Raw genomic sequence first — 275,977 nt, forward strand, 5'->3', positions numbered from 1 at the left:
ATTAATCTTGCAAAGCAAATGACTGTTTATCTGAGAGGAGTGCATTTTCCAGTACAGAAATCAAATGCATCGTGGCACATCAGCGCATCACAAGCGATAGAGAACGTGACAGGGTTTACAACAGTCCCTAATGGTCACATCACTTGATTATCAGATGCGCCACCATACACAAATTACATGATTGACATGTCAGAAAACTGACCGTTAGGGAATTAACATCTCCATTAACATTTATTACTTCAGCATAATTTAATCTAATCTAAAATGAGTTGCGCATACAACTAAAGAAAAATATAAAATATGCATGAATGTATATATGAAAAAAAAAAACAATTTTTCAAGAACAGTGACAATATATAATGTAATATGTCTACTGTGCAGCAGTGACCCTACTAACTCCTGCCTCCCTCCAGCATTCTTTGGGATGGTGTTTGTTGGCGAGATCATTCATACCCCCCCCCCCCCCCCAACACACACCCCTCCAACCCTGCCAGCCCTGCAGCCCCCCAGCCCCCCCAAACCCCAGCACAGCAGGACCCCTGCACATGGTGGGCTGCATCATCTGCACATCTCAGCTGCATGCTGGGAAGGATTGATTGCCCTGCTCAGCAAGTGAAATCATGTGCTGAAAGGGAAGCAGCACCTACAAGGTCTCTTCCTCTTACACTCTCAGTGTCAAAATCAGTTGTCTGTACTATCATTAACAGTGTCAAATGAAAGCAGATTAATGAAAGCATATTTAATTGTCACAGGTATACAGTCACCTCCAGAATTATTGCTACCCTTTAATGAAGATGTGCAAGGAAAGGCTACAATATACAACACAGGTAATGAGCAATATGCTCAAAATTGTTGGAAAACATTTCATTCTAATTAAGTTACTCAGAGAAAAAGGTTTTTCTTTTAACAGGTTATTTCCATAATAAGCGTCAAAACGTTTGGTACCCTTGTCAGTTCTTTAATCACCCTCCATTGGGAAGGAAACACTACTGAGACATTCTCTATGGCGTTTGTGAGATAGATCAATATATTGATGGGATCTTTGGCCTTTCCTTCATGCTAAATCTTTTGATATCCTTCAGATCTTTTGATCTGGGCTGCTGGACCACCCTCTTCAATTCAAACCACACATTTTGCATCAAGTTCAATTCTGGGAACAGAGAACTACATTACAAAACAATAATGTTGCGATCAGTTAACAAGTTTCCTGGTGAAGGGATACTAGGTTTTTGGCCAAAATGTCTTGGTATTTTTTGTAGTTCATGATTCCACTGACCTTATCAAGAGCCCCAGGACAAGTAAATGCAAAACAATCCATAACATCAAATATCCACCACAATAGTTCTCTGTAGAATTGATATCAATATGATATCACCAGACCAGAACACACAGTTCCAGTTGACTTTCATCACTATCATATGATCATGATGCAATTTCCTTATTTCTAACTACAACAAGTCTAAATTATAATTAAATAAAAGTTTATTTTGCCACCTTCAATTATCATTTAACATGTTTCAAGACAGGGATCAGCTGCCTTACAACTTGCTGTGGTTCTAAGTTATTTGCAAACTGTTGATTTTCTTCACATACGGTGGAGGAGTGAAGTGTCACAGAGTCGCTTAAAACGGCACCAGTGTATACACAAACAATCTTTGTGAAAGCAGCTTCTCATGCGATGCCAACTGTGTAGTGATCAACAGTGTCTGACCTCTCAGTAGGGAGCTTCACTCACACTGATCATCTCTGCCACAAACTCTTTATAGTCCCCAGACAGCTGCCACCCTTATCCAGCATCTCTCACCTCAGAATAACTCAAAATATGTCAGTCTCCTCACAGCAACATATTGTGTAATTATTTATCTTATCATGAACCTTAGGACAAGGCTATTAATGACTGAAAACAAAACAGCTACGGTTGCGAATGCTATCAGAATCCTTGTGATCGCTGTCTGTATTTCCAGTCCGTACTACATCATTGTGAGCTCTCAGCTCTTGCATAAGCCTAATATACCTCTTCTGCAAGAAAGACCACTTTACACATTGGGCTCAAGTGCCTCTGCAGACACACAATTTGTCCATGCTTCAAATTGATATTTTCTATCCCACAAGTGAGATTTCATTTCTTATTTTTATTTAGGCCTCAATGAATAATTTAAAAAACAGGGCATTTAAGTATCTAGAATGCTATTTATTTTATTTCATACCAGGCAATTATCAGTGGAAAGGACAGGTTTTTTTTATCTGTTAAAGGTGCATGTTTTTAACACTATCCTGTCAGTGTTGAAACAGCAGAGCTTCACTTCCAGTGCCAAGATATGCAGAATGCTAGTTATAATTAGACAGGAGAGATCACAGCTGGGTTTTTCCACATTCTACTGGTCTTGCAGAAAGAAATTCTACAGGAAAGAATTTTCACTTAATGAGTGTTAGTCCCGTTTCCCTGTAAAGACCCCAATTTCTTCATAGGGCAAGGCTCCCAGTCATGACTAACCCCTAAGTTTCTGAGGACCCCAAAATGTCTTTCTGGACCTCTGTATGTGCAAATGGGATCCACCCATTTTTAAATATTTATGTGGACACATGCATATATAAGGGGACTGCTCTTCATAAGCCTGTGCTTTATATATAGCACAGTTGTTTTCTGCAAGGATTTCTTTGAACTCGACTTATAACACACTTTCACAGTGTGCATGTTGGAGGATCTGCCTTATCTGCATAGAAACAAGTTTATTAGGATTTCATTTGATACACAAGGGACTGAAGTAGGCTTTTATTACTGCAGGAATGTGGTTTCTTTCCTCAGAGGAGCAAACTAGCCCTAATAAACTGTTCTATGATAACTTCATTAATCTCCGCTGCCAGCTATTCATTCAGAGCCACTTGCACAGCCTATTGGTGCTAATGAGAAGAGAATTGTCTGCCAGATCATTCTCTACTATTGATCTGTGTTTCCACGAACCAACAGGGTCTCTAGTTCACCTTTTTTGGAGGAGAATGGGCAATTGCCTTTTGCTCCATTTCCATCATCCTAATGCCATTATGAACACACTTCAAAGTAGCATGGGAAAAACGATTAGCCATGTACTGTTATGTAATCAGATCGTTGCAACGTTCATTGCAACAGAAATGAGCGACACGCATGGAGTGCTCAGAGGAAGTTTGGTCAGGAAACTCTTGCTGTGCCGCCCAATTGTTGGCCTCAACAATCACAAACTACCCTAATAAACCAATCACATGCACACAACACATTTTTTCATACACATCCAATCACACGCGTACACAACCAATGGAGTGCGTTTTTAAATCAACAGTCAGATCTCTCCTGTGCTGCTTATTGCTTGCGCTGCTTTGCATGCTCCTGCACAGAATTGCGCTGACCCTCCATCACCCCTCCTGTTGTTTGGATCTGCTTCCAGGTACTGGGGGAGCGGGGGTAGTGGGGTGGGGCGGGGGGGGGTATTCTTTCTTCACATTTAATCATTTTTAAAAGGGACGTGGTAAGATGCATGGAAGTATAGCAGGAACTCTTTTATTCTACTCAGGGCAAAACTCACCCTTGGTTTTGATATAAGGAATACCCAGGGGACACAAACTGGTCTGCATTTGATCGTGACATGTGACATAGGTGTGTTATGCAGGACACTGCATTGATTTAAATTTACAAGAACTGCCAGTACGTTCACATTTCTAGCATATTTTATAGTAATGCCTTTTTGCATCATTCATTTTAAGGGTGGATTCCAGAGGAGAAAATCTTGCTGACACATCTCATAGTGTGAAACAATGATTTCCATTTAAAGTGCAGTAGAACATTTCTTATGCCCTTTATTAACCATGTGTCTGTCCCTTCCCACTCTTCTGGAACATGACTTTAGAACTATTGTGATTGAACTCTGTTGGCTCCCAGATCACAATTATTAAAAAGGAACAATGACAGCGAAGCTGCCAATGAGTTTTTATTGCAGTACAACCAATCAATACTGCTTCAGTCTCAGCCAGGGGGATAAATATGTTGCCATGGAGATAATGGGTACAGAAGCCATAGTGCTGTTATGAAGTGTTTCTGAATTTGGGATGAGGGGCTGGAGAAATTTCCCATTCGGTGCAGCTGCAGTGTCCCCGCCCCACCCCCAGAGCAGTGAATGTTCTACAGAAAACACAATGTTTATGTTGTAACAAATCAAAATTGTTCCTACAGCAGGATAATCACAATGTGATGAGCTGCACTGAAAACAACTCAGCTATGTCAGAATGGCTGTCAGTGGTTGACACAGGTCAGTGTTGTTATTTTCGCATTAGGGATGTAATTTGAGCCATCATCATGCTGCTGTGTAACCGAAACTAGCCATCAGTGCGCTACTGAAAGCTTGGATAAGATCTTGCTATTGTCAACACATTTTAAAAATAAAACAAAACCATTTAGGACCACAAAGCCAGCCCCTGATGCACCTCTTTTTCAGCAAGATAAATGCACAGAAGGGTATGTTTAAATGTGAAACATCTTTTATATTAGAGACCAGTATATTTTCTGACCCATAGGAATGGGGGAAAAAAAGATGGATATGGGAAAAAAATGTAAAAAAGCTGGCCTAAATACAAAATTTAGGTCAGCCTTTCATGGTATTTCGGTCTGACCTTCCAGGTGATTATATCTGTGGAAGAAAAATCAATGAATAACTAAAATAACTTTGAGAGAGAGAGAGAGAATTCTAACATATTCTAACAAAAACTTATCATAAACAGCTAGATAAATTGGCAGATTGAAGCCGAACAGTAGTTCCTAATCCTGTTCCTGGAGATGCAGTCCCGTGGGTTTTCATTTCTAATTTGGCCTGATTCCTCTAATTACTGTATCAGCTCTCGCTGTTGAATGAGGTGAGCTTTGTTAGGGTTGCTGTGAAATCCTACCAGGCTGGTAGGTCTCCAGGATCTGGTTTGGGAACCACTGCCTTAGAACCTTTCATGTACCCAATGACTTCATTGTTGCTAGTTCATGTCAATCAAGTGCAAGATGAAGACCTTTCCATCTCATTGATGCCTGGATTCCATGTGACAACCCATGTCTGTTCATGTCTGTCGCCTTATCTGAGACACCTTCACAATGTAATGTATAGTATAATAGATCCAGGAAATTGATTTGCAAGACTGTCATCCATTTTGGAAAATGTGGCACCTTTGTTCCACACTATTAATTCACTTTGCAGTTATACTGACTGGCACTTCAGGAAAATAGGATTAATCTGCTCCCAGGATACATCTTCCCACGGGAGTGAGTGAATACTGGAGATATCGAGACTGGCCTCCGCCTTACAGACCTCAATGCATGTTAAGCATTAAGCATGGTTTAATATGGAGACCATGCGATATGGTCCATTGGGCAGCCGACTGTCAATCCCTATATGAGTTCTCCCGTATGGTCCTGGGTTTGGCCCCCTGCCATGACACTCTGTTCTGTGCACTGTGATCCCATCTCTATGTGTAACCCTCTCTGTGTCCCCCTGTCTCAATACAGAGAAAAAGTCATTAGGATGGTAGACTGTTCACTCTCGTATTGTAATATGGAAAAAAAGAATGTGTTTTTTTTTTTGTTTTTTTTTAAATAGAGGATACTGCTGTTGTCTCACAGCAGAAGGTTGCAGTTTCGAATCTCAGGCAGGGCCTTTCTGTGCGGAGTTTGCATGTTCTCCCTGGGTCCGCAGGATCGGAGACTACTACATTTTCCATGGGGTTGAGTGTGTGAGTGAAGGGTGCGTGTGCCCTGCAATGAATGGGACGGCACAGTGGTGCAGTGGTTCGCTGTTGCCTCATAAGCATGAGGTTCTGGGTTGCCCTTGACCCAGGCATTGGCCTCAGAACTGGAGTTGGTCCCCGGATGCTGTGCTGTGGCTGCCACTGCTCCTGAATAACTTGGATGAGTCTAAAGCAAAGGACAGATTACCAAATTGGGTAAAATAAAGTGTATTTTATCTTATCTTATAATTTAATTGAATTATTAATGGATGTTGAGATATATGTACCATTGTACACCATTAAAAAAAACAGATATAGTCTTCACATAATTTGGCCATGGCTGTCCATATAAAACAAACGTATTTCACATGTCAAAGAGATGCGATCCTGGCTGAAAATTCGAGCATAAATAATTCTAAACTGGTCAAGCTGTTGAAGGTGTGTTTTAAACACTTGATCAATCATCTCTTCACCATCTGACCAGCCTATATAGTCAGCTATTCCACCAGTTTGACCATCAGCTGACCAGCTTTACCAGCTTTGACCAGCTAGAGGTTGGCTTTGACCAGCCACAGACCAGTTATGGCTAGCTACAAGTGTAAAAAAAAAAACGGTTTAAACCAGCTTAAAATCCCAGCCAGTCTTAGCTGGGATTCTCAGCAGGGATGTTATGGACCTATTTGAAAGTAGTTGAAGTAACTACTGTGGCTATTTTTTGTTTTGTGTAACTTTGTTTATTGCACAGTTGTTTTAACAGGCAGTTGTAGTATTCTGTTTTTGACACCCTTTGTGCAGTTTTAGTTCGTATTGTTATGCTAGGCATTTTCCATTATGTTTAGTTTCTACAGTAGTGGCATTTTTTAATCAGTTCATTGAACAGCATATTAGCAGTGTGAATTCCATCAGTTGTGGAGTGAGGTACTAGTTTTTTATAGATCAAGTTAAAAAAACTTTTTTACAGCTTTACTGAAGTAACTGTTGTGGTTATATTAAGCTTTGTGTAGCTTTGTTAGTTTGTTGAGAAATAGTTTTTGGAGGCAGTTGTATTATTATGTACTTTTGATGCTATTGGTGCAGATTCAGTTTCTATTATTTTGCTAATTGGTTGGGCATGTTTCCATAGCAGTGGTGTTTCGTTTCCATGGCAGTGGCATTCATTAGATTAGGCAGCTGAGTAGCAGAGTGCCTTAACTGCTGCATTGCTCAATTAGCTGTTAGTAGGGCTTTTATGTAGAACCTTTGAAGTGCTTCAGCAACTGTAGTGGCAGCCTTGCCTGGACTGGGGGAGTCTATCTGCGGGAGTCCATTGAGGATATGTCCATGAATCATGCACCTCCTTTCAATTCCTTTTGCCATTTTTGCCAGTAATCACTCTTGGATCCATATTTAATAATCATGCTGCAAATTACCGTGCCAAAAAATTCTGCGCCCGCCACATGTTTTCAATTTAATGTGGTATTTCCTAAGACTGGTTATGTAACTGCGTACAGCAACAGCAAGTTCATTTAAATATATTGCTGGTATTTAAGATGCTTCTTGTGCATTGCAGGAAAGCATTATTGCTGTACTGCTCCATCTCTGGTGAAGTCTGGTTTTGGACAGGTGTCAGTATCCATGTATGCAATGGATAGGCACTGTCACCTTTAAATGTTAACACATCTCATTAGTAAAAACTTTGGGAACACAGTTTTAATATTTCAAGTTGTTTAATTTTGTACCCAATAGCCACCCATCCCCAGAATCACCATCTCTCAACTTCTCTAACAGGAAACTGCTCCTAATGATGGAGTCATGTGTTTTAAAAAGATTTTAAAAGATTCTCTCCTTTCACAAATCTAGATGAGAGTTGCTATGAATGTAACGCTGGATAAATATAACATAGTCAATAACTGGCTACCGTGGCCATTTCAGGTTTGCACATGTGCAATACAGGCCGCTAACACATCCTGTTAACATTTGCGATAGATATTTCTAAATAAATTTAAATAATAAAAAAATAAATAAATGAAACAGTTTTTGAGTGAGCCCAGTTTTAAAAAAATTGTTCTGGAAGCAATTTTTGAGTACAAGGCTCAAATCATACATCATTTAAAAAAGTTATCTGCAAAGTTAATATGGTTTTGTTAGTGTATTCTAGCGGGGGAATTGGATGCTAGGCGACCAAAAAATGTATAGCTCTGCTCTTACTGTTATGCCACTTCTGAGTTGCCAGAACAAGCAACATGCTTTTTTGCAGTTATACTGTATCTGATTCAAATAAGTTATTAATGTAATTGAAATGGCTACTGACTACTGACATGTCGAAGCTGTTTGAAGTAAAAATTTCATAGTGCCGTGCTCAATATTTTCTGAATGAGCGAAATATGAAAACTGTTACATTTATAGGACTCTCCCCTAGTCTAATACGCAATGTCTCCTCTTGAGAACGACCATTCTGATCTTGTGCCGGAAAGAAGTTAACACACGCTTTTCGCAGATGTTAAAAAACAGACGCAATTACCTTTGCCGCAAGGGCCACCAGCCATGATAAATCACCTATATCAGGTCATATGAATAAATTTCCATTTTCTCCTCCCATATTTTTGCAGTTTGCCGTCAGAACGCCCTAAAATACATATGCATTAACCCAAACATGCACATTTCAGGGATGCTGAATTTCTCTCAGCGCAAACCTTCGGTGTGGCGCCTCAGTAAATATAGATAAACACTATTTGTCTTGTGAGCATCTATAAAAGCCCTGCAAATCTTAGTAAATATGGCCCTTGGTCTCATACAATTTCACACCCAATCTACCAACCTATGGTTCCAGGTTGGCGTAAGTTGGCCTACATCAATGTTTGATTGATGTCGCACTTTCATCAGATCATTTGGGAACGCTGTTAATCACATCTGGCACTGCTGCTCACATAACTCAGGTGGATGCACGTATGTTCTCTTTCATTGAAAATGGCTTTGGATAAGAGCGCCTGCCGAATAAATGAAATGCAACGAAACAAACATACGACAAATTTAATATGCCTTTCAACGTGCGACCCTGGGCTGTGGTCAAGTGGTTACGTTTTAGCTTTTTGCTAAATTTGGAAATGATGTGAGCGGTAAAAGAGGAAAAACGGTGAAAATAAGGGGAATAATGGCTATAATGGAGCCTTTGGACCTGGGGAAAATAATACAGTATGAATAATGAGTATGGAGCCTTGGGAACTACCTGTATGCAAGATGGAAAGACTAAATGAGCAACAGATCAGGAGAACCTTATTTGAATGCACATATGTGGTATCCACTGAAGGCAATATGGCGTCACAAAACTGATTTTCTTCGCCTTGCTTCTCACATACATTGGAGGCATCGTCAGATTTTCTATAGCTCCTCCAGTTTTTCTCTTTTATCAGCTTTGAGCACACGCCTGCTGCCCTGCACTCCCTACCCGCGCTGATTCTAGAAGCAAAACCAATCATTCGGCTGCCATTCCGAGAGCAGAATGTTCGCTCCGCAGCGTTCCCTATACCCTTTTATTGGATCGCATCAGTTTTCAAGGGTACATTATCTGCTGCTCTGATGGCTCCCGACTGCAGTGTCAGATGTGCGCTCGCGGCGGGGGCATTGCACGGGGTCACCGTGATCTTGTCCCTCGTAATCACGGGGCGGCCAACAGTCCGCCGCGGCGCACCTGCCGCCGGAACGCCGCGGCCCTTTCTCTGGAGGTAGCACAACACCGCGTATTCAGAACCGAACGTGTTTGTCCAAATCACAGCTCGCAGCTCGGGTGCGAGGAACACCATCTGTTTACACACTCCTCTAGGCACACTGGCACTGAGCGAGTCCAACTTCTGCTCCCCACCACTGCGGGAAGGGTTTTGTGTTCTCTTTACACCAATACAAAATTGAGTTTAAAAGTTTAATGGCTTCCAGTCCATGAATAATTGCATATTAATTAAAGGTAGATTACCCTTGCAAGTGCAATGCCGCCATGTTCATTATTTATTAACATTCAAATCTTTTCTAAGAGTGCTGATGTGATGGAGTGGTCTTTGGCAATACAATGTGATTCCTTCAAATTAAGAAGCTTCCCCTTCAAGCTCATATTATACAGCTGTTAGACGAGCACTGATACCCTTTTAAAATGCGCACAAACTGTCTGTTCTGCAAAAAGATGAAATGGGGTCGCACAAGAGATTGTGATGTAAAAAAAACCGTTGAAGCTGCCTGGATTGCATTTAAAGAAATAAGTTGATGAACCTGCCAAGAATTTGGAGGAAAGCAGGGAAATGATTAATTAAAGCTGGTGTGCAGCTTAAATGATAAAATGCCTTTTGGAAATGTCTCTCCAACGAGAGGACATTTTCCTAATGAGTGTGATTCATATTTTCAGGTAGCAATTCTGCTGCGGGAATTGCAATTTAATTCAGCATGCCTGAATGGTTTAATCCATTTACACTCTAGGCGCAATAACACTGCAGCTGCGAAGAAAATGTCATTCATCGCAAATTAATCCAGCCCTTTCTGTGGTGGACACAACCAAGGTCCCTCATCAGATCTATGGGAGATACTGTTCCAGACCCACAGCCAAACGATATCATAGAATTTTAAACTACTTTGCTCATGTATATTTTTTTTAACGTTCAAGGAATGCAAATAATCGACATGGAAAACAAATATAAGCAGTATGGACAAATTAAATTATGCTGAAATTCCTTATTTTAATTCATATATCTATATACCAGTAGCAAACCATGACTATTGTACCTTGGCCTTCTGCATATATAAAAATATATATATCTGTGGCCCCATTCACACACATACACACACGCACAAACATGTATTCTTGCACACACACACACATGCAGACATGCAGGCACACATGCACACGTGCGTGCATACACACACATACGCGCGCACTTACCTGTTTCTACTGTGAAGAATTCTTTACTTTTTGAAGTACCAGCTGTGTCATTTATTTCTAATAGTGCCACAAATCAATATGCTCATCGGCCATGCTCATGACCAGAAACAATGAAAACTAATTAAAACTTAACACTCATTTTAAATCACTCTGCCAACCTACTGTTCCCATGTATTTCTTTGGAATTTTGCTTGTAAATAGTATCATCTGCCAAGTGCAGTACAGTGCTTACTACTGCTACCCAAAGCTGGCCCAGTGTACCTGAAATGGAAAGATTCCTTCTGTCTACCATAAGTAATAATTTAAATGTCATAACTTTTATCTTTTTATAGAGTGCATATGATAATTATATAACCTTCACTGCACCTTCCCCTGGGGGAGTTTTATAACAATACTAATAAATATTTCTACCACTGGCTACTACTTCTGCTACGACTTCTTTTTCTTTCACTTCTTCTTCTTCTTCTTCTTCTACTACTACTACTACTGCTAGTTCAGCATCAACCCAATAACTAACCTCACTACAAACAGGCTGTAGTGTTACAACTTTGTGAAGCTTCAGATACATCTTTACAATACAAATTGCTATTCACAATCTTGTGGTTTCTGTCGACAGTAGGCATATGAAATGTTAAATTAAACAGACCCTTCCTTCTGACAGGTCCTGTTCTTGAATGGGTGCCTTCAGTGCTGCAGTTGTATTATTTTCTCTCTCTCCAAATTTCCCTTTCAGCAGCAAAGCAGATTGGAGAAAATCGTTCATTTCTGACTGACAAATGGTAAGGAATGATATGGCAGGTAAACAAGTGTTTAGGAAAGGTGCTTTCGGGTCTTCTTATCTCACAGTGCAGCTGGTAACTTCTCCACGAGTGTGTACGCTGACTTCCAACAAGAGTACAAAATTGTATTATGTTATTTTATTGGAGGAGATGTAATCCTACTAATTGGCTTCCTGGAGAAATCTGAGGCTTCCAGATGCTCTTTTTAAATAATGCATTGTCATGTGCATGCATAATTGTGTTATGTTTAATTGTGTGCTGCAGTTTATACAGTCTTTGTGAAATACATATGCATAATTTTTTTTGTTTTTAACTTGTTTATTTAGACTTTTTTTAAATCATCCTTTGTTTATTCTTGCACTCATACAACCTCTACCTCTATGGTGCATTATTGTGACACATTCAGTGTCCTTGAGGAAAGAAATGAAAAAAGTGTGTGATGGTTAACATTCACAGGAAGGTGGCAGCCGTGGTAATTATGAACATCTTTAGAATGGTGACAGTGACTCATCTGAATTAAGAAAATGGCATTGCACTTACATATATATTTGTTTATGCTGATGAGCCCTTTGAAAGGAAAGGTCAGTTTTAAAATGAACATGAACTGTTGACTCTAAAATGTTAGATGTTGCCTGAATATATTTCTCTGGAGCATTGCTATATCCTCCATCATGGGGTTCTTGTCTTTTTCAAGGCCAAAACCGCCTCAACAGAGCTCCAAGCAAGGCTTACTCAGCACTGGCTTTTCACAAATGTTAGATCGATGATGTTATGACTCCAACCGAAAGGCTGTGTGGAAAATTACTTTTCATTAAGCTTCAAACATCCTGGGAACATATATATTAGGGACAAACATTTGGCTTGTTTGTTTCTTTCTGGCTGTTGTTCCACTGCTACTGCACACCCCTCAGACACACATGTACATTCACACTCACACACACACTCATGCACACATGCACACAGGTGCGCATGCTCATACACACACACACACAAGCAAACACGAAACAAACACATGACTGAGACTATTTCAAGGATTCTGCAATCTATAAAGTGAAGGAAGGGAAGAAGCCAGTGTGGTTCCTCAACAGGGCTATAAATCAGACGGTCAATATCAAAAACAGTGCCTCAAACCTTTTCAGGCACTGTTCATTTCATAAAACAGTACCCCAGGGGTTTGGCAGAATGATTGATGATGTCAGTACACAGACACACACACACACACACACACATACAAACAGCTTAGGTACTGATTTGGTATTTCAGATACAGACTGGCTGTGATGTGTAATTGTGCATAGAAAAAGAGACCTTGGCTTTAAACAGAGGATCATGCATCTTTTTATTTACTGTGGTTCTGGAAGGTTGGACACTGATGGACTTGTACGTTGCATAAACACTAGAGCTGTGTACTAAGCCCTGAATTTTCACAACTGATTGGACTAGAACAGGAAGCAGTAGCTAGATCAAGTTTATGCTATATTAGGATCCTTAATTTGACTGGAGAAGTTTATACATATATATTTTTAATTCACCTTGTGTAGATTAATATGAATTGGAGTTTTTGCAGAGGATATTTTGGAGATGGTTCTCTGTGCTGTGAAAAAATGTGTGTGTGCTTTTTTTGATTTGTGTGTACATGACATGATCTCTCTTCCCGAACACAGCACATTAGCCGAGTCTGTGTCACAAATGCTGCACTAATGTCACATGACCTTCACTCTGAAGCCTCAGCTGACTGGATCACTGGAGTGGCTACAGTGGACCCAGGTGCAGAGAGTAGACCACAGCAGACCACTGTGCTGGACCGGAAAGCTTGCAATACAGCAGCTTCAGCTTCAGAGTGAGACACAGTAAGGAGCAGGTGAGAGAGGTCTGAACCCTATGGAACTGATTTTCAGTGCAGCAGGGAGTGCTGACGCACAGCTATGGACATTTACATCATTTTTTTACTTGAAGCAGGATTTTCAATTTGCTCTTCAGCGAGTGCCCGATCTCTTGCCCATGCATTTTCTAAAACCCCCTCCTTCCCTCCAATTATTCTTCATTCTATCAGCCACATAAATCAGGCAGAAAGTATCTGCAAATTGGTCCCATTTGTTTCAATTAGTTGTAGACACTCACCACACCAACACAAACACAGCTGATCCAAATAATACGCTTCAGAAGACAAGTGGAATGAGGTGTCTATTGAAGAGAAATGCATTTTTTTATATTCAATACCACATTTTTTTTTTGCTGATCATTAAACAAAATGAAACGCATTTTGAAGTAGAATGTGTTATCAAACAAAACAAAGCTAAGCTAATTCTAGTTTGCACAATAAAGAAAATGTGCTTCAAAGCACTCAGCAGAAATAACTGCAGAAATTGAGCAGGCTTGCTAAATAAATCAACAATTAGAATAATGCAATGCATTTTTTGCCAATTTCAGTTGGGCTGGAGGGTGATTGGTTTGAATGGCACATAGCAATCTGTCTTGTATGAGAACATGCCATTAGTTTTCTACACCATATGTCCAAAATGATAAAACTCACACCCTGGCTATTGGTTCTTTGTTGTTTTTTATGGCTTGTTTCTTCTAATCTGTTTCACTGTTCTTGAAATACGTATTGCATGTAACTTTATTAACATAGTGTGCCACAAGACAATTCTGTATCACTATGACTTGAAAGAGCTAATGTAAATTAGGCAGCAGTAATTGTTCATGGTCTACATCAACAACAGAGTCTGAATGCTTGTCTTCTGTCAGTGGCCACAGAACAGCTTTATCTAATTAAGCAAACTTTATCAATGGATCTTGAAAACACAAAACGTGTTTTATGTCCAGGGTGACAGGAACTGGGTTTGTAACCTCAAGGTTACAGATTCATTTCCTAGGAAGGACATTGCCATTGTACCGTTGTGCAAGATACTTAAGGAGAATTGCTGCAGTGTATGTATCCAGCTGTATTAATGGATACTATGTAAAACATGCAAAAGCTGTGTAAGTTACTCTTGATGAGAGCATCTGCTAAATGCCAGTAATGTAATGATTGATTGATTGTCCTTCATGAAAACAAACAACAGGAAACTCCACCTCTTGGTGCCTAGATGGTATGTACTGGGTACTTTTATTATGAGTAAACTTGGTTACTCTAAAGCTTTTTTCTGATCAACTGTAGCTTCTTCAGAATGCTGCTTGCTGTGTTTTAATTATAACCAAAACATATTACACCAGTGATCTCATTTACTGCCTGTTTTAATTGATTGTAAGGTTCTTTTATTTGTTTTTAATACATTTTTTTTGTTTGTTTTATCTGTATGTCAAACAAACATTCTCACATTTTTTTAAATATGTACATTCGGCTGCAAAAAATGCATGCTGTGTGAATACAGAGTGCATTTTGTTTAAAAGTAGCATACCTTGTTAACTTTCAAGACAGAAAATACCTGTTTTGCCTCAGTAGATTTGTACGTCTGGTCAATCATGTGCAAAAATATGACCAAGAGAAAACATGCTTGGGTCATGTGCATAAGAGTGTTTTCAAAATGTAAATCCGTGCTGGAGCATGTTCTTGCTGAAGTGAGCAAAATCACTCGCTGGATTTAATTTGCAAAGCTCAGCTCCAGGCTGATGAGAAACCTTGCCAGGATGGAGCCAGTGGGATTGACATTAAAATAAAAGCCTACCAAACTGAAAAATAAGCATCACGTAAAAATACAATATTCAACAAAAAGACAGTAATACTCACAAACATGCACGCTCACACACACACACAAATAAATGCATATATACATACATATATTTGCATAAAAGCAATCCGAAAAAAATTTGCCTATGACACAGCTGACTTCCTTTTTTTTCCAATGCAAAATTGTTTGGAGAAGCAGTGTAATTTATCTGGGATAACAGGAAGTCTTAACCGTGGTGAAAGGTCACAGCCCCTTAACAAAATCCATAATTCTTCTACTGGAAGTGGACCAAGGCTATTGGTGGTGGCACGTTCAACAGTGTGCACAGTAAATTGCATGCAGGCAGCCTCACTGTGTTATATATGAGTCTGTCACAGACAAATGGCAAAGGGTAGATTTCATAGAGAATGGAATTGGTGGAGACAGCAAGGCTGTAGAACCCATGAATAAAGACCGCACCACCCCCCCCCACCCCCCCCCCGAAACACCAAGTGCCCAATCCTTCTTTTGGCTTCAGTGCTGGCTTGAACACAGCCACAGAGTAAAAGAACAGGGCCAGTTGCATTTAAATTGAAAATTACCTTTTACAGCGGGGACGCTAGTGAGAGATTAATTGAGGGAAGACTACAGGAGAGACATAAAAAGCAGAGGGCTGTAACGTGCATGCTGGATAATGTAGCGTTCGGTTACATAAGGCATGATCAGTCTCTTCATATGCTAAAATCAGCCATTTTCTTAGGAAATCGAGGAGATTTACTGCATCATTAATTGGGCAAAAATGTCTCTTCATTTGGTTCTAATGGCATATTGCGGTGAAGCCTAGTCTACACAGTATGGCAATATGCATACAAAATACACATTTACGATGCTGCTTTGCATTTCCAGTGGAATGGATTTAAGACCCCATAACAAAACATTGCTGTTGCTTTGAGAACATGGATTTAATACAAATTTTTATAATTTATATTGAAACTAATAATTTTCCCCATTTTGCCAGGAAGATTAGCATTATGTTATTTTTAAGATATCAGGGTTTATATAAATACACAACAATTTTGGTTCACCTGGATGTGAGAAATTAATTGAAAATGCTTTGTCACTGTCAATTTCTTTTTAATTAAGATGAATTTAGCATATTAGTAATGAATGTCCCTTCAACTGCATCAAATGCAATGTGCCAGATATACCCTATTAAAAATGGATTTTACATTCCTTGGAATTCACCTGAGAGGCAAATCAGAACCTCTGTAGTATGCTCAAACCTGCAGAATTAAAACAGTAAAACTTTTCTGTAGTTCATTTTAAAATGGACTACAGGAAAGTACAAGACAGGTTATGGTGACAACTGTAAACTCCAGGGGGTTACTAGATGGACTGAGGGCGTTCCATTGTCTATGGCCTGTGTGTAGATATAGGGGGTTTCACAAAAGTAGCATGTCAATGCCTTTTAATTAGATTAGCAGTTTAGGGAATGCTTACATGAAGTTTAAGTTTAAATAAGTAACTCAAGCTCATCTTTACCAGGATTAACCCACTCAGAAAAATGGGAAAAATGGATGCGATAAATGCTCATATGCAGTCAAATGCAAAAGTAATGGGACAGTGACATAATTTTTGCTGTTTTGGCTCTATACTCCCTCACACTGGATTTGAAATAAATCAACGAATAGGAGTTTAAATTGCATACTGTCAGCCTCAATTTTCAGGTTTTTTCATCTTTTTTTCGGTGATCCATGTAGGAATTACAGCCCTTTTTATACACAGTCTCTCAGGGTCTTTGCATTCGAAGACTACCCAAAGTCTGCGACCCACAGACATCACCAGACGCTGGGCCTGTTCCCTGGTGATGCTCTGCCAGGCCTGTGCTGCATCCATCTTCAGTTATTGTTTGTTTCTGGGGCATTTTGCCTTCAGTCATGTGTTCTGCAAGTGAAACACATGTTCATTTGGATTCAGCATGGGTGATTGACTTGGCCAGTTGAGAACATTACACTTTTTGGCCCTGAATTATACCATGGTTGCTTTAACTGTGTGTTTGGGGTCATTGACCGGCTGCAAGGTGACACGCTGTCTAATGGGTTTTGAGGTGTTTGATTGGACCTAAACATATGAGATGATTCTGTTCACTTTAGGATTTATTCTGCTGCTGCCATCAGCTGTTGCATTACCAATGAAGACAACTGAGTTAGTTCCATAAGCAATCAGGCATGTCCTAGCCATAAAACTACCTCCACCATGTTTCACAGATGAGGGGAGCTGCTTTGGATCATGATCGCATCTTTACACAAATATACATAAAGCATTATTATCCAAAAAAGACCCCCCCCCCCCCCCACAACCCAAAAAAAAAAAAAAAAGATGGCTAAAGAACATCAGAGAAAAGACAGTGCATGCTGAAGTAGGTTATCTCCAGACTGGTGTGTCTGATAATGTTGTTGAATGCTGGCTTCTATCCATTATATAATGGAGTTATCCTTTTCCTGTAATTCAAATTTACGACCTAAGGCAGTATTTAGGCAATCTATAAAGTACAATTGATTGCCAAAACCTGCATAACCGTATTAAGGAGGTTCTTAAAACAAAAATTTTTTGTAGCAATCATTAATACTAGGTCCATTATTGAAGTTTCTGGAAAATTGAGGGAAGATCAGATTTAACCAGTATTTATTCTTGAATTTGCTCAGCTAAACTTTGGCATGGTTTTCTTCTGTTCTGCTCCGAACTCTAGCCTTCGGATACCGAAATAATATGTTTTGCAATGGCAGATGTAAGGATGTAAGATCCCTTGCTTTGCAATAGAATGCTCTCCTAGCTGTTACCATACTGCACAATTAAACAGACAAGAGATAACTGATGTGGGAGAAGCTGGCTTCTGCACCACTCTGGCAAGCTTTGGGTCAGTTGGGAGATGGCTGCCCCTGATGCCAGCCTGCATCTGCCATGGTGCAGCCAAAGCCCTCTCTCATGTCCAACGGGCTTCTGTTATTCCACTGATAAAAGCACTGAACACAAATAGGCTACAGATCCACATTGGGCCCAGCATCACAATGAAAATTGTAATGTGTGGAAGATATAGTATATTTGAGCAACTAAACAAGTTGGGCAGGAGGGTTTCTATAAGCCACAGCCAGTACTGTCTGGACCCAGTTAGACAAAACAGTCTGTTGCAAAACAGTCACATCAACAAATTAACAAAGCTCGCACATTCATTTTATGCCAAGCCAAATTATTCTCCCTCTCAACCATTTGACCCAAGAAGACAGTCAAGAAAAAATTGAATATTTGCACCACAGAATTCTGAGCCAGAATTTTGAGTCAGAATCAACTAAAGAGCCCTAATGACACAGCTCAAAGTGCACACTTAGATTTCAAGAGGTGCATCTCTCCACTGACGTAATTGCCAAACATCTGACACATTGTAAATATTCATGTCAGTTTTCACCATCTGCTTCAGGGGTAGGCTGTTTACCTCCAACCAAAGAATAAATAACATGCAGGAAGTAAATCTATTGCACAAACACAATTCTGTTTTTCAGACACGTGAAGACTGAACCTTCAGAATCTATTCAGCATTCAATAAGTAAACTGGTTGAAAAACTTGATTTATAGGTCAGAAGCACAGACATCTTGTGCTGTGACAAGCTGGAGGAACACTTCTCTCATGCTGCCACCATGTTTCATTCCTGACAGCTCTTTTTTTTATTTTATTTTTTTAACCAAATAGCGTGTATATCCCAGCAGCTTTTTTGAATAATAAATGGTAATAGAGACACTAGATGCCAAAATTCACCGGGAGTTACAAGCTATGGGGAACATACATATTGCATACAATAATTTTTGTATAAATATTGGAATATATTTAACAAACTAAATCTACTTAGCTTAATACAAATACAAATGTGCAAGAGAAAAAATAAGCTTCTTTAAAATTTGCCTGGTGCTTATATGGTTTGAAATCAATACAGATACTATATATACTGAAGGTATTTAACACAAGGCACAAGGATACACAAGTGGCTTACAGTCATTGGGGTAAATTATGCTGTTTGTTTTTTTGTTTTTGTTTTATTAAAGGGAACCAAAATCTGAAAAATTGTTTCCATGAATTCCCTGTATCCACCTTCACAGCCAACCAGTAGCCCCAGAAGTCAATATTATGATTTTGACAAAAATACATGTGTGTGGTGTTGCTCTGTTTGGTATGGTCAGCAGTGACTAGTAGGAGGTGCTTGGTTCAAATCATTACTTATAATTTTTCTTTATTCTTTATTTTTATGTAAATATGTCAACTGAGATGACTTGAATGACTTAATCTGAATATGTATTTGTCACCATGTGTTTGTAAAGCCTAACCACGTATACCAGAGTCTAACATATGGAACCAAAACTTTTATTAGTGTGTTGCTCTTTGAATTCTCTGAGGTGAGCATATAATTAATATATTCAGGTTCAAAATGGCACATATGGGTCCATGAAATTCAGCCTTGTTGTATAGTTTACAATTTAAATTAAATTGGATTTTCTGGCTTCTATCAGATTATTTTTTGTTGTTCTTTTCATGAGGGCACAGACATGGTAAGAGCAATGAAAAAAGCACTAAGCACATCATCTTCTTTCCCCATTTAGGGCTCTGCTTCTGCAGCATATTCTTAGCATATTTTCCATAAAGCTCAGAAGGAGGAAATTCTCTGTGTGTAATAAAAGGATGAAAAATGGGAGTATGCTCTTTTGTAATCAGTTCCTCAAGTACACACAGGCAAGTCTAACCCTTCCAACAGAAAAGATGCAAGGAAAGATGCAAGCACTAATTTGGGACTTATGAAGCATCTAGGCAGGAGGCAATAGAAACCAGTTTACCTGGTGTTTCACATTCATTTTTGATGTTGTAATGGATTTTGTATTTTGCAATACACAATTTAATTTGTATATTAAATTGTGTATTGCAAAATGTCATGCTCAAGATTAACATTTGATGCTGTATTGATGTCCATATGTAAGTTTAACTTTACCAATGCTCCTTTGAGTCATGCTGAAGCAAAGCACCAGTGCTTTTCCGGATGTGGCTTTGATACACTCGAACATCTCAATCAAAGGGCTATTATCGCAGTTCATCACTCTGATGCTGAGCTTCATGCAGCGAGGAAATCTGCACAGCTTCTTAAAGTCTTTGGCATGTGTCTGCTTTAGACTGAGCTTATAACCTTCCTTGAAGACTTTCTAACCTGAAAGACACTACCTGTGATGTCTGTCATCAAATCAATTTCATTTTTTCATTTTCATTTTTTCAAACACAGTTTTACAGAAAGCTATCAGAAGTCATAATAACTGAAAGCTTGCATCACTTCCATGCAACCCCATTGACATAAAACCATGCTTGCCACCCTTGCCATGCAATTAAACTAAAAGGATAGTAATTGTAGGTGTTGTTTTTAAGCACCAACTGCATTCTAAAATAAGTGTTGCACATGCATTACATCATATCTTCTACATCTGAAAAATAGCTTTTAACAAAGCAATCTGCAATGAGCACAATTATTCATAAACAGCTTTCATGTAACAGTGTGTTCTTGAAACGAAGATAATAGACATATAATCATATTGTATAAAAGACAATGAGCAGTGAACTAGACGTATAAAGGAGTGACAAAAAAATTTTATTTTCTGAGAGCATTCTTTAAAACATTATGCAGTCTTATGAAGACTTCAATTCACACCTTGCTGGTCTGAGGAGTAATATGAACAAAGAATGACAGATTTAGTCACTTAAAAGGATACAGAGTAGGGAGAATTGTCATGAAACATTTCAGCAATCCTTCAATCTTAAGAGTGCCTGTCTTTCAAAACATTTGACAATGGCACTGACATTTTGAGAAGGCTGTCGGGCGCTTCAACAATTAAATGAAAAAGGATTGCTTCATCTAGGTTCTATGGTAATGACACATGAGCACCTGCCTCCCTCCCTCTCCTACCTCCCCCTCTCCCCCCTCCCCATCCCCCCCAACACCTCGTGCCACACACGCGTGGCACACGCTGTGCATTCACGGCTCGCATTCTTCCATCTGGTGATTTATGTTAACACACATCTTACAGAGCTCTGACTGCTTCGCTCTCTGCTTTTCTCACTGTCTGTGGATAATTGCTTTCCTGGCTTCATTGAATCGCCTCTTTTTCTGCTAGCTTGAATCTATTTTTAAAAAATGGCCAGCAAACCCATCAAAAATGAGTCCTCCACAAAGCCACAGCCCAATTCATTAGCCTTTTATGGTGATGTGGTGATGTGCCATTTTACAGTTTATACATGTGCAGGGATATTTAAATGGCTCAGAAATTAATCATCTTTGATTGCACTAGGCCACCTGACTCTAAATGTCAATAATATAGAAATTATTACTGCTTCTTTACTGGAAATATTGTGTTCTACAAAGCAGAAAAAATAAGTCACAGAATAGCATAGCTTTTATGCCTCTTAAAAGAATATGCTGAAGTTTTTTTTTTCCTTTTTCAATTTGCAGTATGAAAAGCAGAGATGAGAAATATCTATGAGTGTGATTGTGAACTATGCTTTTCATCTTGTAATTGTTAGGTCAGAGGTGTCAAATTAGTTTTTAAATGTTCCTGTTAATTAAAGTGCCATAACTGATTTGTGTGTGTGGCTGTATGTGTGAGAGATGTCTCAGGCTGCTAATTAGATTATTTTGGTCTGAGTTATTAATAGTCATTCATGAATATTCATTACACATTGGCATTCCTTTGTTTTAACAACAATGAGGTCCCTGAGATGTTTTTTTAACATGGCCAACCAAAATGCACTGTTCTCAATGACATAGTCTGAATAACAGTTATTTGAATTTATTATGTTGTGCAGTTAATTACTATGCTGTTGAAAAAAAAATGCAAGGAGTACAATGTGCTGTCATGATTTTTGAGAGAGATTTTGTACCAACTGCAGATATGATTTTTATATTTGTGCTTGTAGAATAGGCACTCATGACAGTCTTGTAAAACTCCATTGTAAAACTTTCCTGCTTGTTATTAGAGTTACCAGAGCCACACACTGTGATCTGACAGGCAACTTATCATATATCGTATTTTTTACCCCCTAAATTTATCCTCTATCTCCAGGGACAACTTTCAAGCAAATCAACTTTCAGATGTTCAGTATGATCCCAATTGTTGTGCTTGTATACAACTTTCCAAAATTCTGAATAGTTGCCAAAATATTTATTGTTATTCATAGAAAGATTCCCTTAGAGAATGAATGGCAGAAAGTTCAGATTGCAATTTCTGTGAGATGGTAAATGACATTGTATACCTTCATAAGGCAATAATTCCCCCACCCTGTGTCTGATTTCCACTGAACCTAGTACAGACTGTCTTCTAAAGGAGCTACAAATGGATCTAATATAGCTCTTTTGTTTCTGACTAATATGCCCCAAATACCAAGGACCAAAATACACATACAGTATGATATATAAACCAGCTCACCTGCATGGACAACATGGCTACTCATTGACCAATGAACTTTAAAAGGGATGTGGCCTATGACAATATTGGTCATAACTCTGTTTGTACTATCATCTTGAAACATGAGGTACATGTTAAGGGTGGACTCCCTGTATTACAACTGAAGGGAATTTTGAAATCAACCAATAAGGCACATTACAAATTCAAAACAATTTACCCCAGTTGGCCAATAGGTGGTTCTACAATTAAAGATCCCTATTTTACACCTTTTAAAGGCAATAGCTCCCATACCCTATGTCCAATTTTGACTAAACTCGGTACACACAATCTTTTCAATGGGCTCTAAAAATGGATCTACTATAGCTCCTTTATGTATGGACCAACCTGGATCAAATTTGCTGCACAGCTCTAATTAAATGAAACCAATGAAACAAGTAGGTATACATGATCATGGGGCAGATATCAAGTTTAGTGGAAATCAGTGCAAGTGGGTGTGGCCTACCTCATGGCCTATAAGCTTATACGGCTGTGGGGCCAATCACTATGAAACTCACTATGGTCATCTGAAACTCCATTTGGAACTTGTTTTGTGAAATTACCCGGCAACTGGCTAGGAACTGTGTCTGCTGACATGGAGCAATCACATTGCGTTGTCTTCAGAAAATACACTCCTCCAGTTGTGCATACAATTTTGGGCTGGATGAGTCAGAAGTTTTTTTCCTGTCAGAAATGGGACAAATTGCATTTGTACAATATTTTCAACCAATTTTCCTTTTATTTGGCTGAAGAAAAAGACAGCAATATGTGTCTTTTTTCTTTCGTGTCCTAGCAATAGGCTGGGGAAGGATGTCTGGATGTCTCCTTCATAGTTAAAAGGGCAGCCTATGATGCATGAAAGGTCACGTGCTGACAACAAACTAGTCATACATTGCCTTAATTGTCATTTACCTTGCAATCCAGATTGTACTTTATGGCTCCATAAAACCCACTGCGAAAGGTTCACATTTAAAATGCATGAATTAGCCTTGGGGGTGCCTCCGATTCCCCTCTTGTTTCTTAGGGTTGTAAATGGCAGCACACCATTGATTAGGATTTATGCACATTTCTGTGCTTGATACGGTGATAAAGGATAGAGGCACTTGAAAATGAAACTGGAAATAGCATCATGCAAATGCCTGAGGAATTAGTAGGACGGCCAGGTGTTGTTGACCTGGCTGGTGAGGGAAGCGGCATCTGAGGTCAGCCGTTCTAACAGAATCCCGACAGGGTTCCCGGAGAAAATTCTGAGAGGTCATTTGTGATTGACAGAATGAGGGCTCGTATGTTTAACTCTGCAGTAAATACCCCAGGGTTTGGGCTTATCCTTGACTGATCTGTCAGAAAAGTGCATTGACTGCATCAAAAGCCACAGTAACAAAATCTTTGCATAATGCAGTCCATCAATGACACTTTAATGCTTTCATGTGTATATACTGCAATGAGCAGGACGTCTAGTTTTTGTACTTCAATTACCATCTCTCTTAAGGCCACATTTTAATACACCCCCCCCCCCCCCCAAAAAAATAAATAAATTAATAAATAATATCACACTAGAGGCCTGATTTACCCTCAGACTTTCCGCATGTGCAAAACCGCTTAGCATGTGCAAAACTAATAGCTTGATCAATGATTGGTCATGGTGTTTGTTTTGCACCAATCTCCTGGTTGTGTCATTAGTTTTCTGTGTGCTAAAAGGTTTTGTCATGTCCTAAAGGTCAGTGAATCAGGCCCTAGATTATGTATAGTTGTCTGTAGACTGGGCTACCAAACAAATATCACATAGTAGGAAAATACTATGGATTTATATTTTTAAAAACATCAATTTGGTTCAGCCAGTGGATATAGAGCAATAATCTTAGGACATTAAATGGCATTAAAACATCTAAGGCACTGACCAGAAGAGTCCTACATGATAGGGATCTCTGCTGGTAGAGTCTGAAACTGCATTAATCAATATATTTAAAGCTCTGCTACGGGGAACAATATTGGTTTTTCACCTTGAGTGTGGTGTCATGGTCCCTGCCCTCTCTATAAAACTTTTGCCTCATGGAATATTCTCTCCTCCTCTGCTTGGCCTTGCTTTGTCAATTCCTTTTAAGTGCAATGCATTTCCCCTTATCTCAATCTGAATAATCTAGATTGTGTTTGAAAAGGACAAAGTAACCTTTAAATGGTTATAGTATAACTACAAATTAGAAGGGCAGATTTTTGCCCCTGGTAACCTTAATTGAAAAAGCAGTAATTAACTGTAAGAAAAAACTTTATTGCTTTAGTATATTATATTCTGCTGTGAATAAATCACTTTGGTAATCAATTATGCATTTAACAGGACTAGCTTAGGTAGTTATCATTAGTGTTAGCCGCCAAATGATGGTACTGTGCACGTAATGTAGTGTAGATTATGTTTTCCTTTATTTTCCTATTTAAAAAAAAAAACACAATTTTATATCAGCAGGCTTTTAGCTCTGCTGTTACACAAGATCTACATGTAACCTGTTGATATATGCTAAAATCATTACCTTATATGATAGGAAAGAGAGTAATGCTGACTGGCCCTATTGAATAATTGAAGTAACTTGAAGTTTCAACAACCTTTCAAAAGAATGAAGCATTAGCATGTTGACTTTGCCTTCACAAATACAGTGCATGCTCCTTGCTATCTATTTATGTTTACCTTTTTTGACTTCAGTTTCAAATGACAAACAATGCAGGAATGCAGTTTAAACAACAAATTCTCTCGGGAACACTGTCTTTATATGACAAGACTTTTTGAGGAGCATCATTGAAATGTCTTTCTGTCATTAGGCGGTGAAGATTGTTTTTCTATATTTGTGCCCTAAAGCAATGCAAACCTATTGTATTTCAAAGACCACTTCATTACACTGCAATTATAATATCAATATCATATTATAATAAACATTTGAATAAACACTCTGGGCATTGTACCTTTTGCCTATGTAAGGCATTGGTGCTATGGATTGGTTACGGCAGCCATTAAAACAGTTCTTTTTTATTATATACATGTCAGTTAATTATTCAGCTACTTCCTCCCCAAAATCACTCTGAGAAGCAAGACTCCAGATTGCAGGAATGTTCATGTGTGCATTCTCCAGCTGCTCTTTCCTGGCGGTAAAACATCTCCTGGATATCTTTGCAGTATTTTTTATTTATTTATTTCGCTGTTATTGTTGTTAATGCTTGAAAAGGCTGGCCTGGAATAACCAGATCCAAACGCTGAAATACATTTCTGTAGATGATGTATTCTGTTATTTTTGCTTTCTTTGAGGGAAATAGTGTTTTGCCGATCTGACGGTCAAAAACGCTAGGATTTTGCTAGAGCTTGAAAAACCTCAATAACCTCAACATTTCAGGACTGCATCAATGCTCCAGCTGAAAAAAAAGGCTGTGCTGCTTTTGGAGGCATTCAGCAGATCCCCAGAACTTTAGAGTGCCCTCTTTTCTCCAGCAAGTCGCTCTTCCCCCTTACACTTTGCCATTTCTCGTTGCTTGCCAAAATGAGTTGCCCCACTTAACAGTGTACTTGAAGCAGCTTTCATTAGTGGAGCTCTGGGGAGTGAATGAATTCAATTCAGAATTTAGAAGGCTGCTGCAGCACTGACATATCTACAACAAAATGTGTTCCTGTCTGATTGGCGGGGAACTATATTGGTTGCTTTGCATAATGTGCAATTTTTCTTCATCAACACGAAATAGTGCATAGGAAGCCTATGCATCTCACACAGCCTAAACAAATGTAGTGCATTACAGAAAATACATCAAAAGATAATAATTATGAATTATGAATAAAGCCTTAAGAAATATCATGAAAACGAGCCTCCAGTAAGATTCAGAGGCAGCCTATTTTGAGAGTCACACGGGAGAAAGCACGAGCAGCTGGAGCCTTTGCCCATGCAGCGACTAGACATCACACAGAGAGCCATCAGAACAGCGCGCTTTTATTAATCTATTCCAGTTACACCAGGGTTTACATCATGAGATTGCATCCTGAATTATTTACAAAGTTCTACAGTGTGCCACGGCTCACAGTTCAAAAAAACAAGGCTACCGGACCAACTGTCCCCGATCGTCAAGTAAGCATGTTTCGAATTCAAACGCTTGTCTGCTCATTTTTATCGGTGTTGCCATCCAAGGACAGCTGTTCCAGTCGTGTGCTCCTTGCTGTTTGTAAAAAATGAAGGTTGATGTGGCCAGAATGTTCATGGATGCAGGCAGTTTGCATTCAGTGCCTTCAAGGCCCCTCGGGAGACTAGAGGTACATTACATTATGGTCAGCAGAGTGGTCTTGTTTGTTTTCCTCAGTGTTGGTTGGAGCAGTCAATACTGTTGACAGAGCCAAACAACATTCCCTCCCCAGTGAGTGGTACTAGTTGATGATAAAGAAGAAATTCAAGTATTTATAAATGGACAGGATTTACCCTTACAAGATGAAACCTTTCTTTGACAAAACAGAAATGCACTTTAAACTTCTTTGCCTATTTGGCCTAATAATTATGCGTCACGAATCAAAGGACAGCAGCATTAATCAACACTATGAAAATACTATTTAATGCTTTTTTGTCTTTCATAATTCAGCATTTCTGCTTTTCATACATTCAATATTGCTGCATGTGTGTGGATGGATTTTATTTTTACCTTTTTATACACTGTTGTTTTGAACTATGTTATGCTATTTTTAAGACTACAGTGTTATGTTACCTATTAGGAAAATACATTGCACAAACCCATTGAAAATATTATGATTCACAGGGGAACATCCTGGTCCGTTTCACCCTCACATTCTATCTGCAAATGTATTAAAAAATAACTCAAATTCATAAATGTATATTATCATACTAAAATTTTAAAAGGCCATAAACTTCTTTTATAAAATAACAAAAAATAAACCCTTTTGATCTTTCTATTCTGTTAACAATCAACTTGTGGTAAATTTATAGAAAACAGAAAATATTTCTTATAATTCCTAATAATAATATAATAAAATACATTAAATAATTCAGAAGATAAATATATACACAACCCCGCATTGTCACATTTAATTTGTTAATCAAAACAAAATAATCAATGCATAATAAAGCAAATTAAGCCCTATATATACAAAACAACATCACAGCTTCTCCCAACCCAGAATGAACATAATAAATTTATTCCTATGTACCACAATAATTTTGAGATATCCATCTGTGGCACCTTACAACCTTAGGTAGAACGGGAACACCGTAACACTTCATGACTTCATAGTGCAAATGGGGACAACGATAACAAGGATCACTGTACAGGCAGCTGCTGCAATGAGTGCCCCGATCTTGCATGCCTTGGCCCTCCTGAACTCCGCCTCCTTGCGCTTCAGCAGCGAATCGTAGCCCGGCGTGTAGATGTCCTCCATCCAGTACTCCAGGTTGTTGGGGTTCAATGACTCCTGTGTCTGGAGGAAAATGGGAGAGCCGTGAAAAGGAGGGAAAAGGAGCGGAATTTCTCCAGAATGAAACCGGCTATGTAGCGAAGCGTGGCGTACTGTGGGGAAAATGAGACTGACCCCTCGGCTAGCAATTCAAAACCCATCATCTCTCAGGACACTTCTGTGAGATTAGCGTGGCAACAATGTTGGTTTGAAAGGAAAACTTGACAATGCCTGGCAGTGTGGACAGCAATTTCCTTATTGAGAAATTGAATTTATAATCAATTATAAACACTGACAGAGAAAGAAACATAATTTACTGAGCTTAGTTTTACCGAATGGAGGTAAACTAAGGCGAACTATAGCGACCACTCAGATGTCACGTTCTTATTTTACCGTGTAATATGCTTTCATATAGTCTGTAAAATGCTCAAAGAATCAATTTATTCGTTTTGATAAGGATAAGGATTTTTTTTGTTTAGAGAGTTTTGATAAGGATAAGGACGCTGAAAGCTAGAGGTTCTTTCACATAATCATATTTCTTCCATATCTTTTTCTTCTCTTTCTTCATCTTATTCTTGTCCTTCTTATTTCTCTCTGACTGCAGAACCACTATTATTAATTATCCCTATCGGTCAATACGTATTGACGACAATCAACAATCTGTAGATTACTCACAGCAGCCAACTGCAGGACATTCAGTACAAAAAGTAGGTATGGCCAGAATTGCTGGGAAATTAGTTGCTTGGTAGTTTGTGTACATCTGGCTGCAAGGAAAGCTATCTTCAGTGTTTGCAGTGTCTTTTTTATTATTAAAACAAATTGGTTATCCACAACCCTTCCTCATGACCTGAAAATGTGCAGGGAAATGAAATTGCAAAGAACTGTAAAGGAGAATGTATTAAGCCTGTTACCTATTTCTGAAGGCAAAGTAGTTGACATGATTACAGCCAAAGGCCAGACTCTATAATCTTCAAGCACCGTTTAAATAATCTGGCCATTTCAATATATTGTCTGGCTTCGCTCACTCAGTGTACCCTAGGAGCAATGGTGGGTTCCAGTTTTACTGGAATTAATGACGCTGGTTTGGCAGTGATGCTCACATACACACTAGTGGAATTAAGACAAATCTTTCTCATCCTCTTGGATGATTGTAATAGTTTTGAGTTTTTCGTTTGAAGCAGAAGGTAAATTCTGTTGCCTTTTACCAAGAACTGCCAGAATTGCTCATAAGTAAATTAGAAACCTGAAGCGGACCACGGCTGTTCCTGGAAAGCTGAGTTCGACTCCTGTCACTTCCTCAGCCCTTAACAAGGAAGTAAGGAAGTGGAAGAGCAAACAGTATCACACTTTATCAATAATTTCATACTAATTGTCTTAACCATGCAGTTTAAAGATTCCTGTTGCCTGGCTTCAAGAAAAGGTATTACTGCTTTGCAGGTTAATTACACGCTGAGGATTGCATTATAAACAACCACAGATATTAAATGGGAATTAAATAGGAAGTCCACCAAAGCATGACATTACATAATGCTGCACTTTCCTGGATATTGGAAGCCATGTAATCAAACACACCTCAAGAACAGTTTTCAGAATTGGAGTTTTATTAAAATGATGGGTTAGATTCATGATTGTTTCTGGACATGTGACTGGACCCTGGGCACACGTGACCATGGACCCAACTATTTTTCATTTAAAGCAACAAAACTTCTGTGAAGTTGATAGCATCCACATCTTATTAAATATTGAGCAAGTCCCCTCACCACAACACATGAGAGATGGTTTCTGTTGTCTTATCCACAACAATACCTGGTCCACACGAACAAAATGAGAGAAATAATCACTCACCCTGTACCCAGAAAGCGAATGAGTTTCCTTTGGTAGACGCCATTGACATTAAGAGAACCAAAATAGTACACTTGTCGTCATAAAAATCTTGCCTTATTTGTTAGTCAAATGCCATCCTCAACCTCATAAGCATCTGACCTTGGATGTACAGATAAAATTTGATCAGGACTGTTTCAGATATTATAATGAGCTGACCCAGGTCATAAGTGCTGCAGTGTTTCGCTTTCCCACCCCCGAGCATCGAAACCGCATAATGATAATTGTCAATGCGCGGTCGATCAACTCCCATGAGAGCGAAACACTGTTCTTCATGGTAGGCGCAAAGCCAGTCAAGGTGATTCAAAATCCCAAACAGCGGCCGAACCTGCTGAGGTGGGAGGGCGGACGCCGCGCGCTCACCTGCAGGTCCAGTGCGGCGAGCTTGCTCTTGTCCCCTGAGTTACGCTTGTACTCCTCGATGGTCCAGGAGGGCTGGCCCCGTTTGCCCTCGGACAGTTCCGTCAGCCTCATGTCTGTGTAGAGCGGGCTGCCCTTCATGTGGGCCTTGACGGCCGGGGAGAACGGGTGCGGGCTGAACACCTGCTCAATCAGGTAGGAGTCCTTTGGGGGCTTTGAAGGACGGTGGGCCTGAGGGATTTCATACTGCCGGTCTGTCTGTGGGTGAAAAGAGCTCATCTCAAACACAGGTAAAAAGAGAACTGGTTACTGGGCAAACTTGTGCATGCATGCCACACACACACACACACACACAAAGCTCTGCTCCAGTAGTTATAGTGGTAAATGGGATTGTTCTTGTGTTCTTGCAGTCTTGCAAAACTGTTAGAGGACCGTTGTGCATTCTCATCAAATGCTGCACCTCAGCTGATTTGTATTTGTACAGAAAACCTGGAGACCTGACACTGTAAATATGTCCACTGGCAAATAATGAGACCAAGTGGCCATTTAGTTGCTTTGTGGTTGTCCTTCACAACAGCTAATTAAAACAGTGCTGTTTTTTTAGAAGCATGCAGAGCATAATATGTTATAATTGCAGAGATAACTGAACATTTTGTGAGCAAAATAAAAATGAGGTCTCAAGCACATTAGTCAGACTTAAGAAATAACTGCAAGGCTGAAGGATTGAAAAGCCCTTACTAAGCTTTGTGTGCTAACGTCTGTGAGACAATGATTAATTATTCTCTGAAACACCGTCACCGTGTGTGAAAATTAAGGGCTGACAGAGAATGCTGCTATACCCACTTAATGATTACAGATTAATTTTTACAGGACAGGATACATTATTTCTCAACATTCGGATGTCATTGCCAGCACCATCAAACTGCCTGATAAATACCATCTGACAGTCTCAAAAGCTCCTTACCACCCAAAGCAGATTTTATTTATTTATTTATTTATTTATTTATTTATTTATTTATTTATTTATTCTTTATCTAACCAGGAAGGTCCCGATGAGATACAATAACTTTTCGAGAAATTAATCTTCACTAATCTTTTACAGAGCCGACTTCTTCAAAGTCATCCTTCCGTTCGTACAATAATGAGGGCTCCTGGGCCCTGAGTTCAATGGCTCCCAGCTGGTATCTAGAGCTTGTAAAAGGCTGGTGTTGGCTCCAGAGATTGCACAGCTGATCCACAAACTGTCTGGCATTTCCGGGGCTCACTGAAATCCCATTTGTACCTCCGGCTTACACCAGGTCTGAACCGAACCCTCAGCCATTACCAGCTCAGGGGACAGTGTTCCCTCTCTCCCTCTCTCCTGGAGCAGGTCCATATTCACCAGATAAACAGGCAATGCATAACAAATAGAACATTTCTGAAGCATTATTTTTCCATTTTCCCCTGTTATGCTTCATTGATGGTGAATGCGTCTGCCAGCTACAACCATTTTTTGGACTTCATTTTGCAAATCCGCTGACTTGCATAATTATCTGAGTTTGTGCGGAAGATCTGTAGCTTAAAAAAAAACAGACTGCAGCACATTCTGTTGATCTGTTGGCAAAAAAAAAGTACTTTTTTCTTTGAGAGAATAACAGAACTGGACAGAATTGTATTCTCCAACATTCATTTTTCATTCCCTCATAAACTGAAAATGTGATTAAATGAACTACGTTTGATGCTTTAGGGGTGAAGGATGGGGGTATATTTTTGGACTCATTTAAATATCTAACAATAAATTATCCTTTCAAAACACATTCCACCATGGACTCCAACTTCAATATTTGGAGACAAATGAACTGATATATTAATCAGAAGCACAGCCATCTGATAAACATGGCTTATTGAATAACTTGCTGGTCATTTTAACATGTGATGATTTTGGTTTATGTGTGATTCTTTGGCTCGCCAGTCTATTCTCACCCTCACCAGCTCCCTAAAAGGGATGCCCGTTTATCACCTATTAGTTTCTTGATGTGGTCAACATCTGCGAAGTCACAATTGCGTGAGACAGGCAGCTTGTTCTGCAACATGGGAGTGTTTACAGACAAGAGAGAACCTGACAGGTGAGGTGACACCTTTCGGGTGTCATTGCTCAGCCTGCAAGGCCACAGCATCACAGCCTGCCTCGCTTTCAGTCAGTGGCTGGTCGCTCCCGGGGGGCAGGGCCTGTGAAGCACCTCTGACAACCGGGTCCAAAGGAGCAGGTCCTGTGAGGACTCCCAGACAGCTGGATTAGTCAGCAATTCAGAGGCCTGCCGCATCACTGATCTCTCATACTGTACTTACTTCTCGCTATTCAATGCTATTGTCCACGTATTTTAAACAAAATGAATCCATTTAACACATTCAACATATTCTTGCTAGAGGGTATGACTGTTGCTGTTTAAATGTTGATACATAATGCTGTAAATCATACCAAACTATCAACACTCCAGTAATTAAACCATGGTCACACATATTTGTTTTCCACATTTATCATGTTATTTATTTGTTTAATTTATGGAGTTCTTCCATTCTTGACAATGATTCAATTAAGAAAAAATGGCCTTTGAATAATTCATTGTGCAAACTATTTCTCAACATTCCAATGAAGATATGATATCAAAGCTCAACATATTAATAAATGAAAGTTATTAATGTTAATGTGTAAGTGAAACACTATTATCTGGGCCATAATCATCTCCTTTGCTTAGGCTCTAGCCTGTATTAGCTCACTCTCACTCTAATACATACTACAAGAACAAAAAGTTCAAATCCATTATGCTATACTGGGGACCAACCCTAGTGACGCCACTGATGGGAAATATATTGTATTATTTACGATTATAGGTAAGAAGGTAAATGTTTCCACATCCCCGACCTGTTGTCTTTACCTCTTTTGGAGGGGGTTCAAGTCCTAATTATGGGGGTCAGAGCCCCCTAATTCTGCCCGTAATTCGAACCCTGGCTGTGTTCAGAAAGGGAGGACTCCTGAACAATTGGAATGGTGGTGTGTGGGGATTGTAGCCAGCAGAATTAAAAAAACACCTGCAATAATATTCACATCAGCTATGGGTACTGTAAGAGAGAAAATGTGGGAACACCAATGAATTACAACAGAATGTCCACTCAGCCACAAGATTAAAACTCATTATTCTGTTCAGACCAATATTAATAAAAGCCAGTCTGGTGAAATAGCCCGCTCTATATTGTTTTTTTTTTTTTTTTTTTGATTTCTCATTTCTCATCTCAAGTTTAGATTTAACTCCTGCCCCACAGGAGCATAAAATTGCAATTAAAGGCTTGAGAAGCCTTACACTTTTCAAATAGTACTGAAAGGTGTGGTATGAACAGCCGGGTGAATATTAGGTCTCAGAATAACTTTGGGTACAACTGGGGAGCAGCAGGAGGAGCTGACATCCACTTGGGCAGAATGCCAGCAAGGAAAGGAGATAACAAGTTGAGTGACAGAGAAGGGCCTAGAGGCTAGGAGAACTGTTACCTAAGATGATATTTCATTTACTTGTGCAAATTGATCTTATTGACAATGGCCAATGTGGATGTCATGATAGTAAGGTAGGGCTTTTCTGTGGAAGCTGGACTGATATCCAGTTCGATGGATAAAGGCCTTGTTCTTGACCTGAGCTCACACAGCTCTGTTCTGCCTACCAGGAGGAACAGACAAGGACCAAGCAAGTGAGATGCCTCTGATACAGGGCAAGAGGTGAGGGAGTCAGAGGTATGATGAAGGCTGCATTGTCACAGCTCAGGTGAAAGGCCATTTCAATTAGCAATGGCTCCTTTTGAAATCTTTGGAAAAGGTCCATATAAAATGAACTGACAACACAACCGTTGACAGAAGAAACTGACATTTCAATATGTTTCCATCCCAGGGTGCAACATGTTGAAAGACCTGAACTCATACTCAGGAAATGGGATTATAACACTGTTTGGTTTAAAGGGGAACAGGGGACATTCTACTGATTTAGTGAATACGTCCTGGCACCATTAAACACAGCTTAAAGGATTTATGTTTTTGTAACCCCACGTATTTGTCACTTGATGAGTATAATATTCCTCAATATGGAGTTACAGAACTCTTGAATTTTCCAGTAAGGTGAGTTATCTCTGCAAGTTAGTTTCAATATTCTGAACTGGGGCGTGGATTTAGTTTGAACTGATTTCCTCTGCCGACATGTACATCAGCAGAAATAGCTTCAGATTCTGTTTCTCAGGCAGTCGCCTTCCTGCAAGGCTCCAACTGTGCATCCAATGGCAATTAGCAAGGGACTGGATAAGATAATTAGTCATCTTTGCAGGATCTGTCTGCCCAGATCACGTATGCAGCATCTCATGAAAGACTACACACAAGATAATAACATGTCATTATTGTGTGGTTGTTGTATCTGTCTGAGCCTGTGTACAGTAGCACAAGACAGCATTTGATTAATAAACCTGACTTGGCATAAATTAGCAATATAACAGCATCAGCCAGAACACAAACTGATGTCTGGAGTTCTAATTATTTCACTGGGGAATGGAGAAATGCGGAGTTTTGTGACATAATAAATGTCCTACTAAGACAATCCATTTGAGTTACAGTTTAATGGACCTCCACACAGGACCAATTGAGAAAGCAATATGCAGTAACAGCCAGCATGCCTGTGTCATTACCTCCTTGGATTTCCTGTGTCTATCCTTGCTGTCATGTTCTTTTTCCTTCCCTTCTTCCCCAGGGTGTTTGGAATAAGTGACAGCCCTCCAGTCCCTGGGAGAGTTGGAAATGCTGGCGATTTTCGACTCCGTAGCGCTGTTCTCTTCAGTCAGGGATCGAGACGACCGTCTGGTGAATAAACTCTTTTTCAGGGCTTTGACCCGCAGGCTCTCGCTGTTGCTTCCGCTGGCGTCCGAGCAGCACCACTCCGGGCTGTTATCCACTTTGGCAGGGTGCCCAGTGGTGTGGCACTGGAAGACGCGGGGTGAGATGCTGCTGTCCGACCGAGCCTCCTCCGCCTCCACCGCCTCACTCTGTCTGCCATTGGCCTCTGGTTCCTGGATCTTCTCATCAAGCTTGTTCAGCTTGGAGAGGACCTGGGAGATTTCAACACGCACCCCAGAGAGGGACTCGAGCTTCTTTTCAATCTCCCCAATCCGGAGGACTAGCTTACACATGCTGCTCTTGAGTTCATCGTCTGTGTTCTCTAAGGAGTGAAACAGTCTATCCAGTCGGTTGCTGGATTTGCCCAGTTTGATTGTGTTGTGCTCTGGTGAGCTGTCTCCATCAGACTTTGTCACATGAGAGAGAGACCCATTGCTGTTGTAGCAGGAGGACTGAATGACAGTGGAATCGCACACGCTCATGTCATCCAAGAAGCGAAAGATATCGCTAATGTCATCACTGACAATCTCAGAGTCCTCATCTGAATGCTTAAAGTTGTGCCTCTCACCATATTTACTGTGACCGTTATAATCTTTTACCTTTTTGGGATCAGATTTGTCAGTTTGCGTCCCCACACTGAATGAGGTGTCTATGCTTCCAACATGGAAAGACGAGCAGTTAACACTTTTTTCTTTGAACCTCTTGATGCCTTCTCGCTTATCCATGACTGGTCCACCTACCATAGAGCCTGTATCTTTTGTTTTGGGCACATTTGTTTTAATGGCAAACGCTGGAGAGGAGATAGATGGCTTCTCTTTGGCACACTGATAATGTGGCTCACTGTCCATGTTGCTGACATTGTGACGGTGATTGTCTTTGGTCTGCTTTCCATTTAGGAAGGACCTCTCAAACTCAGGCCCCTCTTCAGTGTTTAAGCTCAAGCTTTTGACGGGCCAGGCTGACTGCCTGCCCTGCCTACCTGAAGTTCTTTTGGTGTTCACACACTCCGTTACTGTCGTCGGGCCAAAATACGTGGATGCTTGCAGGTCATCCAGGCTTTCGTGCTTTGCCCGTCTTTTTTCCTGAATGGGCGAGTTGATTGGCTCAAAGTATGGGTTGCTGTATGGCAGCTCAAAACTGTGGTTGAAGAAGGTTGCGGGCTTGTGTGTCTCCTTACGGGAGTATCCTCCGCTCACTTTAACACTGGGTTTGGAGTCTGTGGTGATCACATGGGGAGCAAAAGCTACCAGGTTGTGAAAATCCTCTTTGAAAATATTTCTCTTCTGCACACAGGAGTGCACAGTAAACGGTTCAGAATTAGAGATGAACGTCTCTTTTATCCCGGAATTTATATGCAAAGAGTCCTGATCCGTGGTCGACTCGCTGTCTATATCCATGGGAAAGTAGGTGCTCTGCATTTCGCAGGGAGTAGGGCTGCCACTGGAGTACTGCGGGAGATGCTGGAGCTTGTCAAGTGAGGCTGCCCTGCATTTGATCTCCTTGTTGATTCCCAGGAGGAAATTAGGGTCAGAGGTTGGAATGAACTGCTGACAGCTGTTGCAGTCAGATTTAGGGCAGGGAGCAGCATGTGATGTGGGATGGCCTCTTGTGTCCAAGAAATCATAGGGCCTATCACAGTCGGGATACTTATACACGTCAGTGTCAGATCGACAGGACTCAAAAGATTGATTCTTATGAAATTTTGGTCTGTATCCCATTGGGAGCTTTTCTTTGGCTATCCCCCCATTCATCTGGATTAGATTGAACATGGTCACTATATCCGCAGCCACCATAAGTTTTTTTGACTGCTGGTCCTCCATAGAACACCTCATCTTGTCTTTGAACAAGGTGGCAGGAAAGCTGGGGTCCAGGCAGGCAGTGTAGAAGAGCAGACTCCGTAGTTTGGCGAGGTGGACCAAATCAAATCTTGCACACAGAGACCTGCACAGGTCTTGGTAGGAAACACTACTGTACTTTGTGTCCAGTTCTTCCAAAATCCTCACAAGAAAGAGGGAGTATTCAGGCATAGGATCCATTGCTGGTCTTAACTCTGATTCTTTTTTTATAAACAGAAAGCAGCCACCCTGCAGAAAAAAGAGGTTGGATTAGTGCATGGTTGCTCAGGATATGCTGCTACCATTCTCAAACGACAACAGCCATGTACCCCCGTACTATTTCTACTACTGTTACTCAAACTCTAGTACCATTGCTCACCCCAAAGAGTAAGAAAAAAACAAAATGATTGAAAAGTATTTTTTTACATATTGCTACTTGAAATCAGAAGGCTAGACTTCATATCTCTAACTATCTCTGATGGAAACGTGTTTTAGTTTGTGCTTGCGCTGTTAAACATACCAAACGTTAGGTAACGAGCACGCGTATCAGGTTCAAAATGAAGACACCTACAGCACATTTTAAATATGTCATTTTCTGAGGGGAATGTAGAAAATGACTTATTTTCTACATCCCCCCCCCCCCCCCCCCCCCACAAACACACACACACACATTTTCAGCTTTCTCACGTTGCGTTTATAATAATGTAAATTGTAAAACGCAAATTATATGTAGCCTACTACCAGAAATACTTTTCTACACAAATCAAATTCACATTTTGTGGTGCCAATTTAAAAACAGTAGTAGTTTCCTACCCAAAGGCTTTATATGCGCTTATGCAACTCAAATACCACAATGGAGGAAAATACAAGCATAACAACATACCTTATGCACTGTCCCATTTCCCAACGCCCGTCTTACGGCTGAAAACTAGTAGTCTTCAAACTGAAAAAAACGGGAAGGCAAAGTTAACGTGCACCTTATTACATTGCTGCAAGGTGCATGTACATTCTCTGTAAATAACATTCCACGATTTTAGTATGCAGTCCGTTTCATTGGCGTCGCCTCTAGAACTCTTCATGCCCACTTTATTTTTTCCCCATTGATTTTTTCTGCCGACTCCGGTGTCCGCGAGTTTGGAAAACGGGAGCTGTCCGCTGTCTGAGTTGACTGTGGTGCTGAAAAGGACGAAAGCGGCTTTGTTTCTACCGAGAATGACGTAATTATACCTTCACACCAACTACAGGAGATGTATGGAAGTGCTAGGTATCGTAATCATTTTTACATCACTTTACCATCTAATCTTTCATATTGCTAAAATGAATATGTCGACGTTTGATTTTTTATCATATTAAATATTCGCAATATAGCTGCATTTATATAGCTATATTCCAATTCAACACGAAATGCAATAACGATTGAGTGAAACAGGCGCCTTGAACACGAGCACCCAATGTACTGTAGCCTACTGTGTGAAATGTATCGTGGAGAATTATTTACTCGTCAGTGTAAATTATGTGTATGTGAATAATGTTCGTTTGCTCTGACAGATAGGGCTTTGGGAGAAATGCATTAGTAGACTATGCAGCAATGATCACCATCATGCTAAACAAAGGATAATCATTACATGGGACCGCAAAAGGCTTATTGTGAAATATTTTTATTTTTAATTTTATTCATGCTTCGTAAAGCAGTTTGAAGCTGAAGAAAATTCAGCAAAATCCTCACCTCGAATTTTATTTCATAACTAATTTGTTGTTGTTCAGATGTATCTTTATCCTAATTCCTAGAATGGCTAAATACTGTGATAAATATCACAGTTTTATTTCATTTTAATTTCCATTATCAGTTCTGGTATAGCCTGTCACTGACTGTATCTACTGTAGCTGTCGCTCTTTGCTGTAGAACTGATTCGTCACTGTAAAATCCGTTCGATTGTCTGCCCGTGGAGCACATACGAAAGCATTTTTTCGGAGTCGCTATAAAATGGAACGGTTTTTGGATTTTGCTAATTTACTCAGAAAATATTTAACATAGCACTATGAAATTTAACTTCAAACTGCTTTGACATGTCAGTAGTCATTCCACGTTTTAATTACGTGTCTAACTTGAGTCGAATTTAAACCAAAGTACATGCTGTCAGATGTAACTTTGATACTACTTCGGTAGAGGGGCGGAATCATTGTGACAGTAAATGAAAACGCCCTAAAATGTCCGCATGGAGGTTTTTTCTGCACATAATAATTTTAATTAAGAGGACACATTCCCAATGGTAGCGTGAGACTAGCCACATCCTGAGATTATGAAGCATGGGGCTTTATTTATGAAAAAATATTGTGCGCAAACATTGACGCAAAAGCAACTTCGTAACTTACCGTGAAGTGAGTTGTGGCAACGTCCAAATCGACGAAGCTGCTTTTGTTTGTTTCCTAACACCCAAGTAAGCTTTTACAAGGCAAATAGTCGACCATACGGACCAAACTGGAGTGTGCTTATTATAAATGCCTGCGAGCAGGTGGCTGTTTCTTTTCCATTTATCACTTTGAGCATCCATAAGATGAAGCTATGTCAACGAAGCAAGCAAATTAGCTGAACATGTTTATGATTAAGCACTGAACTAAAAAGTCAAACACGTTGAGTACTATTAAACAGATATTATACGCAATTAAAATGGCTAAGGTCTCCCCAAAAGGACACTGCATGTAGATGGTTTTCAACACGAGTTGAAAACCATCGAGTGTCCATAATCTCCTAATCTGAGGGCAAAATACACTTGCATCCTCTTCCAGGCAGTTCATCACAGCTCCAGTTGTTTCAAACTTCTTAATTATCGCCAGAATAGTGAAGATGGGTACTTTCAGTTGTTAAACTATATTTATAGCCATTGTCTTATTTATGAAAGTCAAAAACCCTTTGTCTATTTCATCAGTTTGTTCTCTGACCTTCCACATGTTTATGGATAGCTTGGCACTAGTCACATCATCTTTATAACCCAGTTAAACAAAAAGTTTTCCTCATCTTTACCTAGTGTGTCAACAATTCTGGAGAGCATTGTGTGTGTGTGTGTGTGTGTGTGTGTGCGCGCGTGTGTGTGCTTTGTGTGTGTCATTATACAAGGCAGAAGTCCAGTTTGTGAGTGGAGCTTTGGAGCCCACTTCATTTTATTACCCTTTTAAACACCTCAACAAGTCACTGTTAATAAACCAGAACAAAGCGGAAAAATTGCAAACACAGAACGTTTAGTTCCTAAACACTCACACAAATAGTCTTTTTGCTTGGCACAAATCAGGGTTTCTGCGCATCATGTTTAATTCTCTGCACATAAGTGTGAACAAACACGAAGCATGTGGCGTAAAGTTGTTTGCTGTTTGCTGTTGACTATGTCAGCCTTCATTGCACGGTAATTCCAATGCTTATTCATTTCACCCTACAGCCTTGGTTTTCAACAGAGGGTCCATGGTCTCTTGTGGGTTTTTGAAGGTACTGTAGGGGGGTACCAGGCCAGACTTAACCCATTTAAGCCCGCAGGCAACTAAAGTTCCTGAAGTCTCTACCACTCTTTTTCCATCTGTGAATATTTTTTGGATGACCGTAGTTGTTTAAAGCTCTTCCTAAGGTTGTCTACATGCATGGCATCTATAGTCATCCTAAAAATATTCACAGATGGAAAAAGAGTGGTAGTGACTTCAGCAACTTTAGTTTCCCACAGGTTTAAATGTGTTAAGATGACTGGGAAAGTATAAAAACAAAACCTTTAAAAAAAACCCTCTTTTACTTATGATGGGGGTCCCCTAGCCTTTGAGCCTGGGTGGGGGTCCCTGGATCAAAAAAGGTTGAAAACCTGCAATATAGTAAGAGAGTCAAATATTGTTTGTCTTGTTGCTGAAAATGAATAGTTTTCTGAACAGGAAAAATCTTCTGTCATTTGAGCCAGTAGTTCCACACGGAATCTCCTTCTCATTTGCATACAAAGTGGAATTAACAGCCATTTTCACCAACCTCTTCTGGCAGGGCTCTTTATTACAGCTGACTCTTCTAATAGCTATTCTTTATGTCAGCGTAACCTTTCATATCTGAACTGTACGTATGTGAACTTAGCCACTCTAAGCGCATAAAGAGGAACAGTGGGCGGCAGTGTAGCATAGTAGGTAAGGAACTGGGCTTGTAACCGAAAGGTCATAGGTTCGATTTCTGAGTAGGACACTGCTGTTGTACCCTTGAGCAAGGTACTTAACCTGCATTGCTTAAGTATATACCCAGCTGTATAAATGGATGTAAATGTAAATGCTATGTAAAAAGTTGTGTAAGTCGCTCTGGATAAGAGCGTCTGCTAAATGCCTGTGATGTAATGTAATGGAAGATACAACAATATTTGGTTGTAGTGTGAATGAAGGAAAGGTGGCATCAGACTATCAACCAATGCAACACAAAGACCAAATGGTTATCGATGACTGTGGGCAGGTTATTTTAGTCGGAACCCGAACTCCTTCAAATATACTATATCTTGTCACAGCATGTGTGACTTTGTTCCGATCTCCCGCAAGCTTTCATTTTGAAACATTATTCATTAATATTTTAGTGAATACATTTATAAAAGAAATGGGGAAATAACAATCGAAATCAGTAAATCTGAACACAAAGGAAGTGTCACACTCATGACAATCTCAGTCTCTGCAGCCAAATTAGGCTCCAGAGGCTCAGTAAGCAGTAACAGTAAGACCCATCAATTGGTAGTCACTACTGTACTGTACACATAAAAAAATGTGACATCCTTTTAAGAAACACAGAAAAATTCAGATATCTTCCCAAAGGAATAAGTCTAATCGCTGTCAACTGTAGCTATAGTACCATTACTGCAGAACTTGTGGTAGTTGTTGGCTTTGCAGTGTTTTCAGACAGGCTATTGCAAATGTTTTTTGAAGGAACAATAAAAATACTAAGATTTCAGCAATGGCCTGTAATCAGTGTGGTTTTTATGGTGTATCTATATACTTATGCCAGAAAAATCTATCAGCCTGCGAAATAATCAACCAAGTATGAGTCTCACAATATGTTTCAGCTTTAGCAACACAATGGTAAGACATTAGAAACAGCAAAGTGCGGTTTGTGGGTTATTGTGTGTTTTTATTTTTATGCTAAATAGTTTTGGTCAAAATGATATACAGTACATTATGAAAGCTCCTGTTGTCCGCTGCTACAAGAGCACTCCACCTGAAATGGACATAATGGGCCTGCCCGGAGATGCAATAAATCCTGGCCACTGTTCTCCATTTTCCAGCTGACTACACAAGATTTAATTGAAGCTTAAGTTGGAGGAAATCGGATAATTTGGGGGAAGAGTCAATCAAACTTCCTAACAGCATGCAAATGAAGCATTGCACTCTACAGGAAAATGCAGCTAATTATGGTGACCCTGGAAATATAGGAGTGTGAGGAGCCAGCACTTCTCACTTTGCAAAAACTCAGAGATAGAGAGTTTGCTCACTTAATTGCTCTAGGGTTTGTCTATTGTTAATGTGGGAGCAAAAGGGTTTTTACCTCGCATATTTAATGCGGTGAGTTTGTGTAAAGGTAGAAACCATGGGTTTTCGAGAAGGGGTCCATGGACCATTGGAGGTCCGCGATCGCACCGTAGAGGATCCGCAGTTGCACACTTGAATGCCGCACCCCCCCCCCCCTATGATCTTTATAAAACCTTTTTTTTAAATGCAATCTTTAAGTTATGATGGGGGTCACTGGAATACCTTTGAGCCTTGGTGGATGTCACTGAAAACCTATTAAAAACCCTTGATCTACAGTATCGAGACTGAGGAAATAGGCAGTGCCCTACAAGGAAATTAAAATCACAATGGAATAATAATAATAAGGAAGAGGAATGTATGTCAAGGCAATTTAGAGCCTTTTGTAAGGAAGTAACACATCTGTAAATGGCCAGCAGAACTGCTTGTTGGAACGCTTTTTTTTTTTCTTTCCCTTCTGCGCCTTGAAAATGTGTGAAAATGTGTCAAACTGTTTTCAGTGTAGGCAGTTACCATACAGTCTACTGGATGTTTATGCTGAACTATATGTAGACACATCTGTTTTTTATAATAACAGATTAATGCTACAACTAATACTACAAGTATATGCAAAATGAGTGAAAAATCTTACCTTCTGAGATAGAGACATTACCAAAATATAACTATTTTCTTCTGCCAGTTGTAACAATTGCAGGCAATTCCTAATTATTTATCTGTATAGTTACAGTAGTAGCTGCACTGTGTAAAATGTGCACCTTAAACAATGAGAAAATTCGCATTAAGCCACAAGGTACCTTTCTGAATGACATAGAAGCTACATACCTAGATGCGTGTTCAGTATGGATGGTTAATTTGAAAATATTATGTTGGCCTAAATCATCCTTACTGTTGCAATGAAAAACTTTAAAGGATTCCATTATGGAGTTTAAAAAAATATATATTTTAGTTTTAATTTAGTTTTCAACCGCATAACATGGATATTTTAGATACTTTAAATACATTAGATATTGTAAATATTTTAGATACCTACAAAAGTTTCTGAAGTTTATGCTGGCTTCATAATGGCTGATGCATGGGCTTCTGGGAGTCTGCGGTTTAAAGCACTGCAGCCAATGTTTCCAGAGGCTATATCTGTGAACACATTCATTTTACAGTGTTTATTTTCCATTATAAATATAAATATCTGTTTTGATATAGTACCAGTACTTCTGTCTGAAAGTTCCAACCATAAATAAGATTATAAGGTAATATGCAAGTAATATATACAACCCCTGCTGGTTTGGAGCTATTTCAAATGTTGTTTTGTGTGTGTGTGTGTGTGTGTTTATTTGTTTAGGTTTTTTTTTTGTTGCTGCTTAAAACCACAAATTCCAGAAAGTGGAAGATGGCCTAGAAGGCTAGTCTGACAATGCAAACCTACTGTACTCTGTCAACATTCCTTTTCTGACCCTCTGTGCTGACTGTTCCAGCATTAAGAGTCAGTTTCTGTGTTTGTTCTTCTCTAGGCTCACAAGGACACCCACGTGAGGTGATAGCACCAAAGGACAAATCACAATAGCTGAAGTTTATAACTGTCATCATAACAAATTTGATTACAATAAACATTGAATATGACCAGAAATTGTGGGTAAAAAAAGCAGGCATTTATGTCATCCCATAATATTTAATGCAGCATGGATTAAAATGGCAAGGAGAATGCATGAAAAGTGCATTACAGCTTGGTTGCGGTTGTTTCTAGTGTCACTTTAACTGTGTTTTTCTGATATTGACCAACCACAAGATGGGCCTGCCGGAAGAACTCAGGATTTTGGAAGGCATCTCAGTTCGAGAGCCAGATGCTGTACCCCAGATGTACATTCACTTCCACACATTTGAGCATGGAGAGTGTCACTGATCATCAGTGACACCATGAGAAGCCTGCTGCTTCCCTCTGTAATGAGATTTTTGTATATGAGTAAACCAAGCGCTCTCACAAACTGTGGATTCATAGCGTCTCAATGGACCTGAACTGGCATAACAACTCTCCCCAAGACAGTCATCAGGCTGATTGTAATTAAAATACACTGCCACATTAGGTCCATGTAAATTCACATTTCCGTTCATCGTCTGGTATGGTAGAACATCAGGTTGCTCCCTAGCATGTATTGCTTTTTATGAGCATGTATGAAGCATTACAGTATGGTATCTGCATGGTTCACCATCATAAATGTGAATCATGTTTGAGGGTAATGATACTTTAAATTACATTCTAACAATTGACCTGTGCATCCCCTTTTTGTGCATGAGAAATGCATTCATGCAATCAGTGGCATATAACAATTCATTTTGAGGCATGCATAACATTTTGGGCAAAATTGTTGTTTTACTTTGAGAAAAGTGAATATTTGAATGAAATGTCAGTTGTATTTCTGTTGAAATGGTCTGTTTATTGTCACAATCCAGGACCCACCCATCTGTAGGGTTGTTATTGCCAGCATGCCTTCTCCTGATGTGGGAGATACAAACTGATGGCCGTTCTTATCACAGTAACTTTGACTGAATGCAGTGCCAGAACAGACACACTGTGTCTGACCTTCAGCTCTCATGTTTAAAAATGACATACTTTACATGAAAATGGAATTTAATTATTTAATTATTTTTTATTTTAAATATGGAAAAAGTATACATCTCATGGCTTAATGAGCACTTTAAGTATTTGTAGGGTATCTTTACCATCTATAATTCTGTTATTAATTTGTTTTCATATTATATATAAATTTAAACAATCCCATAAATTATTTTCAAGTTAGTGATTGCATACGTAAGATATAAGCTGATAAATGGCAGCCAGAAGAAAGTATACTGCACCTTTTCAAAATATGCCAGTTTATTCAAGATCAGGAAGGGGAGAAAAACCATTTTCAACATTATCAGATGCAGAACAAATTAAAACATTTCTGCTTTTGTGCCTCTATAGAATGGGATTTGATGAGATCTTGTTAAGTTGGCTCCAGAGCGGTACAGCACACAGGAGACCAATTTGAGTGTCCCATCCAATCACTACTGTTTTGCAATGAGCTCTGACACTAGTTTAATAATAGTTTTCAAGTCGTTTTAAGTTAGCTAAGTCTGCACATCATTGAGACAAAGACAATAACACTTTTTGAACGGAAACTTTCCTTTTGTCCTACAAAAAACAGTTTCTATTGGCAAAACAATAATGTCACCATGTAAATTGTCCGGCCACAATTGAAAACATTTTCAGATACCTTTTGAGAATAACTGCAGGCGATGAATTGTGGTTTTTTGGAGAGTTGTGGTTCAACTGACAACAGCTCTACCCTTAAGCAAGAAGTTGAATTAGCTTAGTTCAGGTACAAGCTACATAACACAAATGCCTTTCCTTGCCTGTAATAATACAGATGGGGAATACAAATCAATCAGTGTTTTTTGAAAACGTCGCTGACGTTGTCCTACCCTGTTAATTAAACAGTGTCTTTTGCCTTGAGCAAAGTGTGCTTCGGTGTTCTTTATTTTGGGTTAAGCGTCTGCATGAGGAGTTTTTTGCTCAAATATGTACCAATATTTTGGTAAATTCATGGCACTATAATGGGCAAATCTTCCATTTCATTTGAATTATAGGCACCGCAGTAACAGGGCACTCTATTCTCTCTCCGGGTGCTGCCATGGCATGTGCTTCTCCTTCCACAGTCTTCACACAGATGACCTGTTTGAAGATAATGCCCACAAATCTCCACAGACATCTCTCAGGGGTAATTGGCAGCATGGCTAAAAAGATGAATGGAGTAGTTCTCATTGGAACATTCAAGATTCTGCAAGGATGGTACAGCACTCCAAGATGAAATGATTTGAGTAATGAACACAAACATAATCTTATGTTGAGCCAAGTTGTATACTCCAAATCTACATTCGTATTGAGCACATTAGCTTACATGTAAGTACATTATTTTCTCTTGATGTATTGTTTTTCAGACAATAACATGAATAGTGTCATTGTGCTTTACAATCTGGAAACATTTTTACATGTCCTTCTTCATGTTCTTATCCCTTTGCTTCAAGCTATGAATAGCTCACGAATAAGGTAATGCAATTAGCTCTGGTGGTTGGGGTTATAAATTAGTATGTGCTATTCTTTACGGCAATATTTAATAAAAATGTACAGTACTGTATATGTATATGGGTTTGTATGCATCCTTATTAAAATATCCTTTTTATGTGTCCACGTGTCCAAATATTGACAGCAACATTGAGTACTACAAACAGGCATACTTTCAGTTGTGCAATTTCCAAAGGTATTCAGCACATTGTTACATATGAAATATATAATATTCCTTTAATTTTGCATTTTAGTACTTATTGCTTTGCAATTCAACACAAACTGCTTCTTACCACTGCTGAGTCTTGTTCCCAATCACAAATCCTCTCTGAATACTGCCAGCCAATGCTCCCCTTACTGTACATTGGAGAAGACGACTTAGCAGACCCTCATCCTAAAGGCAGCGTTCTGACGTCATCATGCTGTGCAGGGCAAGGTGACTTGCTTCGGCCTCACAGTGGCCCATGTAAACCTCAGGACTGCTCATGTGGAGACATACTGTAGGAAGGAGGAGGGGGGGGCACTCTGGAAACACATATTTACAGCACTGTGCTGGGTTCATTTAGGATGTGTACAGTAATATGGCTGCACAACAAACATGGAGAGCGCTGAGGCATCAACAGACTAAAACGGCAGTTATTTTCCATTCTCGATAATTAGACCCAAGGGAAGGATTCCAGGATTTATTATAAAAGAATGCACAGGTAAACATAAGGAGTACTAAAACAACAAGAATGAGATAAATAACTGCATATGCAAATGAATAAACCTCAAAAGAAATTTCAGACAGCTGAACTTTGAAGATCTATGTCAATTGAGATTGCTTGCTGCTTTGATTGACATGTTCTCTGTAAATGTAGCTACATTTAAATAATAATGCACATTAGATGATGAGTTGAAAATGCACTGTCCTTGATGGCTTTTTTTTTTTGAACGTGTTTGCTGAGGAAAGGTCAAGCTGCTTGGAAACAGTGACACTTTTTGTCATTACATTCAGGCCTTGCCAATAAATGCTTCTTGTCTTGGATAAATTGAATACATATTCCATCTGTTATATTAAATACTGAGAGAGAGAGAGAGAGAGAGAGAGGGAGAGATAGAGAGAGAGAGAGAGAGGGAGGGAGAGAGAGAGAGAGAGAGAGAGCAATTGAAAAAGCTTGGCAATTTGGGTCTAATTGATATTCCAACAATCTAAAAAAAGAACATTTACCTTTGCAAGAACTCTTTGAAGAAAGGTAGATCCACAGAAAGTATGAACATTATGGAAGCTGTCAGTAAAAGCCACAACAAATGAAACTAAAATTAGTTATGGGAAAATTCTGAAGATAATGTGTGTGATAAGTCCTCTGACCTTCTGCACATTTAAGTTTCATCAGTGTTTGACTAAAACCTTAAAATCGGACAAAATCACCAAAAATAATTTCCCTGCTATACATATTTATAAGGTCGGCTAATAAATAGCTATGTCCAGCCAGTAGAGTACTTTTTTTCCAATTGTGATTATACATTGCAACATTTTTATTGTTAAATCAAGTTTATATGAGAAAACACAGACAGTTAGTCCTCTGTTATAACTAAAGGTGCTCTACCAGGGCTGAGTTTACATTAAACATTATGCTGTGTACTGTGATTTCTTAATTTACAAAATAACTGTGCAGTGTATTCATTAACATGTATGAATTGATAGACTAATAAATGAGCTGTAAACTTATTCTACTGTTATATAATGTTGTACTGCTACTAATAATTACATTGAAATGCAGTATCTTCTGTGTGAATGCTCTGCCTAGTTGTAACAAAGTGGTGGTTTGCAGGATGTAGAATATTCCTTCACCGTGAGGTCATGTTTATATAGCTGGTTCTATGCCACCTCATGTCAATAGAAACAAATTGAAACACCCCATGGTATTAGGGATGTGTCGGTTCTGATTGCAAAATTGGGTAAGATTATGTCGTTTCATTTCCACAGAATTGCATAGTATCAGGTGAAGTGTTGCTTTGAACCTGAATACTGATTGGCTGGGGCAGCATTCTACAGGGTTTGTAAATCCGATACAGTAACAGTTAATCATGCAGCCTGTTTGCAAACAGTATCATTCCACACACAAACCATTACTTACAAACAATATTACAAAATTATGTATTATTATTATGTACATTACATAATATTGTATCATAAACTAAGGGGTTTCTATTTGCTGCTTTGAAAGCAATATGGCGCTCAAGGTCGTGCTGTGTCGTGAATACAGTCTCAGCTACAGTGGGTTACCAGCGTCATGCCTAACAACACCCAATACACCCGTGCGCCATATTGCTTAATTAGCCCATCACCCAGGCTAAAGCAAATAATGCGTAGGAACTAGGAATTCCTTCCTTTATATGTTTGCTAAAAAATGAATTGGCGACTAGCCAAATCATGCAGAACTCCCCCCACATATTCCTCATGCAGCCATGGGCAAATTGTAAGGCAGCTAACATAGCTAACTAGTTAGGTAAGGTAACCATTTTTAGTTTCTGTTATGAAAATATAAATGCAATTAAATTAATAAATGCCAGTTATCTGGTATAACTAAACAATTTCTTCTTGGATATAACAATGCTAACAGCCTATTAGCATGCATTAGGATGGATAGTTTGCTGCAACACACTATTATTCAAAAAACCGTCAACAGGCTTTCCAAGTTTACCATATTTAATGCTCAAATGTTACTGTTGAATGGTTACTTATTTGAATTGGCACCACAAACAAAGTATAGACAGATAAATCACAGAAAGATATGTTTATAAGCATTAAGATTGACATTGTATCATTTTCATCTCAGTCCATGCACATGGTCAAAGGCAAGAAAATCGGAACTTTCGTTGTTCCAGCTATCGGTCAGATGCTGTGAAATTAATTTAGCCCGTAGATTGTCCTGTCTGGATTCTAATGATGCGTCAGAGAGGTACATCTTTTGGATATATTGACCCAGTCAGTTTCTATTGCCTTTCATGCCACATTAGCTTATTAACACCTCTTAACAAAAAAAAAAGTGGAAAAGATGGAGCGAGAAATCTGGCTGTCATTTTTGGTCAAGATGAAGGACAAGAAATCAGGTTAAAGTACCCCTCAACATGTATTTTAAAACAGAAAAAACTTTTCTGTGTTGAATAATATTTTGTTTAATGTGGTTTTTTCACCAAAACGTTCAATTAACTATTGAAAATGGCTTAGTAGCATCTCTACACCTACACCCTCATTGAGAATGCTGGAATCTATGAATATGCAAATTCCAAATGCCACCATGCCCTCATCATTAAATTATGAAGCATACATTTAGAGAGGCAACAATGGGGAAATAGAGCCATACATGTTTGAACATCAGTTGGACTCAGAGCTTGAAGAAGCTCATGTTCACCAAAATTGGAGACTTTTGGTAAGTTTAGTTCTCAAGTTGCGTTTAGTGATATTGTTTGCTATTAGCTACTGACAATTACTGCAGTTGGATGTTGATTGGCTGGGACTGGCTGGGTGTTCTACGGTGATTGTAAATCCAATCCATCCAATGTTCTACGGTGATTGTAAATCCTTATGTCAGTACACTACAAAAATGGATACCCTCTATGCTGTCAGGTATATCCATGCAATTTTTATAAACAAATTCCACCCATGGCTCTCTTAGCAGTGCTAAGAGAGCCTTGTCTGGTACGGTCTGAAACTTAGCAAGAGTTATAACCCAATTTCTCCTGGCAGCTGCTGTAATTATTCCACCTCTTCCCCTCTGAGCGGCATTATTCAATACCGGACTAGACCAGAGCATGCCTCTGCATTGGTTCAAGTCGGTTCACAACATAAAACCATTTTTAAATGCTGCCCTGAAAAACCGTTCAATAATTTGGTTGAGTCATGTTTTAACTTTTACGCACTAAATGTAATTAGTGGTAAATTGTCAATGTGAAAGGATGAGTTTTTGCGGGATAAAGCCCCCACCAGTGTGTAGTTAGCTTTCCCATTACAACCCATCGACAACAAAGTGTTGTTCTTGATTTGCTTCCAGCAGCACGGGTTATCCACGTGCAATATGGTGCATGGAGAGGGAGATATTAATTTTAAAGCTCCATCCTGCCTGCTGTGGCCGTAGAGACCCATGGTGGGAAGTGTAATATACTCTTTCCGACTCGCAACACAGCAACAACGGTGAGCGAGGTGTGGAGGATAACACATTTTCTTATTTAATTTTCATTTCTGTGGTTTTCAGCTCATGTTAGCTCAATAGTGGGATTGCAGCTTTGCTGCAGTAGGAGTGATCAGTTCAGCCTCATTTTGGTTAAGTTTCAGGTTGTTACGCTCTGGGTATTAGGAAGAGGTTTTAGGAAGGCTCTTTCAACAGTTCAGGGTTCTTCAACCAACCAGAACAATCCATCCTAAATGACACAGAATAACTCTTTTTATTCGAATGATTTCCTCGTGGTCTGGAAAGTTCAATCACCTCAATCTCTAAATCCTGGCCTAGATCTCTAGCCTATCATAAAATACCATAATGCTATCTCTCCAATACTATGAACCACTTACTACCAGGGTATACAGACTCCTTCCTCACCCTTGTCCTTTTGTATAGGATTGCCTCAGTCTGGTGCTGTTATGATCCAGTGCCACTGATCATGATAGAAGGACCACTGATAAGAACAAAGGCCCTGTTACGTACCTGTGGAACACTTTACTGTATGTATACTTGCTTTCTCCCATGCTTCAGTGCTCAAACTGTTAAACTGTCAAAATAATAACTGCTAGTGCTGTGTGCAACTGCTGCTGCTCCATTGTGTTTCAGGATAGCTCAATTCGGTGAAATCACCTGATGCTCCATTGAGCAAGTCATCTTTAAGGGCATCTTTTTAAAAACCCAGGGAAATAAATTGGTTCAATATAGCAAAACATTATGAAACAGCCTTTTTTAGTATGATGTCTGTGACCTGTACGTGACTTACACTTGAGGCATCACATCAGAAATGTGCCCTGTGTATCATATTAGCTGATGAGCAGTGATTGAGAGGGGACTGTGGGAGGATGCTGGAGTTGAGTGACAGCTCTTTCAAAGACAGATGGCTAGTGCCACAGGCTCAGCCACTGCCTGGTATTCTGTCCTCTGTGACAGAGAGAGAGGCATGTGTCATCTAAGACAGAATGTGCCCAGACTCCAAATAGCTCAGACAGGAACTGATGCCAGTGAGTGCCCAAGGCAGAGAGCCATGGGTAGTGGTACCCACCAGCAACCCTTCTGACCCCCCTGTGGGGTCTCTTAACATGTCTTTATGCAGCTTTAAACCAAGACAGTTGTGAAATGCGTCTTGCATACTTAAATGCATTAGAGTTAAATGACTTATTCATATGATTATGAAATTAGTTCATATCAAAGATAGCTTTCATCTTCCGTATAGCCGGGTTTGTTTTGTACTGAACACCTGCCCATCAAGCCATACTTCTTTATTTCACTGCTATTCTGAACATATATATGCTATCCTCAGCAGAACCACGTATGCACATAATTTTCAAAGTAGCTCTGGATAAGAACATCTGATAAATGATTATAATGCAATATGTTACCCTATTTTTCAGTATTTAATCAACCTTTTGTGTTTCCAAAAGGCCAGAAGCTTTAATAATACAGAGCCAGGCTTGCAGTTGTGTAATGTGAAGTTAGTGAACTGTGAATCATATTGATGTTCCTGGGAGGGACATTTTTTTAATACAATATGGTTAAGGTAGATCATCAATATTTAGAATAATATTCACAGTAGTAGTAATTTGTTGGATAATTGAAACGTACAGCGATTTTGTCCACATTGGACTGCAATGAGAGATGCCCGCATGTGTTAGCAGACGAGGCCCGTGGGGTGTAACAGGCCACAGCCACGCGCGGCCCACAGGCCCCTGCTCCAGGGAACGGCGTAAAGCCCGAAGGCCATGCGCGTGACAGCAGCAGCACCAAAGCGAACCTTAAAGATCCCTCGCCTTTCCTCAAGAGCGCCGGGAGCAGAGCTCGCCGAGCGCACTGAGGTGTGCAGATGAAGATGAAGCGCAATCAATTATTTACAGACCCCCAGACAGCGTTTGAGCGCAGCGCACACATACTACCCCGGAAACAGGCGGTGTTTTTTTTTTGTTTTGTTTGTTTTGCTCTTTTTTTCTGACAGAGTGCGAGCGCAATAGCGTGTAACATCAGCGAGGAACAGCTTTCACGCGGCACACGGCTTATATACGCCCGCGTTCTCCGGCGCCGTACAGACTCGCGTCTAGCATCGCTGCGTCCTGCAGTAAGGAGTATCCTGAGCTGAGCTCGTTTGGAGCAGAGCAGCACGCGGAGCCAGCAGGACAGCGCGCGCCTGAGAGTCACCTTGGGGGGCGCTCAGGCGCACCTGCGCATCCGGCCGGGTTCTGCTGAGCGGTGTTAATGGTGTTTTCCTGGGCTGCTGATGGGGCGTATTAACAAACCCCATGGGTCATGCTGAGCTGCAAGGCTCTGCGTCATCAAATGAATTGAACCCGCAAGTAACATCCTCCCCTATTGAGAAGGCAGTCCTTCATGTCTTTGCGTTCAGGAAATGAATGCAATAAACTCTGCATAGCTACCGGTATCACTGCTTGGATGTGCAGTGATATGTCACATGTGAACTTGCAGTACATTTTTAATGGTGGCATTATTCACATTGGGCAGGTGTGGTGTAGTGATTAGATAGCTAGAGTTGTCATTGGCAGGATACAGTCCTGGTTCAAGACTGCTCTGATTGAGGGGGGCTGTCACAGATTGGGGGGGGGGGGGGCTCAATTATTTATTCAGGGCACAGTGCCATACAGTTTATGGGCTTTTTTCATCCTTTGTATGCTGCAGTGTGTATTATATTCAGTGTAGTCTGTAATTATTTGGACAGTGACAATTTTTGTTGTTTGGGCTCTGTACACCAGCACATTGGATTTGAAATTAAACAATTAACTCAAGGTAAAATTGCAGACTGTCAGCTCTGTCGGAATTCCAGCCTTTTTATATGCAACCCCCCCCCCCCCCCCGCCAGATTTTAAGGGCCCATAAATAATTGGACAAATTAACATAATCTTAAAGTCATCATATTTAGTACTTGGTTGCAAATCCTTTGCATTTGAGGACTGAAGTCTGTGACCCATAGATATCACCAGATGTTCGGCGTCTTCCCTGGTGATGCTCTGCCAGGCCTGTATTGTAGCAATCTTCTGTTTATGTTTGTTTCTGTGGTGTTTTGCCTTCAGTCTTGTCTTCAGCATGTGAAACATATGTTTAGGCTGGGTGATTGGCTTGGCCAGCCAAGCACATTCCAGTTTTTAGCCCTGAAAAACTCCTTGGTTAATGTTTAGGCTCATTGTCCTTCTGCAAGGTGAAAGTGCCATCCAATGAGTTTTGAGGCATTTGGATGCATCTGAGCAGAAAATATTTTTCTGTTACACTTCAGAATTCATCATGCTGCAGTCAGTGAGCTAGTTCCAGTAGCAGCCATAGATGCCCAAGCCATAACACACTCCACCCTGTTTCACTGATGGGGGAGGAGGGGGGGTGGGAGTACAGATGAAAATTCATCTCACCTGTCCATAAGATTTTGTTTCAAGACTCTCCAGTTTTTTAATGTACTTTTTCTGCTAAATGTATTCTGGCTGTTCTCTTCTTCAGGCTTAACAGGGTTTCACATCTTGTGGTGAACCCTATCAGGTTATGCTGCTGTAGACTTCTAATATGAAACCATAGAACACGACTTAACTTCATATTACTAGCAGATAATAACAAAAGTTATTTGAAGTATTTTTGTAGCAATTATCCCACCAGTTTGTCATAGTGACAGGGCGGCACTGGGAAGCAGCCCAAATAAGCAGGGCACTCTTGTTGCTGAAAGTATGATAAAGTAATAGTATTTTGCTCTAAACTCTTGAAAGGATAATGAGAACCATAGAACACAACTTCATATTACAGGTAATGCGGTGTATGCAAGATGGCGGCACAGTGGAATGGCTCCATAGAAGGGACTGTATATACATCACTGTCAATCATTGAAAGCAGCTACACTGAACCTCAGGACAGTTTTCAGCAGGAAATTTAGCAGCAACCACCGCTAAAAAATAAGTTATTTTTATGTTTTCCCTTGCATGTTTTTGAATCTAATGAAATGATTTCATTTATTAATTATTTGATTTGTTCATATCAACGTTTGGGGGTGAAGAGCAAAAATTTGATTGGTATGTGTTCTCTTATAATATTAGCATAAAGCTGATATGTAATAATACAGTGCATGTGTGTGTGTTACCAATAGCTGTTTAATTAGTAGCAGCAATTCATCCTGTGCAGTGAAATTAATATATGGAAATTTATCTCAAATTCAATAGTGAAGCATTGACTTGATGGCATTAATAGAGGCAATATCATCTTTAAGACTTTACACTCACCCAAATATTCAAGCAAAATCCGGGTATAACCATTTTTACAAACATTGCCGTGACACTGACACCATTAAGAAGTAATATTTTCCAAGCAGCTATTACCCAATGCGTTAAAATCAAATAGGTCTCATAAAATTGCTAATAGATGCTGCCTTTAATCACTTGGTGATTATGTTATAGCCAGTGTCATTATATGGTTCAGCATCTTTTTCAGTCACCTCAATCAATGAAATGGCTGTGGTTGCTACAAAATGAAGCAAACCGCCAGCCAACTGTGTCTTTTCTTAAACGGTGAAAATTGTGTTTGTTATATTAAAAACTTCAAGCAGATTTTACAACACGTGAAACATTTTGTTTACATTGATAAAATCCCCCCAATAAGGAAACTTGGTCACTTTTGATTTAAACTGAGAATTGTCTTTTGCAGGGTTTGCATGAGAATCACAGCTAACTTCTTGCAACAAGATAACATTGTTTAATTGACATTTAAGTTAATATCGCTCCATATAAACCTTTCACATACAGTGTACTGTACCAGTTCTGTTACCCACTTACACCCTCATGCAATCTGAGATTAATGTGAGTAGCCTGTCATTTGTGACAAGCAGGAACAATGGACAACATTTGATTCCGCGAATAATCAGTGTTTGTTGTCGCCGCCACCATTGTCCCTTTGTCATGACGAACATGAATCATTCTGTGCTTAGGTTGGGATTAGCTTGTGTCCTGGAACACGTTCGACTCACAGCCCTCACAATAGAGCCCATTCCAATCAATTGGCCTTGGCTTTGACCTCTGCTCAGGGTGGGCTTTTAATTTTTTGCTTTAAGGATTGTTTCCCCCAGATAGTGTCTGCCTCCGGCCCAACCCACCAGACAGGCCCGAACATTATCCTTTGCGGGGACACTTCCCTGATAAACAGAGACAAGCGAGGCTCTCTGTTGCCGCCTGATACACCCACCAAGGCAGCCAAATCCTTTAATATGGCTGCGTATTAACCAGTGAAGAATGACTCCTATTGTTGAAATAAATCCTCTGAGCGAGAGGTGGGCTATTCATTCCGGGCAGGTAGTGTCTCCTCAGGGGGAAATGACAGATCACTATGCCCAGTCATCCAATGATAGCTTTTACCAGGGGCCTGTAAGCCTGTTTAGCCACTCTCATGCACAGGTCTCCCCCCATATCCATATGGAGATGCTAGTTAAAGTACAGTAGTTCAATTGTGTGCTTCGGAACGGCATTGGTTGACCAGAGAACATATCCTTTTCTCGGTGTTCACTGACATTTTGAAAAAATAAGCAATTTATCACATGCTCTGGATTGGCACATATGGCTAATGCAAATGCAGTTAGTCCATTGATGCTTTCTATGGTCCAGACTGAATCCAGACTGATTTTTTTCTGAATGGCCCAGTTGCCAGACATCCCATAGGGCAAATGGCTATACCCTTGCCCATGGAGGGACAATCCATTCGGCAAGGCAATCCTTGTTTTATTGCTCAATAGCAAAAATTCTGTTTCGACTGGTGCCTGCATTTTGTGTTGAGCCTCCTAGAACAATAACTGCATGAATTGTGAGACGGAACATGGGCTGGCTGTACATGGATTGGAAAATGTGTGCAGGTATGCATGTTCTCAGATTGAAATGGGTGATCAAACTACGGGAACAGTCAATGAAAAAAATACAAAATGCATATTGGAAAGAGTTAAAAATTCTATTCCTGAGGAATGAGATGATCAGGCTACACTGGAGATCATCTGTAATATTTTAAAAACTTGCATTAAAATTGAAACTGTACCTCAGAATGAACTTCAATCAGCAGTTTAAAATGCTCTCCGAGATATACTGCCTGGCCAAAAAAAAATGTACAAGCCTCTGGAGGCAGTGTTATGATCAGGGGTTGCTTCAATTGGTCAGGTCTAGGCTCAGCAACATTATGCGGCAATAAAATGAAGTCAGCGGAGTACCTGAATGTACTGAATGGCCAGGTTATCCCATCAATGGATTTTTTCCTTCCCTGATGGCATGTGCATATTCCAGGACGATAATGCCAAGATTCATCGGGCTCAAATTGTGAAAGAGTGGTTCTGGGAGCATGAGGAATCATTTTCACACATGAATTGGCCACCAGAGTCCTGACCTTAACCCCATTGAAAGTCTTTGGGATGTGCTGGAGAAGACTTTACGGAGTGGTTCGACTCTCTCGTCGTCAACACAAGATCTCGGCCAAAAATGAATGCAATTCTGGACGGAAATAAATGTTGTGACGTTGCATAAGGTTGTAAAAACAATGCCACGACAAATGCGCACCGTAATCAAAGCTAAAGGTGGTCCAACAAAATATTAGAGTGTGCAACATTTTTTTTTGGCCAGGCAGTGTAGTTTGTTAAGCATTTGGGTTCAGCAGAGTAATGGCAACACAAAGCATGAGCATTCAAATATAAAATATTTCTATCTAATATTCTTCACAGTGAAAGAAAGTCTACAAGCCATTGATGATCTTAGTGATTATATCCAGAAATGCCATCACTGACACAGGATCCAATAAGCTTCATAAATCAGGGAAAATCGAACAACTTCTCTATAAAGTCTCTTTTATTTAGAAAATATATTGATTAAAATTCACGGTACACAGAGTGAAATGCAGCGCAGCTGGTAATGGAAACACTCAGAGACAAATTAAACCTGTTTAGACTTGATTACCTGTTTTAAAACACAATTACCTGCATTGCAAAAACAAGACATTTCAGGTACACCACGGATCAGGTGTCTAGCAGGATGTTAAAATGTCAGTAATAGATTTTAAGCACGATGCAACATGGTATCAATTCCTCTTGCATCGTGTTGCAATTAGCCTGGGCTGGTGCTGAGAGAGTAAGGTTAATTGTACTTGAATAGTCTTTGAACAACATTCAGTTTTTTTACCGGTACTGAAACACATCCTTCATTTTCATGCACACAACCCAAAGATGCTTATCACACCAACCAAAAGGGCTGATTAATCTCAGTTTAATGTTTCCTTGTAGTTTGAATATATATAGGTTTTTTTTGTTTGTATACCAGCCACTTACCAAAAAGATGGCTGTCCAAATGTTTAGTATGACTCCATCATTTCCTCAGTTTTAATTTTTTTGTATATTTACAATGAGGAAAAATCAGTTAGTTGGGCACAAAAAACAAAAGAAGTAGTGTAGAGCTGTAACTTAGGAATTTATACAGTTGAGATGCTTATCGTACAGAAGATATATGGGTGATTTATGTGAGAGTTATTAATTCTTTGCTTTGCTTCCTCCCTATAGCACCATTAAATATGCATGTCCAAGAAAAAGTGCTAGTGCAGTAAGTGCCAGCGCAGATATTCAACCTCTTTCATCACACTCTGGTCCTTACTGCAGACAGGGTCATCTATTCTTGCAGAGAATTATGGTTATTGTTACAGATTGCTCCAGAGTAATAACAATGTTTTTCTATGGTAAAGAATGGTAAAGCATGATAAGCTGTACATTTGATAATGTTTGGCTGATGACCCCAGTACAGCATAGGTTTTGAACCCTTTACCTGTGCAGATGCTGCATCATTCAACATGACCACTAGATGGCAGAGTTATGGATGTGATTGGTCAAGACCAATTAAAAAGATTTTAAAAAGTTGACTCCACGGTGCAGAAAAATGTGCCATATGTCTCATGAATTTATTACTGTCAAATCTACCCAAGCTCTCACAGAGTTGATGGACAGTATTACACATAAGTTCCTCCATAATCCTGCCATCTTAGAATATGCAAAGGAAGGATTTTAATGGAAAAACATGGAATTGGCTTATATTGAAGGGCATATATACTGCAAGAGGAACAAAAACCATTTAGACCTTTTTTCACCTTCTACACAAAGCATTCAGTCATAGCCCAAACATTGGGTATAAAAGTGAACTTTCCAAATTATCACATTTCTCTGTGGGTACAACTTGCTGGTTAATGAGTGTGCGCCTCATATATCAACTTTATCGCGACAATAATTTATCATCTGGAATCGCTCTGATTGTGCTGAATAGATTTTAAGTGCTTTGGGAATCAATGATTAATCATTTTCCTCATATGGCTGTCATAAAACACAGCACATTACATTTCAATTTAGCATAATATGAACATACAAAAAACATCAACCACCCTCCTTTTCCATCAGATGTGTTTCTGAAAAAAATGGAGAGAACATCCCCAGAGAACAAATTTTCATTATTCAGGGACAGCTGAAGGGGAGTTCAAGAGTTAATTAGATGGAAAATGGAATTCTGGGAGAGTCTATTTCACTGGCTCAATTGGCCAGTGTTTGTTCTCTCCACTGCGATCTTCATCAGAGCTGAAAATTTAATTTCTTCTTTATGTTTTTGTGGTGGGGAAAGGGCATGTCCACCACCAAGGCTTCCAATTCATACAGGAATGCTTTTAACTTGAAGGAATCATCTATATCCTATATAATTTCCCATAAATTAAAAGTCACGTAGCATGTGGCTGATTCTTATGTGGCATGTGTTTGTGAAGGTGCTCATATTACCTGCAGCCTGTAATAAATCCCTTGGAAAGCTCTAACAGGTGCAAGTACTGAGACAGGCGGACAAGTTTCTAGGTGCAAGCAGTACAATCGGGATGTTGAAGGAAGCCAAAGCGCAACTGTGCCATCTCCACGGACTCTTTGGAAGCAAGGGTTTGGCACAGAATAAAAGGAAAGAATAAGGAGGATTTTCCTCACATAGTTTAGAGATTATTTGCCTTTAAATCAGGGGATTAGACAAGAGACCACTTTTAAGCAAGCCCCTTGAGCCTGTTCCCATTGAGCCTGTTTTAAACACCTGATTCCATCACTCCTTCTGTCAGCTCTGGGAGTTTACTTTAAGATGCATACAGTGCATTGCATAACTTATTTGCTAAACTTATGCGGGAAGATTTGCAGACCTTATATTCCACATTCATAAAGCTGGATACTCTAATATAGGCAATTTAGGTTATACGTGCTACTTGAGGGTACAATGTCAGTACCCCACTCAGGATCACAATCTTAGTTCCTTTACTGGTCTGCACCTTTTTTGCCAATACAAGTACAGCCATTATATCAGATCCACCAAGGAAACTGGAAGGGTGGAGCAAAACACCCCTAATAGATCAGCATCACAAAAGACATCCATTACGGCCTTCATGCCATTTCAAATATTATGTCATAATGGTTTATATCCAGTCGGATTTTCATCATTAACTGCGAAATGCATTAACACGGGCATCTAACTGGACATGGAAATATTCCAATGATTATTATGAATTACAAGACAGAGAAATGCATGGTTACTTATGTCTGTTTTTTACAGTGGGAACAGTTAGCAGCATCTTTGGCGTGGACTCCAGGGAGGTGATTGCACCTGGTGAATGTCTACTGCATCACGCTGTAGGTTCCACTGACTGAGGGATTGCTTGAAATGAATTTCGGCACCATTCATTTAAATATCCATAGTATGCCTAGGCACTTTTCCATAGGACAACTAGGTGCCTTTTATTTTTTGTCAAAGATTTCTACATCAGAGTTCTAAAAAAATCCACAGTTTTAAAAAATGGACAGTAGGTGATGGAGTTCATTCAAAAATTCTAATTTTATCAATTTTCCAACACGATTATATTGGTGATACGCAGTCAAGTGTAGCTGAGTAGCTGCATTAAAAAATAACAACAACAACAACAACAATAATAAGCAGCAACATACTGCACATACTTTAAATTGCATTACAGTACATATATCTGAATGACTAAATCATACTGGAAAGAAATTTATAATTTAATTTAAGAGGCTATTTGTTATTTAAGTGACCTGAGAAAACCAATAAAATTGAAGCACATCAAATTAAGTCTCCTGTGCTGGGTGTTTGGATGGTTACAGTTCAGTGATTTCCCATCTTAGCTATGGTCCAGAATTGGAACACTGCAATTATCATGTCGTGATTGGCGAAATTAAACTTGCCAGGTGGCAATCAACAAGAACACTGAGGTGCCCTGTCTTCTTGCTTTCCCTAGCACTTTGAAATAAATTCTCCCGCTCAGCTCGTCCCCAGAGTACAGATGTGTTGATCGCTGTAAAGAAAAAAAAAATAGTGACGCAATGCTCAAAGCCCATGCAGTTGTAACAGTGTGCTAATTGAGCATAGTGGCACTAAGGAAAATGAGAGGTCTTCCAAACTGCAGAGTAAAAGAGTGTCAGTCAGTATCAGGCCAGCCGTTGTGCTTCTACCGGTGTGGATCTGTGGTGATGCTGGTCATGGCCTGTGTGGATTTTTGAGTTTATTTTGAAGGTCAGAGAGAACCTGGAAGAGGTGCAGTGACAAACCCTTGATGTGGTTCATTCTAACAAGGCTCTTCTGCAGATTGTGGTAACAGAGATGTGCAAGAGTGCTCCTCATTTGAAGGGGCCGTCAGTAATATTTTTCTTAATCATGAAGAACACACTCCCAATAATATAATGTTCATGATCCATTCATCCACCCTCCTCTGAAAGCCAGGAATGTGCTCTGCTCAGCTTGCTTCCATGTGTGCACACATTAATAAAGACTACTGGGCCCAGATAAAGTGCATTGCCTGTTTCCTTTTTCCAGAAGGCTTAGGCCTGGCAAAGCATGAAAAAGCAGCGCTTGCTTCAAAACTCTGGAATGCCTTTTCTAGAACAATGAGACCTCACGCTGCAAACCCCACCCCCAGCTGAAATGCCAAGCAAACCCCCAGCTCCCTCTCCTCCCAGCACATCAAAAGGCTGAAAAGGTGCAACAGTGCCCTTCCTACCCCACACGCAGGAGCAGAGTCAGAGAGGAGATGGAGGAGTATCCGTGCGTGGCAACTCAAAGGCTATCGGTTACACATCTTGTCTCGAGAGTCCCACTCGTGCCCGTTCTCTGAATGGAACAAGAACAAGCGGTATCTGAGATAATGACTGAGCGATAATGCTGAGTTTAATCTGAAATGAAGTGTTGGGAGGTCTCTGGAGCGGAGAGAGAGAGAGACAAACACGATTTTCCTTCCTCCGACTTAGATGGCATCTCCGCCGGGCGGCGAGCCGGCTTTCAGAGAGTGCCAGGAGGCGGTCGCGCCGTGGCTTCCTTTCAGAGTCAGCTGGGTGGGAACAGTTCTTTCACACCGATGATGTAGCTGCTACAGATTCCAACTGTGATAGAAATGGAAGGGATCATCGCAGTGGCAGGGAGACAGCAAAGCATCAAAGTGCTCCACTATCTGAGGGATTCCTTATCAGTGTCAGCACACCACTTGGGGAGGTGCAACTTTCACATTAAATCACCACTGAACAAATCATGGTGCTTTAAGGTGACAAAAGAGACAAACACAAGGGCATCTAATGCTGTGCCCCTTTAATGCAATGTGAAATGTTCAAATGATGCGAAACTGATGTGACTTTGGTGTGACTTTGGCTTTTTGACTATATTGGCATCATATTGCTAAATATTTCTTTCAATTTTCCATTAGATAGTATAACAACTTACATTTTAGCATCTTAAAACAGCAAACCCGCAACTGCATTTGCCAGCTGCACAAAACAAAAATACTTGTTTAAAACAAATATAGCTGCTGGCTCATAACCAGAAGCACAGACAGCACCATCCAGATGGCCATCTTCCAAAACAGCAAAGTAAAGGATGATCAGTATCAGTCTAAACAATATGTCATCAGCTAGATAGCTTGGTCATTAAGTTCTGAAATGTTGATTGTTTCAGAGATAGATAACATTTGCTGACACTATCTGACACATTCAAAAGTGCAATTTGATTGAGAACAAGCAAATGCACAGTTTCTCATACGGTACCTAACACAGTATCCTAGCTATGGAGCTAAAAAAAAGCAGCTTTCCTGTATAATGAGGCAGCGCAGTGACTTGCAATACCTCCTTTTTGTAATAAATCACAACTCCCCCTTGACTTTGAGCCTGCAGACGCAAATCGACAGTAATTTCCAGTTGCTCGATAGTTGCTGACAAGCAGGCTCTCAGCGGGGAGGCTGCTGTGAGCCTTTGTTAAAAGGTCCAACGCACCCTAATCCCCGAGCTGCCCCGTGCGTTCATGCTCACGTAAGCTCATCCCAACCGCTCCTCCCCTCTGTCTCCTCTTTCTGCACCCCCACTGAAAAGTCTGGTGTAAATCAGAGACTGGTTTCCTCACCGATTATCTCCTGAGCATCTGATCCTTTTCCCCAGCCTGCCGTAAGGATCTGGGGGGCTGTGTAGTCCCCCCCCCTTTTAGTGGCAATTGCAGCTGTTCTCTTCCAGCTTCTCCCTCCCACCCTTCTCGCTCCACACACAGCTCCAGGATACGAAAGCTGGAAGACTTCATCGCTTGTCCTCTCAGAACCAGTCAGGACAGGAGATTAATCATTCCACCCAGTGCTGGATTATGTCTGACAGCGGGGACCAGGCTCTTTCCTGGTCCAGATAATGGAAGGGGGGAAATACGGAATCAATTTGGAAAGGTCCCGCGGGCCACCGCTCGGGGGCCTGGAAGAGATTCTGGGAGGAACCAGTTCGGGATGACGAACGCCTGACTGGCTGTGCTCACGGCCGTGCTCACCAACCCCGTTGGTCCATTCGCAGTGAACAGGAAGCAAAGGTCTTCAGCAGCTGTTCGAACAGCCAGAGCATCCCTCTCTCAGCAGGCAGGGCCCACCTTACCCAGACCCCCTGTCACAGCAACACACGCAAGCAGAACTACCAACAGATAACCCCCTGCGATAATGCAGCCTCCAGTGCCAGCCATGCTGATCTTACTCTGTACACAGCAGCACACTACCCTCCAGAGCCATACCTTGCTAATAATTTTTGGTTCCCAGAACATATATCCTAGAATATTAGAGTTTGTATTGTCTCTGGAACATTGCAGGAATGGCCTTAAAACATTATTCAGTTTGGTTATTCATCTTCAAAAAGCAAGCAAACCTAATTTACCATGGCTTCTCATTAGGCACTTTTGGAACATTCAAAATTGTTATCATCCATTAAGTTTTAATGATTATTTGACAACCAAATGTTTGAACATTCTTTTCATAACATTGTCACAACAACTAGGAATTTGACTGGAATGACCTTGAACTGTTTTGTGTTACTGGGATTGAGTTGGCACTGCATTTCTCAATATCATGGGATCTGTACTGGCCTATTTATGAAAAGGACATCACCATTTACTTTTCCACCAATAAATACAGGCCACAATGTCTGCACTTCAGTGACTTGGTTGTGTCGCAGAGTGCATAACTGAGCAGAGGAAATCTGCAGAGGTTCAAACTGTGAGTGAACTCGCTCTACCCTGTGCCCCTCTGCAGAACATTAATCTTTCAGAAATGGCAGGGGTCATTTCCTCTTTGCCCGTTTGGGTATGGATGCCTCCTCAGGTGATATCGTGTGTATGGTTTCCTGTGGTGCACACGGTGAAAAAGTCACTACTGAATCAGACAAAAGGAAATAAAAATAGAAAAACAGATGGTAAGATACTAAGGCACAGCCATAATCATGTACAGAAACAACATAAGACACAGTTACAGTATCATGTACTGAACCAGTACTATCACAAGGTGGCAAGATACTGTATGTCTATAGCAGTAGTAACTGACCCTGTTCCTGGAGACATACCGTCCTGTGGGTTGTCATTTCAACCCTAAATCGGCACACCCCACTCTACTAATTAGGGCCTCAAAAGGATCTCTAGCTGTTGAATGAGGTGTGCTAAAGTGAAAAACTACAGGACGGTAGATCTCCAAGAACAGGGTTGGTTAGCACTGGTCCACAGTGTGTGTGTGAGTGTGTGTGTGTGTGTGTGTGTTTGTGTGTGAGTGAATGAGAGAGAGGAAAGACTGGAGTGTAGGGATTAAATGCAAAAGGAAACAGATGAAAAAAGCTTGGGTCGAAGCACATCTCTCTGATGAGGTACATAATTGAGGCAGACAGTCATTTCCAGGACGCTGAACGCAACAAAGCCGTTCTGTCACTATGTCCACAGCCAAGCAGCACAGAACGTACAGAGCCTTGAGGCAAAACCACTGCGTGCCCCGCTATGGACCTATTGTCCTTTTAATCAAATGTGACACAGAGGGGGACAGTCAATAATCCCTGCAACACTCCTTAAATTACACTCAATATTGGCCTGCTAGCAGGGTCTACAGGGAACCTCTACACATAATACAGGTATGGTATTGACCATTACTTACTAGAGCAAAACAATCATGCTGTACCTGTTTCTTTTTTTAGTTGTTTGTTTGTTCATACTGCTATTTGTAGCAAAACGGAACGATCTGTTCTGAGTGATCAAGACATTCTCTCAAGCAAGAATGATAGGTTGAGAAAAGAATTCTTTTCAACATGCACTCAAAAACACAGTGTTCATTCCAACGCTGCTAGAGAAGAGACTGCACTGAAAAACAAAAGGGGGGGGGCAGGGTCTGTATTTTTAAAATGAAAGCGTGCATTAGCACACTTGCTCTCAGCACCTCTTTCAGCACGGCCAGCACTCTGACCCCCCATCGCACCTGGTTGTTTCCTTCCATGTTCTCTAACTGCACGTCGCTCTGGGGGTCTGGTTTTGAGAACGCTTGGATGCCAGCTGTCTCCTTGCAGTCAGCAATTGCCCGAGCGCACGAAAAGTGATGGGAAAACAGAGGGTTTACCTTCCTGCCTTGCCAAAAGCCACAGTTTCCAGTCATGCCTGTGTATGTGATTCTAATTAACTGCTGTCAATCGATGTCAGATTATTAAGTAGGACTGGACTCATTCAGAACTTGCTGCACAATGGTGAGGGTTTGGAAGTCAGACCTCATCACATAACACTTTAATTTCTTCATTTTATAGCCTGTCCTGAAGAGAGAGAAACAAAGGAAGGAAAAGACAATGTGTCTTCTGTTATTTCGCTGACATAAAAATCATACAAACCATAGCTATATTTACATAAGGGGCCACAGCCAATGTATGTGTAAATGGATCGTATCACCAAGATGCCTGACAGTGATATAAGACACACTGAACAATAACTTTGGGATCACGTGGCAAATTATGCAACGGGCCTGGTTGCTCTTGATAATAGCTCAGTGTACGTACCTCTCCAGAGCCACATACCCTTTCAATTAGGATTACGTATGGGCTCATTTCGTTATCCTCAAGGTCTGCTGAAAGCCACAGAAGATTAACCAGTGCATTACCTCATTTCTTACAGAAGGGCCAGGTAATGGAAGGAGCTGCCTCATAACACCATGCATCTTGCTCAGTGTTGCCTCCTGAACCGGAGCTGTCTGACAGAGTGTTTTAATGAATTCTAGGAATACCGCGCTCCAAATTCAGCCAGCGATTATTTTTAGGCTGTGGTATCTTTCGCTAGACAGCTCAGCTGTGGAATGAGAAATGGTGGAAGACGCCCCCCACCCCCCCCCCCAAAAAAAAGAAAAATAAAGATAAAAAATGAATTTAGCCACCGTTAGCCACCGTTTTGGATAGTTTCGATTTGGAAACGCTGCTGTTGCGTAACACCAGTTAGTCATATCAGGCAGCTCGGCTGAATATATGGTGATGGGAGGGCAGGCGTAAGTGCGGCTATGCAGTACTATTTTGCAATGGTACAGCAATCACTCAGCAGCACAGTGAGCGGCTAGTTATTTAAGCAGGGTGGGGAAGTCATGAAAACTTTGTGATAGAGCATTTGAAATGTAAATTGGTCATTGTCATGAGATATTGACACATTATTTCAACAGCCGTAACAACGGTTTATGTTCATTTTTTCATCGAATGCGTTTGATCCACTGAGAGCAGCAAACACTTACACACCAAAGGCTTAAAATCTGTTTTCAAGTGTATGGATTTTCAATTTTGACTTCTTGATTTGATGACTTAAATTTCAACATTTTCAGCGAAATATCCATGCACTTCAATCCAAAGAAACACCACCACAAAGGAAAACAAATGGCAGGTTAAAAAAATGTCAAATGCTGGGTCATGTCTTCATAAAATGCAACAGTTGTCTACAGATGCTAATAAAGAGGTTCTATATAGTATGACTACAGTGACAAATTTCAGATTTACAACATCGATCTGTGAACAGCATCAGATTTTTAACACCAAACACATTGCTGGCTCCTTGGACTTGAATTACTGTTGCAGCGGCATGTGGGAGCTCAGTGTTCAAGGGTTTAAAAGTAAAAGCAGACAAATCCTCTCAGGCACAAATGAAACAGATCCATCTCTCACAGAGAAATTGAAAAGCACTCTATTGAAGAAGCAAGTTTAAAATGGCTTTCCAAAAATCAGGTCAGCACCTTTCAAAAAGTCACACTGAAAACATCTGACAAGTTTTTGAAGAGGAGAAAGTGTGGGCCGGAGTGCAGCGAGGATAGTGGCTAGTCCACTCACAGTGCACACTTTCAAGTCACAACCCACTATTGTCACATCACTGTACTTAGAACACACTTGTCTGTGGAAAAGCTCACATTTCAAATTTTATCCAGTTATATATCTGGATGTGCACCAATCAATTAATATTAAATTATTTAATCAAGATTACAACTGTAGTTTTACATCTAAGAATAAAAATCGCACCATCCTGGTTATAAGCCAGTCCCCGGCTTCTAACGCACCCTGCCAGCCTGGTACACCATGCACCCTCTTTGATGGAGAGCCATCAGTTTAATCTGCTTCAGCGGTTTTGTCCTAGCACATGCCCCAGTGATCTCCATCCCTCATAAGATCAAACATTGCATGCTCAGAGCAGACAGATCATCCCAGAAGGCAATGGCTGATCTTCAGAAACTGGCTAAACACTACGAGAGAGTATAAAATTACTCCCTCAATTCCTATTTCCAGGCAAGGTGAAAATGAAATTGTCCAATAGCCTGTTAAATATGAGTGCACACCAAGCTCAGTGATTGCTGACTGGAACAATATTTATGTCATGCCACAGTCTGAAGGCAAAAATGAAATTATGGTTCACATCAAACTGTACAGTTACAACCATGTTGCAACACACATTTAAAGTGGTGCACAGCCAAGGATTTAAGAAGCCTAGAAGAAGCCTTACATTCAAATGTCTCATTGTTTCATTAGTATCCTATGTGGTTCATTACATTGCATTAGTCATTTAGCAAACTTAATTTAGCAAAATTAATCACTGTACTTAAACCTTCTTCAAAAATAAAAAGTACATACTATAAGTACCAACAAGAATGATAATGGACATCCTTAAGAGTCGGTAATTGCTAGACTAGACTCAACTAGATTGTAAGGTCAACATGCAAGACTGACTTATATAATCTGTTCAAGGTATTCAACATATTAAATGTCCACAACATGTTCTACATTCTGCATGTGTAGAGCATGCAATTCATTTTAGAGAGGGTATCATTTAAAAGATCCCAATCGACTAAAAAATTTGATGTCACCTGTTGCTCATGTAAACATGAAGCATTTTAAGCATCGTAAGCATTTTATTCACTTTAGAAATGTTTCAAATCACTTAATGGCTTAGTGTGAATTATTTCTTAAGGTGTGGACTATGCCCTCTGCAATTCATACAACTCTTGTGGGCTTTATAGAAAGATTGAGGTCAGAGATGTGAATTAGCCTTGATAATAATTCATTTTGAGATATTCCGTGCAGCCTATTCACAGCTGGTATACACATGCCTTCCTCTAACAAAACAACTACTCAAAGGTCTAATAGCCTGTCAAAAGTTGTTTTGCTGGGCAGCTATTTCGTTTAACAAGAGCAGTACATGAAGATTGGCCTAAATGAAATGAGGAGAAAGAAGGTTGTTATTGTATTACCTCGGATGACATCGACAAATGCATTCCAGACCGAACAGGCTGATGCAACTGGGCAGAGGAACTGGGTAGCTTTTCCTAGGAGGTGTCACTGGGTCCTCATTGCGTAATGAGCCCCAAATACTGCGCTCCACACGGTCATCCCCCATAGCTGCCAGAGGAAGCCTTGCTCCAGGACAGGGGACAGACACGATAAAGAAGAAACAGTTCACCTGCAAAGTGCAGCTGCCCATTTATCGTGGATCATCCTCTGGTGAGGAAAAAAGATATCAACTACTACTACTTCTTTCATACAGGAAGGTTTACAGTAACAATGTACAAGTGCAAGACACAAAATGGAAACATATTTTCCACTTTTGGAAATATGTTTCCACTTTATTCATTTTATTAAGCACACCTGTCCAGTACTGGGTAGGACCCCCTCTTGCTTCCACAACTGCCTAAATCACTGGCGTTGGAAACAGGGGGGAGGCAAGGGGCCCAATTTTACTTTCCTTGCGAATCCCTGTGTCCCTGCTAATGACCTATAATTGCAACACTTACGGTAAAAAATACTTTCATGCATTGCTGTCCACTCTCAGTACGCCAAATTCTAACCCCATCATCACCATGTTGCAACAGAAACCAAGATTCATTAGTCCTGGCGACATTTTTTTACCAATGTTCAATCATCCATCTTTGTGCATCACATGCCCACTTTTCCTGTTCTTAGCTTACAGGAGCGAAACGCGGCATGATCTTCTGCTGCTGTAGCCCGTCCACTTCAAGGTTTGACACATTGTGTTTTTAGAGATGCCCTTCTGCACACCACTATCCTAAATAGCTGTTTTCGGGCATTGTAGCCTTTCTGTTAGCTTGAACGAGTCTGCCCTACTCTCCATTGATCTCTCTCATTGACCAGGTGTTATTGCCCACTGAATTGCCACTCACAGGATGGTTTTTTAGCACATAATACATGCAAATGACTTTAATTACTATAATAATAAAAGCTGCTACCTTATACAGTATTATATTGTACATCTTTTCTGTATATATTGCATACACATTTCATACTTTGGATTTCTTACTTTACCAAATATTGACATCGAAATAACTTCTGTTTCATAATGATTCTGGTCATCATTTTGGAGAAACACATTTCACATTCGCAGTCGGTGGCAATTCCTCAGACCTCTGAAAGGCAAAATTGCTTTTCCTTCCCGACACTTGTGGACATCTCAGTCGACCGCAAAGAATGAGGAGGCCTCTGACAGGCCGAGATTTATCACGAGAGATTTCCCTGCACGGCTCGTCAGAAATCGCATTAGCTAAAGAGCAATAAGGCATTCGGTTGGGCAGAGTGCCCCATGTTGGAGGCTGCAGACACTGGGAGACGGGCTGCTGAGAGTCACAGTGACCTTTACAACTGTCCTCGCACTTCACATCCACGCCGTTATGGCGAGAACAGCAGTGTTTCTCCCGCCGATAGCCGGGCCAGATGGCGATTTGTCATTCCTGGGCCGATGAACCGTTCTACATATTTGAATAAATTTATGATAAAACACTGAATGAAAAATGGAGATGAACTGCTGTCAGCAGTGGGTAATGGTCTGAATGTTAATATTAGCCTTAATGTCATTCCTTTAATCCTTTAGCCTGAAGGCATATTCAAGGCCTTTTTGATTCTCATTATGATTTGATCATCAAGACTTGAGTCATAAACAACATATTTGTGAGCGCATACACACATGAAGGAATAGCTATAATCTAGAGTGCAAACATATTTCACCAATATGAGGACAGGAACAAAAATATTTGTACAGAAAATAAATCTCAATTGTCTAAAATATTCACTTGCATTTATTTCATATTGTCAAAAATAAAGAGTCAAGTTACAGTGGGCTTGAAAAAAATATATTTCCATGACTAGACATTTTATAAGTGTTTTTTGTTTTTATCCAGGATTATTTGAGTATCACACTGTACAGATAGTACAGATCTATACCTGTAAGTCAATTACAATCAGAAAAAAAAAAAAAACTTTACACTATATTCTGAGAACTGAAACAATTAAACTAACATACTGGTTATATCCCTGTATAACAACATTTCTCATTTATTTCATCTGTAACTTTAAAAATTACCGTACATTTGACCAAAAAAGCACCTTTAAAGACATATAGTGGCAGTTTATGTACCAAACAACTCTGTGCAACTAAAGACATACAGTACAGGAATATTAAAGAATATCAGCATTACATCATAAAAATGTACACTGCAACAATTACTCAGAAATAAAGGAGGCTACATTTCATTATTAAATAATCATAATAACGATGGAACAACCAAAATAATAACAATAGGACAACAAAAAAATACAAGAACACAAATACTAACATAGACTAACAGCTGTATTCCACAGTAGTGAATTTTGTCTAGCACCAATTCAGCTCCAAGACAGCAACTCTACACACATGGAAAACTTACTTTGTCATGTTGCATTAATGCGCAATCCTGTACATTCGAAGTTCACATTTTCCAATGGTCTTACTTTGAAATTTCACTTCAGGTAAAGGGTACCTGCCTGGGGCCTTACATGCACATCCGCTTGCTATGCTGCTGCAGGGGAAGCTATACCCCTATGATCCCGTCTGTAACTGGCAAGTGAAAGGTTTCTTTACACCAGCACCAAGACCTTGGGAGGCAGATATCAACAAATATCTGCACACATACTAAACACAGCCATGGTGAGATAATATTAGTATTTCATTACATAACAATAAGTACATTGCTACATTATATTAATATTTTTATAATTAATTATTATAACTATATATTCATGGGCATGGCAATATTACTATTTGTTCAGACTGATGAATCACTCCCTGATAAGGAAGAAAGCTTTCATCTGTACTTTCGGGCCTCTTCCAGAGAGCATTAGAGACTCCTGCTCACTGTAGCCTCTGTGATTGGCCCCAGAGGTCCTCAGACACTGGATGAGTTCCTTTCTTCTGAACTGAAATATTTTTGGTAACAGAATATTTTGCAGTGCAATACGGTAAACCAATCTGAAAGTAAAACTTAGTGACCAGAATAAAGCTTGCTTGCATTAAATGAATATGGATACACAAGATTCACCAGCAGCAGACAGTATCAGATATAAACTCACTTTCCTTAAAAATGTACAGAGAAGCTTAAGAGTAAAGCAAGCCTACATACGTAAAATGCAATAGTCAAATATTTTTGTATATTTAGAGGAATGACAGGCATTGTTTCACCTCTTTTTCCAAACAGCTGAAATTGCGTTGTGAGGTGTAGTCATCATTGAATAGCACTTTACAGCTCATGATATAACATAATAACATGGTTTAAATGTGGTACTACTGTGGTGTTAGCTTGTAATAACCTTAAGTTTCTCCTGAGTATGCATCTAATTACACAGAAGTAATCACTAATTAAATTACACTGTAGCCTATTGGGTGTGAACTAGCACCAATGTGTTCATCAACTTGGGTTATAGAGAACTGGAAACGAGCACCACTCCCTTGCGTACACATTGCTTTAGCACCAAGAGTACCTCGCACATTTACAAAAGGCAGGTACAGTGTTCAATTATGGTCACTACTACCAACCTTACTAGCACTACTGCTAAAATTACTCCACTGAATGGTCCTAATGATGGTTTAGAAAAAACGATTTTTTTTCACATCATCTGTGGATCTTAAGCACTTTCTAATCTTCACTACAGACAAATAGTTAAAATAGGTAAAATAATGATAATCGTTGACATTGCATGAGGAACATTTGAGCTTAAAAGCAAATGGCTTTGGATGGAAAAGGCCCTGGTTCTGAAGTACACTACGTCTGGGGGCTGCAGGGGAAAAGGGGGAGCTGGCTGCAGGGCATGAGATATCTACATTGTCGATTAGACACCTCTCATAATGCCAGGCCTTGTTACACCACCAAAGCTTCATGCTCCTCTGCTCCAGTCATTTCATGGACAATAAAGTTTTAGAGGAGAACACGGCAGTGCTTTCTCTGAATCTGGAAAATGGTATTACAAAGCCATAAATTGCCCGGGTGTCTGAGTGAATGAAAGGAATATTTAACAATGGCTTTCTGCATGCTTAAATATTAACAACAATTATAAGAACACAGCCATAAAAATACAAACTGTGTTGGCCGGGGACTAAAGCCATTTTTGGTTACTGGCCAGCCAGTGGCTTGTAAAAGATAGGACCAGCTGAGCACCTTAATAAAATCATGTAAATAAGGTAAAATATACTATGCACAATTCTTCCAAGGGGCACCACAAGATTACCTCTTAAAGGCAATGAGGTTATTCACTTTGGTATTACAGCAAACAAAGAAAAAATAAAAACAAATCAAACAATTAAAAAAACTAATTCAAGTCATCAAAAACAAACAAAAAATTTGGAGTTTCAACTTGTACTTTTGTGTATAGCATTTTAGATTTTAAGATTTTTTTTCCAATTTCATTTCATTTTGAAATCACATTGCTTTCCGACACAACAGCGTAACAATAAAAATATTTTAAAATAAAATCAACATGACGATGACAATGACGAGGACAGGTCAAAAACGGCAGGTGTTATTAACTGTTTCTGAGCATTTTACTTGCGTAAAAGTCTCTGCATGTCTGGCAGCAGCGTTGGTACCATCTCATGTCCTGGCAAAGGTTCTCTGCCCTGATGATCTGGCAATACACGTCCCACTGGTCCCCTGTGCACTTGTACGTCAGAGCAGCTGGCAAACAGTGAAAATATGCGTCAGCGTGAATGCTCAGTACATGCAATATTGAACCGCTTACACTGTCTCATACATCTTAAACACACTGAAAGCAACTAATCACTCTCTTTCAGATGAAGCCCAAAGGCAGGATGTGACTCACAACGTAGAAACAATGTGTGCTGTTGTGCAGTTTTGCTACTGTGTTTGGGGAGACACTTTTTATGTTATGGAGGCGATTCAATCAAAATGCAAAGTGTTTTGGCCTTAACATTAAGGAAGACAAAAAATTCAAACATGAAAGGATTACAGTCAACACTGAACAAAAAAAATAAGACAGGGTAAGGGCACACTGAAAACATTTATAGATTGCTCTTACCAAGTCTGGGAGATGTGATGGTGTTGACATTTACTTTTTCATTGCACGCCCCCTGGTGGCACTGTCGGTACGCTGGAGGTTTAACTGCTACTGGGCAGTCGCTGCCATGGCGTCCTGTCACTCTGTGCATGCACTGGACCACCCTGGACTGCAGGCCCTTTCCACAGGAAGATGAGCACTACAACAATTCAAAAGATAATTCAAGACTGTCGCAAACATGTTGGTAAGCACAACCACAGACAACCTTCTGATTCAACACATTACTCCAGATATTAAGTGAAGAGCAGTCACAACACTGAGCGCCACTATTGTGATTTCCCTCCCAATTGTAGACATGAATGCCTGCAGTTTTATAATGAAACTTCCCGGTCACACCAGAACAGCGGCAGTGCTTTGGGAGGGACCTTAAATTCAACTAAATGCTGAAATAAGGAAAGATGTCCTCATGGGTACGCTGTACATGTATTGGCGAAGAATTGACTGCCATACAGTGCAAGGTAAGCTGTCTCGGAATCTGAGCCCCCACAGAGCAATTACCTATCTGTAATGTTCCAAAGCAAAACCAAATCTCCAAACTGTGTGAGCTCTGCTGAGTGACATAGATCCTCAAAGGTGGCTTGTTTCTTGTTAACTTGGATGAATGAGACCTTAGAGAGCGTTCCCTAACCATTTTACAAGCAATAAAACCAAATCTAATTTACTGTGGTGTAAGCTAGATATTTATACAGAAATAAAGCATAACTTGTTTTGTTTCCTTGAGCAAAGATAAAATTGTCAGCTTTTTCATCATTGACAGTGGCAGCTTCAATTTACAGTCCTTCACAATCATACCACACTCCATTGACTCTCCCCTTCCCTTTGGTTCCCATTTTCACCCTGCATTCCACTCACTCAGCACAAAAACAGCTTGAAACACACTGTGAATATCAATAAATTCTAGCCAGAGATATGGATACATTTCAGTACAAGAGGATTTCTCAGATTTAGACAGCCCTCTCTGATAAAAAATTGGGCTTATTTAGAAACTGCTAATTTATTATGTCTGAAAATCTTCTTTTTAAAAAAATGTTAAATTTCAGGATTAATTTGCACTGTAGATGCATTTTCTTATTCCACTTTGGTCATTTTTGTACCCACATCTACTTCAAATATTGCAGTACTTCTTCTCTACTGCCTACCATTGTCTGGTATATGGGCTCTACTGTATTCACCAATTCATGCACATTTCTTTCCATTCTGAAGTTTGGAATACTGGGGGAAAAAAAGCTAAAAGTGATTAGCTGCTCTGGCGGTAATACTTTTTCTTTGGTCTTTTGTTTTACTGTCATCTTTAGAGAAGGTCAACATCAATCACTGGCAAAATCAATACAGTCCTGCCAAGTGTGCGCCACTGGCCTTCATTCAGAGCTACAGTACACGGTTTTCAGACCTGGGAAACACACACAGCTGCCCGTTTTTTCCAGCACACAACAAGAACCTTGAAATCTGCCCATAACACTGCTCTGGTGATCCATGGCAGTGCTGCAGAAAATATCTTCCTCTCAATGAAAGAAAGTACATATCATTCTGCCAGCTGATACAAGACAAAAATACATATTTTCTGTTGATTCACGTGCTGATGAATCATTTCATTTGAGCATGTCAGCATTCTTAGGCTGGGACAAGTGTGCTGCTTGTTAATGCCGCTTTCCTTTAGACACTGATAATTCCTGACAACCGCCCAGGCCTTTTGATCTAATTGCTTCACAGCCATTACTGCTTGCAACCATTCATCATTACATACACGGACTCTATAACAAGGGGCCTGAGCAAGCTGCACGATTACCAGCTACCTGCTAAAGAGGCCTTTGTCTCTGTCTGACGGAATCTGCTGCAGTGGAATGCAAGTCAGGTATTAAAGCATGCTTTAATCCCACGCACTCTGTGAAAACCGGGCTTTACTGCATTAGTTGAACAGCTTTGGGCTTTGGGGTGGGATTCCTTGTACCAAGGAGTCATGTGATTCTCATGAAGGCCTGACACTATGGCCGAAACATCAATGGTTTTCATAGAGATGGATTCAATAAAACCAAAATATATTCACTGAGAGCAAGAGTTGCGCCTGTTCATTGATCAATTCTTTATATCTTTTCTGGCTGCACCTGCTCACAGTCAGTTTGAGGTTTCCTCCTCTTCTATCTTGTACCAAGTCCTAATGTTTTATTATGAGCATAAGGGTGCACAAACAGTTCCCTGGGTTTTCTGAATAGTTGGGGAAGGGCTCTCCAGACTTGCTGGCTTTGTTAAATGCTAGGCGAGCAATGTGATATAACATACCCTCACTGACGCAGCGATGACGTCTCATCCCATCTTCCGTTTTAATGGCTTATCTATCATGCATTTCATGAGCGAGCAATTACTTGTACCAATTTCCATTTTGAGAGCAGCCAACTGTAATTTCAGTCCTGGCCCCCTCACTTGACATTTCTTTGAATTTTACTGCCTCAGTGTTTCTCACGGCCAATCCAGCAGGGAGCTGGGACCGCCTCATTATCATTCACCGCTTCATTGTAATTAATTGATTGATGCACGAGCCACATTTTCATATATTTATGAGCGCAACTGTCATGTGCAATGATAGCGAAGATTGAGTGTGCTGACTTATTCACAATCCTGATGACAAAGACCAGTAACATGCTCACAAATTGTGCGTGAATGCTGACATAATAAAGCACAGAAAAAAAAAGGATTACATTATTTTACCGTCTGTGAGACGAGCCGATGATAAAAACGTCAGCGGAATACAATTAAGATTAATCTATTAAAAGTCAGCTGGAACAGAAGCATATGAATATTTCTTAAATGACCACTGTAATAATTCAACCTGAACCTGCGTATCTAGATAAGATCTGGATAAGATAGATTGTAATAAACATATCCATTGATATCTTGAGCACAAATTAAATTAATGACTCATCGTGCCTGGGGGTGGGAGGGTGCAGAGATTGCAGAATGAAGAGAGAGGTGAAATAAAAATGAAAAAGTATACTAATATGTCTTGACCTGGCACGGAAGGCCATAAAGCAGCATGCAGAAACATGTATCAGAAATGACTACTAAACAATAATTAAAAAAACAGACTGCAGCAACTTCCCGGATTTTACAGTGTCACAGCTGAGGTTCCCCAGGAGAAAGTGATGCAGAGACAACTGACACATCTCGATAAAAACAGAAACAGCACAACCGTACGAAATGTAACTTTCACAAGAGGACAGAGGGTGGCCAACAAGGGACAACACAACTTTGTTGACCCCTTAACAGATTCCCATATAAGGTTAGCAGCGAAAGCATACATATTTCAGACCAAATGAAAACTTCTTTAGAGCGACCAGTGCTCCAGCAGACCTGTATGCATTATTAATGAGTTATGACTACTGGCACAGGCTGTTCCAGCCGGGGTGCAAAACATTCTATGAGAATAACTCATATGCCATTCAAAGCTTTTTTCCACTCTGTGGAGACAATAATAGGAAAATATCACCTGAGAAGGTCAGCAGCGGTATCACATGAACACTCCCTTAAATCTCTTTTATATGTTAACATCAAGAAGAGCTACATGTGGACAGCATTGTGTCATATCGGAGCACCTGCATACATGAAAGCTGCCAGTTCAGTCAGACTGAAGACCCCCTGAGAACCGAGCTCACAGGAAAAGGGTAGAGAAATACATGTCCTTCACTCTTACTCAGATAAAGGACAGCAGGTCAACGTATAACGGGAAACACTAGGGCGAATGTATTTAAGCGCATGTCAGAAACAAACCTTCCTATCAAGAGAGTTTCTATCATTATTAATCTTAGTTTAATGACGCGCGTCAGTTTTGATCTCACATAACTCGACAAAGCGAGCTAAGCGTTCAAAAGAAGCATTCAAAAGGCAAACTTTAAAGGCTGAGCTGAGAAGAATTCAACGAAATCCGTGTCGGACTTTAACTGGCGGCGACGGCGCTCAGTGTGAACAGCGTAATGCTGCCAGTCTTTCTTTCTGGCCTTGCGCAACGGCTATCTGCAGCTTGCAGGCCCAGTACGGGAGGCAGCGCAGGCCTCCGCAGCTAATCTAGTTAAAACGACGAATCCCCGAGCGGTAATCTTCTCTAATCCCTTCATCAGAGCTTGCCGCAGAGGAATCATTAGCACAGTGTTCTGCGACCGTGCGACGCCACAGGTCTGACGCGCGCTTTCATTTCTCCCCAATTTCGCATTCTGACCCCGAAGCCCACTGGAGGATGGCAAGGGCTTCCAAAGATGGTAACCGGGAGAACTGAGTCACTCGAGAAATACGGGGAAAAACGGACTGGCGACCGTTTCTAAACCTGTGCAGAATGACGCAGAATGTTCTTCTCTGCCCTTGTAAACAAATACAGCAAACCTGGTTACAGTGAAAGGAAAGCAGGCTTAATCAACCGCAGACGCTGGGCACAGGCACCCAAAGTGAGGTCAGAGGTGCATCTTTGGCAGTGACGACTTTCTCTTACGAACGGCACTGCGCTTCATGCACTTTGTGGTGTTCGACTGACAGCTGTTAAAATTACTCTGGGAGGAGGGCACCACGGTTAGATTCGGTTTGGTAACTCTGTAGTGCTATGGAGCCACAAGCTCAGCTTTAAGGCCTTTGAATCCTACCGCTCTGTCCTTTTACAGCAGTCTTCAAAAAGACTGCTGGCGTCTGGAAATGGCTAAAGCAGATGCGGCCAATAGGCCCCCACTGAAATGCTAAGATCCCACCTTCTGCCTGGGAGCTGGGGGAGACCTTGCCTTTACAGCCCCACGCTGTGAAAATGATTTCACGGTCCCCATTCCCCCCAGCTGTGGTGACCATTCACGTCTCGCGTTTGCTTCTTGAAAGCAATCCGTAAAACCCGATATCAACTAGCAGCCCACAAAAGCCGAACATGACACTCGCACAGCAGGGCCAAATGATGTTTGCATCAAGGTGCGATTAAATTTTATTACAGAAAAAGGAAACAGTGATATAGTCTGTCAGGCTTCCAACTCAAGCTTAAAGAACCTTTAAAATCATTTAGATATACAGTAGCATTTCATACCATAGTCTGACTACAAATATTGTTCACTATGTCCCAGAACACAATTGTGCAGAACTCTTTGTGTTGTGAAAAAATGTAATTTATTTCCATCTTAAGGGCATATGCAAACATATTTCTGGTGGTTTCATGCATTCTGACTTGCCATGGAATTACCCCAAAATAAACAAAATGACACACAATTGTTTTAGACAAGGAGTACCGATGCAGTGCCAATGCAATCATTGCTTTTATTCATCTCTTTTAAATGGACCCATATGATTCATGGTCACTGATTTTATAAGTGCCTGAGGGAGGAGGAAATGCTGGCCTGGCCTGGCCCCAGTGTGAAGCCACTAACCTCTACATGTCTGACCATGCATCCACAATCACGGGTGATTGGCCCTTTGTGTGCTGATAAAGGACACATTGCTTCAGAGACGGCACACGCAGGTATCGGCTGATGATTGGATGTAGGATTGTACTATGACATCACTCACATCACAAATTTGGCCAGCTGGAAAGGCACAACCTCTGGGCGTGCTGACATCACAGGCTGTCGTACAGCCCTACAGGCCTGGAATCCAGCAGACTTCCAAGGAATCTTGCTTTTTTTCATTTGAAAAACAAGAAAAAGGTTGTTTCTTTGAATCACACCGTGTCCTGAACTGATTAGTCAGTGGAGATCAGGCATAAAGAAGACCAGACCCCTTCGGTTCTCCGTAAATGAATACCCCGAAAATACTACGCAGCAGCACCTGCCAAGCCACGAACAGAAGAGGACAGCATGTGCGTGCGCAACCATGATGGAGCCAATGCAGGCGCTTAGATCAACCAACAGCTATCTACGTGAATCCCAGCGCAGGGGAAGTACAGGTGCACTTGTGAAGCACACTATCACACAAATTTATCACTGGGGCAGAATTCATCTCAACAGAGATGTGAAACAGCCAGATGTCACTGTGTTTGATCAGCACGCAATACAGAGATGCCCTGTTACATAACGTTCACATAAAAAAGTCACACTGAGGCAAACCATCCAGGCACACATATAAAAAATGGGAGGGGCTGTCAATGGTACTAATGCAAAACATATGGACCCCAGAGACAGAGACAAATGGTTATTTCTGTTAGCTGCAAAAAAAAGAGGAAATTCTATATGTTTTAAGCGCAGACACTTATGCAATGTTATAAATTTGGCCTTCAAGCAGGGGGGACTGGGCGCCAGCTGTGAGAGCTCTGAGATGGTTTCTACCTGAAGGAGCTGGCACAGCCTCTTATCCTTGCAGACAGGTGCTGGGAAGCTATTTGTCAGAACGCTGACTTAAGAAACAGCTCCACCTTGGCTCTCATAACAGTATACGATTGTAGAAGAATAAATCAAGCAGAAAGGAACATCTGGGTAGGTGATACTGTTTTTTTATATGCACATATATATATATATATATATATATATATATATAAAGATATATATATACCTTTGTAGTTTTCCTTTTAAAAAATCTAAAAGCAAGAAAGAAAGAATATTCCATAATTATTTTATAATGGCAGCTGGTGTGTTAAGGCAGGGAAGTTTGCCTAGATAGAAACAGCTCGGTATCTACAATAACCAGGCCTCTCCCAGACCATTATCTGGGTTCGCCCATTTCAGTTATATTGAACCATGTAGCTAAGATCCACCATTTTTTGAGCCAAGTTGCTTATCAAAAAAAGTAATTCATTCATTGTTTGTTCCACTTATCTCCAGGAATTAGCCTATAAATGCAAATGTCAATAGATCTCTTGATGTTTGTTTCAACTGAGGCAGAAACCCTGTTAAAGGAATTTAATAAATCAGACTCACTTTGATTAACTTGGCATATTTGCATACAACTAGTCCAGAGCCTCTCATGTGGTGACTATTGTGATATTGTGAATTCTGGTATGTACTGCTCATAACTGAGTGATTGAGTGATATTTTATATATAATAAAATACGTATGCAGTCCATAAGTATTTGGACAGTGACAAAATTCTTATTGTCGTTTTGGCTCCATACAGCAATGGCTGCAGTGCAGGCCTGGCAGAGACCCATGGAAGATACCCAGCGTCTGGTGATGTCTATGAGTCGCAGACTTCAGGCAGTCATGGAATGCAAAGAATTTGCAACCAAGTACTAAATATGACAACTTTATTTAAGATTATGTCCAATTACTTTTAGTCCAAAATGGGGGGACTATGTATAAAAAGGGCTGCAAATCTTCCACGGTTCACGCAATGTGGATAGAAATAGCTACAAATTAAATCTGCCTGCACTTTCTTTGTTCCATTTCATATTCATTGTTACATTTTATGACAATGTGTGGATGTGTGTGTGTGTATGTCTGTGAGTGCCTGTATTCCATGAGAGTAGTGCAGAGTAGTGTGTGTGTGTGTGTGAGTGTGTGCATATGTATGTGTGATTGTCTGTGTGATAGTGTATGTGTCTAAAAAGGCACATACCGTGCAGTATGTGTGTGTATGTGCTGGTAGTGTAATGGCATGTGTGTGCCTGTCCATGTGAATGCTGTAGTGTATTGATGTCTATGACAGCTCGCAAACTCTGTGTGCTGGCAGTGACCTGGATTGCATGCACTTGTCTTTGTAAGTGCCCTAATACACTGATGTGTGTGAGAGCTCCTATGTTTAATGAAATGGAAGTTTACCCACAGTGCGAGCGTGAACAGCATGTTTATGTGCATAGTAGTGGAGGGGCAGGTACCTTCGACCAGTCCCCAGTCTTCCACTCGTAGCATTTGGAGTGGTCCTCACAGGCCTCCTCCACAGGGGGCTGGGAGGCGGGGTCACATTGGCCCTGCGGATTGGTGCAGGTGATTGTGCGTCTGCGGATACCCCGCCCACAATCTGAGGAGCACTAAGAAAAGAGAGGAGACCGCGTAGTTAATAAAGAACCCCACCCACAGGGACAGCTTAACATGGCACTTACCTTTCCAGCAGGATTCCTTTAAATGGAATTAATGAAATAACAGGACAGAAATAGAGACGGCAGAAGATATAATGATACAAGGCAAATGACAGAAAGATATTGAGAGAGAGTTCATTTCACTCAATACACAGCCACACTGCCCTCCACAGGAAGAAACAAGAAATTGCCATCAACACTTGCACAGAATGCTTGGTGATAATACTCTATTATTGAGGTCATTTTTTTCCATACATAAACATGTCATATAAATAATGCAAACCCAGTAAAAATCAATGGCTGAAATCATGACATGAGAAAGACTTTACTTAGATCAATCTATTCCAAGCATCTGGCTGCTGTCATGTCCTGGGCAGGAGTTATGGAAGAGTAAGGGTTCATGAGCAAAATGGGTACAGCTATAATGCACTCAGTTACTTTGAACCGGTCGTAGTGTTTTATCTAAGGCCATCCAATGCGTTTAATTGGCTCCTATATGCCAGTGATTGATGTCACACGATAACTCCACCCATTATGGAACTCATAAAGTCCCACATTGCCATCGCTGCAGGACAGCGTCAGGGTCGTGAGCAAAGTGCAGGGCGGAAGGGCATCAGACCTTGGACCACTCAGAAGCCTCCCATACAGTGAGGCAGTCCCGCCCTTCACAGCCCTGAATGGCGGCAGGCTTGGCTCCCTGGCAGTAGAGGTCGCGGGTGTTGATGTAGGAGCCGTTCTGCAGCTGGTACACGCACATCACCTCCCGCAGCTGCAGTCCTTTCCCGCAGGTGACCGAGCATCTCCCCCAGTCCCCTGTCACCCACCTGGGAAAGACAGAGGCTTCTCAAAACAATATACTTCTCAGCTTTACCAAACTACCAATGCTGTACAACTTTCTGAGCATTACTACAGTGTTACCAAAGTTGAACAGAAGAAAATAGACACTACTATGCTACACCTGCAGTATATGTTGCTTATAGTCAGGACACTGCTATTGGGACTTAAATTGTATTTAAGTGCACTGCTAAACATTGCCATAAATGCGTAATGTGCAGGTGAAAAAATTCATCCAATATCAACAGCATAACAGACTAGACAGACGTAACAGAATTTAGCAGAATGCAGCCCTTGCATAATCTCAGGAATAACAGTAATACGTATATCAGTAAAATATGTCCTGGGTATCTATTAAAGTCCTAATGAACCCCAATCAGTTCAACACAAATAGACATCAAAACCTCACTTGAAAGAAGTGAGTCTTTAAGACAAAAAGGTTGAGTAAATTGTTCTGGTGTTTCCACTGGTTGCTCCTTGCAAGTTATTTTCATTGATATGGCTTTAATGTTTCTTCAAAGAAAATCTGAAGATCTAAAACACTGCAGAGGTTTTAGTAGAGCTGCACTACTTAGGAAATTGCCTATATAACTTCAATGATGCCTGAAGTGAGCTGACAAATATGATGACAAACTGACAGAAAGAAAGTAAGACAAATACTCTGGTCTACGTGACTGCCTCAATTCCTATTCCAACCTCAGAGCAACTGCTGCAAAGCATTAATGCTTTCAGATAAGTCCTTTGTACTTCCTCTTCCTCTGCTCTCAAAGCCAGAAGTCTCATCTCGTGCAGCTGGAAGACGACTGTGTATTGCACAGATGAACAGTTAAAGGTCCCAAATGCTATAGCAGCGAAAGGCCCCAATGTCAACCCCCTTAAGTGAAAACATGAGGAGGTGCAAGACTTGAAAAGTACTGATGAATTGCAGATGAACCCCTGAAACAATTAGAAAGAAATTAATTGGGGTTTAGAGAGAGAGGAGCAGTGGGGGTAGGAGATGCTGCCAAAATGTAAATTGCATTGAATGCGCAGTTGGGAGAACGTCAATATCAGGGCTTTTCTCTTCACCCAAGGCCAGCCGCTTCATCTTAAATTGAACCCATCTTACGACCCCCACAGTTTCTTTGAAATAAAAATACATGAGATCAGTCCCCTGCTTTAATTACATATAAAGGAGAGGTCTAAGATATTGCTGAACTCACAGTTCTCTAATGTAAAATGCATGAGAGAAAGAGGAATATGGTTCCCTTGTTTGGTCATGGATGAGCACTTTATTGAATAAAACCCCCAAATGTTTCATTTCATCACAAGGATATATTCTTACAAAAAGGAAAAAAAACCCACAGTGCTGCGATAACACATGAGCTAAGAATCCTTTCTAATCTTCTCTTGTACATAATTCGGCCCTCACCCGGCATATACGATAACAGGCCTTATGAAGCCATTTTTCATTGTTGCTCTTGTTACATGAGAGCAGTTATGAAATAGCTGCTGCATGTACATGGAGCTTTGCTCTTTCCTTTCATCATTGTGTCAGGTGAGATGCATGCAATTTAGAAAAGCAATGCACTTCTACAAAGGTACATGCAATTTCTACAGTGTAGTTCATTCATCACTGTGAATATGTGTTCAGTGTCACCAACACTTAATAAGTAAAGGGAAGTCTGAAGTTACACAATGAATGCACACATATTGCTGTTAAAAGCTCTTACCTCGATTGGCACGGGTGGGTGTTGCACCGTCTGACTTGTGGCAATGGTCGATTCTCCAGGTGACAGTGGCTATCGTTCACTAGAGTCATGGTCTTGTTGACAATCTTCATACAGGAAACAATGGTGCTTCTTTGCCCTAATAAGACATCGTAAAAAAAAAAATCAAATTAACAGGCTTGCATATGGTTTCTTCATTTTTGTCTTTCACACTTTCTGTTTATATTGCAATATTTGTTAGATCTATTCATTTTCCCATTAAAATTCTCCTCACAATTGACCACCATCCAAATGACAGCATCAGCGAGGACTATTTCAATACACAGTTCCACTGGGCTGCCACAGTGTTCCAACACTATACCAATGATTTTCAAGGTACAGCTGGCAGAGAGGGCACATTAAATCTCAACGGCTTCAAAAGGCCTCAAGCAGCTTTCCACTTTTCTCCATTTCAAATTGCCCTTAATTAGATAAGTCTTGAACTTTCTTCCTTGAGATTACCAAACGCTTTGCTAAACAGCAGGTACGATATGAAAATAATCAGAGAACTGCATGCACCTGAAAATAGCCCATTTGTCCAGACAGTCGATAATCTCACATCACCTCCTACATGATGGTTTTCAGTCATTTGCAGACAATTACTAAATGAAATGTAATTAATGAGGAACGAAGACTTCAAAGGCATCAATTATTTTTAGTTGCAAACAGCACTTTACTCAATGAAAGCAGGGCTAAGCACTGACCCATGAGAATGCCTAATAGTGGCCTTAAATTCACCTTTGATAAAATAGCTGTGCCAATGTACCAGCCTTGAAGATTACCTCATAGTTTATAATTTGCAGTCATGGTCATTTAAGGAGCAGAAAAACAAGCTCTTTAAATCAGATTAAAATGTCTTCATAGAAATACGAGAAAGCAGAAAGGCCAAGTTTTATGAGTAAATTTCTTAGAATTTGGTACTGCAAACTTGGCCAGATTCTTTGTTCAATAATACAATTCTATGCATTCAAACTAAATTGTCCAATTTCCCAAATTTAGCAACTCATTTGTTTTGAACATAACAGTGCACACCGAGGCAATTTGAAGTTATTGACTAAAACAACCTTAGAAACAATAATGACTAAAGAATTGCTGTGTAACCTGGTCATATGGAGTCTATTTTCTAAATTAGGTTATAGAGGTAAAGAGAATGTATAAATGGAAAACTGTCATTTGTTACTTGACATCACTCACTGCAGAACCATTATTCAGAGGTTGGAAAAGCTTGCACACATGCAAAGAAAAGCGTAAAATATACTAGGTGGAGGAGGAAATGGGGGTGGGGTTCTTCGAAACATGAGCCACCCCCACTTTCTTCATTTGCAGGTGCTGGTGGACAAAATTCACGTACAAGTGTAAGTGAAAGAAAGAAGGCCTCTTCGTGCTGTCTAGACTCTCAGCCAGTATATTATCACAGAGGAGCCTATATAGAAACCAAGTAAGAAGGTTGTGTCAGGGCTGTGGTGGAACACCTGCCTCTTTCAGAAGCACTGCTGTACTGTACATTTTAAACACATTTGAAGGTGAGATCTAAATCAACTTGGTGCTGGTCTACACTTTCAGAGCCAGTTGGTGGGGGGATAGGTTTCTATACATACAAAAAATTTGCACCATATCAATGGCAGTCTTGAGGCTGGCTCATCCAGCCAAATGCTTTTCCTAAGTTAAGGTTTTTCCAAGAACAATTCTAGATGCCCTCTCAGACACAATCACACATTTGACGGGCCTTCTAACACTAATTAGCTCTCATAGTGTGTTAAACACTAAACTATAAAAAAGATTTCCAGGCTACTTTACAGAAATGTTTGTGGCCACATTGGAAAAGCAGCATTTCAAGTGACTATTGCGTAACTAGGCATCGGACAGCTGATTGCGTTGACCAAGAAATCCCTTAGAACAAATTAGTCAGCTGTCTAAAAAGCAGACACTGCAGTTAGCTAACCTCAGCTGATTTGTGATTTTCAAGATGACATACATTCATTTGCCAAGACACTAGTGTTGTAGCAAGATACGCAATTGTATACACAGGCTACACAAGCCAGAGGTATGTCCGCGTCTACCAAGACAGACAGCAATCTGTATAAAGCCACTCCACTTGCAGAAAGCGGTGTCCTGCTTCTATGCATAACTGTTAGCGCAGAAGAAAGACTAAAACATTATTTGTTAATCGAGAAAACATAACATTTAATTAATCTCATTCCAGTAGAGCTGGGTAAGACTACACACATTCCTTTGCCACTCAGATAGTTCCACTGTTAGGTGTATCTGAGGGAATTCTTACACTTATAATCATTATTTGTACTGTAAGATTTACAAGAAGGTTGAAATATTATCAGAAAAAAATCTAACTAGAAAATGTTTTCTTCCTTCTCTGCAAAGGGTCACTCCAGACAGTACATAGTAGCTGTTCTCAGTGAGTGATCTAACCAACTGTAAACCTGGGGAATAGAATAATATCAACGATGCATTCCTGAGTGAATGATTGCTACAGCAGCATGGTGTTGAATACATGTTGAACTGTGTGTGGTTGCTGAGACCACAGTAACACCTGGCTCAAAATCAGGGGAGATTGGTGGGGTTCACCCAATCCACATTTGATTAGGGAGGTAAGATCCTAGCGGCGCACTCCCTTCCCCACTTCTGCCTCGGCCTGTTTGAACTGTGTTCTTGTATCCACCCCCAGATTAGCAGGGCAGCATTTGGCACATGTGTGGCATGGGTGGGATTAGAGTCCCATGTCAAATACACAGCGCTCAGAGAAGAAAGGAAATCTGAATACCCCCTGTAAAAAAAGAAAATCCACACCCAGGATTCTACCCCTCACTGGCCGCTGACGCAGGGCGGCCTCCTTGCCTTCAGCTTTGTTCTCTATTTTTAAAATTCATTTCAATGCCCCTGGGCATCTGGGATAGTCCCAAGGCTGCCTACATCGATGCTGATGTCATCTTGAAGAAGCAAAGTGATAAAAACCAACTTACAATAGAAATTACTTCAAATGAAAGGTGTGGCAGCAAAACTGCTGCTCTGCCAGAGTTTGCCGTTTAATGGACTGAAACCAATTTCTATTTTCATTAACATATGCAGATGCCGATTGAGGGGTCAATCCCATCTAAGTGTGTTTGAATTCAAAGCTTGGGAGAATCAAAACACAGAGACCAGATGTATTTGGAAGTTTCATGTACAAAGAAAATGAAACACTCAGTTGTGCTGTAATACCATCATCCACCCACCAGACCATTACACTGTATTACATTACATCTATTTGGCAGATGCTTTTATCCAAAGTAACCCATGTACAAAAATCCATAATTAAGATCATTGGAACAACAACAGTACACACCTCCAATAAGATACAATGAAGTAGCAGTTATCCATAGCCATGAACATCAGGTCTAGTTCAAACAATAAGCTTGGCATAGCATAGTCAGTAAAGTTATAGCAAGTCAAACTAGAAGTAAGCCATAATAGCAAGAGATATGATAAAAAGCTACAACATCAATATGATAGTACAAGTGCAACACAGAAGTGCTAGATGAAGATACAAGTGTAACATGAACGAGCCAGAAGATCAAAATACAAGGATACAAGTGATGTTAGACAATGATCTGGGATTGGTAGTAATCTTGGTGACACTCATATCAAGCTTATTTACCTTCCAGTTTTTCCATAAACTATTACTCTAATTCTATTCTCAAGCCATGTCATTTCTTAGCCTAGATGAAAAATATCATTCCTGAATGAATAAATGACTGTCTAATGAACTAAAACCACTTAAACCAGTATGTGTCGTGTAATCAGTTACAAGTGTCCTCTAGATACGAACAGACAATTTCATGGGAACCCTCTGCCATTTCAAAGTGATGCACAAAATGTATCTGAAATCATTCCATCCTTAAATATTCCACAGGCAACACCCATCAAACAGATCCTCTCCATGTCTGAGAAAGGAGGTTTAAAGATGCTGTCCTCACATTAAACTTGAAGAGCTAGTGCCAAGCCAAGTCACACCCCTGGAACCACTTAAAAAACCTACATCCTGCCAGCACTCCATCCACAGACATTAGATCGTATTCCAAATCAACAGCAGCCTGATTCAATTAAACTGTAACGAGACTTGAGGAAGGAAAAAAAAGAACTCTGTTTTTCAGATCAACGTTTCATTATCCATTTCACTATACCAACAGGAGGAAATGTGCCCATTGCATCTGTTCAGTAAGGGTTTTGATACCAGCAACACAGGGGTTACTCTGACCGGGGTCCTAGCGCCATTGTTACCAGCTGTCCAAGCGCTTGACTGTCTCTGAGCTTCTAAATCTGCTGAACCTCCCCACCTCCTCTCCCCAGCAAGATGCAAAGGAGAGGGATGACGCACCACAAAGAACCTTTGTGTAGGATGCTGCCGTGGAGATCAGCAAGGCTGTGAGGCCTTTGTATGACTTGCCAGTGAGTGGCTCGGACTGACCTCCTCCGCACTGGACGCTGCACTCCCCCCAGCTGCTGTGAGTCCAGATGTAGAGGTGCGGCGGCTCATTCTGGGGCTGGCTGCTGTTCTCCAGTGTGCGGTTGAGGGAGATTGTGTACTCATAGTGGATGCCATAGGTCTGGTCATGGAACAGCAGGACCTGGGTTGAGGTGAGAACATAGGTACATTCCTAAATCAGATACATATACTGTATGCACAAGCAGTGTGAAAAAGTAGAAAAATAAATTGGATCAGAATTTCTCAATCAAACTAAAATTTACCACATGTTTCTGTGGGGCAGAATACATCCAGTTCTTGTTGGAGATTAGGACTCCTTTACTGGGGTTTCTATGAGACACCTTTCCAATGTTACATAGGCAAATCTATTCTGTCACTCTGTTCAGTGACATATGGGCGGTTTTCAACATTGCAGCATAAAAAATGAATCCTGTCACAGTAGCCACCTGAGAGGTGTAAAAAAGGTCATGTGGTCTCAAGCAGGTCTGGCCCGCAGGACACAGAGGTGCAGTAAACAAGGTGTTTCCGGGATGAAAGTGTTGAAAGCATCTCGTAAAATGGATGGACACGGGTAATGGAGAATAGCCCAGCCGAATCAACACAGATGTTTCCTGATGGCCACAATCCACTTCAGCAAACCACAGAGAAAAGGCTAAACTGATCAGTGGAGAGAAAGCCGTTTGTTTGATCTTGTTTTAATCTCAGTTTAATCCATTGATGGGTCACATGAAAGATTACAGCCACAGTGATCTTGGTTTAAACTATTAAAGATGGACGTCATGAGGTAGATGTGTGTACAGACATGTACAACCTCTAGGGCAGGAGCACTTATGGGGAAATACAAAAACGCTTAGGCACAGGCAAACAATCTATCAAACTGATGCATCTACAAACAACATCCATATTCCAAGAAAAACAAATGACACATGAAGCAGCACCACAGCTCAGGTGGTCTTCTGAGCTTGGAAGTGGTCCCCCTGGAAGGTGCCTCAATTAATACAAAAGCCGATATATATGTTGGTGGCACCTTACCTTACAACTGACACTACTTACAGGTATGGGAAGTCAAGCTTGCTATGTATCATTAGCCTGACAACTTTTTTTTTTTTACTCAAATGAGTGGACTCTCAATATCAATGTCATATTAATGAGTGGACTCTCAATTAAAATTTTGTTTCTAGCTTCACAGTGGCCACATAAAAACAGTGGTGGGGGAAGGAAGATGGGTGGATTTGATGACCAATAAGTTCCCTACAGGCAGCATAGTTACACCAAATGTTTTAAGAACATTTTTTAGATCTCCTGTGTTGATATTTGATGTAATACTTATACACCTTCCCCGGGGATCCGGTTTGTGTGCAAAAACATAGGAAATGTCACTGGAATTTCACTGGAACTCTGAGTTACTCTGTTTGGATGTGGGTAGAACGTGGGAGGGCAGCTGCACTGAAGAAACATGCACTATGAAGCTTAGCAATGGTTTGTTTGTGTGCTCACTATCGAGCTCTATTTCCATATATATCCAATTATTGCAATGTTAGCAAATTTTTCAATTATTATTACCTCAGTATTCATTCACATTCATTTTCAATAATCCCTTTTAAGGAACTGACCATGTTATGAAACAGGAGTCCTCCAATTTCTTGAGCTGAAACATAGTGGCCTATTTTCTACAATTGTTCTTTGCAGTTCTACCTCTAGTTAGTTATTGTATGCAAGTGTACTTCACCTCTGAGACCACATACCTTCACCTTCTCCGTGAGACATTGATGTGGATGTCTCTCTCATCATTTCCACCAACTTTATAAACTTCCCACACAATGTGAGCCATTACTCAGAACATATGTCTACCAAAGGACACAAACTTGGTCACGGGTACCACTAAATTCAAGACCAGTCCCAACTGGAAGGCTATTCATTTCAAAGATGTGACAATTAACCCAAAAGCATTCATTCAAGGTCAGGAAGGATTTTCAGGCTTCTCAGACGCCTACAGGCTTGTGGGTAATTTAGCCTAGTGTTACATAAGGATGAAAACACTTCAGCTGTTTGAAGTCAAGTGTCTTTTATCCAAAGCATTTTTGCCGGGGTCTACCGGAGAGCTCAATTCAATCCCTAATTAGGTTAATTGTGTTCTCTTCTAATAGCCTGAATCTAATCTGGTTTTAATGCATATTTTATACAGCAATCTTCCAAGCTGCAGGGAGCTCTGCTGATTGAATCTTGACTGCATCATGAAGTGCAGCAATAAACACGAACATATTGTTTTTTAATATTAAAACTAACAAGACACTCGTTTCAGCTGTATTCCTCCACACCGTTCAAGGTTCCAAGAAGGTTGCCTTTAGTTACAGTTAAATGCTTAAATGTAATTTCACAACATAAAACAATGCTTCCTAATGAACAGAAAAATGGAGGAAATTGCCAAAATTGTGAATTCATGAGCAAGATCTTAAACTAAGCCCATTAAATGCACTCTTACTGAAGTGGCTGTATTAACAACTGGGTGCCATATAGCTCTTAGGGAATTGTTGATAAGAGCGTCTTAATATAGAAACAGATTATAAACGTCTTTATAGGATTGGATCAGAGGTTGCATGTTTTGCCCACAATCCAACAGGACTTGCAAAATAGAAAGCATAATACTGAACCTTTGTTGGAATGCAGTAGAATCCCTGCAATGATGATTGTATATGTAAAATAAATGCACATATTATAAATATACCTTGAAATTAAATCTTGTATGTTGAAAAGTAGTTTGTAAAACATATGACCTCACAAGAAGCTATATGTTTGTGTTTAGATACATTTCATTTCCTCAGTGTTTTAATATTAATATGTAGGGCCTCCAGAGTCTATGCCTTTGTAAGGGAAATAAATGTGTTAAGGTCTAAACTCTGGTTTGAAAAAAAAAAAAAAAAAAAAAAAAACAAAGCTTTCCACTGAGGCAAGGGCAAAGGATAATGTCTTTACCATGAGGTGCAGGGGTGTTTTAGTGGGTCCCTTGGCAGAGATCTTTTCCCAGAGTCCTCTTCTAACGTAGCGGACCGTGGTACCAGCTAGCTGGAATTCACCAGGAAGTTCAATCTTCCAGTCATTGTTGATGGATCTTTTGCTGGAGTCCTTCAGGGCTGAAACAAAGGTCAAAACAAGTTTCAGTAAAGAGACACACCTCTAGCATAGGCTGGGTCCTATAGGCTAGACACTTCACCCCTTACAACCACATTCACCTCCCAGCACACAAAACCTGGGTGTGGCCTAGTGGTTAATCAGGCATTTGATGCACAAGTTTGTCAGTCTGAGTGCCACGGTTACCATCTCTATGTCATGAGCTATCAGTGGAATCAGTATGGTGTTTATGTCCATAAACTTTGATTAATAGAGATTAAGTCACACTTAATTGATTCCACACTGGAAAATTCAATTGTCAAACTTGATCCTGTTGCATGAAAAAAATTTCTGTCGGCCTTCGGTCGAACACATGTCAAACGGTGCAATATTTAAAAATTGAGTGTACAGTGCATAGAAATGTCCTGATATAATGGATCCAATGAATTGACAATGTGACAATTTTAATAAAGGTTGATAAATATTCATTCATCAGTGGTTATGAATCAGACCATCAAAATGCAAGGTTATTGGAATGTAAAGTAATGTAATGTTATTGGTTAAAATGCCAAAGCTGTCATCTCCAAGACATGAGCAGTAAGCTAACAAGAAGCTGTCGGTGCAGTTGGGATGATTTTCATGATTCCACATGTGGAAATTCACACTAACTACAATCCCACAGCAAACTGTCACACTAACTACAACCCCTCAGTAAGGTTCCCAAAAAAAGAAGATTTTCAATGTCCTTGATTCATAATCATGTTCAAAGGCCTAACACAAAATTAGCCATAACTTACCAACTGCCTGTCCAATCCTCATGAAACCTTTGCTTATCTGTCTATCTTGCCTGTGTTCCAATGTTTTCTCTTTAGTTTGTGTCCAAGAAACCCTATAATTGCTGCCTGTAGCTATATTTATTTTATGTCTCTTGCGGCAGAAGATGGCAATACATGGTACTGCAAACAATTTTTTTTAAAAATTCAAAATAACATCCTAACACCTTTCTTCAAGATCATTGGGAACAACCGAGCAAGTAAGAGGTACAAGTCAAGATTTAATACAGCCAGAATAAAGCTAACCAGATTCCCAGGCATGAATACTGCTTCATTACATCTCTGAAAACATTAAAAGTGTTGAGTGGAAAATGAAGGCTGTGTGGAAATAAAGCACCAGGCACTGAACACTGTGACCTTACAGACATTGCAAACTGTGCACAGACATAGTCTAATGTCACTGTTACATCACCAGCACCATGACAGATACAATGCAGGTTGGGCCAAATGAAAATGTCACTGCAAATTGCTTTGAATAATCCTTTAGCTTAGCATATCACAGCCAGAAGACAACTTCACTAAATGTACCCGGTATTCATTGTAAGTGGTTGAGCCCCAGGTGCGTAATTTGTATTCTTTTTTTTGGGAAGGGGGGGGGATTCTTCTCCCGGGGCTGTGCATTTGACATGGAACTCTAATCCCACTCATTCCAGACATGTGCTGAATGCCGCTCAGCTAATCCAGGGGTGGATCCAAAGACACACTTCAAACAGGCCGAGGCAGCAGCAGGAGGGGAGTACGGGGCTAGGATCTTACCTCCCTAATCAAGAGCGGATTGGACGAACCCCACTAGTCTCCCCTGGTTTCGAGCCAGGTGTCACTGTGACCTCAGCAGACCATTCCTAGATTTGTCTGGCTGGGCTTCTAGCCGAAACACACTAAAGCCTCAATGTAAATGAAATGCAAGACCCTCTCTGTCAGTCTGAGAGCACTCTCTGGAATGCACATTTCCCAAAGCACACACAGCCATTTAATCTGCAGAAAACCAGTTGGGTTTAGCTGCATTGGGATTGGCCCAGCAGATTGCAGGTGACCAATCAATCATTTACTCACATGTCTATTGAGCCCCTCCCTCCTTGAGTGATACTTGACCAAGTCAGTCAGCACTAAAATGGTCTGGATTTGATTCTGGACATTGGGCATACATCATAAATCTGATAAATTCACTGTTTAATTTATTCTTTTATTTTTTTTGTTTGAGGTATTTACTTATTGCAAATAATCCAAAAGGAGAGAAAGACAAAACATGTAATTTGGCTGGTTACTCTCTACTTAAAATAGAGAAAATGCATAGAGGCATACAGTACAAAAAGAAGCAGTGTTTCCTCTCGCTTTGAAGAACAGATGTTCTCATCTCAAAGGAAGAGCTTTGCTTTCATGTCCCTTCCAGAAACTATGTGGTTCCCAAGTTGTGTTAGTCCATTCATTATTGGGCTACAACTGGAATCAGCTAGATGTTAACACATTAGAGCTATTAAAATGTGTTGTGCACCATACCTCCTAAGGCAAATCTTTTTATAATGATCTGTAAATAGTAATGTGGCAGCATCTCTTTACAGCTGTAAGAACTGCACTAAATGGTAATAAACATAAAATAGTTAAACTATTTTTTTAAAACTCTGCTAAAGCATACTTTACCAGATCTCAAAAGAAATACTGAAAAAGAAAAAAATTGAGTCTGATTAAGTTTAATCTAGAATTCTTTCTAAGTTCTGCCTTTTTAAGATATATAAAAATAAGCTTTGAGCAGATCCACTGATTTCATTGTGGCCTTAAGAATCAGTATATATTTATACAGTATTAATAGTGTAGCGATGCATTAAGAATAAAGTATCTAATAGTAGCTAGGGGCCTTTCAATGGAGCTGACTCAGCACCTAATCTTAATTAACAGGGATATATATTTTCCAAGCCATCAACATTAATGGTACCAGTGAAACTGAACAATTAAACAATTAACTAAGATATGAAGGTCAGAATTTGCAATGCCTTTGTCCCCAGCTGACAAAATTAGACAGCAGAAACTGTTTGTTAAAGCTCACACAACATAAACAATGCCATGATAGTAAAATAATTAAATAAATAACATGGTAATATCAATTTGTGTACCACTCACAAATATAGTGAATTGGAGGATAATCACACAACATCTTCATTACAGCATGCATCAACTTCAATTTGCTTGAAAATACTTCATATGGTTTCAATTCATTACCAACACTGTGAAACATGTTTAAAAGGAGATGCATTTCCAAAATTCAGTGTCTAAATGAATACTTGGAACACTCAGCATTTGCCACAACAAAAAACAGCAAAACTACCTTACATATTGGGAAAAAAAACTAAAAACAACTTTCTTCTTTTGACAGTTGACCACCTCTTAGTTTGCTACGTTTTGAATATAAAATACATCAATGTTATGCCACATTTGCAGCTTACGATACTTGAGACATTTACACCTCCTTTTAATTAGGCCTATAACATATGCACCGATATGCATTGTCATAAAGAGCCTGTTAGACTTTACAGAAGTTCAAGACTCAACAACACTCAGGACACCTGGAAATTACTTTCAAGGTTGCTTGGCAAAGAATCTAAAATCTGTAATAAGCCCATAAATGCGCTTCCAGGCATCAGGTAGATATTAAAGATCACACACTGGAGTCCCCGGTTTGTTTCAGACTAGCTGATCCTCTGCAGGGATAGCCAGCTGAACACAACATCTGAGGAGGAACTGTCTCATTTATCAAGGTGTGGCATTGACCCCATCAGACTCAATACCAGCACACATAAGACTTATCGCCTGTGGAACGGCCTTAACTTAATCATGACCACCACCAGAGATATTTACGAGGGGAAAACATGTAATTACCCAGAAAGCTGTGCGATGGCTTGTCCTCCACCACCTTAATTCTCCGAGCTCCAGCTGGGATGATGGCAGCCTCGATGTAACCTGTGTCAATACAGAACCAAACATGTTTTGGGGGGTGGGGGTGGGTAGCACAGAGACACATTGATATTTAAAGCGACAGGCCCGGTTGGGGAAGGGTGGGCAGGGCTGGAGAGGAGAAGGGCTGATCTGCTACTCTTTGAACTCAAAATGTCTTTTTTTGATCGTCAGTACTGCTAACTATCATCATTCGTTTCTTGGCAGCTGACAACAGCAGCCAGACCCGGGGCTCTGACACGGGCTGCCAAGCAGAGGAAAATGAAGACATTCTGCTGGTTGCTCGAGGTGACTACTCCGCTCAACGCTGATCCGAGGTCAGGTTGCGTGCACGCCATCTGCGTCACGCTGGCATGCGGAGCATTCATTAGTCACTGCTCTCGTAGAGTAATGAGAGCTCACGCTGCCTATGTGAGCTCTGAGCCCTGGGTCAGGGGCAGGATCCCTGCTGGGTGAAGGCAGGGCACCTGACCTCAGCCGCATGAGAACTCCGTTCACAAACTTGAAATGGTCTCTAAACAGCTGACCTGATGTACCAGAATAGAGGTACACCGCTCAGATGAGTTGCAACAGATCAACGGACTGGAGTCAGAGTGAGATGAGATCTGAGTTGGCCCTACCCTCCCCCTCACAACCCACTGCCCCCTTGACCCCAGTTCCAGGCACAGCGCCATCCAGTGCTTGGGCAGTAATGATGACACAAAGGAGCTCTGTTAGTTGCCATTCTCTCAAACAACATGACCATGTATTTCAATTGAGTAAATAGATCTTTGCAGATATTATCAAATTCGTAGATCCAAGCGTGTTTAGAGTAATCGTTATTCAAAAGTAGCATGTGCTGTGAAATTAGGATTTACTTTAACAACTGCATTAAGATGTTTAGACAACTGAGCAACCTTAAACACTGGGAATTTAGTAGGTTTCCCAGCAAAAACTGTTTCTGTGACTTATAAAGTTCCCCTCTACATATCTGTACAGTTTATACGTCTGCAGCCCATAGAGACTTCAAAATGAAAGGTAGAGGAGGACAGAGAGAGTGAGAGAGAGAAAATTAGTCTGTGCAGGTTCAGAGGGACAAACATCAATAAACAAAACCAGCTGTATATACACTATAAAAACACAAGTAACAGACATATTAAATAAGTATATGTCTTGGATGTTCTGCATGTCAGTATGTTGAGTGTATTCCACCTTCGTAAAAAATAAAAATAAAAAATACAAAAACATTTTTTATATACATAATCGTCCAAGAGCTACTTTGTTCCTCTTTATTGCCCAGCACTCCAAACAAAACAGAGCCTGCTTTGTACTCACCAGTGTTTCAGTCCTAACCACTACCATGCTGTTACCAATGACAAAAAACAACAAATGAAACCACATCAAAAAAACCATGGTTAAGAAGCACCCGTCACCATGACTACCAGGCTACTTATGTCTCCCCTACTTTGTTAGTACGCTTGTGGCTCCTCTAATGAGACAGTGCTACATACATTACATCATTCCACGTGGGCTTCTCAATCATTAGAGAACAGTGCCCTTTGTACTGTTTCAAAGAAAAGGTAAGCATACACACTGTTGCAATATTATAAGTGCATAATCCCAATATTCACTAAGCCACTAAGCCAAACAATAAGCATCATCTAGATGCAGGCAGCCAGTGGAAATCCCAGAGAGGAAAACTTCAAGACTCTCTAGTTGCCCTTTCAAAACTCTTCTGTAATCTATTTACCCCAAGGAAGGCTACGTACAGTAAGAAAGTTTGGGGAGACACAAAACCGTCTAGACTGGGTTCTCCTGGGGAAATGATAGAGCAAACCAAATCTACGGACACGTGTACGCTTCAGATGTGTTTTCAGAAACTGTGAAAAGCAGAGGCTCAAACAATTAAATATGGAGCTTATTTAAATCAGAACTTTAGCAAGTCGCAGAGTGTGGCATTGTGGGAAAACATTCCAATCACTTAATCAAGATAGATGTAAGAAAGGTGGCGTCTGATTTGCACTGAGCCTGTGACCTCTCCCTCTATCTCCCTAACAATGCACTCGCCATTACACAGAGCTTTCATGCTTACACAGCAGGATCATTTCAATAACACACCATGGTAATGATGGGAAAGTGAGGATTCCATGAATGGCAAAATGGGCGGAGTCTGTGTGTTATAAATCACCTGTGAACCAACCAAATGACTTTTCTCTCTTTGGCAATACACCACGATTGGCCTCATGCAGCCATCGCTACTCCGTGGAATCTTCTTACAAGGTTTTTTTTTTCCCCAGGAGGACCCAGAGAGGACTGCTACACTCATCTACTGGCACTGAGGTCTCCACGAAGGGCAGGGGCACACATTGACAAGCAGGTAATCTTACAGGAAAAACACTTGGGAACAGCCCTGGGCTTTGACATCACACACGTAGAAACCTTCTTACAATGGCTACTGGTGACTGGGGAACAGAAAATGAGTGTGAATCCATCGGGCAGGTTATTAAGACCACAGTTTCTGCAGCCCTTTTAACGAAAGGTTGCACACATTCATATGCACACATGCACTGTAGCCAGTGCTCACAACTACACATCTAACTGAATTAGAATTATTTTGATGGAACTAGGACCAAGTAATCTTTCAGTCAAAGCAGATACGGGAATTTTCCGAAAAAAATGCGTTTCTTTCGTAGACAATGCATTTCCACAGAATGAAGCATATTATAGGGAACTGAGACAGGTTCCGTCCGTAAATAATATCACAATCAGATTAACATTTCATATCTGTTGGCCTTTGTTCAATGAATGCAGGAAAAAAAAGACTTATTACAGGAAAGCCATTATAATGGCACAGAAGTGTGATTAATACCCAGCACGTTGCATTTCTGGTTTTTGGACTATTAAAATGCCAAACATACTCTGGACATAAACTTTGCCTCATGGGATAAAATATCGACTTAAATCCCAAGGGGTTTAAGCATAATGCTGTGTTTAAAACTACCCAGTACCAACTGACCCAACAGTGCCCTTTAAGAGCACAGAAACTTGTTGCGCTTGCTGGGAGCATATTCATGACTGAGTCACATGAGGTCAGTTGCACCAAGAGGGAAATGCAGTTTACTGCCTTGTAACCACAGGGGCAAGAATTCCCACCTCAGACCTTTAGACATTCAAACTGCCTTTGTCTTTTTTTAAGTTCATCTTCTTTCAGCTCCGACCACTTCTGCGAAGCCCAGTCCGATTTCCACGCTGTCGCCCCAATTAAATCATTGCCCCCGTATTTCATCCCTGCTTACGGGGACGCTGACAATATTTAGTTCTGCGCTCAGCTTCAGAGCAGATGGTGCTGTGGCCAAAAACGGTCTCTGAGGCCACCATGGTCCCAGTCACATTTATTTCTGACGCAAAACATTTAGAGGGCAAATTATCTGTTGCTCCCAGGTAGGAGTGCTAAAGCGGACAGGCGAGGAGAAGGGATGCGTTTCTGCATTTAGCCAGAGCTGTGCGGTGCGCTCTGCGTCGTGTTGTTTTCACAGTGCCTTACGGGCAGTGAAAAGGCTCGGAGGGTTTCAAAAGGCGTTTGATTGGAATCAGCATGGGTGAGCCTAAATCGGGAAGCAAGCCTTCTCACTTGAGCCTGTGCCCCTCACCCCTCCTCCTTTATGTTACAGTGACTCACCCATTCCTTTGGTGTGATTGAAGTCTCCCTTTACTATCTTGCATGATTTGCCATCGCCGTTGCACACGCCACAGCGGTCCTCTTTGGCAGAGGAGCCGATGATGCCATCGCAGCCAATTTTCTGCCATGACAAGGACACAGAATAAAAAGTTAGTCACATCCCGATTTTTGAAAGGCACTGATTCAGTTACCATAGCAAGCTTTCTGCCTGAGTTGCAAACATGCTGCAATGCTCATGTGCGGTAAATATTTACAAATGCCAGGCAAACACTGAGCTCTGGCCCAGACACAAACAGACCCATAAACATATGTTATTACATTTCTATAGCTTCTGCAGAAAGTCCACACTGTCCTGGTTTAAAGTTTGGTACATCAAAACATTGCAGACAGGTTCTGGAGACATGATCATGTACAAATATTTGAAACAGATCATCTAAAATACACATCTTCCAGATCAGGAATGTTGAAGTTTATACACACATGAACAAATTGAGACTACATCAAACTTATAGCCATGGGCTTTTTTTGAATCTATCCATTTGAAAATAATTAGCTGTCTAGCTAAGTGTGCTCTAATAAACAATTATAAATCATCATGAATCTTTTGCATGCTTCCTTAAGTCCTGTGAGATAAGCTTCAACCCAAGAAAAACAAATGAGCGAAACTAAATTTGAACCACATGACTAAATGGCTGGACCGAATAAGGTTCTCGTCACACTAGCAAACTGTTTACAAACCAAGATTCAAAAACCAATTGTATTTACATTTTCAGCAGTGCTACAATTATCCATCCATCCATTTACGTAACATTCCACCTGCAGCACATCTATACACACACAATTATACTTTCACTAGTAGTACAACCACATCAGTCCGCTAGCTACCGTAGCTATATTCTGATCACTGCTAATTACCAAAAGGACATTTCTGAAGGCTTCATTGTAACTGGAAGGGTGATTAGCATGTGCCAGAAGATCCACATCCACACACGAGAGATTTTATACATTTGCAATCATAATTTCAATACACCTCTGTTGGTGCTAATTGGGGCCAGTGAGAAACAGGTTGGGAAATGCAGTTCAAATATGATGCATCAGTGAGCCACCAAACAGATGACATTCAACCACTGATTAGTGTGAAACACATTTCTCCCAACCTGTACAGATCCCTCATAAATGTGCTCTGAAATCCTTGTAAACTACTTCTGGAGGAGGTTTAGGAAACAATATCAGAAAGATGTCATTTTACAAACTTCAGATTTGCACTGTTATTTTCAAAATGCAAGGCGAAAGAGGGCAGTGGCAAGATAACACTTTTGCAAGGAGATTATTGAACTGGATTTAGTTGGTTAAGGCACTGTGTGCAATTTCCCTTTACTTCCTTTAATACCAACAATGAGAGGAGGAAATGAATAACTGATGTTCAGTCTATAGCACGATATACAATACTTTGGTTTGTCCTTAAGTGACAGACACTTGACTGTCTTAGAGAAAAGAGAACCAGTCCTTCTACAGAAGTGAACAGCAATCACCCTGCTGGATTGCAGGTCTCAAATTAGGATGTCTGATCAAACGCACAGGTCCAAACTCCAAAAGCAAAGGCATACCACAGGACATGGAGTGGGAGGACATTTGTGGACTTGAGTTCAATTTTGGTGCAACTTGAGTGGCACTGAGCCGGTCCCAACCTTCCTTTCCCCCCGCCCCCTCCCACGGATGATGCCTCCTGCGGACGGGCCCCTCCCTTTTGCTTGACCTTGAAATCCCAGAATAGGTCTTGTAATTACAGGGTTTAGGCTTGGCTCTCTCTTCAAAAAGGGATTATTTCCACGAGGTACTCCACATCCGCACCGACGACTGACCTGAGACATAAACATGTGACGGTCTTGAGTCTTGACCCATCTCTGCAATACAAAGACCCAGGGGCAGTAACTGCAAACTCTTTCCTCTGCCTTTAAATGTGGCCCAGGAGATGTGGAGGTGAGAATACAGGCTGTGTGGGCTCAGACAGGCCGGCTGGGCCACACAGCGGCCGGCTCCGGATGGTCTTTGACACGGCGCCATGGCAACGGCGGTCTCGGCGGTGCCGTGACTCGTGCGGCGTGGGGTGGTCGCCAGGGCCTTTTTTTCCTGCTGCAAAGCCCCACTGATCCTGCATTTGTTCTGCTGACAGGCAGCCAGAGTGCACCGAACACCAGCCCAACACTCTGCCACAAATGTCAGCAACCCAATCTGAGGCCTGATGAAGGTGGAGCAGCAGCATAAAAGAATGCTCTTTTTAGCAACCGAATGACCTTTGGAAGGGTGCTTTACATGTGATAATGTGCCAAAAAATTAAGCCGATCAGTCTAAGGAGGGGTAGGCTGAGTGGGAGAGGGGAGGAGGAGGGGGCTGAAACTCTAATCAGAAACAGCTCTTCCACCTGTGGGTGTCTGGAAGTGATTTCATCTGCAGGGTCGAAAAAACAGTCTCAGTGCTCCACACACACACACTTACTGTGGCACCCTTCATATTCTCACAGTACTGCTTCCTGGAGAATGGAAATTTTCTCTGAAATGAAAGACAATTCTGCCAAATTTCTTGCTGCCAAAAACCTGTATCGCTGTATCTTTTAAAAAATTCTAATTTCTTCAGTACAATGGTCCCATGGAGCTCCCACAATTCTTCATACTCCGTTTAAAAACGTATAGTGCCTAAGTATTTGGACAGTGATACAAGTTTTGTTGTTTTGGCTCTGTACCCGAGCCTATTGGATTAGAAATGAACCTGTGGATATGCAGTGAAAGTGCAGACTGTCAGCTATAATTTGACGGTATTTACCTCCATATTGATGATTTCAGTACTGTTGGTATTACAGCCCTTTTTATCATCTCCCCATTTTAGGGGAGCAAAAGTAACTGGACAAATAGACATAATCTAAAACAAAGTCATTATATTTAGTACTTGGTTGTAAATCCTTTGCAGTCGATTACTGCCTGAAGTTTCCAACCCACAGTGATGCCCTGCCAGGCCTGTACTGCAGCAATCTTCAGTTTCTGTTTGTTTCTGGGGCATTTGCCTTCAGTCTCATCTTCCACACGTGAAATGTATGTTCAGTTGGATTCAGCAAAGGTTACTGGCTTCCAGTCAAGAAGACTACTCTTTTTGGCCCTGAAATACTCATCGGTTTCTTTAGCAGTATGTTTGGGGTCATTGTTCTGCTTCAAGGTGAAGCACCGTCCAATGAGTTTTGAGGCATTTGGTTGGACCTGAGCAGAATCCAGATGCTGTCAGCAGTCACCTCATCAATGAAGACAAGTGAGGCAGTTCCAGTGGCAGCCATACATGCTCAATCCATAACACTACCTCCACCATTTTTCACAGATGATGGGGGGGGGAGCGGTGCTTTTGATCTTCAGGAGTTCGTGTCTTTCTCCACACTTTCCTCATTCCATCACTGTGGTACAGGTAAATACTCATCTGTCCATAAAACTTTATTCCAGAACTCCACATTTTTTTAAATGTGCTTTTTAGCCAACTTTAACCTGGCCATTCTGTTCTTGAGGCCTACCCTTGGTTTCCATGTTGTGGTGAACCCACTGAGGTAATGCTGGCCAAGTCTCCTCTTTATGATATCTTTGACACATCTATGCCTACATCCTGGACAATGTTCTTGATCTGACAGTTGATAAGGGATTTTTCTTCACAGTTGCAATTCTTCGGTCATCCACCACAATTGTCTTCCATGGTCTACCACGTAATTGCCAAATACGGATGTAAATGCCCTCAAATAAAAAATGACAGTATGCACTTCATTTATTTCAAACCTATTGTGCTGGAGTACAAAGCCGAAGAATCAAAAATTGTGTCACTGTCCCAGTACTCGCACACTGCACTGTAGTTTTACTGCTGGCTAGGCACTTTAGACCGGTTTTAATTTGGGATTAACCAGGGATTTAATTTGCTTTGCAGTGTTAATTTGAGTCATTACCCAAAACATCTTAATAATAATGCACAAGTAAAGAGAGACCCATAGTTTACACAGGGAACAGCTGCCATCTGGAGTTTTGCACCAACTGGGGCTGCAATATAGAACAACACCAACTGACTTTGATTTACTTGAGATGGACAATTTGTCAGCCATTGTCTTGCAATTGCCAGGAGCCTGTGTTCAGTGTTCTGCGCAAGCCTCAAATCTTTTCCTGTCCAGCTTTCTTTTTGTTTTTAATGAATACAAGACCGACATGCTGTGAGGTACATCATGGATTTTACAGCTGTCGAGGTGAATCGCTTCGTAAGATATAATTCGACCCGTTGCAGAATATAAATCCCGATGGGGCGTTGGTCCGTCCTTTTTAAAAAAAAAAGGTGTCAGGTTTGTGCCCAATCTGCCAGGGGGTACCCCTATCCAGCTGTTATTAAAGCCGCCTCTCGTCGCTGGCTGGATCCCTTGTGATAAATTCTTCCATATTCATCATAGTCTGTACTGTATGTAGAACAGATGAGATTAGGTCAGCCCCTGGGCTCGGGGTTGACAGTTAAATTGGAAGCAAATGAGCAAGCGTCGGTCTCTGCTTTTGTAACCCAGCTGGGCTCGCCACATCATTAGACTCTTCAATTAAAGCTAAATAAATTCCCACTCCCAAAAACCTGATACTTTTCACCTGAAATGACAGAGAAAGGGAAAGTGAGAGAGGGGAGAAAGACAGAGGGGGGAGTAAAAAACGAGAGTGAGAGGGTGAGAAGACCTAAATATTATGCTAAGCCTCCCGTATGGAAAGTCAGGAACGCTATGAAAACAAGGTCCGACCGGCAAAGACTCATTTGGGAGTTGGCCTTGAGGGCCACCGTCTGAACAAATCAAACTTCTAATGCCACAAAGGGCTTCCTTGGGAACAAAAGGGTTTAAAAATGTGCTTGAGGTGTGCTCGGTGACTCCTTGACTAAAAAAAGCAATTTAGAAACACAAAGCCGTAGAGTCCTCAGCAGATGGGATCTGCCCTGTGAAAACTAATCTTCTCTGGAGCTGTCCTCTGGCAGTTATTAACTAGTCCTTTCCAGCCTCTCAAGAAGTACGCCTCATAGTTAGCATCATTAGTGTCTGGCTGGCCAGTGCCTAAACCTGCGCTGCCAAAAAACTGCAGTCACAGAAAAATGCACATCAAAAAAAAGAGGGTGAAAAAATATAAATTGTTCATCCTATCAACACATCTAGAGGAAAGGCAAAGGGCCACTATAAATAAATCTAATGAGAACAGCAGGAAGTTTAACCCCTCCCTTCTGCCCTGCTCTGACCCCCACCTCTGTGGACAATTAAATCTGTAATCTTCAACAAAAAAGCAGCGGTTCCCCTCCCCTGGCCCCGCCTACCAGGGCACCAGGCCCATAAAGAATGTACCCTATGACAGAGAAGCAATAACATTACCGTTACAAAGGTATTAAGAATAAGCCCATGCGGTCCTCAGAAAGGAGCAGAAGTCAGTGTTTTCCGCTTCACCCCTGGAAGGGAGTGAGAGCGGGACGCTGCAGGCGGAGCAGGCGGACCAGACGGAGCAGGCGACCTCACCTGGCACTTCCCGTTCACACAGAGGTCTGCGTCGTAGGGGCCGCACGGCGTGCCGTCCAGGACTCGCTCGGCCACCAAGACCGGCACATCCCGGCCCACGGGGGTGCAGAACAGGGCGCACGGCTTTTCTGTGAGGGGTTAAAAAAAATAACAAAAAATAAAAACTAAATAAAAACTTCACCGTTCATTCATTATTCATGTCACACCAAGCAACGGTCGGAATAATTTCATTTGGTATTTGCCTCGTGCTCTGACGCTGAGCCACAGTGCCCAACACAATAACGCGAGACAGCCCGTATGCGTGTTTCTAATATCAAATCTTCCTTTTCTCCCCGTTGACGGCGTTATCTTTTCCAGAAAGATGCCGAAGAACACCACAGGCGTCCTCTGACAGTGACATCCGTGACGAGTCACGCTGGTGATCTGCAAATGCCTGAGACTGTTCAATCTGCCGCGGATGACAAAGAAAGTGTTCCTGTGAATTACAGCAACAAAAAAAAGATCAAAGATGAGGAGCATCGCAGTGCCCATCCTTGGTCTCATAACTGTGTGTCCTCGCTAAATTGTGTCAGAGGTTTGACTCACGGTTTCCTGGAAAAAAAATGAGCTATAAGAACGAGGAGAATTAAGAAGAACACGGAGAACGGTTCAGGAAGAGAGGCTTATTGTAAAGAATCCAGTCAGAGCTGCATTTCGCACACAGAAAGCAATTGCAGGAGGTTCTTCTCATCAACCGTCGGCTCAAACATTGCTGTAATGCTAGTCTGACATTTGGATAATTCAGAAAGGGCCAGAAATGCAGCTTGAGAACAAAAAAAGAAAATCAGTGTAAAACAGCTGGTGTGATCAAGAAAAATCTATTTTTCATTTTCCATCTTAATTATTCAGCAAAAATCAATATCAGGCAGTTTCCTTAATTGGAGCCAAATATTTTTTAACTGCTTACCACTCTCCCAATGTTCAGCTTTCCCCTGCCACTACAAACTCCACAAAAAATCCACAGTGGCACCTAATTAACTTGAGCAGTTGGCTAGCACACTATTATGTGCTGATTGCATACAAATGATTCTAAAATAGGGTACACATTTCCATTCATTAATGCAGTTAAATTTAATCAGTGATGTTTAACCCTGTTCTGGTTTTCACATGTACAAATGAGCGGTTCTGAAACTTCAAAGGCAATCTGAAAACTAAATGCACCAACACTATACCTGCATTAATGGTTAAACAAAGCATTAGATAAAATCATTCCTCATTCAAGTTTATCCCATGTGTGAGAACCAGTTGTTCACTTCAGAGAATGCAGCTCTTGAATAGATTACCGTCTCTTGCGTGAACTCGCATGAAACCATTTTCCTTAAATAAATGTAAATGTTTAAGGTACACTGGATCCTCAAACATGCCATATCTGGTTAAGGTTGAGGTGCTGAACTACAGATGAATTAAAATTTTGCCTACTTCCTGTCAGTTAAATGTCAACCATGCATTCACTACAGTACTGCTTTTGCTGGGTGGAAAAAGAGGGTGTAATGCAATTTCACTGGTCTCACAAACACACATCCACATCCTGTTATGAAAGTTAAAAAAACATACATTTGGCGGGCAGCTGTAATAATTTTACCCAATGACAACTAATTAAATGGGACGTTGATTAAAGGTTGTGGGTATTTATAAAAAGCACTGGACCACACCTTCTTGGAAATGATAATTTTCACTCCATTTTCACAAACATAATGCTCTTGCTCGTTTCTGCGCAGATCTATCAAAATCAATGTCACATCTGGCATGAGCAGTTCTCAGAGGAAATAAAAAGAATACACATGTCTGGACTGACGTACTGTAAACCTCATGCAATAAAGTGTTTGATAAAAAGAAAGGAAAGGAAGGCTAAAAGCGTTTAACCACTTCACTGCCCGACTCGAAAGCTTGCCAACCCAGCCAACTGAGAATGTGAATATCCTCAGGCTAAGGCAGAGCAACAAACAACAAAATCATCCCATTTTAATTTTCACAAATTTTCGGAGCAACTCCGAGGCGTCTCCCCTGGATAAGGTGAAAATAGTAAAGGGAGGGCAGTGACCGCACAGATAGAGCAGTACGGCTGTGCCACATTTCGTGTGACAGGACTGACGTGCGGCTCTGACTGACAGCCAGAGAACATTCAAGAACCGCAATAAAAGCAGCAGGTGCTCCCACTACGCCAGACAGAAATCTCTTTCCTGGCACGGGCGGGCAGCAGATGTCAGTGGCACGGAGAGGATACGAAATTACGCAAGACAGGAAATCAACGCGCAGGCAAAATCGTTCGCATCTATTGCCTTTTTCTTTTCTTTTTTTTTTGAAGTGGCTTGCTGCCACGCGAGCTGACGGCCTGCTCACCGTCGCTGACGACAGCTGTCCACATGTTGGTCTTCCTCTTGCTGGCCTGCCGGTCCAGCGACTGGCACTGCTGATCCCTGAAGGTGGGCGAGCCCTTGGCACACGGGGCCCCCTCGCAGGCCCTGTGCTCCACGCTGGCCTTCTGACAGTGCCTCCCTCCGGGCCCTGGGCTGCAGACAGCGGGGAGGAGGCTCGGCTTAATCAACACCCCCCCCACCGTAAACGCTCCCGCTCTGCTGCTTTGCGCCGTCTGCCCTCGGGGTCCGGCCATCTGCCGAGACTCGTCTCCCATTACAGGTGGGGCAGACACCTTCACAAGAGGAGCAGGCTGGAAATGACCACCCCCCCATCCCCCCCTCCCCCTCCCCCTCCCCCTTGATTGAAAACACCTGGGGCAGGCGGGCAGACACCCAGGGAGGCCAGCAGGCAGGTAGTAGCGTTAGCACCCTCGCCAGTATCAGCCGCAGCCAGCTTCTCTAATATTTAGTGTGCGAGCTGGGCCTGGGGTGCAGGAGCGTGCAACGCTAACAACGCTGCATTCATGCTGGAGCGCCACTAAATACGTCTTCATCTTCAAAACCAGAGCATAAAAAGTCACTCAGACTTCTTGGACACCTTCACTATGGCTCCTCTCCTGTGCTGGCATAGACGCATTCCCGTTCTCTGTTTATCTTGAAATTATTACGCAGCCTGTCTTGCCAAAAGTGCTTTCTGGCCGCAGCCACAGCCCAAAATTTATCACTTTTTCCCTCTGTGGGAACTCACGGCCATTGCTGCAGTGTAACGGCAGGTTTCCCTTTCCAAAATACAAATAAAAACAGCATGTTCCATTGACAGACTTCCAGTTTTGCTAAATCATTATATGCAATCCATATGTTAATCTGCAGAAATTTGATTATTTTTAATATGGCTGGCATCATTCAGTAATCTAATAAAGTAAGGTAGAAGCCTTGATCGTCTTGAAAAAATCAGCGTTACCTTCATTGAGCAAGATCATATTTTACTACACTGACTGGTAAAATCACATTTCAATTAAGCAGAGAAATGCAGCCAGGTCTAGTGATGAATGATGATCACGGGATGAGGATGAGGATGAGGACGAAGCTGTTGACTCACGGGGGGTTATCGCACTTCCTCTGCCGGAAACTGGAGCCCGTTCCACAGGTGCGGCTGCACATGCTCCACGGGCTCCAGGAGCTCCAGTCTCCATCCACGTGCTGCGGTATGGGCGTCTTGCTGACGCAGTCCCCCGCCCTGCACCACTGAGAGAGCACACACAGAGGCCTGACACCCAGCACGCAGAGCCCAGCCAGCCACCACTCACAGTGGATCCACGCTCACATTGCATCAACACGTCCTATGGCTCCACAGATCAAAAATAATAATACAGCAGAACCTCAGACATTATAAACCATTTCAGCAATTGTTCAGAACCGTTTAGCATTTCTGACTTTGAAAGTGAAGTCAAGTTATATCAATTTAAAAAAAAATTTTTTTTATTGATATAGCCATTTGCATTACTCATTTTTAAAAAGGCTCTCATTTTGCAGCTATAAAACATGCTGTCAGTGAGATCTCTTTTCAATGTTGGCTTTCTACAGATGGAGCATAAGAATAATCTGTCTATGTTTGACAAAAAAATGCTACTCCACTTGTGGTCTGAAAAAGAAAAACATGACAATCTGTAAGTAATGTAGTAAAAATGAAGCCCGTGTGTGTCAGTTGCAGACAAACTGAAAGCTATCAACCAAAAGAAGTGCTAGAAGGATACATGGGGGGATCTTTGAGTTCAAAGCAAGCAAGGGATCCTCATAAAGTCATAAAACATACAGAATTAGCAAATGTACTCTGACAGGGGAGCAGCAGTCTAGGGACACACAAGGACTTATTACTACCTAGCTCATCTTAAACTGGTTCTAGAAGTGTAATTAACAACTGAACCACAGGTGTGCAGCCATACACGCCAAATTATTTGAATTATTTGTGCGCTTTGCAGGCTGGATTTGCACAAACATGGGAAAGCCTTTCCATATTCCTAATAACAGCAAATGTTATATTCAAATGTTTAATAACGTGGGCTTAAACATACTGTACGTATGCATGCAGAAGTGTATGTACAATTTTAACATTAAGGTTTGTGTAGCCCATTCTTGGGCATGCTACTTTAAAGCCATAATGTAGTATTTGTGAATATGAAAAACAACCTGTTAGCTAGATGCCATTGCAGAACCTTTGATGTCCTCTGTGAATTCATTTATTCTGTTGTGTCACGCACAGTTAGGCTGATCAGCCACTTAGCTTGAAATTATCACCGTGATTAAGATGTACTTTTTGTGCAAAATTCCCTGTGAAACCAAAGAGTATAAAATAGCCTTAAATAAAAGCTGAAAATGTTCACTTTAACCTTGTGTAGTTGTTTGATTACAAATCTAAAAGCACAGAGCAAAATCAAACAAAAAAAATAAATAAATAACATTATGGAGCTCACTGTATATCAAAGTCAGTTCAATCCCAAAGATATAATGCATCTCACTCCCATCCAGGAAATTAAGTGGGGGAAATAGCCGGAAAAAAACATTTCAAATCTGACAAAATATGTAAAATCATGGTACTGCTCAAACTTGTGCAGGTCCTACCTTGTCAGCGCCACACTCCGTCCCATCCAGAGGAGGGTCCAGTTTGGTTTTGCAAGAGGTGTCCCCCTCCACCAGACACCACAATCCAGCACACATCAGATGCTGAAAGACAGCAAGAACTTGTCACGCACAGCCCCTCCCAATTCTCCTCTCTTGGCTTTGGAGCCTCAGACACCAGCAGATGACCAGTGTGCTTGTTAAAGAGGAGTGGCACAGCAGTATAGCACAGGACATCGCCCTGACAGAGTAACAATCAAAGAGTGGGACTTATTTTTGCTATTAGTGCCACAAATTGAAATTGGAACAGTAGTGATGTACAGTATGTGTCTCCTGAGTGCTTCCACTAGCCTCCTTTTTGATACAGGTTTTGTCTTGATCTCAGAGAGGGAAAAACGACCAGGGAATAACTGGTCCAAGTTTCTGGGACTGAAAAGAACGCTCATACACAAGCACATCACTGCTTCTACCCTATACACCGGTGATCCTTAGGATAGCCAGCAGACCTGGCACTTCATTGTTGGGGTTTGGCGGGTGAGTGGGTGGGGTGGTAATCTTTCAATAACCATACGCTTTTATTGGCCCAATGGGACATATGGTACTTTTACAGCTTGAGGAACTGCATTCACAGATGGCTGAGAATTCAACATTCAATGAGATCTGCCTGCCGGACCACGTCTTTATCCGACACCATAAAGCTGTCAGCAATAGAAGCTTTGAAGATTTACCTTGTACTTGCCCAGTCGCGGGTCAGGAGGAAAAGCAACCACAAAATCTCAAACATTTCATCGAAAATAAGACAGCCTCACTCAGGAGCATACAGACACAAGTAAAAATGAGTATGTGGCAGAGTTCATCACTTAAACCTCTAGATTTACAGCAAATCCTTTCAGGGTTTATTGACAGATATGAAATAGCAAAACAAAGTGAGGTGAGTCACTGGACAAATTTTACATAGCAATTACCTAGCATTCCAAATCTTCAAAATATTATTTGAGATTTTTGAACAGCAATAATTCCATGTAGATATGGTATATTTAGGGACATTACAAACGTTTTATAACCCTTATGGCTTGTATGTGAATGACATGGATGACTGAGTAAAAGGGTAGAAGACAGCCAAGCAACTGTGATCCATGGTATTTTCAACAGGAGACCAAACAGCTTCCGCTCAGAGGAAAAGAGGTCATGTTGTCTCCAGTGTAAAATGAAGTGCATTGAGTTCTAAAATGCTGGGTTTCACTGAGGAAGCAATGTGTGGAAGTGTTTGCTCAGTTCAGCGGGTGAAAAGAATGGTTTTTTTTTAGTTCACACTCATTTACCAATAATAGCTGCATGTTGTTCTCAAGGGCCAATTCTCTGTTTCCATGACTTTAGGAAAACAACATTTCCATCTTCCTGTCTGCAGGCAACAGCTCAAATCATCACTCCCCCAACTGACAGCTCACAGTTCAGTCGTCTCTCAGGACGGCTCTCATAAACTGGCAAAATACACCAAATTCCATTTACTTAACACAAATCATGACGGTTTTGGATTTTAGTTATTTACTTAATTTTTTTGCCTTCCGCTGTGGGTGACTTGGCGGACCCTTCCAGAAAAAGCCAGGCCCGAAGATGGCTAGTCTCACGTTTGACAGCAAATCTGGCTCTCAGAGAAATATACACACATTCCATACGTGAGTTCTAGTCACCCTCTGTGCCTGCGTTGTAGTATCGCAACCAGGGTCTGCAAAACGAGAGTTTCATGTTCTGGAATCGCTGCTGCTCTGCCCATGTGCAGGACAGGAGCTAGTGTTCCCTTCACCTGGGAACACATTTATGCATAGTTTCTTCCTTAGGAGGTTCAATAATATTTTCCAATCTTAAAGTCAAAGTCCCTGGGTAGTTAAGTTGTCATTAAAATGTCATAATCGGACTACTTTACTGGCCTCGTTCTTTTGACCTTTGTCATGAACCAATCCATTCTTTTCAGGCAGGTTTTATGAGAAACGCAAGGCTTCTTTGGACCCAGTACTTTACATTGTGTTGAAAGTGTTCAGTTTTTGTTTGTCAGTTATTTCTGCAGTTGTATGCTACAGCAGTAGGAAAATGAAGTAGGAGTATGCAATGAAAGCAGTAGGTATTGGACCTGCTGGTATAATCCAGACCCACAGTTCTGAGATAATCCAATTGCTATACCCATGATTGTTGTATTAATTTTCCATGCTCAAATCACATAGCACACACAATTTTCAGTGGGTCCTTGCGTTTGTCAGTGAGGCTAATGATGGGTTGCTAGCAGGCCAGAAACCGGCAAGCAATGTGACAGTAATCACACCAAAATAGGTGTGTGACTTCTTTATGTTTAATCGCAAAAATGCTACTGTCAGGAAAATCTCTAAATGATTAAAATAACTCAAAACCATTTCCTTTTATAGTGCCATAATCTCAATGTGACTGTTGTAGGCTGGTGTTTAAAAGAATTCATGCTGATCTGGGGACAGTTTTGACAGTTGAGTGAAGCTGCGATATGGACATGGGAAAAATGTTCCTTGATCAGCTCACAGGTGATAATGCAGGCGTCTGCATGTGTGCATGGTGAAAATCAAACTGACATTACTGGAAATGCTTTGCAAAGAACGGAAGAGAAAAATTCCATTTGGTCTCATGTAAGATATGAACACTCGACAACAGTGACTGTGAGTGACAAGCCTTGTAGCAGCCGTGCTATCATCGCGATCCCAACCACATCTAATTCGCAGCAAACATCAATGAGAGCTTTCACTTTGAAAAGGTGTGACAAAACCAGGAAAGAAAATGTGAACAGTGGTGTTCTTGTTCTTACAAAAGGAAAGATTTCTTGACTCTCCTTGTTCTTACTTAAATAAAACATTTTCAATTAATATTTGCCTGTTTTTTTATTTGTGGAATATATATATATATATATATATATAAACAGGTGACAAATTAAAGGAAAACCCAACATTAAATGTCTTAGTAAGGTGTTGAGCCACCAGAACAGCTTCAATGCACCTTGGAAAAGATTCTACAAGTTTCTGGAACTCTACTAGAGGGATGGAACATCATTCTTTCAAATATATTCCTTTACAAATTCAGCACTCAACTTCTTATTACTTTTGTATCATCTTAAGGCCTTTCAAGTTGTCTGCTCCGTACTATCCATCACATGGGGCTTTTCCATGACTTGCGCTCCTAGGCCACAGAATTTTCTTTTGAGGTCCGCTCTGTGGTTGCTTTTGTAAGTTTGTATTTAAAAGCACATCTTGGCTATAGCCTAGTTTTGGTATCGTATCAAAGTAAATTGCAATGTTGCAAATTTATTTTTTTTAAATCTTCCATCTTGCCCCTCCCAAACGTGCAAAAGCATTTTGTTTTTGCGCCGTTCAGCAATTTTTCAAGTTCTGCCCATTCCGACACCAGAAGGGGAAACCACACAAAAACAAGTTGCAGTGTGGCAGCAGAAGCTGTGCAGAAGGCACTTCATGTTCTATAATGGAATGTGACTGTATTTTTTAAACTCAGTAAAAATTGCCCATCGGTGTGGAAGGCATGTTAGGGCCTACTCTCTTATCCTGCCAGAAACACGTCAGTGAACTGAGAGCAAAAACATAAACTGATGTCTTTATTACCTGACCTTGAGTGTCAGCCCCAGTGATTTGCATCGGTATGTCTTTTTATGAGGTTACCATGGCAACTTCAAAAACACACAGAAGCAATTGAAGAAGGTTGCACAAGCAAAAACGGTAGAACAGTATTTCATAGCCAAGCACTAGAAAGGAAAATATTTCAAGTGTAACATTGTAAATGCCGTAAATAAATATCAATAAAAAAACACATTCTTGGTGGACAATATCCAATTTCAGTGAAGGACTCTTGGAACCTCTGTGCAGTGATGATAAAAATTATGTAAAATTATGTTATCCCAACTGTTAAACTATAGGGGTCTTCTTGAGTCCTTGATAGAGTAACCAATGCGCTCTGTCCAAATATACAAAAGGCATGTGACACAGGCCTACAGGAGTAGTATTAGCTTCAGGCCTAGTCCTAATCCTAAAAAAGCAACACAGAGAATAACAGTGAGTGGAATCATACCTCCATATTACTGCAGAATGTCGCGTTGGTGCCAAACAAAATCTGGCACTGCTCGTCAGCACTGTAGTGCATGCCGGGTAGCTTTGAGGGCAGGCGGACCATGTAGTGGCTGCGGGGGTCCGTGTGCAAGAGGCATGCGCTGGCCTTCGATCTGTATGACACGGGGAGCACACAGCATTAGAACCCTGGTCACCCGATCCACACAAAACAAGGAAAACAAACCAGAGCATTTTCCCACAGGAAGAAAAGCCGTCGCAACCTGCCCTTAACCCTCGGCTAAAGCTAGAGAAACATCCATTGTTTATTCCAGTAAAAAGACCTTGAATATCAATTTGCACAATGTCTCACACAGGTAGAGGACAATGTTCTGATAAAGTAAAAATAAGTCAAAACTTACATTTGCCAGAAAATAATAATTAGCTCATTATTGTTAAAGGAATTGATCAGGATTAAAACTCCACTGCAGAAAATGCCAATTCAAAGGACAGACAGATCTACTGAAACTTTCCACCATCTTCATTCTTCCCAATTACAAACACCTGTCCCTGCAGCAGGCTGCACATACTGTTCTTCTGTATTCTCATGTAGTGAGGATCTACGGCAAATAGCAGTATACAGTACATACAGAATTAGACATACAAAAAGACAATGGGAAATGCAACACGAGCTGCCCATGTTGCAAAGAAAAAACAAAACAAGTCTTTCATACATACAGTGGAAGTAAATCATGCATGTTAAATGATGCATGGAAATTGACTGTAATAGTTAATATGCAGTAGCCCACAGCTGCGGCATACCAAGTGATAAATACATTGTGTTTTAACAGCCATTCAGGACCACAGCTTAATTAAATTCACCTGAGGCAATAATTGCTTTTTTGCTTGAGATGGGAATAGCAGCAGAAAATAACACGCTGTCATTTATATGAGGGACTCTTTCATGTTCTTTCATTTTCATGCAGAGTCTCAAGATATTGAGGTTCTGCTTTCCCTACATGCACTTTTCAGATCACATCACACATTCACTTATCAAATGGCATTCCATACTGCTGCTGCAGGAGCCATAAGAAGGAAAAGAAACCAGAAACCACTGATGTGTCTGTACTTAGATATGGATATTACCAGAACACACAGAATCCACAACTACCCCTGCATGTTGCAGGCTGCGGATGAGGTTTATGTTCCAGTCATGTAATAGAGTTATTTATAAATCTGCAGTGGCCAGTTTCTCAGCGTAGACTCCGACCACACTGCCCTGCTGTGTGCTTTGCCGTGCCCATGTCTCCACACAGCTGTTCTGACACGTTTCACCACTCTATCCCAGAGTTTCCTACATCACACAGTGACGGGTTTCATGCCAAATCAGCATCTCTTGACTCATTAATGGGGATGTGAACAGTCATACGTTCTGGAATGTCCTGAGCCAGCACTTAACAAGCAGCAGTATTGCATCACTGTTTGGAACAACGGCAACTCCCATGCTGGAACCATGTGGGCGTCCTGTAAAACGACGTCACATCATTTTCTTCTGTATCCTTACACCTGAGTAAATGGCACTGCATCCAAAACGATGTCCCAAACTGCAAGCTCGCATGCTACAAGCAGAGCTACGTTGGACCCGCTAACCCTGGCCACAGTGAGTGAGAGTGCAATTAAGGGGAGCAGCTGCGGGATTGCTCTCTGACCTGAGAAAGTTCTCCAAGTCGTCTCGGCTGCAGGAGGACCACGTGAGGTCGCTGGGGTTGCGGCCCTTCACCCACTCGCCGGACATGATGTGGGAGTGGCCGGTGCAGGTGGAGTGGTCGTCGTCGTGGCTCATGCCGACGCTGCGGAGAAAAGCAGACGTGAGGCCCTTTTTTTCCCCCAGTCTCCGAGCGACACGGGGCTGCTGGAAACGCCTCCGTCCAAGCTGTCGCGCGCCGATCCAAGCCGCCGGGACAGCCTGCACCGGATTTCTCCACGCACAGTCTGGGTAGCATGTGTAAAACTGTTTAAACGCTACCGCAGGGAAACGGCTCTTCTGTGAGCGAAAAGCATTTTGCTGTAGACGGTTATAATGCACTTCTTTTGAAAGCCATGACCTACATTGGAAAATTACAAACAACAACCTAGTTTGAACTGCAGCAGTGAGAGAATCAATTAAAAACAACTAAAAAAGTAGAGATCCAACCTCAAGTATTCATTCTCAGTTTTAAAAGATGGAAAAGAGAAAAGCAGGAAATGGAAAATTACATTGATTGCAGTGCACACAAATAAGGCATGGGATATAAAAGATGAAAATGGACTTCCATTTTGCAGTCTTATTTGTGTATAAGGACTGGGCGTACAAATATTCTTTTGCTTACCATACAAGTAAGCGCCCAGTTGGGTCAGATGATGAGCTAAGAAAAGCAGGGAATGTCTTCCTGTGACACCTGAACGCTCCTGGTGGGTGGGCGGAAGGGGGGAGGCCGCTTGACGTTTTTTAATAACTCTTAGTTACTGCTGAGCCAGTCTGTGCACTAGAGCATTGCCACCAACTGGCACAAAGCACAAATCACACAAAGCCATAAGATCTTGGATGCAGCCACATTTACAAAGACTAAAGGTCAGCTTTACCTTACACACTATAGAGTATGAAACATCCACCTATCTATACTGTAAAGGTAAAGCTGAACTCTGAAGTATGTAAATTGGGCTGCATCTCCACCATATTCAAGATCCATTGATATGTGTCTACAAAGTGAGCCAACATTTCATTACATCAAATGTAGATTGCTCTAAGTCTATCCATAGCATGTATTTAAAGACAAACAGCTAATGACGAATAATGGAACTCAAGTCATTTTTCAGCATTTTGGAATTTCATCCAGGAAATAAAATAAATAATGAATGGAGAAGTTCAATTTTAAGTTCTGTAGTCAAAGCGAAGGTTTTTGCACCAGAACTGAAAACTGCATTTCAAACAGATTTTTTTAAAAATCTAATTGTCATCCTTTACTGACTGGCCCTGAACTTTCACAAGACTAAAGAAAAGCTTTCAGAAAACAAGCCATGCTCTTCTGTTCAAATTTAACACTCAGAAATGCAATAAACTATTAGAACGACAAAAAAAACATCTCTTCGCCCCACTTTTGTTCTGACAGGTCTCCTAGTGCATTTGGGAGAGTCTGTAATTAAAAGCGACTGTGGGAAGGACACCGCTGATGGTATATTTGACTTGTTCCAGTAATAATTAAATTTAACTTGGAATGGCATTAATATCAGCCTTTTTTACATTTTCCTTTGAAATTTCATCACCATAAATATTCATTTTGTAACTGATCTCAAATCAACTTATTGGTTCTAACATTCTGCAGGCGTAAATGCCAGAGAGAGCTTAAGGAGGCTTAAAGCATTCCATGTGAACCATGGATGATGAAACAAGCTTGATCTGCACTTGTTTGGTGGACAACTGAAAGACTTTACAACCTGCCCAGGAACACCTCAGTGGTCAGTTTTGTGGCTCCATGAATGTGGTATTGAATTCCATCTCTTCTAAAAATGGGATAGTAGATGCCTATAAACTGAGCAGAGAATTTGCGGGTTGCCAGTTACTCAATTTGAACAAATCTTTTGATTGGATAATCAATATTGGTGATCCATTTTGTAGCCCCGCCCATTGAGGGATTCAGGAAGCCTCCCTTTCACATTGCTGATGTACACATGCCTCTTTTATTTGCAGTCACATCTTCACTGATGGCATTTAGCCATGAGAAGTCTGCACTGTCAATGAATTTTACTTAGTGAGGGAAAATAAAGCTTGGTGGTATGGAAAAAACACAAAAATTGTAAATGCTTCTTAAGTACAAAATCACAGTCTTTAAATTAACCGTAAAAAGGGGCACTTAAAATTAATATTCCCTGTTTAATAAAGCATTTTACAAAGATAGTGCAACGAGGGCTTTTACAGGGTTGTATGTAATGTCTGTGACAAAGTTTATAATGATATCCCCAGTAAAGATAGTATTACAGTTAGCTGTGTGCCAGCTCATTACACCTTGTCATTACAACTGGTCCAGTCTGACCATTAAAACTTCTCCTGCATGTCAATACTGGCCCAATACAGAATATAGCCTGTGATAACCTGACAGTGCACTGGCAAGGCCTTAACCCCCTTGTCATAGGGGATATATTTTTGACAACATTATTATTTTGGTGTTAGCCTTCCATTATTTTCCTGTCATAGGCTATGTGTAACCATTTAAAAATCTCTCCTACTGTAACCAGATACCTCTTTCAAATGACTTTAGACACAGTCATGTTTAAAAGAGCTAAATGCATGGAGAAACTAAAACAAACTTAGAAGGGTGTTGAAGTGCATGTGGGGAACATTAACCTTCACTGAAAATAACTATTGAGAGATATGACTCATGACAGACATGCCTTAAAGAGATCATTCAGTTACACAGAACATTTTTAGTATAGAAGAATTTATGCATCACGTTTTGAGTTCTTCAAGCAGAAAGTCAACTATACTAGCGTGCAGTAAGTAAACAATTAGTTTAAAATAACTGTCAAATGCTGTACTGGTAATAAATGTACTACACATGGTGAGAAATATTAATACATCCTTAAGATAAACACTGCCAATGCTATCAAAAGCTATTATCTGTGGCTGCTGGCTTACTCATCCAGCTCAATCATCCGCACTCTGCAATTGACCTGTTCAGGTCGTCTTAAATTAAGTGGCGATTGGCATAACACCGTTCAATGCCTGAAATGGGTCTTTGAGTATGACCGAGCATTCTAAATTGTGAGAAAGAGAAAAAATAAAGAATAAAAATTGGATTGAACATAAAAAAGAAGAAACTTTCATTCAAAGGTATAAGCTATGGGCTTCTCTGAGATGGTAAATATTATAGAATCCAGAGATGCAAACTGCCAGTGGAGTTGGCAAGGAGTTTGGAGGGGTGGGAAGAGAAAGATTTCCTCTGCCACATACTGTGTCCCTAACATCCGTCACCCCATGATAATAGCTTGAGGCTCACATTCAAACCTTCAAGGAGAATAGGAGATTCCTCACAAATCAAAGCACTGGCAAATGGATACGTTTTGCAAGAGTCTGAGATCTGTCCCTCGGTGCTACAACAGCCATGGCCTGAGGCAGCGAGATCGACAGATACTATAGACTATACTTAACGGATGTGGAAACTCTGTTAAGTATAGTCTATATAAATACCATCGCAAATCCTGTTCTGGATACAAACAGGGTAAAGCCGTAGGAGTGTTTGACTAATGAAGACCTATATTAGGGTAAGAACATTGGTTTTTTTTTTAGCTTGAGTATTTAGTTTTGTATCAATAGTAAGTGCTTGCATTCTATATAGTATCTTTCAACACAGTATCTCAAAGTGAATTACAGTGCATTTTTCAACACAGGATCACAGTGCTTTACAAAGTAGGAGGAAGGAAAATAATTTCAACCATCACCAAAGGGTAGCACCGACTACGGATAGTACCGGTACACTGCATCCTGCTCGGGTACATGCATGCAGTGCACCCCCCTTATAAAAAAATAAAATTAATATTCAATTATAAATAAATTCAACAAGGGACTAAAACTGCCAACTGCAAGTTTTTAGCAGGATAGTTACCAGAGATACCAATCCGGGAGAAAGATGGTGATCGTGAAAAGTATGTTTGTTAACGCAACCACAGCTGGATGCTCTGTTGAATGGAGCCGCTTACTTGTGGCCAAGTTCATGGGCGATGGTGAAGGCCAAGTTGAGCCCGTTGTCCTCCGCCAGCACGCACTTCCTCTTGGAGCTGCAAGTCCCACCCAAATAGGCAATTCCTGAGAATGAATACAGCAAATGAGGGTGAGAGGCACTCTTCACCACTGCAGCCCCATGGAGCTGAAGCTCATTGAGCTTTCATATACTGTAGGTTCAGTAATACCTAAACGAAAAGGAAATCCCATTTTACAACTATGGGCCTGATTTGCTAAGATCTTTAGCACGTTCAAAACCTTTTAGCACACACAAAATGTATAACACAACCAACCACTGGTGCACAAGAAATACGTTATTGGTTTTGCATGTGCTAAATGGATTTACACATGCTGAAGGTCTCAGTAAATCAAGCCCTGTGTTGATATTTTGCTCATTCCCTTTGGGCACACCCTTCTCACACCGTCAGCTTTGAGCTTGAGATTTACTTATCTAAAATCTGTATCAAAATATGCTTTTGGCAAACATGTATGTGGAACACAACGTGGCAGAACACAATCGTAATGTTGAGGTTAGGCAAGAATAGCTAAAACATCTACTGAGCAGCTCCAGGAAGAAATGTCGGATGAAGACAGGTAATTATTGCTGTGTTACTGCAGTAGTAAACAGGGGAAGATCAGTGTTAATAAATGACAGCACTATGAACTGTATGCATTTGTTACTGCTTAAGTTTCCTCAGGTCAGCAAAATTCCAACCTCTTTTCTAATATTCTCCATGCATCTTTTGGGAGTCTATTTTTTGTACTATTAAGGGCAAATCATCTACATTATTTATTTTATTTTTTTACGATGGATGCTTCGCAGATTCACTGATTCTATAGCCATAACTTTGTGATTTGTGCTGTAACAGCATTTTTTTGATTTCCTGATTTAGCACATTCAAACAGTACTATAAGCCCATACCATCCCTATAACACCCTCAGGCAACTGAGGAAGATGCAGATTAGCATGGGTGTCTTCTGAATGCAAGAACTCAACTTTTCCTTCTTTTTACTCTGAAGTCCACTAGCTGTGCTGCACAGCCATAGTGCCACAGTATTGCACATCTCACTTGGCTGTTTTCCAGTTGGCCAGAGGAGTCACTCTTGTGCACTGAGGTGGGGAACATCTTTCCCACTGAAGCAATACCTTCATGAGTTATGATGGTATAAATTATGTCGCCCCATTAGATTCCCAGTCACTGTCGACTATGAATGGCCTGCAAACATATTATTCTGTGTAAACGCACATGTTACAAGTTTAGAATACACAAACACTTACTCTCTCATCACATACTGGACATGAGTACAGTTTGCACTGGCTGCTAAGGCAAATAAATGTCTTTATTCAGAGACATGTTATAGAGTGCAACCAAGTTCACACTCAAAAACACATGTACCTAGATATCATGAGCTCCAGTGGGCATGCACAATGATGTTATTATAGTTTGAGAGAGACAGTGCACAAATTAAATGTAAGGAATCTCAATATTATTGCCACTATAAACCAGGGCTGCTGGGACATACCAGTGAACTGGGGAGACAGTACAAACTCCAACCCCTGAGTAGACAAAATACTGTTAGTCTGCCTGATTACAGATGAAACCCTACTCCCATGTGCTCCCCTCAAACTTGTGAACAAGTTTAGGTATTTTGAGCTATCAGAGATTTTCAAAAGCTTTCGGGGTTGTTTAAATGTGGGACTGGAGAGCCTTGTGTCTTGAAAAATTAATCAATCCTTAACCAAAATATTACGCCACTTGAAATGACCTCACCAAATAAGTTGCTTTAATACGTATTACCTTTCAGTGCGTCCCATTCACACACCTGCTTTTTGTCTGTCACTGGATGATATCCAGTGATCCCAGGGAAATAAGGTTTGGAGTCACGCTTGGATTCGGACCAGAACAAATTAAATCACTGACAAGACAATAAAACTGAATTCAGAAGGAATCCAAAAAAAGCACATCATAATGTTTGGAGCAAAATGTAGTAGATACGCAATGGAGTACAATGCATTTCACTGAATTGTCAGATGGGTCAGTTATTTATTCGATGGTTTGTTGATAAAATCCAGTGGAGAGACTGATAAACAGCGTTACTGCTACTGGGGGAGCCAGTTCAGATTTGTTCATAGGAAAGAAATACTTGACAGGGTATCATGTAATGTATGCAATACAGAGTATTATGGCACAGTGGGTCGCAGCCATAGCAGACATTTATTTTTTAAAGCGTTTACCCTTTTTTATTTGCAATTTGGAGTGTCCAACTGCATTTATTCATTCATTTTATCAGTGCTCTTTGCCACAACTTCCACAATCAATTTGAAACAGTGCAAACAAGCATGTGCTCTCCTTCAAAGCTTGTGATGTTAGCCACCTTTTCTTATCGCACCACAGGTCACAGGTTGGGCTTAAACAAACCTAAGTCAAAGGAAAACATTTCATGTGCACCTTAACAGACCAAATCGGCCCAATCCACCAGTGGGTGTCACTGGTGTATGATGAGATCCAGTCATTCCAGTCAACTGAAACCTTCCCATCCATGAGCAATGCTAAACCCAACTGTGCATCACCCAGCCATAAAGGTGGCCACAGTCGACACCGCCGTGGTCTGGATTCGATAACAGACGGTGGGGCCCCTCCATGAACTAGAACTGTGCCTTAACAGGATGAACAGAACTGGTGCACTGGTAAGGCATTTTTTCCTGAATACACTGACATTTTGGCACAATTCCTGGCCACATCTATAAACAGTCCGTCATGGGTTTAGCAAAAATTTTCACCAGAGGACTGTGATGAAGGCATGCAAGCAAAAAAAAACAAATAAAAAAAAATAAAGAACAGCACTATGCCAACTTCGACTAGCGAGTAACCGCAGCTGAATTCACAGTGCCGTTATTGAAACTGTATCCTTCCAAAAGAAAAACAGGAAAAAGATTTAAGGTTGCCATTTCCACTGTTGCATAACTTGGCTTTCAGCATGCACTGAGCAAAGCTGTTCCTTCTGTTGAACTGCTAGATCATTCTTGGTACATTGATATTTATTTGAAAATGATTAATTGACCCAAGTTTACAGATGTCAGTTAATGAGCTAAATGAAGCATTGCATCGTAATGAGCAGCAATGGTCCAGGACGAGTCTAGGCTGGCTTTATTGAGACCAGTCTACCAGCTGTCAGACCAAGATTGGCAATGCTGTGTAATGCACAGAACAAATTGTGATGTGGGTTGGATGGGTCCATGTCAACCAGCTTATTTGTTTCTGCATAACCAATAAAATAAGAAGCCACTATAAACAACTGTAGAACCTGCATTTAATGATTGTCAGGGACAGAGCATTAGGCCCAGGCTTGAATCTTGTGCCAGACTACACCACTTCCCTGACCTGTGGTCTACACCCCAAAATCTGTGGTCATTCTTTTAAGACAAAAATGCTAAATCCAGTTCTCTTAAAGGGACTGAACTCAACCAGTCACAGTGATACAGATGACTGCGAATAGGATTTTGGACGGAGCTTGACATAGCCTTCTGGATGTTTCAAAGGTATCATCTTGATCATATATTGTATCTAATGAATATTTCAATTATTTATCCCCATAATTTTGACTGAAAGAAAATCATTGTTACTGGACCAAAGTTGCATTTGCAAAGCAAATAAAATAAGACTAAGACAAGAATTTTCATTTAGCTGAGTGCTGTTGAACCTCTTGAATAATTTCACAGAAAAATAAAGGGAATATATCTCTATGAGGTAGACCAATACACAAAATAGCAAGTTTCATTTCTGGATTTATGATAAATACAATGTTGCCTAGCTCACAGCTAAAACACACATCTCAGTGGCTCCAAATTCTATCCTTTCAACTGCTCCATCATTACACTTTTTTGTCATTGAGAAAATTTCAGTCTTTTTAAAAATTATCTCCTCGTGTCCTCCATTTTCAGATGGACTATAAGAGATGCTAATGAGCAAAGAGGAAGGGGAGACCCACCCTTCCACCCTGGGAGAAGCAAAGTCTTATGGAATTCCAGGTCCCAGTCAAAACTGGCATGGGCAGGATTCCTTCTCAGACCACCAAGTGCATCACTACAACTTGGATAAGAACTATAGCTGTTGCACCATCCAACTTTTTTCTTTTTTTTACATAAAATGTTTACATAAAACAAGTCCACATGCAACAGTATACAGAATTTGATGCAGGAAATCTTTTTTCAAAAGTTGCTTGCAGTTATATTTCATTTCTGAAATTATGCTCAACTTTTCTTGTGCCCTTTAAATATTTGAGTTTCTTCTGAAACTCAAATATTTAAAGGGCATTATCATCAGTAGAGAAAGTGAGAAAGTCCTTATGACTTCAGGAAAATGGGCCAAGTTCTCATCAAACCACAGAAAAAAAGATGGCAAGTTCTCATAATGACACACATCAGTCAGCCCATATACTTGAAAAATTCTCGCTACAAGCCCAGATATGCAATTTTATATCTTTTCCCCAACCTCTATGCAAAGTTAGAAAATTTCAAGGTTACTCTGAGGGGCATTTTGATAAGCAGCACAATTAAATAGTGCGGCTTCGCCATCCATCAACCCACGTTTTAATTGACAGCTGAAAAAATGTAGTTTTCCATCCAGTCAATTTTCCTGACCAATTGAAGAAATGGCTGGCAGTGAAGAAAACAGATGTTGCCCCATGTTCTCACCACGAGGATTTCCTCATTTCCCCCCCTTTTACAACCACGCATACCTATCCAAAGGCAACAATTATTCATATAAAAATGACTATCAATCATCAGCTTCAGATCCATGATTTATGGTGCATTTGAAGTGGGGATAGTCTGTGCCTGCTCCATGCCCACGGTGACTCCGCGCCTCCAGCAAGCCGTTTGTCTGTCGGCAAGTGCGCTGACATACCTATTAATGCCGGGAAGCGCTCCATGGAAGAGGGTGCTGGAATGAAATGGCGCTGGTATGAGGTAATGCATTGCGCGGATATTTGCAGATCCAGAGGTACTTTGAAGCCAGAACTTCTGACGCTTAAGCCGGGGACAAAGAAACAAATTCACCGCGGCGCTCAGATTTGACTCAGCGTTTGTTGGGGCTTCCCAGTCAAAGGCCCCGCCGGACTCACAGCCCTGGCTGAGCACCCATCCAGACAGACTCAAAAGAGGGGAAAAGCTCCATCGCAGATCTAAACACACAGCGCTCCCCCACACACAAGCAATATTTTTCTAATTATTTATTTCGAGTTAATTAGCCGTTAGGACATGAAGGGGGGGCTCTCATTCACACGTGGAATCCCCGCGTGCCGAGGGTCCCGAATGTAACAGCTCAGCACAGCACAAACGGGGCAGCTCGGCAGATTCTGCTCCACCCGCATTGTTCAGCCCTGACCTCCACCCCGCCAGGAGCAAAGAGTGAATCAGCTGATTCACAAACGGGTCACCCCCGCCGACCCCCAACTGGCCCTAATGACACCCACCTTGTGAAAGCAGTTAGGTCAACCAGGACAGAGCTACTCCCTTCTCCTCTGTTCTTTTCTGTTTTTGTGCATGTAAACCAAACACAGGAAACGGAACGCCACCACCAGGATATTACTTCAACTCGCCTTCCCCCCCCCCCCCCCCATACCAAAATTCAGCCAGTGTACACAGCCAAGAGCGGGGCCCTCCTGCTTTGATAAGAAGCAATAAGAAAACAAACACAGGAATAAACTAAACAAAAGCCACAGCAGTTAGGCGGGCTTTTTCTTTCAAGAGGCCTATAAACATTTGAGTCAAGGAAAAAAAGAATGAAAAGAAAAAAAAAACTTAAATGCTAAAATACGCCAGTCCTTTCTGCTGCTGACATGATCGCACATGAAAGAGAACAGGACGGACTTAACAATGGAACATCTGACTTTCTGTCCAAATGGTAATTACAGCGGGCAGAAGTGGGTCACGCTCAGTGTACAGTAAAGCTTTATGGGGGGGGGGGGCACGCAGCTCGGATGTTCCTTTTACAGGGGGTGCATTTGAGCTCGGCGCCTGAAGCTGCAGAGCCTGTCTGGCTTGAGCGCTTGAGGGTGCAGATTGTCAGACCTCCCGTTACATCACAGGTATGTGCGTGGAGATAATATTCCGGGCACAGGCTGAAAGCATCTGACCTGAGACACTGCGCTGCTGATAAAAGAAGAGGCGCCCATTGTAGGCCCCCTACGTGACTACCACCTCCACCTGACTGCCTGGCCTCTGGGGCACTGCCTTGTCTGACAAAATGCCTGGCCTCTGGGGCACTGCCTAGTGTGACAAAATGCCTGGCGTTCCCAAGCAAATCTGGAGGATTATGGGGACACGTGAGCCAGGGCCCTGCCTCCAGTGGAAAAGTGCTGAACACGGAGCTTCGTTCCCAACCAGCGTGCCAGTTCGCCTTATCAGAGGGTCTTACAGAGTGCATGAGAAGAAGTGCAGGCAGCACAGAGAATCACACACACACACACACACCACACCACACCATCACAAGCTGTTCATCATCTAACAAAAAAAAAAACACTGGCCCTACAAGATGGGGGACAGGAATCCAGAAAACTGAATACAATACATGTGTAACTACATGTAACCACGACAACAGATAACCAACACTAAAGGTAACAGCAAGACTGACGGTTAACACCCGGAGGGAAGAACTGAGGTGAAGTATCAGATTCTGTCTAAAGGAAATAAGAACAGATATGATATATCCTGCACTGTACCTCTAGATACTACATAGTATATTGCCAAAAAAGTTCACCTCCAGCCAGACTCCAAGCAGCCATCGCAGGAACAAAGGTATTACTCTGCTGACTTACACTTTGCTTTCGAGGCTCACAAAGCCGACCCAGTTTCAAAATCTCATTACCATTTTTTCGGCCTTCTACAAACTGGCACAGTGTGGGGGGGGAACACAATACTGACAGGCTATGGAGCCAGATCGCTCCACTGTAAAAGGTAAACAAAAACAGGGGTGACGGCGAGACACAAAGCATTGGCCCATGGAAAACAACTGGCCAGGAGTGCTAAAGGGTTGCTCGTATTGTGAGGTCCAGTCTACACTAGCAGCCACACAGCGAGTGTTCCAATGGGAAAGATAATCCTACTTAAGCATTATCACATTAACACACCAATTCCACTGAACTGAAAATGAATGGGAAGGAAAAGAAGGAAACCTGAAAGGAATGAGAGAAAGCCCCTAGTGAGTAAAACAGCATCAGGGCATGGGGACACTGCCCCTTCAGCACCCTTCATGACTTACAAATTAAAGGAGAAAATAAATAATTTAGGTGAGATAAGACCATTCAACCCATCCAGGTTTCACATCTTGCAATATAAATAAAAACAATTAAACTGGCATCAACTATTATCATGGCAATGGAAAACAATATCTAAACCAGTATATTTAGAGTGAAATGACCCCTTTGCTCCTTTTGGTTTCAAATAGGGTCTGTGACTTGCCTAAAAAACCTGGCAGTATAAGGAGAGGCCCTTGGACAGCCACAGCATCAAGTTTGGTGTCTCTGAAATGAATAGGAAATGTGGAAAAAGTAATAATGGGTCTTTATATAAGCTACTCATTTTTAAATGGCATAGCTGTTCGATAGAATCAGGGCCCAAGCGTTTGTTATCTCAAATATAAGGGGGGAGGAGGTCTAGCAGCCATTCAGGCCACCGACTACTTGTCTGGTTTTGTGAACTCTTTATCGTGTTCAGATCAGACACACCGTTTAACTGATTGCTGTAGGCAAGGCCTACGTCACTCCAGAAAGAATGGGAGAACTTCAAAAGACAGGAAGCCAACTTCCCCACCACTCGACACAAATACCCCTAAGGTGCACTTATCACTTTGCAATCAAACCCCTTTCAACGGGTCCCCCATAAATTTTATGAAGAGTAAAGAAAGCCTGCATTTATTCCAGGCAGTGACTGAAATATGTTTGTCTGCTCTGTTCCTGGACCAGCAAAGATTCCATTCCACCCTTCCTGATGTGCACACTGTTCTCAGAATATCACTGTGTGTGTTTTAGTTGAATGAGTTCAAAAGGGTGATGTGATGTGAGGTCTGTAGTACTGTGCATATACAGAAGTATGCTTACCATTCAGGGGGTAAAATGGCCCAAGACTGAAATATTTACTTCAGCATACATGACATTTTTACTGCAGAAAGCAAGTTACTTATTTTTTTATCTTATTTAACTTTCTGCAGAAAAAAACATGTGTGCAGCTAAACTACAGAACAGGTCATGTTACAGAAATAAAAAGAAGATAAATGTGCTTTGGCTTTCAAAACTGAAGCCAATCCTTAGGCTACCAAATCCATAAATCAAGGTTGGAAATGGCTGTGTTTCAACATTACATAAGAGAAAATGGAAAGGATACAAAAGGAACTAACCACATTCATAGACCTAAAACTAGCAAAGAATATGAACACCTTTTTAAAATAAATGAACAGACAAAAGCAAAGTTCATTAAAGGTGTTCAATCAACTCATCAAACCACCAGATCTGCTGGAATGATAAACCAAGACAAAGGGATAACTCTGATTCATACACTCAGGAAACCATAGAGAATTATATGGAAATATGTTTAATCGAGATTTTAATAATGTCTTGAGTACGTTCACTGCAGAAGCCTGGTCAGGCCTGCCCAAGGTCAGGGTTAATGAAGGATGACACCACTGGTGGTGGCCTCTTTCCACCTGCTAACATAGTGGACACAAACACTACATTACTTGCTTGAGTCCACTGGGATTTATACCTAGTTCCTGATTATTACTGTTCAGAACTTCAGTGCCAGTATTGAAAAAGGACAGGTTTTCTTCCTCAAATATTAGAGACGGGAAGCATGGCTTTCCACAACCAACTATATAAGAGAAAGTATTTTTGAAAAAGGAACAAGATAACACTGTTGGCTCTCAGGCAAGCCAACGCATTGGAGCTGCTCTGCCTTTATTGTTGTCACTGGGACACAGTGTCTGGCAAAGAATCAAGTGAGTCACAGTGCTATTCCTGGAGCATTTATCGGGACTACGGTAAAATAACACTCTGTATAGTAAAGTAAAACAAACAAAACTGAGAATGACAACCCTCACCAAAGGCTAAATTATCACTATACATTATGATAAAATATAAGGAAATGTGATTATCAGGCTACCACAAGTTTAACAGGGATTTAATTTTCAAATAATGACATGCACCACCATGATTGTGATAAAGAAAGCAGCTCCAGAAAAACTCTGAAATTACCCCACCAATAGTGAAGTGGCATAATTGTGAGGATATGTGGGCACTGACCACGTACTACCAAACTGTACAGTACAAGATGGAGGCAAGCCATCTTTACCATGCAAATCAGTCTGTGAGCAGGTGCATTTCTGGAGAAGACAACTCTACATTCCTAATCTGATCAAATTACCGGTGAAGCATCATTTAGGTAATCACAAGGCTGCTATTCGAAACACTGAGAGGGGCACTACTGTTGCACTCTTGAACACTGTACAGTATTTAATCCACATTCCTTAAGTAAATATTAAGTTTTATATAAATAGTTGACATTCCAAAAATGAGCTGTGCTAGTCACCCCTCTGCTAAACCAGTTAATAATGATTACAGCGGCCGAGGTTCCAGAAATGAGCAAAGCAGCATTGCCCATTTACCAGCTCACGCAGTAGGACTGTACATAGTCTGGTACAGTGAACATTGTGGCAGTTGGGAGTTCAAATATAAAAAGAACTGTGTGCTTCTATTGTGTGCAATGATGGCTAATGACCGTGTTCCCACTGTTCCTTGTTACATGACTCAGCCAAGCAAAACCCCCACCCCTTAAATGCCACTTGGCACTGTCAAGTATCACACGCCTGTGGTCACAGTAAGACTGATGCGCAATATGCATTTTGTGAGTCAGGGCCAGGCTGCCATGTCCCCTCAGATGATGCTGGTGTTCAATTATACAGCAGACCCAGGAGCCTCAGGGGTGGGAGGAGCCATGACTTTCCCCTCCAGGGAGACATTAACCTGTGGCCTTCAACATTTCACCACAGAAGATTCATAATTTCTGCACACAAGGGAACTTCAGTCTCAAGTGGAATTAAAACTGCAGCCAAAGTGTCATGAAAACTGTGGCCAAAATGTCAAGTGTTCTGCCTGCCACACTGCCATATATTTTGAGCGGTTTGCATTTGGCTGTAGAATAACAATACCACAAGGATATGCAAATAGCTTACAGAAATATATTTGGATGGAAAAACACATAACGACTTTGTTGCCAATGATACCATATCTGCATGAAACAAACTCATTTGTCATTTCAAGCATTCCGTCCAAAAAGCTCTTTGACAATTTAATCATAGTCATTACGGCTCTTTATTTTGGTTTACAACTGCTGTCACACTAATTAAAGGTCCTTTGTTTTTTGTATGTGTGCGTGTTTGCAAAAAACATGAATCTCGCTGTATCTGCATCCATATTCTGCGAAAGCAGCTTGGCTGAGCAGCTTGGCCATAATTACGATTGTCACTCACCTACTGTATCGCATGGCTCATCTTTATGGACACAGAAATCCGTCCTGGAAAGAGAAAGACATGCAGATGTTACGGATGCAGAAATAATGGAATGCGTTAGGAATACACGGGAAAATGCTGTATAAGCTGTATCATCACGCCAATTCGTTCTCTTTTCTGACAGCTGCTCAAACCACATTATGTTTACTTACGGGGAGCCCTTTTAAAATGGATAAATAAAACACAGCCTCTCAGGTGGGCTGGATCTGTTAGCATTAAAAAAGAGACTCAACTACTTCTGTAAACTTAACTGCAAAATGTGGGAGGCTGTGGAGACTGACCATCGTGTGTACACAAAAATAATGAGCGTCACTATTCCGTGAGTTACTCCCACACAGCACATCAAAGGGAGAAGTCTGCGACTCAATGAGATGGCTCCAGTCAAAACACATGGCCCTGTCCTTAATGTACAGCCAGCCCAAGCTTCCAGGTGTAAACTGCTGCATACAGACATCGGGATATAAAGTGAAACCACGGTGACAATTACAGTACAGCATGCCAGAGAACACCGGAATGCTCTACTGTACACCGCTGGGTCTTTGGACAAGCAGTGCTCACACATAAGATGTTTGTTTCCCAGGCAGGGAACTGCTCTTGTACCTTTGGGTAAGGAACCTTCCCTGAAAGATATCAGTGAATACCAAGGGGTATAAACGGATAATATAAAATGGGCGGAAGCCTCGATAATAAATAATTTGCTAATAAGTACTCGTAATAATATCTGCTAGCCTAAGGGGGCTGTTAGATCATCCCTCTCTGCTCGGTATCAGAAATCGTAACCAACGTATATATTTTTTTTACCTGCACCAAATCACCCCCTCGGTGGGTACAAAAAGAAATGGGGAAAATGAACTCCTGTGAAAAATTTAGCTGAAGTTAAGAATTAAAAGTTAAGTGGGAAGATTTAATGGCTCTATAAACATTTCAAAAAAATTTTGAACCCTGGAACTGCATTTGTTTTTGCAGATTGGTGTAGTTATCTTTTCTTGATTGGACTTTTCAAAAACCAGCAATGAATTCAGCTCCACAGAAAATTAAACACTAGTGCGTATCCAAGAACACGGTACATTTAATCATTTATACAACGTCCATTCACACGGGAGAGTGTCCTCATCTTGGCACACATTCATTAAAACCAAGGCTCAACTCTCCAGTGTTTGCTGGGGTTTTAGAATCTGACCACCCAGAGGAAGAGTTTAAACTAATAAGGAGATTTTAGGCTGTGTGCTGTTTGCTTTCTCAGAGGGATGAGAATTTTGACCAGGATACACAAGGCACATTTTGGCCTTCCGGGCCTCCTTTAGAACCCCTGGTCTCTTTACTGCCCTGGTTACCAAAACACTGTTAATTACACGTCTCAAAGGTCAACGTGGTTTAGCAAAGGAACCTGCTTTGAACTCGCAATTAATAGGTCTAAGGCAACACAGTGGACTAAGAAAATGAGAAAGGTCCTGGAGTCTGGATGGCCAAGGCCAGCTTATGCCTGCCTTGCCACAAACTGCACTAGGCTAAGTCTGTCTGTCTGCCCAACTTCCCGCTGTAATTCCAACTGGCAAGGGACAAAGCCTTCAGAGGCAGTCACCAATCCTGTAATTTTGCAGAACCAAACCTTAAGGTTAAGGTTCTCAGAATTACTGCCATATCAAATTGACCAAAAGGACAAGATATCAACTGTCTATGGTTATATGGTACATCCCCTACATTTAAACACTCAGAACAGCATATCCTGAGCGTGTGTGTGTGTGTGTGTGTGTGTGCGTGCGTGTGTGTGTGCATGTATGACTGTGTACATGGCCTTGTGTAGTAATGGCTTACTTCAAGCAAACCTTCCAAAGAGCCTTTTGGTATGGAGATGGCATTTTATGATTGATTTTGAGAATTGATGAACCCTGTTGAGATGCAAATGATCTCAACAGCTCCTGACCTGGGCTTTGCGTGAGGACAACATGTTATCTGAACAGTACAATCCCAAATGTATGCATAGACAGTAGAATGTGAGACTTTACACTGTAAGCAGCCCCTCTCTAAGATAAGGCTGTCTGCTGTAAAATACCAACCAACAACATCTGGTCTATGAAAGTACGGTCAAGCCAATCTGGTAGAGAACAGTACGGGCGAGTATGGATCTACTGGTTTGTTTTTAAACCAGAGCAATTTCATTTCTACACTCAATTAAATGCATTAGTCATGTTACCATGTGTTCTGTGCATTCCTGGGCCCATGTGTAAGAGTTCAATGCTTCTGCAGCTCTCTCTCTCTCTCCCTCTCCACTAAGACATCGCAAAGGTTCAAAAATAGCTTCAGATGTGCAATTCTGATCTGCTAAAATTGCCTCTGAGAATAAAGTGGATTTGACACACAGCTGGGTGGTATAGGCAGCTCAGACATTGCCGCGCTCAGACTGTCATGAGGGGATTGAGGCGGCGGGGGAATGTGGGGGTAGCGCTGACGCTCGTTAACTCTGACGTCTCGCAACAGATGTGAAAAGGCCCATATACGATCTGCCTCGCCACTGTCACAAGACAGCATCGATTTCAGGGCCAGAGACTAAGACTGCCAGTGCAGAGCGCAAAGCCAGGCACACTCCCGTTCCAACTACTGTGATCTCATCACACAGATTATGCGTGCAGCGAGAGGCCCCCACACACGCCCAGCCAAAAACGTGCCCTGCCAAAAGTGAGCCCTAGGACACTTTGGTCCTGTACTTCAGGTCAAAAAAATAACTCTAAAAATCATCAGGTCAAGATAACATTAATGAACAAGTATTCATGTCTCCTGTAAAGCTGCTATAATTTAAAAAGCACAACGTGGATACCCAGCATCCAGCCAAAGTTCAGTGTAAATCAAACCCATTTAATGACCCCCTAATCGCATAAGAAGCTGTTAACAGGTTGGTAGTTCCATGTAGATCCACTTTAATTCATGTGACATGAAGATTATCTTTCCACGTGACGCCATGCAACAGACTCTACATTACGGAAGAATTGCTTAAACAAAGGAGAAAGGGGTGGCTGTCCATCTTGCCTCCGTTTAATTTGTACATGATACGCTCTTGTCGTCGCAAATGATCTTGGCATTAACATTTTCAGACAGACGCTGATCCGGCACACTATATTTCCATAGAGGGGGCCTTATAGGTGGAAAGAGATCATATTTAACAAACTAACGTCTGAACAAAAGCCCCCTCTGTCTAAGTTGCCTCCCCCTTCGTCTCTCCTCAGACCTGGGAGGGGGGATAGCATCTGACAGACTACATGAAAATTCGCTTCAACAAAAGGATTCTTCTTTTCCACCCAGAAAATTATATCAGGTAATAATACCTAATCCAAAATTAGGAATGCAACATTTTATGCCAGAAATAATCCTTCAGAGAGACAGAGGGAAGGAAAATTGGATACAAACCTCCCTCACTGACAGAGCAATAAATGGGAGCCTTATTAAGGCCGAGCAGCGCTAAGCCAAGACGAGCTCCAATTTATCTAATGTGTTTATGGATTTAAAAAAAGGCTTAATGCACGGGGGTCCCAGCTGAGGCACTGCCAGAGCGAGGCAAGGAAGGCGGAGATCACGGGAGAGGCACCTGGTGACGAACACGGCCGCGTCCACCGGCGGTAGGTCGTCCCGTCCTCCGGGGACATAGTTGTTTCCCAGGTAACGGGCGCCCCCGTACTCCTCGTACTGCCAGTGGCAGAAGCTCTCCAGGGACCGCTCTCCGTGATGACCCACCTTCAGCGTCTCCTGGGTGGCACAAAGTTTCACAAAACTGAGGGCGGCCCTTTGATTTTCGGTGTGAAGCCCAAAGGGAATAGATGGAGAGAAATATCTATGCGCTTGTCACTAAAAAATTATGTTTCGGCGGTTAAAATCAGCTGAGGTGATAAAGTTGTTTTGGAGACGGGGTATGAACTTCATTCAATAATCCTTTCACAAAGCAGCATTTTCAAAGCCTTGTTGTGGGAGATAAGGGCAGATGTACCTTCCTGTAGTGATGCTTTCAGGCACGTTATTAGACTTATCAGCAGGGCCCTATCTGAAAAGAAGAGGAAGCTACACTGCAATTTAGATTGGATCTCTGGAGACCTGTATGAGTTCAGACAGCAGCTATAAAGGGGAAGGTCCTTTTTTTTTTTTTTAAAGTACAATTAAATGGTATCTTAGCAAATCCACGAGAGTATACAGCTGGATATACAGTACCAAGCATCCATAAATTAGACTCACGTACTGGGGAAGGCTATAGATACTCATTGACAGTTTGACTGATTTATTAAGAGTCTGGCTCTGATTATGGTGTCAGAATATTCAGCCGGATAATTAATTTAATTAGACATGGTTAGACACTTATATGCAGAGAAACATCTGTACCACCCATGGGTTAGGTTTCCTATACCCTCGTAAGTCAGACTAAGTACATTTTTCTTTTTTCTTGGGAATCACATTTAATTCAAACTTCTGATTAGAAATAAATTCAAACAACACATGAACATTAAAATTTATATGTTTTTTGTCAGGAAGCAATGGAGGGCGCCCAACAACTCAATAACCCCCGAGGGTGAGAAAATCAACATGCAATTAGATGGATGGGTTGTCCCATCATCCATTTCCAAAAGCCCTAACTGAGCAGAGAATGCAGAGGTCGAGGCAAGCCAGGGGGGGTTAAATGTCAGACTTACAGGGCGGTTGTGGAGCAGGACCAGCTTGGTCACGCGGATGTTGAGTCTGACACCCAGGCTCTTGTGGTGAAACATGTTGTACACCTGTCGCAAGGAAGAATGGCGGTGAGGGACTCTGGAGTAAAACTGTTCCCCCCTCCTCCCCCCCCCCCCACATGCTCATATTGGTACAGTCCAAAGACAAAGCCCGAGGGGGGTAATGACAGCGGGAGATGAAAGCAGCTGAAAAAGGGGCGGATAACACAGCTTTTGAAGAATCTTAATGATCGCAAGAATTCACAGCAACTGCAAGGATTTTACATGCCTTATGAGAGGTCCTTTACACAGAAACTGGATACTTCTTTTGAAACCAACACACATTTTTAAAGGACAGGTATCATAATCTCCAAATTCTGTTGTGCACAAAATTACTGCATTTATTGCAAATGAAATACAATACACCATCATCTCCCAGGTGGGTACTGCACAATTGGAGGTGGATGAGGTAAGGCCTCCTCCTTTCATCGTAACGGGCTTTGAGATCCTGAAATGAAAGACCCTATATATGCAATCCATTGATCCTTTATTCATTACAATGTGCTTTGCTCTGTATCTGTATAAAGTAGGTAATCTGACATTGCAGTTAAAAGCATAGTTGCAGTGGGAATTGTCATATCATTACAAGCTGGAGGCAAGGTCTAACAAACCACCATGAAGAATAACAATGCCAACATCAAAGAGAGGTTAAAGGTAAAGCATCCATCATTGAAAATACGAGGTGCACCCTTACGAGGGAGGTTCAACCATCTGTTTGGCCATGGTGTCAAAACTTTGCCTCTTTGTAGATTAGCACGCCTACGCCTACAAAAAGGCCGCCCACATTTAATTCAGAGGATTCACAGAAGCGAACTAGCAAACTTTCACCTCCAGCCCCTCCTCCTGTTGTTACAACACAAAAAAGCCCTGAATGGGATCGAAAAAAAAAAAGATGGCAATCTATGGTGCAGAGCATGGCTGTGAATTTTTACGTCTTTTCCAGCCGGCCCTTCCAGAGCGTAGCCGTGTATATGTCTCTCACCAGAGGCCACCAGCCAGCACCTCGCTCCATCACGCCACCTCAGCTCTCCTCAGTCTCGCGCTGGACTCCACGACGCGGCTTTATTTAACAACTCCCGCCTAAAAGCGCTTTTAATCGGTTGGCAGGTTTGGGGAGAGGTAATGAGGAGCTCCGGAGAGTGAAACGGCGGCAGCGTTTCAGAGCTTGGCCAGCCCCTGGAGATGCCGCGGCTGGCCAAGAGCAACACAGGATTCTTGTCCAGCGAAGTGTGATTTAACGTGACCTCCGACCCTTCTGCACAAAGCAGTTAGCGTTTCACACTTCATCTGTAATGCAAACCCTCCCCACCCCACCCTTTCACCTCAGCGAACGCGCCTGGGAAAGGGCTGCCCTGTGGAGCCAGGGACTGCTGCCACATAAACCTCCAGTCAATCCCACCAGCACTGGCAGCGTCTGTCAAGTCCGCGCGGTACAAACATGCGTGGAGCACAGAGTCTTGTGAGCCTCGAGCTTAGACCCCAGAGCTGAAGACCTCCACTTTGGCTATTTCTTGAAACATATCGCTGAGCCTAGGCCGCTGAAACAGTGCTTCTGCCCATGCTGAGAGGCAAAAGTTTCAGGGAAAAAAAGCCTCTGACTCTTGGGGGAGCCCTATATGGCTTCAAGGTTTGGAGGTCATCTTAAGAGGGAGGATCTGCACAGCATGGACACTGTTATAGAGACTCGAGTCTGCAGCTATTCTCACCAGGCCTATTACAGCATCTTAAAAAACATATGTCCACAGGCGTAAAAAAGACACTGGGGAGCCGTTATCTGGTATTCCCATCAATTTATTAATTACCCAACACATTTTCAAAACTTTCAAAGTGGTAAATTATATATGTGTGTGTGTTTTACTATTTAACCATGTGCATGGCCATAAAAAAGCTGTGTAAAGGCCTTACCATGACAGTGAAATAGTTTGGTGAAGCAGAGAATCACCTGTGTAAAGAACAGTGTACATGCATCTACCCATTTCAGAAAATGGTGAAAGAGCTGTGGACATGGATCCTTATATGTCTACAACAGACACATAGCAGTTCGATGTGACCAAAAGTATCTCTCTGTGAAAGAGCCTCACCATGTTCATGACAGTGAGGATAAACCTCTGGGCTGCCTCGGCACCGTGGTACTGCACCATGTCCGAATCAGCCACCACCACCGTCTCCACCGTGTATTCCCCACTCAGCCGGATGGCGTTCCTCCGGCCTCTCCCCTCCTCCGCCGCTTTGGGCTTTTTCTCCTTCTTCTTTCCTGCAACATGGCACACAAGAGGATGGTCAGACGGACAGACAGGTAAATAAATGGACGAGAGCCACACTGCTCTTAGATGCCAGCATCAGAGGGAAAACCATCACAGCGGATGCCTAGAAGAGACTGCTTTCCATTCACTTGCGTTCAGCCCCATTATCTGGTTATACCAAGATTCACAAACATTAGAATATTGGTTTCTGTTCACATATTTAATAAATACCAGTCAATGATGCCACCACATGTTCTGCCCACAGCCCATTTGACTTGCAATGCACTCACAATGCAATGTTATATGAACATGGCAGGACCCTGTGTTCTGTTGCTTAACTACCATGGGGTAAGAGGGCCTCTTAATGTCTTCCATTTGAAAGAACAGCATGGATTTCAGGGGAAGAAATGGTGCCAATCTGCCAGGATGCAAAAACAAAAGAATCAAATCCAGTCTGCTACACGTCTTCGGTTTCAAGATCAAAATGAAAAATAATAAAACACAATGCAATAATTTCATGTTGCTATGCCCTCAGGCAGGAATGGGCTGAAATTTTCATTTAAAATTATTTTCTGATTACTAGCTCACTGTTCTTAGAAATGCTGAAAAACAATACATTCTTAATTGAAACTTAAAAGGTAGATTTTTTGCAAAATTCTGGATTCAGTAAAATTTGTCCTAAAATTTGATTAGCTGAATACATGCCAGTTTTTCAAAAATTTTATTTTATATACGAGTGTGAAATAAGCAATCATCAAAATTAAGTCACCAAACCTTGTTTGTTAAAACATGTATTTTGCAAGTCAACGACTAGGAAAAATGTTGATTGAATCCAGACCTTAGTCGAGCACTGTAATGACTACACTCTTCATTCCTCATGCTGGTATTACCAGTAATCATACTCTTTATACCTGGTATGCAAACACGTGAGCAGAACATCCCATCGCTGGAACTAATGTTGCTTTTAGAAGACCATCCACTTTTTTCGGGCTCTACGGCTCTGTGGCTTTAAATTTTCCAGGACGAATTGGAATCCCTGGTTTTTACAGGGAGCAACATGAGATGACAACTTATACCCATGAACAGCACAGCAGGGTAAATGTGGAAAATGTTTATTTTGTTTCATTTTTTTTCAAGTAGCTCACAAGCGTCAAAGGAAACTACCACCACATCAGCCACCGCGAGCACAGCGCCTGCAGCGTTTACAGCATCTGGAGTCTGGTAGTAGTTTGTTTGCTGGGGAGTGTAAACACTGCAGAGGAAGCTCTTTGTTCTCAGGGGCACCCCCAAAGAGAGCAATGTCACAGACAGCTGTGGTGGCACTGGAGCTCAGAGGACACGTCTGCTATGCCGCCGCCGCGCACCGCCGTCCCGGAGCGGCGGGATCCTGACCCCTGCTCTTCCGGCAGTCACACCGCCACGCCAAACCAATCACCGCTCACATCAAAGGAGCCGTCGTGTTTGCCACGGAGGGGAGGGATGAGGTATGGCTTCTTCGGCGAAACGGTCACTTTCAGATGAAACAAAGCCTTGGTCATCTCCATCCTCCATCCTCCACCCCCTCCCCCCCCCCCACCCATCAGAGAAAAGGAACACTTGGGCCAGGAAGCAAAGTTTAAACCAAATAGGAAACGTTAAGCCTCACGCACAAAGATCACAAAGTGCTGCCACCTTGATGTGTAGCAGCCGACATGTCAGGGCAGGGTGACATGTCAGGGCAGGGCCCTCAGGCTAAATCGGAACAAAAGCCACACAAAGCACCATAATGGAACAGTACAATTAGTTTTAAAGAGACAAAAAGGAGAGATTTTCCACATTGCTGCAGTGTATTCCACTTCCTGAAGGCTCAGAATACAGTAATAGGCAAAATCTTGAAGACCGATTCTACACACCATCTGCGTGATGCCCAGCACACAGCGAGACAGCTGAGCTGGAAAGAAGAGAATATCAAACAGGGAGATTGTCTGACTACACTGAGAGAGCCAGGTTTGCAAATGATCTTTGAATGATGACAGATTATGCTTAAATCCTGAATGCTTAAATTACATGGATGGTCAACCGCACACCAAGTGAAGATCAGCCTAGTTAATCTACTCAACCATGAGAGTATGAGGCCCTAAAACAGTACGCTTCAGTCACCTGGTATAGAGCCATGGCAGAGTAAACAGACTTGTTGAGGCAGGAGCCAGGAGAAGTTGAGAGCACCCTACCTCCCTTGGACAACCTCTCCATGGCCAGGAAAACTCCAGACAGCCAGACTAGGGGTGGCCACGCTCCCCTGTTTCACAGAAGCTCAGGCAACACTGAGGCCACTCTCTTCCAGCACATCTGAGGTTTAACATGCTCTAAGGCACTGCTGCGGTCGTTAAAGGCCCCCAGCGAGGTTTCCAAATTAGGAAAGAAAAGAGTATGTAAATAAACTACAGCAAAACACTGAGACTTGATTGCCTTTTTTCCCTGCAAGAAAGTAAAGTTACAGACATTCTTCCAGATTGCTCCATTGGCAAGACATATATGGCTGAAAAGCTCCCTATATCATAAAGTATGTTTGTATTACAGTGTGCATGGTGGTCTGTGTAAAGTACCAGCTAAAGAGACAATATACTCCCCTGCTGTAGCCAGCCCAGGCTTTCTTGGAAGAGGAATGTGGTGTAGTGCAACTGTATTGTGCCAGTAATGCACTACTTTTGAGTTTCAAAATGAATGCACTAGTATCCAGGGGTATAATTATTTGATATCTCAGCAGCTTTGTTAGCATGTTGTTTTACACAACGTGCTGCGCTGTTTTATTAGGAGTTTAAACTAGTCCCACTCTGAAGTAATTGCTCCCTATTTGGGGGCTTGCGTGTAATGACTCTGGGAAGGCAATTTCACTCTGGTGGTGGGAAGGAGTGTTTATAGATCCCCTGCACTACGGCCCGAGGACTCTTCCAGCTCATTACCATCCACTGGAAACGCATGACTCTCTCTGTTCCAAAAAGCCCCAATCCAGGAGCAGAGCGGCCGACTGAAGGCTGAGCAGAGTGGGGACAGACGGACTCTGCCACGCTCTGTGGGTATGGCCAATTCACTGAGCTTATTATAATTAATACTGCCATTGTTGGTCCAAAATGTTATCAAGGATAAACCCATCCAGATTTTTGAATCATAAATCACTAATCATGTTCGGGCAAGGGTGCCTCTCCACTATTGGCCTAAAAGACGGTCACATCATGTCTCATTACACACAAATGAGGACTCTCATTGCGTAGACGGACCACTTTGACATAATCACGCAAATACCAGGTCTCTTCAAAAAGCAACATGAACCATTTCTGTTTTTATTGAACTTAAAGGCCTGCTGGACAATGGCAGCATTTTTCAAACAAACTTTTCATACAAATTCTTCTGCGACAATGTTAACTATAGCCACGACTCCCCTGTTGTGTTCCCACATTAGATTAATGCCTTTTCACTACAGCCATTTATCCAGATGATAACATAGCCAAGTTCCAAGGACTGCTCATCTTTGTTCGGGCTTCAGATACACAGTCTTTTTGGTCAATCCTATATTTGAAAAAGTGTGGGAAGGGTGGATCACGACCATAGAGCTACCAGGTGAGTGGAGTTGAGGGTGCTTTCACCTCATCACTGCATGTGAACTGCATGGTTTGCTGTTCTGTCCTGTGTTGTGGTGCCATCAGTCCAAGATCACCCACACAATTGTGTACACCCCGGTTTTCAGATCTTTTATATATGCTGTTATAGTATAACTCTCAGGGGCTTTTCCATGCTACACACAGGCCTCTACATGTGCTAATCGTTGTAATTGTCTACTACCTATCCATTTGCATTTCTGTTCTCTTCCCTGGAGCACCTGGCTCTTTCGCCCAGCCAGAATTCACACACCGATCCAGCCATGACCCACCCCAGGCCTTGCCTAGATGCACTGCCTCGCCCCTCTTGATCTGTATACCAGTATACATTAATTTGCTTGTCAGTTTGTTCTCAAAGATTCCACAATTATCTCCCTGTTACAGTTTAGCCTTCTTTAACTACTGACACCAAGGCAGCCAGTGGGGGATGGGCTACCCCTCTAAATTTGGAGTCCTACTGAGATTCTTTCCCACCAAGGAGTTTTTTTATTTACCTTAATAGCAAGATCTTTGGTGGTTCAAGCTCAGTCTTGCCCAATTCTTCCTATTTCCAGTTTTTCTGTAAAGCATCTTTGACAGTGTCTCAGTAAAACATTCTATACAACTGACATTTAATTTACATTTGAACTCAATTTTAGATTCGGATGCAATGGGGAAGAGGGCACAACAAAAAAACAACAGGGCATCCTCCAAGCCAAAGGAAATAATAATTAAACTGAAGCACCTCAAATCCTGCTACCTCTGGCAAAACAGTTGTGTTATTGTCAGCTACCAGGTAGCAAAATTCACCGCCTACCCACTCCCACTCCCCCCCCCCCCCCCCCCGTTCCCCCAACCTCCATCTCCCGTCCAAGCACCACACAGAGAATGTTAACAACTCATAGGGCACTCACATTGTACATCTTTTTTTACCTTCCTAGTACATTAGTGGTCTTCCAAAGTGCTGGAAAGTGCATTCATTATATGAGAGTTCATTTGAAATGCATTTGACAACTCAGCTCTCTTAAAATAGAACAAAACACAGTACGATAAAGCAAAATAAACAAAACAGGTCCTGAAATATGAAGTTCTAAATAATAAATGTATGAGACTATTCAGGTGCTTCTTTGCAGAAATTAGTGGTTGAAATATTGTATATATCTCCACCAATTCAGTGGCCAAGCATGTCTCCAGAGAAAAGCATTGAGATCCTAAGCAAATGATATTTTGCTTTTAAAGAAATATACATCCATTCCACAGAGGGCCCCAATTTCCAATGGCCTTAGGCCTGAAAGGGAGGTTTGTGCGCCAAGCTCAAAAATGCAAAGATACAACAAAAATGCAGAAGGTCTGTGCAGTAGAACTCTGTGAAACAAATGAGCAGTCAGAAACTGGAAGCAGTTTTGTTATAGTTAAGAAGGTTCCAACATTTTTCAAATTCCCTCTCATTTTGAGGCTGACCACAGCTAAACTGAGTTTTAATCACAGCGTCTGGCTTGAATCATTCCTTACAAGTGTGGGATAATTATTAACAACAATACTTGGAGATGGCTCCTCCACAAGCATATGAAAATACTGTATGCTTAAGTTACAGGCTGGTTCGACACTGAACCCTCAGTTCCCCTTCCCCACCCTTCCACCAACCGACGCTCTCTCTGCAGAACCACAGGGACCTGATGGACTGATTTCATACCTATTCTGTCTACTTCATGGCATTTTATGGCCAATACCTCATCCATGACATCTGGGCATCAGCAACCGTGAGACATCAAGGTTGCTCGCAAGGTATTTTCAAGATTAAGAAAGTCGTTCTTGTTATTTAGCACAACAAGCAACATGTGAAAATTCACATTTTGGATAACACTGAATGCAAGCACGCAATGTGCTGTATACCACAGATCATTAAATAATTACTGGTGCCACAATTTCTCTTTTTCACATCTTTTGAAACATCTTCAATGACCTGCTTTCTATGGCCTCACATGGGACACCCTAAGATTTTATCCTTCCATAATACGACGCTCTGCTTAGCACAACCATACTGCCCACATCCATCACTTTGTTTAATGCATTTTTGTTGTAATACGATACAATGTTATGCATCCAGACTGTGCAGCTGTACAAAAACCATTCGAGCCGAGAAAGTGTGCATGCGTGTGTGGGTAGTGGGGTTGGGGGAGAGTGAACTCTGCAAAATATTCAGGACATGGAATTTAATGGATATAAAGTCTGTCTCAGTCGGTATCGCGTCCCCTCTGGGGAAGTTGCGGTTTAGGGGGAAACGTCAAACACTCTCCCCTTACCGAGGCATTTCAGCAGCCCGCCAAGGAAGGGGGGTTCTGGCTGGGTTCTGGCTCTCTGCTGCAGCCCCCGAGCAGACGTGAGCGCGGGGGAAAGAATTCCCAAAATCTGGCACCTCGCACCAGGCCATCCGCCCGCCCTGAGACGCCAGGTGCCTGGGAGAGCTGAATGGCTAAAGCACCTGGAGCCCTTTTCATTGTCCCGGGCTGAAGTGTCACGGTCACAGCCGCCAAACAGAGGTGCAAACACACCCCTGGACAGACTCTCTTCATAAAGGATTCTTTCAAGAAATGTTATGTTACCAGGTCTGATTCCTTATTAAAAAAAAGGAGGTTTCAATTACTGCCCGAGTCCATGCTAGGGCCCAGATATGAACATATGGAAAGAATTTATTTATAGAGCTTGTCAAATGTGCTGGTGGTCTTTCCTTCAAAGGAGTTATGTAATATTCAACTGTGCGCACATTCTAGATTGCACTTATTCATCACTACCCTCATGCAAAGGACAGAAATGACATTATAATGAGAACAACAGTTCAATTGTCTTCAACCTACCACTACAGATAAGTGGATTTGATTTAATAACAAAGATGAATAAATATCAAGGCTGCAGTCTTTGTTCACTGCTCTTTGTCATGAGCGGTAAAAGAGGTACTTCAAGAAACTTCTACCTGGACAGAGATTAGTAATCCGCCAAAAGGAGATCCTGTCATGAATATGATCGCTTGTCATTACATGGGCACTAGCAAGAGAAATCACCGTGCTCACCCATTTTAATTTGTTTGGTGTGTTGAAACCAGTGAAATATCGTCAATTGAGAAGAAATTGGTTCGCGCTCAAAAAATGGCTACAAAGCTTCAAAAAAATGTCATTAATTTTTTTTTTTATTAGTTTTGCATGATTCTGCATTGAAGAAAACTAATTAAAAAATAAATAATGACATTTTTTTGAAGCTTTGTAGCCATTTTTTGAGTGCGAACCAATTTCTTTTCAATTGACATGACATGGGCATTAAAATAATAATTAGTGCTATTATACCTACTCTGAAAAACCCAGAAACTGATGGCTATATTTTGACTTGCATAAAGCATACCTATCAAATTAAGAACTGGATCATTCTGTTGAAAAGGGCTTTGACAGAAACTGGATAAAGTCAATGTCAATTAAGCAAAAAGGCAACAGATGCAGGCACTGGCTCGAGGCCCTGTCACCCATAACACTTCAGTACACAGCAACTTTTCCTGGCTCCTCTGCTATAGCCAGCTTGTCACTGCAAATTGTTAAATATGAAACAATAATAAAGGTACACTGGTCAAAAACATGTATTATATTACCTTGGATCTATTATATATCAAGAAACAAACATAAACAAATTCACAGCTAAAATAAATCTAATCTCATTTTGCACATTATATTTTAATGCATGCAGTTTTTCAATATCACAAAAGAACATTTTTTTCTGATAATTTCCCTTGTTCTATGATGTGTACATGGCCAAAAATGTTTAATCAGTCAGCTCTCTTCAATATTTCAGCATGACATTGTTAAGAAATTGTCTACAAAATAAATCTGCTACTTTCAAATTTAGATGGATTCTTTTGCAAAACTACAAATCCCCACTTGCATCGCCAGACCAAGACACTTCCTTTTCCCAGTCAGAGCCCTCACACAGCCAAACCCTTGGCCCCCTCTCAAAAGATGAAGCCTACCCAGGAAATATGAATTCCTCTTGGTTGAAATATCTGGAAATTTTGCGCCCCAGGGTTAGAAAATGTTATGTAAGACAGAAGGGGAAAGGAACTTTTTTCTGTCCAGTCAGCATTCATACTGAGCTTTAACAGGTTCCAACAAGAGCTCATTGACTGAGATGCTCATTAAAAAAAGAAAAACTCCTTAGAACTTCTTCGAGCAGATTCAACAGTAAAAATATAAAATGTTGCTTTGATACTGACTATTTATTAAGTCGGCCCACCCTGCTCCTCGGAGCCAAACAATCATGGGGAGGCATGAAACAGTAGCAAAAAGTACTTCAAAGGGGCAGTTCAAACAAAAATTAAATTAAGGTATGATTTCCACTTGCCCGGAGTAGTACCTGTCCATCCAGATAGTTTCTCTGTAATGTGACGAGTTGACTATCTGGATGGACAGGTACTACTCCGGGCAAGTGGAAAAATACATTAATTACATTTTTTGATGAACCGTCCCTTAAAGACAACCACAGCACCGAGCCAATGGGCATTTATAACGACACCTTTAGCAGACTTCAATGACCATGGTTCGATGACCATGGTTATTGAAGCATCATGGCTGTCTTACATTGTGTTAGCTTGAAAATGCAGGTTACTGAAGGTAGCACTGATAGTGGGGATGGACACAGGAAAGGCACAATTAAAATGCAAACACGAGCACTATCACTAATGGACGGCACGAGCTACCAATCTTGATGAAAAAGGCGCTTGTTACTTACTCACCTTGTATGATTTCACAGTACTTGGGATGCGTTTCTGAGCTGGACTTGGGGGATCGTTTCTGCCGAACGACCTTGTGCTCCACACCAGAGAAAGAGTCCTGACCGGCGTTTACAGGTTCGATAAACATGCTGTCATCTCCGATCTGCACCAGTCCTGTCTGAGCAGAGACACAAGACAACACATCGGCAACTACAAACAACCAACAAAAACTGGGTCTGCAATGCCTTTTCTAGGATATGACAGCAGTTGACCGGTTCATAAAGAGGGTTGGACAATTTGGTCATGAGATAGTTGTCTAAAAAAAACACAATACCCTAACAATAATGGTTCCTTAAAGTCTGCAGTAAAAAATGCAAATAATAATTTACTGATTAGTAAATTTGCAGTAACTCAATTTCAGATGCAAAAGAACACATCCCCCCCCAACTTCAGAAAAACATTAAATGGCCCTCCCAACATTATCATGTTGCATTGGATGGTAACGCTAGTGTCCCCCAAAACAATCCTATAGAAAATTTCGCGTTTGTTGTTCCCCCCCAAAAGTTGAAATGAGATCTACGTCCTCTAGAACAGGTATTCTTCATAATCTCATACAAGCAAGCCAAATTCCACTCACCCAGTTCTCTCAGGGGTGACATAAATATGTTGTGGCCTTGTTAATATCTCTTTAACATTGGAATCCTCACTGAAATTAAGTGAACCATTATTGGTTTCAAGGGCAGAAACAACTAAACCTGGGGAACAATTTTACTTCTGAGGAGCAATGCCCAACAGCCCCAAACGCAGGCAACAGAAGCAAGACTTGGACGGTGCCTTCAATCGACCGATAGACGCGGTCCTTCTCTCACCACGTTCGCTTCGCGAGCCTGCCAACTCGCAAAGCGAACGCTCCGAAGGAGACCAGCGAGGTACGCATTCATAAAACAGATGTAGGGAGGAGATGCGAGCCCTGTATTTACATTTCAGCGCTGAGCCCCAGGGCTGAGAGGGAGGAAACGGCAGGGCGTGCTGACAGAACTCACAGCCCCGTGCTGCAAAGTGATTTCTTTTATCCGAGCACGTAAAGAGACACACCGGCCCCGCTCTGCAGCGAGCGCCCGCCGTTACAGTCACAGCTGGTTTGTTTTACATACCACACGCTGCCCCGTGTGATTATACTGTAAAGATCAGATTTTAACAGCGCACTAAAAGAACACTGATGTCAGTCGCTATTACAGCCAGGTTTAGACTGATAAGCAATGTTTTCCTCAACATCTACAGCATTCCAGTGTGAACTCACAGTGCTAATCATCTTCAGCTTGCACAGTACTACTAAAACTGCCATCTGTAAATAGCAAGAAAATATTTATCACTAAAAAAACCGGTGAGGATTCAATTGGAAGAAAGGTTGGTTTTACGATCAAGAAAAAACAATATACAAGAACAGAAAGCCGGTATAATTTTGTCTTTTTCTTTCATGAAATCAACTTTATAGGAAGAACTCAACCATTGTTCACTTAGCTACTGAAATACAATACATTCGCACACACATGCATGCACGCACACACACAACACCAAGATGAAACACAGAGCCATCTCTGTAAAGAGGCTTAACAGAATACCATGTGGAATGCCCAGCCAAAACAGAATTCTGTCAGAAGTCGATTACTAGCCTACATGGTGCAGGTGCCCAGTTCAGAGTTAAGCTTTGAGCTCTAACATGCATACAACTTACATTTAATCCATAACATGTAAAAATCTATTTATACAGCTCGGCTGATAATTCTGCAAGTTATCGCAATGTGGTAATCAGAGGGTTCCACTGGATCTTAAACAGCCTTAGCTAAGCTACAGAGATTGGCTCGTATTTGTAAACACCACGACTCAACGTGTAGTGCTGCCGCCAATCAGCTGAGATCATCGATTTCCCCCAAATGCTCAGAGGGGGGCCAAACAGAGGCAGACGAGAGGAATATCAGAGGAGAAACTGGAGATATCAGGGAATGATGGAAGGCATAAACAGAAAAATCCTGAGATTCCCGCAGCGAGGACTGAGAAAAGGACTGCAAAGACCTTCCACTGTGCACCAGTGAGCTCGCATCAGATCCAGGTTCCATTCCATGTGCCCCTAATTCAGTTTTTTTGATGTATGTGTCCAAGAGAGATTTGAGGTAAAAAGACTCAGGTAAGCAAATACACAGTATATAAAGAAACACAGCTCCATTCTCCAGTGAAACAGCTTGCCTACTGAACAGACATAGCCTACACGTTTCCATACAGGGGTAGCATATCCTGAAGACAGGCAAAAAAAAAAACACCCAGAAAGACCGGTGACCACGCTAAGTCAGTCACATCTGCCACTGAGTACAACTTTCCTCGATCATCCATATCCAGTCTTAAGCAGAGAAACACAGAAGGAATCTCAGAATCACTCTTCTATTCCGCATTCACTGTCCTGTCGCAGTTAGTGTCAAGAAAATGATGCAATCTGAATCTGTTGCCTACCCTCTGCTTAGCCTCTCCACTGACATTGATGAAATGAGACCGTTTACCTCCACTAGGCGGAGTTTCGGGGCTTTGTTTTAACTGAACCCCAGCCAAGAACAGCCGAGAGATTTAACAACACAAATGAAAATGTCTCCAAGTGCCACTGTATGACCTGCATGTCAATGCACAGGTTTTGTTGCCTTACGTTTGACCTGCAGACATTTTTTTCACCCTGACCAATGACCCGAGAGAATCTTCGATTTAACTGAACAGGAAAAGCAAATTGCACAGTCTCCTCCAATGGTAACAGCCTGCTCTGTAGTTCAGTGCAACACAACCAAGTCAAAATATGCAGAAAGAGAGGGCCTTCTTTATCAACATTTCAGCAAAAATCAGCTTATAAAGTCCTGAAAAAGGTGTCATAGACTTACCCAATTTGCCTCCATGAATGGCTAAAGGTTACAATTTCAGCCAATCATAACCACATGTTCTACAGAAAAATTATAACCTGCACAAACTTTGAAAACTGCAATTTTTTTATTTGAGAATCTACAGAAAATACACAAATTAATAAATCACTTAATGATCATTTATAAATAAATATAATCTCAAATTTTCTACTTTTTTCTGGATCAAAAGAAGTAATAAACTGCTTTAACAATATATAGCAATGAATGAAATGGGTGAATGGATCCAAAAACACCAGGCAAAGAGACAGAATGTTTAGGGGGTGGGGGTTAAAGTTACACCACATTCTAGCCAATCATCTGCTTGACTGCCAGCCACAATAGTGCTACTCATCCTTTTCAGCCAGTTGACTGACTGACTGTGGCTTACTGACTGCTGGGTAACCCCCCTTGTGAGTAATTTTAACGATAGGCAGCCCTAGCCATGTTCAGTGCAAGCCCCCTCCCACCAGCATACACAAGCACTGTTGGAAATGGAGAATGGAAACATTCAGCACTGTTAGAGATACCCACATATACAAGCTGGGCCTCAAGTCATACCAAAGAGTAACAGCACTGTAGAGCTTCCCTCTCACTGAGAGAGGTTGTTCTTCTCTAAGGCTTTCCGTGATAAAAGTTTGCCACAGGCAACGTGCAGTGTATGTGTGCCTGTGTGTGGCCCCGCATAACACAATTTTAGAAACCTTTGTCAAGGGAACATCATTCCTCAGTCTAGTCGACTGCATATACCTACAAACTGCAAGACAAAATGCTGTTCGACAAGTTTGTAAATTAAACATTAAGTTAAATGAATAATGCTTTTATTTCCCACACCATTCAAACCCCCGTTTTTAAATGCAAAATGTATAATGTGAAAAGAAGTCAAAACAATTACCAGACCACCGCAAGTGCTCAGTGATGCAAAAGAGTTGCTGTGGTTGAAAACCCGTCCGGCGTAAAAGCAGAGTTGGTTAACAGGAATATGCGTCAGCTGCGTGGTCCTTTTTCCGTCCTTCTCTTCGATGACAAAATCTTGTGAAAGAAATCCTGCGTCCCTTTCGAGTTGTAAATATAGTTCCTTGCCGAAGGCAGGCAACATGAGAAACAAGTTATCCTCATCTTTCTTGAAGTGGTGCCTTTCTGAATGCGTCAAGGAGCGCTGCCCCCGTCTGCGCCCGCTCCGTCTGAGTACTTGCAACAGGTGAACCGCATCATCCCCGGTTAACTCAAGGGGGACTACCAAATCCGTCTCACCTCCAGAATCCGCTATTAAAACAAAACATAAAAGCAGTTTTATGAGAGATTTTCATGCCTTCGTGTGTTTTTATCTTATCGGTGTCTCATTGGCCTATACCTGGTTTCGATAGCAGGTAGATGCCATCAAAACACTTATGAAGCCAGGCTAAAGTTAAAATATTGACAGGAGAATTTTTTCAAGTGGATCCATTCTATGACAGACTTTCGTCAATATGCTGACGAATGGAACGCTTACCCACACTCCCAATGTTTCCCGATAGATTGCAAAGTTTATTCCCCGGGGATCATCTAGATTCGCACCTTACTAAACCAAGCTACAAATCGAGCTACATTCATCAAAAGGTAGGATTTTACCGTTAAAATGCTACATCAAAAAATCATCAGGAATCGGTTTAACGTTAGTTTGCCAACTAGATACCAGATAGATTAACTGCCATGCAGTTTCAATCCACTGATGTGAAAGCTGGCCACTGTCATAAACTGAACTGCACAAAGCCAACGACTCCAAAGAAAACTACCCATCTAGATCACATAACTGATCACATAAAAACTTTCGAAATGAAGGTTATATCCAACTTGCAATAAGAAACCAATAAATTAGCAAACTACGTAACCTATTAAGATCACTGTGAGCTTAATAGTTATTTCATCAGGTATGAACTTGTGTTTTAAGTCACTACTGAGCAGGTCTATCTGTAGCTTCTTACCTGTTATCGCCTTCAGTCCGATGCTCAGAACAAGCGAAAATAGTAAAACATAGAGTGCATAGCTGTCATGCATGATAAAGACTGGTGTATGAACTTTTAGCAGCCTGTAGGATGAGAGAGCTTGCGGAGGAAACTCCGGCTGAAGCGAAGTTCTTCAAAGTTTATGAAATTACTCTCAACCGCAGGCAAACTGAAGTTGAAACAACAGACACGCCTCCTTTGGCTCACGGCAGCCTCCCCTCCAAGGGTATTGGGTTCGGCACGTTCAGAGAAGAGGATCCGTAAAATACGATTCGACCATGTTGCCATCACTCAATTTGGTGGGTTGTAACCGTACACGTGGTTTCGGTGTAGTACAAAGAACAAATGCTGGGTGGCGCGGACAGGTTTACAGTAGAATGTGTGTCACTTCTTTGAACATGTGATTTTCTCTAATAGCTGGCAAGCAACCACCGCTGAAGTGATTTATTTTTCTTCAGATTTTGGCGTTAAATCCTTCATAGTCAATTGGCAATCTCTCGAAAGTTTAATGAGTGCATAGACGAATTATATTAATTTTGCAGTCGAAAATAAATGGACAATAAAGGTTATTCATATGTGGCTGATCAATATCTAATCTGAGAAGGAAAAAATATTCGAATGGATACACGGCAGTCATTACTGATCAGTATCGGAATAGGCCTATCACTCTGACATACAACATTTCAAAGTAAAGAAAATCAATAGACACTTCAGGAGCATTCATATCTCTAGCTCTGGACATGACTGAATGCATAGTAGCCTGTAGTAGCCTTTTTGGACCTCTGATGTAATATATATATATATTTTTTTATAGTGCATTTGTAGACCCATGGTATTTGTTTTATCTTACATTTCTTGAAATGCCACTGACAGTCATTTGGAAACTTGCAGTTTACCATCTCTAATTTACCCAGGGAAACAGTACATTTCTTGTATTTATTTTTAGTAAGCATTACATTAGAGAGCATGTCAGCTTTAATTCTGTGTGTGTGTGTGTGTGTGTGCGCGCGCGCGCACAAGCTAATGGTCAGCTGAAAGTAAGTTTTCATTGACTCTTAATTGCAAATTGGTAGAGTGTGCACTTACAATCAGCGGAGGACAATTTCACTTTGTATGGAGAGTTTGATTGCCTGCAGCATAATTAGTATCCGTGTTTTAATTAAGAATAAAATGTTCTTCCAGATCGAACCTTAGCTGTCTTTTATCCTGTCCCCTCTTCAAAATGTACAACAGAGCTGGTTTATATATTCTCTTGAGACAGGATGAAGAGCAAAAAATCAATCTCTCTCTCCTCCACAAACATAATCCTGCATCAAAAGTAGACAGCACCACAAGATGTGAATGAAGTCATTTACCATTTGTTTCTCAGTCAATACTCAGCTCCACCAAAACATAAATACCACTGCTTGTAGTCAATATCACTGCCAGTTTATTGGCTTTTCTGTACAGGCAGCTCTGGCCATTCCTTTTATAAACTAAATGAAACAGCAATGATACAAATCTCTTGGAGATTGCTTTTTAATTTTTAATTCCTATCTATTTTTCTTATTATTGGTTTATGCAAATTAATAATTAAGCAAATTTTGTTTTATTCATAAAAAAAATTTCTGTCATAAATTAGTGAGAATTTTTTCCTCAGGTTCATTATTTAATGTCATGGGCAAAGTCCATTGGTAGATTAAACTGAGGGTCTATCTTGATGAAATTGGATTAGGGGAGTGCAGCCAGACAAAATATAATTAAGTAGGTATTTTGTTGTCTGTACCCAGAAATAAGGCATTCAAATACAAAATAATTTAGGGGTTTGTTTCATATTTCACTCTGTATGTATTAAATAACATATTTTAATCTTGAAAGGTAGAAATTTAAATTGCAAATATTACTCAAAAAATAATTTGTCATAAATTATAATAAATAAAAGAAAGTCTTCAGAAAAAAGGCCAATTATGATGGATTAGTGAGCCAGCATTAATGTGGTTTATGTGTCTGTAAGAAAAAAATCAAATAAGAAACAATGTACGTGAACTACAATGAACTGGCTGCACACTGTGATATAAATTATGATGCTTAAAAACAGATTCTTCTGTTCTTATCTTTCATCTTTCTTATCATTCATCTTATCTTTATTCTTTGCCTCAAGAAAGCATCTATCCAGGGAAAATCGATTAAGGTACGCATATATATATATATATATACACTGTAAGCAGTTGCAACATGGTGTCTTTTGAAGTTGCCTGCATCTGTAAATGTGTCATCTTTTTGACTAACCCCTCCTACGGCTGGAGGAAATAAAGAATCTGCAGCATAAAGCATTTCATAAAATGCATAAAAATCATGTTTTATTAACATTGAGTAAATTGTTTCTCAGTAGTTATAAATCAGCTACATGTATTTCATTTTTAAGGTGAGCGAAGAAACTCAGTTTGCTGATATAGGGCTAAATCTCTAGATAATAATAACCAGATATGTGACCACCATATGGACCCATATTCTGGTTCCACTATAAATGCCAGATAGCTAAATTCTGGTTTGATCTACTGCAAGAACCACCTCTACTATATACAATGCTGTGACAAAGTATTTGCTCTCTTCACAATCTCCTTTATTACTGCATATTTGTCACACTAAATGCTTTCAGATCTTTAGACAAAATGTAATATTAGACAAAGGGAAACTGAGTAAATGCCCATGTGAAAAAATATTTGCCCCCTTAGTTATTCAATCAACCAATTAACCAAATTTAATTGATAATTAGATTCAGCTGATTGAACACAGCCAGGCTTGATTACAGCCAGCCCTGTTGAATCTAAACCTCATTCATATCAAACCTTATCATCAGAGCAAAATAGTCACCACAAAGTTGCTATAAGTATGCTATAGGAGAGTAGCAAGGTGGAAGCCACTGCTATCCAAGAGAAACATCAATGCTTGTCTCAAATTTGCACAAAAAAAAAAAAGTGCCTGAATGATCCCCAAGGAATATGCACAAATGAATCAAAAGTGGAACTTTCTGGATGACAGGGTCCCATTATGTCCGTTATAAAGAAAATACAGCATTTCATCATTAGAATATCATGCCAACAGTCAAACATGATGGTGGTAGAGTGATGGGGTGAGGATGCTTTACTGCCTTGGGACCTGGATGACTTGCCATTATTGAAGGAACCATGAATTCTGCTCTGTACCAAAAGATTCTTAAGGAGAATGTCCGGTTATCTGTCTGTGAGCTGAAGATGAAGCATATGGGTTATGCAGCAAGACAATGATTCCAAACACAAAAGCAAGTCCGCATATGAATGGCTGAAAAGAAACAAAATGAAGGTTTTGGAGCAGCCTAGTCAAAATCCTGAAACCTAATAGAAATGCTGTGGTAGAACCTCAAATGAGCAGTTCATGCTCAAAACTTATAAATTTGTTTGAATTAAAGCAATTTTGCAAAGACAAGTGGGCTAAAATGTCTCCACCATGTGAAAGACTGATAACAAACTATAGGAAGCATTTGGTTGCACTTATTGTAGCTAAAGATGGTGCAACCAGTTACAGTATTAAGTTTAAGGGGGGAATTATTTTTCACATGGGTGATATGGGAGTTTGATAACATTTTATGTTAAATAAATGAAATAATAATTTAATGGAAAAAAAATTGTGTTTACAGAGGTTCCCTTTGTCTAATATTACATTTTGTCAAAAGAAAATCATTGAATGTACGAAATCATTGAATGTAACAAATATGCAATAAAAGAGGAAATGAAGGGGGCAAATACTTCTTCACGGTACTGTGGAAGTACAAATACTGAAATCTTGCATCTGCTTTTTTAGGATTAATACAGTACATATTTCTTGTAGCTTTGCTGTGTGTGAATATGTATTATTTGCAGAGGCAATTAACAGCCATGGCTTAGAGAAAAGACAACACTTTGCTATGAAAAGGGTTCCTGTGGTTTCCCCAAGGGTCATGTGACTGAACAGATTAAAGCATGTTAAATTCATCTTATGTCAGAACAAGCTCCCAGCGTGTGTGGGGTCTAGCATGGTGGCCTGAGAGACATGTCCCAGGTGCAGGTGGCCCAGAGGAAATTAAGCTCTTTCTCCCAACATGTAAATCTCAGGATAAGCCTCAAAAAGGGCTCAGGCAAAACAGGTTCCTGTTCACACACAGAGGTCTATGGGACAGGCCAAGAAAGGGATTAAACCCATTCTCGCCACTATGATTTCTCATTCAGGGTGCCCTGTTACCTTGGCATGGATCCCTGGGGGACCCTCTCTTCCTCTTCAGGGCCTCAAAAATCAAGTTGCTGCCAGTTTTAACTCAGCCAATCAGGGAGCTTATTAGATTTTCCCATGACCAAATGGTGCATTTTGATTAGCTTTTAATCATTCCACTTAATTGCACATCACTCAATTGTACCTTTCCATAGAATGTGCCAAAAATGGTAATCCCTATTCAACAAAATGTCATTGGCAAAAACATTACCCTCATTAGATGTGTTGCTACCCCCTTGTCCAGCTGACTAAACTTTGGATTTCTCTCTGAGGATGAACAACAGCTGAAGTATGAACAAGTACTTCTCTTAGGCTATCCATCAATAGGCTTCTCTGTGGCCATTTCTATTTATCCAAAACCTTGGAATCATTTAAAAATTATTTTCTCCCTCTTATCGTCACAGAATTGACTTAGCCATTGTGCTTCTTGTGACACCACCCTGCCAATGATACCCATGCAAGGAGCACTGAAGTTGAAGAGTGAGCACTCCATCGTGCTTACCCACAAGCCTGAGACTATTTTACATCCTAAAGGCCATAAAGTACTATAGTATATCACTCACATTGACCTGGGAGAGATGAATCCTTCACTGTTCACAACTAGTATTCACCTAGCATGAAGCTAAGAGAAGCTGATCCAGTGGCAATTCTAACCAAGGCAGCCTTGTAACCAGGCTAGTTCTGTAAAAATCAATGACTGTCTCCCCCTAAGACTCAGACCTGGCCCTATAGGGTCAGCCGGTGCATGTCATGAGCAACCACTAGCCAATGAAGAGCAGAAGGTTTATATCACAGACTAAACAAAAAAGGCATTTAGTTTAGTTCATCTTCTTCTACCTAGCAAAGATAATAAATAGTACATTGAAAATATTGCATCATGTGAAACATCAAAATGAATACATAAAATATATGTCAAAAAGAACTCTAGGATACATCAAAATATATAGCAACTATGACAGGCAGCATCCACCCATTCATTTTGGAATATACATAATTTGTACAATTGCATATATGAACAAGCAGTAATAGCTTTTTTGTAATAGGTGGCTCATTTCTACATTATGATAAAATAAAATAAAAAATTAATCATATTTTAAATTCCAGATTTTATTTCATATTGTGATGTGATTCTGGTCGGTGAGGCAAAGTATGACCTTCAATCCAAGTAGATATTTCATACAGTAGTTATTGTGTCCCAGGTCTGTTATTCAGGTTGGTATGGAGCTGAGCCCTGTATTTAGAATACCTCCAGTAAGGAGCAGCCTCTTTATGGTTGCACACAATGTACTCAGCCCTCTGTGCAAATACTCCATAGGGGAATTTATTCTGGACATGCTTGCAACTTCCTCATAGTGTGAATTTCAATAATGCGTGGCTTTGGAGGACAAAGCTGTTTCTAAATGCGGCTACATCATCAGTGAAGTGATGGATGTTTATTCAGCTGTTTTATGACTGTATTTTGACCATTTCTTTAGAATCATGCGAGGCGACTCACAAGCCTGGGGAAACGACAATGAAATGACAATGAGAGAATGTTGGTCATTTAAGGAAACACTGCGAACATGCAATGAATTATTTACCTCAGGCTGCAGCAGTATCTCAATCAGCACTGGGAGGATTGTGGTGAACTGCACCCTCTAGAGTTTGATAGATGCCTTACTTGTCTACCATTCTGATAAATACTGTAAGTAGCCAACTTTTAACTGTTACCATTAATAGTCTACGACAGGGGTCACCAATCTTATCCAGAAAGGGCTGATGTGGGTGCAGGCTCTGTTTTAGCCCAGCACTGCAACACCTGTTTCAACTAATTAGCTAATCTCAGTCATCAGTCAAAACCTTGATAAGTAGAATCTGGTGTCCTAGTGCTGGGACAAAAACCTGCACCTACAGCTGTCCTTTTTGGATAAGATTGCATGCCCTCTGAACTAAGAGAAAGGCTCATGTGATGAAGCTAAAAACAGTAAGCAAAATCATAAGCATAATTGTTAAACTTTCTGTCAGTGCCTGTTGTGTGCCTCTCACAAAGTCCATTCTCTGAGTGACTGGCATGATATACGTTCAGCAGCATTACCCTTCATTACCCTGCCTTACAACATTTACATTAAGCCCAGCCGTGATTTAAAGCAAACCCTTGACACACCCACAACTGATGACACAGATGTAGAAGGCCTTGTTCGAACAATTCAGAGGTCCAGGTCTAGCTCTCAAAAAGGGTGAACATTAAGTTTAATTCAGAATCAATCAGACACCTTTAACTAAGGCAATGCACAAATTCAGTGACATACAGTGTTATACATTTATACAGATGGGGACACAAACCTGTGAAAAAAATACTGGTTGTCAAGTACAGTACCATGGCTCCACCTGATTCAAACCTTAAGCATTCTGCTTATTCGTTAAGTCCTCTAACAACTACACTTTGAAGAACACGGAACCCTGAGATAGCATTAGGAAGGAGATGTCACTGGATTGCGTTCAAATATTTAAAGAGCTCCATTTTAATAGTTTTTTTTTTCCTTAAAATATTTTTTACAGCTGAGAACAGGAGATTTCCCTTGTCTGGTTCACTGAAAACTGAGCTTAACATTTATTACACCCTTTACATCATTGAAATATTATACTCCATAAAACAACCTGAAACAATATATTTAACAATTTAAGACTTTAATAAAAACTCAGATACACTAAAATTCAGATTACAATATTGTTTCAAGCTTCTTTGATTTTTTTCATAATTCCTCTTTAAAGCATAGACTGGCGTCCCTATGCTGCATTTAAAACTGGCCCATTTTCCTTCATAATCCACATAGCCGTGAGAATAATCACTCTTAGGGAAATAAAGTGACAGAATCAAATATTTAAAAACTAGCGGCATGGAATATTTGCTGATTAGATGTATAACCATCAGAATGACTTTTACATAAAGGTTTTCCTACAAGATTGAGAATTTGTCCAGTGTAGTGCCACAATGAAACCATAAAACAAACATGATTAGAATCTCATAGCGGTACAGTTTAGTCATATGTCTTTGAATGAGTACTCATTGATAAAATGGCTATTCCACTCATAAATTCTAACTAATGCCACAATATGTGCATAGTTATTCCTAGTAAACTAGATGTGTGTCAATGTTCAAACTCCAATTTTTAAATTTCTCGAATGCAGTGACCTGGACTTCATCCATCTGTAATGTACTTTGCTATAAACTTGAAATCATGTTCATTTTATCCATTAAGAGACCTGAATAAACCTATTTGCCCAATTTGTGCATCATATTTTGACTTTGTGTATTCAAACCAGTGCTCAATAAAAATAAAATGTTTCATAAAATAGTACAATTCACCATAATAATCGCCTCTTATCCTTTTTGCTCATTGACTATGTCATGTTGTCAACATCTCCCTTGTTCCCGAAAGCAATTTGCAGTTAAAATGAAAAGTACACATCACCTTCTTTCCGAAAAAGACTGAACTGTCATCTTAAATTGTGTTGTCAGGCACGAGGGAAAAACATTATCAATATCCACACCACTTCATGGAAGAATTTTTCTTGAGCAAAAAAAAGAATGAAGCAGAGCTCAAACGATTTCCTCCTCAGTCACCAATATCCCCCTTCTCCCTGGCTTTGGGTACACACGCCTACTGTACCACAGGGTCACGTACAAAAGTATCAGCCGTGGAAAGATTGATTGCATAATACTGTAATGTGTTTAACAGAGCGCTTGTGGGCCCGGAATGTTCCACAGAAAAACAAGCAAGGTCCATGACTTTGTATGTTGAAGACGTAATTCCTGGGGGAGTTGTTCTGTCCGTTCTTTCATAAAATTTAGGTTCTTCTTTTATTCTTTTTTTAAGCCCAGCTTGAGAACCCGCTGTAATATGTCCTCAGCCTGGGTCCATAAACATTCTGCTCCAGCCGGCAGAAGTTGATATAAAGCATGGCAACAGCCGGCGCAGCCGCAGAAACCTAGCCGTGATGGATGAAGCGTTGCAGTGATAACGATGGCTGAGATGCACCGTCTTTGTGGTATCTCTTTGTATGTTTTTATTTTTTTGTGTGTGTTTTTCCCCAAAACTGAGGAGCAAATGGGATGTGATGAAGAGGAACAGCAGCCTGCGCTTTTGTTCTCTCTTACGGCTCTGTGGAAGACGGCTTTGTGTGGTGATCTGCCATCATCAGTGCTGTTCTTTAAAAAAGGCTGAATTGGGAAAGTATTGACTTCAGTGAGCCCAGTGAACTCCTTTAACATTGTGGTGTGCAATCGCTTGTTGCTCAAGTGAATGTGCATGTATGTCTGTGTTTGTGTGTAGCACGCACATTGTTCCAGGCATTGATATCCTAATGAGGGAAGCACTTTTTGGCTAGGTCAAACAGTAATAAATCAAACATTTTTTGTTTGCATGTGCTGCTTTCTTGTTATTCTTTTTCCATCATAGATACTTCCTTTTGGTCAAATGCTGCTTGTGTTGTCCAGCGAGTTGTGCTGGCTCACTCTAGAGCCTTGGTCACTGGCAGGCTAAAGAGGGGACTCAGGGTCACCAGTGTCAGTGGCGGGTGTCTGGTTCTCCAGCTCTTGAGCCATTTTTCAGTTTTGGATGCCCCCCATCCTCCTCAGTGGAGTTGCTCTCAGCTTCGTCTTCCTCGTTGTCACTTCTCTCATCACGGGTCAGCTACAGTCAGCCACAAGGAGCAGGGAAAATAGAGAACGGGGGACAAAGGTTAGAGTGGAGAAAATGAGCATTATTTTACTAAACTAATTAACTGTGTTTTGCCAATCCAGCTATGGTACAATCAGAACAGATGTTCAGCAGCTTTAATATACTGCAAAATGACTGCCTAATAAAGTAGAAAAAAAAGGTCATAAACAAAAACATTGTTTATAATGTCTGTGAGAAGAACTTCCATCAAGCATCAGTTACAAGCTGTATTTTGGTCTCCTTCACAAATTCAGTCACAGAGCATTTTATAGCTGAGAGTGCTGCGGGCTCGGGCCACATGACGTATTCTGGGCCACACGCACGGGCCATTTCGGTGAATGGGTTCAGAACCCCCGATTCAGATAATGACAGGGAGCCTTGTAGGTGGGAACAACTAACAATCAGGAGGATGACAAAGTAATTGGAGCCCTGCTGTGGCATTCTGTACAGCTTTGAACCCTGCACGGTTTCAGAGCTGTGACAGTATCCCAGAATGAATGAATTCCTTTGGTGTGGCCTACTTTTCTCACTGTGTCCTGAGGTGAAAAGGCACTGAGCCCCTTCAGTGACACAGCATTCCATCACTGACACTCACAATAGGCTGCATGCCTCTCTCTGTGTTGGGCAAAAAGAAAAAAACTAAACACTGACTTATGGGAAAGAACTGAAACACTTGTAGTGTTCAATCTCAGCCAAATTCTCACAAAACCAGCAAAAAAATTCCAACTACAGAGTGAGGCATTTTTCCCCCGTTGTATGCATGCCTATGTTTTGCACAAACCCAAATGAGTGGACTCTTGTATGAATTCAGAGATGAAGAAGGAGACGTTTCCTTGAAATGCAATGCTGCTAGCCTATCCCTCTTTAGAGAGCGAAAAGGGAGAGTTTGCGTCATATTTGGCCACATAGGCGCATTACTGTAGCTCCCCTGCAACATAACACGATGCACTGATTAATAAGACGTTTGAGGACCTGATGTACTGTCAAGGGGCCTAAAAGCAAGATACTGGTGAGAAGAACAAAATGATAGTTAAAGATATTCCATGCCCGACTTTCCACAACCCCCTTACTGTTAAGAAATCCCATCAAACATAGCGACATAAAAATGACATAAGAAGCTAGAAATTATTTTCTATTTGCCATAAAGACAATGCCAAGACATCTCACATTTCACATCTTTTTCATTTTTTAAATGAGCTTTGTTCCTTTTTGGAACTGATCTTTATTTTCCCTCTTCAGCCAACTACACCAGGGTTACTGAAAGCATACCTCTGATGCACATGCAAGTCACCTGAACCAAGGGCTGTTTCTGCCAGCAGTGACCCTTGAAATGTTCAGAACAGGAGAGCTTCAGCCTCCCAAATGCTACATTTCACATCAGAGACCACCAGCACACTGACTGTAATATACTCAGGAACCCAAAAGCATGGCCAGTCCCAAATAACAAGTGTTAAGACAAGTTTCAGAGCCTCCAGCATTTGCTGATTAACACACATCTGAAATTCACTCCAGTTCCTTGAAAATAACCCCAGTGTTGTACACAGCGCAAGTGTTCTTTCAGGAAATTTCAGTTTGGCATTATTCTAGGCAACCATGGACAGTGAATAATAATAAGCTGAGAAGCACTGTGAATGGAGGATGTGTAAATAATTTACTTCCTGCCTTGCTTACCAGTATGTTTTTTCACATAGAAGAGCATTCTAGGAACTCACTTGTCAACATCTCTCAATTCAGTTTGCTTAAAACGAGTTGTGAATTCCACCTTGTCAGAGAAACACTGAGGTAATGGAACTAGTATTACATGACAGGACAGCTTTTCAGGTGCTTTGTTCACCTCACCTTAAATAGAATCCCCCTTCCTATCACATACATGGCAAGGTGACCTTGAGAAGCATTGATAAGAGACACACCTCAGGATGCAGGAAACATGTATCTTTAGGGTATGTTGTTTGGCTAAGAAGTCACTTACATCAATGATTCCCAAACATTCCAACCCAGTAACAACTTTTCTGTGAACCACTTCTCCATCTTGATTCACTCTCCATCTTACATAAAACTTTACAGAATATTTTCAGTATGTTGTCATTCTGATGGAAATGGCTTAATTTATTCATGACAAATGTGCACACATGTGTGATGCACTTGATGCAGGTACTCTATACTTGCTGCATAGCAGATAATACTGGTGCACTCATTCAGTGCACTGTTGTATTATATTTCCTCATTAAACCAGGAATATGAAAATTATGTGTTTGGCTAAGTGTACCCTTTAAAATATGGAATTCAAATATTATCAACATGTCAACAGGTCTGATTCAAGTTGAACACAAGCTGGAAGATTAAAAAACAGGACAGAATTAAGTCTTTATAATAAATTAATAATCTCTTCCCATATAGGTAAAGTGATACTTACATTACCAAAGAGGAACTTCTTCAACATTCTTAGTATCAAGCATGCCCAGAATATATGCAAGAGCTGCAGGAGAAGCAGCATTACATTGAAGAAGTAATATCCAAAGAAAGGGGGGTAGCTGACAACCGGGTAGACCCATGTACAGTGGATGAGCCTGAAACAGCACAAGTTCACAGAGACTTAACAGCATCTCATAGTAGTAAGCATGTGTCTGAACACCATCCTCAAATAACAACTATCAAAGGGCCTAATACCACATTTTATAATCCTTTTTGATCTCATTTTTAAATCCTTTGAAATGGTTTTGGACTGGTCCGCAGTTGCCAAAATGGTTTGGAACATGGTCGAGATAAGAGAAATATTCATTTCCTCTACTGTGCACATACCCCGTGTAAACCAAATGATAAAGATCATGGCTCTATTTTCCAGCTGGTGCATGGCGTGTTGCAAGCTGTCGCGCTGGCAAAATGGTATTTTTGTCAAGGACTTTGATCTGATGGACTAAAAGGCTGTGTACCTGCGATAAAGCCCTTGCCATGTGCTGCTAACAAGAAGAAAAGTGACTCCAGTGAGCCAAGCACCATTGACTCTGAACCACAAAGTTTGGGAAAAGGCAGATCCACATCCTTTTAGACCAGCAGATCATAGTTGCCATTTCACTGTAGTTAGGGGAACTGGTTTCTCTCTGGCACTGAGTCCTTCCTGTAGTTGTGGTGCAATTTTACAATGGTTTATTTTGCTAGACACTACAGGATATTTGTCTACTGCCTCTTGATCTTCCTGGTCTTTGGCTGTTAACATTACTGCCTATCAGCTGGACCCTTTTGAGTGTGTACTGAACCCTGCATCTTAAGCTTTTTTGCCATTTCTCCTGGGGAATTTTCTTGCCACAAAATGTTTAATTGGCCCTGCACATCTAAGCCCAACGCCATATTTCTTGCAGCTTTAGTGCCTATTTTACTTACACTACAGGCTAATGGTATTGAGCTACCTGTGGTTTGAAAAAAACATATGGTAGACAAGAAATGGTTACTTTTCTTTAGGACAATTAGTCAACAACTTTGGTGAATAGATTAACTCGTATTCGTGAATTTCGTTTATTCATACATAAACTTGTCCAAATACATGATTGAAAGCTTTATAAGTGAAAATATTTGAGTATATTATTAATGGATAATGTCACTAGATGAAATCATTTGTTAGAGGTTGTCTATTTGGTCATTTAAATATACAAATAAGCTTGTTTCTGTATTGGCTATTTCAGTATATGTTGGACTTTGTTTCATTACTATACTGTCATTAATCCATTAATATCCTATCACACAAAAAAACACATTGTTGGATTTACTTTTAAAAAATTATGGACAGCAGTTGCACACAATATTTGTAGGTATAGACCGATGTGAACAGATTAAGCTTGTGGTACAAGTTTAGTTTGCGATTTTAGGCATTACCTTGTGAAACAAACGTCTTATTAGAGTGCACTTTGTGCCCCCCGCTCTTAAAGGGAATGAAAAGAGGCCATTTGATTGGCTATGAGTGAATTCTCATATGCAATATATTCATCAAAATCAAGCCCATTTTCAATCTGTGCCACGTGCTTTGATCTGTGTGCTCTTCGCCTCTAGTCAGGAAAATAACAACAGTGAATAGCCGCACCCAATGCACCCAAACACCGCACCACTGACTGCGCCCGTGAGCCATGCCACATTGATTCCGAAAAATAGGGCCCAAAAATGGCAAATATTAAGTCTGTAGTCAGAACAGGTTAAATGACAACCAAGAGAACACTTATCAATTCAGGCACATTATCGGACTTTAACCATACATTATTCCATATTTATAATATGTATAATGTTTAACAGAGATTTTGAACGCAAGAGTAACTTTATTTGAATCTTATATGCTTAACCTAAAAGGCCTAGCAAAAACTGATAACTCTTTCGAACTTATAGTTCTAAAACACACGTGTACTCGCACAGGCATCGCGTGAACTGTCTTACCAAAAAGGAAAGATTATCAGCCTAGTAACCATGAACACAACAGCAAACAGAATGAAGATGATGTTGCAAGTCTTCTCCCATTTGGCATAGTTAAATAATTTTGCAGACTGAAGAAAAAAAAGAGATGGGAAGATTAATGTCATGATACCATTGATGACAAAACAGAAAATAGATAATATATATGCACCCAAAATACATTCTACATACATTAGTAGTATCCCACTTCACACTTTACTAGACTTAATGTACATGTATACAGCGGATATATGAAGCAGCAGTATACGTCAGTAACAGAGGTCTTACCGGGAATCGAACCTGACCTTCGGTTACAGCCTTCTACCATGTGCCACAATTACAATACATTATACCACATGTATTGCGGCAATCCCAGTCATTTTCACTCCACCAATAGCCTTATCATTGTTTACACCAGTTCATTAGCATATACTATATTTTATGAACAACAGGGATGAAAGTAACACATTACAGGTTATTGGCCACATATTGAATGCTTCTATTTAAACATACCTACTTGTAGAATAACCAAGAATGGATCAAACTTCCTTGCGTGGGATGCATGCAATTTCTGACCCTGTAGCACTGTTTAGGGCCAATAATACCTTGGCACCAGCTAAATGGGATCCTAGTAAAATCAAATCAAATCAAATTAATGTTGAATAGGATTTACCTCAAGCAAAACATCTGAGGCATCATGAATGATCATAACCAGGGTTCCAATACGGATGTAGTTGGCACACCATGAAAAGGCAAGAAGAATCAAGGTTGCAAAATGGTGGATGATTTGTTCTTTAAAGTCCTGGAAGGAAAATAAAACAAAGACAAGCATTTAATGGACAGAATGCTGATACTTGGGTATATTAGAATACAATTTCCTCTGTTTGTCAACATCAAACATTCTCAAGACTGATATTCAAAAACAAACAGATATTGCTAAATGCCCTGAATAATATGAATACTTCATTATACTGTAATAAAGAGTATATGGGAAGATTTTCAGAAAGGTTTTGTGCAGTTGTGAGAAGCACCCAGAGCCTTATTTTTTTCTGTTAAAGACAGCCAATACTTCAGTGAGCAATTTTACAATAATGGATGAACAAAGTAATTTGCCATACCATAACATAAAACAATAACACAAAATTAACTTTTTCAATTATATATTGATGCTTACCTTTCTTTTGATGTCAAATGCGACACTGAAAAGTAGTGACCAATAGAAACTCATCTCCACAATGTAATACCAATATTGTGAGTCGAGCATTGACTGCAGAAAAAAGTAAACAGAGTCAAAACCTGCTATCATCATAATTTCAGATTATGAACAAAGGACGTGTTGTTATAGCACCAATATATGAGTGCAAACTGCCATCTTAATTCATTAGGTGTTTTTGTTTAAAACATTAAAAGGCATTGTTTCTTTGCAGCTAAAAGTATCACATCATCTGAGAACAACAATTCCTAACTTGACATCACTCAACTTTTGATTGGGGCCTGGCATTGTATAAGGAAAGAAAATGGGATATATTCCAGAACTTAATTTCTCTTCTTGCAAAAAAGATTTTTTGGACTTGAAGATTGTTTATTTTGGAACTGAAGTGGGGGTTATGGCCAGCTTTATATATGGAGTTGGCGTTGTAAATTGCAGTATTGCCTGAAACCCTTATCAAAGTAGAGGCCATTAAATTAGTTATGTGATATATTAATCATAACATCAGTTTTAACATTCACCATAAAACAAAAATATGAACTTGTGTACAGGAACTAAAATCTTTAAGCTCTTAAGCTTTTAAATTTAAGAAGAAATGCAGCCTAAGGGCACTTTGTGTTTTAGGGATTAAAACAGCTCACATAAATAAATGGTATTCACACCTGTTTTGGAAAGCCAGTCCAAACTTCACGAGTATCGTAAAGCCAAGGTTTCTAGAGAACAAAGACAACGTAGAAACAAACCGCAAGCCATTCATAAGAGAGCCATAAAAACATTGAACAACACAAAAGCGGTTTTCAGTGACAGCATACAATTTAGATCATACAACTGATTAAATCATTTTCTCTGAGCTCCATCCCATTGGCGCTGATAACACAGCTGGACCAGTCTATCGTCCCATTCAGAGGGGAAATGTTCGGCTTGCAGAGGCCACAGCTGTGTCAACTAAAATCCAATTAGAAGAAATAAGCACAAATCCTTCGCTAGACAGGGCCACTCAGGACAAAGATGGCTACTTAGCAAGCAGAGAGATACGCCCATCAGGATTACAGGCTCACTCTCACTATAGATTTAGATTTGACACAAATGGCCTGTCCAGATCCTGCCATGTCCCAGTGCAGGGCAGACAGCTAAGGGCTAATTCAGGGCATCTGACTCATAGCCCAGTACTGTTACCACTGAAGACATGCAAATAAGTGCAAATAAAATACATGATAAAATTAAAACATAATGCCTGTTGAAATGTATGCTTTTAAAATAAGGTAAAGCAAACCTTATATTGGCCTAATGTTTAATTTGAGTTCTGCATTGCACAACATCATCAATATCTCTCACAACATCATCAATATCACATGTCTCTACATGTGGGCTGGACCTTGTGCCCCTGAGAGCACCTCACTGGGCCTTTTAGCAGTGCACTGACAGGCTATGCCCTTTGGACAATTCCTCAGCTCCTATTGTCCTCTTGTCCCTAGGTAATTGGGGAGGGGGGCTGATATGTGCATTTATATTGCAGTGATTCAGTTGTTTTTGTGTGAATCATGCAGCAATGCTAACCACTGCTAACTGTGGACACCTTGGAGCAGATGTCAGAAATTATATCAGAGGCTCAATACTTAACTCCACAGTTAAGGTGTTACCTGTACAGGAGCAAGAAACATACAATATCTTATTGGAAAAAATATCCAAAAGGAAAGCATACAGTCAGACATACCAAGGGAAAACAAAGTGAACACCCTTACCTATCAGATTTATAGATCCTTGGTATGTACAACCATATGCTTTCCCTGGACTTTCTTTTCTCAAAGGCCATCCATTGGCAGCATTCAAGTCATAGTGAATGTAAAGAGCTGCAATGCTGTGACTGACATTGATGCCCTAAAGCACAGAGCTACACTGTGGCCATCTGTCTGGTCACCCTGAAAGCCTGATGTGTTTCAGTCATACACTGTTCACCCTGCTCTCAGTCAGGGACATAAATCAAAACTCAAAGTCTTTAAACGCTGTCTTCTCTGGTGACACACTAATGGGTGTAAAGGTGGGGTGTTATGAATATAGAAGTGGACCATCCATCACTGAGGTTTTCACACTGTCACATTCAGGTGCTCGGAACGGTGGGAGTCCGGCTGGTCAGAGATGGAGCAATGATTAATGGATGCCAGTTCAATGGCAAAACCTCTACTTCCTCACACTTTGGAAAAATAAGTGCTTAGCTTGGTTTTCCAGGAAGCAAAATGTGAGAGGCTAGGTCGCACCTCTGATTCAATCTTAATTAAAAATCTTCTGAAGATAAATATTAATGTAAAAGATGAAATCTACCAAACTGCTAGCAATTAGCCCATAACATGCAAAAAGGAATTGTTAAAAAGTCTGTCCAAACCAAACAGTTCATATTACTTTCCTAAACATTAAAAGATGTTTAAGAAATTAATACAAACTGTTTTCTAACCGGAAAGGTTGGCCAACAGAGGCATTCTGCGTACATCTAGAACAATAAATCTTGAAAAACATCACAGCAAGTCTTAAACATCAAAGCATACTCACATCATAAAGAGCTATTAATCCTCCAATGAATGCTGACAGATAAAAGACAAATCTCCAACTGCAAAAAACAAGGGAGCTGAATTGTCACATTACTTTATGGTTCCAACAGAGCTTACACGTAAAATAATTTTTTAAATGAAAGCAATAAATGTAGAGACAGGCATATTCTCAACCTCTAATAGGTTTGTGTTCTTAATGGAACTGTGCGTAAGGACAGTACTGAAGACATCACCATACCAGGCCTCTCTGAACTTCTTTTGTAAGCCAGGTCTGTCTTGGTTGCGTCGCCTCCGAAACCAGCGTTCCACCTGCCTCCTTGTCCAGCTGCATTTCTTTGACAGCCCATCTATATCTGACTGTAAAGGAAATATCAGTATCATAGAATGAAATATTTGTCTACTTGGATACCTGATCCAAAACATGTACATGCAGTCAGTCTGCTTTCCACACTTACATAAGTTACAGTGCAGGGCTGGAAAAACAGCACCATTTTTCACTTATTTAAAAATAAATAATAAAAATAATATTTATGGTTGTCAAACCATATTTTTAATCCAAAATACTGAAAAACAATCAAAGGAAAATATTTTTCTTTCCTCATGAATAGATATCTCAGTAGATATCAGAAGTATAACTACATATTTGGGGGTCAGAGCCCATAGGACTGGAACTCTTGTTTTTGTTCTGGTTTATATTGTTTTTTATCTTCAGATTCTTTTCCCAACTTTTTGCTAATTCCTGTAAATGCTAGAGACATGAAATTTTCATCAATAACAGATATGATGTGCAAACTCGGACGCAAGGAATATTTTTCCAGTTGGCCAGATGGTCGCTATAATTATAATTAAAGATCCAATTTTTCTCATTTAAAAGGCTGTATCTCCTACATCATAACTTCGATTTGGTACACAGATTCTGGCATGCATATTCTACAACTATGCCAATTGGACTACCAAGCTCCACCTACAACATTTTCCATTTCACCATTTTGATTTTTTTTTTTTTTAAACACTTGTTTCCTTAGTGAGTAGTTCAATCGGTTTCCAACGGCAGCCAGAAGAAGGTATGGACCATTTTGACAATATTAGCCAATGAAGTTGAAAAGAGGCATGGCCTAAAAGAGAAATGGCTGTAGCTCTATGAAAATATTCTGTATTGTTATGAAACTTAGTACAGATGCTAATGGCAGTTAAACAAGCATTTCTGCAATTCTAACCTACACCCACATGGGGCACTACAAATGTAAAATTGTATTTCTCATAATTGGATGGACCATATGTCATGGGCATTGAAGACCCCATGACACTTGTCGCAAAGAGTAGGGTCCAGTGTCCTGGCTAAATTCCCAACCTGGCTCTCTCGAGCTTGCCACCTATTCATCCCCTGATTTAACTGGCTAAAAATTTTCCTCTCCCTCTCCACCTTAGCTAATGTGTGGTGAGCAGTCTGGTGTAAAATGGCTGCTGTGCATTACCCAGGTGGGTGCTACACATTGGTTGTGAGTGAGGTGAGTTCCCACTCATCACTGTAAAGCACATTGAGTATTTGGAAAAGTGCTATATAAATGCAATGATTCATTCATTCATTCATGAAATTGTTTACACATGCTATGGGGTATGCTATTTGGTATTATTCAAAAGACCAAACTGGTCAAAGTCACTTCCGGTGGGTGTGGCCTGTGACATTTTAGCTAATGTGATTGGACAATTTTTACAAAATTTGCCAAGCTCTGCAGACATCCTAATTGGAACATTCATAGCAGGTTTTGTACAAATCCATTGATGAAAGGCTAAATGGAGCCGATTTAAGTGTTTTGCTAATGTCAGTTTTTCTGAATTACAATAGTTCTGTTTTCTTTCATTTATTCATATTGCACCATCGCCCCATACTGCTTGCACCCCGTTAATTGCCGCTTGTGGCTATATTTTGGATTTGTTTGTCTTTTCAAAAGGTCCATGTTGATAGAGAGTTCCAAGCTACTGAGTTTCCATTCCATTAAATGAGAGGTATCAGTGGTGTCTCATGGTGATAAAAAAGAGATGCCTTTATTAACCTATCAAAGGAACCCCAGACTGATTAATGATGATATTCATAGCAGGGTGCAATCACAGAGTCACTGTGCCTTAGCTTGCGCACATAATGCAAAGAAATGCTAATGGGCGGTGGTTCCAAAATACAGAGATCTGTGCTGAGATAAAACAGCCCCGTCGGTATCCTTCCGAACTAAATAGGGATTTAAGGAGCATATCGTTAGCCCCAAGCACAGCTTTAGTATGCCGCAATGCTGTCATCAATGCTTTAGCTTGAGTCTGAGATACAAAATTTTGATCCAGAAGATCGCAGTGAGTACATTTGCACCCATCGCTACTTTTAACACTGGCAGTTGCAGCATGATGCACCTTGGAGAAGGCTGTACCTGAGTAGGGTTTCGCAAGTGATTGCGGAAATATCTCTCTAAAACAGGATTGTGCGCAGCTCTCTGCTGGACTTTGTCCTTAATTCCACAGTAGGCTGCGAGAGGTGTGGCTAAGAGCCTGGAAGAAGCAGAAACACAAACCTGAAATCACACAAAACTCAGGAAAGTAATTTTATATTCCTGCTGGCACAATACCAGTTTCATGGTTTTTTTTACAGATTAAATTTGTGTTGTACAAGGAAGTGAACAGAGAACAAGAAATCACAATGGCTATCTTTTCTGATAGGCATCACGTTTGACTACATTGGTGACTCTTTAATGAATCTTTAATACATCCATTTTGATCATGCTGAAGCACTTACCTAGGAAAACAGAGATCTCAGGACCAACAATAAAGATCAGCTAATAGATGTTCATATGTATGACTTCAAATAGGATACACATTACTCATTAGGCAATTACCTTCATTACCAGCTTCATATAACTCATTAAAGGGGTTGAGGGCATAAATTATCAACAAGGTAGTCAGTAAAAGTAAAGTAATCCTTAATTTATATGCGAATGAGGGCTTGATCTGTCGAAACACAGCTGACCTATTAATGAGTTACTAGGGTATATTAAAGTTAGTGTCATGTGTGCTAAATTTATGTGTGGATGTTACTTTACAATTCATGTTATAAAATGCCTTTTCAAGCAATATTCTATTCTAACAATTTACGGAACTTACCTTTCAAACAGGTATCTCATAATGAGGAATACCATGGAGTACAGACTAGTGACATATAGATCAGAAACTTTGGCATAGACACGGCCCTCTTTATCCTCCAGGTCAGACCATGTCAGATTCACAGGGAGCCAAATACGGTCCCACCAGAACCACTCACGGATCATCTGAAACATCCTAATACAACTGGAACAGAAACAGAAAATGTTATCATTACAACAAACAATACACTTCTCAAACACCCTTCCTGAGGGTGACATATTAGACATGGATAATTAAGTTAGCAATTCAGGTTAATTGACTTGCTCAAGGGTAAAAGCATAGCCTCAACCAGATTTCAAGCTTGCAACCTGCTGCGTACAGGTCTGGCTGCCACACCTTTAAGCCACACTGCCATTCATCAGCAACAGATCAATGAAAATGTTTCCAGTCCATAGTGTTTCCATTGTTACCGTTACCATTCACAACAAGAAAAAATTGGAATGGGAAAGTAAATACAAGCTCAACTACATTTCTAAAAATAAAATAAAAAAACTACAAGCCTCTGAAAATTGCACTTCACTATGGGCACAAATGTGGATACTAAATCCTTGTAAAAAAATAAAAATAAAATAAATAAATAGCATTCAGCATTATACATGATAATTCCTTTAAATTAAAGAACCTTCATTTATTAAGGCGCACAGCACTGCATGCACAGTAATGCTACAGAAGGTGCATATTGGTGGACGTCATTTTCAATACAAATATTTGAACAGCACTTAATAAAAAACCTCACCCTTTTCACAAGATCCCCTTTGCCTTTTTTCAGAATGTCAGTTAAGACAAAAGGACTTGGCCGTTCTGAATCCTATTGTCCAATAAAAGCCAAGCCTAGAGCCTAGCAACAGACACCTGAATAGGAACTGGATAACAAACTGTTAGTAGCTTTTTTTTCCCCCCGAGCAAGGAGAACATTTTCACTCTGGCTGAAAGACAACCTTTAAAGACTGGTTTGTCTGTAGCTGATGATGGCAAAACACAACTGCTGAAACAGACAACAACACAAATGTGGGATCACTTCCCCCTGACCCGTATAGACAGATCCCAAGCAAGTGTTAACATAAAACACTGCTCAAACCTCCAACCCCTGGGTCACACAGGAGAGTTAATCCCTTCAACATGGCAACGGAATGAATATTCTGAAAATCACACTTTTAAGTAGCCTATCAGCCACAATAAAACCTGAGTACAAATGTCTTTGTTGATAAAAACCACAGTACTTCAGATAAAAAGATATACGAATACCATGGAAACTGCTCTGAAAGTGCTCCTGTAAGTCATCCGGTGGGCCAAGGTTCAATTCTCTACCTTGTTTGGCGTGAGAGGAGGAGGCAGTTAGAAATATTCAAAGCCTGATATGAGAACCAACAAGGCCAAAAGACACAGTGTGGTGCTTTTTATTACAGCTGGGCATGCAAAATATTCAGGGCAAATTACATGATTTCAATTTTACAATCATCCTGTATGGGACGACATTCACAGAATACTTTACTGTTAAGCTCCCTGGGCAAGGATATAGCTGTTCAACGTGGGAACTGAACCTGCTATCTCCATGTTATAAACCGAGTTCCTTAGCCACTGAACTACAGCAATAACAGCGAGTCTACATTCAATGACCACCAACGGTGAAGCATGATAAGATGCCAGTTCAAAACTAGGACTTCACAACCGATGACAGTGAGAAAATTTGAGTCCACATAGCCATATAAAACTTAAAAAGCACTCTCTTCATCCCTAACAATGTTCCAACCTTCTCATCACTACTCCATTGAGAGGAAAGTATCTAATCATGACCAGACAAATGCTCTTAAACAGTTTATTCATACAATTGTGCTGTAAAAATAGAAACAGCAGGTTAATGATTTCACGGATGAATAAATAACATTTTTTGAACTTCATAAATGCATCCTGGATTAAAATGAATAAAAAGTAGATTGCACACTTCATGTGTTCAAATGAATTAGTAAAACTATAAATGAGCAGCTAGTTCCACGCTGACGGCCACATGGATGACATCTTTGCTGATCAGTGCAGCCAAAGATCAAGGAAAAAACTAAAAAAGAACTCCAAAACTCAGCACATTTCCAGCTGTTGCATGTTTGCCAGCACACTGCATCAGAACATCCAGCAGTGATAATAAAATGAAAAATAATCCCACAATAGAAACCATTTACACATTCAAATCACAATGGGAGCCTTTGAAGGGGGGGGAAGGGTATATCACTCTAAAGATTGTTTATAGCACTTCTGTTGTGGGCATGCACAATTTCTCAGGAGTTTTGTTTTTAAAGCTGAAAGAAATTAACCTAGACTCGCTCTTTATGTCCATACCCCAGAGTACAGGCAGTCCCCTCATCACCCCACCACTTCAGCCAGAGCGCAATGCATTATCAAACCTGCTACATATTTACTGGGTGGAACATCCTTTGGGAATTGCATATTTTTGCCTCCTCATGATTCACCTTCCCCACCCACCATAGGGATTCATCAACATTTGTCCTTAACTTTGACCTACAATAAAAATGTCCCTTTTTCTTAACCAAATCAGTCTGGGGAGTTAGGGTTAGCATTTTAGCTGAGCTTGCAAAACTGTGTTTGTGGAGATCATAGAAATCAACAAGGCTTCTATGAAGTGCTAAGCAAAAACTCACAGGCAGATCTGCCACAGACTAAAAATATGACTCTCAAACTGTCAACTATTCATAAAAAAGCATTTATGAATGTTTGCTTGAACAATGCTAAAAACATAGAAATTTCAGAAAGCATAATTAGAAATCATGTCTTCTAGTATTAGAATGCTTTTAGCCTCGATTTTCAGCTTGCATCAGTCAATTTCACGAAAGGGCCAGTGTTTACATTGTAGGTATTGTGCAGAACATTCGTATCCATGAGGATCTGGCTCTCAATCACAAGCATTCTTCAAAGGCTTGTAAACAAAAGCTGTTAGAGCAGTTAGCAATTAAAGCCTGATTAGCTCTTATTTAGATTTTTATAGAACATTGAAATGGTGTTTGAAAAAGACATTCAACCTTTGTGGCCAGCAAGTTAATTAAACTTTCATAAGTACCTGGCTCATGAAAAGCAACTATTTTAGTGCTATTTTCCAATGCAGAACACTGCATAAGAAAACAGAAAAGCAGAACACTGAATGTAGGCCAGCAGAATCGGTAAAATCACCGGTTTCCATCAAATTTCCAAACTTTTTTATCTTTACAGAAACATGGGCAGCACTACTCACGTCAAAGAGCTCACTCAGAATAACATCCAAACAACAGTGGACTCACCTTTCTCTTCCTTAAAAAGGTAATTTTATTCCTCTAAAAAGCATTAAAACTTGCTGAAAAATGCATGAGAATTTTCACCCACAGGGAAAAGATTTTGAAATGCCGGTGGTGACGAGGAGTACGTTTCCTTGTCCTTTGACTGAATCCGAGACAGGCGACACCATGGGAAAGCAGGTCAGATGAAAAGAGGACTTTCAAACCGGTACACGACTACCCTCATTTCTGTTCAAAGGAAACTGCTATCAGCCAAACCGCTCCCTCCTCAAATGCCCTACCCAGGAGGGCCAAAAAAAAACTGGTTTACCTCAACAGCTTCACCTGCGGGGAGAAAAGCCAGGGGATGAGCTTTTTAAGTCTGGAGCAGCCGTTTTCTTAAATGCTCTGTAAAGCACTAGAACTGGACAGCGTGACAGGCACACTCACCCCAGCAGGCACTCTTTGTTTGAAATTCTTTAGGGTCACACCCAGCTAGGTTGCAATCTAAAAAAAAAAAAATTCTTGCTAGCAGTTAGAAGCGGAGTAATGCCACATAATGCCTCACCTGTAAGGAAACATGCCTGTGGGAGTACACCCGGTCCGCTTTGTATTGAGTTTGCATTGTACTACTGACAGAAAAAGGTAATTAGCGGTAATCATAGAGGGACTCGAATGGTAGCTACTTCAACGTGATACCAAGGAGATAACCTAAAGAAGACAACACAACATCAGAATAAAGCGTACCCAACAGTAGACAGAAATTATGACAGCTCAAACAATTTGTATTGTTCTTGCTTGTCTTCGTTTTCTTTAAGTAGTCCCAGAATTGCTCAATTATTACAATAAAACAATTACATTAATTTAGCGTTGTCAGGCCTGTATAAAAAGCAAGCATGTATTTCTCTTGGAAGAGAAAGGCAATTTACCAATGGTTAGCTTCTAAATCTATGGTGGGAGGATGGAACTTGTACCTCAGCCAAAACAGCTCAAATGATTCATGCTGATCCCCTTGCTGAGAGAAAAGGCATCCTGGTGCACAGCGATGTCCCCGGATCGCAAACCAGCCAGTGGCTTGTCACACAGAAAAAAAGATAAACGGCATAACCCATGTGATAAATGTTGCACACGCATCATTTTACAAAAATGGTTTATTGGAAAGTTTGTGGGACAAACATTAGACCCTTATGCATAACAGATTTATTTCTGTGAAAACTAACTGCATAAATAAATTGACCTGGACTGCATTGAAACACTGTAGATCCATAAGCAATTCAAGGTCAGTGGGGAAATGTTGTATACCATTTGATAACCTCAAGTCTGATACTCTGACTCTGTTCCAGTCCTGGTGGACTGACTCTTTCTGTTTCTAAGACACTCACAAATTGGGAGGACAGGACACTGAATTGGATCAACTAAGGCACTTATCAATGAAATCAGGTGGTTAGGTGTGAGGCTATAAGAGAAGCCTCTAGAGCCAGGGCAGAGCACTCCTGATCTAAGGGAGAAATTCCCGGTGGGCCAAAAGTTACATTTGATACGGTATCAGATTTTCTTACGACTGTATACACATAACAGACCTGAATTGCATGACCACCTCCTCCATCCCTAGGCATCTCAGCACATGACACAGATTAAAGCCCTTTTCTACAGTTCCAATGGGCAAGCAGATCCTGGCACTGTGACATGAACACACATGGTGCTGTACATCGCATCCAGACGCACAGAAAACAAGCACCGGCTAGTGCGTCTTTAACACTGAGATCCATCTCCAAAGCCACTCTTTGTTTCGATTTGCATCAGCAGCCTCAGCAGCGAGGCTGGCTTGTAGGGAAAGAGATTTCTTTTCTGCAGCCTGACTATGACTTTTCTTAGCTCCTGAAGGCACATGACCGTTTTTTCACACATGCTATCAGGAGTCAGGTGGTCATCTCCGGCTTTCTCCGCTGCATGCTCTGGTAAACACAAAGACCGTCCTCCTGCAGCAGCACAGTTAAGCTCGGGCCCCTCATCTTGTGGTCTGCCTAATGGGCCATCTGACACGCTTGGCTCTTCAGCTTCAGATTCATCTGAGCTCCCGTAATCCACCAACGGACAAAACATGGATTTGGTGGCCCCACTCGCTGGTGACCGGTTAAACTGAGGATTGGCGTGATTAGCAGGCAGTTTTGATCTCATTGTGGATTCCTGTCCTGAGCTCCCGCTCTTCTGTTCGAGTGTGTCAGAGCCCTGGGTGTACAGACAGCTTCTGCGGAAGCCTTCCCAGTTTTCCCGCAGGAACTTCAAATACTTCACAAAGTACTCCAGGAAGCAAGTTTCAGTTGAGATCAAGAAGTCTAGGAGCACAGAGTGGTCAAATGCCACACTTTTCAGCAGGTAAATGAAGAGGCAGTGAGGGTTGTAGCCAGTGCTACAGGCATCTTCATCTGAAGTAGCATTCACCCTGCAAAAAGACACTTTTTTGGTAAGGGGAACTAAAAGGGTTCTAAGAAAAGCAGTTTACCTAGTTATTATTACCATTATACAGCTTAGCTTTAAATGTGTATAGCAATTACTTCTCAAAAAGTAACTACTGTACACATGTGCTTGTTAAGCAATTACTGCACTTTTTAATAAACTTAAAATAACAAACATTATCAAGCAAAAATCACATTTGCAGATGCTGGGCATGTTCTACAAAAAACATTTCTTTCTAGTTTCATTTACTCACACATTTCTCTCAGTATAATGTTGAAACAAAAAATGTTTTTAACTTGTACCTTTTTCCCCCTTAAAATTTGGAACACCCAATCATTTTTTAGGCCTATCCCAAAACTGCAATGTCCCGCAATGCGGGTGGGAAGACTAACACACGTGTGCTCCAAGCACATGCTGCAAGCTGCTGCTTCTTTTCACTCTCCACTCCACCAGATGAGCGACAGTCATCACACAAGAGGCCTGCACTGACAGACTGAAAATGCCAAATTTACCAAATTGCCTAGGGACTATCAAGCAGTATCAGCAATGCCATGTTTAGGATTCAATTCTGTACTCTGAGGCAAAGCACTGAATAAAGGACTATAGCTTTAGCTGGGTGTACCACCAGCAAATCCCCAACATAAAGCTATGCATTATGAATCAGTAAGAGTACACTGTATATACCTCTTCTGGTACAGATACAACAGCATTAATGTCATTGCGGCTTCTATCATGTCATCATCTTGATCTCCAAACACCAGTGAGACCCAGGCACAGGAATGACAGAGCTGGCGGCTTTGTGGCAGATGCTGACTCAGGAAAACCATCAAAGGACATAAATAGCTTTGGATGTCCACAGGACACAGCGAACCTACGGAGACAGAAGCAATACATCAAAATTAAACCACAAACAGAAAGACTGCAGAAAACTTTCATACACACCCACTGTAATTAGCCAACTTTTAAACTTGAATATTGAAAAGCTTTAATTATTCACCCACTTAGCATTTAATCTAAATGTAACTTTAATATACTGATGGTCTGTGTGGAAAAATCTTTCATCAGTTATCCTAGCAAAGAACGCCCCCTTCTGTAAGAAAAAGGCATGACAAAACCTGCTATAGCAATTGGTCTGTAACACAGTTCATGAGTTGAGTTCACTCATAAATTTGAATATTGGACATAACTTCACAGATTTTGGTATCTAAAAATATATTGTGCCAAATAAAAAAAACCTTTAGCCAGATGTATCAGTATCATAGATGAATTACCTTGTTTACTGACTTGCTGGACTTTGTATTCCAAGGACTTGAGTAAAACCAGGCTAACTGCCCTCAACATCACAAAATCCGGTCCCTCACGGCTTCCAGGACCTGACGCACTGGTACCGCCAAAAAGGCTGGCCTTGCCACTGACAGAAATACGCTGAACCCAGCCAGTACTTGCTGACCTCAAAACAGAGTCAGCCAGTGCCCACAAGTCAGGGGTCATTTGACCATCGACCTGTGCAGAGGGTGGAACTTCTCCAATGCAGAGATCATCTCCAGCTTTCTCCAGGAGGACTCTTTTCAACAACAGAAGTACTTTCTTTTTCACAGCATAGAGAGCCGGGGAGTCAACTAGGTGAAGGAACACAGACGCCCGCTGGTACAAAAGCCTCTGGCTCATGGAGCAGATGTGTAGTCTGACTCTCGCAGCAGTGAGCACTTCAAGCAAATCAACAAAGGCCATATGTATGGTCTCTAAATTACATGAGTCAATTTGACAAGCAGCAATATCAGAGCCCGGTCCCCCACATGAGAGCAGCCCTGTGTACAAGTCAGGCAGTACAGGGTCAAATGCCACAAGCAGTTTATCCAGTATTTCTGAAGTGAAAAAAGAATAAATTAATTGCCATTAATTGGGTGTGTGATGGTATACAAACATGAAAATCTATTCTAATTTAAATATAAAGATATGAAAGATATACAATTTTAATCAGTTAAACCATTTTCTAATGTAGTAATTAGTAAACACACAGTTTACACACCTCTCTTACATTTATACAGTCCTTTCATCACTCCTTTCACTACAGTGGTGAGAGACCACAAACAACTGTCCATTTCATTGCAAGGGCATCCCCTCTGAAAGGTTTGGAAACACTTTTGTTGCCAAATGCTGTTAAATGTGTTCTGTGAAAAAGAAACGCATATGTTAGAAGGAAAAAAAAAACATCCAGACATTTGTACAGTCTTTTTCCAAAACATGTTTGCACCATGCTGGCTAAGCAAGCACATGCTAGCCCCAGGAGGATATTCCATCCTGAATACAGAAAAGTTTCAAATGCGTTCTCAAAATCTAATGTACATATGCAGAATGATATTTCTTCGTAATTTTTCAACTGGACATTGATCCTGTGAGTATATATATACATACAGCTAAATGTAAACCTGAGGTTTCATATTCAAAAATGACACTCACAGACTCCAGAAGCTGAAAAAGCACAACAGATGAAACACACTTCACAGCTAAGTGTGATAATAAGGCGTCCTGGATGCTGAAAAGAGAGACCTGTGAAAATAGAAAAATAACATATGTTGTCATGATGCAAAGATACTATTTGGCTTGATTAAAATTCATATGCATGAGTTGCCCTGCATAAGAGCCATTCAAGATCAAATGAGACCGATTTACCTTTTTTCATTTCAGCCAGCTTTCTCTATTTGGCCTACCGCAAGCCATTTTACTCTCCTCTATCTAAGCATGTGGCAGCCTCCTTTAAGTGCAAGACAGGAAATACTACAACTTTTGCACATACTATACGACGGCTTATCCAACTTGTCCAACTTACAAGTTTTGACATGAGATGCATGTCCTCCAATGATGTCCTCAAAATATCCTTGTAATAAACGCTGCAATCCACTGTGGGGTTTGGAGACAGCAACTTGGAGCTCATTCTTTCCAGAATGCTCAAAGCAAAACACAGCGTTTCCTTTTGCTTTTCTTCATGCTTGTGTTCATCCATCAATATAAAAGGACTTGAGAGTGTTGGCAGGGTCTGGGGACGGCTTCTTTCGTCACCCATACAGCTGCTTTGAGCATTTTGGCTACTCCCAGAGCTGTGTTCACAAATACCAGCACAAATGATAGACGCCAACTCATGACTGTCGTATCCTAGGGCTGTTCCCAACAATAAGCCGCTGTCTACCTCCTGTAAAACTAAAAAGATGTGCTCCATTTGTGCTTTTACAGAATACTGCACAGTAAGTGGTTTTAGCAGCTAACCAAATCAAACTAAACAGACAACTAAGAGCACACAAACACAACCCTCTCCAACCTTGCTCATGATTTCCCACAGTTAGCAAGCTATTTAACTACATTAAACAACTAGAAACTATTTTAAAATACAGGTAACTAGTATCTATTTAGCTAACTATCATGAGTACATTTAACTAGCCAAACAGATAGCTAGCTACATGAATAAAACCGCAAAGGTAACCACGTAAAGTTACTGGAAATATTTTCGTTATATGGCTTAGCTACTAGCTGCCACGTGTACACATGTGCAAACTAGTTATGTGGATGAAAATTCTATCTGAAATACTCAGAATTGTCATCTGTTTTATGTTTCACCATAGTTTACTGTACTGTTATACTTCGCTTCTTCCAAAAGCATGCCTCCAGCACAACTTCCTGTTTTGTTTGAGTTGCATTCTGGGAACTGTAGTGTAAACAATAATTTGTAAGAACATTCAAGGATTCAAACTGGGAAAACAAGCAGTGTGCAGTGCATTCCAGAATCTGTGATTCTTATTTTAACAACAGTTAGTATGGTGGTAAATTCATGACCCTGGATTTTTTCCCGCTGGATGCCCGAAGAAAGACCGGGAAAAACCGCAAGTGAGTGGCACTGATAGTCGCAATGTTGCGACTAAGTTTTTCAGCAGGATGTAGAACTGTGAAACGGTACAGCAAACTGCTGTTTTTTGAACGCTGATTGGCCAGGGTCTGTGCCTTCCCAATAACCCCTCGGAATTGGGGGATGGCTTTGTAAAGTATACATAATTGAATCCATTTTTAATGAACTTAGCTAGTTTTCATCAACAAATAGCAACTCAGTTTAATTATCTAATACTACACGGAAGTGATACATGCATGCCTGGATACAGTTTAATCCATTTAAATGTTTGAAAACTCTGAAATGCGTTGCAGTCATTAGCTAGCTTGCTTGTTAGCAGGCTAGCTTGTTAACATTGCTGGTCTGAGTGAAACGATAGCTAGCTAGCTAACTATTTAGCTCGAATTCAGCCTCGCGATTTCTTTTGCATAATCATTTTTTCCATTGTTCGTCATGGTTACAACCACAATGTCAATTTGGTTTAATGTGCGGAAAATTTAAATAATGTGGACAGTTTAAACGGAAGTCTGAAGAAGTGAGACCGGGGGTACATCTATAAGGTAACACTCCATTGTTCTTAGCTAACGTTAGCTAGTTGGCTACATGAACGACTCCTTAGTTTAAGTCGATTTTCTGAAATATTTCATTTGTAAGATAGCCAGGTATTTCCTAGTTACACGAACTTCGGTGTCGCTGCAATGGGAAATGCCGTGGGTGTAATTTTGTGTGTAAATTAGCTTGCTAACTAGCGTGTTAATGTTGCCACCTAGTTAGCTATCAATAATGTGAATATCAATGCTAGCTGGCAGCGATAACAAATATGTCAAAAGCAGTGGCTTGCAGTAGCGCGTGGCTGAATAGCTACCTAACGTTATACGTTCAATGACTGCAAGCCAGTACAGTAGTACTACTATAACACAAAACCACTGATTTGTTTAATAGGTTTGTTGGGTGATTAGGTCCTCACTGCCGTGCTTGGTTAGGTGTTCTAGCCAGATCGCCTTATTTATATAGCTAGTTGCAAGATCAATTTTTAGACTTTTATGCACATAGCTATCTAGCAAGGCAACGTTAGCTAGTTGACAAAACCCCAGTGAGACATCACTCACTTTCAGGTTATATCATATATCATCCCAAAGAAGTCTGCTTTATTGCAAAAATAGAAAATAGATTAATGGGACAAATTTCATCGGTGTTGGATTTTATGTTGTATGTTTTAAACCGTTCTGCATGTCTATTGAGGTAATGAAAGTCCTGTCATTTTACAATACCATTTCCTTCAATACTGTAAAATAAGGGAAACAATGTTCCATTTGTAAGGTTAGATATTATATAGATTTGGGTAGTTTATTCAGATCTTTGCTGTATAGTTATTGCGTCCAACAGTTAGTCGTGTCATCAGTGAGTATGTGAATCTTTTAAAGGGCACATAAGATTATTCGGGTGAAAAGGCTTTAGACTACAGCTCTTAGTCCTGCTGCAACACGAATTTGTAATAGGCTGTCTACATTCAGAACTCAGTTACACTACCTGCTTGTGCAGTTGTAGCTGAATGTTATTTTGTCGTACTAATTAACAGGAAAAGTTAAATAAAGTGAAATAAATGTAATCAGTAATTAAAATTTTAGAGTTTCATGACCCTGATGCATTTGTCATCTTCTTTTCCCCCAGATTAATTTCTGTTATTTGGCAGTGATGCTCATTTCTGGCTTTAGTACTGTTACTTGTGTGTTAAGAAGTGGAGCACATGTCAGGGATGCAGAATTAAGGTAATGCTATTTTGAATTTTAATCAAATATTTCAGAACATGTGAAATACATTTTTAAAAATCTTTATTTTATGTTTTGTACCATCTGCAGTGATTAGGATCATTTAATGTCCAACACATTTATTTATTTGACCGCGTTTAACTAACCCCTACAGTGCACTTGTCAGTGGTCTTTTGTTACAAAACTTTTATATAAACAATGTTCTTAATAGCTACATCCATAATTGTCTGAAATTTAGCACAACAGGGACATTTTTGGTAAGAAGTTATTGCCTCATCGATCTAAATTTTCCTCTACAAGACAAGATCAATTAGAATATGGGTGTCTTATCCTTGTGTATATTTCAGCTGGCAATGCCATGCGTGGACTAACGATCCCATTGGTTAATTCCTGGCGCTCGCCCTTCAGTGGACAGGTCTGGATGAGTGACGCTTAACGAGATGTGACAGGATGCTGCACCATCACTGTCGAAGGAACCCTGAGCTGCAGGAGGAGCTGCAGATCCAGGCCGCCGTGGCCGCCGGGGATGTCCACACCGTGCGCAAGATGCTGGAGCGGGGCTACTCCCCCAACATCCGCGACGCCAACGGCTGGACCCTGCTCCACTTCTCCGCCGCCAGGGGGAAGGAGAGATGCGTCCGCGTCTTCCTGGAGCACGGAGGTGGGAGGCCGTCCTGGGGCGGGAGGGAGACTTAACGGCGCAAATAGATTGGTCACGTCCCTGTAGAATCAGCATACAGAATTTTCCGTCTTAGCTGTGGAGCCTTATTTAGATTATGGCTGTGGTGACTGTAAGAGTGTAGTATATTAAAGGGAGAGGAAATGTGTGTCCATTTTGCTGCTGTTTGCGTCCGAATATGGCTTGTTAGAAGTAATGTTGTTTCAGCAGTGGGATGCTTGTTGGAGTTTATACCAAAAGGTGGCAGCAGATCACCATTAGAATCAGAATGAAGTATCTGATGCAAATTGCCCATGAGTGTGAAGTTGGTAGATATAATTGGAGTATATAGCCTGATACATTTGACTTTATCCATAAATTTACATCTCAATGATGTATGAATTTATGCTTCAGCTAAGTGCAAATGAATACTTTAAAAGTCCATAAAATAACTAGCTTCATGACTGGAGTTTGCATAGATTTCACACAAAATTTGAGTGTACAGCCTTCCTTGTGAATGAGCTTCCTGACTCAGTGACTTCCCTCAAAAAATGTTTTTCTTGTAATTTCTTGTAAAGCAATTTATGTAATATTCATTCCGTTGACAGTGTAGTCAAATTAATGTACAGGTTTAATAACAGGTTTTTTACTTTGTCATGTAGTGTAATTGCATCTTACTTGTCTTGTTGTCATACAATAATTCAGTGCATCACGCTGTAATATGCTGAGTGCTGGATAGGTTACCCTGCACTTCTGGAATGGAGGGTTTTAGTTGGCAGGGCTTCCCTTGCCTCACAGCACCACGGCGATTCCGCTGATCAGTCAGGCGCCTGCAGCGTGGCCCTCGGACACAGCGACCGCGCAGCTCAGCTGCGGCGACTGGCCACGCCTCCTTGGAGACGCACGCCGGCCTGCGTTTCCCTGCGCTTTCCGAACATGGCGGTTATGGAACAGGGACGAATAACGGGGACGATTACGCTCCGCGGAACAGATAAAATCCTAATGTAATTGGATATTCCTAATGAAAGGGAAAATTTAAATGTTTTTGATTGTTCAAACAGTTTAATTGGCTGCAATCAAATGAATGTGCGTAATTCAAACAATGCTCGATTGTTTGATTTTTCTGATCTGTTCAGAGATGTAAGTATGACATCTGTGCAGCCTGGCAAATGTGGAAATATCCCCCTAAAATCGGAGATGTCAGCTGAAATATGATTTTTAATGAAAGGGACTAAACTAAGAGAGGAAAAGGCACCCAGAGTGTACTGAGTTCTCATAATCCATTAACAGTCAAAATAAGACAAAGTGAATCAGACTTCATTGCGTCTTTGTGTCATTAAACTTGGTTATTTGTACAATAAGGTCTAATTCAATGTATTTATGAACACAGTCTTTGTGTCATTAAACTTGGTTATTTGTACAATAAGGTTTAATTCTTTTGATCATGTGTGCTGTTGCAAAAAGCCAGTAATATAGTTCACATTTAAATGTATTTTTCTTGCTGCAGTAAAATGTATTACTTAGCTTTCTTTAGTTTTTCCCATACAACCTGTTCCTGTCCCCATCATAGTTGGCTAACAATATCACTGTAACTTGAAAATCTTGGCTATAGGGCCTTTTGGTAGAAAATGAGAAACATCAAATGGTGATATGTATAGCTCTCGCAAATCTTATTTATCAACTTTTATTTATTAATTATGAAACCTTTCTTTCATTATATTCTGTGGTTAGATATAAATATTTTGAAGTGAAATAAGCTCTGGGGTGAGTAAGTCAAGAATACTGCTTTCTTCTTATTACATAAATGTTTATTGGCATTCTCAGTCTTGGGGTAAATCAGCCAAAAGATCCAAACATTATTTAAACGGAGAATCAAGTTTAATTAACAGCAGCTGCTTTTTGTATGGCAGCTCTGGGCGTGAATACCTTTCTTTCATTCCCCAAAAGACACAAAAAAAAGGCCTAATTATTACTAAGTGTCAAGAGGTAATTAAAATAGCAGGATTTAACCTCTGGCCTCTGCTTCACACTCTGGTGTTTGACTGATCCTAATTGTTTTAATGCATTTACCTCCCCGCTCGGAGGCGGTTTGATCTTAATCGTGTTTCCCTTCACCCACTTATTGCGCTCCCCCTTCTTGTCCGCTCCTCAGCCGACCCCACGGTGAAGGACTTAATAGGCGGCTTCACCGCCCTGCATTACGCGGCCATGCACGGGCGAGCGCGGATCGCCCGCCTCATGCTGGAGTCGGAGTACCGCGGCGACATCATCAACGCCAAGAGCAACGACGGCTGGACGCCGCTGCACGTGGCGGCGCACTACGGCCGGGACTCCTTCGTGCGGCTGCTGCTGGAGTTCAAGGCGGAGGTGGACCCGCTGAGCGACAAGGGCACCACGCCGCTGCAGCTGGCCATCATCCGGGAGCGCTCGTGCTGCGTGCGCATCCTGCTGGACCACTGCGCCAACATCGACATCCAGAACGGCTTCCTGCTCCGCTACGCCGTCATCAAGGGCAACCACGCCTACTGCCGCATGTTCCTGCAGCGGGGGGCCGACACCAACCTGGGCCGGCTGGAGGACGGCCAGACGCCGCTGCACCTGTCGGCGCTCCGCGACGACGTGCTGTGTGCCCAGATGCTCTACGCGTACGGCGCCGACACCAACACCCGGAACTACGAGGGCCAGACCCCCGTGGCCGTGTCCGTCAGCATGTCCGGCACCAGCCGGCCCTGCCTGGACTTTCTACAGGAAGTCACTAGTGGGTTTCCCTTTTTTCTTGTTTGAGCGTAATAGTGTAATTGTGTTAACGGTATCTGTCCCGTGTTGCACAGATGTAGTTTGTGTGCTTGTGGAAGTACTGAAAAACACAGATGGGATGGACACTGTTAATGCTTGGCACTTTGAGCCATTCCACTTACCATAAGCTGGTTAATGTACCACCAGCAGGCAGTTCCCGCTCCAGTGCACTGACCCGCTTCTAGTAAAACCTGGACCGGCTCAAACTGTTCGGCGGTAGGTTTATTACTTAAAGTCCTGGATGTATTAGGATCATTAAATCAATTTTAATCACACTCAATAGATGCTTTAGGTAGGCTGCAGGGTTTGGAATGAGGTTTTTCTTTTTTTCCCCCTTCCCCAATCGTTCAAAAGAAGAAAAAAAAAAAAGAATCCCAAAAAGAACAGGGTGTCCCCGGAAATTTGAGAAAATTCACAAAGGCTGAGTCACTGAGGTATCGGTGCTGAAAGGTGAGCCGAGGAGGGTATGCCTGCGGAGAAAAGAGCTGAGCTCTGCCAGCCAGATCACGGGTGGGGGAGTACAATGATCAGGGATCGCACGGCCAACAATGGGCACGGCGAGACCAGAGACCCCATCACCTGAAGCGCTGCCGTTGGGGTTTGGCTCAATACCGCCATTCCTCCCCTTTCACTGCGCTCTGATATCAGCATATCAAAGGCATCGCTCTTAGAGACGGCAGCGCCGAAGAAAGGCCCGGCCCATTCAGACGCTGGGATAATCTGCCCGGCTCGGGTTTCCGCCGGGTCATCGATTGCGTTTGAACGAAAGGGAACGCGCGCGCGTTCGGGTCGTCCACCCGGGTAACGGGGCGGCGCTTTTTTTTTTTTTACGGAAGCCGGGCGGAGCACCCGCTCCGGAGGGCGCCGCGTTTGACCCGCGGGCGCCGCGCGCTAACGGAGATAAGGAAAGCGGCGGGGGGGACGGGAGGCGGAGGCGCTCGGATGGGCCGCAGCCATGCGTCCGTTGAGCCTCCTCCTGCCAGACTCGCTGGGGAGTTTGCATGCGGGGGGGGCGTGAAGAGGCGGGAGGCCAGAGGCAGGCTTTCCCGTTACGCTGAAGAGGCCGAGCCCAGGTTTCCGCGGCTGAATCACTTTCGTTTCCCGCCCGATGGCGCAAACGAAGCAGATAAGGGCCCACGAGTGGCCTTGCGAGATAGCGTCCGGGGAAATTTGGGATTTTTTTGTTGGCTTGATCCCGAAATACCGTGAGAGGTCGGGTTTTCCCCTCATTACGTGTAGTGCTTTTACTGGCTGTTGGTTATACTTCCACGGTCATTGAAGTGGAGAATGACAGATCAGTGAAGAATTAACCCTAGTCCTACCACTGGTCACATTTGTCTTTTACGGGAATACTTGAATGTAGCCTATTTAAAAAACCTATTTAGTTATAATTCTTTAGTTATGGTTCTTTTCAGGTTATGTTGTCGAGGGAGAGACCCTTCAAGTCCAAGCTCTGGTGAGCTTGGATGGGCTGAATGGCCTGTTCTTGTATTCTTAGGTTTTTTTATGTTCTCATGTAACTTCAACCTAGGGGAGAATGGTTGCTTATATAAATTGTCTTTCTTCCTTTGAACGCCCGATCAAAGGCTTATTTTTATTTTGCTGTACCAATCAAATTGTTTCAAGGAATCTTGGGCTTCTGCTGACCAGAAAAATAAAATGGAAAGGATAAATGTCTTACTGTTTCCCAAAAAATGTGCTTAGCATTTTATAAAATGAAAGACTTGGTCAAGGGTCGGCTTTAATCGCAAGTTGACTTGAGAGCCTTTGAGTAAATACATTTATCAATTTTTTCAGTAAACCCATCTAGCAGCTTTTATCAGCTTTGGTAAAAACACCCAGAGCAGTTTACCTAAAGCTTATGTTTTTTGACAGCAGTTTACCTAAAGGTTGTGTTTGTTGAGTTTTTTTGTTTTTCATTGCCGTAGACAAAACAAAAATGGTCATTAATTAAAATGGACTTTGTTTGTCTTTCAGGACAACCAAGGACGTTGCAGGACTTGTGCAGAATAAAAATCCGACAGTGCATAGGCCTTCAAAACCTCAAGTTCCTGGAGGAGCTGCCTATCGCCAAGGTCATGAAAGACTATTTAAAACACAAGTTTGACAGCGTCTGATTCCACCCTGCAAAGTCGGGCGAGACTGCCAAGCTGCTGCTCTGATGACTATGCAAGTGCTGTTTCTATTTCTACGCAAGACCTCAGAGCACAGATAGAGTTTTTATATATAACCCTGCAAAGTCTTAGTTGATTTTAACATGTTTAGCACCAGATTACTTAATTTAAATGTGTTTAAGCGATGGCATCTTTCTGATGGGCTGGTGGAAAAATTGCATAAGAACACGTTTCCCGTTCGAGTGAAAATATACCAGGTGGTGGGCGCACTGAATTATGAAATGAATAAATAAATGATTGAGTTTGAGAAGTGAAGAAACGATTTAGAAGTGGTGTTGGGAAAGTGAATGGATGAAAAAAAACTATCATTAGTTTGAGGCTGGCCTACAAGACTAGATTAATTTTGAGAAGAACAAAATTTGAAATGATAATTTGCATTATTTCAGGCAGTATTTCATTACTACTGTTCTCGTTTCTTTAGTCCATAAAAAAGTGCATTCAGTTAGATAGGACTTAGTCTTAAATTAGGCCCAGATTGACCCATGAATAAAGGATATACTTTAGTTCTCTGACACTTTATATTGCTCACTTTTCAACCCCAGAATTTGTCTCTGAATAAGCCTTACCACAGACTTGTTGAAATGTTTCTGTCTGTTAAAAATGTACGTGTATTCTGTCTGCTTAAAGGGGGAAGCTCTGTTTATTTTCTGTGCAGTAATTCTAAAGGCAAAGTACCTGCAGCGCCTCTCGAAATGAACTGCATTTGGCACTGTTACAAGGGGAAGAGAGCACCAGGCGCGGTGCGCTAGTGCCCAGCAAGCTTTGCTTTCGCATTTTCAGTCACCCAGCATGTCACGCACTTAAACATTGAAGTCATTCAGCCTAGCCAAACATACAGGGCATTACTGTCACTGGATCAATAACTTTTCAGTGGAAGGCTCTGTGCCATTGGGGTGTAACAGACAGACATTACCAGAAGCGAAAGTTTAAGATTAGTTTGTTAAAATGAAAGGATTAAATTGAAACGAGCATCCACTCCCTAATCAAAAGCTACAGGCCAATGTGTTTGATACTGGCTTAGCACAGACTGCACCCCCCGACAGGACAAAACAACTGCTTTCGGTACTATATTTGTCATTTTATGGGTTATTTGCAAGTGGGCCAGCTGTTTTGAAATGATTCCAGCTCAGATTCTAGGAAGATTTCCTGGGGGAATAAAAAGCTTAGACACCAGGTGGTAATACATATAAAACATGTTTTGTTATTTTACATAGAAAACCCTTTATGTGTTACCTTTCATCAATGAAGATTAAAAGTTCTCCACAGTCTTAGCAAAATTAACAAAACAGCAGTTTATCTGCACAGAAAGAAAACACTAAGCATTGGAGGTGTTTCTGAATCATAAAATTACATTAATATTTTGCAATTATTTTACAGTGTACAGAAAAGCATAATCGTACAAAAGAAAAATGTAAATATTTGTGTCATATGTACAGCAGATATTTTTTTAAAGTAATTTAAAAGTTATATCTCGTATTAAGTGTTTGGAATATGTTTAAAGGTCTCGTGCTTTGTTTTGATGTAGCTTGTGCAGTGTCTTTTCTCAATGCTGACATTTTAGAAGTGGAAGAATCTGTTGCATTAAAGTGGGAATCAAACAACATTTTTTATTTTATTTTAGCGATATAACGTAGGGGGCATTGAATGAGCTGCAGTAGCCTTTTCTGAGAGTTAATATTATGTGGTGCAACTGAAAATGCCCTGTATATTTTGAGATATCTTTAAAACATTTTTTCTTTTTGTATTCCAAACACCCTTTTCATTGATTTAAAGACCAAACTGTGAATCTTATAAGAGTTCTACTTTCAGAGAATTATTTTCCACCAAAAACCAAAACCTAAACTTGATTTTTAAATATATATTTTCCCTAGAGTGTTCACATGCGTAGTCATTTTTGCTTATTAAAAACATTTTGCAGAAACCATTTTATAATATTTCAGCCTGGAATATTTGTGCAAAGGCCCAATCGTAAACTCCGATCTCATTCCCCCTTTGTTGCTTCCCCACAATAGCACTCTCTCCAAAGGTCTAATTATTCTGGCCATAGGAATATTGCATTTAACTGAATGAGCACTTGCTATTAGTTTGTACTACGAATACTACTTTACACGATCACCAGCTGCCTTTTATGACTGCTGTCAGTGATTTTGGAAATGCGGATCATTCCTTAGTAACTCAGTGAAATCACAGAAATAACGTTGCCTCCATCTATTGGACAGTATAACAGAATGTCATGAGACGGGTAATCGTTTTTACAAACACCCATTTTAGTTAAATTCCTGTGGAAAGTTACGGAACAGTCTTGGTAGTGTTGCAGTCCTGTTTTACATTGCATAACTGTTTTCCGTGTCATATATTTTTGTCAGAGGTTGTTTATTTGTTGTATGTGTGCAAACCCATGCATTGTGTGGAAGAACCGTTTAAAAGAAGTAAGGGCAAATAGGTTGACATATTTTCTTTGTGGGTTTTTCCTTTTTTTTTTTGGTCAAAGAGGTCACAGGTTTCACAGTTCTATACTAATAAAGAAATTCATCATCTCTTGTAGTTTCAAAGTCTTCCAAACCATCAATGACTGTTGGGCTTGAAGAAGGAAATGTTGGGAACGCGCTGTTCGCAGACTGTAAACTGTAAAAATGTGTGAATAAAAAAAGACATGTAATACAGTGTTTGTTTTTCTTCCACTATAGTTTGCCTCTTTTTTTAAATACTGACCATTACGTCTGTAATTATTTCAATAGTAATCATTTACGGAATACCAATATTGTCACTGCTCTGTGCTTTCAGGTCTTGATTTGTATACTGTATTTAGAACAGAATGTATTAGGGTCAGGTTTTCTAATGGTATGATATGCTGCTGCATTCTCACTGAAATGGGATTTCAGCTTTTTTGGGGGCAGGAGAGGGGGATGAGGAGGCTCAAATTGAAAGTAACATTACAAGGAATACCCTTGCTCGCATGTGAAATCTGCCGCATCGCATGTTGCTCTTCACTACTGGCTTAACTGATAACTGATTTTGCCTCTTAGAGTATCAGAGTAAAGAGTAAATATGCGTGTGATAATGTGGCAGTTTTGAGGATTGTGCGCTTCAGTAAGCTCAAAACCAAGGTTAACCTTGAATGTGTAGTTTTGCCTGTTCCTGTTTTGACGTTATTGTTTTTATCGTGCTGTTTTTATCATGTCCACCTCCTGCTCATTAATTAATATCTCTAAGGGAGCTCTGAGTGAAGTTACTCTTTCTGATAGCAATCACGGCTTAGCCTGTTTCTATGCCATGTTCTCGTAGCTGAATTGTTGCCAGATACTTCAGTTTCAGGGGTGTCTCCTGAATGAAGCACTGGGGAAGAGGTACAATAACAGCGCTCTTTTTTACATTTGGCAGTGGGCAAAACATCCCATCACGGTCGTCGCCATGAAATCGTAATAGCAGCATATAGATTTCTAAGTAGGGACACCTATAATTACGGCGCTTGGCACTTTCTCAGTCTGTTTCATGAGACATGTATCGTTTACTTTACAATGGGTGTTTTTCCCCCCTTTTCTCCTCTTTTTCTCAAGAATGCGCTCTTCGAACCCTTGGGTCTCTGCTTTCTTCTCTGTGCGCACGCACCAGAACCCAACCAGCATCAGGCCAGGTGACTTAACAGCATCAAAGATGCATTTGCGTATTACCTTACAAAACATAAGGCGCTTCCATTGTGCAAAAACGCAGGTAGTGTTACCTGATAAAACAATGGCATCGCTCGGCGATCGCGTAGCCCTGTCAGGCAGACGGAACAATGCTACTATTGTCGCCAGCTTATTCAGTTAGGGAGGAAATCTTGCGTCCTTACTGTTTCTAAAAATACCGCTAACGTCAGACACTCCATTCAGACGCAGTGTCCTCCTGCTCATTCATCTCCCAATGGTAGAGGAAATAACTCTGAGGGCAGCACGTGGGGTTGTGACGCTGAGGAGCGGTTTGGGAAGTAGGAACTGTTTGTGTTGTTGAACGCGCGAAAACGGCGATGCTGATCACCTCCTAAAGGTCGCCTCCATGAGACTTCAGGCTAACTCAGTCTGCCATCACTCCTGCCAGCACAGCACAATTAATATTTTGGCTAAAATTATTCACGTTGGCCTTTCAGCTCTGTGTAATCCTAGTCATCCCATACTTAACACATCAGTGAGCACCAGAATTTTGTGATAAAAGACGAGAGAAATTTATTCATGAAGTGATGATGTGCAGTTTCAGCTAATGTGGTCCTCTGTCATCAACAGCATTGATATAGCCTACACTTTTGTGTGACACCATGAAATAACTTAGCATTTCAGTTTCAGAACGGAAGCGATCAATCAGTCTTTCAATATTTTGAATTTCTTTTATGGGTATGTGTTTTTTCACATTAGTTTTTTATTACGCTTACAAATTTGAAGCTATACATAGTTTGTAGTAATAATTCTGTAAATGTGATTGCAGAAACTTGTCCCCTCTTCAGTGAAAGGAGGTAAAACTCCCAAGGGGGTTAAAAAAATTGGAAAAGCTAAGCTATTTATTACAAGCTTTTGTGATCAAAATCATTATCTGGTTTGGTGCAATATGCATGTATGGGAATTGACTGATCTGATTGTTCTTACTGGTTGTGGGGTTTTTTTTAATATTGATAGTTTTTTTTTATATCTATTGTTGAGTACCTATTTAAAAACAAACAAAATGAAAAGATGAGCCAAGTTTGGCTGAATGGCCTATTCTCGTCATAACTTTTCTTATGGTCTTATGTCCTATGATTCCTGAACTGTTCATAATCTTAATGGAGGTGAAACTGCAGTATATGTGTAATTCTGCACTAGAATTAAGAATTAATTTGGTGATTCTCATAATGATGACAATAGCAATAAATCATAAAATAATGTGCATTGGACAAATATGCATTTACTTGATATTGATACAATTCTAGTGGGAGCTGTGTCCATGGTGAAAAGAACAACACTGAAATTTCCCACTGTTGCCAGTCAGAGCTGAACAGTGAGGACATAGTGATTAAACTCACACACCCATGTTTCCTCCTAATGTCAGTTTGTCAGTGTTCTTTGAACAGTATCTTCACAGTTGATTGTGAGCAAAATCACTGTGACATTTTTCCACTTGAATTGTTTTTTGTATTAAGAAAATAAAGGCGCATTTCCGGGAATGGGAGTCATATCAGGTTGGGTATTTTCACTTTTGGTTGCAACTTTGGTCACGATGAGTTACAGGACTCCTTCCTGAACTGCATACCCCCTCCCATTACTGAAACTGTTTTATCATTCACTTTTTAAAAAAATTTGCTGGTGAAAGTACCTTGTTTTCCTACCAGATGTACGGAGCACTGAGGCATAAAGTGAAAGGTCCAAGGTGGAATTCCCTCCTGCTGGGAAACTCAAATAAAGCCGCACCACCAGCGCTAGTGCTCCCTCCCGCTACCGCAGACTGTACACCATTGTGTGTCATGCCGGTGTAGTGTATGGTTCTACAGGCAGGAGAGCACAGGTGCATGGAGGAAACACTTCTCATTATTCAGGCAGAACAGGCAGTCCCACTGGAGGAGACAGATGTGCAATCATTCCGTGCCAAAGTGGCAGGATGATAAAGACATGATAAAATGGAAAGGTCATGCTCCGCCCACAGTTATTGGCTAACACAGATCAAATCAACTGAGGAAATATGTGGGTAATCTCAAGAAAGGGCAAATTTATTTTTATTTTAACGGCAGTCTCTTTTTTCTGTTGCAGATCTCTCAAGATAAGCATCGTTCCTTTTCTCAGATGAGAAAATGTCCTAAAATATATTACTTTTTATTTTTGCTCAATGAAGCATTTTGACTTTCCCTTCCTTTTTATCCATATCTATTATCCATTATTTGAGTATTGGTTCAATTTTTTGATCCACAAAAATAATAAGGAGGTAAGTAATATCAGCATGAAACATTATTTTGACGGAATGTAAAATTTACTGAACTTTCTTTACCCAAAATTGAACTCTCTTGTTCTCTTCTTTCTTTGTGTCCAATTTGGAATTCCCTATCATAATTGTCTTTTTGACAAGTATGTCTTCCCTGCCACGTCCTTCATAAATTCAAAGTAGAAACAACACCCTCCTAAATGTGCGTAGTTAGCTGTTGCTGATTTTCACTCCGCAGGCTGAGCTGCGCAGTCACATGACACTACCTACACGGGTGGCTCAGGCAGACTGCAGACGCCCAATTGACCAGAGGAGTCACTCTTGCGCAAAAGAATCCCTCCATCTCTTCCTCCCTGGGCAATTTTCACTCCGGAGGCTGAGCTGCGCAGTCACATGACACTACCTACATGGGCGGCTCAGGCAGACTGCAGACGCCCAATTGACCAGAGGAGTCACTCTTGCGCAAAAGAATCCCTCCATCTCTTCCTCCCTGGGCAATGCTACAACCAATCATGTGTCAGTCTGCGGAGCTGCCAATCAGCATTGGTAGAGTCTGGATTCAGCACAGCACTGTTCTAGCTGGACATAATACCAACCAAATCCTCATTGGCAAATATATACTTTTTATATAGCATCAGAAGTAGCATATCCTGCTTGAGTAATGTGGACATTATAAGGAAACCCATCTCTGTTAGATAATACCAATTATGTCCATGCAGACTGCAGTGTGGTCAGAAATTTCAAAGGTATGATTATTTCATGTATGCAGTCTGCCTGCCATATGCTGAACAGGTGATCGAATGGGTTTTGAATGATCTCTGATATGCCAAAAAGAGCCATGTTTTAATGCTTGGTTCATCATCATTCATGCATATCCAGCATTGTGTTAGGCAAAACATCAACAGACAGTTGATGTTACTGTAAAAGGTTTTATCACACTTGACTGGGTAAATGAGTAAAAGCCCTACCTATAACTGTTAAACATGGTTTAAAGCCTAATGATTTTCTCTTGCTGTCTGGCAAAATGTCTGTGTTCACTGTAAGTATATCTTTAGGTTTAGTAGAAGCAATTTTTCCAAAGTGCAAAATTCATTATTTAATGGAAACTTCTTCAAGCTAGTCAGTTTGCTCATTTCAATGTTCGCATTGTTTTTTGTATTTGACTATTTTAAATTTCAATTAATTTCAATGTAAGGTGATGATTTGTCACGCGTTATGTTTGTATCACAAATCAACAGCTTGTAAAATATTCAGATCATGTTTTTGTGTGCCTTTAAAAAATATCATGTATGATAATCTAATATAAAAAATGCCCAGCAATCGTGTAAAATTTCTAAAATACATTAAAACAGCCAAGTATTTACTTAACACATTGGATTAAATGTTAAGCATTTTATGTAGTCTGGTATTGCTTCACAGTAAGATACACTATTTGTGTACGGTAGCTCAAACTTTTTGCTTTTATACACCGTGTAGAAATTCTGTGCTCGATCAGTGACACGCCAGTTTGGCTAGAGTGGGAAAGACATCTGAACAATACCTCGTGAGGAATTCCTGCGGATTTTGTTTTTAAACAATTGTGGGCATTCAGCTGCCATCTGAACGGAAGGTATCCAACACGGAACTACAGCTGCACACCTGGAGCTAACTGCGTTCAGTCAGTTTCAGAGAGAGATGAACGGCTTTAGAAGGTTTTCTGAAATAAAGTGAAATTCAAGCCCTGCAGGCTACCAGCCCTGTAGAGACAGTAGCAAGATTTTAGTTGTCTTTGATAGATGAGAAACTCAATTTGAAAGGTGCATTTATACACTAAATTTAATGCAGCTGCATAGGAAAGTGCACAAACATTGTTTCATTGACAGATGGACACCTGTAAATGTAGACAGAAAAGAAAGATCGATTTTTACTCTGACCAACTTGCCAGTGAATGAATTGGCATCTCATGTTCAAAACGACTTGGTAAACAGTAGGTCCATTGTGCGGGTTTGATCTTTTGTTGTCGGCTAACTTTTTTCCTCATCCTGGAAAGCTTCAGACTAGATCAAAGAATTTAATTTATGATGGGTGGGCAGGCATAGAGAGAGGATCAACAGCAAGGACCTGGAGAAAAACTTGACTACAAAACTAAACCACAGCATCAATGAGCGATTTATCATATCTATGTTAGAAACCACAGTCTTTCCAGAACATCTGGAAAGATATCACATAGTCTGATAGAAGGTGGATAAAATCTCAAATCACAGATTTGCAAGAGAGTGTCATCCCAAAACAAGCTGGGAAAATTATTCTCAAACGATCATTGAACACGTTACAGTATTTTACAGAGGAAAATTTAGTCAAACAACTGAGTTAAACAAAATACATTATAGTTGAAAAGTTAAATGTTAGTTAAGGTTATACCTTTCATGTCATTGTTTGGACATTGACACACATTATGAGCCAGTAAAAATAAAGACTAATGAAGACAATGCAAAGGGCCCAGTAGGAGTGTCATTTCACCAGTCAAATACTCTTTGGCATGAAGGGACCTTGAAAGAGGAAAACATAAAACGGGAAACACTGGGGTAGTATTTCTTTCCATGCATTATCAGGCATCGCAAAAAAGTTAATAGGGCTGATGACCTTCAAAAAAGGAATTAGGACACCCCTTAACAGTGTGATGTCTACACCAAAAAATGAAGAGGAAAAAAAATAAATGCATGTTTGGAATTACATGGATTTTCTGATTAAACACCAAGTGCATAAATAGTATGTCTTAATGGAAGGCTTTTAAGCACAGAAACCAGTTTATCCTGTTCCTGGCACAATACAATTATTTTCTTGCCAGAGGAAGTAAACATAAATGAAATAGGCTGAGAGCACTGGCATCTGCCCGAGCTTGTCTACACTTCCTTTCCATGAGAATCCATGAGTTTATCCAAAGAAGCTTCAGTCTAATGAACTTCTATGTGTTCTTGTTTAAATGTCAGCTATCAGAATGTTTCTGTTTTCTCTTATACTAAAAACAAGTCCTCCTCCAATTGTCTCCAATTTCACTTACAGCCAGAATATTTACAGGACTCTGCTGTAATGAAATTTTCAATAGAGAAAAGAGCTGCCCATTTTCTCTGGCTTACTATCTATTTCATATATGGGCACAGCGTATTCATATACATTATTTCCTCAGCTATTAAATTTATTTTGTTTGCTTTTAAGAAAAGTATGTTCACTTCATTGTCTTACCTTTATGTTGCACATATAATAGGCAGAACTGAGTACAATGTAAAACAATTAGTAAATAATAGTAACAGAAATAATGTATACAAAGTATCTGTGTTAGTGAAATCATTAAAATACTTTTTGTATAGATTCCATCTCGATTCTGCAATTATACCTGATAAATGTATGCACGTCAGGGCACAATAAAGAAACACTGAACAACGTGATAGTGCATTTGGTGAAAATCAAACCCTGACTTTACAGTGGATAGGGTCGATCTGGAGACTGTCTTCCCTTGGGGTAACCGTACAGCCAGGCAGACCATACTGAGAGCAATTATCCAGGACACTCAGCCATGTAGACAGACTGGGCCCAGCCACACAGTCCACGTGCCCGGGACAGTGGCTGCGATGGGTGCTTAAGGTTTCTACACAATTAAGAAAATTGGTCTAAAAAAAAAAACATTTCAGCACGCTTCTGTTCGAAATGTGTGCTTAAAAATAGGCTATGTCATTTATAGATTTACCAAGTATCTTGGGAGTATCTTGCAGTAACTACACTGCAATGACAAATGTACTAAAAGAGATTCATTAAGTACATGCATGGTGTTACTTTCAAAAAAATGTAAATAGAATGATTTACCTGTAATGGGATGATGAGTTGTTCACAAAAACCACAGTTTCTCTTGTGTTTGGAAAATTTTATGTACTGCATATTTAAACAGAGGGAGAAACAAAACCCCCTACTGTTACAAATGAGAAGACAGAAAAGTTGAATTACTTTTCATAACAAATTAATATTGCATTTGCCCTTGGGACACAATGCCATAAATGGAAAGTACTTCTTTGTACTAAATTGCTAATCTTTAGATTTTCTGTTCACAGATCTAGATGGCTAATTTTGTGAAGTACCAAATTATGTGGTGTTACCCCATTTTCCAGTGGCAGGTCAAATTGCAGCCTATTTGGAGACAACAGCACAATATTAACCATTAACCTCATTGTCCTGCATGCTCTCTGGCATTTGTACATTATGCTTTTACTGCATATCAAGCCATCACTCCTGTCTATGCATTTGATCATCATACAATCCACTGTATGAGGATGATGATGAGGAGGGGAGATAAGGAGGAGGAGGAGGATCCACATCAAGACTTTCTAAAGACACAGCTTGAATTGTGTAATCAGATTATATTGTAAAAAATACTGTTTGTACTGTCCAGCATTATCACGCAAATCAGAATTTCTCTTGAGAAGGTACACATTCATGGTTGTCTGACTTCTAGCAGAGTCCGACATGAAACATTAGCATGTACATTTTGCATTAGAGGTTTGGGTTAATATATTCATGAAATCTCACTGTAAAATCAATGTAGAATATGGCATACTATTGAATTGAAGGCATACTATGCAGGATGTTTTTAACCTTGCTGTTGTCCCCTGTTTACAATCAAAGAAATGAGTCTCCTGAACAAGTCTTGCTAATCCTTATTAACAGAACCTATACTGACCAAACAGACAGTAACCTCCAGCTTTGGCCTGCTTCATTGAGATGCCAATCCAGGCGACAGATCCTTTTTCCACTGGATAAAGTTCATACAGTTTACATGCCACAAATACTGTGCCAAAATCCAGCCAAGTAATCAAAATTTCACTTCAAAAACTAAGAAAATAGGTTTGTCTATGTGAGATTTTCCATACCACAAGGACCGTTATGTTCCTCCTTTTTTGTTTGTGAGATAGGGTTTAGCAACCAGCCTGCTTTTCATCAGTGCCTACCTGCAACTTGTGCTTCCTGACAACTGCATTTAGTGAACTTTTCACGACCAAATGTCTTCCATGTGCTGGTGCAAACTTTACACATGCCTGAAGTTCAAGTGTGGCATGTTCGTGTTCTCTAGAAAGGACATGCCCATCTTTTGCATATTGCTGTTATCAGACAAACAGTGATTATTCTTATAAACAGAATAATCTGATCCGGGAAAAACAATTTCTCTGTGGGTTTATTGTGAAAGCCTTCATGCATTTGCTTCATATTTCAATTTGTCAGTTGTTGTTGCCATTGTGTGTATACACCATTATTTTCATATTGGCAATGATAACCTTCATCTGCTGTTGCAACCACTTAAAAGATGTTCTTTTCTTGAATGATATGCCTGTTTAAGTTATTAATTCAACAGATTAATCACAAAGAGAGTACTCTTTAAATCTGTCAAACTGTTCATGCATAATACTTAAAAGATTCAAACCTGACGAGGACATGAAAACCTCAGGCCCCATGTCGTCCCAAAACTCAGTGTTGTGGTCTATACTTGAAAAAAGATACGCAAAATATGACAAGGATATAGTTTGCCAACTGTCAGAATTTCTTGGCGTGTAATAAAGCCATCACCGTTGCTTCTTGAAAAAAAATCTCAAATGTTGGTATGGGTTTCATAAAAAAAATATAAACAACCCCCACGTTCATTCTTCTTTGATTTAATAACAGGATGATCCTACAGCAGTTGCTCACCTATTCATTATGCTAAGGGGGATAATAACTTAACTAGATTACAACCATACCCTTGTACTGGTAATAATATAGACAATGTTGCGCATAATAAGCGCTTTGTTAAACAAAAGCCGACATTGATGTTGCCATTGAGAGCACTCAAGCCTTCCTAGTGGCCCACTAACAACCCACCAAGGCCAAAAGGGGAAATGTAAACATTGTTCAGTTATTCAATCCTCTACATTAGAGCACTGCTTTTGACAAGGATCCCAGCATCCTCTCACAATGCGGCCACATTCCACTTTCCTTCGATGGGACCCTGATATGCTTCCCCTGTGACACACAATCTTGCGGACTACCTTTCACCTTAACAATTGGCCACTGTCACAGCCAGGCATGCCACACCAAGCCCACCCTCCAGGCAAAGCCAGGCACCAAGGTAAAATAATCAAGACGTGAAACCTGCCTATTACCCCCTCTCTGGCTCCCAGTGCACCCCACTCTGCATGCTGCTTCCAAATAATAACTTCCAGTTGAATAGGGCATTGTACCGTTGAGCTTAGTACCAAGCGCCATCCCTTCCAATTCTTCTTACATCAAAGCCATATACAGCTGCGTGCCTATGCAGCTCCACCCCCTTCCCTTTTCCATAGACAATACGGCTGCCACGTCACTTGGCTGTTGGTTTGCTTTTTGCACTTTGATGCTTTTCAGAAAATATGTATTACATCTATAGTTCAACATGCTATCTGGTGTATGTGGTTCCTGGAGGCCAGCCTAATTTACAAATTTTACAATGGATTTTGCCCCGAAGATAATCTGCGTTGTTGGCTTCTCTTGTGGCCACTTCCTTCATGTTTTCCAGAGCCTGTAAGGTCCTGTGGTTCTCAAAGCCCCACGCTTGTGAAACTGGATGAATAATTAGTCTGTGGCATTCTCAGTTTATAATGGATGCATGTTTGTTTTGGAAGTGAAAGGCAAATATTCAGTTACAAATAAAAGCAATGGAACATTTCAAGAGGACTGAACGTGTCATGCAAACAGCTGCAAGACTTGTTTTTGGATAATGTAACTGAATAAAATATGCACTCTGTTTAATTAAGGCAATTTTTGGTGTGGATGTGAATATGCATTCATACTGGGAAATGATGTAAAACATAATCAGTCATCAAACCTAAAAATAGACATGCAAAACAGATACATTGTAGTATTTGGATCTTACTGGAATTTAAGTTTATCAACATTTATGGTGTCACTCACTTCCCATTATAGTGACTAAAGGCAGAATTAACTTCCTCAATTTAGTAGTTTAATCTTAAAATTTAAATAACATGTAGCAATACTACATCTTGCATTACTAATGAAACACCATCTCTTGCTTGAAGCTGAAATCAAAATAAGACTTTGTGTGAACAATCACATTTTTGGGATCATTTTTCTCTCTCCCACAATATAATATTGCAGGAATACTGCAGGAAATACTGTATCCATAAAACACATAACCAACCTCCATTTCTGCAATTTCTATGGTTATTTTGATCACAATATCCATGTATACTTTATAGTGTCATATACCCAAAAGCCTCCAAGCTCTGTGCTTAGTCAACATAGCCACTCCCATTGTGTAACATTTTTATACCAAACTTTGATCCACCTGCTATAGGCAAATAAAATGTTGAAAGGTTCTCTTTAGAATGGAGGTCAGAGCCGCAAGTATCAGAATTGTGAGTCATTACTGCTGGGTGAGGCAAAGCTTTTTTTGCTTAAGCCCCTGGCTTACTTTAATTCTGAAACATCAAAATTGTGAAGTTTTTCTGCAGATCTCAAGAGTGGAGTGCTTTTCAAATCAAGCTAAAATCAGTTCTTCAAAGTAATTTGCAGAGAGCCACTTACATTGCAGAGAGATTACACCATGTCTCCTCAGGGCATGTTTTAAAGAACTGATTGAAAGCAAATGTGTCACCCTTGAGATTCACTGTGAAGATGATTATGACTGAAAAATATTTCCCTCAGTCAGATCACACAATAACAAAAAAAAGATAATAATGATAATAAATAAAATAAATCGTACCACTTCTGTTGCCACAGCATATCTTACACTGTTTGGATTTTAGTTGGCTATTGCTCAATCTAACTTCATTATGATTTATCCAAAATATTGAGCATTTAAATGAGAATAATTACTCTCATTTTCACACAACAATACCAGTTTAGTTGCAAAACTAACAAAAGCATGTGTAAGTGACAAGCGTTTGCATAAGTCTGATCATCAAAAATAAGGACAATAAGGGAGTTCTAAACTAAATCATTTGTATATTTCTACTACAGAACCATTAAAAAAAGTTTTTGCCCCCTTCCTCTATTATTGCATATTTGTCATATTTGAATGGCTTTACATCTTTAGACAAAATGTAGTATTAGTACAGGGAACTATATTAGACTATTAGGGAACCTGAGTAAGCATAAAACGCATTTTTAAAGTGATTATTTCATTTATTTAATGAAAAAAGTTATCAAATATATCACCCATGTAAAAAAGTAACTGCGCCCTCCCCCCCTTAAACTTAACAATTGGTTGCACCACTTTTAGTAGCAATAAGAGCAACCAAATGCTGCCTATAATTTAATATCACTCTTTCATGTCGCTGAGGAGGAAATTTAGCCCACTCTACTTTGCAGAACTGCTTTCAGACAAATTGGAAGGTTTTCAAGCATTACTGCTCATTTCAGGTCCTGCCACAGTATCTCTATTGGATGAACTTTGACTAGGCCATTCCAAAACTTTAATTTTGTTTCTTTTCAGCCATTCAAATGTGGACGTGCTTTTGTGTATTGGATTATTGTCTTGCTGCATAACCCAATTACCCTTCAGTTTTACTCATGGACTGATAACCAGACTTTTTCCTTAAGAATCTTTTGGTACAGAGCAGAATTCATGGTTCCTTCAATAATGGCAAGTCATCCAGGTCCCGAGGCAGTAAAGCATCCCCACACTATCAAACTACCACCACCATGTTTGGTTGTTGGTATGTATTTGCCTTACACCAGACATAATGGGACCCACGTCAGCCAAAAAGTTCCACTTTTGACTTATCTGCCCATACTAAATTATTCCAATAGGCATGGGGATCATCCAGGTTCTTTTTTTGTAAATATGAGACAAGCATTGATATGTCTCTTGGTTAGCAGTAGTTTCTGTCTTGCTACTCTCCAATGAATCTCATTTTTCCCCAGTCTCTTCCTTATTGTGTAGTCATAAACACTGACCTCAGCTGTGGGTAGAGGGTAGAGCCACCTGCAGTTCTTTGGATATTCTGAGAACTTTTGTGACTTCCTGGACAAGTTGTTGCTGTGGAGATAATGGTTGTCACTGTGGTTTGGTGGAGCATCAGAGCTTTACAAATGGCTCTGTAACTCTTTCCAGACTGATACAGTAAATTGACCACAGCAATATATCAACAACCTTTTTTTCTAATTTCTTCTGGAATTTCCTTTTATTGTGGCATAGTGTGTTTGTAAAAACTTTGTAGCAACTAAGGTTCAATATAAGTGAGGTCTAGATTCAACAGTGCTGGCTGCAGTCAAGCCTGGCTGTGTTCAATCAGCTAAAACTAATCATCAATTGAACTATGTTAATGGGTTGCTTGAGTAACTAAGGAGATAATTACCTTTTCATGTGGGTGATATCGGTGTTTCATAAATTTTTCATTAAATAAATGGAATAATAATTTTTAAAAATGCGTTTTGTGTTTACTCTGTTTCCCTTTGTCCAATATTGCATTTTGTCTAAAGATCTGAAATCACTCTGTGTGACAAATATGCAGTAACACAGGAGATCAGGAAGGGGGCAAATACTTTCTCACAGCACTGTAAATGTGAGGCTCTTTCCTTTTGGCATGGAAGCAATATTTTTCCCAAAAAATGTCTGTCAATCCGTACCTAAATTAAAGACTACAGTGGTCTCACTATATTTAAACACCGTTGTCGTCCTGTGAAATACTTTCATTTTTATGCTGAATTTGAACTGGACACTGACGCTAAACAAACATACTCATTCTTCTCAATTATTTAAACACCGGAACATTCTCAGAACATCGTTTCTCACATTTATTTTAACCCTAATTTTATTGTTCAGTCGATAAGCTAAATGTGAATGTGAAAAGCTAATCTTCCCATCAGCGGGAAATAGTGATGACGGATTCTACATCTAAAGTTCTTTCATTGCACTGCTTTCCTCAATAAGCTTGCAAATTGCTCTGATCTTAAACACAAAGCACCCTCTCACTCCTTTTAATGATCAAAATAACCGTCTCGATATTATCTGAATTGGTGAGAATTGTCCAGCATGAGAATCTCTTTTCCGACATCAAAGGGAGGGCTTTCCCGAGCTGTCAGCTGCTGGGACGAGGACACCCTGTGAGGAGCACAGATGTCGCGCACAGATGAAGAGAAAGTGAACACCTTGCATTGAGTTATTACTGTCGACTTTCTGCACTAGAATTTCAGGGAGGGATTTCATGCCACTGGCCTCCATGTGTGAAACAGTGTCTTCCCTCATTCCTGATGGAAACCGAGAAAGCTAGATATAAAAGGATAGATAATAATATAAAGACAAAACTAACTCTGTGTATGGCAGGACTAAAAAAACCATTTAAATGTATTTGTATTACTGCAAGTACCTTTATTGAGAGGCAAACACTCTATAGGGATGGGCAGTGCACACCATTGATTGAGAACTCCAGGCAATGCAAAAGGGCAGTTCATATCTTAATCGTAACTTTATCTCAAGAATAAACAGTCTCACCCAGCCATTCCAGAAGGTGGTAGATATGAGCAACAATTTTGCTGCATATTCAGGCAACATTTTTCATTCATTGGTGTTTTTACTTCTGAAGCATGTTAAATAAATTAAATGACGCAGGGCTCCCCCTCACAGAGCCCGTGGTTTTAAAAAAATTTTTATTGGGGCTCTGCAACAAAATATTGCCATCTGCACAAGTTATGCTCAATTTCTTGCTGTATGTTTTGCAACAAGCGAGAGGCTTCTTCATTCTCATAGGAGGCTGAAAAGAGCCTTTGTTTGGGCCCTGAACACCTGGAGGGAGTTATCTCATGCAAGCGCTCTCTCTCTCTCTCTCTCTCTCTCTCTCTCTCTCTCTCTATCTCTCTCTCTCCCTCCTTCCCTCCCTCCCACCCTCTCCACCCCTGCTTATTGCAGCTGGGCCACAGTCAATTCACTCTATAGTGTCTGGGTCCAGTTGGAACAGGAGAAGCACTGGGAGGCAGAACTATCCATGCACATCCTACCACTGATCATATTAGCCTTGAAAATTTGCAACGGCTCACACATTGATGTCATTCCCTCATAAAAATCAGTCAATCAGAGAGTGTTAAGAGTTCTAAGTTTTTCACTGTTAATTGGAAGGAGTAGGACCATGCCATATTGCAACTGCCTTTAAATGTCACTGAGTATTGAGGAACTGCAATTATTATTATTATAATTATAATTATAATTATAATAATAATAATAATAATAATTATTATTATTATTATTATTATTATAGCGCTGGTAATCAAAACTGCACTTTCTCAAGAAAAGGTTTGTGTTTTTAGTAAGTCCAAGTAATTGATGCATGTTACACAATGCCAGGTGGGCCTAAATTATTTACTATGGTAAATAAGGCTAAGCCAATATTTTGTTCAAACATTCAATGCATGGTTTTTGTGCTATATTCATACTATATATAGTTAGTATGTATAGCATATACATAGTTCCAAATCTTTTTTAATTTGTTCATTAGCCCTTGAAACCTAGGGCCCACAGGGGGACCGATGAACCTCTAATATAACATATCTCTCTTCCACAGATCTTATAAACATTTTATGATGTCCAAAGGAACATAAGCTTACCATGATATTTTTATCAAATAGATATTCTATGGTTAGAACACATTGACACATTTCTTTATTTAACCATGTAACGCAAAATATTATTCACGTTTTTCTCATATATCCCCCAGTTACAATATATATGTAATATTTAATACCGTGTTTATGCTCATTTCAACCCATTGCAAAATGCGTATTGCTTTAGTTGATTGCATAATTTATTGCATCTTATCCTCTTTCATGACCCAAAATAAATATTTTTATATCATTGTGCAACACTTAATGAATATATGATTTGCATATTGTGTTAACAATTCCGACACACTTAAAATCACTCCAGTGTGCTTATGGAAAGCGCAAGCACATGCCTTGCTTCGTATTTTCTTGAAAATGGCAAAACATTTAAACATTTTACTATTATTATTATTATCATTATTATTATTGTTGTTGTTGTTGTTGTTGTATTACTAGGCCTATATTTTTTCAGAAATTCAGAGGAAATCAATGTTTTGTGTTTTTGGAGCCATTAAAGGCTCATGCGTCACCTTCATGTGAATATTCCCATAAAATGTAAAATATTAAACGTAGAAAGCTAAGATTTTGAAAAACAACATTAAAGTCAAAATTCTAAAATAATAATAATAATAATAATAATAATAATAATAATAATAATAATAATAATAATAATAATAATAATAAATTGTTTTTAAAACCTTCAAACAAAAATTTGTATTAACACCTAAAACATATAAAGAACTCGAATAATTGAAATAATTGGAATATAAAGATTTTCTCTGGAATTAAAGAAATGTAATTACCACATCTCTCTCCATTATATTTACTATTATTGCTCATATCATTACCCGTCTAATGCTTATCTTGTTTGCCTTGCAGCAGCATGAAAGGACAGGCTTGACCTTCATTAAAAGGTGTGCAATGCCAATTTGGCGGCGCACCAGATTTTACGAGCACCTGGTGGTTCGACTTTCCCACGAAGTTTACGCGCATATCTGATGCAGTCACTGGCCTGTACAATTGGTTAAATGGCGTATTATTAGTCGCATTTAGCACAGTTGATACTATAGCTATTAGTATTAGTATTAATAGGAGGAGTGGTTGTAATACTATTCAGTATGACACAATTCAACTCGTACATAAATACTATTCATTGTGTATAGAAACTCTACATAAACGTTGATGACTATTTAAACTGAACATTTTTATTTTCGAGTTTGTAAATCAGCCAACATTTCACCCTTTCTCGCAAAAGGCGAAGTATATTAGAGGCATGAATGAATTCCGAGTCCATAGAGAAGCAGTCTATACCTAGGAAATACCAAACTCCATGACATTCACATTTGCGTATAGCCGCTGAACTTGAACCGCTGATGTCCCAAAGAAAATGTCATATTGTTTGCATAAATAATGTTCCAGGCCCTGTTGCCATTTCCTTGGGACGACCACACATCTCATTCCAATCTTCCGTTATTTAAATAATGCAATCACCAATATTTGTCGGCTTTCAATTACAGGGTACTCTTGTTCTGACTGTCCCATCTTTCCATTCCATTTCCCTTTCGTTTTTCTAGCCCACCTTTCACAGTTTCCTTTCCCTCTCCATTCCTTCCTGTTTTTCCTCTCGCTCAATCACTCTGATTCTCTGTCTCATTAAGAAGTGTTAGAAAGTTGCTGAAGTGAGAAATGGGCCTGCGAAAGCTCGTTGTCCTAATTAAACTTTGACAAGAAGAGTGACAAGAGGCAATGGAGGGGAAACAATGCCAACAGTGTCCGAGTATGAGCCCAAAGCTGGGAAAGGCTTTGTCCCCCTGAACAAAAGCATTTGTTTGCATGTGTTCAACTCTATTAAACTTCATCAGGCCCAGGTGCAAAAACCAACTTCACGGAGAACATCACAATTCATCACACCTTTGCAAGGCTGACGAACGGCACGCAGTCGCTCCCAATCCCCCCTAAGAACCAGATCAAAGCCACTTCGATAAAATGTAAATATTGAGCTGGAGAATTAATTCACACTCATTACTTCAATTGCATGAGTGTAATACACAGGGTACAATTCGGGGGAGAAGACAACCCCTTTTTGGGAGCATGTGAGATTAGATTTTAATATGCTTCCAGAAATATATCTTGGTCACCGGCAATATTCCTAGTGAACTTGATATAGACACCAGCCTTCTTCTGCGTCACCCATTCGGACTGTTTCCCACAGTCCCTGTATCAGTTAATCGAACCCTAGGGTCTACTCTGTACATTCAATATAAAATGTATAGGTTACATTCTAATAATTAGACTAAGTTGGAGTTGTTCTTGGTCTTGAGTTGTTTAAGTAATTTGGCTGTTCAGCAAGCACAAGATCAGCTGAGTGGGTCTGTCCACCCAGGCGTGAGAATGGGAGAATTTTTGGGCATTTGGCCCAGAGCAGATGTTTAGAAAGAATCCAGCTCGATACGAACTTGGCTAAGTATTCAAACGCGCACATGGTGATGGGTGTATTGGATTATACTTTGTCCCTATCTATTGTACGTAGATCTACACAAACATTTTTCCAGGATGAGTAATCCTGTTTATAAACTTACCTCGCAGGCTACATTTGATCATCATTCATGTCTTGCGCACATGTTCTCCTTTGAAGTGTTTGGCACACATAATACTGCACGCAGCTGTCATAATTTGTAAAGTTACTGCATCTGCAGTGAAAGGACCTTCTCGGGAACAATATGTGTAATTACTCTGTGAATGGATCTTTAATAGTCACTCATGCAAACGTGGCCATAGCCTTATATAATTGCAAGAGTATAGAGTATAAATTGATGTGTTTGACGGTACTTTAAAATTATCCATTTACGCTGCACCACAGCCACACTGGATTTCTGTGCCGCGTAATCGTATGTTTGTTAGATGATGACAAAATGTTAATTCTCTAGCTGCAGATGGTTTGGATCTCTCGCAGGATCCAAAATGCCGACAGTAATAATGAATTAAGAACACTGAACATTCGCCCATGATTGTATTGCATAGGGGCGGAGTTCCGCTCGTCTCAGTAGTTGCCCAATAAGAGGGAGGAACTGAAACTTATTATAAAGGCAGTCGTACGTGTTATGAACATTCAGACATCAGCACGCGGACTCCGGCGTTATCCATAGCCCTCATTTCCAATAATCGACCTATCATGGCACAGAACGGGATTATAGAGAATGGACAGTCCGATGGGGGTATTCCTACAGTTCCGCAACCTGTTCAAATATCAGAAGTGAAACATACTAAGGTAAGACAGCCTTCTAGAGATTAAATGAATCGCAAATATCTACTGTAAGTGGCAAACACTAAGTAGGCGATCGTATTATTACTAAATAAAAATAGTTCCCAGTGAAACATTTTGTGAATATCAAATTGCTGTTCAGAACTTTTGATTTGACAGCCTACGCCAAAAATACACGCGAAGCATTTCCAGGTGTTACAATTTAGTTCTGAAGTGACCTTGTAAAATAGTTGCCGGGTGAATTTGGTAGTGCTAATAGTTTTTTATTTCTTTTTTGTTGTGAGCGAGTCTGTGTTCAAGTTAGAGCACACTTCTAAATATTTAATCGCGGTTATATCAGGATAAAATGTCACGCTCTAGTAGTCTATAATTTTCCCACATGAGATCATGAAATGTAAGCTATGGATAAACTTTTCCACACTCAACTGCACATTTTTCCCATTCACCATGTCTGTTGTTATTCCTGTCATGATACCCCAGTTGTGATACGAATCACGATTTCAGTTAGCTATGTCAAGATTCAATTAACTTTGCTTGTTTTTAAATGGATGCTTATTTTCAACCCACAGATTTTTATCAACAATGAATGGCACGCTTCTGTCAGTGGACATAAATTCGCGACATACAATCCTGCAACAGGTGCAAAAATCTGTGATGTGGAGGAAGCTGATAAAGTATGTTTTCCCTCGAATTTGAACCATTAAAATATTTGTAATTTATCGCTATGCAGCAATCACACGCGAAATGAAGGCTGACCACTTGGGAATTTATTCAGTTTTAGGCATTTCGAATTAGCCACAGATGTTTACGATTATGCTCTAGACCTATATTGTTATTTATTGCAGAACTAACCATAAAACTAAAATTCCTAACAGATATGATCATACAAACTCATGTACCAAATGGCCTACCATGTAATGTAAACTGAAAAAGACTGAAAATAATATATCGACACTGTTCCAGAGAACCAAATATAAAGTCTACATTTAATATATTACTTATTCTTTTTATTTGTTACGCAATGTATATTTTCTACCTTAAAACAGTCGCAGAATCCACTTCATGGTAGCCTACCTATGGGGTTAAATAACCTTGGCGGTATAGATGCAATTTTACATTTGCAGGTAACAAAATAGGCTACCAAAATTGTTTTACCTGTTCTATGCCAAATATCTATAATAACTGAGGAATAAAGATTGGAAAGATTAGAGTCGTATTATTAAAAGAATATAAAAATTTGGAGGGAAAACGAGCCGGGTTGGGTGTTTTCCACAGGCGGACGTAGACAAGGCAGTGGACGCAGCGAAAACAGCCGGCCTGAGAGACTCTCCGTGGAGGAAGATAGATGTGTCAAGTCGAGGGCGATTGTTGAACAAGCTTGCCGACCTGGTGGAGAGAGACCGGGCTCTGCTGGCAGTGAGTTCATCCACGTCTTACGCATTTACGGTGGCTTTCTTTGTCCGTGCGCCCGCCTGGCTGTTCGTTCGCCGGGCTAACTTACTACAATTTTCACACGGCAACTTTAAGACATCACCAAAATTAAGACCCGAAATGTGTCAACGGTAATTCTCTTTACCATCACAGCGGACTTAAATGACATTTCCGCACATCTGAACTCTGCAGATGCAATTCCAGCCTTGTCAAATAGGTTACAGGAGATCTGGTTACTAACCGAGCACTTAGTACATTACTCCTTCAATAAAACAATCTAAATGAGTCTCCATTCATTTAAGCTATTGAAACACACAAATTTTAATTTTACAAAGTGCAGCATACACATTTTAATAATGCTGGGCTCATCTCTCAAATACCTAAAATAAATACATCAAGTGTTTAACAACCATCTGAATGTTTTTTTAATCTACGAAGTCAATAAAAAGTGATTCCAAGCATTATATAGGGCAAATGCCACATGAAAATAAATTACTTTGTCCACATGTACCCTCAATAGAAACATTTATGGAAATTAACTGTCCAATGTTTCAAGATAAAGTTGCTTGATAGAAGTAAAGTTTGTTCTCAAAGTTCTTTACTCTATACATATTTCTTTCCTTGGAAAAGGTGAACAATGGCATGAATAAAGCATCTAAAATATGTGCTCAGTTGTGTAGTCTGTATAGGATTGCAATATTTGTAGAAGATTTTCAGTTCAGTTCATGTACAGTGCTTTCTTAAATAGAGTAGAGCACTGTAAAATATGCAGTGTTAAATCAACTCTTATGGAGTGCATACGGTCCCTGTTGGACTCATATATCTGTCAGAGTTGAAATAACACTGGGTATTTCTCTATGTACTAAGAATATAATAAAATGTTTTATGAAGAGCAAACAAAGTTATGTCAAAATCGTGTTTATGCATATGTGAAAACTGACCCCATCTGACCTTCACTTCACTGGTATTGTCATTTGTATTTTCAAAAGACAAAAGTCTGTTTAAAAGTCTGAGTGTTGCTTGCAAAAGGGTGATATCATACAAATGCTCTCGTTTGTTTTACTGACTTTAGTTGCTCTCTAAATCAGATATATAATCTTTATAATTAAAGCCTTCTCCAAATCAGTTTTCACTTCATTGACCAGCCAAATCATATTATAAATCACATTTATAAATCAATTGTAACAGATGTGCATTAAGTAATATTGAAAGATCGCATGTGCCTGTTAATTACAAACATGTCCTTGGGTACTTTGTGCTTGGGTATCTCTAATTACAATAACTCATAACTCTATTTGGGGAAATAAAAAACAGATTTTGCAATGTAAAGGTAAATGCTGTATGTCTCTATTGCAGTTCAATAGTTGTATTTCCTCTATTATGAATTTTCCTTATTAATTTATTATTATTATTAGAGAGAGAGAGCAAAAATTATATATAGTATGTAGGCCTCTGAGATAGATGAGCCTAAATCATCTAAAGCATATAATGTTTTAGTAACCAGTTCATACAATCCATTATGAATATAATTCTGTAGGATGAACAAAAAGTTCATCCTTTGTCTTTCATGATAGAAGATGTAAACGATTAAAAAAATATCTATAGTATTCTGCAATGAGAAAGAAAGGTTTCATATGTAATGAGCAAAGTGAAGGCTCATTTCCTTGCAGTTCAGACTTCTGTATCTCAGGGTAATGGTGAGGGAGCAGAGGATTGAAATAACTAGAGGCTCCTTTTCAGTAATAATGGCTGCCATTTCATCCCACCCTGGCTCTCATTAAAACTGCTCTGCCAGCTATCGCTGCCATGCAGAAACAGATCCCCTGGTTCTGGTTCATATCTTGCCATTGGACTCTGTTACAGTGGGAAAGGCTTTGTTTATTATTATTATTTTATTTTTGGACTCATTAATTCCCTCAGCATTTTACATTCTTGGCATTTGCAGTGCACATGAAATGTTGTGTAGCAACCGCTTGAACTTAAACCACTTTTGCACAGTTTAACAAAGTGACCAAGAGTTTGTCAGAGCCTCATAGAGGCAAGTCACAATTTATTTTTGCTCAAAATGCTCGAAAATGCCTGTTCTTTTACTTTTTGTCAGGGTAATGCCTCCATTTCTCTGAAATTATTTTAACTTGCAGGTTCAGCTGAAATAGTTCCTGTACAGCCATAATTAGGTATTTTACACTGTCATGTTATTGATTTCAGACTATGGAGTCAATGGACACAGGGAAACCATTCCTGCATGCTTTCTTTATTGATCTTGATGGTAGTATCAAAACTCTAAGATACTACGCCGGCTGGGCAGACAAGATACATGGCAAAACAATGCCTGTTGGTAAGTGTACACCGAGTATTTGCCATAAAAAGTGTTCTGTATTTAATTTCAACCAGATTCTAATTCACAAATGAATCCTGCTTTGGCTTTATTTGCAATGAACATTGAGATTTTGTGTGTGTATTAATGTGTTATCGTTTAATATAGAAATAAGCATTTGGCCACTATTTGTGCACTAATTTATTTGGTTCATTTAAAATTTAATCAAAAATTGAAGCTCAGTAAGGTTAATAAGTTAGTGGATTCTCAGTTCCAGTGGGTGGCAGGTGGTGGGGGGCGGATCATGGGGGGTAGTCAGGTAATCCAGCTTCTCTCCCTTACCACCCCAGTGCAATTGCTGCAACTCTGGGAGACTGAATAGACAAAACATTCCTCCCACGTTCCCCTTGATTAGATTCAAATCAAGTGTTAAAAGAGGGAGGGCTGGGACGCACAATGGAGTAGGAAGAAGCTCTGATCATTATCATTGAGGGGCAGCAGCCTGTGGCGACAGCACTCCCAACTTGGACAGTCCACATAGACTATATTGCATGTTTATTCTCCTTTTTTGGCTTGGAATACCAGCAAATATCTCCCCCTTTGTACATAAATGTGGGCTTACGAGAGTCTGTGGGATTTGTTCCTTCCTTTAGCATATGACTCCACTATGTAAATCAAAAATTTGATAACCAATTGGGCCGGATCACCCACAGAAATCGAGAGATAACGAGCTTCAAAGGTAACTATTGTGTGAGGGAGTCTCAATGTCTGTAATCAGTGACAAAAAAGGCATTTGGAAACATGATAATGTCAATGGAAAGCCTGGACTGAACAGATTACAGGGTGTGGTTAAGATGCATCCCAGTATGCCGAACTTGACACACAAAATCCCACACTGTATGTAGATCCTGGTGTAGCCATCAGTGTGTCTACCAGCGGGTTCACACATGGAGGTCGGATGGAGGAATTGCCAAGATGCAATTCAGCACAAGACTCAGAACTACTTAAAAATGGCTCACTGAACAATTGACAGCAAAAAGTTTCTCAAGAAGACACTTTTTATATGTGATAGTTTTAAATTTGCATCGAAAGAGCAGTAAAAATGAATCACAATCCTCCTTAATTGAGGGGTTCCTTACCACTGGACTGGGTGGACAAGCAGTGCTAAAATGAGCAGTGGAAATACAGAAGACTTACAAGAAGGTGACAAGTCAGTGTCCAAGCATATTCAATCTATTATAGATCATTTATGATGTTGTGAATCAACACTGTTCAACAAACATAAAAGCAAAGGTATTTTCTGGCAAGATATCCAGTATGATGCATTGTAGTTACTTACATCACACTTGATATGTTCTACTTTTTTATGCACTTGGGCTAATGTAACTCAAGAAGCAATGCTACGTAAAGCACCGCTCAATGTTTTCCATAGCATGTCTTATAAAATGATAACCCAACAAAGCTACCTTGAATCACCTCTGGCTTGATACTCGATGCCATGGTATGGGAGTAATGGAGAAGGAGATTCCAGACTGTGAACAAAGGTGTAAGGCAGAGCCAAAGGTAGCGCTGGGGAGATTGAACCACAGCCCAATCTTTTCACAGCGTTTCAGTCTCCTGTTACAGTGCATCCCCGCCTAAAACGCAGAGTCTCGTTCTGAGCCCTGCGTCAGCTACTGAGATTTTCCTTATTTGTGTTCTTTTCGGTGTTTGTTTTTGATCGCCAAGTCCAACGGTAGGCTATAAATTGAATTGCCAGGTGTGCATGAATAAAAAAAATTGACTTATTTATTAAGATTATCCATTGACTGTTATATTACTTCTTTGCCAGATCAAAGTTTCATGTGCTTTACCAAACATGAGCCTGTTGGTGTGTGTGGAGCAATAATTCCGGTAAGTACAAAAAAAAATGAATGACTAAATGTATTTTCCATTGATTAGGACGTCCACATTACTCTGTTGGCAGACTTTGAAAGTGATGATAAAATCTGTATTTAGATCATAAGGAAAACAGGAGGGAAGTGAAAGGTCTGAATTTCAATTAATCAAATTATGGATAACTGTATTGATGTGTGTCCTCTTCCATTAGATTGTCCATATATCAATGCAGCATAATCTTGGAAAACCTGTGTTATTAGCCTGCATACTGTAATAAAACATGGAAGTGACACTAGAAGGATGTTTGCTACTGTTTAAATTATGGAATAGACTATGGAATCTGTTTTAGTAGATTAAATTAAAATTCCATATGTCATTTGTGAGGTTTTAAAAGCAACAAGTAATTTTTTTAATTTTTAATGTTTTGTACGAGTGTGCCAGATTGAGAGCCATTGGCTGCTTTGACTTCACAAGGCAAACGGTTTCGTGCCCTCCCCTCCTCTCAGTCACCACGGACATGGCTTGTGTCTTCCCCTGATCACGGTTCAGGCCCATTGTTGGCCTCTTTGTGCTGACTGCAATGTTATCAGTGCAGCGCGATGTAGCTGAAGAGCTACACTCGTACTTGAGGGAAATCAGGCTCAGGTGTTGGCTTTCACAGACAGGGAAGCCACACTTCACCAGACCCTGCACTGGCATCTAGAGCCAGTGCCCAAAACTTGGCAAAGTATGCACATTTCAAAATAACAATACGAAGAAAGAGAAAAAGAAAACCAAAATATTTCTATATAGCTAATAGAAGGCCATGTTTTGTAATTAAGTTCTTCGGATTTTGGAATTATTTGAGCAAGGAAAGCTACACCATTTCATTTATTAACAAAGAACTGGTTTTGGTTTTCCTAATAGTTTCCCAACAAGTTATCAAAGTGAAATGGCACACCAAACATTTACTGAAACATAATCTTAATCTCAACCCACCCTAGCCATACAGCCCCTAACTTAATCCCTGTAAAAAAATAAAAATAAAATAAAAAACTACAAAAAAGGACTGGAAAGGTCTTGATTGGAGATATACATTTACAGACAAAATGAGTCCAGCAGTGATCTAATCCTTGTTTTTTAAATAGCTGCAACAAATAAATCTGGTTGTTAAAGAATTAGTTGAAGATTATAAATGAGGGACAATGTGCAACTCCTATAATATTACCCTCCCATTTTCAAATTCCATCATTTTACATCCCTGGCAATTATAATCATTCAGGCTTATCTGTGAAAATAGACATATATCTTCTTGTTTTGCTTTGGCAACAAAGGAACAAAACCATGCAGTTGTCAGACATGGGAGATTATATCATAAAAATGAAATTCATACTGAACTATTCAGTGTAATTACTGGCACACAAAGAGAATGAGTCATCATAAAAGCAAAACAGGAAGCCATACTCAAGAGTTTGGGGAAAAAAAAATCTCCAAAGCTGTAATTGCAATTGCAATCACTGCAGCCAAAACATTTGAAAAGTTAACAGTACAAAAGAATAAACTCTTCAAATGTTCTCACTTAAAGCAGAGATTCTAGATATGTATTTCATATTGCTTTCAGTCACTGTAATTTCCTACTTTTTCTTACAGTACTTATTCATTGTCCTGTCAACCCAGAGGATATTATGCATTCTTTTTTTTCTAACTGAAACAAGCATTTCCATGCTCTGAATAGGACCTCATCTTTAAATTTGCCTCGAGTTGCTGTGCTGATGTCCTTGTCATCTCTGATTCACTTGTTTTGGGTCAAATTGCAGTGGAACTTCCCTTTGTTGATGTTTATGTGGAAGATTGCCCCGGCCTTGTGTTGTGGCAACACAGTGGTTATCAAGCCAGCTGAGCAGACACCACTCACAGCTCTCCACATGGGGGCGCTAGTTAAGGAGGTGAGTTAGCCTCCATGGGGCCAGGTTTAGACTGGGTAATGTAGACATGTCTGCAAGTATATTTAGAAGCCATACCAATGAAAATCATTCAGCCATATAAGGAAAATTAGATGGGAATGGAAGGAACTGTTCCTAGGGAGATGTAATTAAAGACTCATGCCCTTCCATGAATATTATACATTTTATTAGGCTGAAAGCATTGAACAATAGCCTGTATGCTGGAGTCACATATGGTACTGTGCAAAAGTCAGATACCACCCTTTTGTTTATTCAATTTTTAGTCAAATCAGTCATTCAGTGTAAATAATTTTTTCAGTGTCAGAAAATAATGCAGCAAACATACATTTAACAGAAAATTACAAAAAAGCCCCCACATGTAATATCAAATCCATCACTACTTGTCCACTCATTCTTTTGTGCACCCTACTACCACTTTAAGTCTTCCATACTTCCAATCAATGAACAAGTTACAGCTGTGTCCTCCCAACAAAAGTTGTTACCCAAAGTGTCAATGATGTTATGTTAGAACCCTTTGCCTTCAAACAAACAACTATGCAAACACACCTTAGCTGCCTTGCAGATTTCATGGTCATGTGCATCAAAAATGGTTAAAAGGGAGATATTTCTGATGAGATTAGATATGCAAATTGTTGTGTTTTAATGAATCACATTCTTGTTTGTGTGCAATGTAGGCTGGCTTTCCCCCTGGAGTGGTGAACATCTTGCCTGGGTTCGGGCCCACGGCTGGTGCGGCCATATCCAGTCACATGGCCATCGACAAGGTTGCATTCACCGGGTCTACAGAAGTGAGTTCTTTCCTACTAAAAATAGAAATATATTTGTGTTATTATCAAAGCCGGTGTTCAGATAGTATAGTCACTGAACTTTTGGATGCCTGAAAATGATGTCAATTACATTACAGGCATTGAGCAGACGCCCTAATCCAGAGTGACTTGCACAACTTTTACATGGTATCCATTGTAGCATTTTACATTGCATCCATTTATACATGCGAGAATCTGAATAGAATGTATTGATTGGGGCTGAGCTCAGCTCTAATAAGCTAGAAAACTCTTGATACCCATCACAATCATTCTGCTAATAATACTGGTCCTGATGTAGCCCTATGGCCCCATTTCTGTTCCCTAAAAATGAGCAGAATATGTTTGCAGTTGTTTCAGACATTGGAAATACCAATATAATAATGCAGTCACTGGATTTTAAGTAACTCCTGTACAGACATGGGTCAAATACGTATTTGTTTTGGATTCAAATACTTTTCTGTGCTCTATCAGTCATGCCTGGTGTAATTGAGCCTGCCATATGACCAAAAGGCGGGGTTTGCTCTTCTTGAGAGTATTTCATTGGTTCCAATACACCAGACAAGATCAGTAAAGTGTAGAAAAGTATTTGAATCCAAAACAATTATGTATTTCACCCAGGTCTGCTCCTGTACTGTACAAAGGCATTGGAAGCAAATTACTGAAGCTTTCTTTAAGCATGTAGCAAACAACCTTTTTCACATTTAAGTATCATTTAAGTGTAGTTGGAACCAAAATAAAATGCCATGCAAGGCAACCTGCTTTATTACAACGCATTTTAATGAAACTCTATGTAGCTGCTTGGATGTAATTTTCTTTGATGGTGTCATTCATTTGTTGAATAGAGCACAGTTGTTTATTGGTTTTGAATCGCTGTCTTTCAAATAAAAAAAATGTATTCTCTTAGGTGGGAAAACTAATCAAAGAGGCAGCTGCCAGAAGTAATCTGAAAAGAGTGACTTTGGAACTTGGAGGAAAGAACCCCTGCATCGTATTTGCTGATGCAGATTGTAAGTAATATGACTTTCTTTGAATTAGTACAATTCAGTTGCAATTAATAATAATTATAATAATATCAAAGTCATGAAGTGACCCTTTTCAAGTATCTCAATGTGTTTTTGTATTGTGGGTTGTAGTGTGCCTTGGTGTGCTTTATCATTTGTGATAAATGCCATGGGATATATAATGATCAGAGTGAGTCAGGACACTGTTTAATTTCTCATTTGAAAGGCACCGTCAGAATGGTGCCTCCATGCATGGTGCCTCCATGCACTGGGAGACTGAATTTTACTCTTCTTTACGCTGTCTTTACACTCTAAATGTGTTAAATGTTTTTTTCCTTTCACTGAATCTAGAGCCAGCAAAAGGCACTTTCCAATGCTACATTTGTCTTGATGCTGTCACCAAATGTAGCTATTAGATATTTCTGGTGGCAACACATTCGAGATCACCTCAGCTTAGTGTGGGTGTGATCTGTTAGGGCCATGTAACAGACACTGTAATTGATTTTATTTATTTTACTTGAATAACAAGCATGTCATTTACAGTATCTGAATAATCCACTGGTATGTAATCCCACAATTTCATTCTAACTGTCTCAAGCTGTGGCATTCTCTTTCTCTTGTAAAGTTAAATGTAGCTAGAGAAAATACATTATTTGCGTAGTCTGTTATGCTAAAAACTATAACAATTCTTTGGTGTTTCATGATGCTCTGAACCGATTAACTGTTCTTTATGTCATCAATAAGTGCATTGAATTGAACCATAGAGAACAAAGGGTAGTCTATAATCATCCTCAAGTTCAAATAAATCTGTTACTATCCCAAATAGAAGAATCAGCACATTAGCAGTGGTTGTTAAAAAAATCCTCCAATATACCCTATCCTCTTACTTTTGTAAAATAACTTATCGCAATATTCTCTTTACACTATCATCTGAAACGATCGAGGTGTGAAAGTATCCCAGATGCTTTGTACACCAACTTCAAATGTGGCATGGATATCTCTCATCTAAAGAGTAATTAACAAGAGATGTTTCTGTACAAAAGAATTTCATGGATTGTACCTTTTGCCAATTTGAGATTGTTCTAGATGTTCTAAAGACACCTTTGTCAAAGGAAAGACAGCCCCCTACTGGCCCACCAAGTAGGATTCCGGTAGAGTCCCAGCCAAGATCTTGACAAACCTGGTCTCAGCTTCTGATATTTGACAAGCATTTAAGCATTTAATTTAATTGTGTAACATATGTTTGAAAGCCATGTCAGATCCATTGTGTGTAGTAGTCAGTTTGTGGGTTCCAGTATATAATTATCTGTCTCAGTAGAACAGTATAAAACTGGGTATGTGAGATCATGCATGTTCTAAGGCTGTAGCATGTAGCATGTGACAGAGCTAAAGTGGGCAAAAGTACATCCCAAGGTCTACAACCACGTCCCTTAACTCTCAGGTGTCCCACACTACAGCCCTGTAACACGCTGGTGGAGGAGACAGTTTAATGTCGTTCTCCTCCTCCCAACAGTGCAGCTGGCTGTGGAAGAAGTCCAGCAGGGGGCGTTCTTCAACCAAGGTCAGTGCTGCACAGCTGCCTCGCGCGTATTTGTGGAGGAGCCTGTGTATGAGGAGTTCGTGCGGCGCAGCGTTGAAAACGCCAAGAAAGTGGTCGCAGGGGACCCCCTTGATCCACGGACATCACATGGGCCACAGGTGAGTGCGTTTATGTGTCTTTACTGCATGTCAATCATTATCTTTTAGTCACGTCACTCGAATTAAACACATTCATGTGCAAAACATAGCACGCCGAATCTCATGTTTGGCACAATAGCGTCATTTTTTGGGAATATGAAAACAATAATTAAACAATAGTAAATTTGCCTTTTGGTGTTAGAATTTATTTGTTATTGGATTGTACCACTGAGGGAAGAATGACAGATGTTTAGATGGCCAACATATACTGGTAAAGCCTTCCCAAGCGTCTGATGGGTATAACCTTCTACAGGCCCAATGTCTCACCCTGATACAATGGTTCATTTATCAGATCATCATGTGTAGCTCAGCAACAGGAACATCAGTCATGGAGCTGTGTGCGACTGACCTATAATAAACACAAGCACCGCGCCTTAATATCTAATTCACTCCACCTGTGTAAATTCCACTGATATTTTGCCCTCATATCTGAGTATTTATTTTCAATGCCCTGCTTTTGATTATCGAAGTCTGAGAGAAAAATTATCTTTATTATCTGAGAAGTGCCACGTTTACCATTTTAACTGTCAGTCCTCTCGTGGGACCAGCAAGGCAGAACACCTGGCTTCTCAGTGACGGTGTTGTGGGACATTGTCGCTGCAGATTGACCAGAAGCAGTTTGATAAGATCATGGAGCTGATAAAGAGCGGCAAGAGTGAGGGAGCCAAGTTGGAGTGTGGAGGATCCGCCGTCGAAGATGGAGGCCTCTACATTCAGCCCACCGTGTTCTCAGGGGTCGAAGACCGCATGCGCATCGCCAAGGAGGAGGTACGGGGTACTCTTCGAAACATAATTTTCTTTTTATCCCCTTTTAAAGAGTGGATAAAAAAAGTTCACACTTTCATATTTTTGCTTTATTCAGACAGGGACAAAGCAGAGAGAGTAACAGAGAGAGAAGGGATCACAGCTCAGAAAGTACCATGGCAGGGGAACCCCAACTGTGTGGGGTGACTTGTATACTGTATGGCTTGAGAGTAGGCCACCCTGCAGACTGAGTCACACAGCTCACGAAAACGTTGTCATTTAAAAAAAGAGAATAATTTGCACACATTTCAAAGCGTATAGCCAAATATTTGTTTGTAGAGATCCTTGTCTTGCCCAAGCTTCATTCAAATGTGTGGCAGCGCTATCTACAGGAAAGCAATAGGGAAGGTGTGACAAATAGAATCGCTCGATACACCCGTTGTTCCCATTATCCTGTAGTCAGCATTCATGCCAATGTTGTCCTCTGCAGATCTTTGGCCCAGTGCAGTGCATAATGAAGTTCAAAAGCCAAGATGAAGTGATCAAGAGAGCAAACAGCACGCAGTACGGCCTGGCTGCAGCCGTGTTCACACGCAGCATGGACCGTACACTGACCATGTCTGATGCTCTGCAATCCGGCACTGTATGGTAGGTTGAACGGCTTTCCATCCGCAGGGCCTTACGAACACAACCAGGTCCTGGCTCATATTTTCGTCCACGTTATTAACCCTCCTCATAATTAAGTCACTAGTAATGGTTTCATAAGAAGACAAATCCCAGGGAATGTGTTTGGACAGACATGATGGTGTGATGACCTGGTGTTACATCTTTGAACAACTGAACACTTCCCAGGCTTTTCATTTTCAGAAATATTTACATTAATAGCTGACTCGTTAGATTTAATGATTTTAATTCATCATTTCAATTTAAACTTTAACTGCTTACAGGTTTGTTTTTAAGAAAACAATCTTTGCTAATCGAGCAGTTTAACAATTTATCACTGTTCACTGAAGAAGCTGTTTCAGATCACACTAGCTATAAAAATACAACAATAACATTTATGGACACAGTTGTGTTTCCTTTTCCTATTACGTATGTAAGCCAATACTGTTGTGCAAGCTAAGTCAATTGTCCCAGCCAAATACCACTCTGTGTTTGATCATAAAATTAAACTGTCAGACATGTGACCTGTTTCTAAGTGGCATATATATTCCTTACTTATTATAAAGAAACTGCAAAAAAATGCTTTGTCCCGTGCCCTTTCTGATAACCTAAGAGTTTTAGCAGGTACAACAGATAGTTTTTAAAAGCCTGTTTATTTGTCTTATTTCATGCATCGGTCCTTCCCTGCTTCTGCCTTTTGTCTGATAGGGTCAACTGCTACAATGCTCTTCATGCTCAGTCACCGTTTGGGGGCTACAAGATGTCAGGAAATGGAAGAGAGCTGTAAGACTACTTCTTTAATGCATATTTCTAAAATAATAATAACCGTACTGAAAGCACACAAGTTTTTTAAAATTTTTTCATTGTATGATAGGTGTGGGATGAATATTTTGGTCTAATCTTTCAGATTTCAGAACGCAAGGGATTAGGTAATTATGATATGGCAGTATTAGTGAGTGCCTTCTTGGAAAATAAGCTAAAAGGGTTACATGTGTATTATGCTCAAAGTAGTTTAAAATTGTTGAGATAACAAGAGTGTTTAAAGAGTGGTTTGTGCATGATTATGGTCCATTAAGAATGTTTCAGAGCTTATATTAAGGTTTTATTTTTATTTTCAGAGGTGAATATGCCCTGGCAGAGTACTCTGAAGTCAAGGCAGTGACCATAAAGCTTACAGAGAAACTCTGAATGGGGCAGTGGGATACACTTCTGCTGGGACCAGCTTCGCCATGGGATCAGGAGGAAAGCCCGCCTGCGAACTGCTACCCCAACAGCACTTTTCACCTGTGAAATTCCAGCATTTATGGATTGCAGAGATATGTGCTGCATGCATATGGGTTTCCAGAGTGATGTGCTCATATCAACCTGCATTCATATCATTTATTTATATAAGCATTATGCACATAGAGAAAATTATTGTTTAATGGGAATGCTGTCATCTCTGAGGTAAAAAATGTCTTTGTCCTTTTTCAAAGACAGAAAGATACTGTGTGCACATTTCCAGAGAGGTAATATTTACCTATAATCAACAAGCACCACTGTTCTGGCGCTCTTTAGAGACTTAAGCCTGTTCTGTTATTCTTACACAAGAGTCAATTTAGCATCTAATTTCAAGTTCAGTTTGGAAATACTCTACAAATCCTTGCAAACCATTAGCATTTGCATAATATATTCATAAGTTTCTTGCTGAACATTATGGGTTGATAATGCAGATTGAAATATGCCTTGCTCACCATTTAGGTCCAAGCCTCCATGGAGAATATGAAGAGCTCGTAACGCTCTGAATTTTCAGAAGCTTTATCTTAACCCGTACAGAATATGCAAGAAATTAGTGAATAGATTTTTTTAATGAAATATATTTTTAATAAATAGAGATGTGTCATGATTATGTGCTATGGAATTGTATTGTTGTAATATTTGAAATATGTTTAATAACCATAAAATGTGCATGTTTTTAATGTGTACTCTTCCAAGTTAATAGATTCAGTCTTTAATTTTCGGTTTTGTTCCTTTTTAAGGTGGTAATGGTATACCTCTTGAGTTAATTTAAAGAATGTTTTTAAGTTTTTCATTTGACAATATAAAAGAGCTCTTTTTTGACTAGGCTATGCTAGGATCAAAAAATTCTGGGATGCACATAATCTGACCATAAACACTACTCTCATCCAGGAATAACCATTACAAATATATTTAACACATTTTTAGGGAACTGTAAGTGCAATGAAATAAGATCTGTATATCAGCATGGTATAAAATTGATAAACCGGAGAATAAACAGAAATTCTTTAAAAACTATTCTAAAAACTTCTTAAGGAGGGCTGTGATTGCTTGACTAAGCATGCCATTTAAGCTTGGCACAAACATTAACTGTAAGGTGGGTTCATCTGGGCCTTTCTGTCTGATAAAATATTTATCAGTCTGGGCATGGAGAAATAGAACTGCCTTTATTGCCATACGTTCGCATTTAAGAACTTAATCAAAATATTCAAGCCAATGGAGTTCTTAATGTCATTTTATTTATGCAGCATGGCAACTTTACATGTGTTGTAACCACAAGTGAAGAAAGCTGGCTGAACAAGCTGAACTGGTTTACACTTTACAGGAAAGACCAAACAAAACAAACAAATACATGGCCCTTTCTTTTAAATATTGTGAATGCTTCAGCTGAAGATACTCACAGACATGGTTTCGAGATTTGGTTCTGCATACAAATAGATTTTTATGAAATATTAAATTAAAATATTTCATTTAAAATACATTTAAACTGCAGAGGTTTTCATTTTTTGCATACAATGCTGAAGATCTAATATAAAGGAAATTAATTATTTGATGGCTCCAACATTTCCGAGCAAGGAGCAACTTTCACTCTTTACACACTTATGGTACGGTACAAATGTGAGTGACCACCCTTTTGTTTATTCAATTTCAAGTAAAATCAGCCAGTCAATAATGTAGGAAACATGTATTTAACAGAAAACCACAGAAAAGCCTTCACCGCTACATGTAAAATCAGGCCTAGAAATTGCACTGCCCAGAATGGCCTTTGTAGCAAACATGCCAATGGTGCAAACTGGTCTGGTTAACTGGTCAAAGTTGGTTTCAAATGCAATGAAATACCCCCCTTCACAGTATTTTCAGTATTTCATTAGATTCCAGGTAGCTGTGTGACAGAGAAGGGAGCAAGAGCTAGCCAAGCTTCTTTGGCCAGCTGTGTCATTGCACTTTTAGTCAATTAATAAGAAAGCTAACAAAAGGTGTAGGTGAGACAATTATTAACCTGTATCAAAGTGATGGAAAAAGTGTGGTTAAAGAAAGGAACTGCTCATTATTCAATCTGTTAAATATGGTGGAGGTATAGCTTGTGGATGTATGATACTCGGGTATAGCTATAGACAACACAGTGTACACAGGATTCCAATTATAAAAGCTATTACAATTTTCTATTTTCCCCGACCTTCTGGACCAAAAGAAACCCAAACTGCTACATATAATGAAATATATAATCACAAAAATTTAACCGATGATGTTTTCTTTGGTTGTCAAACAAACATTGTTTTCTATGTGAATTCATCGGCAGCAAGATCTCTTGCACTCAGCATGCGCAGTAGAGGCTGTTTCCCGTTACTTCCGTATGTTTCACTGCCTGGCCCCTCCCACCCTCTCCAGTTTCTACGCTGTATGGTCTCTGGTCTCTGCATATTTTCTGCGCAAACACCAGGGGGCTTTTACTCTAATAGCAATGTATTTCCATGTCCACTGTGCATTAGTACCTGAAAGTGCATGGAGCTGCCTCAGTTTTGCACAAAAATAAAGATTTCAAGCAAATCAAATGGCACATTTGGCTAGTGAAATATATATTGGAAATGCATAGGTGCTGACAAACGTCTGAGACAGCGCTTAATTGCCCATATCATCACAGACTCTCTCAAGAAAACCGCAGATGCTGAATGTTACAAAGTTGTTTGTCTTAAATGGAAATTAACATTACTGGCCCTATAAATGCCAGACGTTCATTCTTGGACGTGTAATCGCTATTTTTATTTTATTTACATGTTTACTTAAAATATAGAAATGAATAGGCTATCCCTCGTGAATGGGGTTGAGGTGACTCAATATCTCGCAGGACATTGCAGCTGGAGAAGTTTGATGCAGGTTGCCAAAGAAAGGAATTAGGGTTGGGAGGGTTTACAAAGTCTAAACTACAAGGATTTAGATGGAAGAAATATCTGGCAACAAATGATCCACTTGACTAGGTGAGGGTTTTCCAGGTGCATTGTATGCGAACAGGGATAGATGGGTTCGTAATCAATTTATTAGATCTGGTTTACCTTTCAAAGCTAACATTTAGATTTGATCCAATTAGATCCCAATTCTAGTCGATTATAGTTGGCTAGCGAAAAAAACCGCCCAGAAGGCACCACGGGCTGTAAGGGTTCAAAATCCTTTGTGATAGCCGAAACAACAGCGTATTCAGAGTTCAAATAAAACAATACTTGCAACTTCTGCCTTGATATGTGGTTAACAATTGAAGGAAAAGTTTGTGTCGCAATGACTGTTGCATGTGGCCTACAGTAAATGCAGTATAAATATGTTTCAGTGGTTTTCAGGATTGAGGAAGTAGGCTAACCAAGCTAGACAGTTCTTTACCCCGGTTCATCCAGATCGTCAGTCCACGAATCAAACTTGGTTGACTACGTAATTCTTGAGTCCGTTTTGTGTGTTTTTCTTTTTGGTTACGAGTACGACTGTACAGTATACTATGTCGCAGTCAGCACGCAGCACCACAAAAGAATGAGGTATGGTAAACATGTTTAGACTTTTTCGACAACTGCAGCACCGCACGTGCAAACGCATAAACTGGCAACAACATTTCCTAAATAAAACCAAAGAATTCTTACTGTAAATGAGTAGCATGTTCATGGGACGTTAACTTAGGGTACATGTAACTATAGGCTACGGCAAAGGCGGTATAAATCATGATTTTGCGTCTACTGTACGTCTGTTCGCGGTTTCTATTTGCATACAGTCAGTTACCGTTGACAGTAGTCGACCTGAGTGCTAATCACATAGGCTTGTCTTTTTAACATTGTGCGTAAAATCATGTTATTTTCAGCGGTGCGTTTAGATAGTAGGCTGCTTTGTTTCATGTTGTTTACATAATGCTTGAGGATAGAACATTGTTTCAATTACAGTTGTGATTAAAGTACTCGATCAACTAACATTGGATTTGATGAGTTTTGAGTTTGTCGGGCTTGTATAAAAATCGGTTATTAGTTTATAAATCAGTGTTTTTGCGATTTTTGGAAACCACTGAATAAAAGACATGTTTACTGTGGGTGGTAATGTCAGGATTAGTCCATGGTGTTTGTCGATTTAAGGGGACTTATTATGAACTTGCGAAAACTTGGGTTGGCTAATGAAAACTAAGGCAGTGCTACTGAGAAGGTAACATTGGCATTTTTACATTTATTCAAATGCTGCTCAAACACTTGGTCTCCCTGGCCAGCTTAAAGCTGTTTTTAGTTTGCCATGGTTGTAACCAACGATATTCCTGTCCAGGAAGAAGTGAGTAATGTCTGCCTGTTGCTTGAATTATGATTCTGGTGCAACTCTAAAGGTTCTTTTGGAACTGCACTGTTAGTGGTGGTATCTTAATACCAGCTCATCTCTAGCAGTGTGGGTCTGTGACAATTCATTGCAGTATATTGAAGCTCTCACTGATAGCAACTCTTGAGTAAGCAAAACGTATAAACTGTAGTCTCTGAAGGTCACAACAGCAGAAATGTTATGTATTTTAGATTGACGGTTTCTTTTGTATTTAAAACCACACCATTTTAAATAAGTTAGATTTGCATTTTAAAATGTTGCATTTTACCTCTGTTTTAACATTATATATGGATTTCTTGTTCAGAGGAGTTTGCATGCTCTCATGAATGATCTGGAGTTAGTGCACTTTCTCTTTTCAGCAGTGTGGGTTCTCCTCTGTGCTTTCTGGGCTGGGTTATCCAGCAGGTCTGTTAAGCTCATGCAAATGTTGTGGCTCACAAAATGTTGTTTGAAGTTATAAGATTGATTGATTGGTGACCATCTCTTTTGCAGGTTGCAGATTGACTTGGACCAACTGGCATCAATCACAAAGCATACAATTTGCCCCCTTCCCTCAAGTCTGCTGTCCCACTCTCTCAGCAACGATACATTTGTAGAATAAGCTGGCATCTTTTGAATTTGTCTCACCCTTTGGATGAAGCATGTACTGGTCTGTGGGATTCAGTGAGATCAGTGGTGACAAAGAGAACAACATGGCTGAACAAGAAGGTTAGTATATGCTTTGGTCCACAACAGGAAGCCTCTTTTGGTAAATCTGGAGATTACATCTGATTGACAAGAGGAAGATTTGTTTCCATCTTATGTAATTGATGTGATAACATTTTGCCATTTATAATATAATTATAATTCAAGGGGCATATTTACAGCTTGATATTTCTGAAGCAATTCAGGTTAAGCGCCTTATTCAAGATTCCTACCTGGGAATCGAATAAGCAGGATTTGAGTTGCAAGCCCAGTTCTGTAACTCTCTCTAAGTACATTGTAACGAAATTCAGAAGAGTACAGACTAGCAAGCATGTCCTCTGACCTGTGGATCCTTTGACCTAAGACTTGGTATTGGGCCATTTCTCTTTTGACACACACTGGAAATTGTAAGTCGTGACTTATTTTTAGGTCATCCATGCAGTCTGTGGTTTCATTCCTTTTCCCTCTCAGTTGTTAATTTCACAGAAAATGCAACCACCTGCAGTTGCATTAAACACAAAACATTACCCCAATAGGACAGTGAAACAGAACATGCTTTTTGATTGACGTAATTGCCTATTTTAGAACCTGTGGGTTTCAGATATTAGCAGAAAGATCAGAAATGCATCTGTGCTTCAAGAGTGGGGGGTTAAAAATAGCAGAAAGAACTGAAACATCAGATGTGTAAGGCGCTGTACATTTCTGCATTTAATCAGTATGACTGGTGTTGGTGTGTCTGCATAGAGGGCTGTGGGGGAGTTTGACACTTCAAGACGGGGTGCTGGACGCATTGTAGCAGAATTCAGCTGCCAGCCTCGCAGTGCTGATCAGTGCGTCCTGGGGCTTCTGAGTGCTTCACTTGGGAAAGGGGCTCGCCACAGTCACAAGTTCAGGCTGAGCTTTGCGGCCTAGGCATTGCTGGTTCTTGTCTGCGCTGTGATTAGCTGAATATAACCACCAGCAGTGGCACACAATTGGCTTCGTCCTGCAGGGAAACGGATGTGCTAAAACTGGGGCCCTTGTGTTACGACTGCAGTTGCACCCTCTAGCTGCTCACCAGGCACCCGTCGTCCTCAGTGATGGATGCACCTCCCCTCCAGTTGGCCCTAGCTCTCCTGTAATAAACTGCTTAGATTGTAGTGTTGAAAATGAATCCAAATGACTGGTATGTGATTGAATCAGAGGAAAACCCATACATGAGACATGGATGTGGGTGTAAATTCAACTGTACAACAGTTTATGCTCAATTCATTGGCCTGGTGTCAGCCCTTAGCAACAGCCCTTGTTGGTATAGAGAACAAGTGACACGCACATGATTACGCACCAAGCCATCATCAGTGAAAATATTTAGAAACTTTTGAGCCTATTGTTGAGTGCAGATGCCAACCATATGAATCTTATTTATTATTATTAGTCAGTGCAGCTGCACCTGCAACTTCTAGGCACAGTGAATATGAAAATGAATTCTGGGCCTTAGGAAACTTCAACGGGTCTCTAGCATGGCCTAGAGATAAGACACAGAGAGCAAGAACTTGGAGGATGGGGTTAGATATTTGAGGTGTGAATTTGTGTGTGTGTGTATGTCAACAGGGGTGGCCTGGGAAACCCCACGCTGGTATTTCTCATAGGATTTTGTGCCTTAAAAAATTGGTGAATACACCTATGGGCACTATGTTGGAGATTCTGGGTTCGGCCATACCAGAAGAAAGTGGAAGCCAGAGTGTCACTGCTGGCTTTGTGACATAGTTAAATTGTTGCCTGATCTAGCCTCTCTACATAGTAGCTCACAAACATTTCCATAATAGCCAAAGCTGTCCCTCCCAAAAAGATCTGAAAATCCTTAAAATTTAATGTCATCATAATGCTCACTAGGAGAGAAGGTTAATTTACCTATAACCTTAAAACATGTGTTGTATTGTAGATTGACTTGAACCCATAATAATGCATAAAAAGGAAGAAATCAGTACTCCTTGGATCCTCACTAATCCTCATTAATTAAGTATGCATGAGCCAGGAGAAGAGGGGGTGTCCTGTCCACAGCATTTCGACTGGATAAAATATGTGCCTTTCTTTTTGTAAGTAGAGTGAGGTTGGAAGTTGGTATTTGAGTCTTGCATCTCGGCCTGGTGCTCTACATTTCATCCCTGGTCTTTTTGGCATATTCTGCTGTCTGTTGGTTTTTGAACTATGGTCTAGGCTCTAGGCTGTTACATGATGTTATGTACCAGGACGTGACCAGGCACATTCTTGGGATTATCTTGGGAGAGACGAGCTGTGGTTTGGTATATTCTTTCATTTATTTCTTTTGTGACTGTAACTTGTCTATGCCTATAACCTTAATTGTTTTTTTTACGGTAGTCAGCCTTTGCCTTTAGATTAGACGTTGCATACTTGTAACTAATAAATCTCTCTCAGTTTGGTCTGCCTATTGACAAATTCAGCAATTTAATGGATAACTTATATCTTCAGTAATAATTAACAATTGAAATCAAATACATTTATTAAACATGTTGGATAAGTGAGGGGTTTTAACTGTTGATGCACTAGTGTTTGGTATTCAGAGTGCAAAACATTAAAAGAGAGTTTTAGCTTTTAAAACTGCTGAATTTAGAAATGTAACATATTTTACTTAATCCTCACTTCCCCAATATGCAGTACGCTCATATTCATACGTAAATGAACAATACCTCAATGATAATTAACAATACGTTATTAATTGCTAGTGTGGCACAGATAATGTGCTTTATGCTGTAACGACCTTGTTGCTTGCATTGTTTTTGTTTATTATTGTAGTGACAGGAGTTGGCCAGTGTGTGGGGGTTCCCTTTTTCTAATTCAGAGCACCTGGGGGAAACCCTATAATAAGAAAGCAGCAGGTCTTTCTGGGCCCTCTTCCTGGTATTCCTCCTGCTCCCGGCCGAGCAGTATATCATTTCAAATGTCTGCACATTTCACTAAGTACTTTCCGTAAGCTGTTGTAAAACAGAGTATGTGTGCAAATCACAGCGATCCGTCAGAGTGTGAGACAGCATGGGCTGGAGACGGCGTTGCACGGAGAGTGCTAGTCCCATCACATTGGCTGAAGCAGCTCTGTGATGTGGTGTGAAGCAGCTCTGTGCTACTGCTCTGGCCAGGACAGAAAGAGACCACTGTACTAATAACGTAGAATGGAGCTTAAGCCATCTGGAGCTGTACAAGTGAAATCAGCCGCTGAGGTCACCCCTCAGGCAACTGGTCCCCCACCTCCCCCTCCCGTATTCTCCTCTGTAATACTTCACTGAGAGCAGGGAGGGTTGGATTTCAGAGTAATGGGTAGCGGGGCAGTGGAGACCAGCCCTGTCGTCAGGATGAGGACAGGAGGAAAGCTCGTCTTATAAACAAAGGAGCATCTCTCTCTCTCTCTCTGTCTCTCTCTCTCTTTCTCTCTCTCTCTCTCTCTCTCTCTCTCTCTGTCTCTCTCTCTCTCTCTCTCTCTCTCTCTCTCTCTCTCTCTCTCTCTCTCTCCCTCCCTCCCCCCTCTCTCTGTCTCTCTCTCTCCTTCTCCATCTCCCTCTTCCCTTGTTCTCACCGGAATCAGACCCTGGACTGCAGGCTGCAGTCTCCTTGAAAGATGGCGGTGTAAGCATAGTAGAAACTGTTATTGCTCAGATAATATAGGATGAGGATGTTGTCACAGGGTTCTCTGGATGCAGAGAAGAACGTGGGTTTCACACACGCAGTATGACCAGGTATGTCTGAAATCCAGCTGCTGGCTGCCCATCGTACCCATGGTTCTCCTTGGATAGTCTGATTATTACACAGCTTATGTTATTCTTTCTAGTATACTTTACGCTTTCTGTTGATAGTGTAATTCTGTATTTGGTCACATTGGCTGGTTAGGTTCTTGGCATGTTTTTTATGTATCGGTTAACTTTTTTATTATGTAATGGGCTTGTGGTTGAGGCTTATGTGTCTTAAGTACTTTCCACAGTAACTTGTGAAAGATTGCGTTTGCATTGCTTACCCTGATATTACTGTTTTGTGTTTTATGTTTTTATATCTGTTTTTGGGTTGATTAGTGTTAATTTATTTATTGAGGGGATTATAAGTGTTTGCATCGTGCTTTAGTCAGGAACAGTGTGTGCCATTATGGGAAGAGAAAGGCCTCCCTTGGCTCCTGCTTACCTTGTTAATTCTGATTTCATTATGGAGTCTGCCTTCCCCCTCCCTGATTGTCAACTTTGATTCTGTCACCAGGTTACAGTCCCTACTGTTTTATATTGTCAGCCTTTTAAGTATGCTACAGGGCACAAGGTTATTTGAGAAGAGAAGAGTAAATTTGCATTACAGAATTGAACTTAAAATAGCTCAGTGAATTGTGCCAAATAGTCTCAGTTTTTTCTGATTTAATCAGAAGGGTCATTTACACATTGTCACTGCCTTTTGATGGAGGCTTTTTGTCGAGAGACTAGTGGTTCTTTCAGTTTAACAACACTCCTTTGAGAACTAAGATAATAGCCTTGCCAGTGTGAGCAGTCCAAACTGCAGCTACATCAGACATGGGCCAATGTGTACTCATCATTTTGGCGTGGCTTTTTTTTGTGTGCTTAAAACACTTGGTAGTGTATAAGAGCTTATATTTATATGATAACATTACAGTATCCATTGTTACTGCGTGACACATTATTATAACTTTGTCCCTATTATTATTTGAAGAACAAGCAAAGTACCAAATGAGACTGACACTGAAATTACTGAAATGAGACTTCAGAAATGAAGTGCGTATTCACAGAATCTGAAGGCTAAGAACACTCCAAATAAAATATTAGTGAACTGTGTGATTCAGTTAAAAGCCTGTAAATTGTATCCTAAGATGTTGAAAGGATTGTTGATTAAACATGGACCTGAATAGGCCTGGTTATATTTTGAATAAAGCTACTCGGGGTTGACATCTTGAGTTTTACAGTACTTGATTCCTTTCTGCATTAAGCAGATAGTATCTGTTGTCAATGCTGAGAGAAGTGATAGTGTCTTATTTTGCTGAAATGCAGTTTATTTCACCAGACATCCTAGATATAACTGTGCTGACCTGGTAGAATAGCTGATTGTGTGCTTTTTGTTCCCAAATTGAACTTTCTATCCCCAATTTCCTCTTTACTTTTATTTGTGCGCACCACTTTGATTATTGCATATTTCTAGTGGCAACATATAGGCTAAGTTGATGGCTTTCTGTTCTTTTTTTTTTTCCAACTCATAGCCAGTTCCTCTCTTATTTCTGAATAATATGCCTATTGGCTGTAGCAGTGTATGATAAAATCTATAGATTTCAATGGTTACACCTTATCCAAGCACCAAATCTGATGTATTATACATATACTTTATTAAATAACTGAAGCGTCAGTGAAAGTTGTATAGGAGTAGACGTTTTGAAGTTATTTGCTAAAATTCATTCCCTCTGTTGTGTTTAGCCAGTGTGCTGTAGACATTTTGTGCTTTAAGCAACTTTGTTGTGAGAAGTGTTCTCTGAAAAAAATGCAATACAAATGTCTCGTGGATATTGGAAGGCAGTGATTTTAAACAATCTGACTCTCTTTGCTGTAACAGGGGTGAAAATATAGGATGGCTAAGTGGTCCTGTTGAATAGTTAATCACTCAGACTTCACCCCCACTCCGGCTTCGGCTTTGATGGACAGATGGGAAATGGGAGGAGTCTGCAGGCCTTGGCAAGATCTGTGGCTCTTTGTGGTCTCTAGCATGCCCTTGAAGGTCTCTGTTCCTGGCTCAGCAGTGTCAGGGCCATATTGATGCAAGCCATCCCGGTCTAATGGTTTCAGTCCCTGAGGATTTCTCAGATAGCTCATCTGACTCAGATATTTAATTATTCATATCAGCCCTGATATTAAGCCATAGAGCATGGGGAATATGAGGTCCCTCCACCCCCAAAATGTGTCTGTCTCTACCCTTTTGAAGAAGCATCAGAACTGCATCAATGACAATTGGATTATCCTGCGGATAAGTCATTAACTGAAGAACAAAGGGACTGTTGTTTCATTACGGTGTACATCCTGTATTGTAAGGAATGAAGTCCAGCATGTAGTACTGCCCAATTCGCCGGCCCGCCCTTGTGGGAGGCTTGCTGTAATGTGGGTGGCACTGTATGCTGATGTGTCTCCATGATCTTAGTCATTATGTTCTAGACTGTAAGTTATTGTGTCAACATTGTGGGCTTTATTCCTTTCAGGTTCTCATGTCGCCTTGGCTAATTTACCTGTATGTGAATTTGCGCACAGACACTCATGCATGCCATTTTGCTTAAAATGGACTGGATGCAAATTTGTGCATTTCATTATCTTGTAATTTATCTCTCAGATGTGAACAAAGAGCCCTTGTGACTACACTGCTATTGCAGCGTATTTACATTAGGTGTGATTCAGCTCCACCTCAACATTGATGTGGTGTTTTTCCACTTCGCTTTGCTGTAACAGTGCTTTACTGCATTTACCTAAGCCCTTTCTGGAACTGGTTTCTCCCAGTTCACTTTCTGAAAGGATTGTCCTGCAAATGACTAACGCTGTCCCAGTAGAAATTTGTGAATCTTTTTTTGTAAAGTTTTTTTGAAGTTTTTCCATACAACAAGGAGTTAATTTGTTTGCCAATGCTTCATATAAATAAACAGCTCACTAGAGATCATGTTAGGGAAATTAATGACATTGAGGCTCCTAGCATGCTACGTACGTCATTTTTCTAATTATGATTTATTCATGCAGTCAGATATGAACTAATTTTAAATGAAGAAATAATTGGGGAAGCTGCAGTCCAACAGAAATTACGTGGGATTTCATTCCTGGGGTATATTTAAACACCCTTGGAAAGTATATAAAAGAGTGCAAATGTAGCATGATCATTTAACCTGCAGTGCATCTATGTTTCAACAGACTTTAATGCCAGCTTACACAGTATAGAATGGTTTGCTTGAAGGACAGCTGACCTCTGATGAAGCTGTAATATGTGAGGCGAGGTACACTATAGGAATGAAATAAAAATGAAAATGACCATTATTGTCCATCTCGTCCAACATGGCATGATGTGAGCACGATTACATGTGGCCGGTGGAGACAGAACATGACTTTGTGTAAACTGCATATAATAAGTCAACCGATGCTACAGAAGAGTGTTTGTGGAGTCGTGGACCTGTTTTCATACGCGGCATGCATGTGCATTTCTGATTTGTGTGATACGTGATCATAGTGACACACTGTACAATACACGTGAACTCATTTCAGACTGTCAGTTTGAAGACAGTTTGTCACAATATCCCTTTGCTTTAGAGTAGAGAGACTGCATCAGCTTTCTTCAATGTTCTCTGTGTGTGCATTCCAATCACCTGTATTATGAAGTCAGCCGTTTGTAATGGACACAGCTGTAGTATTACCTTAATGTTCTGCTTATGAAGCATCAGTTCTACAAACGTAATCCTCAGGACTCTCCAGAGGTCCTCTCCCCTAAAGAAGGTTAGCAGACTGAATCCCCGTGCGCTGGCCACGGCTGGCCCTGAAGGGGAGAGGAAACTGCAGTTCACAATTAACCTGACTGCGCATCTTGCGCGAGGAGTCAGTCCTCCGGGAGATCTGCGCCGTATGCATTCTTCATAACCGTGACCTATTTTCGGAGCTCTCTGCCAGTCTGCGGGGCTGCTGCCTCTTTCCGAGCTCGCCGCTCTTCGCCCGCGCTGATGGACGGCATCACCCGGGTGTCCTCTGCCCTGTTACAGGCACCCCCGACATGGGAGGCAAGCAGTCGGTCCTGGGGAACGGCGCCTTCGGCAAGTCGCCCACCCTGGAGAACATCCAGGCCGCCTACAGGGACGGGGAGAGCGGGAAGGCTCAGGAGCTGATCAGGATCTCCTGCGGGGAGAGCGGAGGAGCCCGGCTGGGAAGGGTAAGAGAGGGGCTCCCATTCTGAGGGGATTCGGCAAAGAGGGTGGGGGATGTGGGCAGGCCATCATCATCATCATTATCATCTCTATTATCATCATTATCATTAACTACAGTATCCCTTCTTAAGGCTCACTCGCGTGCCTTTTGTCCCTCAGTCCCCCCTGTATATGAAAGGGCTGTAGCACTTCCACCTTCAGTCTCGTCTTCAGCCACCGCTGCGTGAGCTCACCGTTTTCAGTGCGGTACGAAGACCCAGAAATCCCACCGCTTTACCCGAGTGGGGAAGGATCAGTCTCTGCATTACAATGGCTTTAACATATTCTGGAGCCAGATAGATGCTGAGAAACACAGTGTGGGAAGCAAAGTTGGCCTCATTCTGAAATCCCTCCACCATGTTCTGAAGGGGAAGATGAACGCTCCGAGCCTCACGGCTGCCTGTCGGAAATAGGAGAGTGTGATGCAGTGAGTGCCGCTGCAGAGCCACATCCACGGTGAGGTCCGTGCACACGCAGTGACTCGATCGGCCCGCAGCTGTGCCCCAGCCACACAGCCAGACAGGCCCGTGAAGCTAACAGACGCATTAGCAATGCCTGATGGAGTGTGTCTGAGCATGTTGTTGTTTATGGTTTAATATGGACTTTTGCCTGTCTTAAAAGTTTATACCCAAATTGCATGTGAATCTGGGCTGCTTGAAGCACACTATCTTTTCGCTAAGATTCTGGAGACAGTTAATGCCAGCATCAGAGAATGGATTGTGTGGCATTACATAATTAGTTGTCCTCATTACCGGCTGAATGATGATTGCAGTCGAAAATAAATCACTCAGGAACTCCCCTGACAGAACAAAGAACTTCTAAGTGTGCAATCTTCAAGGACATTAATTTATGTAGACTGCTGCTAACAGTGTGTACACAATTATGGTGATAAAATTGCTCAGTCTGGTTAAGAAACACCCATTAAAATGACAAAACTAATAAATCGTACTTGTGCTGAATTGGATGGAGGAATTTTGCATTCTGCAAGTCTCCAAAGAGCAGTAAGTGGCTTAAAAAGTAGGGCAAAGGGCATCAGCAGCTTGGATTATCTCTACCTTTGCACTTGTAAGCCTTGTAATGTGGATACAGATGATGTTGTAAGGCGTAATGTTTTTTTTTTTTTTGTTTGTTTTTGTCGGCCACCAGTAAGTGCCTATTCCAGAGATTAGAGGAAGTGATTTTAAGATGTGCATTGCGATTATGCCTCCTACACCATGTGGCAGTTAAACTAGTGTGAGCGATACTTGACCAGCTTTTTTTGTATTAGGACCCTTGAGTTTGAAATTGAAAGTATCGTCCTGCAGCGATTACAGCATTATCTGCTGTAAAATGCTCTTATCACTGTATTGCACAAGAAGTAGGCTCTGCAGACTTGCCCGGATTAGTGACTCAAGTGTGGGTTATCTCCCCTGAGATATTTGAGTAGAGCAGTACGCATCTGATAGCGATGACGTGTCTGTGTGTGACAGGCTGTAAAATGTCAGTTTACGAGTGACAGAATGAAAGAGGAAGTGGTCGCTGGCATTAAAGGATATGTACCACTGAACAGAACTGCTTTGTCAATGAGTTGATTTTCTTGTTTTCTTCCATTTAAAATAAACTAGCACATTTTTCAGGAAAGCTTTTCCAGAAAAATGTAATTATTTTGAGTGAATCGTTTAAAACAGGCTGGTGTGTGGTAATAATTGATAAAAATAATGATAATAATTTGAACAATAAAGATCCGGTTGAATTAAGCTGTGAGGCCAATATTCTGACATATGTAATACTGCCACCTACTGCACTTTTAGTTATATGTGTTGCATTTTATGCACAAATATCTTGTATTGCTGATATTTCCCTCTTGTGTGAGATGGAGCACCTGGATTGAAGCGTATGGCATTGTAACCCAATCCCATAATACAAACAGGGTTAAAGGTAGTTTGTGGATATGAGATTTAGTTTGGTTTTGACTGCTCTGGTGGTCGTACTGCAGGTGTGACTGCTGCTGACTGTGGCTAAATGCTGCTTTTCCCTCTCTGCTTCCTGCTCTTCGCTGTCTGTTTTCTGCTTTTTCCTCTCTGCTTCCTGCTCTTCGCTGTCTGTTTTCTGCTTTTTCCTCTCTGCTTCCTGCTCTTCCCTCTCTGCTTCCTGCTGTTCTCTCTCTGCTTCCCGCCTCTGGCCCAGCTTGAGCTCCTGTGTGCGGCGGCTCAGCACGGAGACCTGGAAAGCGTGCGGTACCTGGTGCGGGAGGAGCGGGCACCCGTCCCGCGGGAGCCCAGCGAGGACAACCCCGCCATCCTGGCCGCTCACTTCGGACACCCCCAGGTGGTGAAAGAGCTGCTGGACACCATGCCGGGTGAGCGCAGAGGGGAGGAGGGGTTTGGAGGTGGTTCCGGGGCGGACGGGGGTGGCGGTACGCGGCGCAGGCCGAGGTGGAGACTGAGGCGTGACGCTCTCTCTTCTCCCCTCACGCAGCCCCCAGCGTCCCGCGCGACCTGCTGAACTGGATGCTGGCCACGGCCTGCCAGCGGGGCCACCTGGAGGTGGTGAAGCTGCTGGTCCAGGGCTACAGTGCCGACGCGGAGGACTGCGCCATCCGCAACGACGACTTCGCCGTCATCACCGGGCTGCCCCTGTACGCAGCCGCGCAGGCCGGTGGGTGTCGGGGGAGGGGCGCAATACCGTCGCAATGGACAGGAGAGCGAGTCGTGGGTTATCTGTGTTGGATTTATAAATGGAGGCGCCAGTGCATTCTCCTCTCAGCTGTTTAATGCTTCCTTGTCACTCATCTCCTATCTACATGTTAATGTTTTGATGTCTACTGGTGGATTAATGTCTAGCTTTAGTCTTAACTGGTCAATATATATGATCTCTTCTTTTCATGCATCAATTATTAACAGCCATAAATGTAGGTTCTTTGTATGAGGATGTATTTTGAACCCAGCATTAAAAGCATAGCTACTCTAAGAATATTCTTGTGAATATTTGTTGGACACAAGGCTTTGATATACTGTTCTGTAGTTCCATTAACTCTTGTTCTTTGACATAAAAATAGCTTACAGGTTTTGTTGGATGAGGAATCAGAAGTGAAAAAGCCTGGTCACACGTGTGACTGTAGGGCAGCCAATGATATCCACCCACCTATGTGGGGGTTGGTATTTCACTGTGGCACTTTCCCAGCTGTGGCCCCTTCTCTGTCTATTACCGTCTCTGCATTCTACCTGTCCGAATAGAACAGACATTAGCAAAGGAGTGTAGACTTTAAGACAGAGATTTTCTCACCAATGTGTATCACACAAATGTTTTTGGTAATCAAATTCATGACTAAACCAATTCCTCTTTTTGGAACCCTAGCACAAAGAGTTGTACTTCCTGTTCTGGGGGATTTTCTGAAAGCTGTGTTTGCTTTCCTTCCCAGGGAACGAGGAGATCTCTTGCTTTCTGCTGCAGAATGGAGCCGGCTTCTCGTCCTACACCCTGATGGACCATCCTGCCTTCTCCAGGCAACTGCTCAGGACTCAGTTTATGGAGGAAAGCGAGGCAGAGGACAGCGGGGAAGTGGAGGACGTGAGTACTCCCCCAAATATCCTTTCTGACATCACTTCCTTGTTTCTTTAGTGTTCTGGTCTTCAATTTTTCTTATATTCTTCTCAAGTATCCTAGCTGGGTGTTTTTCCTGAAACGTACGTGGCTTGGATCTTGCAATACCTAACCCTCTTTGTGCTATTACTGCACTCTTTGTGCCCCTCATGAAGTTCAATGTACAGTTTATGTAATGAGTGTTTTAGGGGAATTTCTGCACAATGTAAAGTTTTTGATCTGCCTCATCCTGGCCATTTCCTTCCATTGTCTATAACAGGGGTGGGCAGTTCTGGTGTGTACACAGGTTTTTATTTCCACCAATTACCCTGGCTAAATGAGCCAACTGGCTGTATGCACCAACACTGGCTCACTCGTAGGTCAGATCACAGAAAAACGTTTTAAATAGTGACGCAAGAACGGTCTTCATCTGTCATTCGTGTGCTTATCGAGAAATGTAGCTAATCTCAATCTCAAATGGCGTAAATGTTAGGGCTAATTAAATCATTAAGACCAGAAGGCATGAAATCCAGGACAGGGTATGGCCCTTCCTTGTCCGCCTCTGGTCTATAAAGATCAGTAAATTGAATTTTGTCGTCATGTTGCTCTAAGGGCAGTGTGTTTTTTTCAGCTTTGGAGTTTGGATTTTTCTATGGTGCTTTCTCATAGCATCAAACACGAGGGGAAAATGTCTTCAAGCAAAACTAACAACAGTCCTTCCTAGTTGGTAGCAATGATGAAGCATACAGTGCTACACGTGATGGTGGTCCGCGCAGCACAGGTTTGACTCTGGCTCTGGCTGTCTGCAGGCTCTCTTTGTGCGCTGGTCAGGGCTGAAGCTACCATGGCTGGAGCTGGACTGGTTCATCGACCTCTCATCCCGCATCACGCACCTGGACCTGTCTTCCAACGGCCTTTCGGCCCTCCCTTCGGTGGTCCCCTGGGGCCTCATCAACCTCCACAGGCTGGACTTCTCCAACAACCAGCTGAAAGAGCTGCCCACTGCCCGCTCTTCCCAGGAGATCATCTGCACCCAGTGAGTTACGGCGCTGTGCTCTTTTTCAAACTGTAGGGATCCTCTGCTCTGGCTCTGTACAGACACAGGGTCTACTGCTTTTTGTTTTCAGCTTAAAATCAGCAAGCATTTCAGACCATTACATTACAGTCACTCAGCAGACACTCTTATTCAGAGCTAAGTACAAAGGTGGAAAACTCTGGGTTTTAGTCTAATTAGTCTAGACCCTGGGTTTTCAACAGGGGGTCTCTGGACCCCTGAGGGTCCTTGAAGATACTGCAGAGGGTACTTGGCCAGACTTTATATCTGCTGGCTATATATAGATTTTGGGAAAAATTTGAAAATGTGAAACCTTTTTAATTTATGATGGCAGTCCCCTGGATGCCATTGAGCCTGGGTGAGGTTTGAAAACCCCTGATCTAGTCCAAAGATCAAAGAAACCAGGTGAGGCAAGTTAACTGCAGAATGAACCCTTTGTCCTAAACGGCTCATAGCAATACTTGATTCATAATATCTGGGTGCTCAATGATGCCTCAATCATGGATTTGTCAGCCGCCGCATGCATTACCAGTTTATGCCCTTATTAATCGGTGGAGAGCTCTGTAATCCTCCCTGTGTGTAACCTGATGTCTTTGTGTCCCTCCTGAAGGTTGCGTGAAGTTAACCTCTCTCAGAACGAGCTGGCCTGCCTTCCCTCTGGCCTGCTGCACCTGACCCGTATTAAGAAGCTTACTGCAGCCAAGAACCAGCTCAAAGCACTGTTCGACATCCCAAACGGTATACTTTCTTGCAACGTCAATGAACAGTCAATGACAGAATCCAAAAACAGATTTGAAGTTCCCAATAGAAGCTTGTGTTGTACAAGGATCCCCCTCAGTCTCAATACTGATACAGCACATATTGAGAGAGTTGCATAGGCAAAACAGATCTGCTGAAAAGAACATGTATTCACTGAAAGTTTTATTGTAGCCAAGACTATGGATGCCATTGTTTTCTATAAGGAGATTTAGTACAAGGTACAATGATTTTTATTTAATAGAGTGGGATTACTGATTTTGTCTGTGGATGTTGGGATAACTTCCTTTAATTCTGGTGTTGTACTGTAATAATAATATTTGTAGGGCACTTTCAGGCTACTGGTTTTAGATGCTTTGCAATCATACATTAAATCATAATAAAGCAATAGACATAATACACAAAAGACAGGGGATCACAGGTGAGGGTCAATCCCCTACTGTGACACCTGCTGAGCTGTGATACTGTCTCTGTCTGGTATCTATCTGCTTTCTGTCTGTCTAAATAAAGCAAAAAATACAAAAAGAGGGAGGAAAAAATGTTAATTTGGTGAACAATGCAGATAATTAAAAAAATAAGTTGTCATATAAGGAAACATAAAATTAGAAGACGTGGCTTTAATTTGGAGACGGTCTGTGCAGCCCTGACGTGCTCAGGCAGAGCATTCGGTATGCAAATTCACCCTGTTGCATTCAGTCTGGCGTTCGGGGCACACAGTGGGCATTGAGCAGAGGCTCTGAGCCTTCTGCTGGGGGCATATGAGGTCAGAAACTCCGAAATATATTCAGGGCCCGCGCTGTTTAATGGCCTGTATGTCAGTGAAAGAATTCTGAACTGAACGAGCTCTGGATTCCTCTGGAAGCCAGGGGAGGAATGCTGTAACTGGGATGATATGGGCACTTGCATTCATGATTGTTGAAACTCTGGCAGCTCAGCTTTTAAATCAGCTGAAGACGGGACAGAGCTTGTGCATTTAGACAAAGAGAAATGGGCATGGCAGTAGTAGGCTCGATGAGATAAAAGTATGAATCACCATTTCCATCAGTTTTTGAAAGATTTTATTGTATAAGATTCGTCAGCTTTTATATTATTTTATCTTGACTGTGTTTCTTAGCTGATAATAACAGGTCTGTGATGTTTCATTTGTATGTCTGAAAGTTTACATTTGAATCATAATGACTCACCTCTCAGATTTTAAATTGTCACACAGTGGCAGTGAAAGTATAAGAGATTGCAGCATGTAAACAGGAAACAAAATTGGCTGTAAAATTGATGCCAGAGGAAATCCACTGGAGGGCACTACAGCGGACAAACACCAATTTTAACAGATAATTTTCTGTATGAGGTGGGAAGAAAAAAACTGCTTAAATGCTAAGAAACATTATTATTTAGCAAAAGCTCTTATCCAGAGGGACGGATTACATTTTTTTGTATAGAATCCCTTTATTCAGTCAGATATTTTTACTGAAGCAATTGAGTTTAAGTACAGTTAGAGGTACATCAATGTTAAGTGTACAACAGTAGCACCATGACTGGGAATTAAAACCACAACCCTTAAGGCTTTAAGCCCAGTTCTCTAATCTTTATACCACACTGCCACTCCATTATAGTGAGTCCTTCATGTGTAATGTGAGATCTGAGTTTCTCAGTCTAAATAGATTGGTCAGTGGCAACACTGAGCTAATAAAATGGGAATTTATTATTTATTTGAGTCTGTATTTAGAATAAGGTTGTTTGTGACTCATAAAAAATCTGTCTGTGCAATTATTTTGGTGGAAATTCAGTTCAGAAACTGTGTTCAACTTAGGACTGTGGTTAGTTGCCTAGAAACTATTTTCTCTTGGATTTAAAAATAAAAAATATTTTGGAAACTGGCCTCTACGGTAATTACAGGCTCATTCAGATTTGGCATATACAAATGTGGCAGTGAAGCAGCGAAATCACAGCCACTGTATAATATCTTTCCTTGAACACTTCTGATTTTTTTGAATGAACATACTTCACACATCCTTTAAAAATCTCATTTTTAAATGTTGGATACTGCTATGACCCATTCTGCTGTGATGTAGTGACAGCATTCTCAGAGTTTAGGAAATTTTTCCTACTGTGAAAAAAGGTCCATATCCATATTTGATTCAGTTCAGTGCAACTGAAAAAATATGTTCTCGGTTTGTCTATTTTTATGACTTTATTTTTTATTTTCATGGTGGTGGTTATACTCTTCCTTTCCCAGGGACCAACTGGATTGGCCTCCGTAAACTGGAGGAGCTGGACGTCTCAGACAACCTCCTGTCGGCCCTCCCCTCCTCTGTGCTCCACTGCTTTAAGTCCCTGGTGTGCCTGAACGTGAACAGGAACAAGCTGACCGAGTTCCCTGACCCCTGGGCCTGCCCCCTGGTACGCTTATGTCACTGCAGGACCTGGGGATCGTCTGTGCATGCATGATGATGGTGCATGATGCTGATTTATGTGCTGAGACAGAATGTGTTCTCTTTCTCCGGTGAAGATTTCTGCAGTTATGGGATATTGGGAAGTCCCAGAGTGCTAAGGGATTGTATTGTAACCGGGTTTTTGCTCGATTCCTGTGTTTGTGCACTGCTGTTACAGGAGAATCTGATTTCATTTAATATCAAGAATTATGAATGCGTGATGTAAAAAATGTGTATTTCACCTGGTGTGGCCTGATGAACAACAACAAAAATATATATATATTGAGAAATGTAACTTCCCTGAAAACTTAATGTTCCAGTCCCAGTGGAATCTAATTTATTTTCAGGGTAAATGATATTAGTCTGTGTTTGTACCCCTGTAGAAGCATTGCAGAGCAGCTTCTAATGAGATCAGAAGCGTTCCCGACACGATTTCCATCTTCTGGAAGACTCCGCTGAAGGAGGTGGATTTCTCAGAGAATGCACTCAAGGAGCTGCCTGACCACATTTTTGAGCTTGAGGTGACTAAACAAATCATGAAGAGTGGATTTATTTGTTTTTAATGGATGACTGAATTGGCAAAAATTTGATCCTTCACTTCACTTAACTTCACACAAGGTGGCAGTGTTATCTTAGTGATTACTGTGCCATGCTCAGTGTTGATGAGTAATGTGCTCCTCACTTTAAATGCATACTTGGGCTTGTTTGCATTGGTTTAATGATGCTGTCTTAATCGAGTAATATTAATAAAGAACAGGGCTGGGCAGCATGTCTTTGTGAAGGGAGCGGTGAGAATGTGGAATGTTTAATTTACTTATGGAGTGCTCATTTTAATTTCCCAGTGTTTAGAACTGAACAATTTAAACATTCTGGTTAATTTGTAGTTTGACTCATCAGCCTATTAGACAAAAATAATTTCACATTGAGAGTAAATTTTATGAAACACAGTGAGGAAGTCATTATCTTATGAAGAATGAAGAGTAGGTCCTGAAAGTGATTGTGGCCCATTGCTGTAACACTGTTTCTCACAGGGCCTGGTTTCACTGAAGCTCTGTGGGAACCAGCTTTCTGCTCTACCTTTGCCTGCAAAGTGGAAATGCTCTCAGCTGAAAATGCTGGACCTTTCCAGAAACCAGCTGGGGAAGTGAGTATAAATCTTACACTCAGTGATCGGAGTGTTACATAAACTCCAAAATGTAGAGTGCTACTACGTCTTTTTTGTTCTTGTGTTTGCTTTTGGAGTCTGAGGGAGACGCTGTAGATGTTGAAACATCAGTCTTCCCTGTTTGTTAAACAGTGTCTTGCGCTGAGCTGTGTGTACTCCAGTGTTTCTTATTTCAGGCTAGGCCCTGTGAAGTTGTCCGGGTAAAGAGTCCTTCTCTACAGTTCAGTTCTCCTGGCTGTTGAGCACCTATTTAGTCCTCTTTTATTTAGCTGGTTCTAAGTGTGTTGGGCATCTTTTTATAATGCTACAGTGTGTTATTAGCGACTCAGTGATCTGAAACAATGCGGATATTTTTACTATTAAAAGCAAAGCCTTTTGATTGGTTCATGCAAGTCAGCGATTGACAGCACATCATTGTTCCACTCATTACTATTATATCTTGGACTCGGGCTTCTCCTCTGGGCAGTTGGCTTGGTTTGTGCTACTGTCTGAAAGATTTCTGTCTTTTCTTATTGCAGTCAATAGCTCTACTTTATGGGGCGACAGTCATCTGTTTTCACTCATAAGGTTTCAAATAGCTGTTTTTTTTATACTAACAAAGTTTATGCAATATAAACTATTCAAAATAAATGTTACTTCCTTCAGGAACGTGGAAGCCCCAAAAACCAAGAAACTGGCATTCTTCACCACCTGGCACAGGAGAGATCCAGACCCAGGTACATGATAGAGTGGTGCTGCTCACTGGGGATTGGTCTTGTCACTGGAATATGAGTCAAATACATCTTAATATATCATGTCATTTTCACAGACACTTGCAGAGAATAATAAATAGATAAATAAATAAATAGATAATAATACATTTCATTTATATAACATTAATAATAATATCAAAGCATATGTCAAATGTCACAAAACCAAAAACATTTTTAGATAGGCTGATCAGTAAACCGAGAATTCTTGATCTGATGCACTGTTGCAACTAAGATCTTACCAAATCATTTTTGACACTGGAATATCCAGCAAACCGTGCTGTGTGTGGTCCTCATCTTTTACATATAAACTCACTGGCCTTCCAATATTCCCATTGTACGAATGTGTGTGTGTGTGTGTGTGTTTGTTTGTGTGCGCGTGTGTGTCTTTGTGTGTGTCTGTGTGTGATCTCATTGTAGCATCTACCATCGAATTTTCCACAATACTGCGGGATTCGCTGGAAGTGCTTTTCTTGAACGACAACCAGCTGGAGTCAGTGCCGCAGTCTGTGTGCAGTCTAAGGAACCTCTCTGAGCTCTACCTTTCCAAGTAAGTCCCTCTCCTGCCCTGGTGTGAAGGTTTCTTGGGAGATGTAGATCAGCCCAATTTGAACTGGTGTTACACTACCTTGGATACTGCTGAATGTGATTGGTTTAATCATGGATTGCCTTATTGAAATACAGACTGATACCTCCCTAGGCTAAAAGGCGGGAGATATAATTCACTGATCAGGGCTGTGTTGGCACATGCTACGTCTTGGACGAGCGTGACTGTAGCTGGTGCTACTTAGCGGATACGGCTCCAGAACGCTGAGGCCCTTGTGTCATGTTCCGCACAGTAATCCGGGAATCCGAGAGCTGCCGTCTGAGCTGGGACAGCTGTCTAATCTCTGGCAACTCGACATCGAAGACCTTAACATCAGCAATATCCCGCCCGAGGTCAAAAAGGAAGGTAGGGCGGTGAGCGCTGCAGGGTCACCCTGCGTGCCTGTGAGCGGAGTCAGCCCTGTTCTGTCCTTCTCACGTCAGCCCCGGGACGTGAGAAGGGCTTCCCTTAAATTTCAGTTTGTTTTAATATTTAGTCTGGGGCAGATTAACGATTATAGAAAATGTCAGCCTGCTCAGCCTTCCAAAAACCGTTGCCAATCGCCATTACTTGTCGTCAACGGGAAAAAATGTTTTTCTGGTTTATGAGATAAGAAATGTTATTATTTGCAACAAACCGCAAGATCTGTGTCATGACTGTTAATTACAGCCCCTGTCCTATACGTCATGCATTAGAGTCACAAGACAGAGCAGTGCGCTCCCACCATAGCCAAATGTCTTTAACCAAATTCCCTGGCCTCCCCCTGATAGGATCGCACTGCTGACAGTGTAATTCCCCAGCCTTTGGGAATGAATGGAAATTGACATCCTTATCGCTTCTTCATCCTGCTGCTTCTGTCACAGGCAAAGGCGGCACACGCAGACACTGGTCTCCTCAGCATTGTGCTGTGGCAACACAAATGGGAAGGCAGGGTGTTTGATCAAGCGTCTGCCATTGAGTGTGACCGCCAGCCTGTCCGTGGGACAATCACATTCTCAAAAACAATAGGCAGGCCTCGAGACCATTTGAATTACAAATCCCAGAATACCTTGCACTATTTTATTTCATGTATTGGGTGTAGTACCATGCAAAGGTGTCGCAGTTGTGACCTTACCAATAGCACCAACGCTATTTTAAACCTGGCAGCAGCCTTAAAATGGTGGGATTGTTGACAAAAAGCCTGAACAATATAAATTTTTTTTTTAAAAAACACACTGGATAGAATTCAAACTGGAAACTGATCAGAGATCTCTCAAATGCAATGATTTGGGCACTTTAGCTTGAAGTCCTGTCAGTACTGGGAACTCTTTAGTGCAGTGTAAACTAGTGATGGCAGTGTCCGCTTTCTTGAACCCAAAAATGGGAGGGGTTGCCACATGTTATCCATGACTAGCCGATATGAGCCAATCATTGTGTTTTGCTGTGGAGATTACTGGCTCGTTGTAGCTATGCTACATTGTTCTGTGAGACCACACCCCTCCAGTGCAGCTGTCTCCCTGGCCCCTCTCCCCAGGACCCGCGGCTGTGCTGGGCTATCTGAGGGCCCATTTGAGGAAAGCGGAGCCCTGCAAATTGCTGAAGATGATCGTGGTGGGACCGCCCCGACAGGGCAAGACCACCCTCCTGGAGGCCCTGCAGACGGGCCGAGTAGGCCAGTTCCTCCCCCTGGACTCCAGCATCCGGACCTCAGCCTGGACTCTGGAGAGGCCCAGCGGAGTCAAAACCAATGTGAGACTCCCACCGCCATCCTTCCCACTCCCTCCCAGTTATGAATCCAGGACAGAATCTCACCCGTTTTTAGTGGAGCAGAACTTTCCCTTCTTGGTTTCCATAGTGATGTAGATGCTGGTAAATGTTACCCAAACTGACATTCAAGCCTAAAAACCAGGTTATGGCTGCAGGCACAGGCTCAGCATTGACCATTAAGGGTCTGGGCCAACGTTTTCTCCATTACAGTTTCTGTAATGGAATTTTCGAAAACCAGTATAGTATCCTTATTTGGTCGTGAATGCATTCGGCTTGACCACAGAAGGGGAGAATTAATAACGTTTTGACTGTGAGATTCTGAGCAAGATGTCTGAGCGAGGAATTTCTGTCTGGGACTCCAGACCCTCCTCAAGTGGACTGATTTCATTTCCCAGAAAGGCCTGAGTCAGCTTCCTGTCCGTCTCGAGGCAGAGGAGAAAGGAGAGGGAGAGTTTTACTTGCAGTATCCTCGGGGGACTACTTTAGCATTGCAAAGGCTGTTTAACGATCCCAGCCTTCCTGTGATTTATGGTATTCTCACTTCATTTAGGAGTGTTAGTAATCCAGCCTTAATTTTTTTGCATGGCAGAAATCCTCTTGTGTTGTTTCACCAGGGTTTTCTGTTGCTACTTCACACACTTCAGCAAATAGTTTAGAATATTTTAATCCAAAAGCAGTCCCATGTTATACCGTAAAGATGAACATTTACTGATTTTTTCCTTTAAAATGTTCAGTGCTTTGTTAATTAAGTTCCTCTGAGGTAAAATGCATTAACTGGGCTAGTTTACCGCTGAAATAATGCAAGGTGGCTCTAAATAAAACAGCGAATGGAGCTGCCAGGTTATAATTAGCCAGGGGTGTCCGTGAGGCCCTTCTTTTGCGGACTACACAGCGGTTTGTTCTTATCTGTGTGTGAATAGGTGGATTCAGTGGAGTTCAATTTGTGGGACATCGGGGGCCCTGCCAGCATGTCTACAGTCAATCAGTGTTTCTTCACGGACAAGGCGGTGTATGTAGTCATATGGAACCTGGCCCTGGGCGAGGAGGCCGTGGCTAACCTGCAGTCCTGGTTATTAAACATTGAGGTAAGGGAGGGGCACCCGCCGCCGCTCTCTCCCAACCCGTTTGTCTCTTTATTAACGCTCTGCTCTTCGTCATCCCGCCGCTCCCGACGCGGCGGCCAGCCGCGGCCCCGGGGTCAGTCGCCATGTCCTCTCTCACCCCGGGACATAGAAGCTCATTGTGGGTTTGGGCTGGAGGCCCTCACCTCTACTGTTAACACTACACCTCCTCTACCATTAACACCACACCATCTCTACCATTAACACCACTCCATCTCTACCATTAACACCACACCGTCTCTACCATTAACACCACACTTTACTTGCACTTGTCTTCTGCTCAAGTGCAACGCACTGGAAAATCATATTAATAAATTCAAGTTAATGTGCTGTATATAATAATATAATGCACATTTACATGTAACATGTGTAATCAGCATCTACACATGTTGCATGTAAATGATTCCAATGAATAATTTTGATGCGTTTAATTTTGCTGTAATTATTCCATTATAAATCATGATGATTTTGCAAATTAGGAAATATATCAGCGTAACTCCTGATGTTAGTACTGTATGGGTTTGCAGGCTGTTCCTGTATGATAGTGAACACAGTTAAATGGAAGGGCTTCCAGGAGTCTTACTGTGTGAATGAGACCTGTGATTTAAGGGCTGTGAGCAGCTGCAGTGCTTTTTTTTCTTCTTCTATTGTTTACTTTGGGCAGGTTGCCCGTTCCACAGGAAATTAATAAGAATGCTCTGAGTCCTCCAGGGAGTATATAATGGAGCCTGTTTAATGAATCTTTTTTTGGGTACGATCTGGTCTACCCACCAGGCCCGAGCCCCTAACTCCGCCGTGGTGGTGATCGGCACGCACCTAGACCTCATCGACACCAAGTTCCGGACCGAGAGGATCGCCACTCTCCGTGCCTACATCCTGGCGCTCTGCCGGTCTCCCTCCGGCGCCAGGGCCAGCGGCTATCCGGACATCACTTGGAAGCACCTGCAGTCAGTACCCTTATTCCTTACTATGAGAACTCTGTTACTGGAGCTTTCCCTGGCTTAAATAAGACATCGGCTAGGTTTTCCCACAGCAAGTTATTAGGTAGTCAATTTTCAGATTTCAGTCTTTACTCACAAGTGCCTTTAAGCAGCTCATTATAGCATTATAAACTGTAAAACAATTTAGTGCAGCTAACCCAGTGAGCACAAGCCCGAATGTAGACATAATCTAGATGTCTACAGGGGTGGAAATGTAGGTTGAGGGATGTTTTGACATTAACGGTCTATGTTAGTTCAGGTTAGCTCTAATTTAGCTACGTACCATCTAGACGTTTGGTGAAATCTCGACTACACTTGTTTGAAAAGTGAAAGCTTTCTAGCCAACCAGGACATTGCCAGGCTATAATCGGGTAAAGCCTGAGCTAAATTGGAGAGAGAGGGAGGGAACCTGAGCTAACCATGTCCGTTTATGTAAAAAACATCTCTCAACCTAGATTTACATCCCTCTAGACATCTAGATTCTGTCTAGATTTGGGCTGTTGCTCACTGGGAACTTATTCAGTATAACAATGATTCACCCAACAGTAGGATGATGCATAGGCTAGTGGTTTAATGCATATCCCTAATGTGTTTCCCAGCGAAGTGTCGTGTAAGACTCTGGAGGGCCTGGACGGACTGAGGAGGCTCATTTACCAGGTGTCCTGCTACATGAAGGACACCAACGGCTCCTCCAGTTGCCAGAAAGTGGTTGGGAGGCTGGTGGGTGTCCCCGACATCGTGCCCCACGGACAGAACGCTCAACGCTCATGGAGTCTGGCCCGTGTCCCTCACTCCCCCCTGCCTTTCCTTGCAGATCCCTAAAAGCTACCTGGTCCTGCAGGACGCGGTGATGGCGGAGCGCGAGCGGAGGGAAGCCGACGACGAGGTGCAGTACCTGACCGACCTCCAGCTGGAGCAGGTCATCCACCAGGACCCCGGCAGTGACATCAAGGAATACGAGGACCCGCAGTCCGGTACCTCGCTGCAGTTTACTTCACAATAAACTCCGCCTTTGGCTGTGTCTGACCTTCGGAGACATCAAAGTTTGCTTACACCAGAAAATAACATTCAGGACCAACCATGCTTGACATACCATAAATCTGCCTGCCCAGGGCCATATACTTGTGTATTTGTACCTGTCGTACATCCAGCTGGACACTATATATAATGATGTACATCTACATTAGTTTTTTTACTTGAGAATACTTATTTTCAGAGAACCCTTAGCATAAATAAGGCGTATGTGTATTTAAGTAATGTTTACCAAGTAGTCAAAGGTGAAATTCCATTTGCATCAGAGCACCTATTCAATTGACCGCGATGGCTTCCCCGCAGCCATCAGCTTCCTGATTGAGACGGGCACCTTGTTGCACTTCCCGGACACCAGCCACGGCCTGTGCAAGCTGTACTTCCTGGACCCGGTGTGGCTCTCGGAATGTCTGGAGCGCATCGTCCACATCAAGAGCTCGCGCTCGGTGGCGCGCAACGGCGTCATCCGGGCCGAGGACCTGCGCATGCTGCTGGTGGGGACCGGCTTCACCCAGCAGACCGAGGAGCAGTACTTCCAGTTCCTGGCCAAGTTTGAGATCGCCCTGCCCGTGGCCAGCGACAGGTGGGGCCCGCGTTCTGGTCTCCGTGCGCTGCGGTGCATGCCTTCTGCTTTATGCGACCTGTAAATCTTTCAGCAGCTCCAGGGATCACAGCATTCAGAATGTTTCACTGTAAAGGAACTTCCAGCCTTCACAAAGGAAATGGAAAAAGCTAGACAATGTTACGTCAAAGTACTGTAATAACACGTGTGAATAATGTATGTCATGCTCTGAGCAGGCACCGTCAAAAAATCATTCCTATGCAGAACATTCCTTTATGCTATTTTTGTGCTGACATTTGAATGTTTTTTTCTAAAGTTTGAAGTTGAGGCATAGAAAAGTGAAAAATATCTAAAAGGTATAATACGGCTTAGGCATTCTTTAGTTTGTGCTTCTGGGTGATCGTTGTAGTGGTGTCTTGAGTATTCATGCCACTGTGCTCAAAGCTGCCCATTGTCTAATGTACTATATGCCTGAGCAACATAATGCAACCTGGAAGAAAAACATGCTGCCAGTTTTAAAGCATGGCTTTCTGACCACTTAAGTCAAATTAAGGTGATCCCTAGAAAGCTAAATGGATCTGAGGCATGCAGTTCTGTACTGTATACCCTAAAAACTTGAGAACGTTAGATTACTGGACGTCTAGCCTGGCAGCCCATTTAGGTTTCTCACTTTGCCTTCTGTCTAGAGAGCATGTAGCACTGGGTCAAGCCTTGTCTTCAACACCCCATGGATCTCTGCTTCTATTACCTGCTCTGAGAAGCTCATCCATGCATATTCTGTGTGTCTACAGTTAGTCAGGGGTAATATATTTTACAGTACAGTAAAACCCTCTTTTCTCCCATCTATTTTGATCCTTGCTTCTTTCTACTTTATCCCCAGTGTGTTCTATTTTAATGGGGAAAATGTAGCGTTTTAAGCATTTTTGGAAAGCAGATGTGCATATTGGCCCCACCCTGACTATTCCATCATTTGCTATGTGCTGTACTACTCAATGGATCCATCCAGCTCTCACAAGGTGAAGTCAGCTGTTCACGGTCCCTTCCTCTCTGTACGTCCCCAGTTACCTGCTCCCTCACCTCCTGCCCCCTAAGCCAGCCATGGACATCTACGGCTTCCGCCAACAGACCGCTAACACTATCCAGCGCCTCTTCAAGATGAGCTTCGTCCCAGCGGGATTCTGGGAGCGCTTCATTGCCAGGATGTTGATAAGCCTGACCGAGATGGATCTCCAGGTACTGAGCAACATACCGGCCTGGAATTAGTCAGCTTCTGTCCGTAGCTTTGATTTCGCAAGAAAATGTATTTCATTGCCATTTATTTTCTTCCCTTGCAAGCACAGTTTGGAGAGTTAATTTTGGCGATTGCTTAACTTTGCAAAAGTACGTATTTGTATGAGTCAAATTTAAAGACGAATTTCAATGAAATCCAGACCACAGACTTGTGGGAGAGACCAGCAAGGAGAGCGCAAAGCAAACACTGGCCCTTTTTTTCCTGGGAGTGATTTTTAAATATTTTTTTTATTGCTTGTTCAGAGCTAATGGTGAACAAGGATATTAAGGGGATTAAGACAGTTAGATTTTTTTTCTCTTCTGGTTTCAGACTTTCGAGAAAGGAAAAAACGCCAGGAGCCTGAGGAACCGCAACACGGTCATTTACAGCTTCGCCGGCAACCAGCAGAGGAGCAGGTGCAGCACGTTCCGCGTCAGACGCAGCCAGACCATCTACTGGAAGGAGGGGCTGCTGGTCACGTTCGACGGGGGGTTCTTAAGGTAAAACCTGGGCTGCTGTCACCCCGGGCCACGCTAAGATAGAAACCCATTAATTTGCCCAAAAATGAATCTTCAGTACACGTCTGTAATATTATGGCCGAAGTCAGACGATAGATCCAGTAGGGAAACTGCAAAAAACCCAATCATGTTGTTAAAATGTTTTTAAAATGTTTTAAACATGTTTAAAATGTTGTGAGACTTGTGATGCTCTGATATTTTAGAGCATGTATGTTCCCCAGACTCTCTATGGTAGACAAAAGCACCTAACTGAGTGTTACTGAGTGCAATTAAGCATTTATTAGTCTTTGGTGAATAGTGGCCTGCTTCATCAACTGCTCCGTGATTTTGTTTATTAGCACATCATCATTTGGACAAAAAAACAGCCAATGAATATGTAGAAGAAGGAAGTTAAAGGGGCAAGACATGCGTAATTTGACAGTGGAAGAGCAATGTGCTGATGTGTAGACTGCAGCAGCCACTTCTGTTCTGCATCAAGCAGTCGACTGAAGCCGGAATTGCGGATGATTTTGTTTAACATCAGGACAATTTGCCCAGGCGTAAATACGGGCACGGGGGTAATGCGTATGAACTCCGCAGGCCTGTGAAGCCAGCGCTGGTTGCCGGGGAGATTAGTGCCACTTGGTGACCCCTGCCCCGCTTCCTCTCTCCCTCTCTCTCACTCTCTCTCTTTCTCTCCCGCAGCGTGGAGTCCTCTGACGTCAACTGGAAGAGGAAGAAGAGCGGGGGCATCAAGATCATCTGCCAGTCGGAGACGCGAGACTTCTCCGCCATGGCCTTCATCACCGATCACGTCAACTCCCTGATAGAGCAGTGGTTTCCCTGTGAGAGTCGCGGCTCATTATCTCCGCCATTATTTCCCCCCACCCCCTGCACCACCACACCCCTCCCCCCGCCCCACCCCGCCCGCCCGCCCGCCGGCATTCGCTCCGCCTCATTTAGACACCGGAGGGAGGGAACGATCACACACCCCGGGTTTGTTTTGCCTCACAATTTCACGGCGCTGTCGGGGAGCCGGCCGCACTCCGGGCCCGGCCCATTACACACACACACACACACACGCGCGCGCGACAGGTGCGCCCAAACACCGCCGCCGTACTCATGTGAGCGCGCGACCGTGAAAAACTCCAATAAGGCTGAGTCACAGCAGAGCTACGCCAACGGGAAGCGAGCGTGTTCGCTTGCCAGCATTCACCCAGACGCATTGTCTCATTAATCAGGCCGCGGAGCCTGAAGCTCTAGTGGCTGCTCGTGAGTTTCTGTGAAAAATGAAATCAGCTCAATCTCACTATTCTCATATCTTTTTGGAGACCAGTAAGTCTAAGGAGTTACACAGTCTTTAGATTTGTCTGTGAGGTCTGCAGTGAACAAGGTGCCGATGCTGTTTCTGTGCAGCCCTGACGGCCAGTGAGAGCGACGGTACGCTGCTCATAGAGCAGTACGCCCCCTGCCCCGACTGCGCCGCCACGGCCGAGCAGAAGGGTGAGGATCTGCCTGCGGACCCCAGCCCCAGCCCCAGCCCCAGCCCCAGCCCTGTGCACTACTTCAACATGGAGCACTGCGTGATGACCGCGGTGGAGAAAGACCATGTGATCTGTCCCAACCACCCCGAGCGGCCCGTGCCCCTGCAGGAGCTGGTTCCTGAGATCTTCATGACCGACTTCCCAGCACGGTAATCACTCACCCTCTCACCCTTTCACACTCACACCCTCTCACCCTTTCACACTCACACCCTCTCACCCTTTCACACTCACACCCTCTCATCCTTTCACACTCACACCCTCACACCCTTTCACACTGAATCCCTCTCATCATTTCACACTCACATCCTCTCACCCTTTCACACTCACACCCTCTCACCCTTTCACACTCACACCCTCTCACCCTTTCACACGGACTCCCTCTCATAATTTCACACTCACTTCCTCTCACCCTTTCACGCTTGCACCCTCTCACCCTTTCACACAGACTCCCTCTCACCCTTTCACACGGACTGCCTCTCACCCTGTCACACTCACACCCTCTCACCCCTCCACAGTGACACCCTTTCACACTTCCCAGCACAGTATCCTCTCACTCTTGCACATGCTAGCCTCCCAGTTCACTTCTACACTACCAGCAGCTTACCAGCACCACATCTGGTCGTATTCTCATAAAATTTCTTTCAAAATATCTGGAGACATTCACAGTGCAATGTGTAAGATTTAAGAATTTATATCCCCTACATTATCCTTTCCAAAGTAGTGTATAATCTGCAATGTTTTATGGGCTACTTGCCCATGTACTGCTCATGTGTACACACATGCTACATGTCAAGCGGATTTATGCATACTTCCAATGGAATGTTTTTACAGGGCTAATCATATACTCAACTTTCCTCATCCACTTTGTTGAAGAAGCGGTTTTGCCAAGGAATTCTGTTCTTGATTTAACTGATCAAGCTCATATGGGAAAGTATATTATTCCTATGATCTTATGCGAGGCAGTAAAGCAAAACTTAAATAAATGTGAAATGCATCCAGGATAAACATTTTCAATGCACAGAACTAGATGGCCTATAAGATCTTTAATGTAATTCTGGAGGGAAATGTGTGCTGTGCATTCAACCCTCATCACCGATTTGTCTTATTTTGACAGCTACACTTATACAAGAGGATTATGACAAAATGTCGCAGGGTGGTTTCGTATTTCCAGCGAAGGATCAACAATTGCACTAAATATTTACGCAACCGCACTAACATTCTGTAATTCCAAGGAACGAGGAAACCTTCGCTAAATATTCATTTCCTGCATTGTGAAAGCCACAACTGCAGCCTTGAGATTACAAAGTAAATGCATGCCCTGCCATATATACGATATTTATGGTGGTCCATCAAAGGAAGATTTTAATCCATTTGTTGGCTTTATGCTGCCCCCAGATGAAAATGTGTTTCCTTTGGGTAATGCATACATATGGTACCGATGAGAAAGGAAGGTCAGAGTTGCAGCGTTAAGCGGAACGCTATATGAAGCTGGTTTTTTTGGCAGGACACCATTTCTTTTTTGTCCAGCAGCACGCTAGCTTAAGGCGCTCCTCGGAGCAGCGTGATTATTTTCCCTGTCCGTCTGAAAGCCCATATCAAAGGGAGCAGGCGGCGCGGCTCCCAGGAGAGAAACGATAACGGATGATGACCGTAATCCCTGAAAGCTCAGACACACACACACGGGGCCGGTCGGAGGATGAAAGAGCGGCTTGTTTGCAGCGGGGGACGGGGACGGGGGTGTGTGTGTGTGACAGGTGAGGTGTGTGACCGCGGTGTCCGTCGTTCCAGCCTGTTCCTGGAGAAGGGCCAGCTGGAGTGCAGCGAGGAGGAGCAGGACGTCCTGGGCCAGGGGGGCAGCGGCACCATCATCTACAGGGCCCGGTACAGGGGGCTTCCCGTGGCCGTCAAACGCTTCCACTTCAAGAAGTGCCGGCAGAAGTCGCTGGACCGCGGCACAGGTACGTTGCCGTTACGCGTGCTGACCGTGGCGGCGGGTCCTGGGGGTGGCAGCGTGGTATAATGGGCAAGGAGCTAGTCCTGTAACCAAAAGGTCACAGGTTCGATTCTCAGGACACTGCCATTGCAAAGGCACTTAACCTGCATTGCATCAGTATATATCTTGCTGTATAAATGGATGCAATGTAAACGCTATGCAAAAAGATGTGTAAGAGCATCTGCTAAATGTAATGTCCTTACCAACGCCCGGTCGTGGGGTGATCACAGGAAATGGTGGCGGGGGGAGGTGTGGATGGCAGGGGGCTCCCCGCCGCAGCCGCCGTCGGCCTCGTCCCACGATCACCCTGAAATGAGCTGCCTGCAGACGGGCTGCAGGGACCCTGCTGCTCTCCCACATTTACTGTAATGAGCGCTTACAGCGAAGCACACTTCCTGTCTGTCTGTTTCTCCCCCGTTCTCCCCATCCCCCTCTCCCTCTCCTCCTTAGCTGCTGCTGTCTGTCTCCTCATCCACTGTCTCACCCACCTCCCAGCTCTGCTCTCTGTCCTGCTCCCTCTAGCTTTCTTTTAGCCCTATCCATGTCTCTCTGTCATTCCCTCTTTCATTCTTTTGCTTTTTATCCCCCCCCCCCTTTCCCTCCTACTCTCTTTCCTCTGTCAACTTTCATTATCTATCTGGCTCTCGCACACTGCCTGCTCACCCACAACCCTCAGTACCCTGTGTGGCTCTGTTCTCTATTTCTAGTTCTCTCGCTCTCTCCCCTCCCTCCCTCCCGCCCTCCTTCACTTCCTGCCTGGTCACATCTCTGCTCTGCTGGTGACCTTGGCAGTGATCAGAGATGTGTTCCCAGAGTTATAACAGGCATTATTCATCAGGCTGCCACTGCCTTTTCTAATTAGCCTAGCGTCCGCTCTTAGCCCAGCGTCCACCATTAGCAGCTACCGCCACCCCCTGCCCCCGGTTGTGTCAGAATGGACACAACTGTCCAGTGCTGCCTTCTAATGATTCCCCAGACTGTGCCACACTTTTCTAAGTGCATCTCTCTGTCTCTTCTCTCCTTTCTTCAAAGCCATAACTCAGCTCCCGAGCCAGTCTCTCAGTCCCCTGTTTTCCTCCTGCTGTTATTCTGTCGTTTATTATCTGCACTTTGTCGATGTGGATGAATTACAAACACGGGCCATGTGGAAAGGCCACTCAAAACTGCAACACAGACAAAAACCTCCAGACAATTTTCACGACAGTGCAAGGTTTGCAGAATTAGAAAATAAATTACATTTTATATATTGTTCAATGTCAAAAATATTCACAGAGTGCTTTCTCTTTTAGCTGCTCAACTGCTATAAAACACCTCTTTTCTAGCTGCAAAATTATGTTTTAGGATAAACATAATAAACTGCTTTCATGCTGCATTATGAGTGGTCTCTTTGGAATAATGCCTGATGCAGCACTTTTTGATCACTTTTCAGATTGAATGCTGCATACTGTCAGATAAATATGGTATTTCCATTGTAACTGTCCAGGCAGCAGTTTTTGTGGGCAATGCTACCACCCACACACAATCCACAGCGCACACAGTGTTAGCATAGTGGCAAACTTCATGCAAATTACTGAGTTTTTTAACATTCGGAAAGCGTACCATCCTGCCTAACAGGGCGCCCATTTAAACTATCACTTGCTGTGTTGTGTCTGAAACACTGTGCCTTATGTCAGCTGTCTGATGTGCCGTCCTTGTACAATAATGACAGGAAGCAGCAAAGTTAGTTTATGTGGTGGGCGCGGAAAGTGCTGTACACCTAAGCTTCTATTTAACTTTTTCTTCTGACATCATGGAACAGACAGGCACTGAAACCTTGTCTGACCTGACGCTGAACTCTCAAAGTTGGTTCGGTAACGCATGTTTTACCTTTGTATTAAATTCCCTGGTGCAGTGAGGTGGAGAGAAACTGTCCTTGCTCGTCTGTCGGGAAGCCGAGACTATTCAGTTTGTACACGCACCCGGCACACACTCATGAATAAATATATTTTTTAAATACGCTGTGCAAGCTGTTGTTGATTTTGTCAAGTTTTATTTTTGTAAAGGAACAATTGTGAGGTTTAGCTTGGTAATTCTTTCGGGTATGACTCTAGTTGTAGAATATAACCAAATCCAGAAGGCTACATGTTAGGGGTAGTATGATTGACTGCTAAAGCAACACCAGATAGACCTAATGCTAGGACCTCTGCTCTCTGACCACTCTTAAATTGAGAAGATTTACAAGGAGAAGCTCAGGGTTCAACCTCTTTTCTATCGAGGCCAGTTCTCATGTGGACAAACTGTAGATATACGTAAGAACATATACGTGACACGGACCAAGGAGCCTCGAGCGTTAACCCCTTGGGTCACGGTGACGGGGAACACCAGGCCAACCCAGTTCTGCCCGGCGACAGCATGCCCTTTTCATGCAGCCTGACAGAAACACACGGCCCCTTATGAAGGATTACCGCTGCAGCGGGAACCCCTGAGCAGTGCGGTAAAACACCTTTCACAAAGCCCGGTCGTTAAAGCCGCTCGAAGTGTAAATCTGCCCAGCTTCACCGGTCATTATGTTTTTGCTCCACGGTAGGAGACCGGAGTGCTTTTTCCTCAGTTGGGAGAGCCCTCTCTGGACTGATTGGTCCATCCATGAGCAAGGTTTTTCCCTTCAATTTATTGAACCCGTCCTCCCCTGAGATCCCACGTGGCTGGGTTTATTTTAAAGCATGCGGGAAGGGCGTGTAATTTATCAGTAAGGAGAGGTCCGGCCGCTGCGCATTCCTAACGTGTAATTAGGCGGAACTGAAGTCACTGTGGTCGCCGTTTCCCCCCCCCCGTGCAGACACCATGGTCAAGCACTTGCAGTCGATGGACGCCAGCAGGAACTTCTCCGAGTTCCGGCAGGAGGCCAGCATGCTCCACTCGCTGCAGCACCCGTGCATCGTGGCCCTGCTGGGCATCAGCGTCCACCCGCTCTGCTTCGTCCTGCAGCTGGCGCCCCTGGGCAGCCTCAACACGGTGCTGGAGGAGCACGCCAAGGGTACGGCGCGGTTCGCACACACACGCTGCGGCGCTCGCGCACGCTAACACCCTTGAGTGTGCAATGGCACTGTAGGGCCTCGTTCATCAGAGGCTGCACGCATTATATTGCTCATAGCGGGCACACACGCGCGCACACACACACATCTACACACACACACACACCACAGATCACATCATCGCAGCTTTCACATATGTGGTCCCCTGTGTCCTTTTATATCATATTACACAGACTTACTGCATGACTAGAACATCTTTACTGCTTCTTCTAATCCAACAGACACACACTCACACAGACACATAAACATCACTGCAGCACAGCTTTAATATGGTCCCCTATGTCCTTTTATATCATATTACACTTACCGCTTGACTGGAAAATCTTTACTGCTTCTTTTAACGCACTCACACACACACACACAGGTCATATCTCCAAATCACAGTTTTTCTTGCTGTGCTCTGTCCCCCTATTGTATGACATTATTATTTACTGCCAAACAATCTGCACTGTTCTTTTCACACAAACAAGACGCACGCAGACACACACCGTCATTCAGTAGAGGTTGTGTGTATTTGAACATGAGAAAATAAATTGAGCTCAAGGGAATACGTATCAGTTTGGCTGACATTACTTGTTTTATATTTTAATGCTGAGTAACATTAAGTTGGGTTTGTGTGTATGTCGTGCAGTGTAGTGTCTACAAGTCTCTGGGGTTTCTACACATGCCACAGCCTTACAAGCTTTTCTGTCCACAGGGGCTCAGTACATGCCACTGGGCCACATGCTGACCTTCAGGGCAGCCTATCAGATTGCAGTAGGGCTGGCCTATCTGCACAGGAAGAACATCATCTTCTGTGACCTCAAGTCCGACAACATCCTGGTCTGGTCCTTGGAGGTGAACGATCCGGTCAACATCAAGCTCTCGGACTACGGCATCTCCCGGCAGTCGTTCCACGAGGGGGCGCTGGGCGTGGAGGGCACACCAGGCTACCAGGCCCCCGAAATCAAGCCGGGCATCGTATATGACGAGAAGGTACCAGGGATCCATTTTATGTGCAGGTTTTATTTTCTGTGTGAGAAGGTGCTCAAAGCATTTGGATGGACATGCAAAGTATTTACAAATTTACAATGTCTGTGTGCAGTATGTGCACAAACCTTTCCTGGGATACATTTTCCTGTTTATTTCCAAATGGCCTGTTTATAAAAATAAAAAAGCTACTAAATTAACACCAAGCTCCAATTAGATACTAGAGTCAAGTCATCTTTGTAAAAGAAACCAGTTTGGAGAATTGGCATGCCTTAAGTGGCTTTTGAGAGGAGATTAGAGAGATATACTTCAAAGTGCACTCTCATATCTAATGGTCTGTATTCGCACAGATACAGTGCCCTGCATGTTCATTGTCTTTGAGCTTTCCAGTGTGTAAATAAGAAGGGTATGTGGAATCCTTCCAATCTCTCTCTCTTTATCTGCCGTCTCTCTCTGTGTCTCTCTGTCTTTCTCCCTCCCTTCTTCCTTCCCCCACTCTGTCCCTCTCTAGCACTATGTTCATTATACCCCTGGCCTTTTTATGTCCCGAGTTTAATAAACCCAGCTGACGTGGAAGGGGGTTTGTGTGCCTCCCCTGAGAGCGACTCCCAGCGTGTGTTTTACAGGGGTTTAAATCTTCCTCAGCACATTGCCTCTGCGGGGAACCGCTCAAAGGAAGAGCAGAGCTCCAGTAAAGCACCAGCCTCCATCCACTCCTTCCCCCTGATTAAAGAGTAATGCTGAGCCCATTGATTATTCCGTCTTCGTTGTTCTCCGTGTGCTGTAATTGCACCGTAATCTAAATATAGTGTATGTACAACTCTGCATTATCCATTGAAGGGTTTGGAGACATGCCTGCGTGCTTGCTGGTAAACGTTGGGGAACCTTGCTCACCAGATCCGCCCAGACGCGCGACTGCACACTTCCTGCATGATTCAAACACTTACGCAGTGATGTAATCTAAAACTTACTTTGAAAACCCACGGCTGGTGCATTTTTAAGAACTGTATTTATGGTCCTTTCCGTCTCCAAGCAGCAGTAAATCTGCCTGTGAATACTCACAGGTTTGTAATGCCAGTTTCAGCTCCATTCACAAGGGAGGAAAAAAGACAGATATCCTTTTTTTATCTGTATGTCCACTCATAAACGTGTTTAAGTTTCCATACTTTCAGGCTTGGTGAGAACAGAAGCTTCTGTTCCTGTGTCGGACATATTGGGTTACTGTACATAGTGATCACCCACACTGTTGCCGCCTGTGGCAGTCGTCAGAGTTGCTCTGTGATTGTACTGACCCGGCTGTGCTCTCTGTCCTGCAGGTAGACATGTTTTCCTACGGCATGGTCCTGTACGAGCTTCTGTCCGGGCGTCGGCCCGTCCTGGGCCATCACCAGCTCCAGATCTCCAAAAAGCTGTCCAAGGGCATCCGGCCCGTGCTGGGCAGCCCAGAGGAGGTGCAGTTCTACTTTCTGCAGAGCCTGATGGTTGAATGCTGGGATACCAAACCAGAGAGGGTGAGGATCGCCCCCTGTTGGTTAATATATGGCTGCATTAGGCTTTCAGCCCCTGGTGTACTTTAGCCCACAGATTTCAGGTTGACTACTGTGAGAAATTAGCATGCGGCTTTCGCAAATCTAAAATCGTCATTCGAGAAATGGAAAACTCTACTGTTCTACTGCCCTCTGGAAGGCTTGGATATAAAATGTGCATTGTGAAATGTCTGTCTGATTGTTTGATCTTTAGCTTGATATCAATTCAATCTTGTCTGGTAATATCGGCATGTTTGTATTGCTAACATACTGGTTCATACTTTAATCCCGCTGGCGAAATAATTGTATTAGCCAAGAATCACTGGTATTCATTGCCACACACATCCACAAGTGCATGTCCATGCAGATACAAAATATTTTGTAAACGATATGCCTATTATTCCATCCCATCTTCGAAGTAGTTGAAATTCATGGGAAATTTGGCTGTTGCGACTGTAATAACAATCCTTGAAGATTATGCATTCAGTACCCACAGTTGTGGACTGCAGTTTGTTAATTCAAACAAATTTCTGTTTTATATGGCCTGTATTTTACAAGTGATGCATTTAAAGCACCAGATATAAGCCAAAGTCTTGATGAAATGAGATTCCCTGAAATACGAGTGTGTTCCGGCAGACAGCTGCTCTCTTACATAATTTACAGGAATTTCGTTTGAAGGAGTTGAGGCAGACATAAAAAGCTCCCAGAAATCCATGCCTCGCTCTCTTTAACACTCTGACCTACTCTGTATATAAAAGACCGGTTAAGCATAGCGGCTCCTTGAGGTTCAAAGGGAGCTTAAAGGTGCTGCTCTGACGCCTGCTTCCCTGGGACAGCGCCCCCTGGCCATGCCGCTGCTGCGACAGATGCAGGACCCCAGCTTCCCCTGCTTCCGGTACCTTCTGCCCTGCGAGAGGCACAGCCAGCTGTTCCTGTCCTCGCAGCAGGGACACAGCGCCGTCTTCTGGGACGGGGACAAGGACAACAGGTACGCCACCCCGCCGCGACCACGGCCGGCGGTAAAGAAGGGTGTTTCCAATATGCCGGCGGGAGCTTCTCTGATATTCATCTTTCCCGTCCGCTCAGAGGCAGCGGGGTTTTAAACCAACAATAGGCCTGCTTTTCTCCTCCCAACTCCTCTTAATGCAGTGAGAAACCGAAATGTAAATGTAATCAAGTCCTTTAGAGTGTACCAGGCAAAGTGCTTAAGTGGGTGTGAATACATGCATAGAATGTATATCATTTATGGGGGGTTGAAACTGTGACGATCGTGCGCGGATGACTTTTGAAAGAGGCGAGAGAGAAGAGCACACTCCAACGCTTGCTCCCAGGTGGGGCGGGTAATTGCTGTTTTGGTTCAGGGCCACCACTGTGTACTGTAAAGTGGCCCGGCAATAATACCTAGAGCTATGAAATGAGCTTTTATCTCTGGGCACAGGTGCTGGTAATTAGAAGTATTGCCTCTCCTTGAGTAATCTATGAGAAAAGCCCAGGCGCAGCTGAGTCCCAGCTGCCACTCCCACCCTCTGAACCGCGCTGCAGAGCTGCGCCCGGTGGCTCGGCTGTAACGCGAAACCCCAGCGCCCCACCTGGACTAACGTCCGTCCGCTGACCCGCTTTACTGTCACATGAGCCAGCCTTGAGACAACATCTGGCTCTTCTGGCTTGGGTTTCATAATGCGGCCCCTGTGTAGTGTGTGTGTGTGTGTGTGTGTGTGCGTGTGCATGCGTGCGTGAGTGTGTGTGAGTGTGTGTCTCCTGTAAGAATTATTGTTTTAAAATAAATGGTTTGGTATCAAAAGTTTCATTGTGCGCAGATGATACTAACTTTCAAATTCAACCAACTACTGCCTCTGCATTAGATGGCAATTTCTCTGGCCTTAAACCAAACCACGAAAAGTGCAGTTTTATCCTTCACTGTTTGGGGGTCAGGGCTGCAGTGAGATCTAAATCAGAATCTTTAGGATTAGAAGCATAACATTTAACTTTTGAAATACCTGAAATTATCTACTGTGCTGTAAATACAATTCTTGGGAATATCTCCTAATGCATTATAAAGTACTGTATTTTCATTGGTTTTCATTTCTGCTACTGTTGTATTCAATTTATCACTGTATGGCGTTTTTAATATGGGCTATAAATAAAAAAACTATAAAAAAATACTATTAAAATAAAAAGTATTGCCCACCATGATAATATGTTCTCAGTGTTCTCGATAGGAATTGCAGTGTAATGATGTGTTTTATTGGTTACGGCATAGAGCTTTACATCAAGCCGAAGATACTCCTGTGTGTGGTGCTGCAGTCATACTTTGATAGTGGAATTAAACCTTTATTCCTTTTGTTAATATCACTGTAGAACGATCACATTTACAATGTTGGCTGTGTAAGCCAGCCCTGAATGAGGGCATCTGCTAAGCAGATTGGTTGTCAGACTCTTGTTGTCTGCCAGCACCAGATAATCACTGTGCAGCCACTGCAGTGGCTGTGTAGAAATTGGAAACAGAAAGTAGCTAGCTGTACATGCTTCAGCCTACGCCGAAGGTGATGGAGAAAGTCATAGCTATGGGATTAACCTCCAGATATGACTGAGCACTCCAAAATGGAGGAGTAAAAAAATAAGGGAGAAAATAAATGTTTAATTACTAATAAGGGCTAGTAATAATGCCATGATGAATAATGTATTGTTTGTTATTGCTTTGTGTTGATGTTCACGTTATTTATTCTGTAGGAATTACTCTGTGGTGAACATAGAGAAAGGCCTGGTGGAAGTGAGGCGAATGGCCTGTCCGGGACCCAAACTCAGCTGTCAGATGAAGGTAGAAAGCTCGCTGTGGACCGCAACTGAGGTGAGCTTCTGGAACCGTTTTCACTATAAAAAGTACGCCGTTGTATGTAGAATTTTGGTCTGTTTACAGTGTTGGAGGGGTGTACATATAAATGAGATTTCACAATGTCACAGTCAGGGTTAACTCTAGAGGTCCTCACAGTGTTGCAGTCATGGTTAATCCCTAAATATTGTACAAGGCAGATTCATCAGCACTGCCATATAAAACGCCCTGGAATGCTAGCGGACTCCACCCTACCATCGCTTAAAAGATAGAAAAGCTTGTGCGTTGTGAAATCTCATCCCGCTACATTTGCGAAATGACAGGAGCTGATTGCAGTGTGCTCTTTCGATAGGACCAGCATATATACATCTACAGTCTGAAGGACATGTGTCCTCTGAGCCACCCCCAGAAGGAGCTGTCCTGCCCGGCAGTGGTCTCCTGCATATTCACTGTGCCTGCCAAGAAAGATGTGAGTGTTGCCAACCCTCTGATGTTCATCAAAGCGGGGTACACGTGGATATCAGATAACCCCATTCTAAATCCTCATCCTACACAATGGTAACTGCTTTGTGTGGGACACTTGTAGCCGAACGTCAGTACTGGTGTTACCACTGAGTTGCTTGAGGAAATGAGGAAGGAAAACAAATTCTGGTTGCACCACTTGTCTGTCTCACAAGCAGATGCTGACTGCTGTGTTGTGGGAAACAGTAAAAATGTGAAGCTACTGAGGTCTTCCTGCTCGCATTGAAACATGTACATATGGTTTGGCATTTACGGGATGAGTAAGAACATTTGAACCTCCTATGCCCCGTGACTACACCGATTGCATTACGTTTCCTGGAGGTGGGATTATGGACCTCGCCATATCAGACAAGTTGGGTATCGCATTGTGAGAACAGCAGCCGATTTTCCAGGAAGTACGTGGCGTAGCCCGATACTGTTACAGCGCCTTGCAATTAGGTTTTGGTTGAACATCGCTAGCTGTGCTTACTGCTGTGGGAAAATGACTTTTATTGTGTTAAACAGGAAAGTTGCCTTAATAACCTCCCCTCCTCCTGTCCTTCCTCTGTCCTTTGAAGTCCCTGTCATGACCATTATAGATTCCAGGTGTGGGCCTCTGCCCAAACAGCGGCCCTGGGCTCTGAATGGCTTCCTCGTTGCAGTCTCAGCCAATGGCTGGCCTCTCTCTGCCATCGGTCGCACCTTCGTAAACATGCGTTTAGGGCCGAGGGGAGACTTTGATGTTTCATTATTTATAGTGTTTGTCTCACTTGCGGTGTGTCAAAAGTAGATTTCAGCTCTTGTTTAGCCAGCAGAGCCATCTGTTTTGCAGAAGCGCGTCAGGTTCCTACTGTAAGCAGATAGAAAAAAAAATTATATTCAGTGAACCCTCAGTTCAATTTAATTAAACAAATAGCACCAGATGCTATTCAGCCTAGCCACTGTAATAAAAGAGGGCTAGGTGTTTGACTGTCTTAGGTACACACAGAAGGATCCTCACCTGGATAACTTCACAGGGACTAACCTTTGGGTTAAGGCGAGTGGAAACACTCACAGCTCGGTAATACAACTCTTTTAATGAAGCAGAGCCTGACACCTTTTTTGAGTCTGAGGAAGACTTCTGAGACATTTAAATGTCAGTGACTGTTTCATTAAAGGTGTTGTATTTCTGAACTTTAAGTGCACCAGCTCTCCTTATTTTGGGTTGGTCTCTATGAAGTTATCCGTGCAAAGATCCAATTTCAGCTGTACACAAACCCATTCTATTTCAATGGCAAAATTGACCTTTTCAATTCTGGGTGGGATCAATTTTCTGTAATTTATGAAATGTTCCCGTGGTTGTGTGATTAGTAAGCTGTGGTTCTCTCTTCAGACTCTTCCTCTGGTGTTTGTTGGCATGGCGGACGGGCTGGTGGCCGTGTACACGCTGGTGAACGACATGCCGCTGGACGGGGAGACCTACCTGTGCTCCCACACGCTCAACAAGTCGGTGTTTAAGCTTGAGGACGACGACCCCCGGCTGAAGCCGTACCCGGTGAGGAGCATGGTGCTGGCGCACAGCGGCTCCGAGGTGTGGTACAGCAACGGCCCCGGGCTCCTGGTCATCGACTGCCTCTCCCGGCCCCTGAGGGCCGTCCGGCGCCTGGACCCCTACCTGCACCCGTCCACCGTGACGTCCCTGGCCTCCAGCTCGGGCAGCGGCTGGGTGGAGGAGGCGGTGTGGTGCCTGGACGACCTGACCAACACCCTGCTGATGTACCACGCTGCCAGCTACCAGCTGTGCGCCTCCTACAGCTGCGGGGACGCCAACCCGCTGAGGGACACCTTCGCCGTTCAGAGGCCGGCGGGGGTGGAGCCGTCCCCTCCTCCTTTTCCGGAGAAGGGCAGCCCCGCCAAGGACCCCACCCCCGGGGAGGTGACGGTCCTCCACAGCGAGGAATCGGGCACGCAGATCATCTGCCACCAGGACTCACTGACGGACTACTGCTCCATGACGTCGTCGTCCGTCTCGTCCGAGCAGCTGGGGCACATGGGCCGGTCCAGCTCGGGGGCGCTCAGCTCGCTGGCCAGCTCGGCCAGCATGCCCTTCTCCACGGACTGCGAGGACCCCTCCCCGGGCGAGGGATTGGACCCCGCCACGCAGAGTCACGCCCCTTCAGACCAGCAGAGCCACACCCCTTCAGAACAGCAGAGCCACGCCCCTTCACACCTGCAGGCACTCAGTGTGCTGCCAGTCAGAGGAACCCTGTGGATCCCCAGGTACTGTGTGTACCCAGCTAATATGAGACCGAAGACCACAAAAGCAGTGTGGTTAGATTCTCTCTTGGTTAGAGATTATTACGCTTATGACAAGAATTGTCCTCAAGTGCTCTTAGAAAAATAAACATAAAGAGATGTTTTTAGTGTTGCAAACAAATTCTGAAAAATATTTCAGGCTGGCTGTTTGCAGCTTAGTGGTTACATTTGGTGATAAAAAAATATAATGGCAGGTATGTATCAGTGACATTTTTGGAATGTTCTAAATATTTTCATTTATAAGTTTCATTTTTAAACTTGAATGAGGACGTCGAGGACAATGGACAAATGCAAGTGTTGGAAATTGTTAGCTGGGTACAAACTAGTCACACAATCTCACCCTGAATGACTGTCTAAACTCACACCCAGTTACCCAAGCCTGCTTCTGTGCAGTCACACTTACTGTACTGGCTACGCACAGTGCTTTCATGGTCAGAATAGACCGCCTCCAGAAAAATAAGTAATCAAATAAGTAAATGAGAGTTTAAGGGCTGTGTTTCACAAGATGTTCCGCGTTGTGAGCGAAGCGCGTGCGTGTGTGATGCATCCCTTGCAGGCGTGGCGGTGACGTGATGGTGATCGAGCTGCAGCAGCAGGACGAGCTCCTGAGGGGACGGGTCATCGCGGTGCTCAGCGGCCCCGGGCTGGCCCAGCACGGGTGAGACCATCTCCGGCTACGCCCCCGGCAGCAGACCGCACGGATCACGCCGTGTCCTTATTGTTTAGAGTGAAACGTTTAATACGAGCGCCCGGAGCTCTTAAAACGGATCCGATTGAAAACAAGTTCAAAAAGCCGTTCAATTAACAGGCAGACTTCTGGGAAAAGCAGTCCATTAAACCCGAGAGCGGAACGCTGTGCCATAAACACAGTCCTGTAAATGGCCCGCTTGAGTAAACCTTGGTACACAGAGGAACTGCATTCCCTACACTTTCTTACACCGGGTTCCCAACATGTCTTTGTTTTACAGTCCAGATCTTGGATCTGGTGAAAGAAGTGCATATTAATTTGCTGATTCGGACCCAAGAAATATCCCGCAGTTAGTGGATTTCTCCACTCTGTAATTATCGCTTCCCAGCAGCTGTTCTCCTTCAAAGAGGATGTTTGTTCGGAGTCCATACTGAAGCACAGGGGTTTCACAATGCTGAGCTGTTCCCTTCATAAATCCTGATTTGGCCAATCACCTGTGTCACACAATATATCATCTTTACAAAACAAGGCCCCAGCACGTTGAAAGTCTGTTAATATGAAAGTCCCTGTTTAGCTCTCTGGACACACATTTCCTAATTGTTTCCAGATGTTATAACTCGGCACTCGTAATTATCGTATTAAACGGCTGTTAAACAACAGTTACAATGCAAAGGAGCTGCGTTGAAAGGAGGGAGGTCCATTCGTCTTGCATCGTCAGCTGTGACGTGTCCTGGCTGGCTGCTTCTTACTGGCCTATGTGAGCACAAACCGCCATTTTGCACAGAAAGTCCATTTCAGCTTCTCAGTCAACCAGTAGAATCCACAAATATTCATTCAACTAATCATTCACAGTAGTCAGCAGAGCCATTTATAATGTAGAGCACAATAAGAGGCAGGAGTGGAGTTCTCCTAGGCTTGTTTTTCCCCTGTGTCCAGTAGAGCGTGATCCACGGTGATCCCTCAATGCCCTGACCCTAGAGCTTTGTGTGTGAACTTGCGTAAATCTGGTAAACAGCGAACTCGTGCACTCCGTGCCCCCTGAAGCAGCCACTTCCCAGTAGCGCCTTAACATTTCTAGGAAGTGTCCACACGGTAATTTCTGCCTTTTAAAACCTAACCCTGTTTTCTGCTCTCACTTTTTTTTCTCTTTTTTCTTCTTCTCCAGGACGCTGGTTGAAGCTGCTTTGGTCGCAAAGGACACTGTTGTGTGCGGCTTTTGCAACGAAAACATGGAGTGGTGCCTGGCTGTCTGGCGGGGCTGGGGAGCCCGAGAGCTGGAAGTCTTCTACCAGTCCTACGAGGAGCTGGGACGGCTCGAGACCAGCATGAGAAGAAGAAGGTAGCTCTTGTGCGGCGCAGAATCGGAGCTCTGTGTGGGCCGGGCTCGGGGAATACACGTTGACAGGCCGCACTGTTCCGAGCGAGGGGGGCCAGCACGCCATGACATCAGCGCCACGCACGGGGGGGTGGAGCCATCGGGGTTCAGGTGTTGGAGGGGGGGAGGTTCGGAATACCCTGTGGGGGAGCGCTTCTCTCCCGCAGACCCTCTTCCACGGACCCGTCAACAGCACATTGCAGTACTGCACTGCAGCACTTGACCTGGGATATGACGACTGTACAAGAGGGACGTCTGTTGCTGGATGTGACATGGAGCCTTGGGCCTAACACTGGGCCAGTGTGCCAGCACCTCCACAGAGAGGAGCGACTGAAGCTCTTCAGGGGAGGAGTGGGGAGGAGCATCGGACATCAAGTAAACAGCCATATCAACTTGCATGTCGATTTACCCCTAAACCATCTCAAAACACTCGAGGGTCAAAGTGGCTCTTTGTGGGTCTCGGCGGAGTAGGGGGGAGGGGTTCAGGAAACAAACAAAAGTGAGAGAGTCAAATGCCGGCACTAAAGAAAATGGCAGAGACTCCTGCCAAATCTCTGAAGATTAGCTGCCAGGAGTTTGGGAAGAGGACTGAAGACAGGATTTTAATCTTTTGATAGCGTCAGAGACCGACCATCTGTTTCGAGTCCGAAGCAGCTCCGCCTGAGACTTGAGACAGCTGTCCTGCAGGAGAGGCCCGCGCTGGGTGACCGTTCCCATGGGCACTGCGTTTCCCGAGAGACGGCATGAAATGTATTTGTAATTTATAGTGAGCGGTATACTCGCTCTCTGCATGTGTAAATAGAACAGAACCGTGTTGTATATATTAAAATATCTATGTAAACCAGCTGGTGTGAGAATATTGCTCTTTTTATGGCAGCAAAACCATAATCTGTGTATTTGCTCTTGTCCAATATGATGGCAGTTTGAAATATTGCTCTCCACAGAAGCAAAATTTGGACCCCAATTATAAATATTGTTTTTATGAAGGCCATTTATAGTACATGTTTGAGAGTAAGTGTGCTTTGAAGCCATTTTCCCAGCCATTTGCCATTTTGTTGAATGGTTCCAGCCTCTTGCATGTACCACAGGATGCACGGCTCCTGGGTCTAGTGAGGTTTGTTTTAGTGAATTAGCAGTAAGGGGGGGGGGGGAGAGAGCTCACAGCTGGGTTTCTGGTCCTGTGATGTGGAATTAGCAAGTGATTATAGCCCAGCAGTCGCCGGTCACACCTGGGGATTGTCCTGCTTGTGATTAGCCGATGCTCCCGCAGCCCCAAAGTGCCCTCGACCCCACGGGGACTGCGGCGATGCGCGGGGCCTCCCCCTGACCTCCCCGGGCCCAGCATGAGTCGAACCTGCAGCCGGGGCTCCTGGACGGGGCCTTTGATGCCCAGTGATTGATGAAGGACGATGGGCTGATGACAGGGCCCGCACCTGGGCGGAGAAATAAAGGGGGCTTTTATGGGACTCCCAGCAACTGCAAATTAAGGCAATTACACGGCACTGACTGAAGACTTCTGACCGTCAGCCAGGGAGAGGAACTGATAGAGCTGCCCTCTCTTCCCCAAAAATGATCCCACAAAAGCAGAATTCCTGCACAAAACAAAAAAGCACGGTCTCTAGATTCCCACAGTCGAGCTCTAAATGTTTTTGGTCACTGGTGGAATATTGATGCTCACGGAGTGGCTAAATTCCACAGCATGACGGTTCAAATAGCAACGTTGTTGTGTAGAAGACCAAGTTGCATATCCTTTATATAATGATGCAGAAATATCATAAAACTGGTCTTATTAACTGTTTTATAAAGTATAAATGTTTTATAAATTGATGCCAGTGGTTTGCCAGAAGCTGGATGCTACAAGATACACCTTCTCAGATTTATTCTGCTCATTTCTGGCCATCGGATGAATTAGTGTTTAGCATGTCCACTCTTTTCTAGTCTAAAGTAAATTGGCTTGCATTTAGATGATAGTGGTTTTGACCATGTACAGTTAGTGGAGTCCCACAGGTGCCTTTGAGGTCAGAAACACCCTTACCCTTACAGATCTTACTCGGATGCTGAGGACAGGCATCCACATCTACCACACAACATTTACAGACAACAGCTTTCCATGCCTTGCCATCTGCACAAATCACATACTGAGGCTTAGTCTTTAATAATCATGAGTAACAAATACTGCCCTTACATAGATGCCCATAGACTTGACTCACATTTGGAGAAGTACTGCTGGTATTAATTTCCTTTTGTTATCGATGAAGACCACAGTCTGCACACAATAAGAAAAAGATTCATCATTTTGACAGTTCTACTGGGGAGAACTGTTTCTCTCTATGACTTAATGTGACCGCAGGACTTCCCCAATACTTCCACCCTTAGTTCAGGTTATAAACATGTTTTTGTGGCTAACAGGCAGAGTAGTGACCATTGAAATGTTTATACTTCCGAAAAGTTGAACTACATTTTCAAAATGATCCCCTCGCAACCTCCACTAACTGATTCCAATCACTCGACTCTAGCAAAATTCCACTGAAAAAAGAAAACCCCCCAGATAAAATTGGCCACTTTACAGAAACAGAAATCAAAGAGGATTGGAAGCATCACATTTTCATAATTACCATCTGGCTAACAAAACACAGTTCATCCCCAGTTGGAGTCTTCCCAACCAACAGAACATTCCATGGTTAGGAATAGAACAATCTGTGTGAAATATCTCAAAAATCTCAATCCCCAATCTACAATATCCAATATCTCATTACCACTATAGACATACTGTAATTTCTACAACTCCTGACAGCCTGGTGGAAAATCAACAAAACGTTTGGATCCACAATGAAACCATTTTGAGGACCTGGTCCAGAAGTATAGCATCTGGGATAAACCAATACCTCCAACTAAAATCTGGAGTAAATTATGAAATGAACAAAAACAACAATCTATAGCTTCCTCCTCTAGTGAAGGAAATTCTCCAACACAAAGAAAATCTTTTCCAAGTTATATAAACCTATAATACCTTCCTATGACACAAGAATATCCAGTAGATAAATGCAAGAAAAGATAGTTTTCTCATGGTACTGTCTCCTGGTCTCAAATCTGCAATATTAACCAGCTACTCATACTGTACATGGCAATCCACAGGGCACACCACTCAGCACAAGATGTATACTGTAAAATGGGACTTGCAGACTCAAGACAATTGCTCACAATGCGCACTAAACACTATTTCCATTCCACATGGATCTGTCCACATACTCAATGTTTCTGGCAAGACGTCACTGACAGACTGTCCCTCATGATGAGCTGTAGCTCTCCACTATCCCTACCCCTCTGTGTGCTTGGCGACCTCTCAGTAATCAACCCACCAATCCGCAACAGTAAAGCCCGTACTCATCACCTTAACTATCGCCAAGAAAAGCATCCTCCTTAATTGGAAGCCAGAGATGCAATAAACACCACACAATGGCTTAACCTCCTCAAAGAACACACGTCCAAGGAAACAATGACACTGGAACAATAAACCACACATAATGGAAACATCTGGTCCCTCTTCATTAATTCACCAAATCTGCCTGTTAACTAACCACACTCACACTCGCTTACATCCACTTTACACACAACTCACGTACACACACTCTCACACATGTGCACATACATATGCATACATATCACACCTCTGATACCAGTAATCATCACTGCTCCATCTGCAAGATTACCGTGTCTCCGCATCAGTCTGTGTCTGGTCTATATCTGTCCCCTCTGGTTCTTCAGTCTATGTCTGCCTCCCCTAGTTGTTTATCACCAATATTAGTCTGCTGTATCTTAGATTAATTTTGTCTTATTTTATTTTATTTTGTTTTCTTAATTTAGCTTTTGTTTGTGTTGTATCCTTCCCTCAAATGCTTCACCATAGTTTTTTTGTGAACTGCAATTGTAATTAAAAGATTACCTCTGGGAGGGAGGGGGTGTATTTCTGTAACAATAAGGGGAAACAATCGCTGCACAAAATCTCACTGCTTCCATCAGCAGGTTTTGAGTGGCTTATTATGTTGTATAATTCTGGCTGGGGCAGGTTTACAGAAAGCATTAGCAGTTGGCTCTCGCAGAGCTGGCTGTTCTGAAGGGCTCTGGGTATGGAACTGGTTTAGAAGCAGCATGAGGCCTGGTAATAGTCTCCAGGTGGATGCCAGCCCGAAGGGAGGGACTCTGGGGAGGACGAGAGTGGCCAAAGCTGAGAGGGGCAGGGCTGTGAACGCAAGGGGCTCCAATTCACACATGAGCCTGTCTGATGAGCCAGCAAACGGGGGGAAGGAGAGAGCCAGAGAGAGAGAGGCAGAGAGGAAGAAGTTTGCCCTGGATTGAACCCGCTGCCCTCAGCGCTCAAAACTTGTCCTCATACCAGTCTCTGCAGCTGAAAATGGCACGTTTTCCAATTACTGTGGTGAAAAGGAATGAATTCACAGCCGGCAGGGGTATCATAGTCCATTCACCGTGGTGATAAGCAGCCATTTTCCAGCCAAGCCCTTAATGTCCAAATTGAATTTCTCACATGCCACAGCACAGTCTCCCCGACACACGCACTTTCACATTATATTTGCCACTGTTAGGATTCTCATGGTTAAAGTATACAGGATTGTAAGTAATTATAAAAGCAATATTGGCATTGTCAATCCCTGTTGGGGATGTATATGCATGAATAATGAAAAGAGAATTTATATTTAGTGGAAAAATTGTAAATATCATTTTACCATTTGGGCACCTGTCATTCGTGGGGGTCTAAAAACTTCACCACCACCCCCCCCTTGTATTTCACGGGGCTGAAATCCCCTGTGCACAGTCTGACAGCAGGATCATGGACTGTTTAACTGCTGTTATGAGAAAAGCAGTGATGCGTTGCATTGTGCATCACCCTTCGGGTTGGCTGTGCCACAGACGGCATTGAAATTCCTGGAATCTGATTGAATGTGACACGATGTGGAACAGGACCACCGCTGCTTAATGCAAGGTTCTTTCTCCATCAGCTGCCCTTAAAGAGAGTGTGGAAAAAAGGCTGGATTAGTGGGAAAAGAGTTTTCAAGCAGATTGGCCCGATAATGAAATATCACTAATTCTGTGCACAAATGCCAAATAGTCCAATTATTCAACACATATTTAGCTAATGAATGCATTTTATGTGTATTTTTAGCATGGAAACACTACCCTGCAGTGAGAGCACATTTAGTGTTTACACCAAGTAATCATATGGTCAAGAGCTTTTAAATGTGGGAGAGTCTGCCTATAAAATAGCATTTAGAGCCATGTATCAGTCAGCATTCCACAGTCAAAGAGACTGAGACTACACTGTCCACCTGCCTCTGTGTGCTTTGGCATTCCTTGTCTTGGGAATGCCTGTGGCTTTGTCTCTCCTTGCCATTATGATACAACGTTGTGGTCAATATGGGTTTGTTATTTCTTCTTCATAGAAAAAGGCTTGATGTGCATCCAAAATTCAACGTGTGCTTTCAATATTACTCGCCAGAAAAGCACCCTTGCTACTGCACATTGTTTTTATTCACTTCAATTTATAAGCTCTGCATGATGGCTCCCTAAAAAGGAATTGCCAGAAAGAAGAAAATAAAGACGTGGTGCAACGAGGAGGAGATACACCCCTCCCCTCCCCTCGCACTGAAAAAGACCCATGAAGCAGATCACATTTAGATACTGAGGACAGCATTGCCAAGTTGACGTTTGACTTCTTGTACGGTGAGTAAACAGCAGTGATGTGCACAGAGCATAAATTCAAGCTCATGAGACTCCTTATTGTGAACATCTAATCCTCATTTGCTGGTGGAAACAGAGGCTCCAAGGGTACAGTAAGATGTGCAATAATGCAATAAGATGGTATTCATTGAAAATATATAAAGATCCAATGATATGAGCTGGTATTGGTTAAGGATATTAACAACCATTTCTAACTTTGCCTTTCCTCTAGTGTAAACAAAGGGTCTGTTGTTTGGTACTGCTGCATGCGGTTTAATGTCTTGGGGAGATTTGGCTTGATGCACTGTACTTGGGGGC

At 41.4% G+C, this 275,977-nt stretch overlaps 7 protein-coding genes across 15 annotated transcripts; 3 read left to right on the forward strand and 4 right to left on the reverse strand.

Annotated features, from left to right (window-relative positions):
* Positions 1 to 26,391: 26,391 nt before the first annotated feature.
* On the reverse strand, positions 26,392 to 38,384 carry minar1 (membrane integral NOTCH2 associated receptor 1). Its single transcript, XM_064336620.1, has 4 exons — positions 37,864 to 38,384; positions 34,941 to 37,229; positions 30,249 to 30,503; positions 26,392 to 28,028 (listed from the first exon to the last, which is right to left on the reverse strand). Exons 2-4 carry the CDS (start codon positions 37,179 to 37,181, stop codon positions 27,831 to 27,833), a joined length of 2,694 nt encoding a protein of 897 aa, XP_064192690.1. The 5' UTR covers positions 37,182 to 37,229; positions 37,864 to 38,384; the 3' UTR covers positions 26,392 to 27,830.
* A 32,281-nt stretch (positions 38,385 to 70,665) lies between these two features.
* On the reverse strand, positions 70,666 to 150,953 carry adamts17 (ADAM metallopeptidase with thrombospondin type 1 motif, 17). 2 transcript variants are annotated; one of them, XM_064336621.1, is made up of 24 exons: positions 150,753 to 150,953; positions 149,684 to 150,054; positions 145,877 to 146,033; positions 137,330 to 137,502; positions 135,174 to 135,257; positions 134,084 to 134,241; positions 130,465 to 130,508; positions 119,920 to 120,025; positions 115,896 to 116,036; positions 114,212 to 114,362; positions 110,123 to 110,224; positions 108,603 to 108,748; positions 107,487 to 107,656; positions 105,108 to 105,235; positions 99,563 to 99,683; positions 98,271 to 98,345; positions 95,830 to 95,910; positions 91,991 to 92,148; positions 89,000 to 89,159; positions 84,502 to 84,637; positions 82,575 to 82,779; positions 81,755 to 81,907; positions 73,957 to 74,134; positions 70,666 to 73,595 (listed from the first exon to the last, which is right to left on the reverse strand). In XM_064336621.1, exons 1-24 carry the CDS (start codon positions 150,823 to 150,825, stop codon positions 73,444 to 73,446), a joined length of 3,423 nt encoding a protein of 1,140 aa, XP_064192691.1. In that variant the 5' UTR covers positions 150,826 to 150,953; the 3' UTR covers positions 70,666 to 73,443. The 2 variants fall into 2 exon arrangements, with proteins under 2 accessions (XP_064192691.1, XP_064192692.1); XM_064336622.1 differs by lacking the exon at positions 98,271 to 98,345 and having other exon boundaries at positions 150,753 to 150,952.
* Positions 150,954 to 157,243: 6,290 nt separating this feature from the next.
* Positions 157,244 to 175,440, reverse strand: cers3a (ceramide synthase 3a). Its single transcript, XM_064336626.1, has 12 exons — positions 175,335 to 175,440; positions 174,388 to 175,071; positions 171,065 to 171,247; positions 170,338 to 170,455; positions 168,159 to 168,277; positions 167,922 to 167,979; positions 166,040 to 166,090; positions 165,342 to 165,434; positions 164,841 to 164,969; positions 164,153 to 164,259; positions 162,150 to 162,303; positions 157,244 to 159,709 (listed from the first exon to the last, which is right to left on the reverse strand). Exons 3-12 carry the CDS (start codon positions 171,235 to 171,237, stop codon positions 159,584 to 159,586), a joined length of 1,128 nt encoding a protein of 375 aa, XP_064192696.1. The 5' UTR covers positions 171,238 to 171,247; positions 174,388 to 175,071; positions 175,335 to 175,440; the 3' UTR covers positions 157,244 to 159,583.
* A 53-nt stretch (positions 175,441 to 175,493) lies between these two features.
* lins1 (lines homolog 1) lies at positions 175,494 to 180,564 on the reverse strand. Of its 3 annotated transcripts, XR_010330169.1 has the most exons (7): positions 179,648 to 180,564; positions 179,278 to 179,367; positions 178,847 to 178,988; positions 178,089 to 178,682; positions 177,502 to 177,688; positions 175,937 to 176,803; positions 175,494 to 175,705 (listed from the first exon to the last, which is right to left on the reverse strand). XR_010330169.1 is itself a non-coding variant. In XM_064336624.1 (6 exons), the coding sequence occupies exons 1-6, from the start codon at positions 180,032 to 180,034 to the stop codon at positions 176,113 to 176,115; spliced, it is 2,091 nt and encodes a 696-aa protein (XP_064192694.1). In that variant the 5' UTR covers positions 180,035 to 180,564; the 3' UTR covers positions 175,494 to 176,112. The 3 variants fall into 3 exon arrangements, 2 of the variants coding, with proteins under 2 accessions (XP_064192694.1, XP_064192695.1); XM_064336624.1 differs by having other exon boundaries at positions 175,494 to 176,803; XM_064336625.1 differs by lacking the exon at positions 178,089 to 178,682 and having other exon boundaries at positions 175,494 to 176,803.
* A 10-nt stretch (positions 180,565 to 180,574) lies between these two features.
* asb7 (ankyrin repeat and SOCS box containing 7) lies at positions 180,575 to 190,750 on the forward strand. 3 transcript variants are annotated; one of them, XM_064336628.1, is made up of 5 exons: positions 180,575 to 180,696; positions 182,366 to 182,463; positions 182,872 to 183,124; positions 185,274 to 185,879; positions 187,895 to 190,750. In XM_064336628.1, the coding sequence occupies exons 3-5, from the start codon at positions 182,914 to 182,916 to the stop codon at positions 188,032 to 188,034; spliced, it is 957 nt and encodes a 318-aa protein (XP_064192698.1). In that variant the 5' UTR covers positions 180,575 to 180,696; positions 182,366 to 182,463; positions 182,872 to 182,913; the 3' UTR covers positions 188,035 to 190,750. The 3 variants fall into 3 exon arrangements, with proteins under 3 accessions (XP_064192698.1, XP_064192699.1, XP_064192697.1); XM_064336629.1 differs by lacking the exon at positions 180,575 to 180,696 and adding an exon at positions 180,787 to 181,254 and having other exon boundaries at positions 182,811 to 183,124; XM_064336627.1 differs by lacking the exon at positions 180,575 to 180,696 and adding an exon at positions 180,788 to 181,254.
* Positions 190,751 to 208,697: 17,947 nt separating this feature from the next.
* aldh1a3 (aldehyde dehydrogenase 1 family, member A3) lies at positions 208,698 to 223,679 on the forward strand. The gene is made up of 13 exons (XM_064336634.1): positions 208,698 to 208,870; positions 209,434 to 209,538; positions 210,140 to 210,280; positions 212,504 to 212,633; positions 214,444 to 214,505; positions 216,287 to 216,415; positions 217,108 to 217,221; positions 218,144 to 218,246; positions 219,754 to 219,938; positions 220,581 to 220,745; positions 221,212 to 221,369; positions 222,093 to 222,167; positions 222,503 to 223,679. The coding sequence occupies exons 1-13, from the start codon at positions 208,775 to 208,777 to the stop codon at positions 222,570 to 222,572; spliced, it is 1,533 nt and encodes a 510-aa protein (XP_064192704.1). The 5' UTR covers positions 208,698 to 208,774; the 3' UTR covers positions 222,573 to 223,679.
* Positions 223,680 to 225,484: 1,805 nt separating this feature from the next.
* On the forward strand, positions 225,485 to 270,770 carry lrrk1 (leucine-rich repeat kinase 1). 4 transcript variants are annotated; one of them, XM_064336631.1, is made up of 35 exons: positions 225,800 to 226,180; positions 227,351 to 227,396; positions 227,484 to 227,699; positions 235,426 to 235,592; positions 237,793 to 237,964; positions 238,084 to 238,263; positions 239,027 to 239,175; positions 239,997 to 240,223; positions 240,852 to 240,979; positions 243,231 to 243,394; positions 243,810 to 243,947; positions 244,458 to 244,570; positions 245,237 to 245,307; positions 245,761 to 245,890; positions 246,180 to 246,292; positions 247,440 to 247,654; positions 248,593 to 248,757; positions 249,568 to 249,740; positions 250,373 to 250,493; positions 250,588 to 250,747; positions 251,109 to 251,385; positions 252,426 to 252,597; positions 252,965 to 253,134; positions 253,837 to 253,976; positions 254,548 to 254,824; positions 256,464 to 256,633; positions 259,487 to 259,684; positions 260,440 to 260,717; positions 262,028 to 262,222; positions 263,074 to 263,225; positions 264,968 to 265,085; positions 265,420 to 265,536; positions 266,941 to 267,827; positions 268,420 to 268,521; positions 269,717 to 270,770. In XM_064336631.1, exons 3-35 carry the CDS (start codon positions 227,633 to 227,635, stop codon positions 269,892 to 269,894), a joined length of 6,084 nt encoding a protein of 2,027 aa, XP_064192701.1. In that variant the 5' UTR covers positions 225,800 to 226,180; positions 227,351 to 227,396; positions 227,484 to 227,632; the 3' UTR covers positions 269,895 to 270,770. The 4 variants fall into 4 exon arrangements, with proteins under 4 accessions (XP_064192702.1, XP_064192701.1, XP_064192700.1 ...); XM_064336632.1 differs by lacking the exons at positions 225,800 to 226,180; positions 227,351 to 227,396 and adding an exon at positions 225,485 to 225,637; XM_064336630.1 differs by lacking the exon at positions 227,351 to 227,396.
* Positions 270,771 to 275,977: the final 5,207 nt, after the last annotated feature.

The sequence above is a fragment of the Anguilla rostrata genome, chromosome 5 (genome assembly GCF_018555375.3).
Source record: "Anguilla rostrata isolate EN2019 chromosome 5, ASM1855537v3, whole genome shotgun sequence".
NCBI lineage: Eukaryota > Metazoa > Chordata > Actinopteri > Anguilliformes > Anguillidae > Anguilla > Anguilla rostrata.

Coding starts and splice junctions, on each gene's coding strand:
- minar1 (XM_064336620.1), bottom strand. CDS start 37,181: ATGGATCCTATGCCTGAATACTCCCTCTTTCTTGTGAGGATTTTGGAA. Junction 30,504..34,940: donor GACACAGGAAATCCAAGGAG/GTAATGACACAG, acceptor TTTCACCCACAG/ACAGACCGGCAGTATGAAAT. Junction 28,029..30,248: donor TCGCCGCACTGGACCTGCAG/GTGAGCGCGCGG, acceptor ATTTTCCTCCAG/ACACAGGAGTCATTGAACCC.
- adamts17 (XM_064336621.1), bottom strand. CDS start 150,825: ATGCATGACAGCTATGCACTCTATGTTTTACTATTTTCGCTTGTTCTG. Junction 116,037..119,919: donor GCCCATGAACTTGGCCACAA/GTAAGCGGCTCC, acceptor TTTTCTCCGCAG/CGTCGGCATGAGCCACGACG. Junction 92,149..95,829: donor GCCATCGCACAGCTTTCTGG/GTAATTACATGT, acceptor CCTTTGTTTCAG/CCCTGAAGGACTCCAGCAAA.
- cers3a (XM_064336626.1), bottom strand. CDS start 171,237: ATGTTTCAGATGATCCGTGAGTGGTTCTGGTGGGACCGTATTTGGCTC. Junction 162,304..164,152: donor CTGATAATCTTTCCTTTTTG/GTAAGACAGTTC, acceptor GTGCTGTTTCAG/GCTCATCCACTGTACATGGG. Junction 159,710..162,149: donor AGAAGTTCCTCTTTGGTAAT/GTAAGTATCACT, acceptor GGCTGACTGTAG/CTGACCCGTGATGAGAGAAG.
- lins1 (XM_064336624.1), bottom strand. CDS start 180,034: ATGGAGCACATCTTTTTAGTTTTACAGGAGGTAGACAGCGGCTTATTG. Junction 178,989..179,277: donor TTTTTCAGCTTCTGGAGTCT/GTGAGTGTCATT, acceptor TCTTTTTCACAG/AACACATTTAACAGCATTTG. Junction 178,683..178,846: donor ACTGTATAAATGTAAGAGAG/GTGTGTAAACTG, acceptor TTTTCACTTCAG/AAATACTGGATAAACTGCTT.
- asb7 (XM_064336628.1), top strand. CDS start 182,914: ATGCTGCACCATCACTGTCGAAGGAACCCTGAGCTGCAGGAGGAGCTG. Junction 183,125..185,273: donor CGTCTTCCTGGAGCACGGAG/GTGGGAGGCCGT, acceptor TCCGCTCCTCAG/CCGACCCCACGGTGAAGGAC. Junction 185,880..187,894: donor CTTTCTACAGGAAGTCACTA/GTGGGTTTCCCT, acceptor TTTGTCTTTCAG/GACAACCAAGGACGTTGCAG.
- aldh1a3 (XM_064336634.1), top strand. CDS start 208,775: ATGGCACAGAACGGGATTATAGAGAATGGACAGTCCGATGGGGGTATT. Junction 208,871..209,433: donor CAGAAGTGAAACATACTAAG/GTAAGACAGCCT, acceptor TTCAACCCACAG/ATTTTTATCAACAATGAATG. Junction 214,506..216,286: donor TGTGTGGAGCAATAATTCCG/GTAAGTACAAAA, acceptor GTCAAATTGCAG/TGGAACTTCCCTTTGTTGAT.
- lrrk1 (XM_064336632.1), top strand. CDS start 227,633: ATGTACTGGTCTGTGGGATTCAGTGAGATCAGTGGTGACAAAGAGAAC. Junction 262,223..263,073: donor GGGATACCAAACCAGAGAGG/GTGAGGATCGCC, acceptor TCCCTGGGACAG/CGCCCCCTGGCCATGCCGCT. Junction 267,828..268,419: donor GGAACCCTGTGGATCCCCAG/GTACTGTGTGTA, acceptor CATCCCTTGCAG/GCGTGGCGGTGACGTGATGG.